The 210,274-nt window shown below is 40.8% G+C and overlaps 3 protein-coding genes, 1 long non-coding RNA gene and 2 pseudogenes across 17 annotated transcripts; 3 read left to right on the forward strand and 3 right to left on the reverse strand.

Moving 5' to 3' along the window:
- Positions 1-6,933: 6,933 nt before the first annotated feature.
- On the reverse strand, positions 6,934-7,590 carry LOC109028104 (small ribosomal subunit protein uS10-like; annotated as a pseudogene).
- Positions 6,934-13,579, reverse strand: TMEM70 (transmembrane protein 70). 2 transcript variants are annotated; one of them, XM_004047159.5, is made up of 3 exons: positions 13,235-13,579; positions 10,873-10,978; positions 6,934-8,562 (listed from the first exon to the last, which is right to left on the reverse strand). In XM_004047159.5, exons 1-3 carry the CDS (start codon positions 13,442-13,444, stop codon positions 8,096-8,098), a joined length of 783 nt encoding a protein of 260 aa, XP_004047207.4. In that variant the 5' UTR covers positions 13,445-13,579; the 3' UTR covers positions 6,934-8,095. The 2 variants fall into 2 exon arrangements, with proteins under 2 accessions (XP_004047207.4, XP_018888422.1); XM_019032877.4 differs by having other exon boundaries at positions 8,441-8,562; positions 10,859-10,978; positions 13,235-13,559.
- A 3,617-nt stretch (positions 13,580-17,196) lies between these two features.
- Positions 17,197-43,228, forward strand: ELOC (elongin C). 9 transcript variants are annotated; one of them, XM_063709209.1, is made up of 6 exons: positions 17,752-17,791; positions 19,019-19,074; positions 25,033-25,171; positions 29,850-29,903; positions 33,621-33,764; positions 42,803-43,228. In XM_063709209.1, exons 4-6 carry the CDS (start codon positions 29,900-29,902, stop codon positions 42,991-42,993), a joined length of 339 nt encoding a protein of 112 aa, XP_063565279.1. In that variant the 5' UTR covers positions 17,752-17,791; positions 19,019-19,074; positions 25,033-25,171; positions 29,850-29,899; the 3' UTR covers positions 42,994-43,228. The 9 variants fall into 9 exon arrangements, with proteins under 9 accessions (XP_030869627.1, XP_030869625.1, XP_030869626.1 ...); XM_031013772.3 differs by lacking the exons at positions 17,752-17,791; positions 19,019-19,074 and adding an exon at positions 17,469-17,584; XM_031013768.3 differs by lacking the exon at positions 25,033-25,171 and having other exon boundaries at positions 17,688-17,791.
- Positions 43,229-76,483: 33,255 nt separating this feature from the next.
- Positions 76,484-86,157, forward strand: LOC101126441 (glycogenin-1-like; annotated as a pseudogene).
- Positions 86,158-86,761: 604 nt separating this feature from the next.
- LOC134759080 (uncharacterized) lies at positions 86,762-113,326 on the reverse strand. Its single transcript, XR_010134964.1, has 3 exons — positions 111,643-113,326; positions 109,949-110,199; positions 86,762-86,827 (listed from the first exon to the last, which is right to left on the reverse strand). It is a non-coding gene; the product is annotated as an uncharacterized lncRNA (long non-coding RNA).
- UBE2W (ubiquitin conjugating enzyme E2 W) lies at positions 113,130-209,897 on the forward strand. 5 transcript variants are annotated; one of them, XM_055349009.2, is made up of 7 exons: positions 113,460-113,538; positions 122,038-122,070; positions 159,621-159,712; positions 164,863-164,965; positions 179,449-179,604; positions 184,330-184,405; positions 195,183-199,412. In XM_055349009.2, exons 1-7 carry the CDS (start codon positions 113,524-113,526, stop codon positions 195,236-195,238), a joined length of 531 nt encoding a protein of 176 aa, XP_055204984.1. In that variant the 5' UTR covers positions 113,460-113,523; the 3' UTR covers positions 195,239-199,412. The 5 variants fall into 5 exon arrangements, with proteins under 5 accessions (XP_018888290.1, XP_030869494.1, XP_055204985.1 ...); XM_055349011.2 differs by having other exon boundaries at positions 195,917-199,412; XM_019032745.4 differs by lacking the exon at positions 122,038-122,070 and having other exon boundaries at positions 113,130-113,538; positions 195,917-199,412.
- The last annotated feature ends 377 nt before the right edge of the window (positions 209,898-210,274 follow it).

Genomic DNA, 210,274 nt, shown 5'->3' on the forward strand with positions numbered 1-210,274 from the left:
ACGGAAACTATTTCTTTTCAGCAGCAGGTTTAGTTACAGGACAGAACAGGGCCAGATAAGACCCCAAACAGGGGACACTAGCTGTAATTCTGTGCTGTGGGCAGGGACTCCACCAGTCTTAATAATGTATTCACCTAAAACAAGCTAGAGCTCAAGAGAACATTTTGAGTCCTAATAATGAAATGTCATCCTTTTGTTATGACATGTATTTCATTTCTAAACTCTCACTCCATTTTAGAAAGACAGCTATTCCTTTAGATATTTTGCTACTTGAAATCCTTTACAGGATATAGCTTAGGGTTAGCAGCCAAAAATGGCATGGAGTTTTGGCCTAAAAATCTGCACACTTAAGAAGAAAATAATCATACGTTGGTAAAAATATTTTACAACAGAAGTGTGATTTTTTCCATTTTTTTAGAGATAAAGTCTCACTGTGTTGCCCATGCTGGGGTGCAATGGCTATTCTCAGGTGTGATTATAACACACTGCAGCCTCAAATTACCGGGCTCAGCTGGGACCACAGGTTTGAGCCATGGCTCTTGGCCCTGCCATTTTCAAAAAGGCAAAAGTCCAAGGGAGGAGGGGGAAATGGGGAATTGTTCAACGGGCATAGAGTCTCAGGCTGACAAGATGAAAGAGTTCTAGAGATCTGTTGCACAACAAGGTGAATGTAGTTAACACCACTGAACTCTGTGCTTAAAACTGGGTAAGATGGTAAATTCTTTAAAAAACACAATTTTAAAATAAATTTAAAAGATGGAAAAAAAAAGACAACAACCCATGAACACCCTTAGTGATCTCAAAATAACATTTCCCACTATAAGCAACCAGGACTCCTTCGAGTCTGGGGTAGAAAATGTACAAAATGAGCCTAAAACACTTTGTTATATTAGATAACCAATTTGAAGATGGTTCCACTGAGCAAAGATAGGTGTTTCTAGTTTCCTATAATGGCTGTAACAAATTGCCAAAAGATTTTGTGGCTTAAAACAACATAGGCTGGGCACAGTGGCTCATGCCTGTAATCCCAGCACTTTGGGAGGCCAAAGCGGGCAGATCACCTGAGGTCAGGAGTTCGAGACCAACCTGGCCAACATGGTGAAACCCCATCTCTACTAAAAATACAAGAAATGAGCCAAGCATGGTGGTGGACATCTATAATCCCAGCTACTCGGGAGGCTGAGGCAGGAGAATTGCTTGAACCCAGGAGGCAGAGGTTGTAGTGAACCGAGAGATTGCACCACCACACTCCAGTCTGGACGACACAGCAAGACTCCATCTCAAAAAACAAACAAAAAACTAAATATATTCTCTTACAGTTCTGGCGGTCTGAAGTCTGAAATCAGTATCACTGTACTAAAGTCAAGGTGTCAACAGAGGTGGTTCCTTCTGGAGACTAAGGGGAAGAACCTGTTTCCCTGCTTTTTTCAGCTTTTAGAGCTACAATCCTTGTATTTCTCCATCTTCAAAATGCATCGCTTCAATCTCTGCAATCTCTGCTTCCATCATCCCATCACCTTCTTCTTCTTCTTTTTTTTTTTTTTTTTTGAGGTGGAGTCTCCCTCTGTCGCCAAGCCTGGAGTGCAGTGATGTGATCTCAGTTCACTGCAACCTCTGCCTCCCGGGTTCAAGTGATTCTCCTGCCTCAGCCTCCTGAGTAGCTGGGACTACAGGCATGCGCCACCACGCCCAGCTACTTTTTGTATTTTTAGTAGAGACGGGGTTTCACCATATTGGTTAGGCTGGTCTTGAACTCCTGACCTTGTGATCCACCTGCCTCCTCCTCCCAAAGTGCTGGGATTACATGCCTGAGCCACTGCACCCAGCCCATTTCATCACCTTCTGCTCTGATTTCACGCCTCCTTCTTATAGGGACCCCAGTGATTACAATGGACCCAGCTGGGTAATTCAGCACAATCCAAATTAAAATCCTCAATTTAATCACATCTGCAAAATTCCTTTTGCCGTGTAAGGTAATATTCACAGCTTCCAGTGATTAGAAGGTGAACATTTTGTGCCATTATTTAGCCTATCTATATAACTATGTGAACATTAATAAGATAGTAACTGCAATAAGTTGAAATACTTTAGTATATTTAAATCCATAAGCTCGTAACATTATATTTACTTATCGTTTTGTGAGACAGGATCTACCTCTTTCACCCAGGCTGGAGGGCAGTGGCATGATCACAGCTCACTGCAGCCTTAAACTCCTAAGCTCAAGCAATCCTCCCTCCTGAGCCTCCAAGTAGCTGGGACTACAGGCATATACCCCTACACCCAGCTAATTTTTTTAGTTTTTTCTCAGAGACAGGGTTTCACTGTGTTGCCAGGGCCAGTTGCGAACTTCTGGCCTTAAGTAATCCTCCCCTCAGCCTCCCAAAGTGGTGGGATTACAGGCGTGAACCACCGTGCCCCGCCTCATAACGTATTTTTTAAGTCTACTTATCATTAGATGATGCTAGGAAACCAAATCTATTTTTAAAACTGGCAAATAAAAGGACAGAATCAAGCATTTATACTGACTTTTCTATACAAACTGAACTGCTTGGTTACCAAATAGCAGAGAGGGGCAAATTTCTCTTGCCTTCTTGTGCTTTTAGCTCTATTTTTAGAAGTATTTCAGTTAATAAGTGAAAAGGGAATAATAGAATATAACCATTTTTCAACATCTAATGAATTGGTGGACTTAGGCATTGAGCATCAATGGTTGCTACCATCACAAAGAGACAAAACAATATTACGTACCTCTTAATGGGAGAACACTATGGTGACTGGCCTCCAAATAGCTCCCAGTGAGCCTTACCTCCTGGTGTACATGTCCTTGTGAATCCCCTCCAACATCAAATAAGGCTGACTGTGTAACCAATAAAGTATTGTGCAATGACAGTGTGCAAATTTCATGTAGGTCACACAACACATTGTATAACCTTACTCTCTTGGATCACTTACTCTGGGAGAAGCAAGCAGTGCTAAAGAGAGATCCAGGTGGTGAGAAGCAGAGGCCTCCTGCCAAAGAGCTTGAACCACACTGTCAGTCATGTAAGTGAGCCATCTTGGAAGCGGGGGTTCCTCATGCTGCAGTCCAGCCTTCAGATGACAGCAGCACCAGCTACCTCCTGAGAGAGCTAAAGCCAAAACCACTCAGCTAGGCCACTCCTCATTTCCAGACCTACAGACACTGTGCAGTGTTAGAGATGTCTACTGTGGCTTTAAGCCTGTAAGTTTCAGGGGTAATTCATTATGCAGCAAGATAACAAATATGATCATCTATAAAAGTAGTTTTGTCCAAAATAATCAAACCTCACTCTGATGAAGTTTTAAGATCTACTTACCTATTTATAAGAAGTATAGAAGACAGAGAAACATGTTAAAATACAGCTCAGGGATACAAGTAGAAAATCTAGACCATGAGAAGATCTAAGTGACAAACAACGATTTCTTCAACAGATAATTTGCAAGGGAAAAAAAAATGAAAATGGAAAGGCCTGACCGGATGCAGTGGCTCACATCTGTAATCCCAATACTTTAGGAGGCCAAGACGAGTGGATCACTTGAACCCAGGAGTTCAAGATCAGCCTGGGCAACATGGTAAAACCCTGTCTCTACAAAAAAATACAAAAATTAGCCAGGCATGTGGCACACACCTGTAGTCCCAACTACCCTGGAGGCTTGAGGTGGGAGGATTGCTTGAGTCTGGGGGGTGGACTCAACATCTAAATGTCTTCTAAATGTCTTTTAGAAGAGCCTTAAGAACCATTTAAACAATTGGTGTGTGTAACATATGAAAATTATTTGGAGATATATATATATAATTTTTTTAACCAACTCTTCATTCTGTTCTGATTATTTGAATCTTAAATCAAACCAAATGTGGGAAAAAATTATGAAGCAATTGGAAATTTAAACAGACTGATAGATTGATGACATTAGGGCTGTAAGGTTGTTTTGTTTTTGTAGATCTGATAATGGTATTGTGGCTACATTTTAAAATAAGTCCTCATCTTGTAGAGTTACAAAAGTAAATATTTAAGAAAGAAATATTATTATGACTGGAATTTGCTTTCCCCAAAAAGTAGAGGGCAAATGATTAGGTCTAGATGAAACAATAGTGACTATAAATTGGTCATTGTTGAATCTGGATGACAGAGTCATGCAGGTTCACTGTACTCTTTTACTTTTGTGTTTGAAATTCTCAATAAAAATAAAAGCAAGTTCAAGGTGTTCTAAAAGAATCAGAATAAAATTTTTACAAATACATTCAAGCTAAGACTGCCATTCATATCTAATGGCCATCTTGTTACTTTTGCTTCCAAAAGCCTTTCAGTACAGCGAAATCTACATTAGAGAAAAGGATTGCAATATTTTATTGTTAACGGGGTTATTACCTGAGGTAACCCAGATGTCAGCTAGGATCACCTTGCCTTTTCACATGCAAATAGGTGACTTTTGTGATGCAAATAAGTGATTCACCTTTGCTAGACAGTGAGAGATTCATTACCTTCCCAGTCTTCCTGAGATTACTCTGCCTGGGGTAGGATAGCAAAGTGGCATGAGGGAGGTGCCTACGTTTCTCCTCCTAATCTTGGCCTGAGTTGGTTCTGCTGATTATTTCAGTGATGAATCATCCTATTATCCTATGCATGCTGATCCTTTCTCTGTCCTAGTTTCTCACTCCATATCATGCCCTTGAGATGTCACCTTTCCCACTTAGTGTAAGCATATTTTTCCCCTAGACTACCAAGTTGTCTTCTGAAGAATTATTCTGATATCAACCAATAAAAACAAGTTTTTCACTCCACTACACAGTGATAAAATGCCTTGAAATTTCTTTTTAATTGCATCCTTGATGTTGCACAGATCGTTTTACTTTTCAGAGGTGCTAGTTCTCATGCCTACAAAAAAAAAATGAACTCTTCTGTTCTGGATTCTTTTGTTTCAAAGCTTGCATCACACAAAGCATAGCGACAATCTTTTTCAGGAAGCATTCCCACGAAATGCTTGAAAGGACCAGTTATGGTTACACCAACATCTCCAACCAAGATCTCTTTGCCTTCTTCTACAATGATGCACTTTTTTGTCTGCACTGAGACAAAAAATGACAGCCTTCTTTCTTTTCTTGATTTCTTCTGGTGTGGAGCATTTACGAACTTTCATGTCATAAAAAATGCAACATACTTCATCAGCTACTTGCACTCCTGAGGCCATCTTCACCTCGGGGGTTGCAGGGATGCGGGGGAGGGAGCCGGTGGGCAGTGACTCTAAAGGGTGTTGTCTTCACGGCTGTGGGACCGAGAGCACAGTCATAAAATGATCACATGGATATAGAACATGTAAATGTTAGATATGAGTTCTAAATTTCTCTTCAAAGAATCAATATGTATGTTCAATTCTTTGCCTTCTACTTTTAAACCTAACTTCCTCGTAAAGCAACCTTTTCTGATTACCTGCTCCACCCTGACTCATTCCAATTACCTGCTCATTCTCCACAACCATTTTTCCCGCCAAACCACTCACCCTATCAGTCTCTTTAAATTAGCCAGTCGGAATTAGTTTAGCCTGTGCGGTCTAACCCTAGCCAATAGGAGAATAACAGAGCAGCAGGGGCCACATGTGTCAGGAATAAGACCCCCTTTTCCTCCCTTGTCCAAGTGTGCGCTCACCATTGCTCCATCTGTGAGGGCGCACCCTTCTGTAGAAGTAAACTGCCTTGCTGAGAAGAAAAAAATAAAATGTTATATTTGAGTGCTATTTCTTTTGCAGCACCAAAACTTTATTTATAACATAAAGAAATATATTGCACTTAAAACAAGTTATGAAGAGAGGTAATATTGGAAGAGATCTTTAAAATGTAAACAATGCTATTTTTTCTAGGGGGAACTAGGAGTGATTTTTTCCTTTTTTGTTTTTGAGATGGGGTTTTGCTCTGTCACCCTGGATGGAGTGCAGTGGTGTGATCCCAGCTCACTGCAGTCTTGATCTCCCAGGTTCAAGCGAGTCTCCCACCTCAGCCCCCCAAGTAGCTGGGATTACAGGCAAGAGCCACCACACCCAGCCTTTCTTCCTTCTACTTTCTAATGTATCCATAATAAACATTTGATCATAGAATAACTTTTTATAGAAAGATATCTCTTATCTTAGGGGTGTCCAATCTTTTGGCTTCCCTGGGCCACGTTGGAAGAATTGTCTTGGGCCACACATAAAATTACTAATGATAGTGATGAGCTTAAAAAAAAAATCTCAAAACTAAAATTTAAGTTTACAAATTTGTGTTGGGCCACATTCAAAGCCGTCCTGGGCTGCAGACTGGACAAGCTTCCCTTATCTAGTAGGTTGCTATGAAAAAAAAAGAAAGACATCTCTCATTCATTGCTAGGATACATCTAGAGGACAAAGGACAGAGAAGCAAGCAAGCAAAAACCCACCTTGAGCAGAAGATGGCACAGAGGAATGGCGGTGGGAATTCTCAGTCTGGTGAGCTGGACAATCCAAGCTGAGAGCAGGCTCTAGGTCTCAGAAAGACAGCTTTTCTGTCTTATCTCCTATGAATAAGTTTCGAGCAGCCTGGGAGTTGAATGACCTCTTTGAACAGATGTTCCTGCTGCTTCCCCATCAATCTCCCTCATACACATGTACGCCATAAAGTTTAAATTTACTATCATGGTGGCCATAGACAATGTTAGGTAGCTCCATAAAGACAGAAGGGGTGTTTCATTCTTAACTGTGATCTTAGTAACTAGCACAGTACTGGGCACTCAGTAAATATCTACTTATCTAAATAGTGTGGTTTGAGGCCTCTTGTTCCTGGCTAAAATTCCTTGGCAAGAGTCAATCTCCACTTTACAATAGAGGTAAAAATCTACAATAGAGGTAAAAATCTTACAATGGATATTCTTGACAAAGCTAGCATAGAGACAGCAATTTTACACAAGGTATTTTTCACCTGTTTAATAACAGTGGTTTTCCTACACCCATAGGGTGCCACCAAGGGAGGAGTGCACAGTTGCAGAAACAAATTAAGATACTGAAGACAACACTACTTACCATTTCCCTTATAGCTAACCACCAGTTCAACCGTACATGAATGTTCTTATGGGCAATCATGCCAGGGGTTAGGCAAAAACCTGTGTTCTGAACCAAAGAAGACTTAAAATTGCTCCCATAATTTGTGAATTTCTTGAAATTTTGCGGTTTTTTGAAAATTTTTTAACAACTGGTAATCAATTTATGAAAACAGTTGACTTAGCATTTGCAATGGTGACTTCCATCTCAACTCCTGGCTCAATACTGATGGAAGTAATCTGCTTAACTATCTGAGGACTGTGCAAGTCAATGAGTCGCTTGTGGATTCTCATCTGGAAACGATCCCATGTCTTAGAACCTTCACCGTAAGTTTTTCTTGTAGTGATCTCAAAGTCTTGGTAGGCATTCAAACTGGTCCTTTCACTGATTCTTTTCCTTTGCTCCTCAGATCAAGTCAGCACACACCTTATCCAGGGATTTTACGTTGCAACTCGTTAGAGTGATATGAATTCGGTGAATTGCCACCTCTGACTCCACGGGTGTTTTTCTGGTATGTTTAAAAGCCATGGCTGCTGCAAGGCTTCCTAGCCAGCTTCCTGACAGACTTGGTCCTCAGGCAACAGCAAAGAGCAGTGAGTCAGGAGCAAGAGCAGGTGGACCACAGCTCCGCACCACCTATGACTGTGTCTTCCTCAAAGAGAAAATGTCTTTTAATGTCGGAAAATATTTATACACTTAGAAAAATCCATACACAAAGAATAAAGCAACTCTCCCATTTGCTACTGACATCAGATCCCCAGTTTAGAGTCAACCACATTAACACAGAACTCTTACACTAGCATGAACATATTTATTCACATACCTTTTTCTAAAACACGAATGGTAGATACTACATTTTGGTTTTCAAACATAGCTTGTTTTATTATAAACAAACATCATTCTCTGGAAATTAAAAGCTTTGATAATTTCAAATTATTTTTAACAATCAGTCACTAACGCAATGCAAAAGGCAATTTTATTATTATACATTAAAACGTAAATCACATTTAAGCACGAACACTAACAAATAGGCTCATTTCTCATCTTTATGCCGTTTCTCTTCACTGGCTTCTTCCATATACAAAATAAATTCTTCTTTGTCATAACCCATTAGATGGACATAGTCTTCACGGTTTGGAAAGAGCACTGGATTAACTAACAGTGATTTTGTTTTAGCATAAAATGTGGTAAACACATGTTTAGCATCTGGAATCTTCACATCATTCTGGTGAAACACTGTACTCGTTTCTGCAAGCATAGCATTGTAGGTAATGGCTTTATAAGTGTCTGTTGTGGCCTCATGGTACAATCGAATGACATAGCCTTTTGTAATAAAGTGAAGCAGCACTGGGGTGATCACCGTGAAGCTTCCCATGATGCAACAGAATACGACTTGAACAGGCAGAGGCACACTTTCAGAAATAGCACTATTTTGTGTAAAAAAGTATGGCAGAAATGTAAGGCCAATCAGACTCGTAGAATAAGAGAAACATTTCACACCTAAATGGGAAAAAAAAGAGGGAGGATCAATACTTTTAAATTTTATAAAAGAATCAATCTATCCCACTAATTCTTCCATTTTTCTTCTTACTGTATCAGCTCAAGACAACAAAATCAAACCATAAACACAGTGCTTATTATACTCCAAGCTCTGTTTTAAGGACTTTACATATTTTGACTTCAGTGTCCCTGCTACTGACCATTAGAATGCACTGTCTCTCCAGGCAGGAAATCTGCTTTAGGGTTTAAGTGGCCCTACCTCAGTTCCACAATAAAGTAGTTAATATTACTTAAAGATCCTTACTAATATTGTACTACAAAAGTTGATTCAGATAGCAGATTATCAAACAAAACTCTCTATTAACAAGCACTCCAGTATATCTAACATAAAATATTCAAACATGGGAAATTCTATCAGGCTAAGTGCCCAGGACTAAAACAGCAAATCACCAGAGAAATAAAACCAGTGGTTAAAAAACATATCAGACAGCCAGGCGCATTGGCTCATGCCTGTAATCCCAGCACTTTGGGAGGCTGAGGCGGGTGGGTCATTTGAGGTTAGGAGTTCGAGACCAGCCTGGCCAACATGGTGAAACTCCATCTCTACTAACAATACAAAAATTAGCTGGGCATGGTGGCACGTGCCTGTAATCCCAGCTATTCAGGAGGCTGAGGCAGGAAAATCCTTGAACCCAGGAGGTAGAGGCTGCAGTGAGCCAAGACTGCACACTGCAGTCCAGCCTGGGAGACAAAGCGAGACTCCATCTCAAAAAAAAAAAAAAAAGAGAAACATATGGGAAAGGTATTCAATTTCTTTAGTAAGGAAAGACATTCAAGTTAAAACAATGAGATAAGCAGCCTGGCCAGCATGGCGAAATCCTGTCTCTACTAAAAATACAAAAATTAGCCAGGCTTGGTGGCATGCACCTATAATCCCAGCTACTGGGGGTGCTGAGGCAGGAGAATTGCTTGAACCTGGGAGGTGGAGGTTGCAGTGAGCCCAGATTGTGCCACTGCACTCCAGCCTGGGCAACAAGAGCGAAACTCCGTCTCAATAAATAAATAATAAAAAATACAAAAAAAACACTGAGATACCATTTTTACCTATTACCTTAGAAAGATTAAAAATAAATGACTTTTTGCAGAGTGCAGTGGCTCATGCCTGTAATCTCAGCACTTTGGAAGGCATAGGCAGAAGGACTGCTTGAGACCAGTTTGAGACCAGCCTAGGCACCATAGGAAGACCTGTCTCTACAAAAAAAATTTTTTTAAATTAGCCAAGGCTGGTCTGATGGTAATGAGTTATCAGAACTTAACACTGGCATCACTAAAGTTGGTATACAACGTCCCCACTGCTAAATTTGACTAGCTTAAAAAAAAAAAAAAATCAGCCAGGTGTAGTGGCACATGTCTGTAGTCCTAGCTATTTGGGAGGCTGAGGTGGGAGGATCACTCGAGCCCACAAGTTTGAAGTTGCAGTGAACTATGATCACACCACTGCACTTCAGCCTAGATGACAGAGACCCTGTCTCTAAAAAATAAAAATTATTTTTAAAAAATGGCTTCTAAACTGTAGACTTCAAAATGATTAAAGTGAAAAATTTTATGTTTATCTAACCACAATAAAAAATGACTTAAAATGTAAATTTACCTTACCTTTAATTTATAATTTTAATACGATCCTAATAAAAAATACCATCTGTTTGGAAAATAAAGTTGAGATCCTAAACAAGTTGATTATAAAGTTTATTTGGAAAAACAAAAGCAGCAAAAAATAAAAAAATAAATAAAGCAATGAGGGGAAGTTACCCCTTCCAAATATTAAAACATAATAGAGGCCGGGCGTGGTGGCTCACGCCTGTAATCCCAATACTTTGGGAGGCCGAGGTGGGTGGGTTACTTGAAGTGAGGAGTTCAAGACCAGCCTGACCAACATGGTGAAACCCTGTCTCTACTAAAAATACAAAAATTGGCCAAGTATGGTGGTGCATACCTGTAATCCCAGCTACTCAGGAGGCTGAGCCAGGAGAATCGCTTGAACATGGGAGGCGAAGAGTATGGTGAACCAAGATCATGCCACTGCACTCCAGCCTGGACAACAGAGTGAGACTCTGTCTCAAATAAAAATCTAAAAATGCAAAGGTCTCTACATCTTATCAACACACCTCAAGAAAAAAAAAATGAAAATCTAATTTTCCCTACGTCTTGTAATTAAGGGATGCCATAACAACAAGTAAGATATGGTAAGGATATTTTTACAATTAAAAGAGAAAAAAAACAAAGTAAGTACACCCACCTCCAATTACTTACCAAACACTGCTCGGGCCATATTGCCAGTATAAATTAGCCTTCCATCTTCTGATTTGTCAGATGGTGTATGTAAGAATCGGACATATCCTTCCCAATAAACAGGGATCTATTGAAACAGGGATCATTATGGTCAACCAACCTTCTTAAATTTTTTTAAGTTTTTTTTTTTTGAGACAGAGTCTTGCTCTGTCTCCCAGACTGGAGGGCAGTGGTGCGATCTCAGTTCACCATTGCAACCTCTGCTTCCCAGGTTCAAGCAATACTCCTGCCTCAGTCTCCTGAGTAGCTGGGATTACAGGCGCCCACCACCACACCCGGCTAATTTCTGTATTTTTAGTAGAGACGGGGTTTCACCATGTTGGCCAGACTGGTCTTGAACTCTTGACCTCAAGTGATCTGCCACCTTGGCCTCCCAAAGTGCTGGGATTACAGGCATGAGCCACCATGCCCAGCTTAAGTTTATTTTTAAAATTGTAATGCAGGTGCAGTGGCTCATGCCTGTAATCCCAGCACTTTGGGAGGTGAGGTGGGCGGATCACTTGAGGTCAGGAGTTCAAGACCAGCCTGGCCAACATGGTGAAACCCCGTCTCTACTAAAAATGCAAACAATTAGCCGGGCATGGTGTCTGGCGCCTGTAATCCAGCTACTCCGGAGGCTGAGGCAGGAGAATCGCTTGAACCTGGGAGGCGGAGATTGCAGTGGTCCGAGATCACACCACTGTACTCCAACCTGGGCAACAGAGCACGACTCCGTCTCAAAAAAATAAAATAAAATTGTAATGAAGAGAACTTGTCACATGAGGTGACATAAGGAATTCTCCCAAATAATCTACAGAGTTAAATCAATTGGCTGACAGAATGGCTTGCCTTAATTCTAGTCACAAGTAGAAAACTGCAGAGTTGGAGTTTGTTAGCTTTGCACCCCAGCTCTCAGGTTTCTAGGTCTAGTGTGACCTTGCACAAGTAAAAATAGTAACAGTTTCTTCTACTCCACTGTTAATGAGGACATCATTCCCATTCTATTTAAATGCAACACCTTTTCAAAAAATAAATACATTTAGCTGGTGTAATGGAACACGTCTATAGCCCCAGCTACTGGGGAGGCTGAGGTGGATCACTTGAGCCCAGGAGTTTAAGGCCAGCCTGGGCAACATGGCAAGACCCCATCTCTAAGAAATAAAGTTTAATTTTACTAAAATAATTTAAGTAAAATACTCCGCAAACTCAGATTATATTTAAAGTCCAGGCCTTTTACAAATACTGCTAAAATATTTATATGATAGTATTAAAGAGATCAAATCTTTCTCTAAAGACCTTGTAAATACCGTGTATCCCCTGGTCCTCTTATTTCTTGACAAGAAATAAAATTTGGCTGGGCACAGCGGCTCACGCCTGTAATCCCAACCCTTTGACAGGCCGAGGCAGGAGGATCATTTGAGGTCAGGAGTTTAAGACCAGCCTGGCCAACACGGTGAAACCCCGTCTCTACTAAAAATACAAAAAAATCAGCCGGGGTGTGGTGGAGAGCGCCTGTAATCCCAACTACTGGGGAGGCTGAGGCAGGAGAATCGCTTGAACCCGGAAGGCGGAGGTTGCAGTGAGCCAAGATCACGTCACTGCACTCCAGCCAGGGTGACAGAGCGAGACTTCACCTCCAAAAAAAAGAAATAAAATTTACTTGAAATCCTACATCAAATTTCAAGGGAACAGAAGCGTTCCCCATACATCTGAAAATGAGTTTCACAGTGTATACACTTCAAAATGTAAAAGGCATGCCTAATTCCTCAATGCTGAAATGTAATTAGATTCCAATTTCCATTTTAAGCATTTCTTCCAAGTTTTAACCAGGTTTGCCAATCCTGATATTTTACAGAGTAGAATTAGAAGACAATTTATTCAGCTCAAAATAAAAGAATAAACATCTGCATCCCCCTTTTCCCAGGGACCAAAGTAATTCTTAAAAGTACAGCCACCTCATAAAAGTAGAACAAGCTCAAAGTCAGGTTAACCTGGCTCTTTCGGTTCTATTTCCAGGTGCTGCATCCAATTTTTTGCAAATTAACACTTCTAAGCTTCTACTCAAGGGCAGAAAAGGAACTACATATAGTTGTCACCACAAACCCTCTGGATTTGGAACTACCATAAAAGTAAGCACTTTCCAGCCGTTCTCCTGGACTCGCGGAGGCTGAGGACCCCGGGGCCCTCGGCCTGCTACTTCTGCAAGCCCCGCAGAGGGGGCTCCTCCCGCGCTCCAGCCACGGACACCTGGGAGAGGTCGCGAAGAGCCGCTGGGGCGCCCCAGGCCCGACGCGACGCCCACCCTCCCCGCCTCACTTGGGACACCAGACCTCGGACGCCCTACCTGCGCTCGACCCGGACGCCGGAAAAGGCGCGCGGCTCCCCAAGGCCCCGTACTCCAGCCGGCTACCGGCCCCGAAGGCCCGCTGCTGGAGGACGCCCGGGAGACAGAGGCCCGGGGACCACGGAGCGCGGCGGCCGCACACAATGCAGTCCTCCTTCCGCAGAGAAGCAGTTCGACCGCCCATGGGCGGCCCAACGCCAGAAACAGCATCCCGCTGGTGACGAGCGGCTGCGGACGCCCCAGCTGCAGGAGTCCACTACTGCGAGACACGGCTTCCCACCCGACTGCGGCACAAGTGGCGCATGCCCAGCCCGGGACGCCTGACTGGCAGCTGGGCTGCCCGCGCGTGCGCAGAATCTGCCGCCCGCCTGCCGCCCGCCTGCCGCCTTCCCGCGCGCGCGTTATCCGCCAGCTGAGCTGGGAGCCCGCTGCTCTGTCCTTGGCTGAGCGGCTCCTCCTTCCTAGAATTTTACCTTCTTTATAACAGCGTGGAGGGGCAGAGGGCTGTACGAGAATGACAATGCCCAGAAGCCAGGGTTAAATATTTTTTTTCTCGTGGACGACATCACTAAAAACTGTTTCCTTTGCGGAAAATGATTCTAGCCTGTTGGCACAGAAGGAAGAATATACGATTTGAACAAAAATGAGTGATAACTTAATTGAATCATCGGGTTGGAGGAAAATAAATGGAATTGTTCATGTAATATTGATAGGTGTTATCAGATTTGTCTTCGGAAATCATTCACATCCATATACACATTGATTCATTACTTGTTAAAGAGGTACTGAGTCTATTGCCAGGACTGAGCTAGGAGCAGAGGATACAAAATACTAGATTAAACTGGGAATCCACAGTGCTTAAACAGTGGAGGAAAATACCTGAAAATTGGCTAGAATATAATGTAATATAATTGAGACACCGCAATATACAAAATGTGGCTGGCCGTGGTGGCTTACACCTGTAATCCTAGCGCTTTGGGAGGTTTAGGCAGGAAGATCTCTTGAGGCCAGGAGTTTGAGACCAGCCTGAGCAATACAGGGAGACCCCGTCTCTACAAAAAAAAAAAAAAAAAAAAAAACCTAAAACAAAACTAAGCCACACATGGTAAGTGTGTGCCTGTGGTCCCAGCTACCCAGGAGGCTGACATGGTAGGATTGCTTGAGCCCAAAGTCGAGGCTTCAGTGAGCCAAGACCACACTACTGCACTCCAGCCTGGACCACAAAGTGACACCGTGTCTCAAAAAAAAGAACAAAAAAATGCCACAGAAGTACAAAGAAGAACATGATTAATTTTGCCTCAGAATGTCTTCAGACTGGCTTCACATTTAGCTCAGTCTTGAAGGATGAGCATCTTAGTAATAGAAACACACTTTTGTTTACCACTGCAGAACTATACATGTTTTTGATTTGACATGTTATTTGCACCGGAGAGGAACAAATTCATAGTCTAAAATAATGTGTGGCCAGGGGTGGGAGCTCATGCCTGCAATTCCAATACTACATGGAGGCCCAGGTGAGAGGATCACTTGATTCCAGGAGTTTGAGACCAGCCTGGGCAACAAAGTGAGACCCTGTCTCTACAAAAAATTTTTAAATTAGCTGGGCATGGTGGCACCTGCCTGTAGTCCCAGCTACTTGGGAGGCTGAGGTGGAAGGATCACTTGAGCCCAAGAGGTTGAGGCTGCAGTGAGCCCTGATTGCACCACTGCACTGAGTGACACAGCTAGACCCTGTCTCAAAAATAAAAATAAAAATAAATCAATAGAATATGATCATGTTGGCAACTCCAAATACTGTCTATTGGGGGGAGTATTCAGAAGGAGATAATGATAATACCTCTATATGGATAACTTTATTTTATAAAAAGTTAGCTTCTACTTACATTTTATTTTTATTTTAATATTTGTTTTAATAGTAGAGATGGAGTTTCACCATATAGCCCAGGTTGGTCTCAAACTCCTGAGGCTCAAGCTATCTGCCCACCTCAGCCTCCCAAAGTGCTGGAATTACAAGGGTGAGCCACTGTGCCCACCTTTTATTTTGTTTTTGAGACAGGGTCTTGCTCTGTCGCCCAGGCTGGAGTGCAGTGGCACCATCATAGCTCACTGCAGCCTTGACCTCCCAGGCTCAAGTGTTCCTCTCACTTCAGCCTCCCAAGTACCTGGGACTACAGGCCACGTCACCATGCCCAGCTAATTTTGGTATTTTTAGTGGATACAGGGTTTCCTTTTGTTGCCCAGGCTGGTCTTGAGCTCCTGGAATCAAGGGATCCTCCCGCCTGGGCCTCCCAAAGTGTCATAGAACCTGAGCTACCACACCTGGCCTATTTACATTTTAAAAACTCTTCTGTTTAGGGTAATTCACTCACAATCAATATTCACTCTATTATTTTGCTGATATATTTATAATTTTCACATAAAAATGTTTTTCTTAACTATATTGAGAGAACTCAAATTTTTTATCTTCTGTAAAGCTGTTCCCCCTACAAATACTGTAAGTAAATGAAAATAAAAACATTTGTTTGATCTATTTCTCAAAATTTCTAAATAGATAAAATCAGATTATATTCTGAAAACTCTGTACCATAGATTTACATAGAATTGTTATTTATGTTAGATGGATTTTCCAGTTCCAGTAAGTTAGAGACATTTGTTAAATATAAACTAATGGGATTTTAGAATGATTTTAAGGATGTTTTTAGGCCGCGCGCAGTGGCTCACGGCTGTAATCCCAGCACTTTGGGAGGCCAAGGTGGGCGGATCACTTGTGGTCAGGAGTTTGAGACCAGCCTGGCCAACATGGTGAAACCCCGTCTTCACTAAAAACACAGAAAAAAGTCGCCCGGCGTGGTGGAGCACACCCGTAATCCCAGCTACTCAGGGGGCTGAGGCACGAGAATTGCTTGGGCCTGGGAGGTGGAGGCTGCAGTGAGCCGAGATTGCGCCACTGCACGCCAGCCTGGGAGACAGAGCGAGACACCCTCTCAATAAAAAAGAAGGAAAGAAAGGAGAAGAGAAAAGAAAAGGGGCCTACAGCCTCCTCATCTGCACCTCCATGCCTGTCCTCCCCACCAAACTCTACTTCGAGCTACCATTACAGCCAAAAAATCTTTGTTCTGATTTCTGTAAAGGCTTTAAAAAATTATCCAAGACAATCTCCTTGATTATTGCAACTAATTATAAAAAACCAATGTCTTTTATCTACCAAATCAACTAAATTAAAAAAAAAAGCCTTTCTGGCAAGTCCTCAGTTCAACAAACTCTAGATAGCCTGTTATCTATTTTTTGAGCACACAAAGTGCCTCGTTGAGCACCTTGTAATGTTGTCTTGGCCCTACATACATTCTCTTCATGCCACACTCCTGGAAAACAGTAGAAGGTGAACTTTATTTAGCTGTTTCAGCCTTCCTGGAAAGGTGCCTGTATATCTTACCATAGGAAACGCGGGGCGTGGGAAGCGGGGCGGGGAATGAGAAAGAAGTTCCCAAAAACTGAGTAACGGTGTTGGCAGGCGCCTGGATTTTCTGTGCGTGAGCTCGGGATCCAGGACAGCTGAGCTAACCCAGAGGCAGAGGCAGGACCCTCGCGGGTGGAGTGGGGGACGTGGTTAGTTTTCAGTTAACATTGAATTCTACCGGGAAGAGAGGAAATGAGGCCAGCCGATTGCGCTAGTCGTTGCTGTGCTGGCTCTTCAGCACGCACAGCAACTTTTCACCAGGGACAGATGCTGCTTCATAAAGAGTACGATCTCGTTAGCAAAGAAACCGCCCTCCCGCGTTTCAATCTTTCCTCAGCAGTCTCCCACCTCCAGGCGTAACCCTAAATGAGAGGCACGGACAATCTCTAAAACCACCAAAATCTTAACACGCAGTGCGAGAAACTACAAGTCCCAGGATGCAGGGCTGCCTCGGTCCCAACGCCGACGGTATCCACCAGAGAAACTACAAATCCCAGAATGCAGTGCTCTCTCGGACTCCCGAGAGCCTCTCTAAGGATGCGTCTTTACAGCAATTGGATCAGGGTCTGCGCTGCATGCTGGAAATCCAGAAGGGCTAGACTCGGATTGGTCGAAATTTGCCGGTTGCGTTCATAGGCTGGCCTACTATAGGGGAAAAGAGTAGGGCGCTACGCACTACCTCCAGACGGAAGTGAGCGACACACTCTGCGTCCTCGCCTCACCAGGTACGGATCTCCCGCGCGTCGCAGAAAGCGGCTCTGACCCAGCGGAAGTAATTCTTTCGACTGCCCCGGAACCCACCGGAGCAGGCAGCTGGGGGTGGGGGGGCGGCCGTGGGATAGGGGCTGTGGCAGTACGCGGGGACCCGGCTGCGGTGGCTGCGGGACTGACGAGTGAGTCTCGGGCTGGGGCGGAAACGGAGCTCCGGGTAAGAGTGGAGGGCGAGGGAAGCCGAGACGGGACGAGTTCGCAGTCCCACTTCCCACCCCTTCCCTTCTGGGCGGGGAAGGAACGGAAGCTGTTAACCTCCTTGGGCCTCCCCAGCCCCTAGTTTGGGGGAGGGGAGAAGAGGGCGGCGGGACCTTTCCTGGCGCCGCTCGGTGGGTTTGGAAAGAGGTGGAAGGAGGGGCAGCAGCCAGCGAGACTGGGCCTTCTCCGGGCTGAGCGCGGGAGGGTGGAGTTAGGAGCATGGTAGCCCTGTCGCTTTTCCTTTCTGCTTGTTCCTCGTGTCCGCTCAGATTATTTTCTGGAAGTCAGTCCCTAGCCCAGGGAGAGGTCTCTCGCTTCTTCTAGCTGCAGTACCCGAGAAGTTTACCTTCTGGGTAACTTGTTGGGTGATCTATGCTCGACTTCATGAGTTGGGGGTATCGTGCATCTACTGCCCGTCCAGTCTTGTCTGAAAGGAGGTATCTAGTGTGAAATACTGTGCTCATTGAGTTTCTCTTAAGGAACTGAGATCTGTTGAGTAACATATAACTGTGAAGTTTGTGCCATTTAGAGTGAGCATTTCTAGTCCACATTGCTTTTAGTGTAGAAAACCGAAATTCTTTTTTAGGGGGCCGGGGGAGACAGACTTGCTCTTGTTGCCCAGGCTAGAGTGCAGTGGTTCGTTTTCAGCTTGCTGCAACCTCTGCCTCCCAGGTTCAAGTGATTCTCCTGCCTCAGCCTCCCACGTAGCTGGGACCAAGGCGCATGCCACCACGCCTGACTAATCTATTATTAGTAGAGGCGGGGTTTCGACATGTTGGCCAGGCTGGTCTGGAACTCCTGACCTCAAGTGATCCGCCCCTGTCGGCCTCCCAAAGTGTTGGGGTTACAGGCGTGAGCCACCGCGCCTGGCCTTGAAATTCTTTAGTGTCTTAAAACCTCAACTTTCTCACTTTTTAACTGCCATATTTGCTTTTTTTTTCTTTTTCTTTCTTTCTTTTTTTTTTTTTTTGAGACGGAGTCTCGCTCTGTCCTGAGGCTGGAGTGCAGTGACTTGATCTCCGCTCACTGCAACCTCCGCATCCGGGGTTCAAGCCATTCTCCTGCCTCAGCCTCTGGAGCAGCTGGGATTACAGGCGCGCACCACCACTCCCGGCTAATTTTGGTTTTTGTTTTTTTTTTAGTAGAGACGGGGTTTCACCATGTTGGTCAGGCTGGACTCCTGACCTCAGGTGATCCGCCCGCCTCCACCTCCCAAAGAGCTAGGATAACAGGCGTGAGCCACCGCGCTCGGCTCCATATTTGCTTTTTGATCCCCGAAAGTTGTTTCCTTTTCTATTCAGTTACCTAAAATGACATATGTCTGATCTTATTTACATTATAATCATGTTGAAACGTAGCAGTTTACATGTGGATTTATTCATTCTGGAGATACAATGGCAAGGAAACAGCTGTGGTACGTACTATAATGGATATTTATTGTTTCTTGCCAATGATGATTTGGGGTCCCTGTTTAAGTGACCGTTCCTCTTTTTCTTAAATATGAAATTTGATAACTACCATTCAAAAAATACACGTGTATGCATTGCCAGATGGTAATTCTGTAATATAATAGGCACTAGTTTACAGCCAGAAGTTATAGTCAGTCCTATACATCAAGTTCTAAAGTGATATTTAATTGTTTAAATCTTCTAAAATGTTTATCTTGGTTTTTTTGGTAGATTTTTTAGCACTGGAAAATAATCAGGGAAATCTTTGCTATTATGCTCATATTTATTTTTGAGTGAGAGTCTCACTCTGTTCTGCACTCCCAGGCTGGAGTGCAGTAGCACTATCACAGCTCACTCTAGCCTCAACCTCCTGGGCTCAAACCATCCACCTGCCTCAGCCTCCCTACTAGTTGGGACTATAGGTGCCCACCACGACACCTAGCTAATTTTTTGTTTTGGGGGCTCAAGTAGTCTTCCTGCCTTGGCCTCCCAAAGTGCTGGAATTACAGGCATGAGCCACCAAATCTGGCCAGCTATGGTCATATTTATGTGTTAATGCATTTCAGCTAAACCGCTGTCCTAAATTCTTTATTGTTGTTATTAAGTAAGAGCAGAAAAAGCCCATCCAGTAATGCCTGAATTTCAAGCCTCAGCGATTAGGAAAATAATAGTATATTCACTCAAGAAATATTTATTGAGCATCTCCTAAGTGCCAGGCACTATTCTAGGCCTGCTGTCAAGAAACTTGAGGAAAGAAAGGATATGTGTAAGTAAGCAAGTATAGTTTCAGGAAGTGATAAATGTGAAAAAAATACAGCAAGGTTAAGGGTTAGAGTGACTGGGATGGGGTGTCTAATTTTGGTAGGATCATCAGGGAAGGAAGACCTCTCTGAGGAGTTGATGTTTTACCTGGAGACCTAAATGATGAGGATTTAAAAGGTTTTCGGACAACAGCAATTACAAATGCAAAGACCTTGAGGTAAGAGTGAACTTGACCGATTTCGAGGAATACCAAAAAGGCCAGTGTGACTGGAGCATAGTGAAGGAAGAGTGGTGGGAGACAAGATCAGAGTGGTAAGTAGGGAAGTAAATCAAATGTCCAGTTGAGACATGGTAGCTTGAACTAGAAGTGTGGAGTTGAAAGTGAGTAGTAGTCTGATTTGGAATGTAATTTGAAGCTGGAGCCAAATGGGTTTTGCTTTCTTCCCAGGAACAAAACGAACAAAAGAAATGTTTTTTGAATAACGAATCACTTTTCCAAGAATCTGGGTAAACAGCAGTGCATGTACTGAAATGGGGAAGACAAAGGAAGGGAGTATCAGTTTCTGAGATTGATAAATCAGAAGTTCTATATGGGACTTACTGAGTTCGATAACTAGTAGACACCTGAGAATATGTGCAGTAGAAAAGTTGGATATTCACGACTGGCACTCGGGAGAAAAACTAGGGAGATGATCTGGGAGTCATATTTTATAGATGATAACCTCTGGTCTGGAGGACATCAAATAGGGAATGTTAAATGGAGAAGAAGGCAGATGACTGGGAGCACTCCAGTCAGAAGAGGAGCATACAGTAATGGAAGCAGAAAAGCCAGGAGTGTGTGACATCTGGAGTACTAAGGAAGAAATGTTTCAAGATGGAGGGAGTAGGCAATTGTATAAAACACTGCTAAATGAGAATTAAAAATTGACCATGTGACCAAGTGAAGTAGTTGAAATTTGATAAGAACCCCTAAAATGGACTGATGGGCCAAAGGCTGATCAGAGTAGGTTAAGAAGTGGATGGGAATAATGGCCATAGCAGTCTTTAGTTAGGTGAGGGAATATCAATCATTGCTTAAGTGGAAAGGTTGACCTTTAGTAGGAAGGACAGTTTTTATTCAATATTTGAAATAGCAGGGTGGACAAAATATTAAACACAGGAATGCTGAAGATGGAGAGACAAGGCAACTGAAGTGATTGGTTTCAGTTTATTTTTAGCCTGTCTTTCGAAAGGTTCTGTTAATATGTAGAATCTGTGATTAATACACATTATATGTTGGGAATATCTGCTTATCATTTTAAAACTGAAACAAGAGAGTGTGGAGATATTATTTGAGAGAATAATTAGGTCGTTTGCAGGGGTGAGGCAGACAGACTCAGAACATGCAGCGCTCTGCAGCCCTTAGGTTCTGTGTTGTGGGAGGGCGACTCTGGGTAATAAACATGGGAAGCTGAGTTATAGGTGGTTGTCTGGGAAGGATGAATTTCAGGTGGATTTAGTCATGAAATAGAGCCAGAATGGACTTTTGGACATAATTGAGTCCAATTCTCTCATTTGGAAGATGAAGAAACAGAAGTCCTATCACTTAATTTATCCGAGTCTCAAGATAGAAATGTCTAACAGAGTAGAAATTCAGATGTGGAGATGGATTCGGGTCTATATAAGGTAGCCATTGATTTTCATTCCACCGGGCTAGTTCTTAATTTATGATAAGAGATGAAAGCTGTGGACCTTCTCATGCCTCTTACTCTGAACTGCACATAGGCACAAAATTGTGCTTACAGATTCAAGGGTTTGGGATTCTACTGCTTATCTGTGAACCTCGAGGAGTGGGGGACTGCAGATTAAGAACCTGCTAGAACAGAGTCAACAAGTTAGAACCACAGGCCACATCTGGCCCACTACCTGCTTTTATACTACCCGCAAGCTAAGAATGGTTTTTAAATGTTTTAATAGTTGGACAAAAATTCAAAGTAAATGTGTATTTTATAACATGAAAATTATAGGCCGGATGCAGTGGCTCACACCTGTAATCCCAGCACTTTGGGAGGCCAAGGTGGGCAGATTACCTGAGGTCAGGAGTTTGAGACCAGCCTGACCAAATGGTGAAACCCTGTCTCCACTAAAAATACAAAAAATTAGCTAGGCGTGGTGATGCATGCCTGTAATCCCAGCTACTCAGGAGGCTGAGGCAGGAGAATCACTTGAACCTGGGAGGTGGAGGTTGCAGTGAGCCAAGGTTGCACCACTGCACTCCAGCCTGGGCAACAAGAGCGAAACTCTGTCTCAAAAAAAAAAGAAAAGAAAAGAAAAGAAAATTATATAAAATGTACCCTTTTTTGCCCATAAATAAAGTTTTGTTGGATCATAGCCACACTCAATCGTTTACATCTTGTCTGTGGCTGCTTTTGCACTCCAGTGGCAGAGTTGGAGTAGTTGTAACAGAGACCTTACAGCCTGCTAAGCAAAAAATACTTACTTTCTGGCCCTTTAGTGTGTCAACCCCCACACTAAAAATGTAAATTCCAGGATACGGGTGGAGGAGAGGTTGTTGGATTTATTTTGTCCACAGATTCCTCCCAAGCATGTAGAGCAGTGCCTGGCACATAGTAGGCCCTTGATACATATAGAAATGAACCTCTGGTTCAAAAACAGAATAATGGCCAGTGTTTTAATGTGTGCTAGGCAGTATTGTGAGTGCTTTTATATGTAAAGCCATTTATTCTTCAGAACAGCTCTGTGAGGTAGATGCTGTATTATCCTCATTTTACCGTTGAAGAAACTAGGCAAGGAAAGATTAGGTTAGTTCTCCCACAGTGACATAGCTAGGAGTTGACTGATTTTAAGCACTACGTTATATGGAGGGCTGAAATCAAGTCTTCAGGAATGATAGCAGCAAAAGGATAGATAGGAGTGATGAAACAGGATAATGTAACAAAGGAGGAATACATTCTTATGTAGTGTTGTTTACTATTATATTAGGCATTCAAGACCCATGTCTTGGGCTATGTGTGGTGGCTCACGCCTGTAATCGCAGCACTTTGGGAGGTCAAGGCAGGAGGTTTACTTGAGCTCAGAAGTTGGAGACCAGCTTGGGCAACACAGGGAGACCTCTACTTAAAAAAAAAAAAAAAAGAAATTTTAGCCGGGCTTGGTAGCAGTCTACTCAGGAAGAAGGTGGGAGAATCCTTTGAGCTCGGAAGGTTGAGGCTGCACTGAGCCAGGATTGCACAACTGTACTTCAACTTGGGTGACAGAGCAAGAACTTGTCTCAAAAAAAAAAAAAAGACCCATGGCTTGGTCAGTATCTCAATGTGTGTTCCTTATGTGTCACTGTTCCCCTCTTTGATAAAGTCCAACTTCCCAAACTCTCACCTCTTTTCCTATCTTCCTACACTCTCTTCTTGACTCACTCATCTGGCCAGACTGTTCTCCTTGCCATTCTCCCTCCATAAAAAGCTGTTCCTTCAGATATCTGTGACTCATTCCCTTGCTTTCTTCAGATCTCTGTTAATGTTAATTCTTCACCATGCCGTATGTATTATTTTGTTTTGGTTTTCTGTCCCCACCATTCTTCCCATTAGGTTGGAATGTTTGTTATGTTCATCTCTGTCCCCAGTGCCTAGGTGAGCATCTAGCATCCTAACCCTTGGTAAATATTTATTGAATGAATGAATCTGTAAACTGATTTCCAACAACACTGAGTTACATTGTGTGCCCCAAGCTGTCTGACTGAGGTCATACTGTTCACTTTGCCTGGATCTCCCTCCTTTCCAGTTTTGCCTGGTAAAAATACCTCTACCCATCGAGACCCAGATCAAAAGCTACTTTCCTTTTATAACTGTTCACTTAACAGATCTTCTGTTGCAGATTTGTAGTCTCATATTTCCTTTCTTTGGGACGACCAACTCTTATTCCTCCTCTGTTAGCATTTGCATAGCTAGAAAATTTGGGTTAATTTTATTACCAATGTCACTTTCAAAAGCTTAATCCGGCAGAAAACCATCCTAGAGTGATGATATCTTTGGAGTTCAGGTAAAATAAACTTCAGAAATGCTATCATTTTTTAAAAATTCTAGCTTTAATATAACCTACATACAGTGAAATGCTAATTGTACCATTTAGTTTTGACAAATGTATAGCAAGACATTTTTATCACTCCAGAATGTTCCTCTCTAATCACCTGCTGAGCTGTCACCATTGGTTTGTTTTGCCTGTTCTATAATTTTATATAAATCGGATAATACAGTGTATACTTTTTTGTTTGGCTTGTCCACTTAGTGTAGTATTTTTATATTCTTCCATGTTGTATCAGCAGATCATCCCTTTTTGTGAATAGTACTGCTCTGTATGAATGTACCACAGCTTATTTATCCATTCTCCTATTATGATGGACTCCCCATCAGCAGTGTATGAGAGTTCATTTGCTCCACATCCTCTCCAGCCTTTAATGTTCACAGTCTTTGTAATTTTAGCTATACTCGTGGCTGTATAGTAGTATTTCGTTGCAGTTTTGAGTTTCACTGATAAGTAATAATGTTGAGCACTTTTTAATGTGTTCATTCAATTCTTATGCCCAACTTTAATTGGATTTTTTTTTTATTGACACACAGGAATTTTTTAATTTACTCTAGATGCAAATCCATTGTCAGATATGCGTTGTGAATATTTTTTTCCAGTTCGTGGCTTGACTTCATTTTTTTTATTTTTCTTTTTGGTTTTTGAGGGTTTTTTTTTTTTTTTTTTTGGTTTGTTTTTGAGACAGTGTCTTACTCTTGCTCAGGCTGGAATGCAGTGGAACCATCATGGCCTGCTGCAGCCTTACCCTCCTCGGGCTCAGGTGATTCTCCCATCTCAGCCTCCCAAATACCTTGGGCTACAGGTATGCACCACCATGCCCAGCTAATTTTTCTATTTTTTATAGAAACAGGGTTTCACCACCATGTTGCCCAGGCTGGTCTCAAACTCCTGGGTTCAAACATTCGGCTTTCCTTGGCCTCCCAAAGTGGTGAGATTATACGTGTGAGCCACGGTGCCCAGCTATAGTATTTGATGAACAGAAGTTTTGTTTTGGAGAAATGCAGTTGATGCATCAAGTTTTTCATTTACAATTTGTGCTTTTTGCATCTTTTCTGAGATTTTTGTTTTGTTTTTTGAGACAGAGTCTCGCTCTGTGGCCCAGGCTGGAGTGCCCGGCTGGTCTCAAATTCCTGACCTCAAGTGATCTCCCTCCCAAAGTGCTGCGATTGCAGGTGTGAGCCACTGCACCTGGCTGCTGAGAAATCTTTGCCTATAGTGAGGGTATGAAAATAATTTGTTTTCTTCTAGTAGCCTTATTTTGCATTTTAAGTTGAATTCTGTGAACCATCTGAAATTGATTTTTGTGTATGGTTTAACAGTGAGCTTCTTATCCATATGGATATTGTTCCAGCTTCCTTTGTTGAAGAGACTGTCCTTTCTCGCCATACGCTTTGACCTTTGACTCACTTTTCCATATAAGGATTCAGGAAATCTGTGCTTACCTTTTTTTTTTTTTTTTGGCCATTTATAAGTTGATATGAAACAACTGTAGCCCACCAAAATATAAACTACTGAGAACCATCATTCACTATCCAGGGACCACTTAACATACTGTGATTACCTGTTGCTATCCAAACTACCATATGTAATACTTTTTTTTTTTTTTTTTTTTGAGACGGAATTTCACTCTTGTCGCCCAGGCTGGAGTGCAGTGGCGCAATCTCGGCTCACTGCAACCTCCGCCTCCTGGGTTCAAGCCATTCTCCTGCCTCAGCCTCCCGAGTAGCTGGGATTACAGGCACCCACTACTACACCCAGCTAATTATTGTATTTTTCGTGGAGACGGGGTTTCACCATGTTGGTCAGGCTAGTCTCGAACTCCTGACCTCAGGTGATCCACCCCCTTCGGCCTCCCAAAGTGCTGGGATTACAGGCGTGAGCCATCACACCCAGCCCCATCAAGCATTTTTATACCTGTCTAAGCTAGTTGTATTCTTTTTTCTGCTATTTTTCCAGAGTTCATGGATTTTTATGGATTTTTTACATTTGGCTCTTTAATCTGTAGTGTATTTTTGTGAGTGATCTGTTCTAACCTTATTTTATCCAAGTAAATAGCCAATGTAAAAAGACAAAAAGATATAAAGAACAGATTTTGCAGCAGTGTCTGTTATCTACTTAGGTAATTCAAGTAAATCAACTGAAAAACTATTAAAACTAATATGAGTTCTGCAAAAAAAAATGACGGGATGCAAAATCAACTTAGGACATTTTAAAGCTTTTAACAACACCAGCAATAGCCTTTCAGAAAATATCATAGTAAAACAGACCCCATTCATAATGGAAACTTAAAAGTACCTAAAAGTAGACCTAACAAGAAACATGTGAGAACAAAATGGAGACTTACCCAACTATTCCTGTACAGAATATAGTCTAGAAATTCATGTAGCAATATAGAATATGATAAAGATAATATTTCAAATCAAAGAAAGGATAAGCTATTCAAATATCTTCTAAATATTCACTGATACTAGATTCAACACTTAATTTCAGTGTAGGCCGTAGGCTCACCTAGATTTTTTAAGTATTTGTTATTAAACACAAACATACACAAAAAAACTTTAAGAGATTAATGTTTGTATGTAACACCCTAAAAGCATAATGACGTCTCAGGCCGTTGTTCATGCTCTTTCTTCTGCCTAGGACTATTCTCAATCCAACGGTTCCCTTACGAGTGGCTTTTACCTGCCCAATTCATATTTCCAGAATTCAGCTCTGTCATGGAATACATGTTCAAGCTGAAATTTTTGTCTCCTCAAACTTATATTTCTTTAGATAACTTATGGATTGGGTCCAAACTGAATCATATTTTAAATATTTCTAACTTCTACCTAAGAATTAGGAATTTTAACTCTTAATGTTGATTTTCCCTTTCAAAGGTGGGAGAAAGGGTGGGTCTCCTCTTCCTCTCCTTAATCTCTGTTATATAAAATGATGGAATTGATTTACTACATTAACTCTGTAGAGAAACTGTTGCTACCCAAAGGGCTCCTAAGATGTGACTTTGCATTGTTGCTTAGCTACTGCTAGTTAGATAAACATCCTAAATGTTTTATTCTAGAGATTTTCCAGATAGAAGAGTTGGCCCTTGAAATTCTTGTACTTCAAGCTTTCTAGCATTTTTTTTGTTTTTTTTTTTTTGTTTGTTTGTTTTTTAAAAGAGTATTTACAAAGCAGTATAATGAAAAGAAAATAATAATGGCTTTCATGAATTTTTAAATTGCATAGTATCATAAAATGACAGTACTATTTTTAAATTTTAGAGAACTATTTGAGGATTTACGTCAGTAGCTGTTGGGAATTGTGGCAATTAAGTTTAACTGGAGCCAGAATTTTTTACTGTGGTAGTAGGCAATAATGAAAGGAGTGGAATGTGGGCCGTGAAGTCAGACCTACCTAGGTTTAAATCCTAACGCTGCCACTTAAGCTGTAGAAGCCTTCAGCAAGTAGCAGACTCTTCCAGTGTTTCTCATCTCTAAAATCAGAATAATTCCCTTGTGGAAGAGTTGTTTTTAAATAAGATAGGCCAGGCACAGTGGCTCACACCTGTACTCCCAGCACTTTGGGAGGCTGAGTTGGGTGGATCACTTGAGGTCAGGAACTCAAGACCAGCCTGGCCAACATGGTGAAACCCCGTCTCTACTGAAAATACAAAAATTAGCCGGACATGGTCCCGTGCACCTGTAGTCCCAGCTACTCGGGAGGCTGAGGCACAAGAATCGTTTGAACCTGGAAGGCAGAGGTTGCAGTGAGCCAAGATCATGCCACTGCACTCCAGCCTGGGCCAAAGAGTGAGACTCTGTCTCAAAAAATAAATAAACAAGATAATATATGTAAGGCATTTAGTACAGTGTTTACCTCTTCTTAGGCCTGCAAAAGGCTCATCAGATTTAATTGTTACTACTGCCTATTTTCTCTGCTTTATCTCAAATTAGAAATGGTACTTTGGGAGGCTGAGGCAAGTGGATCACCTGAGGTCAGGAGTTCAAGACCAGCCTGGCCAACATGGCGAAACCTGGTCTCTACTAAAATACAAAAATTAGCCAGGCACGGTGACAGACGCCTGTAATCCCAGCTACTGGGGAGGCTGAGGCGGGCAAATCATTTGAACCTGGGAGGCAGAGGATGCTGTGAGCTGAGATCGTGCTTCTGCACTCCAGCCTGGGCAACAGAGCAAGACTGCCTCTCAAAAAAAAAAAAAAAAAAGAGAGAGTGATGGTGCTTTGAATATCTGTCTCCATGCCTAGCAAGTGTTCTAGACTAAGATTTGATTTCTGCTCCTGCTCTGTCACTACCTGAAACAAATTATTTATCCTCTCTACATGGATGACATTATTTAAACCTGAGGCATTAGAGAGGTTACCTGCAAGTTCCTTTTCTGCATTGAAGTGTTATGGTTCATTTTCTTGACCCTTCTCTTAAGGCCAGAACTAAAATTTGTCAGGAATTTCTTAGAGCATGATAGTTAGGAAATGCTTTTTTCTTATTAATGACGTAAAAAGGAGTATCAGTATGAATGAGATCCCCTGAATAAATGCTGTAGTATGTTACTAAAATACAGTTACTGAGAAAGTGAAACCATTTCCTTTAGCAATCATCTTGTTATTTTGTCAAATTTATAATTTCTCAAAAAATTGTACATATTTAACCACTTTATTGTTAAATTTCAAAACTTAGCCTGTATGTGGAAGAGATGGAAGCATAAAAATACGTATGTGTACTTATCTAAGTAAGAGCAAGACTTCTCTTTTTTCTTATTTATTTATTTATTTTAGAGATAGGATCTCACTGTGTTGTCCAGGCTGGTCTCAGTCTCCTGGGTTCAGGCAGTACTCCTGCCTCAGCCACCCAAAGTGCTGGGATTACAGGTGTGAGCCACTGCACCCAGCCCTGTCTTTTTTTATTCTCATGGAAGTTACTTCATGACCTTCGTTATATCATGCCATTCATTCAAGCAAATATTTGCTTATTGTCTACCACTGTGTACTAAATACAAGATCCAGAACTTGCTGTGTCCTCACTGTTTTAAGTCAGTATGCATCATCCTTCCAGCATGTGTACCATAGCAAGGTGTACAGAGCATTGCTAACCTCAAAAGCTCACTTGAGCTTTGGTGTCCAGGGATTTTCTTGGGGTTTCATTCTGTAGACATGATTGATGAGTCATAAGCAACAAGGCTGAGCTCAGTCTTCAGCACCCCTCCAACTGGAGGTCATGTTGATATCAAAAAAGGCACCTTAAAGCTTTTTGTCCTGAGTCCTTTTGTTAGTTTAAACTATCCAAAGGCCCATTATGAGTTACCTGGTTAACATAAACTACCAGGACCCATGAAGAATAGCAAGGACTTGTATCACTAGGGAAATTCCAAGGATTTAGAGGCCACCTCTCAAAACGAGGATCAAAAACCAGCCAAATTCTTTATTATACAACGGGACCCATAGTTTTGTTTGGATATTCAACGGAGGCCTTTATCCGGAAAAAAAATAAAGGACCTCGGCCTTAAAACACCTCAGTATGGCAGTTTTTTCTCGATAATTATGTTCTGTGTATGTATTTTAATGGAATGAACATTTTTACACATCTGTTACTTTTAACATGTCACATTTTACAACGTCTTCAACAACCCCACCCCCAATTGATTTATAATGATTATATGTTATGTTTCTATTTTAAGTAATCTTTCTCCGATTCAGAAGTGCCAACTGATCAAGCTCACAAAGCATTTTGGTATTCTTCAATTGATTTTATAAAAGTACAGTGTTTTTGTTGTAGGAATGGTGAGCTCGTAATGTAACCAGGAGGGAGAGTTCTTAAACTTTTAACACCAAGGACATTAAATAACAGTGAGTGAAAACTTGTCTCTTGCAACATTAATCTTAATATGATATTGTTATATTTTCAGGAAACTACTAAAGTTCCTGGGGAAGCAAAGTAGAATTTCATAAGAACAAAATGGGTAAGCTAAAGATAATTAATTTTGTGTTTTAACTAGTAGAAACTGGACTTCGTTTCAAAGATCTTTAAAATTCAGTGAACACAAGTAAAATTTCAGTAGACTGAAATTAGTTGTCCACATCAACAGCTTATGTTTACTACACAGTCATGCCCTACATAATGATGTTTCGGTCAGTGTTGGACCACATGTGTGACATGGTTTCATAAAGATTATAATAGAGCTGAAAAATTCCTGTGGCCTACAGTGACATCTTGATGATCTTGTCCTTGTATAGGCCTAGGCTAATGTGTGATTGTGTCTTAGTTTTTAACAAAAAAATTTAAAAAGAACAAAAATTACAATTTTTTAAAATAGAAAAAAGCATATAGAATAAGGATATAAAGAAAAATAGTGCTGGGTGCAGTGGCTCACGCTTATAGTCCAGCTGCCTGGGAGGCTGAGACCAGAGAGTTGCTTGAATGAGCCCAAGAGTTCGAGGCAGAAATAAGCTATGATTGCACAACTGCGCTCCAGCCTGGGCAACAGGTAAATTTACTGTAGCCTAAGTGTACAGTACTTATGAAGTCTGTAGTAGTATAGTAATGCATTAGGCCTTCACATTCACTCACCACTCACCAACTCACACAGAGCAATTTCCAGTCCTGCAGACTCCATTCATCGTGAGTGCCCTATACAGGTATACCTTTTTAACTCTTTTATGCTATATTTCTACTGTACCTTTTCTATGTTTAGATACACAAATACTTACCATCATGTTACAGTTGCTTATAGTATTCATACAGTAACATACCGTACAGGTTTGTAGCCTAGGAGCAGTAGGTTACACCATATAGCCTAGGTGTAAATACACTCTAGATTTAGTAAGTACACTCTTAGGATGTTTGCATCATGATAAGATTGCCTAATGATGCATTTCTTGTCTTGGAAGGTATCTCCATCATTAAGCAATGCATGACTGTATATTCCCGACAGGCAGATCAGTAATAATATCGTGCTAACCCCAATTTGTGATTTTTAGTGAGTAATTTTACCTTAAGAAATTTGAAACTCTCCTGACAAACATACAATGTTTTCTGTTGCCAAAAATATTAGAAGCATAAATTGAAATAATAACCATTTTTATTTTTCTTTTTTGAGGTTGGCAAAAACTGCAAAAAATCTATATGCTTGAATAGTCTGTAATTTAGAAGCTACTTACATCTTTATGGCTCCTCCCGCTTTTTATGAAAAATTAGACAAAAAAAGATACTAACATAGCTTTCACCAGATTGTTAGTGTTTTACCAAATTTGCTTTCGTGTGTGTGTATGTGTGTGTGTTCATATTGTAGAGTTGGCAATACTCCATCTCAGTCTTCTTAGGGTCCTGGCTGGGTCTGAGAATTAAATCGATGTAACATAGATGAACATTTATTACATAACATAAGATGACATAACATAGATGAATATTTATTACAAGTTTTACATGGAACAGAAGCCGTTTTTTAAAAAACAAAGACCAAAGCCAGGCATGGTGGTGCACGCCTATTTCCCAGCTACTTTGGAGGCTGAGGCCAAAGGATCTCTTGAACCCAGGAGTTGCAGGTTACTGTGAGCCACAATTGCGCCACTGTACTCCAGCCTGGGTAACAGAGCAAGGCCCTGTCTCTTAAAAAAAAAAAAAAAAAAAAAAAAAAAAACCATAAATAAGTAGTCCGGGTGCAGCGGCTCATGCCTGTAATCCCAGCACTTTGGGAGGCCAAGGCAGGTGGATCACTTGAGGTCAGGAGTTCGAGACATCCTGGCCAACATGGTGAAACCCCATCTCTGCTAAATACAAAAATTAGCCAGGCATGGTGGTGGGCGCCTGTAATCCCAGCTGCTCGGGAGGCTGAGGCAGGAGAACCTCTTGAACCTGGGAGGTGGAAGTTGCAGTGAGCCGAGATTGTGCCACTGTACTCCACAACAAAAGTGAGACTCCATCTCAAAAAATAAAAATAAATAAACAAATAGGTGGGTGGGTGGGTGGGTGGATGGATGGATAAAAATTTTAAATGATCATAATGCATTAACTTGTCTCTTTAGTCTCCTTTAAATAGTTTTCTACTTCGAAGACTATTCCTCAATTTTAATTTGCCTGGTTGTTTTCTTGTGATTTGATTCAAATTAAACATTTTTGGCAGTGGGAGCACATGAGTGATTTTGATACTAATTTTAATTTTAGAGATTTCTGAATTAATTGTTTAACAAATGGATATTTGTGGCTGAACAGTACTTCAGCTTCATCCTTTCTAGGGCTTCCTAAGTTTTTAGAATAAACCTTAAGCTATTTTATTTCACATATTAATAATTATAAAAATTAAAATTCTGTTACAGTACAAAATTGTAAAAATTAAGGAGATTTTTACTTGCATATGTAACTTTTACTCTATATATATCTGGCTACTGTGACTGAAGCCAGTACAGCAGCAGTGGCGGTAGCAGAGTAACATCTGTGCACTCTGTCTCCTCATGTCAGCTTTGGGTTTTTTTTAGAGACCAATATTTTGTCCATATTAATTACTTTTAATGCACGCATTTAAACCGAGTATTGTTTAAATGCATACTTTTTTTTTTTTTTTTTTGAGACGGGGTCTTTCTCTGTTTCCCAGGCTGGAGTGCAGTGGCGCAGTCTCGGCTCACTGCAAGCTCCGCCTCCTGTGTTCATGCCATTCTCCTGCCTCAGCCTCCTGAGTAGCTGGGACTACAGGCACCCGCCACCACGCCCAGCTAATTTTTTTTGTATTTTTAGTAGAGACGGGGTTTCACCGTGTTAGCCAGGATGGTCTCGATCTCCACTGTATTAGCCAGGATGGTCGCGATCTCCTGACCTCGTGATCCACCTGCCTTGGCCTTCCAAAGTGCTGGGATGTGAGCCACTGCGCCCAGCCTAAATACATACTTGATCATTATTTTTAACCATCAAGTGTGAAATGCTGAGTAAAAGAAGTCTTAACTTTTAGAACTTAGGGCTTGTCAAAGGAAGTCGAGCTCTCATGGCATATAAACACTGATTTATAAATCTGCTATACATCTTATTTCTAAAAATGAGTATTTCAGGTGATAGAATTAAAGTCATACTATTTAAATATTTTGTCTTAGTCTTCAAATTTGAATGGGCTGCTTTGGTTACAAAACAACTGTTAACACCTCCTTGAAAAAACTAGTGAATTTTCACTGAAGTAGCATTCTTAAATCTACAGTTTATTCTGATATTGGAAGATGTTGATAGAGAAGTATAAAACAAGGAGTTAGAAACTGTTAATGTCTTGGTGACTATTATAATACCTTCCAGAAATGTTTCTGGTGTGAGTTCTTCAAATATTAACTTGTTAATAAACCTGTTTATTTTTTATTTTTATTTATTTTTTTTGAGATGGAGCTTTGCTGTCGCCCAGGCTGGACTACAGTGGCGTGATCTTGGCTCACTGCAACCTCCACCTCCGAGGTTCAAGTGATTCTCCTGCCTCAGTCTCCCAAGTAGCTGAGATTACATGTGTGCGCCACCACACGCAGCTAATTTTTGTATTTTTAGTAGAGACGGGCTTGTTTGACCAGGCTGGTCTTGAACTCCTGACCTCAGGTGATTGGCCTGCCAAAGTGCTGGGATTACAGGCGTGAGCCACTGCGCCCAGCCAAACCTGTTTAGTTTTAGTACATTGTGTGATTCAAAAATTGTTTCGCTACTTACTTTACTTTAGATGGAGAGGAGAAAACCTATGGTGGCTGTGAAGGCCCTGATGCCATGTATGTCAAATTGATATCATCTGATGGCCATGAATTTATTGTAAAAAGAGAACATGCATTAACATCAGGCACGATAAAAGCCATGTTGAGTGGCCCAGGTAAGCACAGTTCTGTCTTTTTCTTCATATATTCACTTTTAATGTTTGATGGATGTTTTTAAGTTGAATTAATGATTCAGCATTTAAAGAGAAAATAAGTCTTCTAACATTGTTGTATGATTATGTTTTTGTTCTTTTGTTTGAGAGAGACAGAGTCTCATTCTGTTGCCCAGGCTGGAGTGCAATGGTGCGGTCTCAGCTCACTGCAACCTCCGCCTCCTGGGTTCAGGCAATTCTCCTGCCTCAGACTAGCTGGAATTACAGGTGTGTACCACCACCCCTGGCTAATTTTTTTTTTTTTTGGAGACAGAGTCTTGCTCTGTTGCCCAGGCTGGAGTGCAATGGCACAATCTTGGCTCACTGCAACCTCCACCTCCCGGGTTCAAGCGATTCTCCTGCCTCAGCCTCCTGAGTATCTGGGATTACAAGCGCCTGCCACCATGCCTGGCTAATTTTTGTATTTTTAGTAGAGATGGGGTTTCCCTATGTTGGCCAGGCTGGTCTCGAACTCCTGACCTCAAGTGATCCACCCACCTCAGCCTCCCAAAGTGCTGGGATTACAAGAGTGAGCCACCACGCCCAGCTTTAACTTTTGTATTTTTAGTAGAGATGGGGTTTCACCATGTTGGCCAGGCTGGTCTTGAACTCCTGACCTCAGGTGATCCGCCTGCCTCAGCTTCGCAAAGTGCGGGGATTACAGGCATGAGCCTTTTGCATGCCTGGCCTTTTGCATGATTATGTTGCATTGGGGAAAAAAATTGATTTCTGCCATGTTCTGTTTTCAGTTATTTATCCTGTAAGTTTCAACAAGACTGAATTGATTTTCCCACATTAGGTTCCATAGTCAGCCTTTTTTTTTTTTTTTTTCTCCCGAGATGGAGTCTCACTCTGTCACCCAGGCTGGAGTGCAATGGTGCCATCTCGGCTCACTGCAACCTCCACCTTCCAGGTTCAAGAGATTCTTCTGCCTCAGCCTCCCGAGTAGCTGGGATTACAGGCGCCTACCACCACGCCTGGCTAATTTTTTGTATTTTTAGTAGAGACAGGGTTTTCACCATATTGGTCGGACTGGTCTTGATCTCCTGACCTCAGGCAGTGCACCCGCCTCAGCCTCCCAAAGTGCAGGGATTATAGGTGTGAGCCACTGCGCCCGGCCCATAGTCAGCCTTTTAACCACAGACTGGTGATTTCTGTTCCTAGCTAGATAAAACAAGTTGCTACCTTCCAAATCTCTATTCTTTTTTTTTTTTTTTGAGACGGAGTCTTGCTCTGCCGCCCAGGCTGGAGTGCAGTGGCACGATCTCGGCTCACTGCAACCTTCGCCTCCCGGGTTCAAGTGATTCTCATGCCTCAGCCTCCCGAGTCTGGGACTACAGGTGCCCACCACATGCCAGGCTAATTTTTTGTACTTTTAGTAGAGACGGGGTTTCACCGTGTTAGCCAGGATGGTCTCGATCTGACCTTGTGATCCGCCTGCCTCAGCCTCCCAAAGTGCTGGGATTACAGGCGTGAGCCACCACACCCAGCGCAAATCTCTATTCTTAAAATTTTTTTCTTGAAGTAAAATTCACATAATGTAAAAGCAGCTGTTTTAAAGTGTACAATTTAGTGGCGTTTACTACATTCACAGTATTTTGCAGCCATCATCTCTATCTAGTTCCAAAACATTTTATTACTCCAAAAGCAAGCTCCATACTCATTAGCTGTCACTATCCCTTCCCATTCTCTACCCTCAGTGTCTGACTACCACCAGTCTGCTTTCTAATTTACCTATTCTGGACATTTTGTATAAATTGAATCATACAGTATATGGCCTTTTGTATCTGGCTTTTGTTATTTTTCATGTTTTCAAGGTTCATTTATGTGGTGCGTGTACAGCACTTCATTCTTTTTTATGGCTGAATAATATTTCATTCAGCCAGATGTGAATACACCACAATTTGTTTATTCATCAGTTGATAAATATCTGGGTTGTTGACACATTTTGGCTACCATGAATAGTTCTGTGAACATTTGTGTACAAATAATTGTTTGAATACCTGCTTTGAGTTCTTTTGGGTGTCTTCTTAGAAGTGCAGTTGCTTGATCATATGACAATTCTCTCTAACTTTTGGAGGAGCCACAGAACTGTTTCACAGTGGCTGAATTGTTTTACATTTCTACCAGCGGTGTCCTAGGGTTCCAGTTTGTATACATCTTGGCCAATATTTGTTATTGTTTTTTGTTTTTTGGCTTTTTTTTTTTTTTTTTTTTGAGACAGAGTTTCACTCTCGTTGCCCAGGCTGGAGTGCAATGGTGCAGTCTTGGTTCACGGCAACCTCCACCTCCCAGGTTCAAGCGATTCTCCTGCAGCTGGGATTACAGGCATGCGCCCCCATGCCCAGCTAATTTTGTATTTTAGTGGAGACGGGGTTTCTCCATGTTGGTCAGGCTGGTCTCGAATTCCCAGCCTCAGGTGATCCACCCGCCTCAGCCTCCCAAAGTGCTGGGATTACAAGCGTGAGCCACTGTGCCTGGCCACTCTTTTTTTTATTACTGCTATCTTAATGGGTGTGAAATGGTTATCTGGTGGGTTTTAGGTGGTTTGTTTGGTGGTGGTGGTTGTTTTTTGAGATAGTCTCACTCTGTTACGCAGGCTAGAGTGCAGTGGCACAGTCTCCACTCACCGCAACCTCCACCTCCCAGGTTCAAACGATTCTCATGCCTCAGCCTCCTGAGTACCTGGGGTTATAGGTGCACACCACCATGCCAAACTAATTTTTTGTATTTTTGGTAGAAATGGGATCTCACTATGTTGGCCAGGCTGGTCTTGAACTCCTGGCTTCAAGTGATCAGCCCACCTCGGCCTCGCAAAGTGCTGGGATTACAGACGTGAGCCAACACACCCAGCCTATCTGGTGGTTTTGATTTGCATTTCCTTAATGGCTAATGATGTTGAACATTATTTAATACACTTCCTAGACATTTTTGTATCTCCTTTGGAGAAATGTCTATTCAAGTCTTTTGCCCATTTTTGAATTGGGTGGTTTGTATTTTTGTTGTTGAATTGTGAGAGTTCCTTATTAATTCTCAGTAGTAGACCCTTATCAGATACATGATTTGCTAATATTTTCTCCCATTCCATAGATTTTTTTTTTTTTTTTTTGAGACACCTGTTGCCCGGGCTGGAGTGCAGTGGCACAACCTCGGCTCATTGCAAGCTCCACCTCCCAGTTTCATGCCATTCTCCTGCCTCAGCCTCCCGAGTAGCTGGGACCACAGGTGCCCGCCACCACGCCCAGCTAATTTTTTTGTATTTTTAGTAGAGACGGGGTTTCACTGTGTTAGCCGGGAAGGTCTTGATCTCCTGACCTCATGATCCGCCCATCTCAGCCTCCCAAAGTGCTGGGATTACAGGCATGAGCCACCGCACCTGGCCAGTCTTTTTTTTTTTTTTTATGGTGTCATTTGAAGCACACTTTTATTTTTATTTATTTTTTAAATTAATTAATATATTTATTTATTTTGAGACAGCGTCTTGCTGTGTCGCCCAGGCTGGAGTGCAGTGGCGCAATCTCGGCTCACTGCACCCTCAACCAATTCTCCTGTCTCAGCCTCCTGAATAGCTGGGATTACAGGTGCCCACCACCACACCTGGCTAATTTTTGTGTTTTTAGTGGAGATGGAGTTTCACCGTGTTGGCCAGGCTGGTCTCGAAATCCTAGCCTCAAGTGATCCACTCACCTTGGCCTCCTAAAGTTTTAATTTTGAAGTGTGATTTATTTTTCCTTTGGTTTTTGTGTCATATATAAGAATCTGTTGTCAAATCTAACCCTGTGTTTTCCCTTGTGTTTTCTTATAAGCGTTTTATGGGTTTGGCTCTTAAATTTAGGTCTTTGGTCTTAAGTTAATTTTTGTTTATGCTGTGAGGTAAGAGATCAGCTTCATTCTTTTGCATGTGGCTATCCCACTACCATTTATTGAAGAGACCGTTTCCCCATAGCACCCTTGTTGAAAATCAGTTGATTGTAGATTTGTGTATTTCTGGGCTCTCAATTCTATTCCATTGATCTATATGTGTGTCCTTATGCCAGTACCACACTGTTTTGATTACTGTAGCTTTGTAGTAAGTTTCAAAATCAGAAAGTATGAGGCCTCCAACTTTGTTTTTCTGTTTCAAGATTGTTTGGGCTATTTGGGATCCCTTGCAGCTCTTTCTGGTTTTGTCTGTTGTTTTTTTTGTTGTTGTTGTTGTTGTGGGGTTTTTTGTTTGTTTGTTTTTGAGGTAGGGTCTTGCTCTGTTGCCCAGGCTGGAGTGTAGTGGCACAAGCCTTCCTAGGCTCAAGCAATCCTCCCACCTCAACCTCCTGAGTAGCTGGAACCACAGGCATGCACCTTTTTTTAAATTGTATTTTCTGTAGCGATGTTGCCCACGTTGGTCTTGAACTCCTGGGCTCAAGCAGTCCTCCCAACTTGGCCTCCCAAAGTGCTGGGGTTACAGGTGTGAGCCACTGTGTGTGGCCACAATTCTATGTTTTTACTATGGAGATTTTAAAACCTACTCAGAAGTAAAGAGAACTGTGTAATACACCCCCATGTGCCCATCATCCAGCTTCAATAGTTATTAACATTTTGCCAGTCTTTTGCTCTATCTCCCAGGCTGGAGCGCAGTGGCGCAACCTCAGCTCACTGCAACCTCTGCCTCTCGGGTTCAAGCGATTCTCCTCCCTCAGCTTCCTGAGTAGCTGGTATTACAGGCATGCCGCCACCACGCCCAGCTAATTTTAGTATTTTTAGTAGAGATGGGGTTTCACCGTGTTGGTCAGGCTGTTCTTGAACTCCTGACCTCAAGCAATCCACCTGCCTCGGCCCCCCAAAGTGTTGGGATTACAGGCATGAGCCACCGTGCCCAGCCCATTTTGCCAATCTTAAGTTGTGTCATTATCCCTACTTTTTTGGAGTATTTCAAGCACATGCGTGATGTTGTGCCATTTCACTTGGAAAATCTGCAATAGTTCCCCTGCACCTTTTCTTTTATTTCCAGGCAGGCCATTAATTTTACAGAGAAGCAAGGTCATTTGTATGCTGTCCATATTTCATATTGAATTACATTTGAGCTTTATTCTGTAAACTCATAGTTAAAATTCCAGAGACTTGATTAGAGTCTGATACATCTTTCTAAGCAAAGGATACTTGTAGGTAGCACTCTTGTATTCCTGTTCTATCATGTCTTTTAGCAGTGTCAAGCTTGATCAGTGGGTTCCAGGTTGTCAGGCTGATTCATCCATTAAAAATTCCCCACTATGATTTAGCATTCATTGTGATTATTGTTGAGATTTACTTTGAGATTACAAAACAGTGACTTTCCAATTCTGTAAAATTTTTTGCATTTATTAGCTAAAATTTTCCTATAAGATATTATTTGGTTACATTGAAATACAGTCTATATGGGAAAGATGATAAAGACTTGATTTTTTTCCTTTTAAATATAATTTTTCAGAGTAATGAATTGGTTCTTCAGCATCATCCAGTAGTAAAGAGTGTTTTGTTTTTTGTTTTTGAGTGAATGTCATCATGAATTCATGACTATATTTCATGTTTTTCAGTCTGTTGCAGTCATTCTTACTGGTGCTCAGATTGTTCCATTTGCTTCATTTTTATGTCAGAAAGAGCCACATTGTGTTAGCTTCTGTGTCCTTTTGACATGGCTCCGTTAGTCTTGAATAGTTACACTACTTTCTGTAATAAGATTTCTTAGGCGTGTCATGAACATTGTTCCCCGATCCCGAAAACAGCTGTTTCTCCAAAAATCCCTGTTTTTAGTAGAAAATGGTATTTAGGGGCCCCAATCTGGGTGCTGAAGATACTCATTGCTCCTTGGTTGAATTGTACCCCCCACTCCTCATACACACACACAACATGGCTCTGATGAATCTGATGAATTGCTTTTGGGCTTTTCCACAGGACAATGCAAGGAAGTACTTTAAGGGGGAAAAAAATCACAAATGCCAACAGAATTTTAATTAAAATTAATTTTATTTTATAACAGCAGGCTAGAAACAAAGAGCTTTTGCTTTTTATAAATTTGATCTTTAATTTAAACACAAGATTTTTATCTTGGAAAGATCAGAAAACATTCAGCCTCAAACTACTGTTTGCATGAAAAGGAGTGAAGTACTGATAGCATGCTACAGTCCGTATGCACCTCGACAGCATGCTAAGTAAAAGAACTCAGACACAAAATGTCACATTTGTATGATTCCATTTTTATGAAATATCCAGAGTAGGTAAATCTATAGAGACGGAAAGCAGATTGGTGTTTGCCAGAGACTGGGGGGATGGGGAAGATGAGGAATAACTGCTTAATGGATTATCGGGTTTTAATTTGGGATGATGAAAATGTTTTGGAACTAAATAGAAGGGATAGTTGCACAACATTGTAAATATACTAAATGCCACTGAATTGTACACTTTAAAGTGGTTGATTTTATGTTATATAAATCTCACCTTTTAGAAAAATCACTGATGTTTGTCTAGTATCAAAGTCTTAATAAGTGCCTATAGGCAATATTTCACGCATGTATTTAAGAAAAGGAGTTCTAGTTATTGGCAAACCAAAATTTACCTCATTGTTGTGAATTATTTGCTGAGTCCTGCAGTACTCCTTTCTCCCTGCTACAGTATACCCCCAACCGATATATAAAAGGCATTTTGTATATATTTTAGTATTTTAAAATACTATATTCTCAAAGTATATTTGTAGATGTGAAATGCCTTTTATATTCAGCATACAGTGCTAGTACTAGACTGCTAAGAAGATATTTTATCCCTATGTGTAAAGGCTAAATGATACAGCCTTTGTGTAGCTACAGAAATTTTGAAGAATGACTGAAAAACTGTTTATGAAATGCTGTTAAACAAAGGAAAATGTCTTGTGAAGAGATCTCGTTAACATGATCATATTTTTAAAAAAACTAAAGGAGGAAACAATGGAATTCCTTTCCTGAAATGTTTCTTTTGCTTTCTTGCTTGCTTGCTTGTTTGTGACAGGGTCTCTGTCTGTTGCCCAGGCTGGAGTACAGTGGCGCCATCATGGCGCACTGCAGCCTCGAACTCCCGGGCTCAAGCAGTCCTCCCACCTGAGCCTTCCCAGTAGCTGAGACTACAAGTAGGTCTCCCAAAGTGCTGTGATTACAGGCATGAGCCACCATGCTCAGCCCATTTCTTTTAAGTAGTATTTTTCTTATTATTTTAGGTAAACAGTTAAATAGTTTAAATAGGTTTTTTGTTTGTTTTGTTTTATCTTTTAAGACGGAGTCTTGCTCTGTCACCCAGGTTGGAGTGCAGTGGTATGATCTCAGCTCACTGCAACTTCCACCTCCTGGATTCAAGTGATTTTATATATTCACTAATTCTCAGAAAAGCCAAATCAGAAAACCTGTTATTTGCCCTGACTTTATTTTTACATGGCAGTTCAGTACAACACAGGGATCCTGATGATCCATAAAGACTTGATTGCCTGGATTGATCTTTTTTAAAAATGATTTTACTTTTTCATCCTGCTCGCCAATCATACCACCAAGATTGTTAGGAAAAGCTACTTAAGTTTCCAACCCACAGGGAGAGAATTAGAATTTTAAAATTCAGTCTTGATGAATCTCAAGTACTATCTTTCTTTTTTTTTTTGGAGACAGAGTTTCGTTCTTGTCACCCAGGCTGGAGTGCAATGGCACAATCTTGGCTCACTGCAACCTCTGCCTCCTGGGTTCAAGAAATTCTCCTGCCTCAGCCTCCCGAGTACCTGGGATTACTGGCACTCACCACCATGGCCAGCTAATTTTGTATTTTTAGTAGAGATGGGGTTTCACTATGTTGGTCAGGCTGGTCTCGAACTATTGACCTCAAATGATCGCCCACCTCGGCCTCCCAAAGTGCTGGGATTACAGGCATGAGCCACCACGCCCGGCCCTCAAGTACTATTTTAGTAAAGGTTTTTTTAATGTTGGCCAGGTGCAAGTGGCCAAGCCTGTAATCTTAGCACTTTGGGATTCTGAGGCAGGGGGATCACTTGAGTCCAGTAGTTCAAGACCAGCCTGGGCAACATGGCAAAACTCTGTCTCTACAAAAAATACAAGAATTATCCAGACATGGTGGCACTCACCTGTGGTCCCAGCTACTTGAGGAGGCTGAGGTGGGAGGATCACTTGAGCCCAGGAGGCAGGGGTTGCAGTGAGCCACAACCATGCCACTGCACTCCAGCCTGGGCAACAGATCAAGACTCCATGTCAAAAAAAAAGAAAAAAACTTATGTTAATACTAAAAAAATCAGAATTCCATAATTCATTTGGTGCTAATTGAGGTTATTTTAATGATGATTAGTTTGCTAGGGCTGCCATAACAAAGTACCACCCCTAGATGGCTTGAACAACAGAACTTTATTTTCTCACAATTCTGGAGTGTAGAGGTTGAAAGTAGAGTTGGTCTCTTCTGAGGCTCTCTTTTTGTCTTGTACATGGCCATCTTCTTCCTGTCTTCACACAGTTTTCCCTCTATGCCCATCTCTGTCCGGATCTCTTACGAGAATACAAATCATGGCCGGGCGCGGTGGCTCATGCCTGTAATCCCAGCACTTTGGGAGGCTGAGGTGGGTGGATCATGAGGTCAGGAGTTTGAGACCAGCCTGACCAACATGGTGAAACCCCGTTTCTACTAAAAATACAAAAATTAGCCGGTCGTGGTGCTGCACACCTGTAATCCCAGCTACTCAGGAGGCTGAGGCAGGAAAATCGCTTGAACCTGGGGGGTGGAGGTTGCAGTGAGCTGAGATCCCGCCATTGCACTTTAGCCTGGGTGACAGAGCGCAACTCTGTCTCAAACAAACAAACAAAAAGACACCAATCATATTGGATTGCCACCCTAATGACCTCTTTTAATTACCTCTTTAAAGAACTTATCTCTAAATACAGCCGCATTCTGTGGTACAAGGGGTTAAGACTTCAACATATGAATTTGGAGGACACAGTTCAGCCAATAACATACATAATTCTTTTGTTTTACAGGTCAGTTTGCTGAGAACGAAACCAATGAGGTCAATTTTAGAGAGATACCTTCACATGTGCTATCGAAAGTATGCATGTATTTTACGTACAAGGTTCGCTACACTAACAGCTCCACCGAGATTCCTGAATTCCCAATTGCACCTGAAATTGCACTGGAACTGCTGATGGCTGCGAACTTCCTAGATTGTTAAATAAAATAAATTATAATAAACTGTTAACTCTTTTCAGTATTTAATACCTGTAGTTCAGTTAGTAACTTTTTCATATATAGCATGTTGCCTGTATGCAGTTGAACTATATAAAGTTCATTGCAAAGCAGATTATCTTGTTTTTTTGCATAGCAATCAAAGTTGAAATTTGTTTGCTACATCAACAAATTAAGGACATTTTCACAAACTGAGAAATAAACAAATATGCCAATTCGTAGGTGGTTTTGCCTTATCCTTTGAATGTGACTTAAAATCAGCAATGATGATATAGTAAATACTGAAATTTAGGTGTAAATAAATACGTTCTACAGGGAAATAATGAGGCTAAGTATTTTTATGTTTTTAGTGGTTTTTTTAGAAACCTAATCTTATAGCCGCCATTAGCATTACTAGAGTTATGCAAATAATTGCATTATAAACATGTTTATAACTTAGCCAAAACATTGATTTTTATAACTCTCCAAGTATGAGTTGAAATTTCTTACGTCTTTTGATAAACTGCAGTATTCTTTAAGTGTACTTTGTCCTTTTGTTTATTGCTACAATTTAAGAACTTTATTTAAAAACAATTTTGGAAGGTTACTAGGTACAGCTTTTGCAGAAGAAACTGAACTGTAGCCAGCTGGTCAACAAGTAAACTACATGACTTAGAGTTCTTGTGCATTATACATTTTGGGTAATTCAAAGTACTGTATTTGCATTGACTATAAAGCGTCGTTTGCAATATTTATTCTTCCTTCATAGTCCCTTGTTGTGATTATACTTCCAGTTGTTTAAATGTATTTTAAAAGACTCACTATTAACTTTATTCAGATCTTAAAAGTTACACCTTTCTGAACTATTCCAGTCTTTCTCCATCCAATTAGAATGTTATGGAATAACATGTGAAGAGATACAGTGAAAATCATATTATAATGCATTGAAGATATCCTACATGAATTATCTTCTATTAAAATATGTCCCAATAAATATACCCATAATCAGTGGGTCTTCTACTGAAATCAAGCTCATTCAGCTTTTCTATTAAGCAGCCAAAAAAAATTTTTGAAAAATTATGACAGCATCATTCCTTATGCATGGGAAAAGAAGCACTGGAGATGGATTTAGTATTGTCTTTATCTCAGAGGTGGAACAAAGTTGTCATTATAGGGTCTATAAACTTAAGTCTCCAGTTTATTTGAGACTGGCTTAATATGGCTGAGCCCGGTGGCTCATGCCTGTAATCCCAGCACTTTCAGAGGACGAGGCGGGTAGATCACTTGAGGCCAGGAGTTTGAGACCAGCCTGGCCACCATGGCAAAACCCCATCTCTACCAAAAATGCAAAAATTAGCTAGGCCATGGTGGCACATGCCTGTAATCCCAGCTACTCGTGAGGCTGAGGCATGAGAATCGCTTGAACCTGGGAGGTGGAGGTGGCAGTGAGCCGAGATCGCACCACTGCCTGGGTGACAGAGCGAGACTGTCTCAAAAAAAAAAAGACTGGCCTAATATGGACCAGCTTTTCTGGAAACTGCAAAAACCATACACAAAAGTAATTTTTCCTCTTACACCTAAACATTATACATTCCAGCTTATTGAAAGAAGTTAAATATAAATTATATATTTTTAGTAACTTTTTTTTAAGCTGCTCCTTGCAGAGCAGGGCTAACTTCCAGGCAGCGCGCCCAGAGCCGCCTTAGTAACTTCTTAAGCTATACTGGTACATATTTTAATATAGAAGATTATTTATCAAGTACAAGAATTATATTCTGCCACGTGGTGACAAATGATGCCAAGTATAAACCTGAATAGCGATTTCAAAAGTCAAGGTCAGACATGGTGGCTCATGCCTCTAATCCCAGCACTTTGGGAGGCTGAGGCGGGTGGATCACTTGAGGTTAGGAGTTCCAGAGCAGCCTGGCCAACATGGTGAAACCTCATCTCTACTAAAAATAGAAAAATTAGCCGCCTATGGTGGCACGCATCTGTGATCCCAGCTACTCGGGAGGCTGAGGCAGGAGAATTGCTTGAACCTGGGAGGCAGAGGTTGCAGTGAGCCAAGATCGTGCCACTGCACTCCAGCGTGGGCAACAAGAACAAAACTCAGTCTCAAACAAAGAAAAATAGAAATAAAGTTTAACTTTGACCAGTTTTCATAGGTTATTTTATGTTTTGGAATCAGAAGTAACCTTAAGTTTAAGACATTAAAACTGAATCAAAGACTAAGCAAGCCTGTTTATCTTGAAGCACATGGTACTTGCATGTTAATAAAGGCTGAGGTATGATGAACACTTGGTGTTTGATTTTTTTTAGCCTTAATTTTCTTTTGCCTTAATTTTCTGTTTTTTTCTATATTTATTTTAGCCTTTTTTTTAGCCTTAATTTTCTGAGGATTCGTTAAACTTTGCCTCAGGACATTCCTGCCATGTGTTTGAATATCAGAAATTTTTACTTGGTTAAATTTAAGATATAACACTGAGATCTTAACAGTTTTCTGACACTTGGTAATTTACTTTTCAAATTATGTGCAGATTCTATATTATTTTTTCTGCATAAAAAACATTACCACAAAATTATTTGTATTATTCAGTTACTTCATTTTTACACTAGGTTATGCTTTTTAAATTGCTTATCTTTCGTGCAGTTATTATCAAGATAATCTTCGTTTTTTAATTTAATTTTTTTCATTTTGTTTTTTTAGAGTCTTGCTCTGTTGCCCACACTGGAGTGCAGTGTGATCACTGCTCACTGCAGCCTTGGCCTCCTGGGCTCAAGTGATCCTCCCAGCCTCCCAAGTAGCTAGAACTACAGGCATGCACTACCATGCCGGGCTAATTTTTTTTCTTTTTAATCTTTTGTAGATACAGAGTCTCACTTTGTTGCCCAGGTTCATCTCAAACTCCTGGGCTCAAGCAGTCCTCCCGTCTCAGCCTCCTAAAGTGCTGGGATTACAGGTGTGAGTCACCATACCCAGCTAATCTCTCTGCTTAGAAAGTGGGGACATACTTGTTGATACTGTGAAAAAGAATTTATCTTAGGTGGCAAATTCAGCTCATGCTAACAGAGAAATACATTTAGAGACATCTTACTATGCATGGAGCTGTCATCTTAGTGTAATTTTGCTAAGCTTATCAATATTATTTGAAAATAGTGCACATAGTCTAAGAAATAATATAAAATTATTGTTCAATGGCCAGGCGCAGTGGCTCATGCCTGTTTTCCCAGCACTTTGGGAGGCTGAGGTGGGAGGATCACTTGAGGCCAGGAGTTCAAGACCAGCCTGGGGAACATAGTAAAACCCCATCTCTACTAAAAATACAAAAATTAACTGGGTGCAGTGGCATGTGCCTGTAGTTCCAGCTACTCAGGAGGCTGAGGCAGGAGGATCACTTGAGGCCAGGAGTTCAAGACCAGCCTGGGGAACATAGTAAAACCCCATCTCTACTAAAAATAAAAAAATTAACTGGGTGCAGTGGCATGTGCCTGTAGTTCCAGCTACTCAGGAGGCTGAGGCAGGAGGATCACTTGAGCCCCAGAGGTGGAGGTTGCAGTTAACTGAGATCACACTGCAGCACTCCAGCGGGGTGACACAGCAAGATCCTGCCTCTGAAAAAAAAATTGACCGGGCGCAGTGGCTCACGCCTGTAATCCAGCTCTTTGAGAGGCTGAGGTGAGTGGATCACTTGTGGTCAGGAGTTCAAGACCAGCCTGGCCAACATAGTGAAACCCTGTCTCTACTAAAAATGTAAAAATTAGCCAGGCATGGTGGTGCATGTCTGTAATCCCAGCTACTCGGGAGGCTGAAGCAGGAGAATCACTTGAACCCGGGAGGTGGAGGTTGCAGTTAGCCAAGATCACACCATTGCACTCCAGCCTGGGAGACAGCGAGACTCCATCTCAAAAAAATAAATTCTTTTTTAAATTGCTGTTTAAAAGTGAAGAGTGTTTACATAGATTATATTGATAGAACACTTAATGTCTGGTAGTCAGAGATGCCATTAATCTTCTGTGTGTTGTGTTTTATTTGCAATATATAAATCTGGTTTATTTCCAGGCCAGTCATATTTGTCATAAGGTTTTATATTCCTATTAGGCTTAACTCTTAAGTATTAAACCTAATGGTGTATTAATTTATTTATTTATTTTTGAGATGGAGTCTCACTCTGCCACCAGGCTGGAGTGTAGTGGCATGATCTCGGCTCACTGCGACCTCCACCTCCCAGGTTCAAGTGATTCTCCTGCCTCAGCCTCCCGAATAGCTGGGACTACAGGCACGTGCCACCAGGCCTAGCTAATTTTTTTGTATTTTTAACAGGATGGAGTTTCACCATGTTGGCCAGGATGGTCTTCTCGATCTCCTGACTTTGTGATCCGCCCACCTTGGCCTCCCAAAGTGCTGAGATTACAGGCATGAGCCACCGCACCCAGCCATGGTGTATTTAAACAAGTATTTATTAGCCTAGAAATATTGTGGTATATTAGCGTACCAACCTGAGAGTGAGAAAGTCGGGGATCTTGTGTTGATAGCCATGTGACCTTGAACAAGGCCCTGGGCCTCCATTTTACATCTATAGAATTAGGAGGTTGCACATCTATCTGTAAGGTAATGTTTACCAACTTTTAGAAAATTAATGAACAAGATTGTGTTGTGGATGTTGCTTAAGCCTAAAATTGTACAACATTCCAGATGGTCAGATTAGAATTATGAACTAGAGAGAAAATGGGGCTTTTTGCTGCCTCTGGATTAGGCATGAAATATTACAGTCATTACTAAATATGTCAGCTAGATGAATTTAGAATTCTTGTAGTTGTTTTTATTGCCTGCTATATAGAGAGAAAATCCTGTTTTAGCTCTGGTTGTCAGTAACTGCTGACAAAAAGGAAAATTTATGTGCTATGATTTCATACCAATATATTTAATGCCAGGTGAACCTCCAACTTATTTTGCATTGATGTACTAATGTGGTAAGTTATCCTGAATTAGGCACATACATGATTTATCTCCTTTGTGGATCTCTAGCTGAAAACAGAAGATGAATTTTTAATGCCCTGTGGAGTATTCAGTTTACATCCTCCTTATTCTGTAGTTTGGTTCCTTCACCCTCAGGTTTTTTTAATTGGTAATTTTTTTTTTTTTTTTAACAGACATGGTCTCCACTATGTTGCCCAGGCTGAAGTGCAGTGGCTGTTCATAGGCACAATCATAGCACACTGCAGCCTTCCACTCATGGCCTCAAGCAGTCATCCTGCCTCAGCCTCTCATAGCTGGGACTAAAGGCACACAAAACTGCACCCAGCTGGGGAAATTTTAAAGTTGCTTTGAGATAGATCTCATGGTCTTTATCATCAAATTATTCTATAAATTTTGTATTTTTGTGTGATGGTACTCTCGTGTAGGACAGACACAGGTACATCAGAATTTGATTTTTTCCTCTCTGTATTAGTCCATTTTCTGCTCATAAAGGCATACCCAAGACCGGGCAATTTACAAAAGAAAGGTTTAATCGACTTACAGTTCCACGTGGCTGGGGAGGCCTCACAATCATGGTGGAAGGTGAAAGGCACAAAGAGAAGAGAGCTTGTACAGAGAAATTCCCCATTTTTAAAACCATCAGATCTGAGACTTACTCACTATCACAAGGACAGCACAGGAAAGACCTGCCCCCATGATTCAATTACCTCCTGCTGAGTCCCTCCCACAACACGTGGGAATTCAAGATTTGGGTGGGGACACAGCCAAACCATATCATTCCATTCCTGGCCCCTCCCAAATCTCATGTCCTCACATTTCAAAACCACTCATAGGCCAGGTGTGGTGGCTCATGCCTGTAATCCCAGCGCTTTGGGAGGCTAATCTGGGAGGATCACTTGAGATCAGGAGTTTCAGACCAACCTGGCCAACATGGCAAAACCCCGTTTTTACTAAAAATACCAAAATTAGCCAGACGTGGTGGCAGACACCTGTGATCCCAGCCACTAGGGAGGCTAAGACAGGAGAACTGCTTGAACCCAGGAGGCGGAGGTTGCAGTGAACTGAGATTGTACCACTGCACTCCAGCCTGGTCGACAGAGAAGACACTGTCTCAAAAAAAAAAAAAACAACGAAAAAGAATCATGCCTTCCCAACAGTCCCCCTATGTCTTAACTCATTTTTCAGCATTCAGAAGTCCACAGTCCAAAGTCTCATCTGAGACAAGGCAAGTCCCTTCCACCTATGAGCCTGTAAAATCAAGAGCAAGTTAGTTACTTCCTAGATACAATGGGGGAATGGGCATTGGGTAAATACAGCCATTCCAAATGGGAGAAATTGGCCAAAACTAAGGGGCTACAGGCCCCATGCAAGTCAGAAATCCAGTGGGGTAGTCAAAGTTCCAAAATGATCTCCTTTGACTCCGTCTCACATCCACATCATGTTGATGCAAGAGGTGAGTTCGCGTGGGCAGCTCCACACCTGTGGCTTTGCAGGGTACACCCTGCCTTCTGGCTGCTTTCATGGGCTGGTGTTGAGTGTCTGCAACTTTTCCAGGCACACGGTGCAAGCTGTCAGTGGATCTACCATTCTGGGGTCTGGAGGATGGCCTTCTCACAGCTACTCTAGGAGTGCCCCAGTAGTGACGCTGTGTGGGGGCTCTGACCCCACATTTTTCTTTTTTCTTTTTTTTTTTTTTTTTTTTTTTTTGAGACAGAGTTTCACTCTCCAGGTTGGAGTGCAGTGGTGCAATCTCAGCTCACTGCAACCTCCACCTCCCGGGTTCAAGCAATTCTGCCTCAGCCTCCCAAGTAGCTGGGATTACAGGCATGTGCCACCATGCCTGGCTAATGTTTTTGTATTTTTAGTAGAGATGGGGTTTCACCACATTCACCAGGCTGGTCTCGAACTCCTGACCTCAGGTGATCCTTCTCGGCCTCCCAAAGTGCTGGGATTACAGGAGGGAGCCACCATGCCTGACTCTGACTTCACATTTTTCTTCCACACTGCCCTATCAGAGGGTCCCCATGAGAGCCCTGCCCTGCAGCAAACTTCTGCCTGGACATCCAGGCATTTCGATATATCTTCTGAAATCTAAGCAGAGGTTCCCAAACCTCAATTCTTGACACCTGTGCACTCACAGGCTCAACACCATGTGAAAGCTGCCAAGGATTGAGGCTTGCACCCTCTGAAGCCACGGCCCAAACTCTATGTTGGCCCCTTTCAGCCATGGCTGGAGTGGCTAGGATGCATGGCACCAAGTGCCTAGGCTTCACACAGCATGGGGACCCTGAGCCCAGTCCCCAAAACCACTTTTTTGTGACAGAGTCACTCTGTTGCCCAGGCTGGAGTGCAGTGGCACGATCTCAGCTCACTGCAATCTCTGCCTCCCAGATTCAAGCAATTCTCCTGCCTCAGCCTCCTGAGTAGCTGGGATGATGGGCACATGCCGTGCTGACATGCCTAGCTAATTTTTGTATTTTTTGTAGAGATGGGATTTTGCTATGTTGGCCAGGCTGGTTTCGAACTCCTGACCTCAAGTGATCCGCCCACCTTGGCCTCCCAAAGTGCTGAGATTACCGGCATGAGCCACTGTGCCCGCCCTGAAACCACTTTTTCCTCCTAGGCCTCCAGGCCTGTGATGAGAGGTGCTGCCATGAAGACCTCTGACATGCCCTGGAGACATTTTTCCCATTGTCGGGGATTAACATCCGCTCCTTGTTACTTGTTACTGCAAATTTCTGCCGCAGGCTTAGATTTCTCCTCAGAAAATGGAATTTTTTTTTTTGTTGCATTTTCAGGCTGCAAATTTTCTGAACTTTTATGCCCTGCCTCCCTTATAAAACTGAATGCCTTAAAAAAAAAAATGCCTTTAACAGCACCCAAGTCACCTCTTGAATGCTTTGCTGCTTAGAAATTTCTTCCACTAAATACCCTAAATCATTTCTCTCAAGTTCAAAGTTCCACAAATCTCTAGTGCAAGGGCAAAATACTACCAGTCTCTTTGCTAAAACATGTCAAGGGTCTCCTTTACTCTAGTTACCAACAAGTTCCTCATCTCCATCTGAGACCACCTCAGCCTGGAATTTATTGTCCATATTGCTATCAGCATTTTGGGCAACGCCATTCAACAAGTCTCTAGGAAGTTCCAAACTTTACCACATTTTTCTGTCTTCTTCTGAGCCCTCCAAACTGTTCCAGCCTCTGCCTGTTACCCAGTTTCAAAGTCACTTCCACATTTTCAGGTACGTTTTCAGCAGCGCCCCACTCTCCTGGTACCAATTTACTGTATTAGTCCATTTTCATGCTGCTGATAAAGACATACCCGACACTGTGCAATTTACTAAAAAAAAAAACATGCAACTGGTGAGGACTCACAATCATGGTGGAAGGTGAAAGGAACATCTCACATGCCAGCAGACCAGAGAAGAGATTTTGTGCAGAGAAACTCCCCTTTTCTAAAATCATCAGCTCTCATGAGACTTATTCACTCATGAGAACAACACGGGAAAGACCTGCCCCCCATGAGTCAGTTACCTCCCCACTGGGTCCCTCCCGCAATATGTGGGAATTCAAGATGAGATTTGGGTGGGGATACAGCCAAACCATATCACCCTCTTTATAGTATTAGCTGCTTGCAGTTATTTTAATATAAAAAATACTTTGTTACATTTGACCTACATATATTTTATATGCTAAGACTTGAGATATGTTTTGTTGCTTCGTTATTTAGAAAAGCATGCATAAGATGACAGATGAGGATAAGAATTCAAATTTGGTGACTTTTTAATCAGAATTATCTAAGATCTCATCAGAGCCTCCTTTTTACATGAAGTAAAGCTTGTGATTAATCCTGCCTACACATATTAACTGGCTCAGATCCACTGTTAGTTTTTTGTTTTTGTTTTTGTTTTAATACATCAGTAGGATTTTAACTATAGGCATTTTGATGTAGATTTATCAAATGTCTTTTAAATCAGTGTAGTGTAATTTCTGCTGTAGAAAACGGCAAGAATGTGCTTTCATGAAGTATAATTTTGAATTGGAAAGTGCATTTTCTTCAGACCATCAAGAGCAATTTTTGTCTTTCCATAATTTCATTCAACAATTTGTGAAAATTCAGCTTTCTTTAGTTTCTTAAAGCCACCATTTGTATCCCATTATGTTCCCTTTTGATTTTCAGTGTGGAGGTTTCTTTTAAAAAACAAGGGTCCAAGACAAAACCATGAGAGTTTAAGGTCACAAGCTAACTTGCAGTGAGATTCTAGATCCAGATTGTAGTTCAGGTTAATTAGAACAAACATGGTGCTTAGATTTTAAAGAACCATTCCAAGAAGTGAAAGTCATCTTTGTTAAAGTATTCAAATACACAATATACAGAATATTAAAATGGCAAACTGAGGTCAGGAATTAATGCATGAGATGTGCCTATAACATAAATACTTTAAGAAATATATATGTATAATATTTGTATATAAATGAACATCATCCTTCATTTAATAAGGCTATTGTTGCTCAAAATGTTTCTGGAACTGCCTTTAGAGCTTATAATAAATGCTCTTTTGAATAGCCTCAGTGGTGGGAGATACTTTTCTTTCAGTGTTTTGCAATAGTCAGTAAAATATTTTTTGTCCACACCTTCTGAATAGAGATGAGTGGCCAGGCTGGGTTGGAAGAAGATGCACAACTAAAGGAATTAGAGTAGCTTTCTCACATAGCCAGTAACTGGCTCAGTTAGCTGTCACGTCACAAAACAAAATTTAAAGTTGCAAGCCTAACTTTGGAAATAAAAGTAATTAATCAAATTGTCTTTAACATGACTTCAAATATTTCTTTCCAGTGTATTTGTGAAAACACTAATTTCACAAGGTAACCTCTATTCAATTTTCTTTGGTAAAGCAGTCACCAAGCATTTGCTTTTTTGAAGAAAGAAGCTGCATCAAAATTGTAATTCAGATGGATTTTATAAAACTGCTGTTGTACAATGCAAAACATTATCTCTGTTACTCCACTCAAAGTGGACAGGATTTAAGCATTGTGCTTCCAATGTTTTGGTATTTTTGCAACATCACACTGAAAGATTATTTTCCTCTTCTGGACAAGAATAGGATCTACCTGATAAAGTACCACCACAACAGTGGTGGTATTGTCTGATGAAAACCTATTCCTAAAGATTTGGGTCCATGAAGTGACATGGACTAGTGGAATGGCTGTACTTTGAGTCATAAAAGGCCAAAAGCTTACGAAACCTCAATTTAAAGTTACATGATTTGTTTTCAAATGTAACTACATTTTCATTATTTTCCTAGTGGCAGTTTTTGTCCTATGTATATCTTCTAAAGACTAGATTGTAAGACAGCAGGAATGAGAGTAGGAGTGGGGTTTGTTTGTTTGTTGTTAAGATGGAGTCTCACTCCATTGCCCAGGCTGAAGTGCAGTGGTGCGATCTCCACTCATTGCAACCTCTGCCTCCTGGGTGCAGGCAGTTCTCTCTGCCTCAGCTTCCTGAGTAGCTGGGATTACAGGTGCCCGCCACCACACCCAGCTAATTTGTGTCTTGTTTTTGTTTTTGTGTGTGTGTGTGTTTTTGAGATGGAGTCTCACTCTGTCGCCCAGCCTGGAGTGCAGTGGTGTGATCTAGGCTCACTGCAACCTCTGCCACCCAGGTTCAAGAGATTCTTCCACTTCAGCCTCCTGAGTAGCTGGGACTACAGGTGCATGACGCCACACTCAGCTAATTTTTGTATTTTTAGTAGAGATGGGGTTTCACCATATTGTCCAGGCTGGTCTCGAACTCATGACCTCGTGATCTTCCTGCCTCGGCCCCCCAAAGTGCTGGGATTACAGGTGTGAGCCACCGCGCCTGGCCTCTGTTTGTTTGTTTGTTTGAAGTAGCGTTTATCTCAGTATCTCCTCCAGTGCCGAGCACAGATGCTTTACACATAGTGAGCATTCAGTAAACATTTATGGGGTTAAATTAAGCTTATTGATGTGTAAGGGTAGTGTCTCAATTATATTCCTCTGGGTCCTTTGGTGTTACATCTTAACTATCTGTGTATAAGTGCTGAAATAAAATATTTGGTCTTAAGTAGCCTAACTGGGGATGTCTACGCATCATCCAGTCCCCCACTTTCAGGAAAGGATACTGAATTGGAAGCAGGAAAGCTGAGTTCTAGATTGTTAGTTGCTAATCTAGATACTTGGCATTCTATGAAAAATGATAGTGGCTTCTGAGTAGTCATTTTGCCAAAGAAGATATACAAATAACCTCAACAATACATGAAAAGATGTTCAAGTCATGAGTCATCAGGGAAATTCTAATCAAAACCACAATGAGATACCATAGCTGCAATAGCAAATATTGTCCAGGATGTATGCATTGCTGGTGGGAATGTAAAATGGTCCAGCTGCTATGATAAAGTTTGGCAGTTCTTTTAGAAGTTAAATAGAATTACCATATGATCAGCAATTCTGCTAGGTATAAACTCAAAAGACCCCATTGAACATTTAAACATTAAAATAACTAGTAAAGAGAAGTGACTAAATTCAAAAAATCTGAAGAAAATGCTAAGGAAAGTAGGATAAAAGAATTAGCAAAAATAGAAACAATTAGAAAATAGGACTCAGTAAATCAGCAGAATATAAGAGAGCTGGTTCAAAACAGTAGATGAACTTGTAGGACATACCAAGGGAAAAATAAGAAAGCAAAAATGCATAGACATGTTGCTATGAGAAAGGTTATATACCCAGAAATAGAGAAAAGTTTAAGAGATCTCTTCCAAAGAGGCATGAGATGACTGTTTTATGGTTGAGTGTATTTTAATCTTTAAGTAACATGATTCCCACACTAAACTGTTCTAGCATATAGAAAAAAATGGCAAATTTCCAAGTCAATGTTATGAAGCTGACATAATCCTGATAAACAAACTGTGAGAATGCTACCCTCTAAAAAAGAGATCCACAGGCAAATAGAAGCAATAATCCTGAATAAAATACTAACAAATCAAACCCAGACTGTAGTCAAGGACCATTACACCATGATTAAGTAATGTTTATTTTAAGAAAGCAATGATGGGCCAGGCGCGGTGGTTCATACCTGTAATCCCAGCACTTTGGGAGGCCAAGGCTGGTGGATCACCTGAGGTCAGGAGTTCCAGACCAGCCTAAACAACATGGTGAAACTCCCTCTCTACTAAAAATACGAAAATTAGCCAGGCGTCGTGGCGCCCGTCTGTAATCCCAGCTACTCGGGAGGCTGAGGCAGAAGAATTGCTTGAACCAGTGAGGCGGAGGTTGCAGTGAGCCGAGATCGCGACACTGCATTCCAGCCTGGGTGACAGAGCGAGACTCTGAAAAAAAAAAAAAAAAAAGGGAAGGAAGGGAGGGAGGGAGGAAGGCCGGGCACAGTGACCCACACCTGTAATCCCAGCACCTTGGAAGGCCGAGGCGGGCGGATCACGAGGTCAGGAGATTGAGACCATCCTGGCTAACACGGTGAAACCCCGACTCTACTAAAAATACAAAAAATAAAAAATAAAAATTAGCCGGGCGTGGTGGCGGGTGCCTGTAGTCCCAGCTACTCAGGAGGCTGAGGCAGGAGAACCTGGGAGGCAGAGCTTGCAGTGAGCCGAGATGGCGCCACTGCACTCCAGCCTGGGCAACAGCTACTCCGTCTCAAAAAAAAAAAAAAAGTATATATACATACATATAGTGCCCATTGAGGGCAGAGCTTTGGATGCTTGCAATGCACCTACCAAAAAACAGGATAGGGCTGAGTGCCTAGCTCATGCCTGTAATCTCAGCACTTTGAGAAGCCGTGGCAGGTAGATCGCTTGAGCTCAGGAGTTCGAGACCAGCCTAGGCAACATGGCGAAACCCCGTATCTACAAAAAATACAAAAATTAGCCAGAGCCAGGCACGGTAGTGCACCCCGGAAATCCCAGCTACTTGGAGGCTGAGGTGGGAGGATTGCTTGAGCGCAGCAGGCAGAGGTTGCAGTGAGCAGAGATTGTGCCACTGCACTCCAGCCTCCAGCCTGGGCGACAGAGCAAGACCCTGTCTCAAAAAAAAAAAAAAAATAACATAAATAAATAAAACAGGATGGGGTTGGGGGAGGGAGAGCATCAGGAAGAATAGCTAATGGATGCTGGGCTTAATAACTAGGTATTGGGATGATCTGTGCAGCAAACCACCATGGCACATATTTACCTGTGTGCACATCCTGCACATGTACCCCTGAACTTGAAAGTTTGAAAAAAAAAAAAAGATAATCATCCTCCCCAAAACTAAACTGCCCTCATGAAACTAATAAAAGGCCACCAAGTTAGGTGAATGAGAGTAGCCTGAATTCAGCCATTATTCTAGAGGTCATAGATTCGCAACTTCCCCAATTACTCCTGTAGATAACATCACCATTGTAGAAATGAAGATTGGCCTTTGGAGATGTCTTTTCAGGCTTTTGCATTTCTAACAACCAGATGGCCCCATCTGGACGTGTGACTCCACTGGTCCTGTGGCTTCCACCCAGAAGCGGACTCAGTGCATGAGGACCGTTTTTCACACCCCTATGATTGAATCCCCAACCAATCAGTAGCACCCATACACTAGCCAGCTGCCCATCAAACTGTTTCTGAAAAACCTCTAACCTTTGAGCCTTCAGCGAGGTTGATTTGAGTAATAACTCCATCTCCCAAGTGGTGTGGCTGATCTTGCTTCAATTAAACTCTTATTTAATGAAAAAAAGAAAAAAACCCAGGATGGAAAATGTGAAGAATTAACTTTCATAATTTATAGCCTGAGAAGTGAAATGGTTGCTTTTCATGGTACTGGATGGATTAAAGAAAGAGTATAACCTTAAATCTCTGAGTCTCTTTGCCAGGCACAGTCAGAATCTTCCTAGGAAATTTCTAGTACTCTTCTTCAGCCACAGACAACTTTCTGATAATTGAAAAAGCAAACTTGAAGTTTAATCAAATAAGAAACTGAATTAAAGTGTCAGTTGAGTTGATACTTGCCATGTAAAATATGGCACATTGATAGAGAAAACAGTGGGAACCTCAAAAGTTAAACAGGATTCATTTTCCCAACCCCAATGACTCTCCTCAATGACTAAATCTGCTGCCATCTTCTTGGAGTGAAGAAGCAGGAACACCCTTACCTGGAGTTACCTGCAGGGTGAGCTCATTACCCTGCAGGGAGAGCCCCAGCTACTTAGGGGGCTAAGGTGGGAGAATCACTAAGGTGAGGTTGAGGCTGAAGTGAGCCATTATTGCACCACTACACTCCAGCCAGGCTGACAGAGTGAGACCCTGTCTCAAAAAAATAAATAATTTTTTAAAATTTAATAATTGGCCAGGCAAGGTGGCTCACACCTGTAAGCCCAGCACTTTGGGAGGCCGGGCCAGGTGGATCACCGGAGGTCAGGAGTCCGAGACCAGCCTGGCCAACATGGTGAAACCCTGTCTCTACTAAAAATACAAAAATTAGCTGGGTGTGGTGGTGCAACCCTGTAATCCCCGCTACTCAGGAGGCTGAGATAGGACAATCACTTGAACCCGGGAGGCAGAGGTTGCAGTGAGCAGAGATCGTGCCACTGCACTCCAGCCAGGAAAACAGAGCAAGACTCTACCTCAAAAAAAAAAAAAAAAAAAAAAATTTAATAATTGCCAAGACATTCAGTTGCTCCTCTGTGGGGGTATGGCTAGCGCATTATTTATTACACAAGAATCATTGCATTATTTTAGGCAGTAGCCTTTTTTTTTTCCAGAAGTGCACGTCTACAAGGGGTAAACTGTATTTGATATAGGAGAGAAACTTTGCTATCAGGCAGATGAATGCTTTTTTTTTTTTTTTTTGAGACAGGATCTCACTCTGACCCAGGCTGGAGTGCAGTGGCGCAATCATGACTCACTGCAGCCTTGACCTCCCAGGCTCAAGTGATCCTCCCACCTCAGCCTCTCGAGTAGCTGGCACTTGTGTGGCACCTACCACCATGCCTGGCTAATTTTTGTATTTTTTGTAGAGATGGGGTCTCACCATGCTGCCCAAATTTGGTCTCGAACTCCTGGCTTCAAGCAGTCTGACTGCCTCAGCCTCCATAAGCGCTGGGATTACAATCATAAGCCCCCATTTGCAGCCATTTCTGGTATTTTTTGCTCAGCATTGTTTGTGAGATTCATCTCTGTGGCATTTAGAAATAGTTTTTTTGCACTGCTGTGAAGTATTTCATTGTGTGTGTGTGTGCGTGTGCATGTGTGCGACATAAGTTTATCAATTCTACTGTTGATAGACATTTAGGTTGTTTCCAGTTTTGAGCTGTTATGCATAAAGCTACTGTGAACATTTTTGTACATGACGTTTGGTGCTCAAATTATATGCATTTTGTGTAAATACTTAGAAATATCCAGAAGTAAAATTGCTGATTCATAGGGAATGCATATGTTCAGCCTTTTTTTTTTTTTAGCAGGGTCTCCTGTCTCCCAGGCTGGAATGCAGTGCTGTGATCTCGGCTCCCTTCAACCTCCGCCTCCTGGGCTCAAGCAATTCTCCCACCTCAACCTCCCAAGTAGCTGGGAACACAGGTTCACACCACCACAGCTGGCTAACTTTTGTATTTTTTGTAGAGATGGGGCATCTCACTATGTTGCCCAGGCTGGTCTCAAACTCCTGGGCTCAAGCAATCCACTGGCCTCAGCCTCCCAAAGTGCTGGGATTACAGGCATGAGCCACCACACCAGACTGTTTTCCTGGTTTTCCGTTGGGTTGCCTGTCTCTTTCTCATTGGTTTATAGGACTTCTTTATATATATACTTTTTGTTTTACTATATGTATTAAAATATATTCTATCAGTCTGTGGTTTGGCTTTCACTCTGTTAATGTTGAATTTTTGTGAACAAAAGTTTTTAATTATAAGATCATTTAGATTATTTTTTTCTAGGCCTGGCATGGTGGCTCATGCCTATAATCCCAGCAATTTGGAAGGTCGAGACAGGCAGATCACTGAAGGTCAGGAGTTTGAGACCAGCCTGACCAACCTGGTGAAAACCCATCTCTACTAAAAATGCAAAAATTAGCCGGTCATGGTGATGGCGTGCCTGTAATCTCAACTGCGTGGGAGGCCGAGGCAGGAGAATCGCTTGAACCTGGGAGGCGGAGGTTGCAGTGAGTGAGGTGGGGCCACTGAACTTCAGCCTGGATGACAGAGTGAGACTCCATGTCAAAAAATAATAATAAAAATAAATAAATAAATAATTTTTTTAGGCTGGGCATGGTGGCTCACGCCTGTAATCTTAGCACTGTGGGAGGCCGAGGCAGCAGATCACCTGAGGTCAGGAGTTCAAGACCAGCCTGACCAACATGAAGAAATGCCATCTCTACTTAAAAAATACAAAATTAGCTGGGTGTGGTGATGCATCCCTGTAATCCCAGCTACTCGGGAGGCTGAGGCAGGAGAATCATTTGAACCCAGAAGGTGGAGGTTGCAGTGAGCCAAGATCGCACCACTGTACTTCAGCCTGGGCAACAAGAGCAAAACTCCGTCTCAAGAAATACAAATAAATAAAAATAAATAATTTTTTTTCTTTCTGTTGAGTGCTTTGTTCTGTTTAAGAAATCTTTGTTTACCTGAAGGTCACAGAGCTATTCTCTTATGTTTTCTTCTAGAAAGTGTAGTTTTCCCTTTCACATTTAGAATTACAATCCATCTAGAATTAATGTTTCTATATGGTATTAGAGGTTGGCTAAGATTTATTTTCTTTGATATTAATATCCAGTCGACCCAGTATCATTGACTGAAAAGGCCATTCTTTCCCTGCTGTACTGCAGAGGTGCCTTAGGTTACTGTGTATGTGTAGGGCTCAATCTGGACTCCTTCAATTCTCATGAACTAGGGAACTGAGGCCCCTGCATCCTGTAGCAGCCCGTTTCTATCATTCCTTATTATTTCTTTCAGAATTATCTTGTTGGAGCAGATATGAAGGTGAAGTACTGGGATTGCTCACTTGATTTGGGTTTTTTTTTTCTTTTCTTTTTTTTTTTTTTTTTTTGAGACGAGTCTCTCTCTGTAGCCCAGGCTGGAGTGCAGTGGTGCGATCTCAGCTCACTGCAAACTCCGCCTCCCAGGTTCAAGCAATTCTCCTGCCTCAGCCTTTCGAGCAGCTGGGATTACAGGCGCCCACCACCACGCCTGGCTAATTTTTGTATTTTTAGTAGAGATGGGGTTTCACCATGTTGGTCAGCCTGGTCTCAATCTCCTGACCTCGTGATCCACCCACCTCAGCCTCCCAAAGTGCTGGGATTACAGCTGTGAGCCACCACGCCTAGCCCAGGTTAAAATCTTCAATTAAATACCCCTACTGTAATACTGTAGGATTTTTTTTATCAGGCAGAAAATGATGGAAAAATTAGCATTCATTTATTTCCCAATTATTTATTTTTGGGTAGCTCAGGTTATTTAATATGTATTAATTTTTTTTTTTTTTCCTGAGACAGAGTCTTGCTCTGTCGCCCAGAGCTGGAGTGCAATGGCGCAATCTTAGCTCACTGCAACCTCCACCTCCCGGGTTCAAGCAATTCTCCTGCCTCAGCCTCCCAAGTAGCTGGGATTACAGGCACGCACCACCACGCCCAGCTAATTTTGTATTTTTAGTAGATACAGGGTTTCACCATGTTGGCCTGGCTGGTCTTGAACTCCTGACCTCTGGTAATCTGCCTGCCTCGGCCTCCCAAAGTGCTGGGATTACAGGCATAAGCCACCACGCCCGGCAAACATGTGTTAATTCTATGTTCCTTTTTGTAGTTAAGAAAACTTTCTATTTAAAAAACTGTACTCTGAGACCACTCTGTGCTAGGTGCCCTTATACATATTATGTCATGTAATCATAAACTAGAAGGTATTCAACAATTCTCCTACCCCACCCTCCTTTGTTGAGACAGGGTCTTACTCTTTTGTGCAGGCTGGAGTGGCATGATAATAGCTCACTGTAGCCTCGAACTCTTGGGTTCAGGCAATCATCTTTCCTCAGCCTCCTGAGTAGCTCGGACTACAGGCACGTGCCACCACACCCAGATAACTATTCCCATGTTTTGCTGTTGAGGAAACACACTCAGAAATTAAATGACTTGGCCAAGGTCACACAGCAGGTAAATTAGTGGTACAGCCAATATTCAATCATGTCTTTTTCTCTAAATCACACAGCCCCATGGATATGCAATCTGTAGGTTCAACTTAGTTAAAGAGAGTAAATATTTATCAACTTGGCTATGTACAAGTCTCTGTGCTAGGATTTATGGGAAATAAAAATGTCTAGTGTGCCACAATCTGTAAGAGAAACAGGCAAATGCAACTATGCAATGATATAGACACACATAATTGTAATTACTTATGATCTAAGGCTAATAGCAATACATGCTAAAATTGATGTACAAATAAAAGCAAATGAGAAGACCAGGCACAGTGGCTCACACCTGTAATCCCTGCACCTTGGGAGGCCGAGGCAGGCAGATTACATGAAGTCAGGAGTTGGAGAGCAGCCTGGCCAACATAGTGAAACCCCGTCTCTACTAAAAATTAAAAAATGCCAGGTGAGGTGGCTCACACCTGTAATCTCAGCACTTTGGGAGGCCAAGGCGGGTGGATTACCTAAGGTCAGGAGTTCAGGACCAGCCCAGCCAACATGGCGAAACCTCATCTTTACTAAAAAATACAAAGATTAGCCGGGCATGGTGGTGGGTGCCTGTAGTCCCAGCTACTTGGGAGGGTGAGACAGGAGAATTGCTTGAGCCCGGGAGGCGGAGGTTGCAATGAGCGGAGATTGCACCATTGCACTCCAGCCTGGGCAACAAGAGTGAAACTCCGTCTAAAAAAAAAAAAAACTATATATATATATATATATATATATATACACAAATTAGTCAGCATGGTGGTGCACGCTTGTAATCCCAGCTACTTGGGAGACTATGGGAGGAGGATCACTTGAAACCAGGAGGTGGATGGAGGTTGCAGTGAGCCAAGATCACACCACTGCCTCCAGCCTAGGCAACAGCGAGACTCTGTCTCAAAGATGATGTTTTTTCTTTTTTTAGTTGGTTATAAAAGGGCTCTGAAACTAAATTCCATGAGCTTTTGCTTAGAGGGTTTTAAATTTGGGGTCACATTATTCTTTCTTTGAAGAATTTCCTTTAGATACTGGTTAACCGTTTTCTAGTAATACAATGGAGAATTTCTTTCTTTTTCTTTTCTTTTTTTTTTTTTTTTGAGTCAGTGTCTCACTCTGTCACCTAGGCTGGAGTGCAGTGGCATAATCTTGGCTCACTGCAGCCTCTTTCTTCCAGGCTCAAGCAATTCTCTTGCCTCAGCCTCCCGAGTAGCTGGGACTACAGGCATGCGCCACCACGTCCAGCTAATTTTGTGTTTTTAGTAGAGATGGGGTTTCGCCATGTTGGCCAGGCTGGTCTAGAACTCCTGACCTCATGTGATCTGCCCACCTCAGCGCCCCAAAGTGCTGGGATTACAGGCGTGAGCCACTGAACCCAGCTACAGTGGAGAATTCTGATGCCAGACTGATTTGTTCTTGATTTTTTTTAAGTCAGTATCTATAGGAGTTTTCACTTATATTTAAATTTTGTTATTTTCATTAGGATAAGTTTCTGAGCTGATTGATCAGTATTATCCTAACAAAAAATGTTATTAAATTACTTTTTTTTTGAGACAGACACTCCCTCTGTCGCCTCTGAGCTGAATGATCAGTATTACCCTAACAAACAATTTTATTAAATTACTTTTTTTTTTTTTTTTTTTGGAGACAGAGTCTCGCTCTGTTGCCCAGGCTGGAGTGCAGTGGCATGATCTTGGGTCACTGCAATCTCCCCCTCCCAGGTTCAAGCAATTCTCCTGCCTCAGCCTCCCAAGTAGCTGGGATTATAGGCGCCGCCACCACACCTGGCTAATTTTGTATTTTTAGTAGAGACGGGCTTTCACCATGTTGGCCAGGATGGTCTTGAACTCCTGACCTCAGGTAATCCTCCCGCTTCGGCCTTCCAAAGTGCTGAGATTACAGGCGTAAGCCACCTTGCCAGGCCTAAATTACATTTTTTAATCTTTTCTCCCAATTTTTTATTATAAAAATTTTCATGCCTTGAAAAAAGTTAAAAGAACAGTACAATGAATACTCTTCACTTACATGTGTCAGTTAACATTTTGTCACATTTGCTGTATGTCTGTCTTTATATATACATATATGTGTCTGTTATGTATATATGTATCTATATTATTCTATCATTCAAGATTTTCCAAAAAAACAGAGCCAAGAGACTGTATCTATATCAATATCTATCATCTATCTGTATCTCTATATAGAAATAATTCTCTCTCTCAATCTGCATATATGTTTTAAGGAATTGGCTCATGCAATGTGGGGGCTGGCAAGTCTGAAATCTGGTGGGTAGGGTGGCAAGCTGGCAACTCAGGAAGGAGTTGATGCTGCAATCTTAAGGGAGACTATTCTCCAGGAAAAACCTGTTTTTGCTCTTAAAGCCTTCAACTGATTGAATGAGGCCTCACACACATTACTGAGGGTAAATTTTACGAAGGTCAACAGATTATACGTGTTAACTAGGTTTACAAAATACCTTCACAGCATCACCTAAATTAGTGTTTGATTGTATGTTAGGTACTATAGCCTGGAAGAATATACATTTGAAATTAACTATCAGGCCAGGTACAGTGGCTCACACTGGTAATCCCAGCACTTTGGAAAGCCAAAGCAGATGGATTGCTTGAGCCCAGGAGTTTCAGATCAGCCTTGGCAACATGGTGAAACCCCGTCTCTACTAAAAATACAAAAATTAACTCAGTATGGTGGCATGTGCCTGTAGTCCCAGCTTCTTGGGAGGCTAAAGTTGGAGAATCACTCAAGCCTGGGAGGTCAAGGCTGCAGTGAGCAGTGATCGAGACACCACACTCTAACCTAGGCAACAGAGTTAGACCTTGTTTCAAAAAAAAAAAAAAAAAGGCAAGAAATTAACCAACAAAATTATCTATAGAGGCCAGGCGCGGTGGCTCACGCCTATAATCCCAGCACTTTGGGAGGCCAAGGCGGGTGGATCACCTGAGGTCAGGAGTTCAAGACCATCCTGGCCAACATGGTGAAACCCCGTCTCTACTAAAAATACAAAAATTAGCCAGGCGTGGTGGCAGGCGCCTGTAATCCCAGCTACTTGGGAGGCTGAGGCAGGAGAATCGCTTGAACTCGGGAGGCGGAGGTTACAGTGAGCCGAGATCACGCCATTGCACTCCCGCCTGGGGGACAAGAGCAAGACTTCTCTCAAAAAAAGAAAAAATTATATATTTCTCTATGTATTTCTCCATCTCTCATTGTATATAATATAAATACATATATTTGTGCATGTGTTCATGAAATTTGTATTTTTTTTTCTGAGACAGAGTCTCGCTCTGTCACCCAGGCTGTAGTGCAGTGGTGCGATCTCGGCTCACTGCAACCTCCGCCTCCTGGGTACCAGTGATTCTTCTACCTCAGCCTCCGGAGTAGCTGGGATTATAGGCTTCCGCTACCACACCCGGCTAATTTTTGTAATTTTAGTAGAGATGGGGTTTCGCCATGTTGGCCAGGCTAGTCTCCAACTCCTGACCTCAAGCGATCCACCCGCCTCAGCCTTCCAAAGTGCTGGGATTACAGGGCTGAGGCACTATGCCCAGCCACAAAATTTGTATTTTTAATGGATCAGTAAATTGCAGAATGTCAGTAAATTGCAGAATCCTCACACTTCATCCATAAATATGTTAGCATGTTTCTACTAGGGACTGGGACTTTCTTTATAACTACTGTACGGTTGGTACAATAAGGTAATTTAACTTTCATACAACAACATTACTATTTCCCCAATTATCCCAATACTTTTTTTAAACTGGAATTTACTGAAGATTCATTATTGCCTTTAATGGTTGTCTCTTAAATCTTTTCATTATAGAGCAATCCTCCACCTTTTTTTTTTTTCATCATACTGAATTTTTTTCTTCTTTCTTTTTTTTTCTTTTTTTGAGATGGAGTCTCACTCTGCCACACAGGCTGGAGTGCAATGACGCAATCTTGGCTCACTGCAACCTCCACCTCCCAGGTTCAAGCAATTCTCCTGCCTCAGCCTCCTGAGTAGTTGGGACTACAGGCCTGCGCCATCACGCCTAGCTAATTTTTGTATTTTTACTAGAGATGGGGTTTCACCATGTTGGCCTGACTGGCCTCAAACTCCTTGCCTCAAGTGATCTGCTGGTCTCAGCCTCCCAAAGTGCTGAGATTACAGGCATGAGCCACCGCACCTGGCCTTTCTTTCTTGTTTTTTGAGACAGAGTCTTGCTGTCATGCAGGCTGGAGTGCAGTGGCAAAATCACGGCACACTGCAGCCTCCAACTGCTGAGCTTAGGCAATACCCCTGCCTTGGCCTCCTAAAGTGCCTGGCCTTATACTGACATTTTTGAAGAGCCCAGGCCAACTGTGTTATAGAATCTCTCACAATCTGGGTTTGACTGATTTTTCCTTCATGATTGATTCAGGTTAAAACTTTAGTCAAAGAATACTAAATAAGCAATGCTGTATACTATCCCATCAAGAGGCACATAATATCAGTCCTGTCATTAGTAATGCTAAGTGTGATCACTTGGGTCACGTTCTATTTGCCAGATCTCTCTATTAATAAAGATATATTTCTGGCTTTGAAATGTATAAGTGATCAGAGAGTCGATACTTTGATACTTTGTGACTATTTTGTTCTTCAACAACATTTTATCTAATGGTATTAGTGTCCATTGATGATCTTTGTACTACATCGGAGTTTGCACAATGGTAATTTTCTAATTCTATAATTGTTTCTTCATTTATTAGCTACATTCTTCTGTAAAAAAGAACTTTCCCCTCTCCTCTTTCTTTTGGATTATTGCTATGATTTACAATTTTTTATAAATCAGTGTTTTATAATCCATTACCATTTTTTTTCTTTTTTTTTCTTTTTTTTTGAGACAGAGTCTCGCCCTATCACCCAGGGTGGAGTAAATGGCGCGATATCGGCTCACTGCAATCTCCGCCTCCCAGGTTCAAGTGATTCTCCTGACTCAGCCTCCCGAGTAGCTGGGATTACAGGCACCCGCCACCAGGCTCGGCCAATTTTTTTGTATCTTTAGTAGAGACGGGGTTTCACCATGTTGGCCAGGCTGCTCTCGAACTCCTGAACTCAGGTGATCCACCCGTCTCGGCCTCCCAAAGTGCTGGGATTACAGGCGTGAGCCACTGCGCCCGGCAATCCATTACCATTATTATTGCTTTGAATATCCAAAGCGTCTCAATATGGCCAATGGGAATCCCTTGAAGAGGGATCATGGGTCCTTTTAATATGTCCTCGTCATTTTGTGAGCAATTTCCTACTTTCTGGCACAGAAACTATCAAGTAGTTTCTCCTGAGGGTAGGCCCTGTTAAAAAAGAACAGAATTGACTGGGCGTGGTGGCTCACGTGTGTAAGCCACGCAAGACTCTGTCTTCCCTACCCCCCCAAAAAAAGAAAAAAAATAATGGCTATTTGTTCAAGCTTACTTTTGTGTCTTTCAGGAATGTTTTAACATTTTCCTCATATAGGTTTTCACATTTCTCATTAAGTATATGTTCAAGTATTTTTTCTTTTTGTTGCTGTGTACATGCATCTTTCTCTTTCATTATATCATTTGACTAGTTTTTTTCAATATTTTATACTGCAGTTAATGCACATAACAAAATTTACCATCTTAACTATTTTTAATTGTATAGTTCTGTGGTATTAAGTACATTCATATTGTGCAACCATCACCACCCTGTATCTCCAGAACTCTTTAAATCTTGCAAAACTGAAACAATATTCCCATTAAACAATAACTCTCTATTTCCCACTCCACCTAGCCCCTGAAAACCATCATTCTACTTTTTGTCTTAATTTATGATTTTTACGATTCTAAGTACTTTATTTAAGTGTAGTCACAGTAAGTCGTCTGTCACTTAATGACAAGGATACATTCTGAGATATGTATAGTTAGGCAATTTGTTGTGTGAATATCATAGAGTGTACTTACACAAACCTAGATGGTCTAGCCTACTATACACCTAGGTTATATTGTACAGCCTATTGTGCCTAGGCTACAAACCTATATAGCATGTTACTGTACTGAATACTGTAGGCAATTATAACACAATAGTAGGTGTCTGTGTATCTGAATCTATCTAACCATAGAAAAGGTGCAGTGCAAATGTGCTATAAAAGATTAAAAAAAAAAATTGGCTGGGCACAGTGGCTCACGCCTGTAATCCTAGAACTTTGGGAGGCCAAGGCGGGTGGATCACCTGAGGTCAGGAGTTTCAGACAAGACTGGCCAACATGATGAAACCCCGTCTCTACTAAAAAATACAAAAAATTAGCCGGGCTTGATGGTGGGCACCTGTAATCCCAACTACTCGGGAGGCTGAGTCAGGAGAATCGCTTGAACCTGGCAGGCGGAGGTTGCAGTGAGCCCAGACTGCGCCATTGCACTCCAGCCTGAGTGACAAGAGTGAAACTCTGTCTCAAAAAACAAACAAACAACAACCAGGGCTTGGTGCGGTGTCTCACACCTGTCATCTCAGCATTTTGAGGGCCCAAGGTCAGAGGATTGCTTGAGCCCAAGTGTTTGAGACCAGCCTGGGCAACAGAGCGAAACTCTACAAACAAACCAACAAAAAATTTACAAGAAAAAAATAAAATGAAATGAAAGACTGCAGCTTAAAAAAAAAAAAAAAAAAAAAAAGATGGCCTGGCACAGTAGCTCATGCCTGTAATCCCAGCACTTTGGGAGGCTGAGGCAGGCGGAGCACTTGAGGTCAGGAGTTTGAGACCAGCCTTGCCAACATAGAGAAATCCCGTTTCTACTAAAAATACAAAAATTAGCCAAGCATGGTGGTGCACGCTTGTAGTCCCAGCTACTCGGGAGGCTGAGGCACGAGAATCACTTGAACCTGGGAGGAGAAGTTTGCAGTGAGCCAAGATTGTGCCACTGCCCTGCAGCCTGGGCGACAGAGCAAGACCCTGGCTCAAAGAAAAAGAAGAAGGAATCAGCAATTCTTGGAATCAGTGTGTAGTACTCACTTGAGCTCTTTGAGCTCCCTGCTTCCATAGCTCACCTTTTCCGCCCTGGTGAATCTTCTCCCAGGCCAAATCTTCCTTTTTTAGTAGAGGCACTTTGACTTCATTCCGGATTTGTTTTGGATATAAGGCAGCCTTAATATAAAACCTTAAATTTCTCCTAGGATGATTAAAGACTTTTTGTGTTTTCTGGCAAATCCATTCTGATATAAAGACAAAAGTTGGCTGGGCACGGTGGCGCACGCCTGTAATCCCAGCACTTTGGGAGGCCGAGGCAGGTGGATCACTTGAGGTCAGGAGTTCGAGACCAGCCTGGCCAACATGGTGAAACCCCATCTCTACTAAAAATACAAAAATTAGCCAGGTGTGATGGTGCATGCCTCTAATCCCAGCTACACAGGAGGCTGAGGCAGGAGAATCGCTTAAGCCCAGGAGGCAGAGATTGCAGTGAGCCGAGATGACACCACTGTGCTTTAGCCTGGGTGACAGAGTGAGACTCTGTCTCAAACAAACAAACAAACAAAACAAAACAAAAAACAGACAAAAGTTCTTCTTATCTGAATACTCTGTTTACAGAATTTACATTCTGTCTCTGACACGTGTCTTTTCTGGTAAATTTATTTTTGTTTCTACCTGCACATCTGATTTAATATTTTGATCTGCATGCCTGGGTTAAATTTTTTGTGAGCACTCTGATTTTGGTTTCATTTTGGTTTACGTGTGCCTCTGAATTATTTGTTTCTTTTTCCTTCCTTGTTTCTAATAATCTCCCAAGAGCAAAAACAAACATTCTCAATGGTGGGTGCAGTATGGCTAATTAAAAATGACTAGGATGATTGCCACCATCTAAAACATTAGTCCAAACTTCTGACATTCTCTAAAAGGATTTATAGGATTTTCTTTGCTCTTGAGAACTTATAAGAAATAGGATGGGATTTTCAAACATTAAGGCATACTAGGTTTTCTGAGACTCCAGCTTGCTATATTGCAGCTCATTCTCATGCACATTTTAAAACTGATGGGTAGGCCAGGCACGGTAATCCCAGCACTTTGGGAGGCTGAGGCGGGTGGATCATGAGGTCAGGAGTTCAAGACCATCCTGACCAACATGGTGAAGCCCCGTCTCTACTAAAAAAAAAAAAAAAAAAAAAAAAATACAAAAATTAGCCAGGCATGGTGGCACGCGCCTATAATCCTAGCTACTCAGGAGGCCAAGGCAGGAGAATCACTTGAACCTGGGAGGCGGAGGTTGCAGTGAGCCGTGATGGCGCCACTGCACTCTAGCCTGGGTGACAGAGCGAGACTCTGTCTCAAAAACAAACAAAACAAACAAACAAACAAACAAAACAAAAACTGATGGGTAAATTACATCAGTGAAAATTCAGAGCTCATATGATCATTATTTGAATACGCTAAAGAAGGTCCTGCAACTATAGAGTTGGGCCTTCAAAGTTCTCTGTCTCTTTATTTCTTTATTTTTTTTCTGCCTACTTTGAATCAGCTGACTCTTCCTCAGGTGTTGAGGTGAAACTCACTGCTTATGGCATTGTAGCCAAGATTTTTTTTTTTTTGAGACAGAGTCTTGCGCAGTCTCCCAGGCTGGAGTGCAGTGGCACAATCTCAGCTCAGTGCAACCTCCCCCTCCCGGGTTCAAGTGATTCTCCCGCCTCAGCCTCCCATGTAGCTGGAATTACAGGCATGTGCCACCACGCCTGGCTAATTTTTGTATTTTTAGTAGAGATGGGGTTTCACCATGTTGCCCAGGCTGGTATTGTACTCCTGACCTCAAGAGACCTGCCTGCCTTGGCCTCCCAAAGTGCTGGGATTACAGACGTGAGCCACTGTGCCCGGCCACATTTTTTTTTTTTGGAGATGTAGTCTCACTCTGTAACTCAGGCTGGAGTGCAGTGGCATGATCATGGCTCACTGCAGCCTTACCTCCCAGGCTCAAGCAATCCTCTCACCTCAGCTCCCAAGCAGCCAGGACTACAGGCATGTGCTACCACACCCAGCTAATTTCTGGTTTTTTGGTTTTTGTTTGGTTTGGTGGAGTGGCATCTCCCCCATGCTGCCCAGGCTGGTCTTGAACTCCAAGGCTCAAGCAATCCATTCACCTTGTCTTCCCAAAGTGTTGGAATTGCAGACATGAGCCACCATGCCTGGCTTAAAAGTCTTAAAGTGCTTTGAAATTAATGGCTTTATAAATTACAACAACTCCATGACAACCAACAACCAGGAGACTGTTTGAAAATGTAAAAGTAGGTTTGCCTGACTAACAATTGCTTAGGGTAATAGAACAGTTAATTGAAGGATTGATATCCTAAAAAAAAAAAAAAAAAAAAGAACTAGATAAATATTTATAAAAGTTAGAATCTTAGATTAAACAGATTGAAATCTTGAGTTCAGAGCAATAATAATAAATCTCTGTCCAGCATAAACATTGTTTTGTCTGCCACACAGAGGCTAAAACAAGCAAAAGCCAATGGAAAAAAACTGCTAAAATGTTTCCCTGCCTGCATTGACTAGTCAAGCAAGCCAGACCAGTAAACAAAAGAAAGATTTGTTACGAATTCAAGGCCACTTGGAGATTTTGTATTTCTTACACAATTCAGCCAGTTTCAACTAAAATGTAAACATTTAAATATTTAACCCTAAACTCATTTGAAACTGTTAAAAGAGTAAAAAGTGTTTGTTTTTAATTGAAACTTCTATGGTAACTGTTTTGCCCAAAATTTTGATTCACAGCCTTCATTAGATTACCTTTCAGGTCAAATAAAAACTTAGCCATGTGAACAGGTCCCATTTTGCCAAAAAGTAATTTGGATCCAACTGTCTTTTTTGAACTCATGTTTGTTTTACTATCTTATGACTAAAATTCTAAAATGAAAGCTATCAGAGCCTTGTGTGTGTATATGTGTTTAGGTATGTTTATGTACATGCATATGTATTATGTTATATGTTGTGTTTACATGGTAAAATATGGCATTATCAACCAAAGTTCCCTTAAGAAATTCTATTCAGATTAGCTTAGATAAATGAGCATTCATGTAACATATATAATAATTAACTCAATGCCTTTTAATTAATGTGACTGAAGTAAATTTGACAAAGAAGCTGATTTTAAATTTGGTAGTAGAATAAAAATAAAAATGTCTTCGGAATTTTCAGTATACATTTTTGCCTGGATTTACTGGTCAGACAGTTTTATATTTGTGCCCACTAGATGTTTTAACTGTAAGGGCTTGTCACAAAGGTTATCAAACTATAAATTAAACCTAAAAACAGAATAGTCTTGTGCAATATTGTTGGTATAATGAAAATAACTGTATCAGGCTGGGCGTGGTGGCTCACACCTATAATCCTAGCACTTTGGGAGGCCGAGGCGGGCGGATCACCTGAGGTTGGGAGTTCAAGACCAGCCTGACCAACATGGAGGAAACCCATCTCTACTAAAAATACAAAATTAGCTGGGCGTGGTGGTGCATTCTGGTAATCCCAGCTACTCGGGAGGCTGAGGCAGGAGAATCACTTGAACCCGGGAGGAGGAGGTTGCAGTGAGCCGAGATCATGCCATTGCACGCCAGCGTAGGCAATAAGGGCAAAACTCCGTCTCAAAAAAGAAAAGAAAAGAAAAGAACTGTATCTTCTGAGTTGTAGGCAAAATACCTATATATTTAAATTTAAGGTTCTTAGGTGAACACCTCATGGTCACACTCTATAAAAATGGTTAACAGGGAAACAACTTGAAAAGATGACTAGTTTTATCTAATACATCAGTTTTCCTAACTAATCTAGGTATAATTGTTATAACAATTACAAATAGATTAATTAGGTAAATATGAGATTAATTAGGTAAATATGAGATAAATGTTAATAAGTTTCCATGTAACTTGAAATCTTAATGTTATGTTAAATTAAGTGATAGGTACTCATAAATATCCAGATCATTTCCAAGTTTTGGGGCTCAAGCAATCCTCCTACTTAGCCTCCTGAGTAGCTGGGACTAACGCATGTGCCACCATGCCTGGCTAATTTTTTTAATTTTTTGTAAAGATGGGGTCTCATTTTGTTATCCAGGCTGGTCTTAAACTCCTGGCTTTAAGCAATCCTCCCACCTTGTCCTCCCACAGTGCTGGGATTATAGGAATGAGCCATTATGCCCAGCTGGGAAACATGTTTCTAAAAATTATGAAATGGTAGCTTACACCTGTAATCCCAGTGCTTTGGGAGGCTGAGGTGGGCAGATCACCTGGGTCAGGAGTTCGAGATTAGCCTGGCCAACATAGTGACACCCCATCTCTACTAAAAATACAAAAAAAAAAAAAAATTAGCCAGACATGGTGGCGCATGCTTGTAATCCCAGCTATTTGGGAGGCTGAGACAGGAGAATCGCTTGAACCTGGGAGGCAGAGGCTGCAGTGAGCCAAGATTGCACCACTGAACTTCAGCCTGGGTGGCAAGAGCAAAACTCTGTCTCAAATAAATAAATACATAAATAAAAATAAAAATTATGAAATGGTTCTCGTCTATGAAATATTGATATGTGACAGTTCAAAATCTCTTGCTAGAAAAAAAAAACAGATAGCTGGCATGGTGGCAGGCACCTGTTATCTCAGCTACTTGGGAGGCTGAGGCAGGACAATTGCTTGAACCCAGGAGGCGGAGGTTGCAGTGAGCTAAGATCATGCCACTGCACTCCAGCCTGGGTGACAGAGTAAGACTCCGTCTAAAAAAAAAAAAAAAGTTATTGCTAGAGACTGAGGTTACTAAGAATTAAAAATTCATATATGTATATATGTGTGTGTATTATAGATATAGATAGATAGATATCATTCTAGATATAGATAGATAGATATCATTCTGTATATAAAACATACCAAAAAAATTAGATTTTTTTTTTTTTAGTCAAAGTCTCTTTCTGTCACCCAGGCTGGAGTACAGTGGCATGATCTTGGTTCACTGCAACCTCCACCTCTCAGGTTCAAATGATTCTCCTGCCTCAGCTTCCTGAATAGCTGGGACTACAGGTGCCTGCCACCATGCCTGGCTAATTTTGTATTTTTAGTAGACACAGGGTTTCATCACACTGGCCAGGCTGGTCTTGAACTCCTGACCTCTAGCAATCTGCCTGCCTCAGCCTCCTAAAGTGGGATTACAGGCGTGAGCCACTGCACCTGGCCAGATGTGTTTTTAATTATAAAACTTATAAGAAAGGCATTAAAAACTGTGTTTGTTGTTGTTGTTGTTGTTTCTTGAGATGAAGTCTAGCTTTGTTGCCCAGACTGGAGTAGAGTCGTGTGATCACAGCTCACTGCAACTTCTGCCTCCTAGGTCCAGGCGCTTCTCCTGCCTCAGCCTCCTGAGTAGCTGGGATTACAGGCACCTGCCACCATGCCTAGCTAGTTTTTGTATTTTTTGTACAGACAGGGTTTTGCTATGTTGGCCAGGCTGATCTGGAACTCCTGATCTCAAGTGATCCACCTGCCTTGGCCTCCCAAAGTGCTGGGATTACAGGCATGAGCCACCACACCCAGCCAAAACTGTGTTCTTTATTGAGAAAACTAAAACTCTTTTCAAATCAGAGTTTATTTAAAAGTTGTTTCAAAATATGTGCTTAGGAAAGGAATAGAAACAAGATAGAAAGAAAGCGGTTAAGTAGGAGGGAAATGTAAAGAAAGTTATAGGGAGGAAAAAGTATTTTGGGCAAGGAAGGTTAAAAAGAAAAGAGGATAATTTTGTATGAGAAAGAATCTTATGTGGTCAGTTTTTATCCTAAAGTAAAATGACTAGTTATTTAGAAAAGAGGAAGTATTGGAAAAAGCAGAAATTCTAAGCATGTCATTTAAGGTCTGTGCAGGTTGTAAAAGATCACAAATAATGGATTTATGAAAGAAATTTTGTGTGTCATCAAGTTGACTACAATAAGAAGGCAATTATTTGTCTTTTAAAGATTGAACTTTAATATTAAAAATACACTGGGCCAGGCGTGGTGGCTCACACCTGTAATCCCAGCACTTTGGGAAGGTGAGGTAGGTAGATCACCTGAGGTCGGGAGTTTGAGACCAGCCTGACCAACACGGAGAAACCCCATCACTACTAAGAATACAAAATTAGCCAGGCACAGTGGCACATGCCTGTAATCCCAGCTACTTGGGAGGCTGAGGCAGCAGAATCGCTTGAACCTGGGAGGCGGAGGTTGCGGTGAGCAGAGATCACCCCATGGCACTCCAGCCTGGGCAACAAAAGCGAAACTCCATCACACACACACGCACACACGAAAACACTGATACAACTAAAAATTTGGTCTCCTATGTTAGAACAATAATCTTTTCTCGAAATACTGATCTGCTGTTAGTAAAATTTGCAAGAGGCTTTGATTTTTAATTCTCTGCACATTTTTTGTTTTACATTTACATTTAATTTTCTTAATTCAAGGTTTAAACTGCTGTCTTTTTCATTTAAAATGGTAATTTCCACTTTGGGAGGCTGAGGCAGGTGGATCACTTGAGGTCAGGAGTTCGAGACCAGCCTGGCCAACATGGTGAAACCCCATCTCTACTAAAACTACAAAAAATTAGCCAAGCATGGTGGTGGGTGCCTGTAGCTACTCAAGAGGCTGAAGCAGGAGAATCGCTTGAACCTGGGAGGCGGATATTGCAGTGAGCTGAGATTGCATCACTGCACTCCAGCCTGGGTGACAGAGCGAGACTCTGTCTCAAAATAATAATAACAATAATAATGAAATAGTAATTTCACTTCTTGGGGTAGAGTTTTCCTCTTGGAGTTCCTCAAATTCATACCTCAGAAGTTCAAAGTTTGTGGTATCCTGCTACACAATTTGCGGGTCATGCATCATTGCCATCAGCTCTTCTTTCTCCCCTTCAGAAGCTATATATTTTTGCTCAACTTGGGTAATAACTCTCTTTTAACTCTTTAGTTAGCTCCTGTAACTTTTTTCTCCAGTTCTAACTCTGCTGTTATAACCTGACACTGAAATGTTCTGATGTTCTGTCTTAAAGTCCTAGGAAAGCAATATTTTTCTTCACTGTAAGTTGGTTTGTGTACTCTTGGCTTTTTTCTTTCTTCCTTTCTTTCTTTTTTTTTTTTTTTGAGACAGAGTTTCCCTCATGTCACCTAGACTGGAGTGCAGTGGCGCGATCTCGGCTCATGCAACCTCTGCCTTCCAGTTTCAAGTGATTCTCCTGCCTCAGCCTCCCGAGTACCTGGGATTACAGGTGCCCGCCACCACACCTGGCTAATTTTTGTATTTTTAGTAGAGACGGGGTTTCACCATGTTGGCCAGGCTGGTCTCAAACTCCTGACCTCATGATCCACCCACCTTAGCCTGCCAAAGTGTTGGGATTACAGGCATGAGCCACTGCGCCCGGCCCTCTTGGCTTTTTTCCATGTATCTGAATTGTTTCATGTAACCAAGAAATTTCTCATGGTTTTACTAAGAGCCACGTATTCCTCTGCTCAAGATACTAGTTCTTATTTACATTTTTCTTTCTTTCTTTCTTTCTTTTTTTTTTTTTTTTGAGACGGAGTCTCACCCTGTCACCCAGGCTGAAGTGCAATGGTGAGATCTCGACTCACTGCAACCTCTGCCTCCCAGGTTCAAACAGTTCTCCTGCCTCAGCCTCCTGAGTAGCTGGAATTACAGGTGCCTGCCACCATGCCCAGCTAATTTTTGTATTTTCAGTAAAGATGGGGTTGACCCCATGTTGGTCAGGCTGGTCTCGAACTCCTGACCTCAGGTGATCCACCTTCCTCAGCCTCCCAAAATGCTGGGATTACAGGTGCGAGCCACCACATCCGGCCACATTTTTGTATAATATGCTGTATACATATAACCTTGGACACATATGTTTCCCGTGTTTGATTGAATTCAAGTACCTTCTCATCAGGTATGACTTTCAGGTTGTTGCAAGCTCGGATAAATGAGCTTCCAGTAAGGAGAAGCCTTAAAAAAGAAAGATTTTACATTTTGTCAAGATAATTTCCTGTTATATTTATTAGATTTTTTTGAGCTTTGAAAGGGTTAAGGATTTTACATCCACGTTATTTTCTGTATTGCTTTTTAAGTCTTTGATATCACTCTGGTTAAATGAATGAGTATTATTTCACAATGGCCTGTGGTCATGTTTTCATCAAGTGTTTTGAAGCTTTTGAATCCTTGGCAGACTTCTCTAAGATCAAAATTCTAAAGTTTCTTTTTGATCTAGAGTTAACTTTGGCACCTTCCAGTTGAACCCCTGCAGAGTTTTAAAGGATAGTCCCTCTGTGCCTCCTCGCTGCCCTTGCTCCCTCCTTGCTGCCCTTGCTCCCTCCCAACCTGCGGCTGCCCCGGCTGCCTGCACCCCCAGCAGCACCATGACAGATCAGGCCTTTGTGACACTGACCACGAATGATGCCTACACCAAAGGTGTCCTGGCCCTGGGGTCATCTCTGAAACAGCACAGGACCACCAAGAGACTGGTCATACTCACCACCCCTCAGGTCTCAGACTCCATGAGAAAAGTTTTAGAGACAGTCTTTGATGAAGTCATCATGGTAGATGTCTCAGACGGCACAATTTTGCTCATCTAACCTTAATGAAGAGGCCAGAGTTGGGTATCACGCTGACAAAGCTCCACTGCTGGTTGCTTACACAGTATTCAAAATGTGTATTTATGGATGCAGATACTCTGGTCCTAGCAAATATTGATGATCTTTTTGAGAGAGAAGAATTGTCAGCAGGACCAGACCCAAGGTGGCCTGACTGCTTCAATTCCGAAGTCTTCGTTTATCAGCCTTCAGTTTAAATATATAATCAGCTGTTGCATCTTGCTTCTGAGCAAGGTAGTTTTGATGGTGGGGACCAAGGCTTACTGAACACATTTTTTTCTTTTCTTCTCTTTTCTTTTCTTTTGAGACTGAGTCTCGCTCTGTCTCCCAGGCTGCAGTGCAATGGCGCAATCTCAGCTCACTGCAACCTCCACCTCCCAGGTTCAAGCGATTCTCCTGCCTCAGCCTCCCAAGTAGCTAGTATTAAAGTATTAAAGGCACCCGCCATCATGCCTGGCTAATTTTTGTATTTTCTTTTTTTTTTTTTTTTGAGACAGAGTCTCAATCTGTTGCCCAGGCTGGAGTGCAGTGGTGCGATCTTTGCTCACTGCAACTTCCGCCCCCTGGGTTCTAGCAATTCTCCTGCCTTAGCCTCCCGAGTAGCTGGGATTACAGGCACCTGCCACCGCTCTTGGCTAATTTTTGTATTTTTAGTAGAGACGGGGTTTCACCATCTTGGCCAGGCTGGTCTTGAACTCCTGACCTCATGATCCACCCGCCTTGGCCTCTCAAAGCACTGGTGTGTCTGGAGTTGGTTCCTGCCGGTGGGTTCGTGGTCTTGCTGACTTTAAGAATGAAGCCACAGACTTTCGCAGTGAGTGTTACAGCTCTTAAAGATGGCACAGACCCAGTGAGTGAGCAGTAGCAAGATTTATTTTGAAGAGCAAAAGAATAAAGCTTCCACAGCGTGGAAGGGGACCCGACTGGATTGCCACCACTGGCTAGGGTGGCCAGCTTTTATTCCCTTATTGTCCCCTCCCATGTTCCATTTCTGTCCTATCAGAGTCCCCTTTTTTTTCAATCCTCCCTGCGATTGGCTTTTAGAATCCTGCTGATTGGTGCATTTTACAGAGTGCTGATTGGTGCGTTTTACAGAGCACTGATTGGTGCATTTTATAATCCTCTTGTAAGACAGGAAAATTCCCCAAGTCCCCACTTGACCCAGGAAGTACAACTGCCCTCACCTGTCAATCCCCCCTCTAAACAGAATACCTCAACTGCTGTTGGGAATTAGGCAATGACCACTCTAGCTACTTCCTGCTAGATAGGGGCGAAGAAGGGACCCTGCAGTTGTAGTGTCCTCCAGAGGGGAACTCTCTAGGCCAGTCAAAGGGCCAGTGGGTTGATCCAGGGGTCCTCGGTAGAAGTTGTGAGTTGAGCTCATTTGGGGTTCCATTTGTAAGACCATCTGTAGCTTGATGGCCTCAATCCTGGAGGAAACAAATTTGACAAGGAGGTTAAAAATACAGGGCCCAAAGGCGAGTAATAGCAAGAAGGCTGTCACGGGACCTAGAAAGGGGAGAAGCCATGTTGCCCAACTCCAGAGGTTGGTATAAGAGTTTGAAAGGCGTTGTCTGATTTCAGAAGCCTTTTCCTGTAAACACCAGGCAGTGTCTTGCACTATCCCTGACTGGTTAGTGTAAAAACAACACTCTTCCCCTAAGAAGGTGCAAAGTCTTCCTTTCTCAGCAGCGAGGAGGTATAGGCCTTGGTGGTTTTGGAGAGTCACTGCTGCCAAAGAGTCTATTTGGGATTGTAGAGTAAGGATAGATTTTGTTATTTCTTGCAAACTGTCTGAGAAATCCTTTGAGCGTGTGTGGTAGTAGGATAGTGAAGTAGATAAACTGGCTATTCTGGTTCCTGTAGCAGTGGCCATTCCTAACCCTATAAGTAGGGGTATTAGTTATATGGCCCTGCACTGATGGGCTTGAGCCTTGAGGGGCACTGATAGGGTCTGATTTCCTGGGGCGATGTCAATGTTGGGACTTAGGAAGACTAAGGTGCAGGTGCCTGTCCAGTTGGTGGGGAGGCAGATATAGGTTGAAGTTCCACATAAGAGGAATATGCCTTGGCTGGTTGTGTATGTTTAAAAAGTGTGTGAGTTTGTTGTTTTCATTTTCCCATACTCCTAGAGTACTTGCCAAGGTAGCTCTGGTGAGCAGCTAGAAAGGGGTATTGGGAGCAAACTGAGTGGCTTCCTGTGTTCTATTTTCCCATTGGAGAAAAAAACATTTTGTATCTACTAGGAATCATTCGAGAGAGTGATTGAAAGAGGGGATAAGAAGACATTCACTAGTGGTGGAGGCGCTGCTGCAGGGGCTCCAGGGGTGAATGGTCATGCAGGGAGTATGTTTGCCATTACAAAACCTAGACTGTTTGTTAAGCAGGGAGGTGGTGATGATTTTGGGGCGAACTGAGAAGTGGACAAGCCATCTGAATGGAGCTGTTTGGGTGACTCAGAAGTTACTATGATCAGTTGGGGCTTAAAGTTGTAAGGTGTAGTTACACTGAAGGGATAGTAGGTGCCCCATTTTGTGAGGAGAATTTTGGTTTCTCAACAAGGCCATGGGCAAGACAGTAGGCCATGGGAGATGAGTTTCTTGTGTTAGTTTCCTTAAGTGCCTCTTAAGTGTTTCATTTGCCTTGTCAACCTTCCCTGAGGATTGTGGCCTCCAGACACAGTGAAGGTGATATTGTATCCCTAGCGCCCTGGAAATTCCCTGAGTTATCATGGCTTTAAAGGCTGGACCATTGTCACTTTGTAAGCTTTGGGGAAGCCCAAATCTAGGAATTATTTCATGAATTAGGACTTTAACCATTTCCCGAGCCTTTGTCTGTCTTGCAGAGGAAGGCTTGTATCCAATTTGTAAAGGTATCAACACAGACCAACAAGTATTGAAATCCCCTTGACTTAGGCATATGGGTGAAGTCTAACTGCCAGTCCTCTGCAGGATAGCGCCCTATTCTTTGTTTCCCCAGAGGGGCCTTACGATGGACCAAGGGATTATTCCTTTGTCACACCTCACAGGCTTTGACTACTTGCTGGATGGTCTGGAGGAGATTTGGCCCTATAATTAGGGATTTGGCCCTTTGATGAGTATTCTCAATACCCATATGAAAAGTTTGGTGGAGGGACTTAAGTATTTTCCACTGGTTGGCTTCAGGTATGAGTACCTTTCCCTCTTCTGTCATTAACCACCCAGAGGGGAGAAAACTATGGCCCCATGAAATTCCCTATTCTGTTTTGGTCAGGGAATACTGCAGCTTAATCTCTTGGAGAGGGTTGTTCCATACCAAGGGTCCTTCCGTAGGTATTTCTAATGGGAGGTTCCGCTTGGCAGCAATTTTGGCCTCAGCGTCTGCCCAACAGTTTCCTTCTGCCTTTTCTCCTTCACCTTTTTGATGGCTTTAGCACTGTAAGACAGCCACCTCCTTGGGTTTTTGCACTGCGTGCAATAACTCCATGATATCCTTGTGGTATTTAATGGGGATTCCCCCAGAGGTTACGAACTCCCTTTCTTTCCATATTGCAGCATGGGCATGTAGGATTAGATAAGCATACTTGCTATCTGTATACACATTTATTCTTTTTTTCTTTCCCAGTTCTAAGGCTCGGGTAAGCACCACTAGTTCTGCTAACTGGACATAGGTCCCTGGGGGAAGAGGCTTACTTTCAAGTACTGTTACATCACTAACTATGGCGTAACCTGCCCTTTGTATCCTATTCTCCACAAATGAACTTCCATCAGTATATAGGTTAAGGTCAGGATTAGCTAAGGGGACTTCTAAGAGATCCTCTCAGACGGCATAAGTCTGGGCTACAATTTGTTGGCAGTCATGCTCGATTGATTCCCCATCCTCTGGGAGAAAAGTGGCAGGGTTGAGGGTCACACAAGTGCATATTTGAAGCACTGGTCCCTCAAGGAGTAGTGCCTGGTATCTAAGCAGGCGGTTAAACTTCTTTTGGCACCTAGTATGCCATTTACATCATGAGTAGTCCAGTTGGTGAGATCCTTTCCTTGTATTATTTTGATAGCCTCTGATACTAAGATGGCCTCCGCTGCAACTACCCATAAACAGTAAGGCCAGCCTTTTGCTACTACATCAATTTCCTTACTTAGGTATGCCACTGGTTGTGGGGTTGTCCCACCAGTCTGAGTAAGGACTCCAAGAGCTATCCCTGCTCTCTCTGTGATGTATAAAGAGAAGTTTTTTCCTGTGGGAAAGCTTAAGGCTGGAGTTTGTACTGGGGCCTGATTTAAGGTTTTGAAGGCTGTTTCTGCCTCTGGTTCCCATTCTCCTAGATGAGTATTTGCCCTCTGGGTCTCCTTGATTAGAGTATAGAGTGGCCTGGCCAACTCATTGTATCCAGGGATCCATAGTTGGCAAAAGCCGGTGCTTCCAAGGAACCCCTGCAACTGTTTTAATGTCTTAGGGCAAGGATAAGCCAGTATAGGCTGAATTCATTATTTGCTGAGGGCCCTGGTTCCTCTGGCTAAGATTAGGCCTAGATATTTGACTTGTAGGCAGATCTGGGCCTTTGATTTAGACACCTTATACCCTTGATTAGCTAGAAAGTTCAAGAGATCTAGAGTAGCCTGCTGGCATGAGGCTTCTGAACTGGTAGCCAAATGTAAATCATCCACACACTGAAGGACCAGAGTGCCTGGACTTGAGAAGTGGCCTAGATCTTGGGCCAGTGCCTGACCAAACAGATGAGAGCTTTCCATAAACCCCTGAAGCAAGACCGTCCACATAAGTTGGGATGTGTGGTCTGTGGGATCCTCAAATGCAAAGAGAAACTGGGAGTCAGAGTGCAGGGGAATGCAGAAGAAGGTATCCTTGAGGTCCAGAACCGTGAACCATTCTCCTTCCTCTGGTGTTTGAGAGAGTAGGGTATAGGGGTTGGGTACAGCTGGACATAGAGGAATTACTGCCTCATAAATGAGTCTAAGATCTTGCACTAGTCTCCACTGACCATTCAGTTTTTGTGCTCCTAAAATTGGGGTTGCAGGAACTGCTGCATTTCCTTACTAACCCTTGAGCTTTTAAATGTCTAACAATATCCTGTAATCCTTTATGAGCTTCAGGCCGGAAGGGTATTGCCTTTGATAAGGAAAAGTGGTGAGGTCTTTTAGCCTGATTTGAACTCGGGTGGGGGGCATTTTTTGCCTTTCCAAATTGTCCTTCCAATGCCCAGACTTCAGGGTTGATTCCCTCCTCCAGTAGGGGACAACTAATGGGTAACTTGTCCCCCATATTCATGTAGCTAATAGCTCCAGCTTTGGCCTAATAAGGGTGTGGGACTTTCAGGCATAAAAAGAAAGGCATGTGAAAAGAGCAAAGTCTCCCAATTACAACCAAGGAGGTGGGAGAAATACCTGGTTACAGACTGTCCCAGTATTCCTCAGATGGTAACGGACTGTGAGGACAGCTGTCCAGGGCAGGAGATTAACACTGAGAAGGCTATGACAGTGTCCAAGAGGAAGTCAATTTCCTGGCCCTCAATGGTTAAACTTACCCAGGGCTCAGTGAGGGTGATGACATGAGCTGGCACTTGCCCCAGGTACCTTCAGTCCTGTTGTTGGATCATCTGGTTGGGGGCTTCTGGCCCAGAGAACGCTTGTCCTCTGGGGCAGTGTGCCTTCTAGTGATTGCCTTAACATACTGGACATGGGTGAGGGGGTGGCTTGTTTCTCATTGGAGAATCTTTTTTAAAGTGTCCCTTCAAACCACACTGATAACAAGCCCTACTGGGTGATTGGCCTGCTCCATTTTCTGTCCTGTCTGAACCACCAAGGTTTGTTTGTCAGAGGGCCATGACTAAGGCTGCAGCCTTTCTCTTATCTTGCTTTTCCTTTTTGGCCTGTTCCTTTTGGTCCCTGTTATAGAACACTGAGGTTGCCAGGTTTAATAATTCCTCCAAATTTTGTTCAGGGCCCAGGGCTAGCTTTTGTAGCTTTCTCCTGATATCTGTGGTTGATTGAGTAATAAACTTATTTTTTAGGATCAATTGACCCTTGAGGGAGTCAGGTGACAGGGAAGTATATTTTCTTAAGGCCTTCCATAGCCACTCCAGAAAGGCAGTAGGATTTTCTTCCTTTCTCTGAGTTATGGCGGACATCATTGAATAATTCATGGGCTTTTTCCTAATTCTTCTTAGTCCTTCTAGAACACAGGTCAACAGATGTTTGCAAATCCAGTCCCCATGATCTGAGTCAAGGTCCCAGTGGGGATTCATACTGGGGACGGCTTGCTGATTGGTAGGGAATTTGTCCCTTTCTTCAGCTGTCATTCTATCATTTACTTGACTAAGATACCAGGTATCTTCGAACTGTCAGGCTGCAGCTAAAGCCACATTCTTTTCATTAAAGGCCAGGGTTTGATCTGATAGTAGCATGTTATCTCTCCAAGTGAGGTCAAAGGTTTGCCCTAGACCCTGTAGGACATCTATATACCTATCAGGATCATCTGAAAACTTCCCCAGATCTACCTTGATCTGCTTTAAATCAGAGAGGGAGAAGGGGATGTGTACCCAGGTTGGGCAAAATTCCCCTCCCCCTACAGCTTGAAGGGCACATAACCAATAGCCCAGGGGTTTTTGTGGTCCCTTGGAGATTTCTTTGCTTGTTTCCTTCTGGGTGGGAGAGATTAGAGGAGGCTGATCATTAATAGGAAGGGGACCTGTAGGGAAGCTAGGATGTAGGGGTAAGCTGAGAGGTCCTCCTGTGGGATGTAGATTGCAAGCTTTGTGTAGTTGTGGATTATCCTTCAATGAAAAGAAAGTTTGGACATAAGGTATTTCACTCGATTTGCTTTCCCTCTTACAGAAAAGGTCAAGCTGCAGGATAGTATTGTAATTTATACTTCCCTCAGGTGGCCATTTTTCCCCATCAGAGAGAAAATATTGGGGCCAGGCCATAGTGCAGAAAAAAATAAGCCAATTCTTTTTCAGGGTTTATGGGCCAAATTGGTGCCAATGGCTTAGGATGCATTTCAAGGGTGAGCTTGTTGATGCCTGAGTGTTTCCCATCTAAAACAGAAAGAAAAAACCACCCGTGGTTTTTGTCTGTTTTTCCCCCTGCCCAAGAACCCGCAACAGTCCCTGGACCCTGCTGTTCGGAATAGTTGCGCTCACTGAAGCAGCAGTGGAAACACTTGTTTTCCTCCTACAAAGAGGAAGGTCAGATTTAGTGGCCCTTACCGACACATTCTTGAAAACCTGTACACTTGCCTTTCCTCTTAGACCACAAGAGGACTGAGAAAGGTCAGATTTAGTGGCCCTTACTGATGCATTCTCGAAAACCTGTTAGAGTCCTAAGTGTTTTTTCCTGTTGGTATTGGGACCTTACCCTTGTCCTATAAAGATGATATACCTCAAAATGGAGTGGAGGGCCATAACTTGAGGGAGGGAAGGGATCTCCAGGGTTGGAAGGGTGACGCCTTTTGTCCTCACTTCTCATCATAGGAATAGGAAGCCTATCCCCCCAATTTAGGAATCTATAATTTCTGAGGCTCCCCATATGCTAGCTTTGGGAATAGCCTTTGTTAGTTCTGCTAGTCTGAGGAGGGATCCTAAAAGGATAGATGGTATTCCAGATAGTCCCCCCTGACGGGGCTCTGGTCAAAAATTATGTGCCCCAGGGTGCTTACTTCCCATTGAACAATTTGGGTTCTTTCTGATTGGTGAGCCTGGGTGCCTAAAGAAGGGAACAGAGTCCCAAAATCTATATTAGAAATCATCCTTATAGAAGAAACTAGGGAGTGATTTTCAGAAGCAGGACTAGCCTCGGAGAAGAGAGGCAACAGGAAGTTTGTCTGACAGGCGTTAGGACCCAGGAGGCAATGGTCATGATAGATAGGATAGATAGGTGAGTCTCACTTGGGTGACGTAACTTTGAGAGCTCTGCTCAGGGCTGCAGGGACAACCAACTTCTTCTTGGGACCCCAGAGCTGAATGGCTTTCCTCTCTGTTGACCCTCAGCTCAGCCTAGAAGTGCAGGAAAAGTGGAAGCTGGTTCCAGGCAAACCAACGCTCCTGATTCCAAAGAGTCGGGGGTTGTTGAAGAGCCCTTTCCCAGAAAGCCTGAAACCCATGTCTTTAGTCTGGCAGCGCGCTAGTCACTTTTAACTGGCCAACAGGTGCCCGGTATTTAGCTCCTGAATTCTAAGGAAAAATAGGACAGAATAGCAAGTGAAAGGGGTCCGATGGTACCCGGACCATTGCATTGCAACATCGCGGACGAGCCCCCAAGATGTGTCCAGAGTTGGTTCCTGCCAGTGGGTTCGTGGTCTCACTGACTTCAAGAATGAAGCCGTGGACCTTCGCAGTGAGTGTTACAGCTCTTAAAGATGGCACGGACCCAAAGAGTGAGTGGTAGCAAGATTTATTGTGAAGAGCAAAAGAACAAAGCTTCCACAGCATGGAAGGGGACCCAAGTGTGTTGCCATTGCTGGCTGGGGTGGCCAGCCCTTATTCCCTTATTGTCCCCTCCCATGTTCCATTTCTGTCCTATCAGAGTGCCCTTTTTCCAATCCTCCCCATGATTGGCTACTTTTAGAATCCTGCTGATTGGTGCATTTTACAGAGTGCTGACTGGTGCGTTTTACAGAGTGCTGATTGGTGCATTTTACAGAGTGCTCATTGGTGTGTTTTATAGAGCACTGATTGGTGCATTTTACAATCCTCTTGTAAGATAAGAAAGTTCCCCAAGTCCCCACTCAACCCAGGAAGTCCAGCTGGCCTCACCTCTCACTGGGATTACAGGTGTGAGCCACCATGCCCGGCCAAATTTTGTATTTGTGTAGAGACTGGGTTTCATCATGTTGGCCAGGCTGGTCTTGAACTTCTGACCTCAGGTGATCCACCCGCCTTGGCCTCCCAAAGTGCTGGGATGACAGGCATGAGCCACTGCACCCAGCCTGAACACATTTTTTAGCAGCTGGGCAACAACAGATATCAGAAAACACTTGCCATTTATTTATAACCTAAGCAGCATCTCTATATACTCCCATCTCCCAGCATTTAAAGTGTTTGGTGTAAGTGCCAAAGTTGTGCATTTCCTGGGACAAGTCAAACCATGGAATTATATACATGATCCCAAAACAAAAAGTGTCAAAAGTGATTCCCATGATCCCAACATAACTTATCCAGAGTTTCTCATCCTGTGGTGGAACATGTTTACCAGCAACGTTTTACCTCTGCTTCGACAATTTGGCCTTGTCAAAGACACCTGCTCATATGTAAATGTGGAAGATGTCTCTGGAGCCATATCACATCTGTCCCTTGGCGAGATCCCAGCTATGGCACAGCCTTTTGTATCCTCAGAAGAATGGAAGGAGCAGTGGGAACAGGGCCAGGCTGATTATATGGGAGCAGATTCCTTTGACAACATAAAAAGGAAACTTGACACCTACCTCCAGTAGAAACACTGCATTTTCCTGTGGATGCATCCACTTCACAAGCCTTGTTTCAAATACTAAGTATCTAGAGCTGGGCTGAGAAAGTCTGTTACAGTTGGCAGAGGTTTTCACTAAAATTTATCAGATGAGAGGTTTTTGTAAGACAACAGGTGAGAACTGGGCAAAAGTTGTGAAGAAGCAATTCTGTTATATGGACAGTGTTCTGCTTTTTAATCCTATTTAGCTCATTTCAGAAATTCTCACTTTTGTTGATTGCCAACATACAAGGTAAGGGAAACTTAATATTAAGCTGTTAAGATGACTATATCAACTCTTAAAATCTGCAGAGCCTGGTTCCAAATCAGTCATGCCCTTTGGAAGCAGACATGGCATCTGTCCCTTGCTTGCTTGCTGGTTGTACCTACTTTTCATTAGACCTGCATTTTAGAATTGTCCAGTGCTGCCAGAGTCAGTAATTGTAGTTTTGCTTTCATGTAAAGATAGCCTATATTAACACTATTGAGTGATTCATAAACGTATCAACAAATAGCATTCACTCATTTTATTTCCTGCTCTTAGTGTCTGAAGATGTTCACCAGTTTTCTATGTACAGTAAGATACCATAGACACCATGCTAAAATGCTTTTGTTCAGTTCTGTTTATTTGAAAATAGCAGTGTGTTCTCTGATGGTTACCTGTGGTGGCACCCTGTATGGAAAATGAAGAAAAATAAAATAAAGGATATATCTCTCATTTTGTAGAGATGCTAAATAATTAAGCTTGTTTGATGTATTAAATTTATAGAAAGTCATTATTACTGTCAAATAATAAGTCATACTAGATTTTTTTCAGTTACATTTATGGGTATATTATTGATATAAATTTTCTAGAGTAATATAGAATTCTTAAAAGTCTAGTATATCATCAGTCATAATTTTGGTTATTAGGTTGTATGTCTCAAAAATGAGTACATTTACTTGTCAATTGCTGATTATAATGAATGTTCATCAGATTTTAAACATCGCTAGTCTGTCTCTATCATCCATGGTTTTGATTTTTCTCTAGTGGCATCTAATCAGATTCATGGAAAAGATTCTAACAAGTACTCCTAAAACAAGTTTCTAACAACTTTAAGATCAATAGACTAAATAAAAGTTTTCCAAAACTCTGATAAATTCACAAAACTGCTCATTAAGATCAAAGGAAACAAAAATTAATTTCATGAAATTGAATAACTGATGAAGATAATGTTTTTATGACTTTTATTTTAAAACTTGGTTTTTTACTTAAACTTTTTGTTTTCCAGATTTAAATAAATTTTCTTTTAAGCTATCTATAGTTTACAGCAATTTGGTAAAGTATACTTTTTGGGAACAAAAGTGGAAGCATGTGCTTTTTCTCCCTACTTGATCCCTCCAAAATTCAGAAGTTATTTGTGAGTTTTCTTATGGCAATATTGTTATTTGCATAAGTTCAGTAAAAATCTGTTCTCTCTTTATAACAGGATACCATTGGAAATATGGGTTATATTACCAATGCCTTGACTAAAATATCGTATTTAAAAGCGTGAATAGAATACCTGATTTCAAGAGTTCTCAGCCTTACAGTGACATGAGTAAACTTTTATCACTTCCTGGCAGGCCCAGGAACCTTCACACTGGAGGAAAATCTAAAGTCTTCCTTGGTTTTGGCTTCTTAGCCCCAAGAAGTTTTTAAATCTGACATTTCTATGTGATCAATGTAGAGAGGAAATATTTCTAAAAGAAAAACTATAATACACCTGTTATTAGATTGTAGCCCTGTGCATTGTTTTTGAGTTCTTATTATCTACCTATAGCCAAGAGTAGATTCTAAATTCTTCTACATTCCTCCAATCCAACTTTCTTCCATGAAAATACTAAGAACAGGGCCAGGTGTGGTGGTTCACGCCTGTAATCCCAGCACTTTGTGAGGCCAAGGCAGGTGGATCACTTGAGGTCAGGAGTTCAAGACCAGCCTGGCCAACATGGTGAAACCCCATCTTGACTAAAAAAAAAAAAAAAAAGCAATTAGCAGGGCATGGTGGTGTGTGCCTATAATTCCAACAGCTACTTGTGAAGCTGAGGCAGAAGAATCACTTAAGCCCAGGAGGCAGAGGTTTCAGTGAGCTGAGATTGCGCCACTGCTCCAGCCTGGGAGACAAAGAAACACTCTGTCTCAAAAAAAAAAAAAAAAGAAAATACTAAAAATCAGAACTGTTCTGTTCCCGAAGCCCCATAATTCAAAACTAGATGACTTTTAAGAATAAGTCTTATGACTGATATATGGACCACATAAAAAGTTCACCACACTGCTCAATGCCATCATCAGAGATATTCATACTGCAAACCAGGACATTTTCATGCTATAGACCGCTTTTCTCAAGAGGTCAGAACAAGACTCCATATCATGAGACTCTTTTCTTTTTTCTTTTTCTTTTCTTTTTTTTTTTTTTTTTTTTTGAGACAGGGTCTCATTCTGTCGCCCAGGCTGGAATGCTGTGATGTGGTGTGATCTTGGCTCACTGCAACCTCTGATTGTTGGGCTCAGGTGATCCTCCCACCTCAGCCTCCAAGTAGCTGAGACTACAGGTGTGCACCACCATGCCCTGCTAATTTTTCTATTTTTAGTAGAGATGGGGTTTCTCTATGTTGCCCAGGCTGGTCTCAAACTCCTGGGCTCAAGCGATCCACCCACCTTAGCCTCACAAAATGCTGGGATCACAGGTGTGAGCCAGTGTGCCCGGCCCATGAGACTCTTAATGCTTACATTTCCACTTGACAGGATAACAGTCGTTTGATTCATTCAATTGGTTGCTTTTAAGCCTAGTTCATAGCTCAAAACCATTATGCTAACTAGGATTGTCATAACACTATTAGTTTTACTTTATATTTTACCTTTTAAAATTTGTATCTGTTACCTGTTAAACTTTTGCAGAAGTACAACTCCTAACAGAATAATTCTGGTCCTGAACTTTGAGGTTATAGCAAAAACTACAGAACAGACAAAATTGGACTTAACAATAAACTCCAGGTACACTTAGCCTGACAGCCACTCTTTTCAAACCTCCGTTGTTGCTCAAATGTGCCTTCAAAGGTTTTGACACTGACTCCTAGTCACCAATCTCTTCTTCAACATGGGACCAGACCAGCAACCTGGGGCAGGTCCACCCTGGCACCAAGGGACAATCAAAACCTACCTACAGGATGATTGATCAGTGATGCTTTTGGAGAAAGAGCTTTCTCAAAGAGGGGAATGTAAAAGTTCTCAGAATTAAAATAGAGTCACTTATGTTAAAAACAAAACAAGGCCCTGACAAATAGAGCCAGGGAAGGCCATGAGGGGAGGGTTCTCATGTACATATGCCTAACTACGGCAGGGTGCGGTGGCTCACGCCTGTAATCCCAGCACTTTGGGAGGCCAAGGCAGGCTGATCACGAGGTCAGGAGATCGAGACCATCCTGGCTAGCACAGTGAAAACCCATCTCTACTAAAAATACAAAAAAATTAGCCAGGCATAGTGTCAGGCACCTGTAGTCCCAGCTACTCGGGAGGCTGAGGCAGCAGAATGGTGTGAACCCAGGAGGCGGAGCTTGCAGTGAGCTGAGATCACAGCCACTGCACTCCAGCCTGGGCAACAGAGCAAGACTCTGTCTAAAAAAAATAAAAATAAAAAAATAAAATAAAAAAATGCCTAACTACAAGAATTACCACAAAAGACTGCCAAACCCACAACCCTACACAAAGGCCATCACAACTTTACACAAAAATATACTTCTGTGAGGCTATCTGCCCAGCAACTGCCTATCCATTTGCAGGCATCACCCTGGTTATTGATCAGACTGGCATCGCCCTTGTTATTGATTCTTGTATCCAAGGATAATCATCTCAAAACTATTAAGTAATCATCTTCGTCATTTTTCCTTTACCCCTTTTCCCACTTAGGAAAAAAAGGTGCAGCTTGCTGCCAGCACTCATTTAATTTTACATAAACAAGCTCATTGAGGCTGAAGCAAATCTGACTGATTTTCAATGTGAAAGTAAAACATAAAAAGTATTCTTGGAGTTATTTCTAAACAGAACTAACATCAGAATTGTCTGAATCACCAGAATCGTCTATTTAGGAAAAATCAGATTCATCAAATAACTCTTCGGCCAACAAATGTTTGAGAGCAACTAACATCACATATAGGAATGCTACATTTTCTAGGATTTGATTTTCAACCATCGAGAATTACTGTGTGTAAATCGAACTACCACTGTTAAAAACAGAATGCTACAAATAGAATGATGTCTTTTGTTTCCAAAATCAACACACTGGAGTGATGCAAATGTCATAATATTAATAAAAGCCAGATATTTTGTGGCAAAGTTATCTTGGGGTATGCTGCAGCCGCAAGCACTGCTGGCAAGTATTCTTGGGCCAAATGGGAAAAGAGTTAAAAAACCTTTGTCTTCCTTTACCTCCCTGAATACACACATAGTTTACTCTGGTACATGTATTCCCATTGCAATGTCCTATTCCAAAATAAACATTTTCTTTTCTTTTCTTTTCTTTCTTTCTTTTTTTTTTTTTTTTTTTTGAGACAAAGTTTTGCTCTTGTTGCCCAGGCTGGAGTACAATAGCACAATCTTGACTCACTGCAACCCCCGCCTCCCGGGTTCAAGCAATTGTCCTGCCTTGGCCTCCCAAGTACCTGGGATTACAGGCATGCACCACCACGCCCAGCTAATTTTTGTATTTTTAGTAGTGATGGGGTTTCTTCATGTTGGTCAGGCTGGTCTCGAACTCCTGATCTCAGGTGATCTGCCCGCCTTGGCCTCCCAAAGGGCTGCAATTACAGGCATGAGCCACTGTGCCCGGCCACATTTTCTTTTAAAGAACTTCTCTCTGTTTATTATTTAGGTTGATAGCATTTACCATGAATGGAATTTGCAGGATTGAAAGTTGCTCTGTGTGAGTCAGTGAGTGTTGAGTGAATGTGAAGGCCTAGGGCATTGCTATACATATATTTTTTTTAATTTTTGACACAGAGTCTCACTGTTGTCCAGGCTGGACTGCAGTGGCGTGATCTTGGCTCACTACAACCTCCACCTCCTGGTTTCAAGTGATTCTCCTGCCTCAGCCTCCCAAGTAGCTGGGATTACAGGCACATGCCACCATGCCCGGCTAATTTTTGTATTTTTAGTAGAGACAGGGTTTCACCATGTTGGCCAGGCTGGTCTCGAACTCCTGACCTCAAGTGATCCGCTCGCCTCAGCCTCCCAAAGTGCTGGGATTACAGGCATGAGCCACTGCACCTGGCCTGGCTACTATACATTTTTATTTTATTTATTTATTTATTTATTTATTTTGAGACAGAGTCTCGCTCTGTCGCTCAGGCTGGAGTGCAGTGGTGCGATCTTGGCTCACTGCAAGCTCTGCCTCCTGAGTTCACACCATTCTCCTGCCTCAGCCTCCTGAGTAGCTGGGACTACTGGTGCCCACCACCATGCCTGGCTAATTTTTTGTATTTTTAGTAGAGATGGGGTTTCCCTGTGTTAGCCAGGATGGTCTCAATCTCCTGACCTCGTGATCTGCGCACCTCGGCTCCCAAAGTGCTGGGATTACAGGCGTGAGCCACGGTGCCCAGACTACTATACACTTTTATATGACTGACAGCACAATAGATTTATTTATACTAGCATCACCACAAACATGAGTAATCCATTGAGCTACAAAGTTACAATGGCTACAACATCATTAGGTGCTAGGAATTTTTCAGCTTGGTTATAATCTTATGGGACCATGATCATTCATGCAGTTCATCATTAACCAAAACGTTATGCGCACATGACTGCCTTTTTGTAATTGTCTTATTTCACTTAGCATAATGTCTTCAAGGTTTATCCATGTTGTAGCATTTGTCAGAATTTCCTGTCTTTTTAGGGCTAAATAATATTCCATTGTATGTGTACACCACATTTTCCTTGTCTATTCATCTGTTAATGAACGCCTGGGTTGCTTCTACATTTTAGTTACTGTGAATAATGCTGCTATGAACGTGAGCATACAACTTATCTTTGAGACCCTGCTTTCAACAATTCTTTTTTTTTTTTTTTTTTTTGACACTGGGGTCTCACTATGTCACCCAGGCTGGAGTGCAGTGACGCAATCTCTGCTCACTGCAACCTCCACCAGCCTGGGCTCAAGCAATCCTCCCACCTCAGCCTCCCAAGTGACTGGGACTACAAGGATGTTCCAACATATGCAGCTAAATTTTTTTATTTTTTGGTAGAGACAGGGTCTTGCCATTTTGCCCAGGCTGGTCTCGAACTCATGAACTCAAGCAGTCTACCCACTTTGGCCTCCCAAAGTGCTGGGATTATAGACATGAGCCACTGCATCCTGCCTGAGACCCTGCTTTCGATTCTTCTGGGTATATATCCAGAAGCCGAGTAGCTGTATCATATGGTAATTTTATGAATGTATATAAATATATATACACACATATGCATTTATGTATGTATATAAAATATATATACATATATATGTATGTATATAAAATATATATACATATATATGTATGTATATAAAATATATATACATATATATGTATGTATATAAAATATATATACATATATGTATATAAAATATATATACATATATGTATGTATATAAAATATATATACATATATATGTATGTATATAAAATATATATACATATATATGTATGTATATAAAATATATATACATATATATGTATGTATATAAAATATATATACATATATATGTATGTATATAAAATATATATACATATATATGTATGTATATAAAATATACATACATATATATGTATGTATATAAAATATACATACATATATATGTATGTATTTTTTTTAATAGAGACAGGTTCTTGCTCTGTTGCCCAGGCTAGAGTGCAGTGATGAGGTCATAGCTCACTGTACCTTGATTCCCAGGCTCATGTAATCTTCCGGCCTCAGCCTCCTGAGTAGGTAGTACTACATGGGCATGCCATCACACTCAGCTAATTTTTTTAATTTTTTGTAGAAATGGGGTCTCACTATGTTGGCCAGACTGGTCTTGATCTCTTTGCTTCAAGCAACTCTTCTGCCTCTACCTCCCAAAGTGCTGGGACTACAGGCATGAGCTGCTGCACTTGGCCTATATTTTTCATTTATGGAAAAAACCATCATATTGTTTTCCAGAGTTAACTAGTTATTTTTTGCATATGTGAAGGTATTAATAGTTGTATGTTGACCTTCTATCCTTCTAGCTTACTAAATTACTTTATTCTGCTTTATCTTGAATTATCTTGGGTTGTTGGGGATGCCGTTATATCATCTACACATAGAAAGCTTAAACTTTTTCTATTCAATTATTATGCAAAATTAGGCCGGGCGAGGTGACTCACGCCTGTAATCCCAGCATTATGGGAGGCCAAAGTGGGCAGATCACAAGTTCAGGAGTTTGAGACCAGCCTGGCCAATGTGGCAAAATCCCATCTCTACTAAAAACACAAAAACTAGCCGGGTGTGGTGGCAGGCACCTGTAATCCCAGCTACTTAGGAGGCTGAGGCAGGAGAATCACTTGAACCCGGGAGGCGGAGGTTGCAGTGAGCTGAGATCACGCCATTGCACTCCAGCCTGAGTGACAACAGCAAAACTTAGTCTCAAAAAAAAAATTATGCAAAATTACAACAATTAGAATTGCCTTCTTGTCTGATTAAACTGGCTAATACCTCAAATACAATGTTAAGTAGTAATAGAGATGGGTGCACCTTGTACCTGTTCCAGATCTTGGTGGAACTCCTGCTAGCATTTTTCCCATTTCCTTGGGTGCTAGTTTTATGACTAAGGGATATATAATTTATTAGGTTGCTCTGGGATGTTTTCTGGTACCAACAACCAATTCTCCGATTCTCTGGGCACCAAGCAAATATTCAACAACTCAATTTTGACAGTAACTATTCTGAGTTAGTGCAGACACCACAGATTGAAGCCTCAGTCACATGAGACGGCCCCCACTTCTAATGTCAGACACACATCCCAGGCCTCCTGTCCTTCTGACCAACTGACTGTAAATCAGGGGGTCCCATGACCCCCCTTTCATGTTTTCATTTTCTTTTTCTTTTTTTCTCCTTTTCAGAGACAGGGTCTTGCTTTGTTACCCAGGCTGGAGTGCATTGGTACGACTATAGCTCACTGCAGCCTCAAACTCCTGAGCTCAAGCAATTCTCTGGCTTCAGCCTTCCTAAGTGCTGGGATTACAGGGATAAGCCACCTCCCCTGGCCTCCCTTCATGTTTTATAATTTGCTATAAGGACTCACAGAATTCAGAACATACCTTAATTATGTTTACCAATTTATTACAAAGTATACAAATGAACAGCCAGATGGCAAGGTCCGGAATGGCCCAGAGAACAGGAGCCTTTGTTCCTGTGGAGTTGGGGTGTGCCATCTTCCCAGCATATGGATGAAAATTTGGAAGTTCTCTGATCCCCATTGTTTAGGACTTTTTATGGAGGTTTTATCATGCAGCCATAATCAATTATTAACTCAATCTCCAGCTTCTCTCCTCTCCCTATAGGTTTGGGGGTGAGGGGGGCTGAAAGTTCCAGGATTCTAATCAAGGTGCCATCTTTCTTTGTTGTTGTTGTTGTTGTTGTTGTTTTTGAGACAGAGTCTCGCTCTGTTGCCCAGGCTGGAGTGCAGTGATGCCATCTCGGCTCACTGCAACCTCCACCTCCCAGGTTCAATTGATTCTCCTGCCTCAGCCTCCCAAGTAGCTGGGATCACAGGCGCACACCACCACGGCCAGCTAATTTTTGTATTTTTAGTATAGACGGGGTTTCACCATGTTGGCCAGGATGGTCTCAATCTCCTAACCTCGTGATCTGCCCACTTCGGCCTCCCAAAGTGCTGGGATTACAGACATCAGCCACCGCACCCGGCCAAGGTGCCATCTTTCTAGCCTCCAACCTGAAGCTAGTTATCTAGGGGCCTGCTAAGAGTCACAATATTAGAACAAAAGGTGCTCCTATCACTCAGGAAATTAGGAGTTTTAGGAGCTCTGTGTCAGGAACTGAGGACAAAGACCAAATATATATTTCTCATTATGCCACAAATCTTTTATATATTTTTCTGTTCCATTCATGTTATTTTTCTGCAGAAACCATCATCTATGCCTATATATTTAATAACACTTTTATGACTTCCATATCTATCATATCTAATGTTCTTTTACTCTGTCTTTTCAAACTATATCCAGCCTGTGTTGAAATTTCTCCTGTTGGCCAGGCACGGTGGCTCACGCCTGTAATGCCAGCATTTTGGGAGTCCGAGGCGGGTGAATCATTTGAGGTGAGGAGTTTGCAACCAGCCTGACCAACATGGTGAAACCCCGTTTCGACCAAAAATACAAAAACATTAGCCGGGCGTGGCGGCGCATGCCTGTAGTCCCAGCTACTCGGAAGGCTGAGGCAGGAGAATCGTTTGAACCCAGGAGGCGGAGGTTGCAGTGAGCCGAGATCACACCACTGCCCTTCAGCCTGGGTGACAGAGTGAGACTCCATCTCAGAAAAAAAAAAAAAAATTTCTCCTGTTGTTTTAAAAATGTATTTTTACAGTTAGTTCTTTGAGTCAGGATCCAAACGAGGTTAACATATTGCATTTGTTTAATATGTCTCTTGGGTACCTTTTAATCTATGAGAGTTTCCCTCGATCTCCCTTTTATACCATTTATTGAAGAAACTAAGTCATTTGTTCTGTAGAATTTCCTATAATCTGACTTTGGCTGTTTGCAGCCTCTTGATGTGGTTTTACAAGTTCCTCTATTTTGCACTTCACTCACTCTGTATTTCCTATAAACTGATCATGAGATATAGGTCTTGATTACATTCTTTTGGCAAGAGTGCTTAATCTATTACTTCCTATCGTACCACCTTCAGGAAGCACATATCTGGCTGTCCCACTTTTACTGACATTAAAATTAATCAATAAATTTATGTGTGTCCGTGTGATTCATCCATTATTAGACTCTTCCTCAACTTTTCAGCTAATGGTTTTAACACGAATTGAAGATCAATGCCAGACTCCATTATTTTACTAGGGTTTGCAAAGTTATTATTCTTTAAATCTCTCATTGCTTTTATGTGCAATACATATTTATATTATGTATAGATACGTCTATGTATATAGTTATGTGTTTCATTTTGTCACATTCCTTATTTTGTTGCTCAAACTTATCTTCAGCCAGTAAGATCCCTCTTCAAGGCTGGCTTCTCTAATCCTTTTAAACTGTTATTTTTCATTTCATTTGAAACAGCCAATTAAGTAAAAGGAAGCAATATGATGAAGTTTAACATCTACCTCAATGATTCTCAATTTCCACTGGAGTGTGAACTTGAATTCCAGAGTCTGAAGAACGCTCTGTTTTTTTATTTTCTTTTGTTTGAGACGGAGTCTCTCTCTGTCCCCCAGGCTGGAGTGCAGTGGCGCGATTTCGGCAGCAAGCTCCGCCTCCCGGGTTCGCGCCATTCTCCTGCCTCAGCCTCCCGAGTAGCTGGGACTACAGGCGCCCGCTACCGCGCCCGGCTAATTTTTTTTTTTTTTTTTTTTTTTGTATTTTCAATAGAGACGGGGTTTCACCGTGTTAGCCAGGATGGTTTCGATCTCCTGACCTTGTGATCCGCCCGCCTCGGCCTCCCAAAGTGCTGGGATTACAGGAGTGAGCCACCGCGCCCGGCCCACTCTGTTTTAAATAACTTACCAAACAGTAAAATTCTTGTTCTACAGAGACGTACCATGTCTATCTTGTGGTTTTATAATTCCTATGTCATATCATAGGAGAATATGTCCCCCAGTCCTATGGTATTATAACATAAAAAGCTATTAGGAGTCTTCCTCCACCTCAAAACCAATGTACATCACCCACACAGCCTTCCATCTTCAAACTCCTAGCATTTTGAAACACTTCTCTCTCTCCTGTAGTCTTTGACCTCTCAGACTCTCTTTAGGCAATGAAAATGCTCAAATCTCTTTCTAAAATAAGCAAATAAAAAACTAAACTGTTCCCTACTCTTGACTTTGCATTTATCTCATTTCCCACTTTCTTTTCTCAGATTAAGCTTTTTTTTTTTTTTTTTTTTTTATGAGACAAAGTCTTGCTCTGTTGCTGGGGCTGGAGAGCAGTGAGGTGCCCTGGTGCAAACCTAGCTCACTGCAGCCTTAAATGCCTAGGCTCAAGGGATCCTCCTAACTCAGCCTTTAAAGTAGCTAGGACTACAGGTATGCACCACCATGCCCAGCTAATTTTTTTATTTGTTGTAGATAGAGATGGGGAGAGGGGCCCTCCCTGTGTTCCCCAGGCTGGTCTCAAACTCCTGGCCTCAAGCAATCCCAATCCTCCCCTCCCAGCTGCTTCTTCTCTTTCTTTAGACAGAGTCTTGCTCTGTCACCCAGGCTGGAGTGCAGTGGCAAGAACTCGCTCACTACTGTAATCCCCGCCTCCCAGGTTCAAGCGATTCTCCTGCCTTAGCCTCCCCCATAGCTAGGATTTCTGGCTCTCGCCACCATGCCCAGCTAATTTTTGTACTGTTTTAGTACAGACGGGGTTTCCCCATGTTGTCCAGGCTGGTCTCAAACTCCTGACCTCAAGTGATCCGTCCACCTTGGCCTCCCAAAGTGCTGGGATTACAGACGTGAGCCACTGCATCTCGCCCCCTCCCTGCTTCTTAAACTGTTGAATTTTAGGTGTGAGCCACCGCACCTGGCTTCAGTTAAGCTTCTTGATGTATCTATTTCTTCAGTTACCAGTTCACTCCACAACTCATTCCAACAGAAAATATGGTACTCACTACTGAGTACTGACTCCTGAGGACCTTTTTTTGGCTTCTAAATGCTGATGTTCCCCTAGCTTCTGACTTCAGCATCATGTTCTCTTTCCTAATCTGTATTGGGGTGATCTCTTTATTTTCCTGGTTTAAATGTAATCATTTTACTGAATGTGCTGGACTCCATGTGGTGCTGCTGCCTGTTATCCTTTCAAACATGCTTGATGGGCGCTCTCTGCCCTGGATGAAATCTCAGAAAGTTGCCAGAACTGCTCTAGTCCCTCTATCACAAGAACAGCCTCTTATCAGACATTAAAATGTTCAAGCCATCTAATGTTATCACAATCAAAAACTTCTACTTAAATGAGAGTTTCTCCCCACCTTCTCTCAGCTTAAGGGCCGGAAACTTGTGGTGTAGAATTGTCTGCTGAATATACTGAATATATTCCTTGTAGTAGTGGACATCTGTAGTTTATGTTTCTCTGGCATCTCTTATCTCCTCCCATTTTAGTTTAAGAAGCTTCCTCCTTCTGGGATGTCTCATTACACGTGACCTGGGTGGGGCTGACCACCCCCACCCTGCAGCCACAATGCTGTAAGAGTCAGCCAAGACCTAACCAATCAGAGTAAATACCTCACTTCCTTCATCACTATGATGATTAGTTGAGAGATGGAGCTGATTAAAGCCAATCAGATCTTTGTAGCTAGAACTATCCCTGGGGCTGCTGAGCTGGTAGGAGGGATATGAGCCTGGAGACTGGGGGTTATTTTGTTCACCACAGAGACACAGAAAAAGTGGCCCTCCACTTCAGCTAAGCTTCTGTTCCCACAATTTCTTAAGAAATTTATTTTCCCCTCCCTATTTGAATTCATTTGAGATAGCTTTTACAACTTACACTTGAAAAATACCTGACTGAAATAGATGACCTAAAGGAAACCTGAAAATCTCAAACATGTCCAAAAGGGAATTCTTTTTTCTTCCTCTTCTACTTTCATTGCCTCCATTTCTACTAACTCCTCTATTTTCAAACCAGAAATCTAGCACTCAACTCTTTCCTCCTCCTCCTTCCCTACAAACAATAGATCTCTCAGTCCTGTCTGCTCTCCCTCCTGTCGCTAGAGCCCTTCCCTTCCTTTCCATACATGTCCTAGTCCATCCTCACTTTCTCACTCCTTGGCAATAGCTTACTTTCCTGATTTTTCTTTGCTGACTTTACCTGATCAAATCTGTTCATCCACCAGAACAATCATTCTAAAACACAAGTCTGGTTTACTGTTTTTGTTTTTGTTGTTGTAGTTTGTTTTTTGAGACAGAGTCTCGCTCTGTCGCCCAGGCTGGGATACAGTGGCATGATCTCGGCTCACTGCACCCTCCGCTTCCCGGGTTCAAGCGATTCTCCTGCCTCAGTCTCCCAAGTAGCTGGGATTACAGGCACGCACCACTATGCCTGGCTAATTTTTGTAGTTTTAGTAGAGACGGGGTTTCACCACGTTGGGCAGGCTGGTCTCAAACTCCTGACCTCAGCTGATCCACCCGCCTCAGCCTCTCAAAGTGCTGGGATTACAGGCGTGAGCCATTGCACCCAGCCTGGTTTACCACTTTCTATTTGGAAATACCTCGAAGGTGCCAAATGATCTCTAAGATCAAGTCCAGCCCCCTCATTAGCCAACAGAACCTTCCGTGAAGGGCACATGTTCTGAGAATCACCTCAAGGCTGTGTCACAGGCTAAATAAATAAATCCTTCCATGACCTGGTCTTACTTGCCTCTTTGGTCACATCTTCCACTCTGTCTTTACAATTTCTGTTAGGCAATACCAATCTGTTTGTCATCCCTTGTAAACGCCAATCACCTAGTTATGCTTCCTCTCCCAATTCCTTTCCTGTACCCCTTTGCACCTCTGCTCAGATGTCGACTCTTCCAGACACATGTCCTTAGCTCCGAGGTGGGGTCAAATTCTCCTACCGTTCGCTTCCATCATAGCCAGTAAGTAACTTTTCCCATATTCTGTTAAATCCTTTCTTAGATCCATCTTCCTGAATATAAGCAATGTGAGGGCAGGAACTGTATCTTATTCATCTCTATATCTCTAGTGTCTGGCATTCAATATAGGCTTGTTGGACAAAATTACATTTTTAAGAATTTTGTTGAACTGAAAATTCACCAATTAGATATATTTGGGGGCATAGATATCCTTGGTAAAATGTAAAATCCATCCTACCTTAAGTTTAACTTAAGTTTCGTAGTTCAAAATGAATAAACTTAATCAGTATTACTTTTTTTCTGAAACCTATTGATATGGGTCATTAAATGAAAGGATTCTGAAAGATAATATGTGCACTGGTTGGAGAATTCGATTTTTAGAGTCCTAGAGTTAGAATTCCCGAGGTAGATCCTTTGTGTGGACATCATTACAAACAAAAAGCAACATTAAAAAAAATAGAATTCCCAAGATAAAATTTGGATTTTTCTATTCATAAACTGGGTGACTTTGGCAAATTATTTAGCCTCTCTAAGCCTGTTTCCTTATTTGTAAGAAGGAAATCATTTTATGTACTTCATTGTACTGTTTTAAATATAAAATAATTGGCTGGGACAGTGGCTCAGGCCTGTAATCCCAGCACTTTGGGAGGCCTAGGCAGGCTGATTCCTTGAGCTTAGGAAGTTCGAGACCAGCCTGGGCAACACGGAGAAACCCTGTCTCTACCAAAAATACAAAAACTTATCTGGGTGTGGTAGTGCGCCCTGTAGTCCCAGCTACTTGGGAGTTTGAGGCAGGAAAATTGCTTGAACCTGGGAGGGAGAGGTGGCGGTTGCAGTGAGCAGAGATCGCACCACTGCACTCCAGCCTGGGTGACAGGGTGAGACTCCATCTCAAAAAAATAAAAAATAGGCCGGGCGTGGTGGCTCACACCTGTAATCCCAGCACTTTGGGAGGCAGAGGCGGGTGGATCACCTGAGGTCAGGAGTTTGAGACCAGCCTGGCCAACATGGTGAAACCCCGTCTCTACTAAAAATGCAAAAAAATTAGCCAGGCATGGTAGTGGGCACCTGTAATCCCAGCTACTCAGGAGGCTGAGGCAGGAGAATTGCTTGAACCTGGGAGGTGGAGGTTATAGTAACCTGAGATCATGCCACTGCACCCCAGCTTTGGCAACAGTGAAACTCCGTCTCAAAAAAATTAATTAATTAATTAAAGATAAAATAATTCAAGTGATAGGGTTCAGGACCTGTGACTCTGAAATATGACTGTAGAAGACCAGAATATGCCATCCTAAAATAGACTGTGGTTTTTGTTTTTTGTTTGTTTGTTTAGCATATTATTTTGGAGAACTGCAGACACAGAAGTTCTGAAAGGTTACCACTTGGTAAAGGAAATATAAAGTAAATTTTCATTTATAAAGGCATCTGTACCAGGAAGAGAGCTACTCTGAAACAACTTTTATCACCTGAGAGACTTAGCTGTATAACAAGGCAACCTTTATTCATCACGTTTCCTCCCATCACCCTCCCATAATTTGTCTCCACTCTCCCCACCAACCCCCAGAAACCTCTAACCCTTTTTGTAGCTCAGCATTACATAGAAGCCTCAATCATCTGGCCACTTCAAGTCTCATTTTTGCAGGACTCCTGCGTGCAGGTGTGTAATTAAAATGGTTTTCTGACCAGGTGAGGTGGCTCACGCCTGTAATCACAGCACTTTGGGAGGCCAAGGCGGGCAGATCACCTGAGGTCAGGAGTTCGAGACCAGCCTGGCCAACATGGTGAAAACCCCATCTCTACTAGAAATACAAAAATTAGCTGGGTATGGTGGCGGATGCCTGTAATCCAAGCTACTCGGGGGGCTGAGGGAGGAGACTGTCTTGGATCCGGGAGGTGGAGGTTACAGTGAGCCCATATTGCACCATTGCACTGCACCCTAGGTGACAAGAGTGAAACTCCATCTCAAAAAATAAATAAATAAATATAAAATAAAATGGTTTTTTTTCTGTTAATCTGCCTTATGTCCATTTAATCTGTAGACCAACCAAAGAATCTGAACCTAGGAGGGTAAAAGGAAGCACTTTTCCCCCCTACACAAGAAATACAAAGTGCCTCTCACAGTGCTTGTGTGGCATATATAAATATTCAATCCAAGTTTGCTTTTAGCATTTTCATTAATAAAGGCAGGTCTGGGAAGACGCCATATGTAGGGAAGATAGAACAATAATGAGGCCACCTTTGCACACTGGTGGGTGAGGAGAGGCAACATCGCAACCTTAAATTTTTTTGTTTTGTTTTATTGTATTCTTTATTTATTTTTGAGATGGGGTCTCTGTCACCCAGGCTGAAGTAGGGTGGCACAATCTTGGCTCACTGCAACCGCCACCTTTCAGGCTGAAGCAATCCTCCCACTGCAGCCTTCTTGGTAGCTAGGACTACAGGGGCACACCACCACACCTGGCTAATTTTTGTATTTTTAGTAGAGACAAGGTTTTGCCATGTTACCTAGGCTGGTCTCAAAGTCCGGAGCTCAAACGAACCTCCCATCTCGGCCTCCCAAAGTGCTGGGATCACAGGCACGAGACACCACATCTGGCCTGTTTGTTTTATTGGGTTTTTTAAATTGACAAATAATAATTGCACATATACATGGAGTACGCAGTGATGTTTTAATACATATACTGCATGGTGATCAGATCATAGGAATTTGCATATCCATCATCTCAAACATTTATCCTTTTTTGTGGTGAGAACATTTAATATCCTCCTCCTAGCTATCTGAAACTGTTAGCAGTGGAGAATCCATAAGGGTTTGCAGCAACCTCAATTCTTATCTCCTCAGAATAAAGAATTCAGTTGAGGGGCATAAGGCAGAGTGAGAGCCTGAGGCAAGTGTTATTTTATTTTTGTTTTATTTTATTTTTTGAGATAGTCTCACCCTGTCGCTTAGGCTGGAGTGCAGTGGCGTGATCTCAGCTCACTGCAGCCTCCACCTCCTGGGTTCAAGCGATTCTCATGCCTCAGCCTCCTGAGTAGCTGGAATTACAGGCACCCACCACCATGCCTGGCTAACTTTTGTATTTTTAGTAGAGATGGGGTTTCACCATGTTGGCCAGGCTGGTTTCAAACTCCTGACCTCAAGTGATCCACCCACCTCAGCCTCCCAAAGGGCTGGGATTGGAGGTGTGAGCTACTGTGCCTGGCCCTTCCTTCTATTTTTTTTTTTTTTGCAAGGCAAGTTTTAGACCAGGAGTGAAAGTTTATTTAAAGGTTTTAGATCAGGAACAAAAGGAAGTAAAATACACTTGGAAGAGGACCAAGCAGGCCACTCGAGAGATTCAAGTGCATGGTTTGACCTTTGACTAGGGGTTTTTTACATTGACATTCTCCGGGAGGGTTGCATCCTTTCTCCCGATTCTTCCCTTGGGGTGGACTGTCCACATGTACGGTAGCCTGCCAGCACTTGGGAGGGGCCACATGCACAGTGTTTACTGAAATTGTGCACATGCTCCCTTGAGGCATTTTTGCCTTACCAGTCAAGTGTTCCTAGAAGAAGGTCATATACCAGTTAAATACTCCCATTTTGCCTCTTAGTGTGCATGCTTGAGCCTACTTGCCCAACTCCTGAGATCTTATCAGGAAGCTACTGATCACCAGTTTCAGGTGTTTCTATCTATTGGGAGGCTGCCTTTCCCTGGTGCTGGCTGCGACCAATTGTTAGTTTAGAGAGACAGTTTAACAATGGCCTGACCATCACCTGATGGTTGCCTGACATTCCTGGTCGGGGTGGGGGGCACTTTCCTGCCCTGCTTATGTCTGACTACAGTGTAACAAAACTATATAATATTGTTAACTATAGTCACCCTACAGTGCTATAGAACACAAGAATGTATTCCTCCTATTGAGCTGTAATTTTGTATCTTTTAACAGATCTCTCCTTCCTTTCCTCCTACCCTTCCCAGTCTCTAGTATCCTCTGTTCTACTTTCTACTTCTGAAATCAATTTTTTTAGCTTCCACATATGAGTGAGAACATGCGTTATTTAACATTCTGTTCCTGGCTTAATTCACTTAACATAATGTCCTTCAGTTCTATCCATGTTGCCATGAATGACAGGATTTCATTCTTTTTTATGGCCGAATAGTATTCTGTGGTATATATGTACCATATTTTCTTTATCCGGTTGTCTGTTGTTGGACACCTAGGTTGATTCCCTATTTGGGCTCTGGTGAATAGTGCTGCAATAAACATGGGGGTGCAGATGTCTCTTTGCTGGAATGACTTCCTTTCTTTTGGATAAATTCCCAGAAGAGGGATTGCTGGATCATATGTTAGTTCTATTTTTGTTTTTTTGAGGCACTTCTTGCCTGTTCTCCATAGTGGTTATATTAGTTTGTATTCCCACCAACAGTGTATAAAAGTTTCCCTTTCTCTGCATTTTTACTAGTGTTTGTTACTTTTTGTCTTTGATAGCCATTGTAACTGTGGTGAGTTGATACTTCATTGTGGTTTTGATTTGCATTTCCCTGATGATTAATGATGCTAAGCATATTTTCATATATGTGTTGGCCATTTCTTCTTTTATGAAATGTTTGTTTAGATCATTTGCCCATTTTAAAAATCAGATTGTTTGGGGGTTTTTTGCTGTTGAGATGTTTCCATTCCTGCTGGGCATGGTAGCTCACACCTGTAATCCCAGCACTTTGGGAGGCTGAGGCAGGAGGATTGCTTGTGTCAAGGAGTTGAAGATCAGCCTTGGCAACATAGTGAGACTTCTCTCTACAAGAAAAATAAAAAATTAGCCAGGTGCAGCAGTGTGCACCTGTAGTCTCAGCTCCTCAAGAGGCTGAGGTGGGAGGATTGCTTGATCCTGGGAGGTTGAGGTGGTGAGCCGTGATCGTGCCACTACACTCCAGCTTGGATGACAGAGTGAGACCCTGTCTCAAAAAATAAAATTAAGTTAAAAAATTTGTTTCTTGTATATTCTAGATATTAATTTCCTGTCAGATGATTAGTTTGCAAATATTTTCTCCCATTCTGTAGGTTGTCTTTTAACTATGTTGATTGCTTTCTTTGCTGTGCAGAAGCTTTGTAGTTTATATAATCCCATTTGTTTATTTTTGCTTTTGTTACCTGTGCTTTTGAGGTCTTATTCATAAAACCTTTTCCCAGACCAATGTTCTGAAGCAGTTCCCCTATGTCTTCTTCTAGTAGTTTTATGATATTGAATCGTACATTTTGGTCTCTGATCCATTTTGAGTTAATTTTTTATAGGGTGAAAGGTGGGGATCTAATTTCATAATTTCACTCACTTTTTTTTCTTTTTCTTTTTGAGACAGGGTTTCACTCTGTTGCCCAGGCTGGAATGCAGTGGCACAGTCATGGCTCACTGCAGCCTCAACTTCCTGGACCTAAACCATCCTCCTACCTCAGCTTCCGAAGTAGCTGAGACCACAGACATGTGCCACCATGCCTGGCTGGTTTTTTTATTTTTGTGGTGACAGGGTCTTGCTGTGTTGCCCAGCCTGGTCTCAAACTCTTGGGCTCGACTGATCCTCCTGTCTCAGCCTTTCAAAGTGCTGGGATTACAGGTGTGAGCCACTGTGCCCAGCCTAGTTTCATTTTTTTGCATGTGGATATCCAGTTTCCCCAGCACCATTTACTGAAGAGACTGGCCTTTCCTTGGTGAGTATTCTTGGCACATTTGTCAAGAATAAGTTGGTTGTAGATATGTGGATTAATTTCTGGGTTCTCTATTCTGTTCCATTGGTCTGTGTGTCTGTTTTTATGCCAGTACCATGCTGTTTTCATTACTACAACTTTGTAGTACATTTGGAGGTCTGGTAGGATGCATACTTCCCACTTTGTTCTTTTTGTTCAAGATTCCCTTGGTATTTGGGGTCTTTTGTGGTTCCATACAAATTTTAGAGATTTTCCCCCTATTTTTGTGAAGAACGCCGTTGGGATTTTGATAGGGATTGCACTGACTCTGAAGATTGCTTTGAGTAGTACGGTCATTTCAATAATATTAACTCTTCTGATCCATGAGCATGGGATGTCTCTCAATTTGTAATCTCTTCAGTTTCTTCTATTTGTGTTTTGTAGTTTTCCTCACTCATTGGTTAAATTTATTCCTAGGTATTTTATTTTATTTTTTGTAGCTACTGTAAATGGGATTGCTTTCTTGACTTCCTTTTCAGCTAGTTGATTGTTCATGTATAGAAACACAACTGATTTTTGTATATTTATTTTGTGTTCTATAACTTTAATTTACCAGTTCTAAGAGTTTTTTGGTAGAGTCTTTAGGTTTTTTTGATATATAAGATCATGTCATCTGCAAACAGGGACAATTTGACTTCCTCTTTTCCAATTTGGATGCCTTTTCTTTCTTTCTCTTGCCTAACTGCTCTGGCTCCAACCTTGAAATTTTGTCTATAGCAAGCTCCGTTCAAAGTGTCTCAGTCCATTCGAGCTGTTATAACAAAATACCATCAACTAGGCAGCCTATAAACAACAGAAACTTATTTCTCACAGTTCTAGAGGCTGGGAAATTTAAGATCAAGTCACTGGAAGGTTCAGTGTCTAAGGAGGGCTCACTTACTGGTTCATCAACAGCTATCTTTCTGCTGTGCCTCACACAGTGGGAATTATGAGGGTCTTTATGAGGTCTTTTTTTTTTTTTGAAATGGAGTTTCCCTCTTGTTGCCCAGGCTAGAGTGCAGTGGCACAATTTCAGCTCACTGCAACCTCCGCCTCCTGGGTTCAAGCGATTTTCCTGCCTCAGCCTCCCGAGTAGCTGGGATTACAGGCTTGCGCCACCACGCCGGCTAATTTTGTGTATTTAGTAGAGACGGGGTTTCTCCATGTTGGTCAGGCTGATCTTGAACTCCCGACCTCAGGTGATCGCCCACCTCGGCCTCTCAAAGTGCTGGGATTACAAGCGTGAGCCACCGCGCCTGGCCTGCCCAGACACTTCTATGTTCACAAGTGATATGAAATTTGAGAATATTGGCAGAGGTATTTTTCAGTCACTGTCATATACCCTATTCCTTATCTCCAGTCAACATTGCACCTGCTTACTGGACAAAGAGCACTGAGTAATGAGGAAGGAAAACTAGATATCGCTTCTCGTCAATGTGGTGCTATGCAATTCACAAAGATCCTTCACATCCATGATCTTATTTAGACCCCACCACAAACCATGTGTTGGAAATTTTGTTCTCGCTTTACAAATAAGGAAGCTAAAGTTTAAAGAAGTTAAACGACCAACTCATTTGGTGTGATATTTCCATCACACCAAAAAGAAACATTGAAATCATTCTACAGTGGTGAGTAAATAGCTATTGGCCTCAGACTCCCAAAGAACCTCCTATCCATAGCCTCTCAATCGCCCCTGCAACCTGGAATTCCCCATGGTCTGACTAAATATACCCAGCCCACTCAGCAGAGACTTTTCAGGACCCTACACCAGTAATAAGCAGCCTCGTTCTGAACGGTTGGCACCTGTGCCACACCTGTTGTTAAACAAGTTTAGTATCACTCCTGGGAAGGATCAAGATGAGCACTCAACTCTTCTGGTTCCCAATCCAGGGTTTTTCGCACAGCATCTTGGTTTTCAGGAAGACCAGAAAACAAACAACTGAACAAGAAGAGAACGAGTGTTATGAAATTATGTCTCCAAAAAAAAGAAAAGAAAATTTTAGAAGGGCAAGAGATTGAGCTGGTATCTATCTTCATCTCTTCATGAAAAGTGTTTTTTTCCCCTATAATCCAGCTTTTTTGTTTTGTTTTGTTTTTGTTTGTTTGTTTTTTGTTTTGCGATGGAGTCTCACTCTGTCACCCAGGCTGGAGTGCAGTGGCACCATCTTGGCTCACTGCAACCTCCGCCTCCTAGTTTCAAGCCATTCTCCTGTCTCAGCCTCCCGAGTAGCTGGGATTACAAGTGCTCTCACCATGCCTGGCTAATTTTTTGTAATTTTAGTAGAGATAGAGTTTCAGTGTGTTGCCCAGGCTGGTCTCGAACTCCTGACCTCAAGTGATCTGCCTGCCTCGGCCTCCCAAAGTGCTGGAATTACAGGTGTTAGCCACCATGCCTGGCCTAAAATCCAGCTTCCACACAAAGGAAAAGTGGTCTTATCTTTTTTCTTTCTTTTTTTTTTTTTTTTTTTGAGACAGAGTCTCCCTCTGTCACCCAGGCTGGAGTGCAGTGGCGTGATCTTGGCTCACTGTAACCTCTGCCTCCCGGCTTCAAGCTATCCTCCTGCCTTAGCCACCCTAGTAGCTGGGATTACAGGTGCATGCCACCATGTCTGGCTAATTTTGGTATTTTTAGTAGAGGCAGGGTTTCACCATGTTGGCCAGGCTGGTCTCGACCTCCTGACCTCAGGTGATCTGCACCCCCTCCCCCGCCCCCAGCCTCCCAAAGTGCTGGGATTACAGGTGTGAGCCACCAAGCCCAGCCTTATCTTGAGGTTTATACACCTATGCTGCTGATCTGATGGATAAACTTTTTTTTTTTTTTTTTTTTTTTGGGGGTCAGGGGACAGGGCCTCACTCTTACCTAGGCTGGAGTATGGTAGCATGATCACAGTTCACTGCAGCCTTAATGCCCTTGGCTCAAGTGATCATCTCAGCTCAGCCTTCCAAGTAGTAGGCATATGCCACCATGCCCAACTAATTTTTTTTTAGAGATGGGGTCTTGCTATGTTGCCCAGGCTAGTCTCAAACTCCTGGGCATAAGCGACCCTCCTGCCACAGCATCCCAGAATGCTGGAATTATAGGCATGAGCCACCATGCCTGACCCTGATGGATGAACTTCTAAGGGTCAGGAAGCTTCCTGAAATACAAATTTTCATGGGTATATGTATTTTTCTGTGGAGTGGGTCCATGGCTTTCATTTGATTTTTAATGAGATCCATGGCAAAAATAAATAAAAAGGAACCACAGTCTTTTCAAGTAACGGCTTGCTATGAACATGTTTGGTAAGAGGTTTAGGTGAGAAATAAGCAGGGAATATCAAGGGCTGCAGACATGGGTAAAAGAACTCTTGCTAGAGAAGGGCAAAGATGGGGAATAAAGTAAAAGTTTTCCTGATTCACAATTTTCTTTGCAAACTATATGTGTATATAAATCAACTATTTTTGACACGTAGAATAAGTCACACTCAAAATAAGTCACACTTACAAACCATTGTTATTTTGTTCATCTTCTTTATCCTTTATTAGAAGACTTAAATGAAATGACTGGTTGGGATTTAAAATTACTTTTAAAAACACACTTTTGCTTTATAGATGCGCATTTGTTATCACTCTGAATTATGAATATAGAATTTTTGCTACTTTATGAAATCCCATCTATATTTCGACTGGATTGCATTAGCATTTTAAAATTGTTAATCAAAGCCCCCTCTACTTCCCAGTATTTCTACATAAATTGCCATAAAACCAAGTTCATTCCTTAATATATTTACAAAAGTGATTTTTAAACTCAAAATGGTATGTAATTCCCATTTCATTTTATCTTAGACTTTTTAACATGGTATTTTAGACAAATCATGCACAATTTTGATTCTCTTTAATAGATGCATGGAATTTGAAATTTGGAAGAAACCATAAAGATTATGCAGTCTGACTTGCTCATTTTATTGATAAGGAAAGAAACCCAGAAAGATTAGAAGCCTTACCTAAGCTTGTTAATCACAGAGCTAAGATAAGAATACAAGCCCTGGATTCTTACTTTGGTACCTTTTCCAAAATTCAGTAACAAACTGTTGGTGACTGAACTGTCTCCACTTCTCTGCTGAGATCAGCCCCTAGGAGACTAAGAACAAACTACTGGGTGGAGGCATAGCCTCAAGCAAGGACTCATCAACTCTGCCTTTTCACGCTTCAACAAACAAATGTTCACAGGACTGCTTCTGACTTTCCAGTTTAATAAATCACTAGAACAAAAGCATTCATAAATCACATTACATTATCCATTGTAGCACTTACCCAGTAGTCTCTTTGTGGGTCCTTTAATGTTACTATTTAGTTTCCCATATTTCCTTTTCTTTACTAGCAGAAAGTCCAGATGCTAATTTAGACCTGTCTCAGGCTCTCTCTCTACCTTGGAAGGGAAGATCTCAGGCACATACACAGCTTGGGTATGTCCAAATTTTTTTTTTCTTCCAGGGAAGTGGAGATGCAGGTAATTTTTGAGATGAGGGAGAATCTCCTCGTAAGCTGATGGACATTTCTAATAGCTGTGGAAATGAAAAAGTGAACATCATTATCAAATCTAACAAAAATAACAATTCCTTAATATCCTCTAATATCTACTCTATATTTAATTTTCTCCAGGTGTCTCAAAAATACCTCTTTTATAGTTTGTTTGAATCTAGATCCAAACAATGTTAACATATGCATTTGTTCAATATGTCTCTTACGTGGCCAACCATGGCCTGTAATCCCTGTAATGCCAGCACTTTGGAAGGCCAAGGCAGGTGGATCACTTGAGGCCAGGAGTTCGAGACCAGCCTGGGCAACATGATGAAACCCCGTCTCTACTAAAAATACAAAAAATTAGCCAGGTGTGGTGGCACATGCCTGTAGTCCCAGCTACTAGGGAGGCTGAGGCAGGAGAATCACCTGAGCCCGGGAGGCTGCAGTTGCAGTGGGCCAAGATCGCGCCACCGCACTCTAGCCTGGGTGACAGAGTGAGACTCCGTCTCAAAAAAAAAAAAATATATATATGTATAAAATTTATATATATAAATATATGTTTTATATATAAATATATATGTTATATATATAAAATTTATATATCTGTTATATATATAAATATATATGTTATATATAAAAATATATATGTTATATATAACATATATATGTTATATATATAAATATATATGTTATATATATAAATATATATGTTATATATATAAATATATATAAAACTCATATGATGCCATTAAGAAGATCCAGTAAGGATATGGGAAACTTTAACTTCATTATTGCCGAACTATTTTCCAAAGTGATTGCACTAGTGTCACTCCTATAGAGTTTATGAGAGCTCCACTTCCTCTCTCACTTTTGGTATTGTCAGATTTTTTTTTGAGACGACAGGGTCTTGCTCTGTCACCTAGACTGGAGTGCACTGGCATTATCCTGTCAGAAATTTTAACTTTTGCCTGTCTGATAGTAATGATAGTAAGCCTTGCTCTGTAGAAATATGAGCCTAGTCTTCAAACATGGCATAATAGTGTTTTAGATATTAACATTACATGCTCACTGGAGATAATTATATACCCCCCATACCATCTGTAAGTCACTGTTTTGGCTCGTATGTCAGGATCTTTTTATTAAATATTAACAAAAGAATGGCCAGGCGCAGTGGCTCACACCTGTAATCCCAGCATTTTGGGAGGCTGAGGCGGGTGGGTCACGAGGTCAGGAGTTCGAGACCAGCCTGGCCAACATGGTGAAACCCCATCTCTACAAAATATACAAAAAAATTACAAAAAATTAGCAGAGCGTGGCGGTGTGCGCCTGTAATCCCACCTACTCGAATCACTTGAACCTGGGAGGCAGAAGTTGCAGTGAGCCAAGATCGCGCCATTGCACTCCAGCCTGGGTGAGACTGAGACTCCGTCTCAAAGAAAGAAAGAAAAAAAGAAGACAGGTTATTATGTGCTATTTAGTATTACCTAGAAAGGATATGACTGGCATTGACTTTTCCCTCCTGAGAAGATACTTCTAACATATATGAAACCCAAGGGACCAGATATTGGATCCACTGTGATGAGTGTCAGAATTCTTGTAACCTCTTTTTTCCTTATTAGTATCTGTCATGCCAGGTTGTTGGCTCTGATGATGTCATAATGCTTTGTTTGTAGGGTCATCCGATGCTACTTTTTCCATAGGAACAATCAGCTTTTAGGCAAAGTGAACCTTGGACGGTAAAAGCTGATCTTTTGAGGTCATAGGAATAAATATATCTCAAAGAAAATACACTGGAAACTTCTTCTTTAAGTTTTCCTCTTTCATTGGAATATGTGGGTTTCCTCACTGTTGTAATGTTGATGACACAACAAGGCTAACACCGGATATGCTTCTGGCTGATTCCGGTTTACCAAGAGCATCCAAACATCCCTCAAGGACACAGTCATTTTGCACAACAAAGGGAAACTCCGCTCATTTCTGGCATTAAGGTGGACATCTGAGAAAGGGGAGGGTATACCACCATAACTTCTCTAGTGATGAATAGTGTTTAATATTATACCATAGACTAACTGGCGTATTTTAAAGATCTTTTTCGTTTTTGAACACATTTCAGATTAGAGAAGTTCCAGAGAACGTAATCTATTTTAAGAGTGTGAAAGAGTGATATTCCACATTGCTTTTATATCTTAAAGAAATTTCTAAAAAGAAAGCCGAGTCAATAAAATGACAGATTTTAAGCCTTCATTCTGGTAACATAAAAGCCTTCTACTCATTGTGTCTGCTACCTTAATTTTTAAAGATAGAGCATGAAGTGCAAGCTTTTGGCTTCCATTTTCCTCTTATAAACCAATGACATCTTCAGTTCCAGAATAGCTTTTTAAAAACGTGACTTCTGATAAATGTTGGCAGAACTGGTGCATTCCTAAAATAAATTATGTATGCTCAGATTTCCCTACCCAAGTTCATCCCTAAATGACCACAAAACTGCCCACCACGAAATAGGCTTAAGAGAAGTCTGGACATAATGGTATAAGTGTATATAACACGACATTGGTATATTTAAAAAAAATTCATGCCTAGGGTCAACTCTGATAATCAAATTTAGACTGCTGCAACAACCGTAACTATTGTTGACATATGCGCAGTTTAAAACTGAAGGGCTGGGGTAAGGGGCAGAAACTGCACACAACAAACTTCCAAATTTTGCCTCCCTTTTCAGGCAAGTTTCAGCTCCACAAATCTAAATACCCTCGCCTTTAAAATATCAGTGTCGTTCTGCTCTTAAATCCTCATCCCGTTGTACAAGGAAACCTATGTCTCTCTTCCCCAAATTAAGAATACGAGAAGCCCTCCAGGTCTGCAAAGACCAGAAAGCAGCTGCGCATGAAGTTTTATGGGGCCCCAAGGCTCTGAGAGCGGGCTTGGAGGTATGGAAAACACATCCCAAGGGAAAAATCTGTGAACCGCACAACTGTGGTTGGAAAAACAAAACGAAATAGGAAAAAAACTGCGCGGAACCGGACGTCATCAGCATTTCGCGGTACACACGAAGAAAACAACCGTAGTCGGGTCAAAACTGGAGCCGTGACTCCTCAGTAACGAGAGTAAATGGGGGCCCGACCCGTGAGCGGCCAGCCGGACTGAGACGGAAAGTACTCAGAGCGCCATTTACCGCGCCCTCGCCCCGCCCCGTAGCCCCTCCTCCCGTCCGCCCTGCGCGCCAGCCAATCCCCTTGCTCCATCCCCTTCCCATCGCAGGCCCCGCCCCCGCGCCCGGGCTGTTGAGCCCCCGCGGCGTGACGCGAGCACGGCAGCTCCTCCCCCTGCGTCTCTGGCCTCGCCGGTCTTGGGGGGATGGTTCCATCATGGCGTCAATGCAGGTGAGAGGAGTTTGCTGCATCTGGGCGGGCCAGGGAGCCGCCGAGAGAGTGCCAGCGTTCGGGCGGGGGTGGCGTCCGCGATTCGGGGACACCCGGGCGGGTTCGGGATCTGTCCGGGTGGCCTGTTTTCCCTCAGCTCAGGGCGTCGGGGGAGGGGTAAGAGGCGGCGAGAGGCGTTGTGGGGGGTGCGGTATCCCTCGGTCGAAGCGGACACCAGCCGGCCGGGAAGTTGGGTGATAAAGGAGGCTTGGGGAAGAAAGGGCAAGGTCTGGCGTTGGCGGTCTCAGAATCGGCTCCCCGCACACACACACGGGCGCTGCCAGTCTGCTGCCCGCCAGCCCCAGGGTTGCCTTTACCCCCGCTGTCCCTGGCCCGACGGAAACAGCTGCGCCCGCGGTTGTTGCCGGGGCAGGGGCGGCGGGGGGCTGAGTGTGCGGGAGCCGAGAATGCGTCTCCGGAGAAGGCGGCTGGCTGCGGACGGCGCTTAGCGGCCTCTGCTCCGGCCTCCCACGCCGGGCCCCCCAGACTGCTCGGCCCCGTCCCTCTCTTCTTCCCTTTGACTCTTAATCCTGTGCCCGTGGGTATCTTCTATTTCCATCAGCCTCGGTATTCTCGCGGACATTCCTCCAGCAGTCCACTGTCTCCTTCCTCTCGAAGCTGCCTCGTGTCCACCGCCTGATGGGCGATCTCCCGAGAGTCGAGTCCTCAGCCCCCTTAAACCTCTCGGGAGAGCTTGCCCTCTATTTTGTTTCCCCCTACAAGGCCCCACCCTTGCGGTCGCGATAAGGCTATACATCTCTTTGCCCTTATTCCCAGACCTTTAGTGGAACCTTAGTTTGGTAGGAGGCGTTTGTTAACCTGTGCCATATCCCCCCGACTTAGCAAGGCGTGGTTTTCTGGCTTTCCAACTTAATTTACTCCTTTTTCCCGAATCTAGGGAGTTGTGGGTTTTTTGTTTTTTGTTTCCAGGCAAAGATGGCAACCACAATTGTAGTTGTGTAGGGATTGACTGCGTTATCTATAGCCTGCATTTAATTCACAGGTGAAGACTAGCGGTATCAAAGACATTGGAAGAGAAAGTAGAACGCTCAATAGGAGTGTCAGCTGAGTACCCTTTAGGGTTTTCATAATATCCCCTTGGGTAAAGAGACCACGTTTTCTTAGAAGTGTTTTTTGCTTTTGTTTCTGGAAGAAGCAAGTCTCTGTTCCTCCTCCATTTTTTTTTCTTTTCTCTGCTAAAAGTGTTTTTCTTCCCTTTTCTGCATCTTCTTCCTCTTTTGTACAAATATAGCTTTGCTTCACATTTACTCCTGTGCTTTTATGTTATTCCCCTTTCAACCTGTTTTCCTTACAATATTCTCTTTACCTTGCTTCTCCCTCTGGACTTGCCAGCAGAACAGAAAAGTTTTATGTAACATTTCTAGTTGAAGAGATGTCACGAATGGTGCAGGGAAAAAACAGGAACAATTTCAGGAAACATTATACTTTACACTAGTCTCCCCAGAGACGTTAGAGAAGTTTCGTCATTTGAGGCCAAAAAAGGAACAGTGGAATGCTAGTTGAACAGTAGATGCAATAGGCTACATTACCACTTAAAGATTTTTATCTGTGTTAAGATTAAAACATTTTTTATGACAAGTTTAAGATTATTATCTGTATTAAGATTAAAACATTATTTGAAGCTAAACATTAAGATTAAAATCCACAACACTTGTATTTGACAAGAGAACATAGTGTGTCATCTGGTTAGATTTAGTATCTGGAAAAGGCAGATTTGTTTGTAAGAGAGAGGTTGGTAATCTTGAACTTGAACTTTACATGGTATCTTTTTTCTTTTTTGAGATGGAGTTTCGCTCTTGTTGCCCAGGCTGGAGTGCAATGGGGCGATCTTGGCTCACCGCAGCCTCCACCTCCCGAGTTCAAGCGATTCTCCCACCTCAGCCTCCTGAGTAGCTGGGATTACAGGCACGAACCACCACGCCCAGCTAATTTTGTGTTTTAGTAGAGACGGGGTATCTCCATGTTGGTCAGGCTGGTCTTGAACTCCCGAACTCAGGTGATCCGCCCGCCTTGGCCTCCCAAAGTGCTGGGATTACAGGTGTGAGCTACCGTGCCTGGCCTACATGATGTCTTAAGAATTGGAAACAAATACTTGATTGACAGTGCAATAGTGCATTTTTCTGTGCCCTAAGTATTACTATCTCAGACTCTTACCACCCTTTTAAGTTTTTCCTTCACCTTGTTCCATCGAAATCTTATCACTCTCTATTCTTCTGTGTTTTCTGGTTAGAGGAATGGAAAACGGATGCTTCTTATTTTTATTGAAAAGTCTTTCCCTTTTTATTTGTATTTTAAAATATCTAGTGCAGATTTGCTGGTAGTATCTTTAAGAATATTTTAATATATATGTCAGGCTTTTTGAAAGACAACCCTACTTTCTGTGTGGTTATTCTGTATCTTTGTTATACAGAATTTATATCGTGACTATCTTAATGGCAACATTTGGCTCTTTTAAGACAACTAGATTATACATAAATCTTCAATAAAATTATCAAATTTGTTTATTCACTGAGCCAGTTATCTTTTGGGGGACCTCTATGTTTCAGACACTTATCTAGTTGCTGTGGTTATAGCAATGAACAAAAGCAGACAAGATTTCTGCCCTCGTGGATTTAATAATAAATAGTCTCATAAGAAGAGACAGATAAGAACAACATATTTAAGTTAATTGTGTTTTGTTTTTGTTTTTTGTGTTGAGATGGAGTCACGCTGTGTTGCTCAGGCTGGAGTGCAGTGATGCCATCTTGGCTCACTGCAACCTCCGCTCCCAGGGTTCTAGCAATTCTCCTACTCAGTCTCCTGAGTAGCTGGGATTACAGGCGCTGGCCACCACGCCCAGGTAATTTTTTTGTGTTTTTAGTGGAGACTGGGTTTTGCCATGTTGGCCAGGCTGGTCTTGAACTCCTGACCTCAGGCGATCCACTCGCCTCGGCCTCCCAAAGTACTAGGATTACAGGTGTGAGCCACTGCACGCGGCCAAGTGTGTTATTATATTAGAAGGTGATAGTGCAGTGGAGAAAAAGCATGGAAGAAGACTAGGAAATTGATCATTTGGGGATTTCGATTAGGAAAAAATAAGCTGTAACATGGAATGACCATGTCCTTAACCCAAAAAGCTTTTAGTAGATTTATCTTACCCACACCAGGATGTTGCTGCTGCTGAAGAAGTTACTTAAGCTCTAAGAGGAACTGTATTTTTTTTTAAATGCCATATTATACAAATGTAACATGGGATTTCATTACTTGATAATGAGTAAAACAAGTAAGGGTAGACTTTGAATTTCTTATTGGAGAGTATGTATTTTAAAGTTGAGCTAGTAACTGCTTTAATGTATTCTGTCAGTGCGTCTCAACCATCTTTTAGGTTCTGCCCACATGGAAAGTAAGTTTTGAATAGTACACTAAAGTAGTTGAGATTGGGAGGCTAGAAGCACCTGGCAGGCAGCTCCTCATGAAACTCCTGGGATGGGAGATCAATATTCTGGCACACCTGTAAATGCTGGGGACGCTCTACTCCCTAATATTGCTAGAGTTCTGCCATATACAATTCAAGATAGTGGTTTTCAGACTTATGTGATCCCTTTGTGACATTCTTTACTCATTTTCTTTTTTTCTTTTCCTTCCTATTGTTTCTTCCTAGAAAAAAGTAATGTATCACCAAGTAAGATTACAGTTAAATTATGTTTTAAGAAACCTTTTCTTTTTTGGAGACAGGGTCTCACTGTGTCACCCAGGCTGGAGTGCAGTGGCGCTGTCTCGGCTTGCTGCAGTTTCAGCCTCTCTGGGTTCAAGTGATCTTTTCCATCTCAGCCTCCTGAGTAGCTGTGACTACAGGTTTTTGTATTTTGTAGAGACAGGTTTCACTATGTTGCCCAGGCTGGTCTGGAACTCCTGGGCTCAAGCAATCACCTGCCTTGGCCTCTCCAAATCCTGGCATTACAGGCGTGAGCCAATGTGCCCAGTCTTAAGAAACCATCATTAAGAGAATGTTATATTTGTGGTGATACCAAAAATTGATAGGAGTTAAACAGATCTACATTTAATTTTGGTAATTCTAAAAATCTTAAAATATTACATGAAAAGTATGTTGTAGCAAATTTTTAGTTTTAGCGTTTTAGGGACTGATTATTTGGTAGAAACTTCTATCCCCAAACTGCAGAAGCATTCTTTTATTGAAGTGAATTTTTATGTGATTCTGAACATTTTTGAAAGTGTAGCAGTATTGAGGTATTCTTTTCTCAGGTGAATCCTAAAATTGAATTTTTTGTTGTTGTTGTTAAATGCTTTTTTAAAATTTTATTTTATTTTTTTGAGACGGAGTCTCGCTGTTGCCCAGGCTGGAGTGCAGTGGCGCGATCTCGGCTCACTGCAGGCTCCAACCCCCGGGGTTCATGCCGTTCTCCTGCCTCAGCCTCCCGCGTAGCTGGGACTACAGGCGCCCGCCACCTCGCCCGGCTTATTTTTTGTATTTTTAGTAGAGACGGGGTTTCACCGTGTTAGCCAGGATGGTCTCCATCTCCTGACCTCGTGATCCGCCCGCCTCGGCCTCCCAAAGTGCTGGGATTACAGGCGTCAGCCACCACGCCTGGCCGTGTTTTTAAATTTTATAACCTTTTTTTCTTTCCTATGTATTATTTAATGTTATGAAATACTTGACCTCCTGGATATAATATCTGATTTTAGAATTTAACTGCTTCATTCAGACTTCTCCTAAGTTAGCAATTTTAACGTATATGCTGTATAATTTTCTAATTTGACATTCTAGAATTGTTAATTTTAGATACAACCTCCTGTTACGTTGTGTCTTAAGATCTTAGAAAGTCAGTGCATAGTAGTTGATGTTTGTCAACTCTAAAAACAGTGATATAATTGAGAGAAATGATCAGTTGAATTACCCTTGTGAAATTTCTGCATTTACTTCCTCTCTTACCTAGCTGGGTCTTAGACTGTTAACTGTCAATTTGTAGGGATGGAAGGAGGTTGAGATTTAATAACAGGAGATAAAGTATGAATGTGTGCTTATTTTCAGACTTAGAAATAATGCATTATTTTGGATTATTCACAGCTTTTAAAATTTTTTCTCTCTGAGACGGGGTCTCACTCTGTCACCCAGGCTGGAGTGCAGTGACGCGGTCTTGGCTCACTGCACCCTTGTCCTCCCAGGCTCGGGTGATCCTCCCACTTCAGACTCCCAAGCAGCTGGAACTATAGACACGCCACCATGCCTGGCTAATTTTTGTATTTTTTGTAGAGGTGGGTTTTTTCCCTGTTGCTCAAGTTGGCCTTGAACTCCAGGACTCAGCCATCGGCCCACCTTGGCCTCCTCAAGTGCTGGGATTATTACAGGATGAGCCATTGCCCCCAGCCCACTGCTCTTTGCTCAAGTAATTGGCTATAGTGACTGAGAGAGATGGAACATGGACTCTTACAGACATTACTGTTATAGTAGTCATGTTGCCTTGACAGTTAGATACCACGTCTGTTTGTTGATGTCAGTATGAAAGGGTTACAACATAATGAAAAGTTAGAAAATAGGCCAGCATGGTGGCTCAAGCCTGTAATCCCAGCACTTTGGGAGGCTGAGGTGAGTGGATCACCTGAGGTCAGGAGATCGAGACCAGCCCGGCCAACATGGTGAAACCTAGTCTCTACTAAAAATACAAAAAAAAATTAGCCAGGCGTGGTAGAGCGCATCTGTAATCCCAGTTATTTGAGAGGCTGAGGCAGGAGAATCCCTTGAGCCCAGGAGGCGGAGGCGCCTCGCAGTGAGCAGAGATCATGCCACTGCACTCCAGCCTGGGCGACAGAGTGAGACTCCAGCTAAAACAAAAAAAAAAAAAGAGGAAAAAAAAAGGATTATCTTTGAACAGTAAAAATTTGCAATTATAGTTTTACTCAGTACACAAGTATACACATGAGAACTTCTTTTTAAAATTTGATACAAAAAGTAACCTTGTGTTATAAACTCAGGAATATTTCTTCTTTTCTTTAGCTATAAAAACTATAAAGTAGTTTAGTAAATGCTTAATTCTTGACTGAAAAGTTACATAATTACACCAATGATTTCTCTGTGATGCCAAACTGTGTTCATTACTTACACCTTCACAGCATCAACAGATTTCAGAGCTTAGTTTCTAATCCTAGCTTCACTACTCAGTTACTGTGTAATTTTGAGTAAGTCACTTTCCAAATAAGTACATACTTACCAGCAGTTACTGCTACGTCTCTATTAGAATGAAATTAGGTTAGTTGACTTCCTTTTTTATAAAGAATATGAAGATACTATGAAGAACATTACAGTTATGGCAAACACATGCAGCAAGAAAATAAGCCACTTTTTTTGTATATTATATAAATATGAATTTTAAATTATTCCTTTATAGGTACTGAACCTTACTATTGTAGAATTGCTTAATAGACTGACCTAAAATAGAATTAAACTAATGCAGAATTAGCTATTTAGGAATGCTTTTTGAAGTGTTAAGTAATGGACACATATTTACGGTAGTCACTGTGTGCACATTTAAGGGATAGAGGGAAAGTATTTTTTCCTGCCTTAATGAAGCAGGAAATCTAAAGCAGAAAGTAATACCAGATTATCCTTCAAGGCCGGCCACCGCGCCTGGCCTTCAAAGATAATCTTCATTATCAAGGAGAGTTTTTAAGGTGGGATGATCCCAGCGTGGGACAAAAATTAGCTGGGTGTGGTAGCACATGCCTGTGGTCCCAGCTACTTGGGGGGCTGAGGTGGGAGGATCACCTGAGCTCAGGGAGTTCGAGGCTACAGTGAGCCAGGATTGTGCCATTCTACTCCAGCGTGGGTGACAGAGTGAGACCCTGTCTCAAAAAATTTATATAAAAATAAAAAATAAAGTGCCGCTGCACTCCAGCATGGGTGACAGAGTGAGACGCTGTCTCAAAAAATATATATAAAAATAAAAAATAAAGGGATGATCTGGCATCTCTCTGAAAATATAGTTCTCCTTAGTATTTACCTAAATTAAGCATTTGTTAGATGAATTTTATTCCATCTTTATATTATTGCTGTCTGCTTCATTACGAGTAGTATCTGCAAAATACTTGTTCATGTTTGTCAGGTATTAAAGTGTCCTCATTTGAAAGCCTTTATTTGTGAATGTAGTTCTTGGATCACCAAGAAACAGCGCATGCTTTTGAGTTGTTTTATTCTAAGAAAAGACTCTACTTTCATTTAGCTGCTTTTGTAAAACTTCATTAAAGAACACAGGCTCTGTAATGAAAAGACCCAAATTCAGGTCCTGTTTCACTACTTTTTAAAAAGCTATATTGCACAGAAATCATTATGGGGTGTAGTGGGTAGACAAAAACAGATTAGCAGATAGATAAACATATAAAACTGCGTTTTTTATTTATCTTACCCAAACTTGTTTTCTGTAGTACTCCCCATGTTGGTATATAGGCAACTTCATTCCATTTGCTCAGCCAGAAACCTTGGGTTCATTCCACCCTACAGTCAAACCATTAGCAAATTTCTATCTGCTCTGCTTTCAAAATATATCCAGAATTCAGCTGTTTTTCTGAATTCGTGATGTAAATACTGATGACATCCTCATTTCTTGCCTGGATTATATTAGCAGTGTCATACTGGTTTTCCTACTTCTGCCCTCATCCGTTTACTTATCTCTTTAGATTCCCAATAGATTCTTTCTAAACAAAAGTCATGTCATTTCATTCATAATCCTACTATGACTTCCCTCTCTTCCTCAGAATATAATCCAAAATTCATGTTATAGCCTAGGAGGTCTTAACCTCTCCGAGGTACTCATGTCTCTGTAGCCTTATTGTCCTCCTTGCTACTCCTGCTTGTTGTTTTCTCTATTTGGAATGCTCTTCTCACACATCTGGATGATCTGGATGGCTTCCTTTTTTTTTTTTTCTTTTCACTCATAGCTTTGTTCAAATATCTTTTTTTTTTTTTTAAGAGAGCTCTTCCTGACTACCCAATATAAAATATCTCTCATCCCAGCGCTAATAATTTCCTTTACCTTGATAAATTCTTTATACCTTTGGCTATTTATTAATTAGCTTATTTTCTATTTTCTTGGATGTAACCTAGTGCCTGACATGTAGGAGGGTTCAGTAAATGTTGAGTAAATGAATAAGTGAGCACAGCTTTTGGAATCAGATAACCTTGGGTTTGAATTCTGGTTTTGTTGTTTAATAGCTGTGTAACCTCCCACCCCCAAATATAAAATAGGGATGATAAAAACAGGTTATTTCATTTCCTGGGGAATTGGTGAGTTATCTTTTAATGCTATGTTTCCCATTTTAAGCTAACTCTACTAGATGCTTTTGTCTTTTTTTTTTTTCTGATTTCTAGTCCCCGCACTAGCTATCAATGGAAAAAATAGATTTCCTTTATGACCATGTGTTACATGAGGTCTTTCTTTGTATTTTCAGACCACAGGAAGGAGGGTGGAAGTATGGTTTCCAGTAAGTGTGTGTTTTTTTTTGCCAATCCTCTTCAAAACTTGAGAATTAGTCAAATAAAATTGTGAGCTATTAACGTCCATTTTGACATCCTTTTAATGCACAATTTTTTCTTCTAATTGAAATATAATCCACATATCATAAAACTTACCCTTTTAAAGTATACAATTCAGTGGTTTTTAATCTGTTCAGAACCATCACTGCTGTTTGCAGAACATTTTCATCACCCCAGAAAGAAACTCCTTATCCATTAGCAGTCACTCCCTATTTCCTCCTTTCCCCAGTGTCTGGAAACCACTCATCTATTTTTTGTCTCTGGATTGGTCTATTCTGGGTATTTTGTGAGAGTGGAATTATATTATATATGACCTTTTGTGCCTGGCTTCTTTCACTTAGCTGTTTGTTTGAGATAGGTGAGACAGGGTCTCATTTTGTCGCCCAGGCTGGAGTGCAGTGGCACCATAGGCTCACTGCAACCTCTGCCTCCTGGGTTCAAGCGATGCTCCTGCCTCAGCCTCCGTAGTAGCTGGTACTACAGGCATGCACCACCATACCCGGCTAATTTTTGTAGTTTTTTTTTTCCCTGAGACAAGAGTCTTGCTCAGTCTCCCAGACTGGAGTGCAGTGGCACCATCTCGTCTCACTGCAACCTCCGTCTCCCAGGTTCAAGCGATTCTTCTGCCTCAGCCTCCCGAGTAGCTGGGACTGCAGGCATGCACCACCACACCCAGCTAATTTTTGTATTTTTAGTAGAGACGGGGTTTCACCATGTTGGCCAATCTGGTCTCTTACTTCTGACCTCAAGAGATCCACCTGTCTTGGCCTCTTAAAGTGCTGGGATTACAGGTGTGAGCCACTGTGCCCAGCTAATTTTTGTATTTTTGTAGAGATGGGGTTTAACCATGTTGGCCAGGCTGGTCTTGAACTCCTAGACCTTGTGATCCGCCCGCCTTGGCCTCACAAAGTGCTGGGATTACAGGCATGAGCCACTGTGCCCGGCCTTAAAAAAACTTTTATATAGACAGATTCACTGTGTTGCCAAGGCTGATCTTGAAACTCCCAGTCTCAGCACCCCTCCTGCCTAGGCTTCCCAAAGTGTTGCGATGACTGGCCTGAGCCACCATGCCCAGTTCATAATGTTTCTGAGGTTCATCCATGTTGTAGCTTGTATGAATACTTATTCCTTTTCGTAGCCAAGTCATGGCCCATTTTTTGGTTATACCGCAGTTTATCCATTCACCAGTTATTTAAATATCAGATATTTGTGTTTCCTGTTTTCATTCATCAATGGATTAATTGACAGTTTGGATTGTTTCCCCTTTTTAGTATGACTAATGCTGTGAACATATATGTACAAGTTTTTATGTAGGCTTGTGTTTTAATTTGTTTTTGTTAATATACCTTGCGTGTAGGAGGACCTCAGTAAATGTTGAACAAATGGGTCATACAGTAACTCTGTGTTTTAACTTTCCAAGTCTATAGAGAAAAAACAATGATTTTTCTTATGTACTCGCCCACAACACTTGATTCTCCTTTTCTGACACCAGATATGTGGGGTTTTTTTTTTTTCACACCAAGCAATTTTTCAACACCAGCTGGGTGTTCTGCAATTCATTTCTGGCACTAACCAGAGTTAAGGGCTCAGTCTCACAGGACTGGCCCCCACTTTAGACACCAGTCACAAGTTGTAGGTTCCCAGGTTACCCACAACTTGTGTCCGACTTGGCTACAAATTGGAGGTTCCCACAACCCCCTTCTTGGATTCATTAATTTGCTAGATCAGCTCACAGAAACCAGGGAAGACAGTATACTCACAATAGCTAATGTATTACAAAGGATATTTTAAAGGATACAATTGAACAGACAGATGAAACTGTGCATATGTGAGGTTTGTAAGGGTCATGAACCCAGGAGCCTTTGGCCCCGTGGGGTATGTGGCTATGTTCTTATTCACCAATTCAAAAGCTCTCCAAACTCTCCTTTCGGGTTTTTATAAGGCTTCATTACTTAGGCATGACTGATTAAATCATTGGCTATTGGTGTTCGATTCAACCGTGAGCCCCTCCCTTCTTCCCCAAAGATTGATGGGGTGGGGCTGAATGTTTCCACCCTCTAATCACATGGTTGGTTCCTTTGGCTGCCAGTCTCCCTTCTGAGGCTCTCCAGGAGCCCCCAGCCACCAGTCATGGTATTAACATATAAAAGGATATTTATAACTTCCAAGATTCCAAGGGTTTTAGGAGCTAGATGAAGACCAAATATATATTTCTTGTTGTAAATCGCAATACCACACTAAGGGATTGCCAGACTTTTCCACAGCAACTGCAGCATTATGCATTCCTGTGAGCAGTGTGCAAGAACTCCAATTTCTATGTTTGGCCAGTGTTTATTATGGTGGTTTTTTGATGATAGCATGCTAGTGTGAAGTGGCATCTCATTGTGGTTTTGGTTTGCATTTCACTAATGGCTAATGATGTATTAAGTGTCTTTTCTTGTGCATATTGGTATTTCGGTGGAGAAATATCTATGCAAATTTTTTGCCCATTAAATTTTTTTTTTTTTTTTCTGAGACAGAGCCTCACTCTGTCACTCATGCTGGAGTGGCTGTGGCATGATCTTGGCTCACTGAAACCTTCACCTCCCAGGTTCAAGCGATTCTCCTGCCTCAGCCTCCTGAGTAGCTGGGAATACAGGCATGTGCTACCACGCCTGGCTAATTTTTTGGTTTTTGTTTTTTTTTTTTTTTGAGACAGAGTCTCGCCCTGTTGCCAGACTGGAGTGCAGTAGCGTGATCTTGGCTCACTGCAACCTCTGCCTCCCAGGTTCAAGCGATTCTCCTGCTTCAGCCTCCCGAGTAGCTGGGACTACAGGCGTGTGCCACCATGCCCAGCTAATTTTTGTGTTTTTAGTAGAGACGGGGTTTCACCGTGTTGGCCAGGATAGTCTCTATCTCTTGAGCTCATGATCCGTCCGCCTCAGTCTCCCAAAGTGCTGGGATTACAGGCGTGAGCCACTGCACCCAGCCCTAGTTTTTATATTTTAGTAGAGATGGGGTTTTGCCATATTGGCCAGGCTGGTCTCGAACTCCTTAAGTGATCCACCCACTGCACCCTCCCAACATGCTGAGATCACAGGCGTGAGCCACCACACCTGGTCCTAAACAATTTGTCATTTTGTTGAATTACAAGAATTCTTTATATATTTAGACTACATGTCCTTTATTAGACATTATTACATTCACAATAATTTCCTCTTTTTTTTTTTTTTTGAGACGGAGCCTCGCTCTGTCGCCAGGCTGGAGTGCGGTGGCGTGATCTCCGCTCACTGCAACCTCTGCCTCATGGGTTCAAGCGATTCTCCTGCCTCAGCCTCTTGAGTAGCTGGGACTACAGGTGCCTGCCACCACACCTAGCTGATTTTGGTCTCGATTTCCTGACCTCATGATCTGCCCACCTCTGCCTCCCAAAGTGCTGGGATTACAGGCATGAGCCACCGCGCCCAGCCAATTTACTTTTTTTCTGTGGGCTGTTTTCATTTTCTTGATAGTGTCATTTGAAGCACAAAAATTAATTTTGGCAAAATTTATGTTTTTTTCTTTGTGTATTTGGTGTCATATCTAAGAAATCATTGCCTAATCCAGGGGGTGATGGAGATTTGCATCTAAGTTTTTTTCCAAAAATATAATAATTCTAGCTTTTACATTTGGGTCTTTGATTCATTTTGAATTCATTTTTGCATATAATGTAGGGATTATTTAGTTTCATAGTATTAATATGGCAGCTTGTTTTCCATTTGAAGTTGTATAGGACCAAGCTGAGAGTCCATCAGGTTTGATAGTATCAAGTTGGATTCAGGTTACTTCTCTGGGTGAGTGGAGAGCTGTTCCTCAGATAAGAATTTATATTGCAGTCCTACTACTAAAAAATGTGATTGTAGTATAAAATATTGTTGAGTGTATATATATATATATATATATATATATATTTTTTTTTTTTTTTTTTTTTTTTAGACCAAGTCTCGCTTTGTGACCAGGCTGGAATGCAGTGGCACAATCTTGGGTCACTGCAACCTCCACCTCCCGGGTTCAAGCAATTCTCCTGCTTCACCCTCCCGAGTAGCTGGGACTATAGGCACGCGCTGCCACACCCAGCTAATTTTTGTATTTTTAGACGGGGTTTCACCATGTTGGCCAGGATGGTCTTGATCTCTTGACCTCATGATCCACCTGCCTCGACCTTCCAAAGTGGTGGGATTACAGGCGTGAGCCACCGCTCCTGGTCTGCTGAGAATATTTTTGGGTTCACCTATAAGCCTTTATTGTAATTAAAAGAGACGTTATCAACTTCAGTCTTAAGACTTACAAAATCTTTGAGCCAGAGGGCATCTCAGGTGTCATCTAGGATAACCACCTTGCCTTTTCTTTAAATATTGCTGCATTTTATGATTAGAGATAGTCCATAAGATAAAATTTAAAAAATTTTAAAATTAGAATAGTCTTTTGTACTACATGAAAGGAACATATATATATTAAGGAAATCGAGTAATAGGTTTTAAAAATATATAGAGAGATCTGATAAAAGAAAACTTGTTACATTCTTAGGAAAACCAATTTAAGGATTCTAGTGGAGAAAATTACCTTGTTGGGCATATTTTTTGTTCGTTTTGAGACAAGGTTTCACTCTCATCCAGGCTAGGGTATGCAGTAGTGCAGTCACGGCTCACTGCAGCCTTGGCCTCCTGGACCCAAGCGATTCTCCCACCTCAGCCTGCTGAGTAACTGAGACTACAGGTGCACACCACTACGCCTGGCTAATTTTTGTATTTTTGGTAGAGATGAGTTTTGCCATGTTGCCTAGGCTGGTCTTGAACTCTTGGGCTCAAGCAGTCCTCCTGCCTCAGCCTCCCAAAGTGCTAGGGTTACAGACATAGAATTCATTTCTTTATAACAATTAGTTTAGGTTCCCTTGATTTGTTTCTATGGTCCGGCCTCATTATTCATGAGTTCCATATTTGTGAATTCACATCTTCGTAACACTTGTTTGTAACCCTAAAATTGATACTTGCAGTGCTTTTTTTTTTTTTTTTTTTTTTTTTTGCCGTTTGCACACTTAAAGAGCAGTGAAGAATTTGTCATTCTATGCACACGCTCCCAGCTGAGGTCAAACAAGACTTTTTGAGGTCTATTTTGTGCCACATTATTTCGCTTTTTTGTGCTTTTTGTTGGTAATTTCACTGTTTAACTTACGTGCTGTCTAGTGTTCCTTTGTATACGTGAAGGCTGTGCTGTGCCTTTTGGAGAAAATTTGTTCAGGCATGTGTTATAGTGCTTTTGGCTGTGAGTTTGATATTAATCAACAATATATAGTAAATAAGAGGCCAGGCATGGTGGCTCATTCGTGTAATCCCAGCACTTTGGGAGGCTGAGTTGGGTGGATCACTTGTCAGGAGTTTGAGACCAGCTTCAACGTGACGAAACCTCATCTCTACTAAAAATATCCCCTCACCTCCCCCCACTCCAAAAAAAAATTTGCTGGACATGGTGGCACGCACCTGTAATCCCAGCTACTTGGGAGGCTGAGGCAGGAGAATTGTTTGAACCCGGGAGGTGGAGGTTGGGTTGCAGTGAGCCAAGATCATGCCATTGCACTCCATCCTGGGCCATAGAGCGAGACTCTGTCTCAAAAAGAAAGTCTTTAGACAAACACAAACAAGTTACTTTTGATTGGTTGAAGAAAATAATGTGACCAGAGGCTGGCAGGAATCTAACCCTGTATTTCCTCTAACTGTGGATTTCATATTTACTTATTTAGTGTTTGCCACAACTTTGTAGAGAGGTTAACTACTGTGAATAATGAGAAATGACTGTATTTTAATTAAAAAAATTTTTTTTAGAGACAGTCTCACTCTGTCACCCGGTGCAGTGGCATGATCTTGTCTTTCTGCAACCTCCCAGGTTCAAGTGATTCTCGTGCCTTAGCCTTCCAAATAGCTGGGATTACAGTCATGTGCCACCATGCCTGGCTAATTTTTGTATTTTTAGTAGAGACGAGGTTTCGCCATGTTGGCCACGCTGGTCTTGAACTCCTGACCTCAAGCAATCTGCCTGTCTCAGCCTCCCAAAGTGCTGGGATTACAGGCGTGAGCCACTGTGCCCAGCTGTATTTTGATTTAAGTTTCAGTATACTTTTGATTTGGAAGTATTGAAGTCCTGTTAAAACTAGTAAAAGGTAATGTTGCTACATCCAGGTTTCTTGTTTGATTCTGCTTTCATTTTCTCATTTTCTATTGTAGATCATACCTTCCTCCTTTTTTTTTTTTTTGGTTTGTTTTTTGTTTTTTTTGTTTTTGAGTTAACCATGCAGTTCAAACCAGTGGTTTCCAACTTTGATATCACATCAAAATCACCTGGGAAACTTTAAAAAAATACCATCCCCAGGTTATGATTTAATTGCTCTGGAATGCATCCTGGGTATGTCATTTTTCTTAGCTCTTCAGGTAATTCTTTTTTTTTTTTTTTTTTTTTTTTTTTGAGATGATGTCTCTGTCACTCAGGCTGGAGTGCCCTGGCATGATCTCGGCTCACTGCACCCTCCACCTCTCAGGTTCAAGTGAGTCTTTTGCCTCAGCCTCCCAAGTAGCTGGGATTACAGGCACTCACAATGCCTGGCTATTTTTTGTATTTTTAATAGAGACGCGGTTTCACCATGTTGGCCAGGCTGGTCTCAAATCCTGACCTCACATGATCACCCGTCTGGCCTCCCAAAGTGCTAGGATTACAGGCATGAGCCACTGCACCTGACCTTCAGGTAATTTTAACGTGCAGCCAAAGTTGTAGACTCATCTTCACTACAATGCAGGAATTTAGGTGTGCCAATTATGTAAATTGGGTAAGTTGTAATACATCTCCTTGTACCTGTTTTAGAGTTCAGGAGACATTTCAAAGTTTAATCGTCTTGAAAGATTTAAGAATCAAATTCGAGATTGGAAAGATCTATATTTGTTTTGTTCCTACATAATTATAGTTCTGTCAAAGACCACCCATTTCCTGTACATATCTGAGCAGTTATTGACTGTCCTATCAGCTTTAGTAAAATGTTTTGTTTGATGGCTATTTTATACAACAAACAAAGTATCTGTCATGAGAGCTTTTTGTGGAGCAGTTTTAGTGAACTGAGTACATTAAGATGTGGCTATGGGGCGGTTCCATAGGCTCAGTCATGAGCTCAGTGATTCTTCTTTAATGCCGGTAGAGTCCACCTAAACAAAATTTAAAAATATTTTATTATATCATGAATCGTTGGAGTTGAATATGCATAAAAATCTCATTTAAAACGTAATCTGGGCTGGTCACGATGGCTCATGCCTGGGATCTCAGCACTTTGGGAGGCCAAGGTGGGAGGATTGCTTGGAGCCAGGAGTTGAGACCATCCTGAGCAATGGCAGGACTCCATCTCTACAAAAAATAACAACAGAAGTAATCTTAGGGGCCTGTATCAAACCATATCAGGGCCCCGTACCAAGAATAGTCCTTTCTAGGTACTTGGAATGATATTCTTGTTTTTAAGTCTTTTTGCCCTTCATTGGGGTCATTATTATTGCTAGTCCTTGTATCTCTCATTCTACAACCTATGCTGAACTTATCAGTCCACTAAAATTCTTGAGAATCAAGTTGTTTGACACTGGCCCCTGGGCTTATATCTCTCTTGTCCTTATGGATATTACTGCATATGTGGAGATTCTGTCAGTATCCTTTACTTGCTAGGAGTATTTAGCAACTATTATTAGTGACTTTTTATGTTGAATTTCCATTTTATTTTTATTTTTTTTTAGAAATAGGACCTCACTCTGTTGCCCAGGATGGAATGCAGTGATACAACTGTACCTTAACTGTAACCTTGAACTTCTAGGATCAAAGGATCCTTCTGCCTCAGTCTTCCAGGTAGCTAGGACTACAGGTACATGCCACCATGCTCAGCTAATTTCTAAAATTTTTTGTAATGTTGCCCAGGTTGGTCTCAAACTCTGCCTCAAGCGATCCTCCTCCCTTGGCCTCCTGAGGTGCTGGGGTTACAGGCATGAGCCACCATGTCTAGCCTGAACTTTCATTTTGAATTTTGGGCAGTTTTGATAGCTCCCCGTCTTGTTTTTTTGTTGTTCGTAGGTTTTTTGTTTGTTTGTTTTTAAAACTTACCTAGCAGATAATTTAGTTAGCCCCTCCACTCTTTGAACTTTCTTCCTGAATTCAAATTTTACTCAAAATCCACTTTAGTTCTTTGTAACTCAGTACTTTGACATCATAAATCCACCAACCTTAGCCTCATCCTCACAGCTGTACATACTTTTTAGTACCTTGTGTGCCTCCGTATCATGTTTTACCTCTTTCGTAGGGTTTTTCACTTATGCCTTGTAGCTATTATAAAGACACTTTGTCTTTATTAGATTTTTAACTCAATGAGGGCAGTGCTTACTGGCAATCATCACTCAAATATTTTCTGGGTTAATAAATAGAACAAAGATAAATAGTACTGTTTTCAAAATAGGCCAGAAGTGATAGGAAAACACAGTTGAGTATATTGCCCTCTTGCCTTATCTCTGATTCCATTGCTGTCTATCTTTTGCTTCTGCCTTGTCCCAGTTAGAGAAAGTAAAGAATTGGGTTGAAAAGGAAAATTTATACAGCATTTAAAAATCAGGGTAAGCTTCCTGTTAATGATACACATCTTTCAGCCCAGTTAATATTTGGTTGGTAATTCTTTCACTTTGCAGATAATGCTTCAATGAGAGTATCTTTTCTTCCCCCGCCCCCTGCCCCCGGTAGTAGATTTTTTCTTAAGCTTCCTGTATGTAACCCTTACTGACAGCAAGTAATTTAGCAAGTAATTTTAGGTCTTCATTGATAGTAAGATGATGTGATTGCTTTCTTTCCAAACTCAAATGTGTTGTGTCTTTGTATACTTTTCGTCATTTCTGAAATGGTATTCCTTTTCCAAATGTTTTATTTTTAAGGTGTGTCTGAGAGTAGAACTGTGTGTGCTTAGGGGAGATGGGAGTATTTTGGTATAGGGAGTTTGTGTTTGGTTCTTTTAGATGTTGCAGAGGACAGAACATCTGTTAATGTCTATGAAATACAGATTGCGTTTCTGAAACATAGTTACAGCTTTTGCATGATGACAGAGCTTTACTTCAGATTCTTCTAATTTACAGTTAACCCTTGAACAACAGGAAGCCAACCACCTGTGCAGTCAAAAATCCATATATAACTTTACTTCCCAAAAACTTAAGTACTAATAGCTTACTGTTAACTGGAAACCTAACCTATAAGGTAAACAGTTGATTAACACATATTTTGTGTGATATATGTATTATATACTCTATTCTTACAATAAAGTAAGATAGAGAAAAAATGTTATTAAGAAAATCATGAGTGAAAATATATTTACTATTCATCAAGTACTCTGTCACCCAGGCTGGATTGCAGTGGTGCAATCTCAGCTCACTGCAGCCTCCACCTCCTGGGTTCAAGTGATTCTCCTGCTTCAGCCTCCCCAGTAGCTGGGATTACAGGCTCGCGCCACCATGCCCAGCTAATTTTTGTATTTTTAGTAGAGATGAGGTTTCACCATGTTGGCCAGACTGGTCTCAAACTCCGGGCTTCAAGTGGTCCCCCTGCCTCAGCCTCCCAAAGTGCTGGGATTACAGGCGTGAGCCACCATTCCCAGCTAGTCACAAAAATCTTTATCCTTGTTATAGACTGAGAAGAGGAAGAGGAGGGTTTGGTCTTGCTGTCTCAGGAGTGACAAAGGCAGAAGAAAATCCATGTATAAGTGGACCTGTGCAGTTCAAACCTGTGTTGTTGAGGGTCAGCTGTGCTTGAAGAAATTGCTCAGTTTAGAAGACTCTCACCAAAAAGAAAGCAGAAAAACCACCACACACACACACACACACACACACACACACACACACACACACACACACACACACACACAATGATAGGGAAGGTTGGTTCAGTCCTTGCAAGCCTTGCAAGTTCGTGATGAAAATAAGTACAAGTAACAGAAAGTTAAGACAGTTAATGATGATGGCTTGGAAAGGATTACCCATGATCCTAAATAGTAAAAATAGTGTTAAAAGGTACTAGCTGCTGCTTTTTTTTTTTTAGCACTTTTTCTAACATTGACTTTTTTTTTGGTGTCTGCTTATGACTGAAGTCAGATTTTTCTTTTAAAAATGTATTTTTAAATTATTTTAAATCTTCATGAACTGGCAACAGTTAATATACTGAATTTTTAAAAATTCAGCTGCTGTAGTTTTAATAATTGAAAATGATTGAAAGTTAAACTGATAATTTCTTGAATTGGCAACGTAGGATGTCAAAATTGATTTTATAAGTCAGTATTTGTACTTTTCATATTTCTTAATTCCTTCTTAGAATGAAACTTGTCATAAATATATTTTATGTTCTTTTTTTTTTTTTTTGAGACGAAGTCTTGCTCTGTCACCCAGGCTGGAGTGCAATGGCATAATCTCAGCTCACTGCAGCCTCCGCCTCCCAGGTTCAAGCAGTTCTCCTGCCTCAGCCTCCTAAGTAGCTGGAACTGTAGGCGTGCACCACCACACCCGACTAATTTTTGTATTTTTATTAGAGACTGGGTTTCACCATGTTGGCCAGGCTGGTCTTGAACCCCTGACCTCAGGTGATCCACCCACCTTGGCCTCCCAAAGTGCTGGGATTACAGGCGTGAGCCACCATGCCTTGCCTAACTTTTGGATTTTTAGTAGAGATGGGGTTTCACTATGTTGGCCATGCTGGTCTCAATCACCTGACCTCAGGTGATCCGCCTGCCTTAGCCTTCCAAAGTAGTGAGATTACAGACATGAGCCACCACGCCCAGCCGCTTAAAGGTATTCTGAAAATCTCAGAATCATTCTATGGCTACTTTTGGCAACTGAGGCCCAAATTTATGTAAACTTTGAAGCAAAAGGTTTTTTTATTTTTATTTTTATTTATCATTATTTTTTAAGACAGGGAGTCTCACTCTGTCACCCAGGCTGAAGTGCAGTGGCGCGATTTCGACTCACTGCAACCTCCACCTCCCGGGTTCAAGCAGTTTTCCTGCCTCAGCTTCCTGAGTAGCTGGGACTACAGGCGCCTGCCACCATACCTGGCTAATTTTTGTATTTTTAGTAGCGACAGGATTTCACTATATTGGCCAGGCTGGTCTCGAACTCCTGACCTTGTGATCTGCCCATCTCGGCCTCACAAAGTGCTGGGATTACAGGTGTGAGCAACTGCGCCCGGCCCAAAAGTTGTTTTTAAGAAGGCTTAGAAGATTGAACTTGCTCTTTATCAAAATACTGATCTTACATACTCTTACATACTTGCAATCTTTTATAATACATTATTATATTTTAGAACACATACATTGAAACTGTTCTAGTGAAAAAAGTTGGTATTTTTATTTTGGTCAGCTCTCTGTGTATGAGATACTTTAGTTTGCTATCTACCTTAAGTGCCAGGGTTTAAACATTTTTGCTGTATTTTTCAGCTTAGAAAATCTTCCTGTAAGAGTTAAATGTGATTTTTTTTTCCTACTTGTTGATGACTCTGACCAGCATATACAAGTTTCCACCTAGTATGTCAGGAGAAAGTATTGGTAAAATCCCTAAAATCATAGTATAGTATACCTGAGCATGATAAAGAAGAAAACAAATCACTTTCTTCCTTGAATTAAAAAGTTTCCCAAACTGTCTTGTTATTATGTGTGTATTTGGGCTTGACAAAGTAACTACCCTAGAACCATAAAGTTAGCAGTTCATTTTAAGATTTTAGGCTGGGCATGGGGGCTCACGTCTATAATCTCAGCACTTTGGGAGGCCAAGGTGGGCGGATCACTTGAGGCCAGGAGTTTGAGACCAGTCTGGCCAACATGGCAAAACCCCCTTTCTACTAAAAATACAAAAAATTAGCCAGGTGTGGTGGCACATGCCAATAGTCCCAGCTACTTGGGAGGCTGAGGCACAAGAATGGCTTGAACCCGGGAGGCGGAGGCTGCAGTGAGCCGAGATCACACCACTGCACTCCAGTCTGGACAATAGAGCAACACCCTGTCTCAAAAAAAAAAAAAAAATTTATTCCTGCTGATGGAAATCTTCTGTGTAAAGAGTGCTTAGAAATGCATAAGTGTGGCCAGACACAGTGGCTCACGCCTGTAATCTCAGCATTTTGGGAGGCCAGGGCGGGCAGATCACTTGAGGTCAGGAGTTCGAGACCAGACCAGCGAGACCCTGTCTCTACTAAAAATACAAAAATTAGTCGGGCCTGGTGGCTCATGCCTGTAATCCCAGCTACTGGGGAGGCTGAGGCAGGAGAATTGCTTGAACCCGTGAGGCGGAGGTTGCAGTGAGCCAAGATAGCACCACTGCACTCCAGCGTGGGTGACAGAGTGAGACCTTGTCTCAAAAAAAAAAAAAAGAAAGTAGAATATAAAGATGAAGTATCAAATCATAACTGCATAAAATTTCATAATCACCTTCTGCTGCTATTGCTGTGAGCTCAAGTGTTGGGACTATCCACTTAACATGCTGTATGACCCTCTGCATGAGCAGTTTGTCTCGCCTTTAAATTGCATATCGCAGTAAAAAGTGATTTCTCGCTATTCTGGTGTATTTTTCATTGTGTTTCAGTGCAATACTGCAAACTTTGAATCAAACACTATGGAATCCATACAAAATGCCACCAGTGATGCTGGAAGTACTCCAAAGAAGCAGAGGAAAGTCATGACATTGCCAGAAAAAGTTGAACTGCTTGATACATACTGTAGATTTACAGTTGTGGTTGCCCACCATTTCAGATAGATGATTCCATCTTATAAACAGATGACATAAATTTACAGTATTGATAAATACAGCACAGTGCTGTAAATGTATTTTCTCTTCCTTACGATTTTCTTAACATTTTATTTTCTCTAGCTCACTTTATTGTAAGAATGCAGTATATAATATACAAAACATGTTAATTGACTTTATGTAACTGACAAATAACAGAAGGCTTCTGGTCAACAGGTTTATTAGTAGCTAAGTTTTGGGGGAGTCGGAAGTTACATGTGGGTTTTCGACTGCTTGGGGCTTGGTTCCCCAACTCTCAAATTATTCAAGGGTTAACTGTATTTGTAATTCATACTTTGCAGAGAACACTACTTACTTGACAGAAGAAAAATGTTCTCAGAGAATCTGTGGTACCAATTTTATCCATCTGAGATGAGTTTATTAGAAAACTAGATTTTATGTTCACTGGAAAATATTGACCTCAGCAATAAAAATGGCAATGACAATGCAGTACATCTTTTCTAAAAAATAGATTTATTAGAAGAATGTTCTAACAATAATGCTCATTATATTACAAATCACCAGATGTTTATTCCTTTGAGACTAAATCTACTAGAAGGAAAGATCTAACCTAGATTTCTTTTTAAGTCATAGAACTTAAAAGCTCTGGAAGCTGCCTTTTGGTTGGTAAAGAGTTGAGCATCAATATTTATTCTAACAATACGCCATGATCTACTGTTGTTTCCACTTTATTTATTTATGTATTTATTTATTTTTTACTCCTAGGCATTTGTATTGCCTCCCCTAATTTTATGGTATTCTTTAGTATAAATTTTTAAGAATGGTGTTACTAAGTCATAGAATCAATATTTTTCTTTCTTTCTTTCTTTTTTGAGACAGAGTTTCATGCTGTCACCCATGCTGGAGTGCAGTGGCACAATCAGGGTTCACTACAGCTTTGACCTCTCAGGCTCAAGTGATCCTCCCTCCTCAGCCTCCTGAGTAGCTGGGACTGCAAGCGTGCACCACCACGCCCAGCTAATTTTTTATTTTTTGTAAAGATGGGGGTCTTACTATGTTGCCCTGGATGGCCTTGAACTCCTAGACTCAAGCGATCTTCTCACCTTGGCCTCCCAAAATGCTGGGATTACAGGCATGACCCACCATGCTGGCTTTATTTACTTTACAAGAAAGTTGGTTAGGGTAAACTGTTTTAGGATCATCTTTTATTTCTTTTTATTTCCCATTTTACTTTTTTCCTTATTGTCATCTGTGAATATTAATACTACTTTAATATGTTTATTTGGAACTTTAAGCTTGAAAATAGTTGTATCTGCCAGCCCATCTCATTGTGTTCTTTCAATAACAATCTGAGGTATTTCATTATGAAGATACTAAGGTACACATTGTTACTTATCCAAAGTTGCATGTATTATACACTCCAAATCAGAGATTGAGTTTCCAATTAAATATATCTTGCTGGGTCAGGCGCAATGGTTCACACCTCTAATCCCAGTGCATTTTGAGGCCGAGGCAGGAGGATCGCTTAAGGCCAGGAGTTAAATTCCAAACCTGGGCAATATAGCAAGACCCTGTCTCTATAAAAAATAAACTAGCTGGGCATGGTGGCACGCACCTGTAGCCCAGTTGCTCGGGAGGCTGAGGTGGGAGCATTGCAGGGAGCTATGATTGTACCACTGTATTCCATCCTGGGCAACTAAGACTTTGCCAAATAAATAATCCATCTAACCAACTATTTTATCTTTCTTTTCAGGCTGCTATACCTCAGTACCTTAGACTGAGTAATTGTAAACAACAGAAATTTAATCCTTACAGTTCTGGAGGCTGGGAAGTCCAAGATCCAGGGTGCCAGCAGATTCAGTAGTCCAGAATGGCACCTTCTGACTGTATCTTCACATGGCAGCAAGGCAAATTAGCTCTCTGCCTTCTTATAGGCACTAATCCCATTCACCAGTTTTCCACCCTTATGATCTAGTCACCTCGCAAAGGCTCCACCTCTTAATTCCAATACTCTGGGCATTAGATTTCAGCATATGAATTTTGGAGGGACATAAATGTTCAGACCATAGAATATCCCTTACAGCACCTAACTTACAGTCTTCAAGTTTGCATTTTGCTTACGTTTTGAAGAAATACATGACATGACATACCCTAGTATACTAATACATAGTTTACATAGTTCTTTCGTGAGATTTGTAGTTCAATTTGTTGGTCAAATCAAACTTCCCACCTTTTGAAGGTGGCGTTATCAGTCATTTTATTCAGCTATCTAATACTTTGTGCTAGACCCTGGCTGTAGATTTTTCACCACATAACATGCTTTATGACATTTATGTAACTCTTAATTTATATATATCAGAATCTTTGAAGGTAGCTAAGCCTGCCGAAACCTGGAAGGTAAAAAAATTTGAATTGTATTTTTACAAGAAAAAAAATTTATTCTTCCAAAGTAAAATAAAAATGGTTGGCTTAAATGAAACATTAACTCTGTCAGGCTTAGTGCTAATTACTGCTTTTCATCTATGGCATGAAATGCAGGGATCAATGAGAGAAAGATACAGAACTGTATTTTATTTCATTCTGAGTCAAGGTTTTCAGAAAACAAATATTTCATTTGGAGTGTTCGTTTCCTGAATACTAGACAGATAACTTCTGAACTAGCTTGAGAAATTAAAATTTGATTCTAGGGTAGTAAACTCTTTGCCTCTTGGAGCCAAGCAGGTTTAAGGTACATGTACATACATTGGATTCGTGGTAGACAGCATACCCACCCTAAAGAGGGCAGCTCTCTTTAAAGGGAATAGTCATTGTTCATTTCTGGCTGGTTCCGTTGTTTTGTTTTGTCAATCTGAATGTTCACAGGAAACTTGAACTGGTCAGGTCCAAAACTAATCTTAATCTCAGTTGCCTCCAACCCTTCATAAACAGACCAGCTGTCTGTATTGCTCCTCTTTCCTCTCCCCTCCCTCTCCTTTCTTTCTCCCCATCCCTCCTTTTTCCTTCCCCCTTCATTTTTGTCTTCCCTTCCTCCACCTTCTCTTTCCTTTTTTTTTTTTTAAAAAAAAAAAAAGAGAGACTGGGTCTTACTGTGTTGCCCATACTTGTCTTGGACTCCTGCCTCAGCCTCTCAAGTACTTGGGATTATAGGCCAAGAAGCCACCATGCCTAGCTTCTTCCTGTATTTCTTTTATAGTTAAGAACACTGTCATTGATCCAGATTAATACTCTGGGGTCAGCCTCATTTCTTCTCTTTCTCACTTTGCACATCCAGTTGTCACCAAATCTAGTTCATTCTGCATCCTAAGTAAGTCCTTTGATTCCTCCAGTTGTTCATTAGTAATGTCTCAAATGTAATTTTTTTTAGCAGTTTTCAGCCTGTCTTCCCTGCCTTCAGTCTTAACTTCTCCAGTACATCTGCCACATTGTTGTCAGCATTATTATATTTTTATTTAAAAATACTTTACATATGTTTATTGCCAAATATTAGAAAATACAGATTCATGGAGAGAAAAATCACTGCCCCAAGGAGATCACTGCATGGTGAGATTAAGGGGTGATTTTAATTTTTAAAAATGTATATTTTTTCCTGTATAGAGTAACACCCATTGAAAACACAATCCCTTGTAAAGTCTCTAATTCTGTACTCTGCATCTAGCTGATCTCTTCTTTCTCAGATATTTTACAATTTCATTTATCACCACCTTTCTCTAACCTTTACCCGTCTCTTCAATATTTACATATGCAGAAGTTTCTCCTAACAAACACCTGCCTCTGCCTCAGTTCTGCTACCACCCTGTTGCTTTCTTTCCCTTCACAATCAAATTTAAGAGTGTCAAAAAAAAAAAAAGATAATGAAACATGCATACAGAAAAATTTTAAAATCATAGGTGAGGCTGGGCATGGTGTCTTACACCTAAAATTTCAGCACTTTGGGAGGCTGAGGTGGAAGGATCACTTGAGCCCAGGAGTTCAAGACCAGGCTGGGCAACATGGCGCAATCCTATCTCTACAAAAATTAGCAGGGTGTGGTGGTGCGTGCCTGTGTTTCCAGCTACTTGGGAGGCTGAGGTGGGAAGATTACCTGAGCCCAGGAAGCAGAGGTTGCATTAAGCCGAGATTGTGCCACTGTACTCCAGCCTGGGCAACAGAGTGAGACCCTGTCTCAAAAAAAGTTAAATAAAAATATAAAAATAGAAATAATAGGTGAATATTTTAAAGAATATTTATAAAATATTCACATTGCTTAAGGAATAAAAGTTGCCATTACCTTTGAAGCCCCTTCTGTGTCCTGTTTTTTTTTTGTTTTTTTTTTAAATGTCCTGCTGATTGTACCTCACTACTTCCTTCCCACAGTAAATTGCTGTCTTGGATTTTATGTTTGTGATCCTTTATTTTTCCTTATATTTACTTTAAACAATATATTTTGTTTGTTTTTAAACTTTAGGTAAATGGACTCATACTGTTAGTAATTCTTTCTGACTTTTATCGTTTCAAGATTAATCCATCTTTGTAGCAGTATATTTTTAAAGCTAAGTAAGTGGTATTTCATGGTATAAACTATCACATTGGATCAGTTTTACTCCTAACATGTTATGAACAGTGCTGGTTTAAATGTTGTAACACATTTTCATGGTTTTCTCTTAGGGTATTGACCTACAAATGCAAGTGCTAGGTTATGGCATGTCTGTTCCATTTTACTAGATAATGCCATCCTGTTCCAAAGTAATTACATCAGTTTATGCTCTTACTGGTAGTACATGAGTTCCAGGGATACCACATTCTCCCCAACACTTGACTTATTTTGGTGAAAGATACTCCTTATGGTTCTATTATATTTCCTTAGCTAATAAGAATAATTGAGTATAATTGTATGTGTTTTGGGGCATTTGTGGCTCTTCTATTAAATGTCTATTCTTAACTTTTGACTGTTTCTCAATTCGGTTATCCTTTTGTTTGCTTTTTGGTCTGCTTGAGCTGTTCATTACTTTCAGAGGTGTTACTAAAATCTTCTATGAAGATAGACTTGTAGATTGTCCTTTGCTTATCTATTTTGAGGTTGTTATTAAGTGTATACAGGTTTTATGCTCATGGTGACTATATCATTATATAGTTATTCTATCTTTTATTATTTTTGGCCTTAACATTTGTTTCACTTGATATTAACATAACAATGCCAGCTTTGTTTCTTAAAACTTATCCTAGTATCTTTTTTCTATCCTTTGACTCTGAACCATTCTGTACTCTTAACATTTTAGTAATATCTTTTAAAAAAATCTCAAATAACTATACTTTTTAACCAATCTAATATTCTTTACTGTTTACTAAAGAAGTTAGTCGAATTTTTAATGAGTAACTAATATAATAGGATTTATTTCTTTCCTTTTAAGTACTTTTCATTTGTCTTTTCTTCCTATGTCTGTGTCTTTCCTTATTTTGGATTGAGTTCTTTTTCTCTTTTCTCATTCTATTTTTCCTACCTCTACTAGTTTGGAAGTTACACACAATTTTTTTTTTTTTTTTTTTTTTTTTTTTTTTTTTTTTGAGATGGAGTTTCACTCTTGTTGCCCAGGCTGGAGTGCAGTGGCTCGATCTTGGCTCACTGCAATCTCCACCTCCGCTGTTCAAGTGATTCTCCTGTCTCAGCCTCCCAAGTAGCTGGGATTACAGGCACCCGCCACCATGCCCAGCTGATTTTTGTATTTTTAGTAGAGACGGGGTTTTACCACGTTGGCCAGGCTGGTCTTGAACTCCTGACCTCAGGTGAGCCACCTGCGTTGGCCTCCCAAAGTGCTGGGATTACATGAGTGAGCCACTGCTCCTGGCCTACAATATTTTTTAGATGTTACTGTAGCTGTTTTTTTGCATTTATTTTACTGTTATTTTTTATTGAAAACTTTTTGTTATGAAAAATCTCAAGCATGCAGAAAAGTAGAAAGAAACAGTGTAACACCTCTGTAGTTTTTGTGTAGATTCAACAATTAACATTTTCCATATTTGCTTTTTCTTTTTTTTGTTTAATAAACTATTTTTGCTTTTGTTGACAGCTTTATTGTGAACCAACTCACATAACATACTCATCCATTTAAAATGACTTTTAATATATTCGTGGAGTTATGCAACTATCACCACAGTCAATTTTAGATCAGTTTGATACATGTTTTTACTGAAATACAACAAACAGGAAAATGCACAAATCTACATGTAAAGTTCATATATTCACAAAGTGAATACATCTTTGTAATCACCATACATGAAAAAATAAAATGGTAGCTCCACCTTGGAAGCCTCCCTTATGTCCGTTCCTAGGCACTACTTCCTCCCTCTCCTAAAGATAATCGCATCCTGATTTCTTTTTTGTTTTTCTTTTGAGATAGGATCTCACTCTGTCACCCCTGTTGGTGTGCAGTGGTGAGATCACGGCTCACGGCAGCCTCCAATTCCTAGGCTCAGGTGTTCCTCCCACCTTAGTCTCCTGTCTCCTGAGTAATTGAGACCACAGGCACACACCAGCATACCTGGCTAATTTTTTTATTATTTGTAGAAACATGGTCTCCCTGTGTTGCCCAGGCTAGTTTCAAACTCCTGGAAAGCGATCCTCCCACCTCAGCCACCCAGAGTTCTGGGATTACAGGCATGAGCCACCATGCCCAGCTTACATTCTGATTCTAATACTATAGATTGCTTTTGCCTGTTTGTGAGCTTTACATAAATGAAATTATACTGTATATTTATTTTTCTGTCTGACTTCATTTGCTCACATTAATTTGTGAGATCTATGATCTGTGTTGTAGTAATTCACTTTTATTGCCATGTATGAATATACAATTTACCAATTATTTATTTATTTATTTATTTACTTATTTATTTTGAGACAGAGTTTTTCCCAGGCTGGAGTGCAATGGCACGATCTTGGCTCACTGCAACCTTGGCCTCCCGGGTTCAAGCGATTCTCTTGCCTCAGCCTCCCGAGTAGCTGGGATTACAGGCATGCGCCACGACACCCAGCTAATTTTGTATTTTTAGTAGAGATGGGGTTTCTCTGTATTGGTCAGGCTGGTCTCAAACTCCCGACCTCAGGTGATCCACCCGCCTCAGCCTCCCAAAGTGCTGGGATTACAGGCATGAGCCATGGTGCCCGGCTGTTTTTATTTTTTTTTTTTGAGACAGAGTTTCACTCTTGTTGCCTAGGCTGGAGTTCAATGGCACAATCTTGGCTCATGGCAACCTCCACCTCCTGGGTTCAAGCAATTCTCCTGCCTCAGCCTCCCGAGTAGCTGGGATTACAGGTGCCTGCCACCATGCCTGGCTAATTTTTGTATTTTTAGTAGAGATGGGATTTCACCACGTTGGCCAGGCTGGTCTTGAACTCCTTACCTCGGGTGATCCACCTGCCTCGGCCTCCCAAAGTGCTGGGATTACAGATGTGAGCCACAGCACCCGGCCGCAATATACCCGTTTTACTGTTGATGATGGACATTTGAGTTTTTTCTTGTTTGGGCCTGGTCACATAATGCTGCTACAAACATCCTCCTTGTACCTGTGTTTTGTTGAACGTATATGCTGGGTATACCTTGGAATGGAATTGGTGGGTGAGGGCATATTTCTATATCCAAGTTTACAAAAAAAAGCAAGTAGTTTTATAAAATTGTTTACCAGTTTATACTTCTACCAGCCATGTATGAGAGCTTCAGTTCCTGTACATACCTACCAAGCTGGTCTTACCAGTTTGTTGAATGTTAACCATTACTTATTGTAGTGTGGCTTTAATTTGCATTTATCTGATAACCAGTGAGGTTGCGTTTCTTTTCCTGTTTTTATTAGCCATTATGGTGTTTTTGTGAATTACGAATTCTAGACTTTTGCTTATTTTTCTGTTTGGTTGTTTTTTGAGACAGAGTCTCACTCTGTTGCCCAGGCTGGAATGCGGTGGCGCAATCTTGGCTCACTGCAACCTCTGCTTCCCTGGTTCGAGCAATTCTCCTGCCTCAGCCTCCCAAGTAGCTGGGATTACAGGTGCGTGCCACCACGCCCAGCTAATTTTTTGTATTTTTAGTAGAAATGGGGTTTTGTTAGCCGGGATGGTCTCAATCTCCTGAGACTTCGTGATCCACCCGCCTCGGCCTCCCAAAGTTCTGGGATTACAGGCTTGAGCCACTGCACCCGGCCCAGTTAGTTTTTTATGTTAATGATTTGTAGCCATTATGGTAGCTAATTTAACATACTTACTATAATCTAAAGTTTATCTACATGTTTGCACTCTTCTTAAACACTACGACCTTAAAATGCTTTAACTCCCCATCACCTGCTTCCAAATTTATGTGTTGAATGCCTTGTAATTTCGTTCTGTCTTGTTTTGTTTTACAAATTAGACATTGTGTGCTCATATTCTTATCACATCCAAAATTTAAAAAAGATCTAAAAACCAAAAATTTTTTTTGTAAGTTGGTCACAAACTTTCCTGGTGGCAAAGCCTGTGACCTTGGGGCATTAGATTGCAGTATTCCTAAAAATCCTGTATATTGTAAGTATTCACATATTTTAGTGCTGATTACTAATGTGTTTGGTGGTGTGCTGCTTTATAAAAAATTTTTTTAAATCTAAAAAATATTTAATTTTGAAACATCTGCCCCAAAGAGTTTTTTCTTTTTCTTTTTCTTTTTCTTTTTTTTTTTTTTTGAGATGGAGTTTCGGTCTTGTTGCCTAGGCTGGAGTGCAGTGGTGCAATATTGACTCACTGCGACCTCTGCCTCCCAGGTTCAAGCGATTCTCCTGCCTCAGCCTCCTGAGTAGCTGGGACTACAGACATCAGTCACAACGCCTGGCTAATTTTGTATTTTTAGTAGAGGCGAGGTTTCACCATGTTGGTCGTGTTGGTCATGCTGGTCTCGAACTCCTGACCTCAGGTGATCTACCCGCCTCAGCCTCCCAAAGTGCTGGGATTATAGGTGTGAGCCACTGTGCCCATCCAAGAGCTGTTTCATAAGGAACTGTGGGCCTGTATTGTTTTATTCATTGTTTAGATGTACACACTTTAAGTATCTGCCCACCATTCTTTCATCTCAGATCTGTCCCTTGGGATCATTTTCCAGAAGGAATTCAGGGTTTAATCTTTTGTTGGTTACTGTTGGTAGTAAAACTTTTGTCTGCACATATCTTTATTTCATCCATTTTTTTTTAAACTTAGTTTTGCTTGGTATAGGAGTTTAAATTGGCGGTTTTACTTACATAAAATATATTTTTACTGATTTCTAGTGCTGACATCATTGTTCTTAAAATGGTAGCCTTCTAATTTCTATAACTTTGTAGCTAATCTATCTTTTGTGTATGGCATTAGAATTAGCTTTTTTTTTTTTTTAATTTTTTTAGTATTTATTGATCATTCTTGGGTGTTTCTCGGAGAGGAGGATTTGGCAGGGTCATAGGACAATAGTAGAGGGAAGGTCAGCAGATAAACATGTGAACAAAGGTCTCTGGTTTTCCTAGGCAGAGGGCCCTGCTGCCTTCCGCAGTGTTTGTGTCCCTGGGTACTTGAGATTAGGGAGTGGTGATGACTCTTAACGAGTATGCTGCCTTCAAGCATCTGTTTAACAAAGCACATCTTGCACTGCCCTTAATCCATTTAACCCTTAGTGGACACAGCACATGTTTCAGAGAGCGCGGGGTTGGGGGTAAGGTTATAGATTAACAGCGTCCCAAGGCAGAAGAATTTCTCTTAGTACCGAACAAAATGGAGTCTCCTACGTCTACTTCTTTCTACACAGACACAGTATCAATCTGATCTTTCTTTTCTCCACATTTCCTCCTTTTCTATTTGACAAAACCGCCATCGTCATCATGGCCCGTTCTCAATGAGCTGTTGGGTACACCTCCCAGACAGGGTGGCGGCCAGGCAGAGGGGCTCCTCACTTCCCAGATGGGGCGGCCGGGCAGAGGTGCCCACCACCTCCCAGACGGGGCGGCGGCTGGGCGGGGCTGCCCCCCACCTCCCCGACGGGGCGGCTGGCCGGGTGGGGGCTGCCCCCCACCTCCCGGATGGGGCGGCTGGCCGGGCAGGGGCTGCCCCCCACCTCCTGGATGGGGCAGCTGCTGGGCGGAGACACTCCTCGCTTCCCAGACGGGGCAGCTGCCGGGCGGAGGGGCTCCTCACTTCCCAGACCGGGTGGCTGCTGGGCAGAGGGGCTCCTCACTTCTCAGACGGGGTGGCCGGTCGGAGACGCTCCGCACCTCCCAGACGGGGTGGCGGCAGGGCAGAGACACTCCTCAGTTCCCAGACGGGGTCGCGGCCGGGCAGAGGCTCTCTTCACATCTCAGATGGGGCAGCAGGGCAGAGGCGCTCCCCACATCCCAGACGATGGGCGGCCGGGCAGAGACGCTCCTCACTTCCTAGACGGGATGACGGCTGGGAAGAGGCGCTCCTCACTTCCTAGACGGGATGACGGCTGGGAAGAGGCGCTCCTCACTTCCCAGACTGGGCAGCTGGGCAGAGGGGCTCCTCACATCCCAGACGATGGGCGGCCAGGCAGAGACGCTCCTCACTTCCTAGACAGGGTGGCGGCCGGGCAGAGGCTGCAGTCTCGGCACTTTGGGAGGCCAAGGCAGGCGGCTGGGAGGTGGAGGTTGTAGCGAGCCGAGATCATGCCACTGCACTCCAGCCTGGGCAACATTGAGCACTGAGTGAGCGAGACTCCGTCTGCAATCCCGGCACCTCGGGAGGCCGAGGCTGGCAGATCACTCGCGGTCAGGAGCTGGAGACCAGCCTGGCCAACACGGCGAAACCCTGTCTCCACCAAAAAATACGAAAACCAGTCAGGCGTGGCGGCGCGCGCCTGCAATCCCAGGCACTGGCAGGCTGAGGCAGGAGAATCAGGCAGGGAGGTTGCAGTGAGTCGAGATGGCGGCAGTACAGTCCAGCCTCGGCTCGGCATCAGAGGGAGACCGTGCAAAGAGGGAGGGGGAGGGGAATTAGCTCTCTTTAGTTGGTGTTTTATGCTTTCACAGTGATGTTTAAGTTTGGATTTCTTCTGTTTATGCTGCTTAGAATTAATTGGGCTTCATTGACCTGAAGGCTGATGTCTAACAATTCTGGGAGATTCTCAGGCATTATTATTGTTGTTACTATTATTTTTTTTGAGATGGAGTCTTGCTCTGTCACCAGGCTGAAGTGCAGTTGCGCAGTCTTGACTCACTGCAACCTCTGTCTCCCGGGTTCAAGCAGTTTCCTTGCCTCAGCCTCCCAAGTAGATGGGACCACAGGTGTGCACCACCACGCATTATTATTTAAGAAACATTTACAGAAAATGTTGCTTTCTGTTCTCTTTTTTTTTTTTTGGTGTCTCTACCTTTCATATTTTCGTTATCTGTTTCTCTGAGTTATATCCTGGGTAATTTCTTCAGACCATCTTCATAAGTAGAAATTCTTTCTTCACCTGTGTTTAGTTTCTTTACTCATTGAGGTTTTCTTTTTTCTTTTAAAGAGACAGGGTCTCTCTCTGTCACTCAGGCTGGAGTGCAGTGGCTAGATCATAGCTCACTATAACCTGAACTCCTGGGCTCAAGAAATCTTTCCGCCTCAGTTTCCGGAGTAGCTAGGACTACAGGTGCATACCACCACCATGCCGGGCAAATTTTTAAATTTTGTAGAGATGTGGTCTCGCTGTGTGGCCCAGGTTGGTATTATACACTTGGCTGCAAGTGATCTTCCTGCCTTGGCCTCCCAAAGTGTTTGGATTACAGGCACAAGCCATTGTGCTCGGTGAAAAAATTTTTATTTAGATGTAATTTACATGTCATAAAATAGTCCCATTTCTACACTCGATAATTTAAATTTATTTACTCTGTTGTGCAACCATACCCTTAATCTGACTTTAGAACATCTTTATCATGCCCAGAAAGCTCGGACCTTTGTGTCCGTAAGTAGTCACTCTCCATTCTCCTTTCCCCAGCCCCTGGCAATCACCAGCTTACCTTCCGACTTAGCAGATTTGCCTGTTATAGACATTTCATATCAGTGATATCATACAATATGTGGTCTTTTGTGACTGGCTTCATTCAAAAACATCATAATGTTTTCAAGGTTCATTTGTGTTGTAAAATGAGTCAGTACTTCATTCTTTTTGAAGGCGAAATAAAATTCCATTGCATGGTTGTCACATTTTGTTCATTCTTCAGTTAGTGGGCATTTGGGTTGTTTTTTGGCATTATGAATAATGCTGCTATGAATGTTTGTATATATGTTTGTGTGTGAATGTGTTTTCATCATCCATTGAGTTATTTTTTAATTATACAAAAAATACACTTCTACATTTTTGTAAAACAGCCAAATAATATAAAGGCATGTAGTGCAAACAGTATGTCCTCTTTCTCCACTGCCATTTCCAAGTATAAAATAATTGAATGTGTTTTTGGTCCTTTGTATGCATTTATATGTTGTGTAATTACACCTCTTTTATTTTAACAAATTACATGTATTTTTGAGGCTTGCTTTTTTCTTTATTTCAGTATGTTTTGGAGTTCTTTATTATTTTTTTGTCAGTACTCACGTCCACGTCATTTTTTTTTTTTTTTTTTTGAGACGGAGTCTCCCTCTGTCGCCCAGGCTGGAGTGCAGTGGCGCCATCTCGGCTCACTGCAAGCTCCGCCTCCCGGGTTCACGCCATTCTCCTGCCTCAGCCTCCCGCATAGCTGGGACTACAGGCGCCCGCCACCACGCCCTTCTCATTTTTTGTATTTTTAGTCGAGACGGGGTTTCACCGTGTTAAGCCAGGATGGTCTCAATCTCCTGACCTCGTAATCCACCCGCCTCCGCCTCCCAGAGTGCTGGAATTACAGGTGTGAGCCACTGTGCCCGGCCCCACGTCATTCTTAACGGTTGCATAGTCTTAGTTTGCTATGCTATAATTTGTATAATTTACCTATTGATGGATATATATTTCTAGATTTTGTTTACAGTGAAGCTATTTTATATGTATCTTTCTACGATTCTGAGTAGTGAAATTGTTGCCTCAAAGGATAGAACTTGGATTTCTCCAGGATTTATATTTGTGTTCGTTTCTGCCAGTTGCCTTGAGGCCACCACTTCCTGGACTACTTTTTATTAAATCCTTGCTTAATGTTCTCAGGTAGCAGGAATTCAGGCTATGAATCCATGTGGGTTGAGGTTATGAAATTTCAGGGGAGAATTTTTTTCAGTTTAAAGTAGGCAAATTTCATTGTTGTCTCTTTGCCCATTTTCTTGTTCACCTTTATATTGAGGGATCATAGTTTCAGGTAGCTCCTCTGTTAGCATCTTCACTTTGGTTTTGCTATTGGATTTGTTTGTAATCTCCAATGCAAAATCCAGTCCTAATCCTTACATTTCAGAGTTCCTGCGTTCACTTTGTCTTTGTTTTCTCTGTAATTATCCGGGGTGTATACTCTGCCATTGTGCTGGAAAAGAAAGTCTGGTTAGTCCTTGAAACATATTCTTCCTTGGCTTTGTGCATACCACAGTCCTGGTTTTTCTCCTCTTACCACTCTTCTTTTGGACACTACTGTACTCTGAAAGCATGGAGAAATTATTGGCACATTTGTCTCCTTTTGTGGGCTGTGGGCTCTTAAGAGCAGAAATCATTAAGTCTTGACACTTTTTCGTTTCTGTTAGACTTTTAAAAAGTTTAGCTTAAACTAAGAATGAATACCTACATTGCATTCTCTTTCCTGAAAGGGAAAACAGTTTTAATAAGTAACTGTTAGAAATGTCATCAGAATTCAGCAGGAGGGAAAATGCTTCCTTACTCAGCCTGAGTTTAGTTCTGTTTAAAAAAAAAAATAGTAAAGCTAATACGTTGCCTCACATTTCCCTCTGAAAGGAGAAATGGCCACTGTTAGAATTCTGTTTCTTAATGTTGTTAGGGAAAAATAATATCTACTTATTAGTGCAGTGCTATTAATATTAATATGTATGGTGTTCCTGTTTTTTCCATCATGCGCTCCTATTTTTAACCTTCCATCTTTAGTTGGTTGTTACATGAAATTGGAGAAAACATTCTTGGTCATTTTATATACAGTTGTATTAGCAACCATTATATATTCCCACATTTTTTCATGTTTTTTCTTCTCTTGTTTGTACTTTTAACTTCCCTGAATGAGGATTTCTACCCTTTAGGATAGTTTCTCAAAATGTCAAGTTGAGATAAAACTACAAAATGTGAGACCTCTATACCTCCCCCATCCCCTTAATTTGCTTTATTTTTCTTCATATTTTAATATATCATATAGTACAGTAGAGCCTTGAAACAACACGAGTTTGAACTCTGTGTGTCCATTTCTATGTAGATTTTTTTCCCCCAATTGCCAGCATTTTATACCTGAGTATCGGAGAGTTGACTTATCTGTATGCAGGTTCAGCCCCTGGGATATGTCGATTTTGGTATGCAAAAGGGGCAGGGCTGGAATCAAGCTCCTGAGGATACAAAAGAACAACTGGATACTTACTTGCTTTGTTTTTATTTATTGACTATCTCTTCCCTCACTGGAAAGTAAGTTTTTTACAAAGTAAGGAATTTTATCAATTTCTTGGTTGATATTTTGCCATTATTAGCATCTCAGAAGGATATATTCTGTTCTTCCAGTTTTGATTCATAACCACAAGAGTATCATTTGAATTTTTTGTGCTTTAATTTTCAACATGTGTTAATGTGGGATAATACTTTCAGAAATGAATTAGCTGAGAAGCCAAACTAATTTAGAAATGAATGAGCTTTGGCCGGGTGTGGTGGCTCATGCTTGTAATCCCAGCCCTTTGGGAGGCCAAGGCAGGCGGATCGCGAGGTCAGGAGATAGAGACCATCCTGGCTAACATGGTGAAACCCCGTCTCTACTAAAAATACAAAAAATTAGCCAGGCGTAGTGGCAGGCACCTGTAGTCCCAGCTACTCAGGAGGCTGAGGCAGGGGAATGGTGTGAACCTGGGAGGCAGAGCTTGCAGTGAGCCGAGATCATGCCACTGCACTCCAGCCTGGGCGACAGAGCAAGACTCCTTCTTGGGGGGGAAAAAAAGAAAAGAAAAATGAATGAGCTTTTGGCCAGGCACGGTGGCTCACACCTGTAATCCCAGTGCTTTGGGAGGCCAAGGCAGGTGGATCACTTGAGGCCAGGAGTTCGAGGCCAGCTTGGCCAACATGGTGAAACCCCATCTCACCATGTTTAAAATACAAAATTTAGCCAGGTGTGGTGATGCATGCCTGGAGTCCCACCTACTCGGGAGGCTGAGGCATGAGAATCGCTTGAGCCCGGGAAGTAGAGGCTGCAGTGAGCAGAGATTGCACCACTGTACTCCATCCAGCCTGGGTGGCAGAGCAAGATTCTGTCTCAAAAAAAAAAAAAAAGAATGAGCTTTTTAGGATGCTATTTTAAATACTTGTGGGTTTTTTGTGTTTTTCTTTGAGATGGAGCCTTGTGCTGTCGCCCAGGCTGGAGTGCAGTGGCGTGATCTTGGCTCACTGCAACCTCTGCCTCCTGGGTTCAAGAGATTCTCCTGCCTCAGCCTCCCGAGTAGCAGAAATTACAGGCATGTGCCACCATGCCCGGCTGATTTTTTGTAATTTTGTTTAGTAGAGATGGGGTTTCACCATGTTGGTCAGGTTGGTCTCAAACTCCTGACCTCAAATGATTCACCCACCTTGGCATCTCAAAGTGCTGGGATTACAGGTGTGAGCCAATGTGCCAAAATACTTTTTTTTTTTTTTTTTAACTAGGAGCATTTTTTAAAAATGTCTTCCATGATTCAAAATAACCAGGATCATTTCATTTGATGTAGTATTCATTCTAAACAGTAATGTTCCCTACTGAAGAACCAAGTAGTAGTGCTTTTTCAGTACTGACGTACGTATCATCGCAGCTCTCTGGAATAGCAAACCTAAACTGATATGTAAATGTGGGCATTTGTTACTGGTGGAGGGTGTCCAGGTTCTTGGCGTTTTGAAGAAAGAATCGGACAAAATGCGCAAAGCAAGGAAAGAATGAAACAACAAAAGCAGAGCTTTATTGAAAATGAAAGTACACTCCACAGGGTTGGAGTGGCCAGAGCAGCCGCTCAAGGGCCCCAGATACAGAATCTTCTTGGGTCCAAATACCCCCTAGAGGTTTCCCATTGGCCACTTTGTGTTCACTTCATGTAAATGAAGTGGTGGCCCACAATCAGTCTGATTAGTTGCAGAAAGCAGTCAATCAGAGGCTGAAGTGATGTTACAAAGGTTACAGTCCTGTGCAAACGTGATTGACCTTTGATGTGAAGCAACCTTTACAGTGATTCTTGGAGAGGTGACAGTGCAAAATAGGGAGAAGTGGGTATATTAATCTCTTGAGCATCCTTTTGATGTTAACTTTAAATTTACACCTCAACCCCTGTAGTAAGTCCCAGTCATAGGGGAGAGTAAATTTCAGGAATAATCCTTCACATGCATTCAAGCAGAAAAAAGTTTTAGGAACTGAACCCGTGTCATCTCTTTTTCTTTCCCTAGAGACGTGGTCTCACTCTGTTGTGCAGGCTGGTCTCGAATTCCTGGGCTTAAGTAATTCTCCTGCCTTGGCCTCCTAAAGTGCTGGGATTACAGGTGTAAGCCACTGTGCCTGGGCTGGTGTCACTCTTAAGTTTAGGGTCGCATATCCCAGGCTGTTGTAGTGATCTAGAGTAGAGATTTTCAACCAAGGTATTATGACATACAGATCTGGCATTCCGTTTTGTGATATGTCCCAATACATTGACATTGACAATAGTTAATTATGGAATTTGTCAATGGTTTTCTTACCGGAGGGAAAAAAAGGAATAAATTAGTATGGTTTCATATCATTTATTTTTATGATGAGGAAGGAGAGAAAGGGAGCTGGCTGCTAGCTGGACTATAAAATCACTGAAAAGCTGAGCCAGTTCTGAAAGTATGTAATCATTTATTTCTTGTGGTACTTAGATGTATCAGAATCCTTCTTACTGAATTTGTAAACCTTGGGTATCTTAGAAGAGCTCAGATTCTTGGGTGCTTTGCAGACTTGAACCAACACAAGGTAAGGGCTAGAGTTTTCAGGTTTTCTCCAGATTTGAGATGCTTCAAAACATTTACATTCTGGCCCTGACTGGCTTTTTTGGATGGAAGAATAAAAAAAAGGAAACAGCCTCTTCTGGAATGAGATTCTTTTGCAAATAACTAGGCCTTTTCGCCCTGGGAGGTTAGATGTCTGTGCACTCCTATGGAAATTCTGGGAATAAAGTGCATATTTAAAGATTTGCTGAAGTCATGTGTTTTGGAGTAGGTGTTAAATACCAAGATAAGAATCAGTTATTAAATTTACTCAGGGCTGGGGGTGCAATGGCTTGCGCCTGTCATCCTAGCACTTTGGGAGGCTGGGGTGGGAGGATCACTTGAGACCAGGCCAGGCAGCACAGCTAAAACCTGTCTCTACAAAGTATATATTTTTAAATCCATTTTAAAAAGTTACTCAGAAACATACTCGAAGTTTTATTTTTCAGTAGACTTAGGAAAATTAAACTCTTTAATACCACTTCATAATTTTTTTTTTTTTTTAAGACGAGAGTCTCACTCTGTTGCCCAAGCTTGAGTGCAGTGGCACGATCTTGGCTCACTGGAACCTCCGCCTCCTGGGTTCAAACATTTCTCCTGCCTCAGCTTCCTGAGTAGCTGGGATTACAGACACGTGCCACCACGCCTGGCTAATTTTTATGTTTTTAGTAGAGACAGGGTTTCACTATGTTGGCCAGGCTGATCTCGAACTCCTGACCTCAGGTGATGCACCTGCCTCGGCCTCCCAGAGTTCTGGGATTACAGGCATGAGCCACCGCACCCGACCCACTTCATTTTTTTAAATGCGCTTTTTCCATATTTTAACATCTTTCAAATCAGGATATGTGTTATTGATGGTGTGTCATTGTTTAATTGGCAGCAGTTTTTCTTTCCTAGTGACACATAAAATGATGATGCATCTTACAATTGATGGCGTGTCTTAGATTCAGAGGAGAGTAGTATATTTGTGGTTAATTTTCCCATACCTCACCAATTTTGGGACAGACAAGGGTAATATTTGGCTGTGAACCACTGGAACACTAATTTCTCATGTCCTCTTCTCCCTTTTCCCCCATGGTTTCTGGGTGTTTCTGCTGCTTTGCTTACAGTACTTAACATTCTGCAGTTATTTTCCATTTTGTAGTTGTCTCAATCTGTAGCTGCCATTTTCCCTACTACTTGGGACAGCAGGCCAGTATGGCCATGATGGTTTTATAAGCCAGTGGTGTCATACCTTTAGCAAGTGTTCTGTCCTAAATACTAGTGTTTCTTACCAAATTTGTTAATACTTTGTCTTCATTTATAGGTGAATGCAGCCTCATGTGATTATAGCTTTCTGGATTGTGTGACCTCTAAAAGGTCATACTAGTTCTTCATATTTACAAACAAAATGTGAATTTTCATTTATCTTTACATGCAGCTCTTTAAATCATTTTCTTTCAGCTCTTCTATGTCTACATTTGGGAAACTTAGAGCTAGTTTTTTAGAATCACGACTTCAGGATTTTTCCTGCCCTGTCTAATGAACTGTTGTTCTGGGAAGAATACAACTAAGGGTGAATTCTGTTTTTGTGAATCTGCAGAACAGATACTACACATTGCTTGACCTTTCACTGTTTGTATCTTTTTAAAAAATGTTTTATTTGTGAATGTAGTGTACTTATTTAACCCCCCAAATGCTGGCCCTTCTCTCTCACTATTTCAGGGGATGTGAATATGCAAGGCAGTTTATTGCCTAGTAGCTAAGAAGGCTGGGGGCTGGCATGAATTGTCTTTTTTTAATGTAATAATTCCACCCCCTCGGTAAAAAAGCATGGTCCAGTGAATGTCTTAGATTGTGACTTAGTGATATTGATGAGGAAGTAGATGACAGTCCCTTCTGGGATGGAGGGGAGGATGGAGCAGTGGTCCTGTATTATCTATCAGTGCGTAGCAAACCCTTAAACTTAGCGATTTAAAACAACAAATGTTATTTCACAGTTCCGAGGGTCAGGAATCAGAGGCATAGTTCTTTGATTCTGGCTTAGGGTCCCTCTTGAGTTTGCAGGTAAGGTACTGGCTAAGACAGTAGTCATCTGAAACCTTGACTTGAATTGAAGGATCTGCCTACAAATCATCACATGGTTATTGGTAGGAGGTTTCATTTCCTCACTATGAAGGCCTCTGACTTAGGCTGTTCTCAACATGATAGCTTGATTCCTCCAGAGCAAGTGATTTGAGAGAGAGAATTACCAAGACAGAAACCATAGTGTTTTGTTTTGTTTTGTTTTGTTTTGTTTTGTTTTGTTTTGTTGTTTTTTGAGGCGAAGTCTCGCTCTCTCGCCCAGGCTGGAGTGCAGCGGCTTGATCTCACTCACTGCAACCTCCGCCTCCCGGGTACAAGCAATTCTCCTGTCTCAGCCTCCCGAGTAGCCGAGATTACAGACGCATGCCACCACGCCCAGCTGATTTTTTGTATTTTTAGTAGAGACAGGTTTTCACCATATTGGTCAGGCTGGTCCCGAACTCCTGACCTCAGGTGATTCACCCACCTCGGCCTCCCAAAGTACTGGGATTACAGGCATGAGCCACCGCACCCGGCCACAGAAACCATAGTTTTTAAAATAATCTAATCTTGGGAGTGACACACCATTTCTGCTGTATTCCATTGGTCACACAGATCAGCTCTGAGGGAGGGAGCTACACAAGGGTGTGAATACTAGGACCTTTAGAGTTTGTTGGGAATTATCTTGAAAGTTGGCTATCACAGGTCCCTTCCTTTGTGGAGATGAAAGAAGTCTAAGGGTAAGGAGAAACTTTTTTTTTTTTCCTATAGAACCCTTTTCCATTATGTTCAGGAGACCAGGGATGATATACCAATAAAGCGCTTTTTTAGTTTAGTTTGCTTTTGTTGTCTTGTGTTTCGCTTGGTAGTTATGCAGATTGATTCTCCTTTATATTCTTGCTTCTTCTACTAAGAAGGATTATCCTTCTTGACTTAGTAAAGTTCTCAAGATCTGGAAGATTTCTGCAGCAGTGTTTCCCAAAATATGGCCCTTGAAACAAGGCTTGAGACGCTCTACAAAGGGTTCTATTATCTTTGGAAACCTCTTTTTTGTTGTCGTTGGGAGTTTTTTGTTTATTTTATTTTATCGAGATGGAGTCTCACTCTATAGCCCAGGCTGCAGTGCATTCGCATGATCTAGGCTCACTGCAACCTCCGCCTCCCGAGTTCAAGCTATTCTTGTGCCTCAGCCTCCCGAGTAGCTGGGATTACAGGCGCATGCCACCACTCCTAGCTAATTTTTGTATCTGTAGTAGAGACGGGGTTTCGCCATGTTGCCCAGGCTAGTCCTGAACTCCTGACCTCAGGCATTACATGCTCCTTGACCTCCCAAAGTGCTGGAATTACAGGCATGAGCCACTGTGCCTGGCCTTGTTTAATGTTATTAGAGACAAGTTCTTGCTGTGTTGCCCAGGCTGGACTCCAACTTCTAGACTCAAACAATTCTCCTGCCTCGGCCCCCTGAGTAGCTATAGACATGCGTCACTGTGCCCAGCTATTTTTGGAAACCTCTTTATGTCATCTTGCCTTTGGACAATGACTGTACAAGTTAGTATATGGAAAGTTCTGTTGAAGAAGCCAGTTCTTTGTTTGACCCAGTTTTTAAAAAAATGTACGTGATCACAGAACCCACATTTGTGAATACCAGTAGAAAATAATTAAAACCTTGTTCTAACATAGAAATTTGCATAAATTTGTCTTTATTCAAAACAAATTATTTAAGCAAATTTAAAGTCCATTACAGTGATTCACAACACAGTTTTCTATCTGTAGTGGTGTTGGATGGCTAAGCTGATTTTAAGTGTCATAAATTGAAAAGACGTAGAAACATTACTTACTGATAGTAATATTTCATTGTCCAGAAAAAACAGAAACCAATTTTTAAGCAGAGAACTCTTAAGAAATGAACAGATATCCATACTTGTCTTCTTCACTTTAAGAAAAGACTTACGCTGGGTGTAGTGTAGGTGCCTGTTGTCCCAGCTATTTGGAAAGCTGCGGCAGGAGTTCTGGGCTGTCGTGCACTATGTCGATTGGGTGTCCACATTGAGTTCGGCATCAATATGGTGACCTCTCGGGAGCGAGGGACCACCAGGTTGTCTCAGGAGGAGGGGTGAACGATCCAGGTCAGAAACAGAGCAGGTCAAAACTCCCATGCCAATCAGTAGTGGGATTGCACCTCTGTACTCCAGCTTGGGCAACATAGCGAGACCCTGTCTCTGAAAAAAAAGTCATATTAAGACTCTTTATAATCTTGCATGCAATTTTAATAACATTAGTTATTTGGTTTTAAAATTCATAAATTAGGGACTACTGTGTTTTGTTTTTTTTGTTTTTGCCTGGTTGTGCACTGAAAAAGCATGTCCACTGATGATAACAAGGGAAGAGGTATACAATAAAAGCTGTACAAATAAGCGTGCAATATACGTAGCCATTTTAGGATACCTAGTATGTAGGAAGAAAACCTTAACATATCTCAGATCATAATATGTTGTATTCTGATGTTCTACTATAAATGATGTTCATTAACAGTAACCTTGAAATATTAAACTACGTGCAGGTGATCATTATATATTAAAATTACTTTAAAATTTTTAAAAAATTATACATATAAAATCATTTAAAATTTTATTAATATTTTCTTTTCTTTTTTCTTATTTCATTCTCGTCACAAGGCATAAAATTTTTGAAAGGCTTTTTGCATAAAGGGTTACTTTTAGAGTTTCTCTGGAAAGCTTGTCTGTGAAATGACATTCTTTAAGGATTATGGAGAACTATGGCTTTTTTTTTTTTGAGGTGGAGTCTCACTCTGTTGCCCAGGCTGTAGTGCAGTGGCGCAATCTCAGCTCACTGCAACCTCTGCCTCCCGGGTTCAAGTGATTCTTCTGCCTCTGCCTGCTGAGTAGCTGGGACTACAGGCACGCGCCACCACACCTGGCTAATTTTTTTAGTATTTTTAGTAGGGTTTCACCATATCGGCCAGGCTGGTCTTGAACTCTTGACCTTGCGATCCTCCCGCCTTGGCCTCCCAAAGTGCTGGGATTACAGGCGTGAGCCACAACGCCCAGCCGAACTATGGGTTTTATAATTAGAAAGCAGCAAAGGAAGCACTGCTAAAACTTTTAAGCACTTTTAACTCAAGCTGTTAAGACCTTACGCAGGTTGAGCATCCCCAATCTGAAATGTGAAATGCTCCAAAATCTGAAACATTTTGAGTAGCAACATGACACTCAAAGGTAATGTTCACTGGAGCATTTCAGATTCTGGCTTTTTAGATTTGGGATGCTCAACCAGTAAATCCGAAACAGTTCTGGTCACAAGCAGTTCAGATAATGGCTACTCGACCTACAACCTCAATATAGTAGCTATGATGTCTTGATGTTATATAGGTAACTGCCTATTCGTCATAACTGCTTTACAGCATCAGTGTTGAAATATTTTTTCCAGTGTGGAAGAAATCGATTTGTTTTGTGAACCGAAACTTCAAAGCTATTTTTTTAATGTAAGATTAGCCATTATGCAAAACTTACTGGTCAAGCAGTTAATAAAATACACATATCCCATTGAAGAGAATACACATATCCCATTCAGTTTTTGTACATAACAAGGCAATTAGAAACCCTGAAAGTTTATTTGCTTCTTTTTGTTATGATTTTTTATTCTAATTTTTGTTTTATTTTTGAGACAGAATCTCACTCTGTAACTTAGGCTGGAGTGCAGTGGTACAACTATAGTTCACTGCAGCCTTGGCCTCCTGGGCTCAAAAGATCCTCCTACCTTATCCTCTGAAGTACCTGGGAGTACAGGTGCATGCCCCTACACCTGGCTAATATATATTATCCTCTGAAGTACCTGGGAGTACAGGTGCATGCCCCTACACCTGGCTAATATATATTATCCTCTGAAGTACCTGGGAGTACAGGTGCATGCCCCTACACCTGGCTAATATATATATATATATATATATTTTTTTTTTTTTTGTAGAGACAGGGTCTCACTATGTTACCCAAGCTGGTCTCAAACTGCTGGGCTCAAGCATTTTTCCTGTCTCTCCCTCCCAAAGCGCTGAGATTGTATTCATGAGCCACCACACGTAGCCTACTTTCTTTCCTTCATAAATCTGCCAGTCTTTGGGAACTCGTGTTAAAAATTCTAGAAGCTTTTCTAGCTGTAGTTTGAGCATCAGGTTGAACTTTCTCTTCTTTTGCAATTTGCTTGTATTTTAAAAGCAAATCAGGGCTGGCACAGTGGCTCACACCTGTAATCCTTTGAGAAAGCAGGGTGGAAGGAGCACTTGAGGCCAGGAGTTTAAGACCAGCCTGTGCAACATAGTGAGACCCTGTCTCTACAAAAAAAAAATTTTTTTTTAATTAGCCAAGCATGGTGTTGAACACCTGTAGTCCTAGCTACTCAGGAGACTCAGGCAGAAGGACGGCTGGAGCCCAGAAGTTCCAGGCTGCAGTGAGCTAGGATTGTGCCACTGCATGCCTGCTGGAGTGACAGAGTGAGGCCCTGTCTCTTAAAAAATAAACAACAACAAACCTAGTCAAACTTTAAGCAGCTACTGTAGCTGTTGTACTTCGTGAGATTGAAAATCCAGTCCTGGAGTTCCTGGAACATCAGAGGATGTGGTTCTTCCAGGATCTTTTCGTTGAGTGAAAAGATCTTTTGTTGAGTGAAAATATATTCTTTTTGACTTGTGACGAGGCCTTACTGGAAAGAAACGTCATGTAGACCTCCTTTGCCTTTTCTTGCATCTGCTTATCTTGCATTAAAAAAAGAAATCTTTACATGCTAGCCAAAACAAAATATTTTCTTCATTGAATATCTTTTTAAAAAATTTCCTTAATCTTTTCATGCCTTCTAGGTCTTCCAGCAGATTCTCCAGGAAAGCCACCCATTTGGCTGTGCTCTTGAGGCTCTGGTGGCTGCTGCCAGAACTACTATTACTGTCATAGATGTATTTACTGGTTTATAGGAAAGAATATTATAATGCATACAGATGAAGAGGTACATGAGGGAAGGGATGTGGAGCTTCCATGTTCCTTTCCAGATGTGCCACCCTCCAGGAAACTCCATACGTTCAGCTGCCTGGAAGCTCTAGTGTTGAAATAGTTTGACAATAGATTGTGAATTATAGGACAGGCTATTCAAATTTTGAGCAATATGTATATAGAATATATAAGGGGCTAGTAAAGAGAAAGGTATGAACATTTGGAGGAAATTTAATGATTTCAGATTGTAGAAGGATATTATCAAGGATAACTGGAAGGATGTTATGTTTTTTTAAAAGTACAGGCCGAGTGTGGTAGCTCACACTTGTAATCTCAGCACTTTGGGAAGCTGAGGTTGGGAGAATTGCTTGAGGCCAGGAGTTCAGTACCAGCCTGAGCAACAAAGTGAGAACCCCATCTCTACCAAAAAAAAAATTAGCTGGGCATTGTGGTGTGCGCCTGTAGTCTCAAGCTACTTGGGAGGCTGAGGTGGGAGGATTCCTTGAGCCCAGGAGTTTGAGGATGTGGTGAGCTGTGATCACACCACTGTACTCCAACCTGGGTGACACAGACCTAGTCTCAAAAAGGACAAATTATTATTGATGTTCTTTTCTAGAAACGACTACAGAAAGAACTGTTGGCTTTGCAAAATGACCCACCTCCTGGGATGACCTTAAATGAAAAGAGTGTTCAAAATTCAATTACACAGTAAGTATTTAATTTTTAAAGGGCTCTTTGTTTTATTACCAATAATGTATGAATGTTCATCCGCTTTTTAAAACTACAAAATTATTTTCACATTTCATTCTTTCACCAAGAGGTAAATACAGTAAACAGATCTTATTCTGTGCATTTATATATATAATCAATTTTGTTTTACGGCGTTATAAACATTGTTGCATAATTTGTAAAGCTGTTTTTAAACTGTCTTGGGTACATTTTTTAAAAGTTTTGTTTAACTGAGTAGCACTGACTTTGTTTATGAAGTGATCCTCATCTATAATATTAAAGAACTGTTTGGTGTGAGGTTTTATCAAATTAAAAATATGTATCTATTTAGGCATATGAAGAGAGTAATAGTCAAGAGGTATCCCATGCCCTAAAAACATCAATTGCATCCTGTACGGAAGGGCAACAAAGTGAAAGTGTGACTCTCAGCAGTCATTTAATAATTTTGTTAGACAGTGGTAAATGTTCTGAAATTGTGGAGAAATCTAAAATAATTTATCCTCCACTTAAAAAAAACCTCTAAAAAGAAAAGGAAAAGTAGCCAATAAGATAAAAATTGACTGTAAATCAACTTGTAGGACAAATGAGCCAATTCAAATATTTAGTGTAGTCTAGGTCCAGGGAGTGAAAGTGACCAAAATTCATATAACTTACCCTTTCAGAGGAAACAGTTTTGGGTACCTTTGACTTTGGCATTTGTATCAGTACCTAAGACAGGGGTCAAAGCTTTAAGAACAAGCATATTACAAATGGATGTATAGACTCTTTTGAAAAAAAAAAATATGTAATACACATCTTTAACTCTGTAACAATCACTTAAAAATATCGTTGAGTTCTAAACTGATTTTTTGTATATATCATACATAGAAAATATTAAACTCTTGTTCTAAAACAACCAAAAATGGAGCATACATTTAGAGTGGCATTTGTTGCATATTATTAAACAAATGAAACTGACTCTTTTTTCATCCTGATGCAGACTATATCCCATTTTAATCTTTTTCCTCTCTCCTTTTCTTAACCTACCTCAGAGTATCCTGTAACAGCTGTCCCTATAGTTCTCAAGGAAAGTGATAATAATGAGATTACTTCTTCTTTCATCCTTTATTTTTTTGGGAGGATGGGGAAACCACACAACACAATAATTTATAAAAAGTTAAAGGACTGTTTTAAATTTTTACAAATAGAAACATTTTAATAGATTACCAGGTAGTTATACCACAAATTATAACAGCCAAAGCAACAATACCTTTGTTGTAGAGTAAATCCTATTATATCGAGATATTGGTCAGGCAAGAATTTTTCTTTTAAAATAATTTATTGTAAATGAACCATAAAATTTTTACCTTTGTGCCATCTTCTAGACTATAAAAATAGTCTTATAAAGAATCAGATTGTTAAGAGTATATGAAATGTGGATGTGGATGTGGAAGATCCATAACGAGGATGATGAAAGCACATTAAGAAGCTTTCTGATGGGTACAAAAAATAGAATGAAGAAGATCTAGTATTTGAGAGCACAACAGGGTGACTATAGTCAACAATAATTTATTGTGCATTTTCAAATAACTAAAAGTATAATTGGATTGTAAGAGAAAGGATAACTGCTTGAGGTGATGGATACCCCATTTACCCTGGTGTGATTATTATGCATTGTGTGCTTGTATCAAAATATCTCATGTGCCCCAAAGATATATACACCTACTTTGTACCCACAAAAACAATTTTTTTAATTTTCTGGAAGAAATTTGGTAGCATATATTGAGACCTTAAAAAATATGAATACTATCATGTTTGACCTACCATACACCATCCTAGGAAAGTAACAGATCTAGAAAAAGACTTAGAACTAACTATACTCATTTCAACATTGCTAATTCTAGGGATAATTTGGGAATAGTGTAAATGTCAATAATATGGAAAAGGTTTGTCAAGGCAGTGCAGTGAAATGGCATCACTTGAATTATAGTCTGTAGTCAGCATGTAAGGTAAAAATTTTGTATAGTTATAATTACCTTTGAAAAATCCTTTAGGAAGACCTTACTGGTATATATCCTCTTTTAATAAATCCACCAAAGCCAGTTTTTCCTCCAGAGTGGAATAGATGGTTGTGTCTTTGATTAAGAACCATGATGTGTGAAGAAATAAAAAAAATTCTAATGCTTAAACATTAGAATTACAGAGTACTAGGTACTCACAGGTGTTAAAGAACTGAGACTAATTGAGAGAACAACACGTGTAGTCTCATTGCATCCTTACTCTGGGGCATATGCTTGTGATTGGAATCATAAACCCTGATGGTTTAAATTGATGTAATTTAAGTGTGCACAAAATGCAGCTACTGGGCTGCCATTTCATATAGGCTTCGATGGTATAGGAAACAGCAAAATGACTAGAATGAAATACACCCCCAAAAACTTTAACAGTGGTTATCACTGGGTGATTTTTGTTTTTACTTTTCTGAAGTTTCTACAATGAATATATCTTAACTTTTTTAACTAATACAAACTTATTAGTCCTGGCATGGTGGCTCATGCCTGTAATCTCAATGCTTTGAGAGGCTGAGGTGGGGCAGGAGGATCCCTTGAGCCCAGGAGTTCAAGACCTGGGCAACATAGGGAGATCCCATCTCTACTGAAAAAAAGAAAAAAATTAAAAGTTGGCTGGGCATGGTGATGTGCACCTGTGGTCCCAGCTACTTGGGAGTCTGAGGTGGGGGAGTCACTTGAGCCCAGGAGGTCAAGGCTGCAGTGAGCCCTGATTGCACCACAGTACTCCAGCCTGGGTGACAGAGTGAGACCCTGTCTCAAAACAAAAGGGTTATTAGAAAGTACCATGCACAGGCCAGGTGTGGTGGTTCACACCTGTAATCCCAGCATTTTGGGACGCCGAGGCAGGCAGATCACCCGAGTTCGGGAGTTCGAGGCCAGCCTGAAAAACATGGAGAAACACCTTCTCTACAAAAATACAAAAAATTAGCCGGGCGTGGTGGCTCATGCCTGTAATCCCAGCTACTTGGGAGGCTGAGGCAGGAGAATTGCTTGAACCCAGGAGGCGGAGGTTGTGGTGAGCCGAGATCACGCCATTGCATTCCAGCCTGGGCAACAAGAGCAAAACTCTGTACCAAAAAAAAAAGAAAGTACCATGCACCATGTTGAAAGTTATGCTGCCTTTGACCTCATGTCAGTATCTGCATGTCATGCAGATATTACAAGGATTGATGAGATACTTGCTTAGCTCTTTATTTTTAAAAGCTGTGCTTGTTTGTATAGGTTACATGTTAATTTATGTTATGTGTCCTAAAATTACCATATAAACAGAATGAAAGACCACCGTTTTTCCTGGGAATATCACTGTGCCTAGTGGATGTGGGTGGAAAAATAAGAAAGGAATTTCAAAGATTAAGAAGGACCTAATATATAAAGAGATAGTTTTTTGTTTTGTATGCAGCTTTTGCATTGCATTTAATTTACCATGTATTGACTCTGAGTCAGGAATGTGCTAGGTTTTTTACATATGTAGGGTCATTTATCTTTCCAACAACACTATGAGGTGATTATCTTCTGTTTTATTATTGAGGTAGTTAAAACTGGAGAGATAACATAACTTGTTCACACAATGAGTTAAGATTAACTATAACTGCCACTTCAGTATAACTTCAGTTATAACTGTCTAATTTCACTATAAAATATTGTCTCTTGGGTCTGTGGTCTTATCTTTTATTACCATGTATGGTACTCAGCGTGCATTCTTAAAATGAATAGCCGTGCTCTTAAGAGTCTGTATACTGTAGCTGATTTCTTTTAGAGAATAGGTACATTTATTATTTTACATAATCCTAGATTCATAGTATGCGTGGTGATGACTAGAATCCCAACACTGTATTTTCTATCTTCCTTTTGTTTTCTTGTATTTTAAATACAAGAAAGTTTAATAACTGAAAAGTTCAGGAGAATTGCCCAGGTGTACAAGAATTATAAGTGACAGAGCTATAATTAGGAACACATTGTTAATGACTTCAATTCACTTTTGCTTCTAATGCTGCCCTGTTATCTTTGCTGTCATTATCCCTTATTCTTCCCCCCATCTTAAAGAAAATAACAAGAATAGTATATAAACTGTAAATAACACATTTATATTTATGATTGTTATATATGAAAACAAAGGCTTGCATAGATGCCATAGAAATGGGCTTTATTAAACAATTGAAACATAGTGAGAGATAAAGGAAAGTCACTACAAAGCCTTGCTTAATCATCAGAGTAAGTGGAATGATGTCAATTTAGCTCCCCTTGCCCTGTTAATCTTCTCTAGAATGTTGATGAAAAAAATAAGTCTGACAGCTACGGTTCTCTGTGGTCATTGTCTATACGTATTTCTCCATGGCTTCCACCAGTAATAATCAGAGAGGCAGTTGCTTAGTTTGATGTTATGTATAGAGTACGTAATATCAGCATTGTAGAAATGGTACTTTGAAAAAATAAGGTAGTATAAATCAATTAGGAAGAGCACAGGCTTTGGTGTCAGTGCACCTTAGTTTGAGGTTTGTTTGTTTGTTTGTTTGTTTGTTTGTTTATTTTGAGACAGTCTTGCTCTGTAGCCCAGGCTGGAGTGCAGTGGCACGATCTTGGCTCACTGCAACCTCTGCCTCCTGGGTTCAAGCAATTCTCCTGCCTCAGCCTCCTGAGTAGCTGGGATTACAGGTGCACACCACCATGCCCAGCTAATTTTTGTATTTTTAATAGAGACCAGTTTCACCATGTTGGTCAGGCTGGTCTTAAACTCCTGACCTCGTGATCCGCCTGTCTTGGCCTCCCAAAATTCTGGGATTACAGGCGTGAGCCACCACACCCGGCCTTGGGTTTTATTTAGTTTGCTTTTTTAGACCTGGCTCTGTCTTTTGCTAGCTGTCTGACCTTGATCTGGTTATTTCACCCCTGAGTGTCAGAGAAGGGGATAGGTCATGAGAATTAACAGTAAGAGAGTTATTGGGAGGCTGGCATGTGCTGTTACACATAACCAACTCCTGTCCTAGTGCTTAGTGTATAGGAAGTACTTGGTGTCCTCTTTTCTCCTCCTTACCCCAGTCTCTATTATCTTAAGTTTTTAATTTGCCTTTTCTATTCTAGGTGGATTGTAGACATGGAAGGTGCACCAGGTACCTTATATGAAGGGGAAAAATTTCAACTTCTATTTAAATTTAGTAGTCGATATCCTTTTGACTCTCCTCAGGTAATTGCCTTGCTTTAAATTTTTTTTTTGTATTTTTAGATAGCTAAATGCCAGAGATGTTTGACTCAGTAAAAACATATAAATCAGTTATACGTATGTGGATGGATTTGTTATTTCATTATCTTATTTGTCATATAATCAAGATATGAACATTACACTTTATTGGGATTAGGGCTTTACTGCATTTTGCTTCTAAAATTGTTTCATTTGTTGCTTATCCATAAATGCTAACAGAAAAGGGAATAGAAATCTAACCAGCCCTCTAGGCCAGGGGTCCCCAACCCCCATGCTGTGGACTGGTACTGGTCCATGGCCTGTTAGGAGTCGGGCCACACAAGAGGTGAGCAGCATTACCGCGTGAGCTCTGCCTCCTGTCAGATCAGCGATGGCATTAGATTCTCATAGGAGTACGAGCCTTATTGTGAACTGCACATGTGAGGGATCTGGATAGCACGCTCTTTATGAGAATCTAATGCCTGATGATCTGAGATGGAACAGTTCCATCCCAAAACCATCATCCAATCCCCAACCCCATCCATGGAAAAATTGTCTTCCATCAAACTGGTCCCTTGTGTCAAAAAGATTGGGGACCACTGCTCTAGACCGTCGGAGAAGTTGGCATTTTGGAATAACTGGAGGCACTTCTCCTAGGTCAGATGGTAGAATCACATGGTGAAGAGAAAAGTTCTCTGTTGGAAGGAGTACTATGATTTTGCATTGACATGCTGTCCTTGCAGCCTTTTAGTACAGGAAAGGCAGAGTACATCATCAGATGTTAAATATCTAAACATCAGCACAAAGTCGGATTATTATAATTTGATGCCCAGTGAGTTTAGTTAATAGCTTAATACTTAGACAAGGGATAATGGTGGTAGAGAAATGTTTTTTGAGAGCTATTTAACTATAGTAAATGATTAATCAGAGGTTAGAGAAAGGAAGACTGTAGGATGACTTCCAGGTTTCTGGCTTGGTAAGATAAGTAAATGAGTTACTATAATTACTTACTCTTCAGAGAATTATTGTAACAAAGCACTTCATTTTTAAAATTTGAGGCTTGTGAGATCCGTTGGCTAAAATGGTAAGACGTGATGCCAGCTCTCTCTAGTATTGCTAGCAAATGAGCTATTCTGGAAAATACAACCAAATACCTGAAATATTTCCCAGATACTGAAAATTTTGCTTGTTGGGTGCTGAAGTGTACTATTTGGAGGAAAATCATGTTTCATTGTCACTTTAAACAATATACCAAACACAGCTTAATCTTTTCTTAGTTATGTAAGAGAAGAGATAGAAGTCAGTTATTGTATCATGCTATAAGTAAAGAGATAATTGTTTTAAAGCATAGATTTAAATGGATACTGACTCCTTAAGTTCTAAAATTTTCATATGAGCAGAAAACTACCAAGACTTTTAGGACTTATTTTTATCATTTTCATAAAAGTTAAAGTGAAAGGGTATGTGCTATTGTGACCTCTAGATGTCTATAATAAGCATTTGTAGACTATAATAAAAAGAACAAACATCTTCTCTCCAGAAGATTGTCATCACTTTTGTTGCTTTCTGGCTGGCCAGCATCATTTCTGACTGTAAATGTGTGGAGACAACAGGATCTCAGTCTGTTTTCATCATCAGCCTATTTGTGTACCTTCAACTGAGTTCAATGATGGTATGGGAAGGAAGAATATTTCACACCAATTCAAAAGCTTTTGACTAGGGAGATATTGGGGGAAGGCTTACTCTGGGAGCTTACAGATTTTTCACCAGAGGAAAATAATATTTCTGTAAGCATGAAACCAAGTCAAAAATGTGTTCTCTAAACTCTTTCCTTAATATTTAATTCTAAATCAAATATCAAACTTAAACATTATGTTGAATTTCTTCTTTTCTCTGTAAGTTACAGCATTTGTAATAAATTCTCCCTATTGTCCTACTTCAAATTCGTTTTATCCTCCTTCCCTGATTTTATTTGTCTGTTCTTCTAACATTGGTGTTATCCAGGTTCTTTATTCAGCACTGTGTTACTCTTCTCACTCTTCTTTCACCTTCAGTCACCTTAAGCAGCTAACTCCCAGATCTACAGCTCTGGGAACACTTCTTTTTTTAAGGCTTAATTTCACACCCTTGTTGAAATACCTGAGTACCTCCAGATATCTCAAATTTAACACAATTAAACTTGATCTTTCCAATAACAAAGAACATTTTGTTTTTCTTTATCCTGGGTTACTGTCCACCTATCTATTTTTGTGCTCAGTTTTTCTCTTTTCCACACTTCTCCCTCCTACATTTGAAAGGTAACCCATTCTTTTCTTAATGTCAGTGCTGTAGTCTGGTTTTTGTTTGTTTGTTTTTGTTTTGTTTTTTTTTGAGACAGCGTCTCGCTTTGTCACTCAGGTTGGAGTGCAGTGGTGCAATCTTGGCTCACTGCAACTGCTGCCGCCTGGGCTCAAGTGATCCTCCCATATCAGCCTCCGAAGCAGCTGGGACTACAGGTGCATGCCACCACACCCAGCTAATTTTTTTTTTTTTTTTTTTTTGCAGTTGCAAGATTTAATAGAGTGAAAACAGAGCTCCCATACAAAGGGAGGGGACCCAAAGGGGGTTGCCGTTGCCAGCTTGCCATTGGCAGCTTGAATGTCTGGGTTTATTTCCTGATCATTGTCCCTCCCTCTGTGCTCTCAGGCAACAGATGATTGGCTATTTCTTTACCTCCTGTTTTTGCCTAATTAGCATTTTAGTGAGCTCTCTTTACTATCTGATTGGTTAGGTGTGAGCTAAGTTGCAAGCCCCGTGTTTAAAGGTGGAAGCGGTCACCTTCCCAGCTAGGCTTAGGGATTCTTCGTCGGCCTAGGAAATCCAGCTAGTCCTGTCTCTTAGTGCCCCCTCTCAACAGGAAAGCCCAAGTGCTGTTGGGGAGGTTGGCCGACAACCGCTCTAACTGCTTCCTGCTGAATTAGGGCGTAGTAGGGGTTGTGCAGTTGAGATTTCCGCAGGAGGGGTGCCTTCAATGTCATTAACATTGGAGCATGGGCTAGCAGGCTGGTCCAGGGGTCTGTGGTAGATTTTAGTCGTGGACTGTCTGGCGCTCCATTTGAAGAACGATTTGTAGTTTTACGGCTTCAATTCTGGAAGAGACAAACTTAACAAGGAAGTTAAAGATAGAGGGATTGAAATGTATGGCCTGCAGTGCAGGGGATTATTTCTTTGTCACACTTTACAGGCCCTGACTATCTGCTTGATAGTTTTGAAAAGGTCTGGTCCAGTAAATAGTGATTTGGCCATCTGATGGCACATCCAGCTAATTTTTATATTTTTTGTGGAGATGGGGTCTTGCCATGTTGCCCAGACTAGTCTCGAGCTCCTGGGCTCAAGCGATCAGCCCACCTCCTTGGCCTCCCAAAGTGCTGGGATTACCTGTGTGAGCCACCATGCCTGGCCTAGTCCAGGTTTTTATCTTTTAATTGAACCATTACAGTAGCCTTTAGTTCTTTGAATTCCTACATCCTTTCACGGTGCCAATAGATTTGTTTGAAGGCACAGTTATCTCATTGGTTATATACCACACACATGGACATGCACACACATCCCCCCCCACACACGCACACATACACACTCCCACACCCCCCCACCCCCCCCACCACACTCACACTCTGTCTCACTCCACCATCCCCAGAATTCCTCACCCCCTGACAGTAAAACCTCTTAATGTTTCTTTATTTCCTATGGAATCAAGTTTTTAGCCTGGCATTCAAGTCCCTGTATAGTCACATCCAAACTTAACTTTTTCTGCACCTGCATGCATTCTGTATGGTAGTATTTCTATAGTACTTCATAATTTAACTTCCATTCTGATTTTGTTTTCTAACATCTTTTAATGAAGTGGTTAGGGGAGGTAGATTCATCCTCATTTTATATGTGAAGAAATTGAAACTTGTAGAAGTGAAGTGCCTTGTTCACGTTTTAATACCTAGTTTATAGGACAGTCAAGACCCAAACCCAAGTCTTTCCTTTCCTCCTTTGCCATACTGCCAATTAGATGCGAGTACCGGTGTGGAAAAAATGCCTATTTATCTATGTAGTAATTTTCTCTCTGAAAGTGAAAGATTATATGTGGAATGAATGGTACCTTTGAAAGCTCTAGGCTAGTTATTCTCACTCTTTTTGAAATATAAGGATTCCTTTTTTAATTTACTTTTTGGTGGGGTGGGGGTGTGGAGACAGTCTCCCTTTGTCATCTACCTATGCTGTGGTGTAATCATAGCTCACTGCAGCCTCCAACTCCTGGGCTCAAGTGATCCTTCCACCTCAGCCTCCAGAGTAGCAGGGACTACAGCCATCTGCCGCCATGCCTAGCTTGGTTTTTTTATTTTGTTTTTTGTTTGTTTGTTTGTTTGTTTTTTATTTTTTTGAGACAGAGTCTCGCTCTGTTGCCCAGGCTGGAGTGCAGTGGTGCAATCTCTGCTCACTGCAACCTCTGCCTCCTGGGCTTAAACCATTCTCCCACCTCAGCCTCTCTGAGTAGCTGCAACTACAGGTATGCACCACCATGCCTGGCTAATTTTTTTTTGTATTTTCGGTAGAAACAAGGTTTCACCATGTTGGTCCAGCTGGTCTTGAACTCCTGTCCTAAAGTGATCTGCTCGCCTCGGCCTGTCAAAGTACTGGGATCATAGGCACGCCCATTGAGGATTCCTTTTTAATATCAGTTAATTCTGTAGTCCCTCACATGGCATAGAGGTTGTATATTCAAATATCCATTGATTGGGAAAATGGCAGAACTACTCTGAGGCCAATAATACTTTAAAATTTTTTAAAATGTATTTATACATAATCTATATAGTTTTAACATAATTATAATGGGTCAAACATCAATGCTTGATGTGCTTATAGACTTCAAGATTTTTCCAATAACTGAAACTTTCCAGAGATCCACTGCCCTGGGAAAGTGGCTAGAACCAGTCCTCTAGGGTAGTAAAGTTCCCCCAAAATTTTATTTGATGAAACTCTGTAGCATTAGCACTTGTTACCTAAATTAGTCTTTCATCTTTCTGGCTGGGCATGGTACCCATGCCTGTAATCCAAGCACTTTGAGAGGCCAAGGCAGCCCAGGAGTTTTGAGACCAGCCTGGGCAACGTAGGGCAACCCCATCTCTAATAAAAAAAAAAAAGAAAGAAAAGTCTTTCATCTTTCTATGCAATGAACAGTACTGAGTTTATCACTAGTTAGAAGAGTAGAATTTGGAAAATATTTCTAGAATAGATCAATCTCATTGTGAAATTACTGCTTTTGTACCTATAAATGAGATCAGTAAGACTGTTAGACACCATTATGGTTTGTTGTGTTTTTCTTCCTACCAGTTATATTTTATGTCTCATGTTGTGTCCTGCTTTATAATGAAAAAGTTACCTATCTAAAATATGTTTGGCTCAGTCATTTGCCTTAAAAGAAAGAATAACAACAAACAATTTGTCTGTTAATATGGAAACAGAGATGAGGCATCTTTTCATCACTGCTTGCCGCTAATGTACATTACTGTCAGCCATACAGAAAATAGCTTTCTGTGTACATATTCTGCTTTTTTATGCTAGGATACATACAGGTAAATGGTTGGTTAATTCAACATGTATTGGGCATGAATTGTGTATCAAATACTGTTTCTTGAGAGAGGGGAGAGAGTACAGAGATTTAAAGGCATTGGGCCTGCCTTTAAACAGTTTATAATCTGTTTAGTATTTGGATAGGTAAATATTAATTCCGTATTTCTTGAGGATGTATCATGGGACAGACACTGTGCTGGGTGCTGGTGATTCAATGATGACCAAAACTGCAACAGCAACAAAAACCCTGCTTATATGGAGTTTGCATTCTTGTGGGGAGAGACAGTAAGCAACGAGTAAAATACATATAGTATGGAAGATGGTGAGGGAAAAGTACAGAAGGGGAGATGAGGGTGTTGAAATATTGGATAGAGTCATTGGGAAAGATTTCACTGAGAAGGTGACATTGGAGGAGAGATCTGAAAGATGTGCAGGAGTAAGCCATTTGAAAGGGTTGAGAGAAAGAACAGATGAAGACAAAATGCAAAGGCTCTAAATCTGGAATATGTAGGACAGGTCCCTGGAGTGGTGTATAAACAGGAAGGGGAGTGTAAGGCCTAGGTCAGTGTATTAGGCCATTTTTGCACTGCTATAAAGACCTGAGGCTGGGTGATTTATAAAGAAAAGAGGTTTAATTGGCTCACAGTCCTGCAGGCTGTACAAGAAGCATAGTGCCACCATCTGCTTCTGGTGATGGCCTCAGGACGCTTACCATCATGGCAGAAGGTGAAGAGGGAGCAGTGTCTCACATGGCAAGAGTGGGAACAAGAGTCAGTGGCGAGGTGCCACACATTTTGAAACAACCAGATCTCACGAGAACTCATTCACTGTCGAGGACATCACCAAGCCATTCATGAGAGCACACACCCAGAGTGGCCCACACACCTCCCACCAGTACCCACCTCCAACATTGGGGGTTACATTTCAACATGAGATTTGGAGGGGACAAACATCCAAATTGTGTTAGTCAGAGAGATCATTTGGGCTGGAGCGGTCATCACAGATTATATAGGACATTTATATCCCCTTGTAAGAATTTTGACTTTTTACTCTTAGTGAGATGGGGAAGCCTTTGGAAGGTTTTGAGCAGAGGAACGATATAGTCCTATTTAAAGTTAAAAGGAACAGTTTGGCTGTTGTGTGGCATATAAACCGTTCAGGGCATAAAGGTGCAGGGAGATCAGATAGGCCGTTAAAAGTAACCCAGGTGAGAGATGATGGTGACTTGCACCAGAAGGGTAGCAGTGGACGTTTTGGAAGGTGGTCATGTTTTGGACCTGTTTTAAAGGTTGAATCAACAGGATTTGCTAATGGATTAATTTGGAGTATGATTGAAGGAGGGGAGGAGTCAAGGAAGACTCCATGATTTTTGGCATATGCAACTGTACAGACAACTGAAGTGTGAATTGTATGCTTTGGGGGCAAAAGGGAAAGCAACCAATTTAGAATATTCTAAGGGGGCAAAGAAAAACCTATTTGAACTGGTAGAACTGGGCCTTAAAGGACAAAAAGAATTTATGTGAAAAGTATAGGGCAAGGTGTGAAAGGACTTGGCCTCCTTACATTTGTGAGCATAGGCTCTTGTAGTTTTATGTGTCAATACATGGGGGATTACAGCAGGAGATGAGAGTGGAAGGTTATTTTGGGGCTCATCAAAAAGGGTCTTGCAGTGTGAAAGAAGTTTGACGTTTCTATCATAGGTATTAGGAGGGGTGGCCCATCTCCATCAAAACTCTGAAGTCCACAACTGGGCGTGGTGGCTCATGCCTCTAATCCCAGCACTTTGGGAGGCCAAGGCAGGCAGATCACTTGAGGTCAGGAGTTTGAGACCAACCTGGCCAACATGGTGAAACCCGTACTAAAAATGCAAAAATTAGCTGGGCATGGTGGTGTGCACGTGTAGTCCCAGCTATTCAGCAGGCTGAGGCAGGAGAATTGCTTGAACCTGGAAGATGGAGGTTGCAGAGAGTCAAGATCGTGCCACTGCAGTCCAGCCTGGCGACAGAACGAGACTCCATCTCAAAACAAAACAAAAAAAACCTCTGAATTCCTCAAGCTTAGTATCTTGACTCTATTACTACTTTTCCTTTCTATATCCAAGAGAAAGTTCTTCCGTTCCTTTACATATCCCTTTCCTCTGTTAAAGCATTCTATTTGAGTGAAACAAATCTGAAATACATCTGTATTACATTGATTTATTAATTATCGTTATTATTTTTGAGACGGAGTCTCGCCCTGTCACCCAGGCTGTAGTGCAGTGGCATGATCTTGGCTCATCGCAACCTCCGCCTTCTGGGTTCAAGTGATTCTCCTGCCTCAGCCTCCTGAGTAGCTGGGATTACAAGCATGCACCACCACACCCAGCTAATTTTTTTTGTATCTTTAGTTAGAAATGGGGTTTCACCATGTTGGCCAGGCTGGTCTAGAACTCCTGACCTTGTGATCTGCCCGCCTCAGCCTCCCAGAGTTCTGGGATTATAGGTGTGAGCCACCATGCCTGGGCACTTTTTATTGAGACAGAGTCTCACTCTGTTGCCCAGGCTGGAGTGAAGTGGTGCAATCTTGGCTCACTGCAACCTCCGCCTCCCGGGTTCAAACGATTCTCCTGCCTCAGCCTCCACAGTAGCTGGGATTACAGGCGTGCACCACAACGCCTGGCTTATTTTTGTATTTTTAGTAGAGACAAGGTTTTTTGCCATGTTGGCCAGGCTGGTCTGGAACTCCTAACCCCCCAGTGATCCGCCCACCTCGGCCTCCCAAACTGCTGGGATTACAGGCTTGAGCCTCCGTGCCCGGCCTTGTTTTAGAGACTTTTAGCTAATTTTTGATGAAGACGTTTTCAGTATTTTAGAAATAGGGAAAATGTTTATTTTAGAGGGAAGGGGACAGTATCTCTTTGATTAGAAGCCATTTTGTTGCTAAGAGTGTTGCTAAAAGTACAACTGCCTTGATTATAAAGCTTTAAAAGTACTGAGGCAAAAGAGTAATTACCTTCCTCTTCATCCTCATTCCCCCCTCCTGTTCATGCCTCCTTACCACGGACCCTTTTCTGTTGCTCAAAATTCATTCTTTGCAGAGATCCAGAACCTGTGTTCGTGATGTCCTCATCTTGTCTTTTTTTCCTGGTCTGATTTTCCATCCTCTTTCATGGGGTGATGTTCAAGCTTTCCAAAGTCTTTGAATAACAGTTTTTATTGCCTTAAATTGACAAGCGTCTTGGACACCTGACAAGAAGGTTAACAGTGAACCCTATTCACTGAAGCCTTGGGGGTCAAGGGGAAGGAAGATAGAGGATTAGACTAGTAGGCTAAAAGAACATAGAGTATAAAGGGAAGAGAATGATTACCATCCAAGACAATCCAAGTTTAGTTTCGTTGTGTCCAATAATTTTGTCTTTGTACTGTAGCTGCATGGTACTCGTTATTACAGAGTATCAGGGAACACTTATGGATGCTTGCTGTGTATGAGAGGACTAAAAAGGGAGAATTGAATGGAAAGCTATGCTAAGATTCCAATCTCCAGTCATTTTTGTCAAATACCATTTATGGTAGACTACCTATATTGTATGTTATACATAAATATCTGATTTAGTTTCCATTACAACAATAAACTGATTGCTTGTATGTTCAGTTTATGTAGTTACACATTAAGTACTGTTGTCTGCATTAAGTACTGTCTTATAATAATTGTAATCAGAGAACATATTTTCCTCATACTGTCCTTGGAAAAACCTTGGTATCCATATTGTAGATTGGCTTTTATAATTATATTCTGTTTTTTACTGCTCGTTTATATACACTGTGTTTTGACCTAGCTTGACACCATGTTAGGTTATAGACTTTCTAACTACCTCAGCAACTCTAGTCTGAACAGTAGTGTGCCTCCTTTGTGGTAAGATCTCAGTACCATAAGGTCTTTCAGTATTGGGCTTGATGTTTGAAAATTCTTGAATTTCATATTAGAAAGGTACCTGATACCCATCCTTTATTTTGTTCTTAGCAATAATGCAGAGGTTTTTGGTAAACTGTATAAACATATAGAAGTGTACAATTACAAGTCTACTTTCAATTATTGATTTTTATTAAGTCATTGTAAATATTGGTAGCTATAATATTGAGCTATTTCTCTGACTACACCAACTTTGAGTGAGGTTTTTTGTTTTTTGTTTTTTTTCCAAGACAGGGTCTCACTCTGTTGCCCAGGCTGAAGTGCCATGGGCTATCGTAGCTCAACTGCAACCTCAGACTCCTGGCTCAAACAATCCTCTCACCTTAGCTTCCTGAGTAGCTGGGACTACAGGAGCATGCCACCACGTGCGGCTAGTTACTATTTTTTTTAGAGATGGGATCTTACTTTGTTACCCAGGCTGGTCTTGAGCCCCAGGGCTCAAGTGATCCTCCCACATTGACCTCCCAAAGTGCTAGGATTACAGGTGTGAGTCACCATCCCCAGCCCCTGTTCATTCTTATTTTTGATTTTTATCACTATGGTGGCTTTCAGTGTAGATTTTAGTAGTTTTATGAAAGGCACTACATTCACAGTACCCAAAAGTTACCCAGAGATTGGCTTGCTTAAAATTTTAGGTTGGTTGTGGGATAAACATACTTATCTCCAAAATGATACATACCCTGAGCATAATTATTTCTCTCTTAGCTCTCACTTGCTTTTGAATAAGCCATACTGCTCGGGACATGTTTGGAAATGTAGTAATAATTAAAGACTGCTTCCAGTCTGGGTGCAGTGACTCACGCCTGTAATCCCAGCACTCTGGGAAGCCGAGGTGGGCGGATCACGAGGTCAGGAGTTCGAGACCAGTCTGGTCAACATATAGTGAAACCCCATCTCTACTAAAAATACAAAAAATTAGCCAGGCATGGTGGTGTGCGCCTGTAATCCCAGCTACTTGGGAGGCTGAGGCAGGAGAATCATGTGAACCCAGGAGACGGAGCTTGCAGTGAGCAGAAATCAGGCCATTGCACTCCAGCCTGGGCAACAGTGCAAGACTCCATCTCAAAAAAAAAGACTGTTTCTAATGCAACTTCAAACTTGATTCATGTACATTCGGTCTAAGATCCTTTTCTAAATTGTATTTCCATCAAATAGTTCTTTAAAAATCTGTAATTCCATTTTACTTAGTGTAATTTACGCAGCGAGGAATGTCCGTGGTCTCCATCGTTGGCTGTTCATATGACTATTTTGAATACATTCGCAAAGTTCCTATGGTTTCAAATTTATTGTGTTCAGTTGTTTTGTCACATCAGTTCTAGTTAGTTTTGTCAGCTACTTGAAACTCCAAAAAAATTTTTTTGAACCTTAGAAACAACTTAATAATTTCTTGTTTGTAGAAACTACTTGACTGCGTTAAAAAACTGAAACGTTCACTTTCTCCTTTGGCTTGTAGTGAGTATTAAATAAATGAGGATGGCTAACAGTATGCAGTTGAAGAAATTCTGCCTTGGTTACTTTCCCCATGCAGAGAACCAGATTAGCAAAGTTTACATTAGAACAATCTGTGGGCCGGGTGCAGTGACTCATGCTTGTAACCCCAGCACTTTGGGAGGCTGAGGTGGGTGGATCACCTGAGGTCAGGAGTTCGAGACCAGCTTGGCCAACGTGGTAAAACCCCATCTCTACTAAAAATACAAAAAATTAGCTGGGTGTGGGGCAGGCGGAGGCTGAGGCAGGAGAATCACTTGAACCTGGGAAGCGGGGATTGCAGTGAGCCAAGGTCGTACCATTGCACTCCAGCCTGGGCAACAAGAGCAAAGCTCTATCTGGGGAAAGAAAAAAAAAAAACCATCTGTGGAAACTATGCTTATTTGCCCCTTAGGTGAATGAACTATTGAAAAAAATTTCCTTTTATTTCAGAAATTCACCTCTGGCATGTAAATTCACCCTTTATATGTTTAGACAAACTTCTAAAATTCTGTATCTGGCAGGTTAGGCCCTAAGGGTTACCTATTATATGCAAGTAATTAATTCCCCTGGTTTTGGTTGCTAAAAGTTTTAGGGTGGCTGCATTTGCCCTGCATGCAGTATGTTAAAAAGCCCCTGCTGTTTTATTTAAAGGTTATTGAGATCTGAATTATTTTTATCTCAGTCCTCTTCTACTTCACAGTTGTTTCTGTCTTCTTCATTACTGGTTCTCTTTGCTTACAGAATATCTGCTGCATCTGCTGTAGGTGTTTTCTACTGCTACTCATCGCTTTTCTTTCTCTTCTCTCCTGAGTACCTTTTGGTTCATGCCTACTTACTGGCTCTCAGGCCAAGTGATTTAGTTTATAACCATTTCTCTTTAGGAAAAATACTGTTTTCCTTGTGCTCTGAATTGGCTGGGTGAAACATGATGTAGTAACCTTCGTGTTGCTATTTTCTTTAAAGGTTGGTGATTCAGTTTTGCCAAAGAAGATAATTTGGCAGTTGTTCTTTTTTTTTTTTTTTTTTGGTGGCACTTTCATATCACTATTCTTCTTGACTTCTTGATAGAGACCTTACTGGGAAAAATATCTTTTTTTTTTTTAAGGCCGAGTTTCGCTCTTGTCGCCCAGGCTGGAGTGCGGTGGAGCGGTCTCAGCTCACTGCAACCTCTGCCTCCCGGGTTCAAGCGATTCTCCTGCCTCAGCCTCCCAAACAGCTGGAATGACAGGTGTGTGCCACCCCTCCCAGCTAATTTTTTGTATTTTTTAGTAGAGACGGGTTTTCGCCGTGTTGGCCAGGCTGGTCTCAAACTGCTGACCTCAGGTGATCCACCCACCTCGGCCTGCCAAAGTGCTGGGATTACAGGCATGAGCCACACCGAAAAATATCTTTTAAAAAAATAATTGTGGCCAAAGAAGAAACTCTTGGGTATTGCTTGTGTTTTAATGAAAATATCCTACTGGTCAAATGGCTTTTTATGGCAAAATGAATACCTCAAGGCAGATGTCCGTAAGATTTGTAAACTCCCATTCTGTACATCTACAACACATGGGAATATCAGATGCATATGATGTAATAAACTATAGTTAATATTTATTAAAAATAAAATTTCATTAAAAAACAACTGTGGACAGACTCCAGTGTGGAACTATAAGACCATGTAAGCATTTGTTTTCTTTTACAGAGCAATACTTTTTTTTAGCAAAAAGTAATGAAGAGGGTACTAGCACCGATAGATGTAATTGAGATAAATGTCATGCTTAGAGCGTAGCCATTACAAAATCAAAGTCCTTTCAGGGAGTCTTCTGCAATTAGGTAGGATAAGTGACTTGATTTCTCTTATTTTGAGACTTTACTTTTTTTTTTAGCTTTTTTTTTTTTTTTTATTAGTGGGAATGGAGGGTTGATGTCCAGAATTTAAAGAAAAAAAAGAAATAGATGCAAGTATGGAAAATCGTTCCTTTGGGAAAAAAATGCCTTTTGCTGTCTTATCTAGTCTTAGCCAAGGAAATGTGTCCCATATGTTAGTTAATATATTTGAAATATTAGAAGACTCTACTCATATGAAAGACTGCTTTATTAACATGTAAATCTTTGTAAAATTGTAACAAAATCAGATTCATAGCTAGATATTTAAAATATATATAAAACCTTAGCTTATGGTAATTTCCTATAACATATTCCATATTAAACTATAGCATACCTTATTCTATTCATATTTACCTCACTGGTTCTTTTTTCTGCTCTATAAAGAGAAAAAAGGGTATGCCTAAAGCAATACTGTATATCTTTTATCAGTTTCTGCTATAACTTAAGGTAAGATTTCTCCTTACTGATATTCTGTTGTACTTGGGTATGAGGCAGTTTGCAGGGCTGAGATACTGTAAATCTGATTTAGGAATTGTTGGTTTATATCTGATGGGTTTTATAAAAATCTAATCATACTTACTAAATTAGAATCTGTGAAAGTAGGACACTTGAATTTGTATTTTTAAGCAGATCTTCCAACTATGTGTCCTTTTGTTTTTTTGTTTGTTTGTTTTTTTGGCGAGGTCAGGAATTAGGAATTACTGCTAACCTGCAGAGTATAGTACACAGTGTAAACATAAGACTTCTGCTTTCTTTGAGCAACTTTGGACTATGCTTACAGATTCCTCAGGATATATGAATTTATTCTCCTGCCTATTTGCTTAGGTAAATAAGTTTAAGAAAACTACTTTAAGATATTTGTTGAATTATTAGAGCAAAGGAAGGAAATAATAGATTTATTACCATTCAAAACATTGCTGAGACAAGATAGAGAAAGGAAAAACAGTGTTACAGAAGAATTGAGTAAAAGGGAAAGGAGAGTAAAACTGCAAATTGGGAGACTTGGTCAACTTTTGTATTTTTCGTCTAGGCACATAGTTATTCACTGATTAACAGCTAGTAACTTGTACCCATCATAATGGATGTGTAAGTTTAGAGGAGGTGGAATATATAACAGTCATTTCCCTTTGCACATGTGCCTTAGAGCTAACATTGTTAACAGGTAGTAGTAGGAGGAGTGTTCGTACCACCTGTCATTCATATTTTCCCAAAATTGAATATTTTTGTTTGGAATTTTATCATACTTGATTTTTATATGCAGAGAGCAATCAGCAGAATCTGAAAAATCATTCTTATAAATGTAGTTGTCTTTCACTAGTAAAAAATACGTAGTTTAGAATTTTTAAGGAGAATTTATCAAAAATAACCGAAATAAAAAATAATTTGGCATCTTTTCCCTACTATGTGGTTATTCGTTCAGTGAAACCAATACTTACTGAGTTAATGAGAGTAAACAAATAAGCAGTTGTTTATCATGTTCCTGGCACTGATTTTGGTGGTTTTTTGTTTTTTTATAATCAATATTTGTTATATGTGGAGAATGTTTTAGTTTTTGGTAATAGAGAATATTTGAGTTTTAATGGAATTTTATTCTCTCTTAGGTCATGTTTACTGGTGAAAATATTCCTGTTCATCCTCATGTTTATAGCAATGGTCATATCTGTTTATCCATTCTAACAGAAGACTGGTCCCCAGCGCTCTCAGTCCAATCAGTTTGTCTTAGCATTATTAGCATGCTTTCCAGCTGCAAGGAAAAGGTAGGACTTTTCAGAATTATTCCAGATAATATCTCTTCTTTCAGTTAGGTAGATAAACAATTTTAATATGTAATTATTTTTATTTGGAGGAAGGATTTATGCTTTTTATTTGAAAATTATAGGGAATTTCATGTTTAGTAATAAATTGGAAAGTTATTTTGATACCTTTCATTCCAAATAGAAGTTTTACATGTTGAATGGGGTAGAAGCCAGACTTACTGTTTTATATTCTTTTAAACAGGAAATGTACGGTTTTTCTTAAATCTGATTTTATTCCCAGAAGCATGCACAGGTAAAAGTATACAAGAAATTCTTTTTGTAGATTTCACAGTGGAAAGCCTCAGAAAAGTGCATCATAGCTTCCTTCTCCCCTCTGCCAGCTTCCACCCGATCAACCTGTTTCAGGGAATTTTTCAGGAACCAGAGCTTCCCTGTCCTAATGATTAGGTTGAAGGAGGAAGACCAGTTTACCAGTCGAATTTTCAGGGCGTTTCTTCCTGTTCTCCTTTATTAATCCACAGATTCTATGTCTGATGGAAGTGGGGGAAAAAAAAAACAGAAAGAAAAAATCACTTAATTAAACTTTAAATGTAGGCTGGGCACGGTGGCTTACACCTGTAATCCCAGCACTTTAGAAGGCCTAGGCAGGTGAATCACCTGCGGTCAGGAGTTCGAGACCAGCTGGCCAACATGGTGAAACCCTGTCTCTACTAAAAATACAAAAATTAACTGGGTGTGATGGTATATGCCTGTAATCCCAGCTACTCAGGAGACTGAGGTAGGAGAATTGCTTGAACCCAGGAGGTTGCAGTGAGCCAAGATCATGCCACTGCACTACAGCCTGGGTGACAGAGCGAGACTCCATCTCAAGAAAATAATAATGAAATAAATTTAAAATATACATATAAATTTAGGATACCCTTTAAATGTATCTGAATCCTCTGTACACTTCTGACACTCTTGTCATTCCTGCTTAAGGGTTAGTATAGCATAACATTTATGTATTTCTACATTTTAAAACCCCTCTTAAATCCCTATGAGGGTTTTCCTTTTGCATTCTGTTTAAAGGAGAAACAGCTTTGCCCTAGAGGTTAGGGAGTTATTTGTGTTTTACAGTTTTCTTTCCTTTTCCCCAAATTGAACTGATTGTCATTTTTATTAAATTAGTATTTGGAGAACTTTTAAGATAATAGTTCATTTTTTAATGATAGGTTATTTAGAATCTGAAGCACTCTAAGCCACAGCATGTGAAATAATAGGTTAAATTGGTTTTGTTTTGTTTTTTTACTCATTTGTTGCTTATTGCTGTTATATTTTCTCCTCTCACCCACCCCCAACACACACGCACGTTTTAAACTTTTATGTGTAGGGCAAAGCAGTTTGTGGGTACATGGCCTTCTATGTTCCTGTTACGCTTAAAGACTGTAGAAAGGTGAGACGGTAACAACAGTATTTAATAAGAAAGTTATTAAGAGATGAATGTCAGCAATATCTGTACATAGTCTTGCATGTGCCTCATGATTATTAGATGTTATTTACATTTAAATATAATGATTTATTATTAAAAACTAGAGAATGACTATATTCTATGTACTTCCTTCATCTTCCTCTAACCCTCACCATTCCCCTTACATTCTAGTTGTCTGCTACTAGTGTTTCTTGTATACTTAGTATAAGACTAATCATTCCATTTAAAGCACTAATAAACTATATTTTTACTGTAATAGTTGTATAATATTTAACCAAGATGATAATACAGAAATCAAGATTTCCATGAAATACGATAAAATTCAAAAAACATTTACTAGGTACCTAGTATGTGCTACTTTTACTGTGCTAAGTGATAAGTTACAAAGATTACGAGGAAATTTGCCTTGGCATTGAGAGGATCTGGCATTAGAGAGATCTAAGCTCCAAAGAAACCTTAAAAAGTGTTTTAGGCCAGGTGCAGTGGCTCACGCCTGTAATCCTACTACTTTGGGAGGCCGAGAAGGGTGGAGCACTTGAGGCCAGGAGTTCAAGACCAGCCTAGGCAAAATGGCTAAACCCTGTCTACTAAAAATAGAAAAATTAGCTGGGCGTGGTGGCGCATGCCTGTAGTCCCAGCTACTTGGGAGGTTGATGCACAAGACTTGCTTAAACCCAGGAGGCTGAAGTTGCAGTAAGCTGATATCATGCCACTGCACTCCAACCTGGGTAATAGAGCAAGACTCTCTCTCAAAAAAGAAAAAAGAAAAGTATTTTAAATACCCATCTACACGTTTTACTATTAAAACGGGTAAATTTTATTCCATAGTGGACATGGTTCTATGGGCTTTACTTTGTTAATTCTACTACTATTAAAATATTTTACTTTAGGTGTTTGGGACTTTAGTCATAATTCTTCTATTCCAATTTCCTTTTACACAGTCAGGAGTGGTTCCATAAGCTGAAGGTATTTACATCCAGTATGTCATTAGATTGCAGTGGATTAAAGATAATTTCTGATATTGAGATCACAGGCCTTTCAGTAAATTCCACTTTATTCGCATGCCTTTGTAATATATTTACATTGTTCAAACTTTTCAGTTTGTATCCCATTCCTAAAACAATTTCGTAAGACTTCTTTTGTATAGTTTATTTTCCAAGAACTGTATCTCCCTGATCATTTGTCAGGGAGATAAATGATTTAAGCAAATAGAATTGAGTATTTCTTTTTTCTAAATATGTATTTTTTGAAGACTTTTCTGATGATTCTTGGGTTCTAATCAACATATACATAAAATGAGTTTGTGAAAGTATCTGCTCTAGTAGTACCAATTCCACATGAACATAGATTTAACTTTGTAGAATCATCCATTCCTTGAAGTAGTCAGGCATCTAATTTCATAATATTCATTTTTTAGGAATTTTCTCAAATGGTGTCCACAGATTGACTTGGAATACCTAAATGTCTTGACTGTCTTATGCTCTAATGTTTCTTTTTGTTAAATGAAATTACTATAATATTAACACATAAGAGCATTGTGAGGCTCAACTAGACTGATAGTTACATATATGAGTTTTAGAAGTGCCAAATGGACTAGCTGTTTTCCTTCCTGCTATCACAGAGTCCTACTCACCATTGCTTTCTGGTTAGACTTTCCTTAAATGATGTCATACCAAATTCACTTATTTTCATTAGCCTCAGGTAGAGGAAAGGATTCCCTTAATCTCTCATTTTCATTAGCTTAGCTAAGCAGATTTAAGTCTGAAAATAAATCCTGCATATACACTATACAATATTTAATGATAGGAAAATAATCAAGTTATTGGAATGATTCTGAAAGGTATAAAGGAGAATAAAGGATAAGGATATCTGTCATAGTATCTATAAACTTTACTATAGCTTTAATATAAATTTGATGTTTCCAAGTCTTTGTAGAGGGTAACATTTTCTTTTCTCTAGGCAGTATCCAACAAATTTCAGGAAAAGTCTCTTGCATAGTATATCTTCAGTGTTGTTGGCATCACTTTATCTGCAGTAGCTCCCTTGCAGAGCTGCCATATATTTCTCATATATTGTTCTAGTCAGGGCATATGTTCAGCAGAAAGGCCAATTATAGTAGAAATGCCAATATATATTTTTCCCATTTTTTCTCTTAAATATTGTTTAGAAACTGAATCTTCTGGTCTATCTTTGATGGTATTCTATTACAGTAAAAACATAGTTTGTTGTGGAGGTTTGTACATTGCTATACTTCTCCTGACAAATCTAGTTTAGTAGACTTCTGTTTTGTTTTGAGACGAAGTCTGGTTCTGTCACCCAGGCTGGAGTGCAGTGGCGCAATCTCAGTTCATTGCAAGCTCCGCCTCCCAGTCTCACGCCATTCTCCTGCCTCAGCCTCCTGAGTTAGCTGGGACTACAGGCGCCCGCCAACACGCCCGGCTAATTTTTTTTGTTGTTGTTGTTGGTATTTTTAGCAGACAGGGTTTCACCGTGTTAGCCAGGATGGTCTCGATCTCCTGGCCTCCCAAAGTGCTGGGATTACAGGCGTGAGCCACCGCGCCTGGTCCTTTGCTTTATTATTTATTTATTTTTTGAGATGGAGTCTCACTCTGTCACCCAAGCTGCAGTGCAGTGGCACCATCTCGGCTCACTGCAACCTCCACCTTCTGGGTTCAAGCAATTCTCCTGCTTCAGCCTTCCAAGTACCTGAGATTACAGATGCCCACCACTGCGCCCGGCTATGTTTAAATTATTATGTGAATTTGACTTTTCTCATCAGTCCTTCTTCATTCCCCTTATAATTTATTTAATTTTTTGTTTGTTTGTTTTGAGACGAGAGTCTCGCTCTGTTGTCAGGCTGGAGTGCAATGGCACAATCTTGGCTCACTGCAACTTCTGCCTCCCGGGTTCAATCAATTCTCCTGCCTCAGCCTCCCAAGTAGCTGGGATTACAGGCACGCACCACCATGCCCAGCTAATTTTTTTGTATTTTTAGTAGAGACTGGGTTTCACCATGTTGGCCAGGCTAGAACCTAACACAGACCACACTCAAACACCCTTATTATTCCTTTTTTAAATTTAGGTGTTAAGCATACACATTTCCTGGAATACGTTTATAGTTTTTATTCTTTTAGATATACTATTCATGTTTATATTGTTTTTTATGCATTCTGTTAATTTTTCTTAAGCTTTTATTAAAACTGTCACCCTCTCAGTTTTTCTGTTTTTCAACCTATTTAAATTATTTTTTGTTTCAGAGACGACCACCAGATAATTCTTTTTATGTGCGAACATGTAACAAGAATCCAAAGAAAACAAAATGGTGGTATCATGGTAAGCAGTTTGAATTTGTAATAACTTTTTAGCATTTTGATATGAAGATTATATATATTTGCTATAAGACTTGGGAAAAAGAAGAGAAGCTATAATTGGTGTTATATTTATGTTATATGAAGAAAATTCTTTAAAATATTCTAATATATTTAATGGATGAATTACCCTAGATTTTTTTTTTTTTTTTTTTTTTTTGAGATGGAGTTTTGCTCTTGTTGCCCAGGCTGAAGTGCAGTGGTGTTATTCTTGGCTCACCACAACCTCTGCCTCTTGGGTTCAAGCGATTGTCCTTCCTCAGCTTCCCAAGTAGCTGAGATTACAGGCATGTGCAACCACACCCAGCTAATTTTGTATTTTTAGTAGAGACAGGGTTTCTGTGTGTTGATGAGTCTGGTCTTGAACTCCTGACCTCAGGTGATCTGCCCACCTGGGCATCCCAAAGTTCTGGGATTACAGGTGTGAGCCACCACGCCCAGCACTACACTAGATTTTTAATGGGGCAAACAAAATCATAGCCATCATAAAAGTAAAATGTAAAATTACTTTGACATTCGGAGACTCTACCATTGTATTACAAAAAAGAAGTTGTTAATAATCTTTAGATCAAATTTAGAACTATTTACTGGGAGCCCAGGCATGGTGGCCTACGCCTGTAATCCCAGCACTTTGGGAGGCAGAGGTGGGCAGATCACTTGAGGTCAGGAGTTCAAGACTAGCTTGGTCAACATGGTGAAACTTCGTCTCTACTAAAAGTACAAAAATTAGATGGGCGTGGTGGCGTGCAGCTAATTCCACCTGAGGCTGATTCATGAGAATCACTTGAACCCTGGTGGCGAAGGTTGAAGTGAGCTGAGATCACACCACTCTACTCCAGCCTGGGTGACAGTGATGGAATGAGACTCTATCTCCAAAGGAAAAATAAAAAGAACTAGTTACTGGGAAATCTGTTGTTTGAAATAGAAGTTTTGATGCCTCGTTTGTTCATTTAGTTCTGGTAGTATTCATGGCCGGGAGGAGGCGAGAGTCACAGTAAGGGGTACCTCATTAAATTAGAAAGCTCTCTATTCTAATCATTATCCCTTAAAAAAAAAAAAGTGAGATTCTGCTGATTGTAGTTGTATTAATAAAGTACTCTCTAATTTTAAATTTATATTGTATTTGTTGGGATGGTAATGATAATTCAGAGCTGCTAGCGTTTCTAAACTAACCTTAATGCTTCCCTGAAGAGGTATTTGAGATTAAAAACAAAAAGTCTGTATTCTTCAGTGTACTTTTTGAAGCAAGTAAACAAAAACCATCCCCTGTGATTTTTGTATACGTAAGAGTATTGCCTTTGGGGTTTTTTATGTGTGTGGGTTTTTTTTTTTTAATGTTAACCTGATAAGAAATTAGAACTAGCTAATTGAACTATGACCTTCTCCCCCTATCTTCTATCCAGTGCGAAGCCTTCTGTATCCTCACCTAAATTGAGTGAATTAAAAACTTAAAAGTTCCCCAGGTGTTGAACGAAACGATGACCCGAGTCAGTGCAATAGAACTATGCCAGTAGTTAAAAATTAGAAAACACAAAGAAGTGGCTGGGCATGGTGGCTCATGCCTGTAATCCCAGCACTTTGGGAGGCTGAGGTGGGTGGATCACGAGACCAGGAGATTGAGACCATCCTGGCTAACACGGTGAAACCCTGTCTCTACTAAAAATAAAAAAAATTAGCCGGGCGTGGTGGCAGGCGCCTGTAGTCCCAGTTACTCGGGAGGCTGAGGCAGGAGAATGGCATGAACCCAGGGGGCGGAGCTCATAGTGAGCGGAGATCGCGCCACTGCACTCCAGCCTGGGCGACAGAGCAAGCCTCCATCTCAAAAAAAAAAAAAAAGAAAAGAAAAAAGAAAACAAAGAAATATGCTGTTCCTGAGAGACAGAAATGTGAAAATTTGGGGTAATATCAATAAGAAATACATATGACTTAGAAGAAGAAGAAAATGGCAAAACTTTAAGAGCTGTGAAATAAAAATACGTATATTTTACAAACTGTAGGTTCGATGGAGTTCATTACAAATCCAGTGAATGATTGTGGGGGTGGGAAGGGAGATAGGTGTTTGAAAAGTTTGGGAAAAAAATAGTAGATGAGAAGAGCAAAGTTTGAATTTTGAGCCATAAAGGTAATGGAGGAGAATTAATCTACCAGACAGGACACTAAAACATACTAATAGAAGAACAGATCATTGAAATACAGTTCCTCTTATTTAGGCACAATGGAATATAACATTTGAATATATGATAAGGCATTACAAATCAGTGATAAGGGGAAGGATTATTTAGTAAGTAATCATCTTGGAAAATCTGTAATCCTTTGGAGAAGGAATATTTTCACTGCATAAAATATTTCCTGTGGGTTCAGTATTTGTATTTATTTATTTTTTATTTATTTTTTGAGATGGAGTCTCGCTCTGTTGCCCAGGCTGGAGTGCAGTGGCGTGATCTAGGCTCACTGCATCCTCCGCCTCCTGGGTTCAAGCAATTCTCCTGCCTCAGCCTCCCTAGTAGCTGGGATTACAGGCGCGCCACCATGCCCAACTGATTTTTGTATTTTTATTTTTGTTTATTTACTTATTTATTTATTTTTTTTTGAGACGGAGTCTTGCTGTCGCCCAGGCTGGAGTGCAGTGGTGCAACTTCGGCTCACTGCAAGCTCCGCCTCCCGGGGTTCACGCCATTCTCCTGCCTCAGCCTCCCGCGTAGCTGGGACTACAGGCGCCCGCCACCTCGCTCGGCTAATTTTTTGTATTTTTAGTAGAGATGGGGTTTCACTGTGTTAGCCAGGATGGTCTCGATCTCCTGACCTCATGATCTGCCCACCTCGGCCTCCCAAAGTGCTGGGATTACAGGCATGAGCCACCGCGCCTGGCCGATTTTTGTATTTTTAGTAGAGACAGGGGTTTTGCCATGTTGGCCAGGCTGGTCTCGAACTCCTGACCTCAGGGTGATCGCCTGCCTCAGCCTCCCAAAGTGCTGGGATTATAGGCGTGAGCCACTGCGTCTGGCCTATTTTTAAAATATAACCAAAAAAATGTTTTTTTTCAATGTTGGGTATCAGCTCTCTGGAGAAAGGAAGAATTTCTGAATTTAAAAGGAATCACAAAGAAATTAAACATTCAATTATATGAAAATGTACAGCTTCTTTAACTTTAAAGCACTATCGTTATAAAGTTTGAAAAAATTGTGAAATGTTTATAGCTTATTAAAAATAAACCGTTTATGAAAGTTACTTAAGGATAAAAAACAAAATAGACAAAACAGTGCAGCTCAGTAAAATAATTACCAGTTTAAGATTTTGAAACAGTCGGTTTCTGAATCTGCAGAGTTTTATAAAACAAATGCAATACTGAAGGGGAGAGTAAAGGGTAGAATAAAATTGTTTTCATACTTGCTGGTGGTGTGTAGCAAGTTAGTGTAATCCTTTAAGGAAGCAGTTTAAGCAATATTTAGCAAGCTTAAAATTCAAGAGCAAACATTTGTCTTAGTTATTAAACTTCAGAGAATCTGTCCTAAAAAAATCCTTAACACAAGAAAAGTTTTATTTATGAAATATTCAGTGTAGTACTTTATTATTATATACTCAGTTTCTTAGTCTGCCATCTGTTACCTCTACATGTGCTATTTGCCTGAAATTAATTCTACTACACACACAACTCCTCTCTTAGGAGCTCTTTCACCAAAGCCTTGTTAAGTACTCCCTCCTTTGAGGAACCAAATAAACTTGAATGCTGGTTTTGTTTACATTAAGATACCCTCAGATAATTCTGATGTAGCTAGTCTTCTGAGAACTATTGTTTCTGAGATTATTTGACAGGGTTTCCAAATAGACTCATTAATAAACAGGCCTAATTCTTTCTTACATTCTTTTGCCTTTTAGTACCAAACACTAAGCCACTTCTTCATGCCTTTACAAAAAAGCCTTAAAAAACAAACAAAAAAAATCCTTGAGTGTCAGAAACTCCTTTATCTTACTATAGTGAGTTCCCACATGCATCAAAAATTAAGATTAGCCAATTAGGAATATTGACAAACATAGTTATTTTTAAGTGTCAGCGTTTTTGAGACTCTAGTAATTCTGGTTCAGATAGATTCAATCTCACTAGTAATTGAAAGATTCTTCTTTTTTACAAGTGTCTTTAAACCACCTTGAGGTTTTTCATGCAACTTCAGGGGACATTGTGTTTTAGAAGATGAGTTTTTTTTTAAAAGTACACATTTTTTAAAGTACAACCCTCTCTCCTACTTTCTCATGCCATTATTAGAGGGTATTCCTATTTTATCCTTATTTACTACTCCCTAGTGGAGAAAGTTCAAAAAGATAATCGGTTTTCTAGCACCTCTAATGCTGGGTTATATGGTTGAAAGGATTTATGAGAAGTCTTTCATCTAAGAATACTTCAGAGTTTCTTCTTACCTGCTTTTGAATAAGAAATGGGGAAAGATAAAACCAGAAATATAAGGATTAATTCTTTAAATTAGAATTTATAATAGAAATATAAGTTGTTTTTCTTTTTCTTTTTTTTGACGGAGTTTTGTTCTTGTTGCCCAGGCTGGAGTGCAGTGGCGCCATCTTGGCTCACCGCACCTCTGCCTCCTGGGTTCAAGAGATTCTCCTGCCTCAGCCTCCCAAGTAGCTGGGGTTACAGGCATGTGCCACCACGCCCGGCTAATTTTGTATTTTTAATAGAGATGAGGTTTCTCCATGTTGGTCAGGCTGGTCTTGAACTCCCAGCCTCAGGTGATCTGCCCCCTCGGCCTCCCAAAGTGCTGGGATTACAGGTGTGAGCCACTGCGCCCAGCCAATAGAAGTATTTTTCTTAGAGTTAACAGTTTTTATGTTACTGAGAAATCCATACTTTGTTGACTGAAGTAGAAAGTTCTTTTTAGTAGTTTGGAGACACGTAATCTCCAAGTAAGCCGAGAAGTACCAAAAAAATAGGCTTTCAAACCAAATTAACCTTTCACATAATATAAAGTAGTCTGAAGTTCATACAGTAATTCGTTTTTCCAATAAACAGATTAAAGTTATCCTTTCCTCTTTCACCTCTCCCCGCCCCCCCCCAATGCAAATGAGCTATTTTTAAAAGGTACTGGATTCTTACTCACCTGAATTATGACTGTTCTAGTCCAGTCCCCAGTCCTGGGTACATAAATTTTTTTTTTTTTTTTCATTTACAGGTAATTTTGTTTAAAATATCCTTGGTTCATTGACTTGCGATGACCATTCTTATCTCTTAATATATTTTCTTCTCTTGCTTGAATGCTGAATGTTTGAATCATTCCCCTCCACCATTCTCCTTTTAAGGGACAACTTTGTTTTGAAAGTGAGTTTCATAGCAATCAAGGAATGGAAATATTTGTTACACATTGAGATGGTAAAGCAGCTGTTCTGTCATCCAACTAGGATGGCTGCAGAGAATCATCTTTGAACTTTTTCTTCACTTTTTTTTTCCTTCACTTTTAAAAAGCTAATGCATTTCAGCTGTGTAGCACATACTGTCTTCTCCTTTATATATATCAGAATAGCAGTCACAGGCAATGTGAATAATAGCTTGTCCTGGCATTATAGGTAAATTTGGGTAATCTTATCAAAGATAATCATATGCTTGTAAAAAGTATAACACATTAATTTTCTTATTAGAACTTTCCATAAGTCAGCGTATCTTTTCCTGCTTAGCTCTAGGTGTTATACTGCTTTGTTCCAGTATAACACCTAGTTACCAAGACATATGGACTCTTGATGTTTCTTAGCATCATCTAATTTTCAAAGGCTTACAGAACAGGCCAGTTTCCTTATGTGACTTTCAAGGCTAGGCAGAAAGATCAGAAACTGAACAAAGGCTTACTAAGAATTGGATAAACTCACTGAAACATTTAGCATTTCAGTTTCTAGAAACTAAGTGGAATTGTATGCCTCAGGTCTCAAGCTCCACAGTCCTCCTGTGTGGTGCTTCCCGACATACTTGGGTCAAGGTGAGTCAGTGTTTGTCAGATCTAAGCAAAGAGGCAAGAGAGGTTTGGTTTAGATTGTATATATACTTCCTGGATGCAGGATGGAGGCACAGTTAATGAAAAACAACAAATCTGAAATTCGCTTCATTTCCTGGTTTTATAAGAGGAGGACTCTGCTGACATGCTAAAGCTGAGCTGCCAAATACCAGTGTTAAAGTTCTTGGAAGAAGACGCAAGGGCTCCATAGCTCAGGGGTTAGAGCACTGGTCTTGTAAAGTTCTTGGAAGAGACCTCTCTCAGCTTAGATTTGTGGTTTTCTACATTGTTAGTTAGAATCCCTTAAGAATTAGGCCAGTCACTGTTTACCCCATTGTTATTGTCTTTGTTTGCATCATAGCTTGTATTTATTTCTTTTGAGGTTCTTATGTACCACACAGTGATTTATTACCATGTAAAAAGTCACCTCATTAGTGTTTAGAGGCCTTTGGATATATTAAATAAAAAGTTGTATTGATAGTGACTGCACATTTCTTTATTACTTACTTGTAGTTGACTATCAATGTGTTTTCCAGAATTCCTTTATAGTTTCTGTTCACTAAGAAATTGAAGTCATACCTGCTTTGAAATGCAAATTTATTCATTGCCAGTTAAGGCAGTGCGGGAGTGGGAGGGGATTCTTATGCTTTGAATAATCAATTGAGCAGGGAGAATAGGGTTAAAAAAAAACAAGCCTAACCAAAATAGGTATGCAAAATAGACAACTCACCTCAGCATATAGATGGGCTAAGGAATTTTCTTATGATTCAGGGCTAGAATCTTCCTTAGAAAACAGATCTGCATACAGTTCCATGCACCAATAAATGAATGATTGAGGCCTCAGAGTTCTATATCATAAAACAGACATGATAATTGTTCTTGGGAAAGATAGAAAGTATCTTTTGAACGTGTCTCTTTGTGAGACCATAAAAATAATTTCAGTGAGGTAGCCAACTAAAGTCCATTAGTTGTATGGTCCATTTGTTTTCTGAGGTCAGTATCAGGCATACACAACTTAGTTTCATAAATGATTTGCTTTCCACAGCGGGGAGGACAGATCTGTGGCTGGCTGGAACCATTCTCCTTAAAGTGTTAGAAAATTGAATGGTTGGTTATAAACTGTAGGTTGAATATCCCTTATTCGAAATGGTTGGGACCAGAAGTGTTTTGGGTTTCAATTTGTTTTTCTCGAATATTTGCATATACATAATGAGCTATCTTGGGGACGGGAGCCAAGTCTAAACATGAAATTTATTTATGTTTCACATATACCTTAAGCACATATTCTGAGGGTAATTTTATACAAAACTTCATTTATTTTTTGAGACAGAATCTCACTGTGTCACTTAGGCTGGAGTGCAGTGGTATGATCATGGCTCATTGCAGCCTCAACTTCCCGGGCTCAGGTGATCCTCCCACCTCAGTGTCCCGAGTAACTGGGACTACAGACAACGTACCACCATGCCTAGCTAATTTTTGTATATTTTGTTGGGGGGTATAGATGGGATTTCACTATGTTGCCCAGATTGGTCTCAAATTCCTGGACTCAAGCAATCTGCCCGCCTCAGCCTCCCAAAGTGCTGGGATTGCAGGCATGAGCCACCATGCTGGACCTATACAGCATTTTAAAGAATTTTTTGCATGAAACAGAGTTTTAACTGTTTAACATCATGAGGTCAAGTCTGGAATTTTCCACTTGTGGTGTCATGTTGATGCTTAAAAAGTTTCAGATTTTGGATTTAGGGATGCTCACCCTGTGTAACTTAAGGCTCCTGTTTGTTGAAGATTGGTTTCAGAGACCTAAGCTCATAGGAAATGAATTGGCACAATGTTTAGATGGCATATTCAACAAAATGAGTCTTTAATTTGGGGAAGCTGTAGAGGAATATCGGTTTTTAAAAACCATGGACTGCATTCTGATTCTGTTCAGCTGGAACATTTCTATAGAAGTATAAAGACTACAAGAGGGCAGGAGCATAAAATTGTCTCAGACTGGTAGTATCAAACTCCTTTTCTTCCTGCTGTATAGCTGCTGTCCATAGATTTACCTGTGTTGTGAACTTTTTTATTTGTACCAGCTTTTGGAGTTATAAAACCATTTACTAAATTCCTGAGTCCAAACTTTTACTCAGTTTGTGTCTTCTGTTTCCTGCTGATTAACAAGTCTTTGTCTGCCTACTTTGAAATATCTCTTGAATTGGTTCACTAAAGGAAAATTTTAATTCCCTAAATTGTTGAGAGACAAAACTCTAAATATTTTCTCTTTCTTGGAGGTAACATCCACTTCATATCCACTGACCTGTATTACTGTGTTCCTTTTTTTTCTAGTCTTCTGTCCCTGGGGATATCCAAGGAGATGGGTTTCCATGATAGTTGGAAAACTATATGATAGTTTTTATTCTCAGGAGAAAACTAAATGACCTTCTTCTAATATAGTTATTTCTCATTTACATTTCTCAGAAGCCCAGTGAAGTTAGCCATGGTAGGTGTCACCTCTTTGAAACTGGTAGTTTGTATGTTATATTTGAAAGTGTAATTTTAGTAGAGGCTTCTGAATTTCCAGGAAAAATATAAATGGTTAATAATTAGATTTTTCTTCAGGCCGTTATCTTGTTACAAATGCTTTAACCAAGAGATTAAATATACCATTCTTTTACCACCTTTTGTCGGCCTGTATTTGTCTTGACCCAAAATGGGTTTACTCTGATGTTTTTTTATTTTTTATTTATTTATTTTTGGTTGGGGGGTGAGTTTGTCCTGGTATCCAATAATACTTTCATCTGACTAGCAAACTATGTTCTTTCTAGTAACGGATAAGTTTTTTGCTTCTTAGTTATGGCCATCCTATTTAGAAAAAGGATGGCGATGGCTTTGGCTCATAGTTGTATCTATACTTAAAGTTTGCTTATAAACTCTTGATTACATATAGCCATCATGGATTCATAGTCCTGCAAGTCCCTGTTGATCTAGCTGTTATAGATCATTTGTTTCTTCAAAACTAGGGTATTCAAAGGTGGGTAGTATCATATCAGTCAAAAACAGGGATTGGGATCTGGAAAGTAGCTTCACAAAGATTTCCTAATCATTTTGGTAGCACATTCTACAGAAAACCTGCTATACTAAAAACCTTCTGCAATGAACAAGTTAGTAAATAAAGATGCATAGTGTAAATAAAGATGGTATGTCTTTGGAGATACAAGTTTATTGGTAGTTAACTGGATAACATTATGTTCAAATTGAATTTTATCTGTCACTTTTCTTATTGTATATATTGTTATCTTGTATCACCTTAAAATTTATCCCCAGTAGTTTGACATATTAGGTAGAATTTAGTGCCATCTTTTAGCTTAGAGATTTGAGTATGGTTAGTTTTAGTGTTAGTTTCAGGGACCAACCCTATTGTTACTCTGTTGCAGAAGCGATGTTTTAAGGAACTTATTAATATTCCTAAGTTTGTTTTATATCCATAACAAGTATATCTTCTCTGTTTCAAGTACCACAATAATTTAAAGAACATCCCTTTTTTTTTTTTTTTTTGGAGATGGTGTTGGCTAGGGATCACGGCTCACTGCAGCCTCAACCTCTGAGACTCAAGCGATCCTCCCACCTCAGCCTCAGCCTCCCAAGTAGCTGGGACTACAGGCATGCACTACCATGCCAGGCTAATTTTTGTATTTTTTGTAGAGGCAATATTTTGCCATATTGCCTAGGCTGGTCTTGAACTCCTGGGCCCAAGCAGTCCATCCACCTCAGCCTCCCCAAATGCTGGAATTACAGGCGTGAGCCACTTTGCATTGCCAAGAAAATTGTGAGTGAACTTTAGAGGATATAAACTAACTTGTTTTCTTAAAGATACTTTTCTTATTTATTTTAAGGCGTCTAATGAATTAGGGATGATTTATTTTTAAACTCCAGTCTGTTTCACCCTTGAAATTACTGGATCATGGAATACTCTATGAGTTTGCCCAGCTTAGAAGTCAGATTTTACTGGTTTTTAATCAGCAGTATATCAATTCTAACATGAGATAGTGTATTAATCTGTTTTGTGTTGCTCTGAAGAAGTACCTGAGACTAATTTATAAGAAGAGAAGTTTATTTGGCTCACAGTTTGGAAGACTGTAGAGAAGCATAGTGCTGGCATTTGCTTCTGGTGAGGCCTCAGGAAGCTTTTACTCATGGTGGAAGGTTGAAGGGAGAGCAGGCGAGTCACATGGCAATAGAAGGGAGCAAGAGACAGGAAGGAGGTCCCAGCCCCTTTAACAGCCAGATCTCATGTGAACTAATGACTGCAAGGAGGGCACCAAACCATTCCTGAGGGATCTGCCCCCATGACCCAAACACCTCCCCATTAGGCCCCTCTCCAACATGGGGGATCACTCATTTCAACATGAGATTTGAAGGGGCAGATATCCAAACCATATCAGACAGTTTATAAAATATTTTGACTAGGATTTCAGAATTTTTTCCTTGAGTGCTTTCACAACTCTTGGCCACCGGTCTTAGTTTCTTTATGTAGCTTCCTTCTGAAGAATAACTCATCCTCAGAATAAATCTTTCAGATATGTTTTGTGAAATAAATTTTGTAAAATAAATAATCCTAAAGTTGTCTATGTTACATATATATGTGTTGAGGCTACCAGAAGTTATTATTAAATAATTTCATGAGTTTTTTTAATGACTCCATTTGCATATGTATCTATACTTGCTGAAAGCTTATTTTCTTTTTTTTTTCTTTTTTTTTTTTTTATGAGACAGAGCCTCCCTCTGCCTCTCAGGTTCAAGCGATTCCCTTGCCTCAGCCTCCTGAGTAGCTGATACTACTGATGTGTGCCACGACGCCCGGCTAATTTTTGTATTTTTAGTAGAGGGAGGGTTTCACCATGTTGGCCAGGCTGGTCTCAAAACACCTGACCTCAAGTGATCCGCCCGCCTCGGCCTCCCAAAGTGCTGGAATTACAGGTGTGAGCCACCGTGTCCAGCCTGAAAACTTATTTTCTAAAGGGAAATTAATCTTAACTGTTTATTGATTTGGAGATTGTATCTCATTGGTAAAGTACAGTTACTTCCTTCTCAGTCTAAAGACAAATTGTGTATTATTCTGTGTTAAATAGCATGGCACTGTTGATCAGGAGTTTACTTCTGTCTCATTACAATGTGAACTTGTTGCCCATAAAATAATTCTTTTAAGATTGATACATCCTGAATATGTACTAACATGTCATGTCAGTTTATTATTTTAAATAGAATGTACTAATAACATATCATTTTAAGGTTTATGTGAACTATTTCTCTGAAAGAATAAAACTTAATTTGTCACTGTATAATTGAACATATATTGCACTTTGTATTCACAGGTTTGGGGGAGGCAGATCAGACATGTAAACTGTGTACTTCTTGCTAATTGAAATTATTTCTACATTAAACAGACTTGTAGAATTTACTTATACATGCTTGACTTTTTAATTATCTTTTTTCTCCTTTTCTTAAAGATGATACTTGTTGATGCCACTGTTATCATCCTCCTAGCAGAAGATAGTCCTACTGAGAAAATGAGCACTTTGATCATTCAGTCTTTGAACTTTAACCTTTGACTGGAAGTGACCTATAGGCAACGAAGACTACTTCCTTTTACTGCATTTTTACTCGTGTGCATTCTGGGCGCATGTTGATCGCTGGTTCAGTCCAGGCAACTGACATGCTTTTATTAGTCATACAGTATTAATGCAGGTGTCAGGAAATGTCAAATATAATTCCATTTTTTATTTTTATTTTTTTAAGCTTTTGGAAAAGCTCCAGGTCCTCATGTATTGTGCAATAACAATGACTTCCTTGGCGATTTTGGTACGTTCATTGCCGGCAATGGACGTTGTAACAGGAAAAGTTTTCATTAACTCCTGCCACTCAATGATTAATGCATGATAGGGCCTATGAAATGAACTTATTGGTTATAGTGGGAATATAAATAAAGTGAGGGATCCAACATTACTTTAAAAGTCACCCCAGCTGTTTATATTTGGATTCTATGCACTGTGATCCTAAGGTTAACAGCATGAATTAACATGCGTCTTTAAAGGACTGTAATGAAAGATCATTGCATATTTATTGAATTGTTTATATCTACTGTCAAGTTGTTTTGACATGGAAGATTTTCAAGTAACATTGGCAGAGAGGTACAGTATGTTATCCCTATGGTGAAAATAAATTAATTTGTTGTACATAGTTCCTCAATCTCTGAAGTAAAGGTATGAGTAATATAGGGTATGAATGGTTTAATCAAGGCTTTATTTTGGAAGTAAGAAAAATGGCAGTGATGATTAAATTGCTGCAGTCCATAATTTGGGCTTGTTATTTGTACATTAAAGATTTTTTCCAAGTAAGTTACACTCTGTTAACTTCCTGCTAGCCATCAGCATGAGCCCTACTGCCTAAACACTATTTCATTTATTTATGTTTGGAAACCCCGTAAACATTTTTGTTTGCAATCTTGTTTCTTTTGTTATAAGTCAAGTTTGAATGTTACAATACTTTTATTGAAACTTTTGTTAAGTTTTTTCTTGTAAATTTTCTTTACTTGTGAGTATCATCTTGTCCTTTAATCCTGTACCCTAAAATAAGAAATACATTTTTGACAGAGGCTTAATGTTTTAACAAAAGAGTGTGGACATTTTTATTTTAAAATTTAGGCAAAAATCACTATCAAATGGTTGCTTATTTGTCTCACACAGCCATATAGTTTTTCCTGGAGGGTTTTGTTTTGTTGTTGTTGAAAAGACTTTGCTTACAGCTAGATAAAACTTTCTATAGAAAACAAAAATTGTTGAAAGGTCCAGTTCTCAGTACCATGTGAGTTAATGATACTACAACTAAGTTCTTTTTAAAAAGTGATTAATGTATTTTATAAATTACCTTTTCACATATGCAAAATCTGTTTCTACTACAATGTTATTTTTACTAATGCCTTATTGTTGCACTCTTTTTGAAATATCCTGCAGTGAATATATGAATCAATTTGGGCTTAAAACTGAAAGCCAGTTGGCTGAAAGGTTTGAAATACATACCCCAGTAAAACCATTCAATCAATAATTGGTAAATAATATTTTAAAATTGTTTTTAATCTGTATAGATGACATTTTGTAGCTTTGTACATGTTGTTAATTAAGGGCATATAATTTTACACTCAAAGTATAATTGCTGAACTCAGGGGTGGGTAGACTTCAAAAATATGTCTGCTATAGAAATAACTTGAAAAAAAAAATTAAAACCGTGGCCAGCCACCAAATTGTGGACACTGTTTATATACTGCTAGTTAACAATTACCACTTTTAAAAAATTATAACCGTTTTTGTTCTATCTTGACTAGATAAATTCTCACAATGATCTCTGTCAGTTTTATTAGTTGGCCTGTTTAACCAAGACAGAAAGTCTTTGAATTACTCATAGTTTTAAACTGCTTTTAATATGAAAATTGCAGCTGTAAATTATGTATTTTCATATTTTACGTAACTGCTCTACACTGCTGTTTGACTTGATCTTTTTCTGGGGGTTAGGGAGAAATCTGTCTCCATATTGCTGGTTCTCTTACTAAAATGCTTTTATAAAGAAATGACCGGTGACATTTATTCACCAAAGGAATTAATATACTGAGTCAAAGACTAACAATGCTATCCTATAGAGTAATAGGTCATATATAGCCTCAATTGAGTTTTTTATGACAATGTTTTAACATACCTCTCTCTCTACATATAAATACCATAAAGTAAACTAAAATGAAACAGAGGAAAGTAGAGGAAAATGAAATAATTTCGGTACATCTTATGGTTTAAAGAGTAGAAAATAAGATGAAATATCCTAAAATATAGGAGCACAAACATTTAAAATTCATAATCAGGCTAACAACACTCTCTTGAATTTAGGAATCATTGAAAACTCCTTGCACTTAGATTTAATTTATATGTTAGTTACATTATTAAAAGTCATAAGGCATTTATCTGAGTCATTGCTCTACAGAGAGCAATTAATGGCTTGTAATAATAAAAAGAATATTTCTCTGTAATGCATTGTTGAAAGACAACCAGAATATCAAGAAAATGTATATAGGAATATGCTACTTGCCTCCTCCCTGCATTTCCTCGTGGGGCACTATTTGCTACATAGGCCTACAGAATTAGACTTTCATACTTAGAAGATAAGGTACACTCTTCTTCTTTTATTTATTTATTTATTTATTTTTAGGCCATTCTTCTGGTTTGCCAAATTCTGTTAAGACAGTGATACATTTACTTCCTTATTTATGCATGCTTAGATCATGAACATGATGCCCTTCCTTTTTTTTTTTTGGTCAAGTAGGGATTAATGCCATAGGTTTTAGAGAGAAGGATTGTTTTCAGTTTTTAAGAGAATTTTTTAAAAATACATTCTATGGTTCTCTTAAGGAATTAATATTCACTTCTGAAGGACTTACTTGTAATATATAATTTATCATTTTAGCCAGCAGGGAAATAAATCATTTTTAATCCCCAGAAGAAAGTGCTGGAAATAGCTTCTGTATAGTCAGCAGTTCACCTGGAGAAAGATCTTAATTCCTTGTTGTTTTGACTAGGAATATCAACATTTGGTATAAAATAACTAGAATAGTTTATTACCTTTTCCCTTACAAAATTTTAAATATATGCAAATATATATATCATTAGATTCCTGTGGTGGATAATAATTTCTTCAGATTCTAAAACAGGTGTCTAGTGACTGCTTAATTGTTTCCAAGTTGCGTCAAAGATGAATTGGTAAATAATGGAAATGAGTAGTGATATGAAAATGGTTATGTAACTGCATATTGTTTCTGGTAATCAAGTCTTATTTTTTAAAAGCCTATTGTTTTTCAGAATTGAGATATTTAAAACTTGTTATAACTTCTTCCTAAAAATAGAAGAGAAGAGGAGGTACTGTGTGTTACAAAAATTTTTTTAAATAAAGAATTCAGTGTCACTAGTTCTAAGCCTTTATGGTTACTGCTGCTTATATTTCTTGATCTCACTTTCATTAATTTTTTTGTACATATCTTAGCTGAATGCTTAAAATTTACAATTATTTGTAATTGTGTATGTAAATTGCTTTTCAAAAAGAACTGAAGCTTAACCATATTCTTCTTTTCTGAGGATTCATTATCAAAATCAGCTACTATACTGTTCTGTGTTATAGTAATGCCGTTACTGCCTATGCATGATTGAGGTCTGTGAAGAAGGTGTCTTTTAATCTGCACCAACTGGCCCCAATCCTCTTTGTAGTCCTTTTTAAATTGTTTTAAATCTGTCCTTTATTTTTCTTCCTATTTTTCTGTCTCTTCCCACAGATGTCCAATGTATCAGTCTTCCGCAGTTTCCTTTTTTCACTTCTAATTTATTCTCTCTTTTTTTCTGAGGTTAGGGAATCTACAGAAGGAAGATTATTAAAATTATGCCATGAATTTTTGAAAAATTTAAAATGCTCTCCTACAAATAAAATACATGGAGTTTCTGATACTAATTTCAGTTTGTCAGTAGATGGCTAAATTTGTTGAATAATTGACTACTTGGTAAATGAGCTGTTAGCTGTAATTAGTTCTTTAGTACTAATATTAAGGAAATTTTGTTATTTTCGGATGAGGACTCTCCCAAAGCCAAATTATTGTCCAAGCAAATTATTTATTTTTTCCATTTAAATTTCTAAGTCATTTTGAGATGTGGAATGATTATTTTTATTATTTATTTATTTATTTATTTTTGAGACGAGTCTTGCTCTGTCACCCTGGCTTTAGTGCAGTGCACGATCTTGGCTCATTTCAATCTCCACCTCCTGGGTCTAAGCGATTCTCCTGCCTCAGCCTCTTGAGTAGCTGGGATTACAGGCATGTGCTGCCACACCTGACTGATTTTTAGTAGAGACAAGGTTTCACCATGTTGGCCAGGCTGGTGTTGAACTCCTGACTTCAAGTGATCTGCCCACCTCAGCCTCCCAAAGTGCTGCGATTACAGGCATGACCCACCACACCCAGCCTGGAATCATTTTTTAAAAATAATTTGTGGGAGACTTGCTTTCTCAACATAAATTGTGTGTGGGTTGTTTTTTGTTTTTTGAGACGGTCTTCCTCTGTTGCCCAGGCTGGAGTGTGCAGTGGAACAGTCATTGCAGCCTTGACCACCTTGGCTCAAGCAATCCTCCTGCCTCCCGGGTAGGTGAGTCTACAGGTGTGTGCCAACATGCCTGGATGGATAGAATTTTTTTTTTTTTTTTTAAAGACACGAGGTCTCACCATGTTGCCCAGGCTGATCTTGAATTCCTGGGCTCAAGCATTCCTCCTGCCTCAGCCTCCCAAAGTGCTGGGATTACAGGTGCAAGCCACCATGCCTCATCTGTTTGCCGATTTAAGACAGGTTTATGTACATCATTATCATTAGAGGCACATAGAATCTAGACATGTACTTGAAACTTAGCTCTCTATCCTGAAAGTTGAAGTTAGGGCTCTTTGATCCTGGTGAGATGTTAATTGTAATTTTAATTTTCATATGTTAATATTGTGACTTGTATTTTGTGATGAGTCTCTAGAATGATTAAATGACTATTTTTTTATGAAAAATTTTTTGTTAATAAAATATCTGAGGGTATTTTGAGTATGTGGAAGGAATGCCTGAATAGAAGCTGATCTATCTTAACATACCTCAAGAACTCCAGTTTTAATATGGTGAGTGAGGAGTTGACTAGGAAAAGGAGAGATCCAATTCTTGTTCTAGTCCTTGGCACATACACTCTCTGGGTTTTGAGAAAAGGATGGTCCTACAACAATTCTAAGTTGTTTTCTCAAAGGCAAAAGCATGATTTCAAAATGACATCACTTGTCAGATTTTCTGGTGTATGGAAAGATTTAATAATCCTGCCTCTTTTGAAGCCTGAAACGTACAATTTAAAGCCTGAAATCTACCATAAGGAACTTGGTAAATTGTGTCAGATACCATGAAAATGCATCTCTTCATAGTTAACCACAGATTGTTTATGTAAAGGCAAATTGGTGGTCAGGTTCAAGGTAAAATGGATTATTGGGTTGATTAGTAGCCAAAAACTAAATGCATGTTCAGGTCAAAATGAATTTGTTTGTTTTAGTTGGTACCATTTTCCTTTTATTATTCAGAACTACAGATTGTGCATTTTATTAATAGGAATGAAAGCTCATGCTCGAGGATTTGAATAGGGTGGATGTATATATTTTATAAACTCAAGTTGCAAAATATGTAAAGTCACTACTTTTTAAATAGAATATAAATGTTAAAACAGACAAATCTATGTTATATATTTTTTAATACATGTATCAGACTTGTTAGTTGAATGCAGATTGCTTTATGGAATTTCATAACTTTTAATAATAAAGCAGTTGTCATTGGATTTTTTCTGTAGACTTGAATACTAAATGGGATAGATACCAGACCTCTTTTTGGTTTATGACGTAAAAGTATTTGTACAGTAGTTTCTCTTCACAAAAGACTGAATTTTAAAGGATTATAGAAACAGGAACATGTCCATTTCCAAAATGAGTGCAACAGAATGAAGATAGTCACTTAAACCATCTATTTAACACATCACCTTTATGTAATATGTAGCTAGTTTTAGTGTTTATGTTTTAATAAGTCCCAATTAAAGACTGAGTGTTTTCAGTGAAGATGGAAATGGAGACCCGGGCACTTGCTTAGAGTTATCGTGAGTCCGATGTTCCTGAACTTCAAGTTGTACAATTAAGGGCATACTCCAAGAACTTCTGGATGCTTTCTGGAGTATACAAACAGATCAACTAATGACTTAAATGAGTGACTCTTGAAGCTGCAAGAAGAGGAAGGAAATAACCACAAGAAGGGGCTATCTCAGCATCTGTTATTCCTGACAGGAGGAATTAAATATGCTCTGCTGGTAATTCTAAGCTTTTCTGCAGGGGATCTGCTTGCCCCAGGAGCACCTTAGTCCTCATTGAGGCAGCCATTCTGCCATAAAAACGATCATGTCTCAAGCTGTTCCTGCCGTCCTACACAACTATGTTAGTAGATGGTTAGATAAATATATGAACCATCTTTTGTACTTTGACGGTGCCCTTTTCCTTTATTATAATCCTTAAAGTAATTTCTACTTTCCATAGTAGGATTTGACTTTTCTCCATTAGTTTAAGCTACTTTGGATAAGTGACTCTGTTTATGTCCTCCCTATATTTCTTACTCATTTTCACACTAACATAACACGTAACAAACTTAAACATAAGCTAAATTGAAGAAGCAAGTGACACAGCTAAGAGTTTTGTGTACTTGGATAACAAAGCTCAAAGCCACTGTGGTTATCTGTCCTGTTGGGAGCCCCTTTCAACCATTTTTTTAGTTGCCTGTAAGATTTATTTTTAATGTTTGCCTGCATAATGCAAAATACATAAGTGGGAATCCCTACGCCCTTTACAGTTAAGTGGATTATGGAAATAAGGAAAGTTTATCAACTAAGGTAGGAAATATCTTCTCATGTCTGTATCTGGCCTTCAGGGACTTAATGTGGGTGAATATATGTCATCAGACAAGATCCTAATATAGATGGCTGTATCCTGCAGATAGCCAATTCAACATTAAAATTTGATGTTTCCATACCTCAATGAAAACATATTTCTTTTATCCTGTTACAATTTAATGACATTCCCATCCAACTTAATCAAGCAATGATACTCAGTAGTCCTCTCCTTGCATTTTTCAAGTCCTGTTGAGTGTAACTTTAAAATGTCTCTGAGATTTCTACCTTCCCTCCAGTCTCCTTACCATTAGGGCCTTTCACTACCTGGCCTTGGTGTCCCTAGGCTGCTCTTCAGCTGTCCACAAACCTTGTTTCATAAGCAGTAGCAATGCAAGCCTCCACTGCCCTCTGCTAATGTTCTTCCCTCCTAGAATGTTCATGATCTGCGTTTCTACCTGAAAGGTCTAGTTCAAAGGTAGCTGAAAGGTTATCATCCTTGTCCTTTCTTCTCTCCCTACCAGTCATCTATCCTGAACTTTTTAACAGTAGGGACAGTGTTGCAATTGTGTTTGTGTCCCCAGCACATAGCACACAGTACCTAGTATACAGTACCCGTAGCACATAGGCATTTAATAAGTGTATTGAATTAACTTGGTTATGCTTGTATTTTTATCCTAGCTTTCTCAAAGAAACTTAGGTGCTAGCTATTTTGAAACATACATCCAGAACCACCACCTGAGTAAAATGTATAACAGAACCCTGCTCTTTCTATCCCAGAGAGTTTGAGAAAACTACTTTTAAATAAATCATTAATCATTCCTCATTGGTTTTGGCTTCTTTTTTGATAGGTGTTTCTCATATCTTTATCTCTGAGGCAAATTGCATGTCACAAATTAATTGTTTTAAACTAAATACATCTCAGGAACCATAAAATCATAAAGGTAAACCTGACATAGAGTTTAAAAACCAGCATTAAGCAGATAATTATTGTGTGCCTTTCATATGCCAAGAAGGATGGCAGATGAGGTATATATCTTCAAAGGGTGTATGTAATAAGGGAGATAATAAATAGAAAAGCGTATCATATAAAATGTGACAAGCCTTAAGAGGTGCAGATAGTTTCTGATTATCAAAGAAACATGTCTGTGAAAAGTACTGTCATGCATAAAGATAGATGGGCCAGGCACAGTGGCTCACGCCTGTAATCCCAGTACTTTGGGCGGGTGGATCACGTCAGGAGCTTGAGACCAGCCTGGCCAACATGGTGAAACCCGGTATCTACTAAAAATAAAATAACGGCGTGGTGGTGGGCGCCTGTAATCCCGGCTACTTGGGAGGCTGAGGCAGGAGAATAGCTTGAATCCGGGAGGCGGCGGTTGCAGTGAACTAAGATCACGCCATTGCACTCCAGCCTGGGACAGAGCGAGATTCCGTCTCCAAAAGAGAGTGGATGGGTGCCAGGGTTGGAAAAACTACATATTAGGTACTGTGTTTGCTATTTGGGCGATGGGTTCAATAGAGCCCAAACCCCCAGCATTAGGCAATAGATCTGTGTAACCAACCTGCACGTGTACCCCCTGAATTTATTTTCTTTAATACTGTCATGGACTAGGCATGATGGCTCACATCTATAATCTCAGCACTTTGGGAGGCCAAGGCAGGCGGATCAGTGAGGCCAGGAGGTCGATACAAGCCTGGCCAACATGGAGAAACCCCATCTTTACTAAAAATACAAAAAAGCTGGGCATGGTGGCACACGCCTGTAATCCCAACTGTTTGGGAGGCTGAGGCCCAAGAATTGCTTGAACCCGGGAGGCAGAGGTTGCAGTGAGCTGAGACCACACACTGCGCTCCTGCCTGGGTGACAGAGCAAGACTCCATCTAAAAAAAATAAAAATATTGTCATGACCTGAAAAATGTAAACTTTGTAGATGGGTTTCAGGCAAGAACAGAGTTCCCAAGTACAAAATGCTAGGACAGGAGAGGAGTTTGCATGAAGATCAGTACAAAGGACTGTGTGACTGGTTCAGGATGAGCAGGGTATTTGGAATGATGTAGGTCCTTGTGAGTCAGGGTAAGATTGAAGTTATTTGGTCCTTCGGTTTCCATTAGCTGAGAGATGAGCCCAGCAACTAAGAGTTGCTTTTGTCCTCAGGGAATTTATCAATTGGGAAGAAATAGTTATGAAACTGAGCTACTGTGTGGGCGGTATCACAAGGATAGTTGCCCAGGATATGCCTAAAACAAGGAGTCTGAAGTACTACCCCAGCATCCCACCCACCAAGAAATAATTTAAAGCTAGACCCAGTAGGTCTACTTCATAGTAAAGATCAGCTAAGTAAACCAGCCATCATTCAGACTTGCACCCACTCTAGGGTGGTTCAGGGAATGTCAAGCCTTGGACTTGGATTAAGGTGTGGTCCCCGACTGGCAGTGTCCTCAGGAGATGACATGCAGAAGCAAATGAATATCGTCTCTGGAGGAAGATACTTTCTTCCTAGGACATAAAGTTGTCACATTCTAGGAAATAAGACACCATGATTAACAGCCAGCAGAAATATAAACAGACCTAGAAAGCATTAGAGGAGTTTGACATGATCTGATATGGTTTGCTGATCTGCCTGGCTTAACTTGGGATCTTCTGAAGAATGAGAACCTATCTTGTTTGTCTTTAAATTCATTTCAATATTGGATGCCTACTGAGTCTCAAGGAACTAAGATCAGGCAGGGAAGGCAGACAGGTAAGTGAAATACAGTTTGACACTTGGTATCCTGGGGTAATCACAGAGTGCTGGGTGAGCATCAAGGCAGGAAAAATCAACACATGGAGTCCAAGAAAGAATTCAGGGAACATGACGAACTGCAGGATGAGTATTTGCCAGGTAAAGGTGGGAGAGTGAAGATGAGGGCATGTGTAAGCACACACTGCAAAGGCCCGGGTATGATAAAGAACAGTGTGGTGGGAGCATTGAATTAGAGTGGTAAAAAACCATGTTATGGCCAGGTGTGGTGGCTCACACCTGTAATCCCAACACTCTGGGAGGCTGAGATGGGCAGATCACCTGAGGTGAGGAGTTTGAGATCAGCCTAGCCAACTTGTCTCTACTAAAAAAACAAAAAATTAGCCGGGCTGGTGGCATGTGCCTGTAATCCCAGCTACTTGGGAGGCTGAGGTGGGAGAATTGCTTGAACCAGGAGACGGAGGTTGCAGTGAGCCGAGATCGCACCACTGCACTCCAGCCTGGGCAACCGAGCAAGCCTCCATCTCAAAAACAAAAACCATGTTATAAAGTTTTGACTTAATATTGTGGGCAAAGGGACTGGCGGAATGAGATTTGCACTTTGGACAAATTACCTTGGCCTTGGCTGTAGTCTGGAGAATGGATTGGAAGAGTCACAGAGCTGGGGATGTGGGGATGGGAGCAGAACCCAAGAGGCTTTTTCAGTAATCCAGACAAAGGATGATGGCTTGAATTGATTATAATATGAACTACTGGAATAAAGATAGACATAGTGGAACAGAATAGACAGTCCAGAAATACGGTCAATTGATTTTCAAAAAAAGATGCCAAGGCACTTCTGGGTGAAGCAATACTCCATCGAACGAAAGGCATTAGAACATTTGGAAAGCCGTATGCAAAAAACAAAAATCTTACCTAACACTGTATACAGAATTAGCCCAAAATGAATCATAGACCTAAATTGAGAGCAAAAACAATAAAACTTCAAAAAGGAGAAAATCTGAGGTCTTGGATTTGACAAAGATTTCTTAACTATGACACAAATTCTAAAAGAATGAGTTGGACTCATCAAAATTTGAAACAGGTTCTTCAAAAGACAAACTATGAAAACAAGACAATATCTTTGCAAATTATATTGATATATCTGATAAAGGATATATTTATAATTTTTTAAGAACTTAAAATTCAATAACAAAACCCCATGAAGTAATGGGTGATTTTGTTTTTTACTCGAACTGATATGTAACCAAAGAGAATATAGGAATGGCATACAAACACGTGGAATGCTGCTCAACACCTTTAGTCCTTAGCAAAATACAAATAAAAACAATGATAAAAACAATGATGAGATACCACTACACACCCACTGCATTGACCATACCAAGTTGTGGCAAGGATGTGGAGCAATGGAAACTCTCCTACACTGCAGGTGGGAATTTAGAATTGTATAACCACTTTGGAAAATAATTTGGCAGTTTCTTTAAAAGTTACGCACATACCTACTATACAAATCAGCCATTTCACACCTAGCTATTTGCCCAAGAGAAAAGAAAGCATATGTCCACAAAAGGCCTTGTACACTAATGTTTATATGAAACATAAAACATTTTATGTTTTATGTAATCTGCCCAAACTAGAAACATCCCGAATGTCCATCAATAGGTGAACAGATAAGCAACTCTCCATGCAATGGAATAATATTCAGTAATAAAACAGGAACAAACTATTGATACAGGTAATGAAGTTGATGAATCCTGATAAATCTCGGTTATGCTGAGTGAATATAGCCAGGCCAAAAAGCATACATCCTGTATGGCTTTATTTACATAAAATTTTAGAAAATGCATCCTTAGTTACAGTGACAGAATCAGATAAATGTTTGCATAGGGAAATGGGATGGCGGGAAGGGGAGATTACAAAGGGGAAGAAACAAACTTTTGGGAATGATACATATGTTCATTATCTTGATTGTCTTGGTTTCACAGATGTATATGTCAAACTCATCAAATTATACACTTTATTTGTAGATTATTGTACATTATACCTCAATTAAAAAAAAAAAAAAACAATTGGCCAGGCACAGTGGCTCATGCCTGTAATCCCAGTACTTTGGGAGGCCAAGGCAGGCAGATCACAAGGTCAAGAGATCAAGACCATTCTGGCCAACATGGTGGAACACCGTCTCTTCTAAAAATACCAAAAAAAAAATTAGCTGGGCCTAGTGGCGCATGCCTGTAGTTCCAGCTACTCAGGAGGCTGACAGGCAGAAGAATTGCTTTAACCCGGGAGGTGGAAGTTGCAGTGAGCCAAGATCATGCCACTGCACTCCAGCCTGGTGACAGAGTGAGACTCTGTCTCAAAAAAAAAAAAAAAAAAAAAAAAAAAGGCTTTTAGTAATAAAGACAGGATGATGGCTGCCTGAAATAAGGTATGAGAAAGTGGACAAATTCAGCCATAATCAAATTGTCCAAAATCACACACTTTAAATGTGATGGAGCTAGAATTCAAAACCTGAGTCTAGCCTGGGCAACATGGTGAAACTCCATCTCTGCAAAAATATAAAAATTAGCTAGACATGGTGGTCTGCACATGTGGTCCCAACTACTTGGGAGGCTGGGGTAAGAAGATCACTGCACTCCTGCCTGGATGACAGAATGAGACACTATTTAAAAATCAAAAAAAAAAAAAAAAAAAACCCAAACCTGAGTCGGACAAATTCCAAAATCCATGCTGAAAGTCAGTACACTTATACTTGAGATAACCACTATGTTTTGGGCTTGGACAAATGAGTTGAGGGTGATAGTTTTCACCAAAGTACAAAGAGAAGAAGCAGGTTTGGGAGAAAAGGAGATGTGTTTGCATTCCCCCGTTGCACCGAGTATGGTAGCTTATATAGTCAATTAGTAAGTGGAGACGGGAGCTGAAATTTTTAGGTAGCAATGATAGTGAAATATTTAGTGTGATGATTTTACTCAGTTTATGGGTTAATTGCCCATTAACTAATAGCTGGAAAGGAATTTAATACTTTTTTTTTTTTTTTTTTTTTTTTTGAGACTGAGTCTCACTGTGTCGCCCAGGCTGGAGTGCAATGGCGCGATCTCGGCTCACTGCAACCTCCGCCTCCCAGGTTCAAGCAATTCTCCTGCCTCAGCCTCCTAAGTAGCTGGAATTACAGGCGCATGCCACCATGCCTGGCTAATTTTTGTATTTTTAGTAGAGACGGGGTTTCACCATGTTGGCCAGGCTGGTCTTGAACTCCTGACCTCAAGAGATCCAACTGCCTCAGCCTCCCAAAGGGCTGGGATTACAGGCGTGAGCCACCGCGCTCAGCCAGGAATTTAATACTTTCTAGTCCAAAAGCCTAATCAATGAATAAATTATTTCTGAATGTCTTTGAAGTGATCACCCTGATCACCTTCATTTACAGGGATTAACCTAACTCAGAAAATCATTGCACTTTTGAATAAATCTGATTATTAGAAAGTTATTTCTTCCAGGTCAGGCGTGCTGGCTCACACCTGTAATCCCAGCACTTTGGGAGGTTGAGGCAGGTGGATCTCTTGAGTCCAGGAGTTCAAGACCAGCCTGGGCAACATGGCAAAACCTCGTCTCTACAAAAAAAAAAAACAAACAAATTAGCTGAATGTGGTGGTGTCACCTGTAGTCCCAAGTAGCTGGAAACTAAGGTGCGAAGATTGCTTCAACCTGGGAGATGGAGGTTGCATTGTGCCACTGCACTCCAGCCTGGAGATAGAGTGACATACTGTCTCAATAAATAAATAAATAAATAATTTTTTTTTTTCAGAACTGAAATCTGCCTTCATACTATCTATTACGGATTGAATCATGTCCTCCAATAAGATGTGTTGAAGTCTTAACTCCCAGTACCTCAAATTGTGACCCTATTTGGAAATAGAGTCATTGCAGATGTCATTAGTTGAGGTGAGGTTATACGGAAGTAGAATGTGGCCTTAATCCAATATAACTGGTGTCCTAAGAATTGGAGAAGAGACTCAGACACATGGGGAGAAGACCATGCAGTCATGGAGTGATGTATCAACAAGCCAGCAAATGCCAGGGATTGCTGGGAACATCAGAGGCTGGAAGAGGCAGGGAAAGGTTCCTCCCTAGAGCTGTGGGAGAGAACATGATTCTGCTGACACCTTGATCATGGACTTCCAGCCTCCAGAACTGTGAGACAACAAATGTCTGGTTTCTTTTAAGCCATCCAGTTTGAACTACTTTGTTATAGCAGCCCTAACAAACACACACACACTATCTCTTTTTTCTAGTTCTGTCTTCTGGAAACATGGAATAAGTCCTGGTTTCTTTTCCATATATTTTCAGGTGTTTTGAGAACATATTTCGAGAACATATTTCATGACACAGTGAGGAAAACATTTCCTTTACTGGTTTTTAATATGATACATTTTCAAATCCTTGCATCATTCTTTTGTAGGGTCAAGATTTTCAAAGATGCTTTAAAGTGTAGTAACCAGAACTGATCTTACCACTTCAAATAGTCTAAGATACAAAAGAGAATAGAACTTCCTCTGTGGTTTAGAGCAAGGATTTTCAAGCTGTTTCTCAGAGCTCTAGGAGTTT

This window comes from Gorilla gorilla, chromosome 7 (assembly GCF_029281585.2).
Source record: "Gorilla gorilla gorilla isolate KB3781 chromosome 7, NHGRI_mGorGor1-v2.1_pri, whole genome shotgun sequence".
NCBI classification, from domain to species: domain Eukaryota; kingdom Metazoa; phylum Chordata; class Mammalia; order Primates; family Hominidae; genus Gorilla; species Gorilla gorilla.

Excerpts from the sequence above, each read along its gene's own strand:
- ELOC (XM_031013767.3), top strand. Across the intron at positions 33,765-42,802 it reads AGCCATGTTGAGTGGCCCAG|GTCAGTTTGCTGAGAACGAA; the intron begins GTAAGCACAGTT and ends TTTGTTTTACAG.
- UBE2W (XM_055349009.2), top strand. Across the intron at positions 164,966-179,448 it reads ATCCTTTTGACTCTCCTCAG|GTCATGTTTACTGGTGAAAA; the intron begins GTAATTGCCTTG and ends ATTCTCTCTTAG. Across the intron at positions 184,406-195,182 it reads AACAAAATGGTGGTATCATG|AGCCTCCCTCTGCCTCTCAG; the intron begins GTAAGCAGTTTG and ends TTTATGAGACAG.
- TMEM70 (XM_004047159.5), bottom strand. The coding sequence starts at position 13,444 with ATGCTGTTTCTGGCGTTGGGCCGCCCATGGGCGGTCGAACTGCTTCTC. Across the intron at positions 10,979-13,234 it reads GGCGTCCGGGTCGAGCGCAG|ATCCCTGTTTATTGGGAAGG; the intron begins GTAGGGCGTCCG and ends CTGTTTCAATAG. Across the intron at positions 8,563-10,872 it reads TATGGCCCGAGCAGTGTTTG|GTGTGAAATGTTTCTCTTAT; the intron begins GTAAGTAATTGG and ends TTTCCCATTTAG.